This window comes from Heloderma suspectum, chromosome 2, assembly GCF_057233095.1.
Source record: "Heloderma suspectum isolate Gila_16-S chromosome 2, 16-S_ref, whole genome shotgun sequence".
Lineage (NCBI taxonomy): Eukaryota > Metazoa > Chordata > Lepidosauria > Squamata > Helodermatidae > Heloderma > Heloderma suspectum.
The window spans coordinates 63,192,081-63,449,054 of NC_139459.1; the positions used below are offsets into that span (position 1 = coordinate 63,192,081).

General features: G+C 43.3%; 2 protein-coding genes and 1 long non-coding RNA gene across 48 annotated transcripts; 2 read left to right on the forward strand and 1 right to left on the reverse strand.

Moving 5' to 3' along the window:
- Positions 1–105,337: 105,337 nt before the first annotated feature.
- On the forward strand, positions 105,338–191,395 carry CAST (calpastatin). 44 transcript variants are annotated; one of them, XR_014787660.1, is made up of 34 exons: positions 105,338–105,591; positions 120,579–120,638; positions 131,656–131,727; positions 147,435–147,494; positions 151,496–151,561; positions 152,690–152,740; positions 153,689–153,745; positions 153,836–153,955; positions 155,543–155,644; positions 155,723–155,785; positions 156,969–157,067; positions 160,674–160,754; positions 160,845–160,898; positions 164,688–164,786; positions 164,920–165,015; positions 166,416–166,517; positions 170,925–171,008; positions 172,015–172,062; positions 173,393–173,497; positions 173,944–174,045; positions 174,357–174,455; positions 175,056–175,157; positions 175,808–175,891; positions 177,055–177,102; positions 177,345–177,440; positions 179,307–179,429; positions 180,010–180,111; positions 181,225–181,317; positions 181,780–181,833; positions 183,891–183,983; positions 186,197–186,271; positions 187,593–187,647; positions 188,255–188,345; positions 189,997–191,395. XR_014787660.1 is itself a non-coding variant. In XM_084833706.1 (33 exons), the coding sequence occupies exons 1-32, from the start codon at positions 105,538–105,540 to the stop codon at positions 187,635–187,637; spliced, it is 2,589 nt and encodes an 862-aa protein (XP_084689832.1). In that variant the 5' UTR covers positions 105,338–105,537; the 3' UTR covers positions 187,638–187,647; positions 189,997–191,395. The 44 variants fall into 44 exon arrangements, 36 of the variants coding, with proteins under 36 accessions (XP_084689832.1, XP_084689835.1, XP_084689834.1 ...); XR_014787661.1 differs by having other exon boundaries at positions 179,307–179,417; XR_014787662.1 differs by having other exon boundaries at positions 175,056–175,151; positions 179,307–179,417.
- A 2,316-nt stretch (positions 191,396–193,711) lies between these two features.
- On the reverse strand, positions 193,712–230,305 carry ERAP1 (endoplasmic reticulum aminopeptidase 1). 3 transcript variants are annotated; one of them, XM_084833702.1, is made up of 19 exons: positions 230,233–230,305; positions 227,557–228,110; positions 223,130–223,268; positions 222,136–222,270; positions 220,229–220,349; positions 216,056–216,210; positions 215,397–215,510; positions 212,007–212,138; positions 210,875–211,006; positions 210,653–210,727; positions 209,828–209,985; positions 209,060–209,139; positions 205,039–205,222; positions 203,404–203,560; positions 201,314–201,498; positions 200,873–201,034; positions 199,057–199,197; positions 198,872–198,953; positions 193,712–195,637 (listed from the first exon to the last, which is right to left on the reverse strand). In XM_084833702.1, exons 2-19 carry the CDS (start codon positions 228,036–228,038, stop codon positions 195,488–195,490), a joined length of 2,784 nt encoding a protein of 927 aa, XP_084689828.1. In that variant the 5' UTR covers positions 228,039–228,110; positions 230,233–230,305; the 3' UTR covers positions 193,712–195,487. The 3 variants fall into 3 exon arrangements, with proteins under 3 accessions (XP_084689828.1, XP_084689829.1, XP_084689830.1); XM_084833703.1 differs by having other exon boundaries at positions 227,557–229,865; XM_084833704.1 differs by lacking the exon at positions 210,875–211,006.
- LOC146352306 (uncharacterized) lies at positions 230,188–232,499 on the forward strand. The gene is made up of 3 exons (XR_014787668.1): positions 230,188–230,518; positions 231,703–231,879; positions 232,304–232,499. It is a non-coding gene; the product is annotated as an uncharacterized LOC146352306 (long non-coding RNA).
- The last annotated feature ends 24,475 nt before the right edge of the window (positions 232,500–256,974 follow it).

Here is a 256,974-nt window from a genome sequence, read left to right on the forward strand (position 1 = left end):
GTTTGCTTTAAGTGACAGCCATGTTTCTTGTTCAGCTTCTTGTAACCTCCTGCTGTATTTTTACATTGTGTTTTATTGTTTCTGCTTTCCTTTTAAGGTGCCCTGAACAATTTTAAAGACAAATAAAATAGAGGTATGTATCTTCCAGCACGGCCAAGTAGATTTAATTTTAGGGCTAGTGGAGGTTGTTGTGACCTATCAGTGCTCAGACTTCATTCTAGCCTAGGAGAAGGATGACTTGGAAGCACAAGATATCACCTAATGCCAATTAGCACATTCTTCATGCTAATTAGTTAACATATTTTCACAGACTTTGGCATTTGCCATTGTGGTGGTTAAATTGTTACGATGTAGGCCATATTTATGAGTGTTAGAGGGATTCTAGCCACTATTAATGATTGTTAGTAGAGGTGTGCGGTTAATCCTCTCGTCTTGTTAAAGGCTGTGATCTTGTGTGTGCTTAATGAAAACAGATGGCAGCAATTCTGAAAAGTGCTTCTGCAGAAATGAGGGAGTGACATTTTACAGTGTGCTTATGAACAGGAGTAAATATTACAGAGAGAAAACAGCCAGTGTTTGGACAAGACAGGCATTTGTTTTCTGGGCCTATTGTGATGTGCTTGCAATGGGAAAAATTATCTGCAGACAAAGTCAAGAAGTCTGACTGTACATTTTAATTTCCAGTACAATCCTTTGCATGTCCCCACTGTAGAATGTAAAAGCCAGTATATTTGATGGGTAAGTGTGTTGAGAGCCAGTGTGGTGTAGTGGTGAGAGTGTTGGAGTGGGAGCTGGGAGATCCAGTTTCTATGGAAGCTCACTGGGTGGCTTTGGGCCAGTCACAGACTCTCAGCCCAACCTACCTCACAGGGTTGTTGTTGTGATGATAAAATGGAGAGGAGGAGGATAATGTAAGCTGCCTTGGGTTCCTTGCAAGAGGAAAAAAGGCGGGATATAAATGCAACAAATAAATAAATAGATAAGTGTGCATAGGATTTTTGCCTTAGGTATTTTTATCTATCTATATCCATCTCTCTCTCCTGCTCTCTCCCTCTCCTCCCCCCCTAAAAAAAATCTAGAACACTTAAAAATATTAAAACAATAACATACAGCAAACAATATTAAAAAAATAAAATGAAATAAATAACAATCAGCAAAGATCCAGTCATATTCACTGACCACACATAAATGCCCAAGCGGACAGACAGATCTTAGCTTGGCACTAACATGCCAGTAAAGCAGTGGAGGTTGGAGGCCAATCTGACTGGTGGGGTGAAGAGTGCGTTCGGAGAGGCAGAGCCAAGGGGTCACCAGAGCATGATTTTTTTTTTTTTAAGGGCGCAATCCTATGCATGTTTAGACTGAAAAAAGCCCTACAATTCCCAGCATTGCCCAGCCACCACCATCCCCAGTTTCCCCAGAGAAAACAATTTGTGACAGAGCTTCTTCTCCAAGATTTAAAGCAAAGTGAACTGGAGGGGGGAGATATACAGACATTTCATACATAGGGACATTGTGGCAGCAGGCAAATGTAAGAGTCACTGATTACAAGAGAGAGATAGTATGAGTTAGATAGCCACAGCATGCTAACCTCACAGAGCCAACAGAGAGGAGGCTTTTTTTTCTTTTTTTTTTAAGTGTGGCCCAGCAAGCATTAAAGTAGGCATTTAGCCAGAGATCCACAGACATTAATTTGTCCAACCCAGAAGGGAAAAAGTGCTTGAAGTACACACGAACTCCTCACAGAAGGCAAGCATTTATTAGGAAACACAAGATGGAGGACCGCACAGGGCAAAATGCATTATTTATCCATAGGAAACCCTTATAGAAACAACTCACCTGGAGGAAAAAAAACACACATGAACAAGGAGTGCATTGGTTAGGAAAACCTTCGGACACAGGACAAAATGTATTGTTTTCCCACACAAATGTCTTGCTTTTTCCACTTCCCTGGGCTGGAAGGGGATGGTTTAAACACGATGAGAACACAGACTCACATGCATGTTGCACACGCACAAATTTATCCAGAATCCCAACAAAGACAAAAGAAAGATTTGGGCCAAATTAATTAGTCTAAGCCAGTCAGCTAGAGAACCCAGAGGGAAAGGTTTCATAGCAGTGCAATCCTATGCATCTTTACTCTGATAAGTCCCTTTGTTCTCAATGAGAAAGTATGCACAGGATTACAGCCTAAAGGAATTTAATTGGAGACTGTACAGGTGGAACTGAATCTGGGGGAGGGGGGGAAGTTGTGGTTGGCTAAATTATGAACCCCAATAGACATGAATTTTAATAAAATCAAAACCATACTGGTATAAATACATATGAATCCAACAGTCTGTCTTTGTCTCTTTACAGGCTCCCCTCCACAAACCACATGTGAAAACAGCTGGGAATGGATTGGAGCAATGGAGCAGTACTCCGCCTCAGAGTCTGTCTAGCAGGACATGACTCTCTGGTATACAATGACTCTCCTATACACTGCCGGCCCAGACACTGATGGTATGCCCATAAGTGGCTCTGATTGGCTACTGACTGGTCCACCGGTCCACCAGCCTACCTACAAGGTCAGTGATTGGCTGGCTTGGCTCAGCTACCCAATGAGCAGCCAGCAAGTTTAATGAGGAGGAGCCCTGGTGACCTAGCCCTGCGTGACCTTTGGAAAGGACGTGGTCTACTCTGATTGGCTAACTCAGACTAAGAGCCTGAACTGAGCCCTTAGAAAAAGAAGTTTACCTCATGCGAGGAGAGCGGCCCCCTCCAAGAAGCCTTGCAGGGAAAGACATCATGTGCTGCAGCAGTTCAGAAAATGTACAGTTCAGAAAACGATGCTTCCGCGCTGGATCAGCAGCAGCCAGCTGCCACACTGGAAAAAGCTGGATTTGTAGTTTATTTGTGTTTGTGGGGGTGGAGGCAGTGGTGAACACCCAGCCCTCTGATTCGCACTGCCACTGCAGTAAAGTCTGGGATGGGTGGGTGCCCCCCATCTGGGTTCTCCGGGTGCCCTCCCAGCCCCTGCTCGCGTGCACCCAAACTCGTGCTCGAATTCCCCACCACTTACCAAGCTGCCCGCACTCACCTGGGCGGCTTCGTCAAGTTCCACCATCGCAATTAAAAAATAAATAAAATGGCAATCGTGAATACGCGCATATTTGCATGTATGCAAAATGGGGCCACAAATGGCCCATATACACAAGATTACAGGCAAGCAAAAACCTGTAATCTTGCCTGTATGGGCTATTCACGCCCCCATTTTGCATATACACAAATATGTGCTTTTTCGGGAACGCCTTTTTTCCTGAAAAATGGCAATCGTGCAGCTCGACGACGATGCCCGGGTAAGTGCAGGCAGCTTGGCAAGTGTGGGCAGGGGGTGACCAGGGGCAGGGGCTGGGTGAGTGCGGCTCAGGGGCATGGGTGGGAGGGTGTGGTCCGCCGGATTCCCAGATGGAATTGGGCGCCTGCACCATCCCTAGGTAAAGTTGGCTCCAGGTGTACCTCTTGGGGGAGGACATTCCAGAATCAGAGTGCCACCACAGAGAAGACCCCTTATTCACTAAACTGACCCTTTCAAATGCGTTTTAATTTAAAAATCTAAATGAATAAATATGGAATGATGGCCTTTTTCATTATATTCCATGTCCTCTAGGGATTTAAGGGTGTTCTTATCTTAGCATATTATAGAGCAGGGGTGCAGAACCTCAGGCTTGGGAGCCAAATCTGGTCATCTGGGGTTGCTCAGATGGCTGTGCCCCCTTCTCCTGGGCCCACACTTTCCCCCCAACCACAGATCCTTTGGAGGTTTCCCAGCTTTTTTGCCACTTCCCCCCGATTTTAAAAGCTTGAAATGCCTCTCCTAAGGCTTCGTTCCTGGCAGGAAATGCTTTAAGCTAAAATAGGCTGATATTTCTGGTATTATGGCCCTGCCCCCTTTGCCTTTGGTCCTGCCCACCACTGGAAAGGGGACCCTGAATGCTTCTCCAAAATGGAATTCAACCCTTGGTTCTGCATCCCTGTTACATAGGGAAGAAGATGGCCTCGCTCACACAGGATAAACATGCAGTTAAGGATGCAATCCTATGCATGTTTAGACAGGAAAAAGTCCTACAACTCCCAGCATTCACCAGCCAGCATGGCTGTCTGGGGAATGCTGGGAGCTGCAGGACATTTTTTCTGTCTAAACATGCATAGGATTGCACCCCAAAAGGATAAACTACTGCAAAACTTAGATATTTCATCTGTGAACATCAGCGATTCAGAGTACCTTCCACCTTTCAGCATTACAAGGATAAGCAGCAATCAGTCATTCAGAATGAAGATGGTACCTTTATGTTTTCTCCCATGAGGTGAATATGAACTCTGGGAAGGTAGCAGTGATGGTTTTTACTGGGAAAACAGCACAGAGGCAAAGGATTAGCCCCTCCTCCCTGATCATACTGGTCCCAATCCAATTACTCCCCTTTAAAAATGAACAAGGAGATCCTGATCACAAATTTTCTGTGTCATATCTAGCTGCATCCTTATTGGATATTATATTTTTATTTTCAACTCATTTGACATAGATTAATACATACACCTGCATGCGCGCACATGTGCGTGAGCACACACACACAGAGGAAATCTCTTCTTTCCTTTCCTTTTTTAATTTAACAGCTAAATTGAGACGTGTTGGTGGACATATGGCTGCTGTTATTTTTATGCACATTTACATCTTAACTCCGTACCCGAAGTAAAATGGATACGTATTTTGTTCTCTAGTGATGAAGAAAACCTTCTGGTGTGATGCCTGTATAAGTTGTTGTTGGGAGGGCCTGAACCACTTTTAGAGGAGGGGAAGAGCTTGCAGAACAGAAGCAAGCTCTTTTTCACTTCAACTTACAAAACAATGGTTGGATCCAAAGATGCACTACGAATGCAAGGAGTCCTTCCATTTGTGGAAGAGCCCCTTCAATTCATGGAAGGGGCTCAGATCCAGACCAGGCTTCCACAAACAGAATATAGGGGAGGGAAACTGTTTTCACCAATTCCCCCTTCTCCCTGCAACCATTCACTCCACCTTCATACTGTTTTGGAGGGTCTCCCGACCATTCTGAACAGATTTGGAGGGTCTCCTGTTTTTTCTATTCACAATAGCACAGTATCTTTTAATAATTCACAATATCCCAGTGGCGGATGAGATGTGGGGAAAACAATAGGGGCTTAATTCAGCACTTCCAGTAAATTTCCCTGAGCAGAGGAGTGTGGACAGGGGTGGGGAACAAGCCTCTCTCATTTGCTGAGCAGTACCTATGGGGCTGATGAAGTTCAGTTCTACTCCACCCATCCAACCCTAAATTGGATGGGCGCAGCAGAATTCAACCCTGAATCCAACCCTGAAGTATGTTTTAAATACATACATACATACATAAAGTTTAGAAGGGTACACCAAAGGATTTATGCCCTTCAAGCTAAATATCAAATCTACCCGGACAAATTTATCACCTATTTTATATAACCTACTGATTTAGGGCACATTCCTATGCATGTTTAGACAGAAAAAAAGTCCTACAACTCCCAGCATTCCCCAGCCAGCATAGCATAGCTGGCTGGGGAATGCTGGGAGTTGTAGGACTTCTTTTCTGTCTAAACATGTGTAGTATTGCACCCTTACTGTTTCTGTAGCCACAGCAGAATCTTGTACCTAGCCTGTTCTAAGATGATTGTGCCTGGTGGGTAAGATGTGCCCACCTAGCCTTCTCCAATGGTGCCCCCCAGAAGTTCTGGACTACAACTCCTAGTATTCCTGACTTCTGGGCAGTGCTGACTGTGGCTATTGGGAGCTGTAGTGGAAAACAAGTAGAGGGCACCAAGTTGGGAAAGGCTGGGATCTATCTTCTCATAACATTTATGCACACTGTTCCATTCCATGTCATGATACTGCTGTGCCATCCATGCTCTAGCCTGCTACTAGTCATGATAACTTTATGCAGCCTTCCAGTTTTAGAGGCAGTATGCTGCTCAGTACCATTTTCTGGATAACAACACGGGAGGGGACCATTGCCTTCATGTCCTGCTTGTGCTCTTCCTAGCCACAACTTCAGGACATTCTCCCAAAAGACATATGTCTGGCACTGACATTGCAACATTTTGAGCACCAGGTTAAATCTTATTTTATTTGCCAGGGCAGGAAAAAAGGCCTACAACTCTCAGCATGCCCCAAGACTTCTTTCTGTCTAAACATGCATAGGATTGTGCCTCCTAAATAAATCTTACTCAAGAGGCAGAGATGGTCACGTTGCCTTGGCCTGCTCTGGGGTTTCTATAGTTTAATCTGCCTCTTGTTGCTTTTAATTGTTATTGATGTACTGCCTTTATATTGCCATGGTTAATTTTATTCATGCCTTTGTACACTACTCTGGAATACTTCTGGATGAAGTAAAATAGATTAAAATAAAAATAATTCTAGTCAGTCACTGTGGGAAACAGGACTAAAGAGATGTTTGATCTGATCCAGCTTCTTCAGTTCTGTAATGAACCCATCTATCAGAGATCCTCTGCTCTTCCCGCTAGGAAGAGTGACCCAACAAACCACCCTATCACATGGGCTACTCATACCAAGATCAGGAGTAAGAGATATGCTTGGAGGAGGCTGTTTGATGTTTTTGTAAAGAAAAGAGCAGCACACAATTCAAGGTAGCCTTTGCCATAACCTAGGCCATGGGCAGTGACTTCAAGGTGGCAGATGTTCCATAATCTCTAGCCCTGTGCAGGCATTCCTCTTCCATATACAATCTACCTGTGATGAGGGAGAGTGGCAAATAAATGTGCTAGCTCTGCCTTCCATGAGAGAACGAGCTCCATTCATTGAAGGGCTCTGCTGATGGAAGGTCCCTCTGCCTGATTTTCAGGGTTCCATGTTTTAAGCCAAACCATGACAGTTACAGTGGAATAAAACAGATATAAGATTGTAGTATAAAGATATGGCGATGGACTAATATTGATTATTAGGCAAACTTAGAATCATAGGGTTGGATCTAGGATCCACCTCCTGTAGATGGAAGGTATCTGCTCATGGAAGGTATCTCTGCTTGACTTTGGGGGATATCCCCTGCCTTCTTGCATCACAGCCTGCCTCATTCAGCAGGGTTCCCTGATCCTCTGGGTAGCTGGAGGGGCTGTCGTAGGAAGGAAGGAGTGGGGAAGTACACTTCTGCCAGTGCAGTTGATCCAGTTTAAATCTGGATCCATCTGTGCATAAATCAGAACCCTGATTTTTCTCAGTAAGGCATGCCCAGTCTTGTCACCATGATGTCTTTCTCCTTCCAGGTTTCTCTTTAGCAGCTATGCCACATTAATTGCTCTTGCAATGTAACACATTATAATACTACTACTTTAGGTCTTCCTTTTATTTGTTTGTATGATCAGGCTGAAAATCCTGTAGGTTTTTAAAATTAACCTTTTGATCTACAATATAGGCTAAGCTTATTGAGCTACAATTTACTTAAGAATTACAATGATATTAGTCATGAAAAGAATCCCTTCATCATATGCTAGTACTAAGTGTCTAAAACAAGTCTTCAATGCATTTTGGCTCATGAAGAACATCCTCCAGTCTCTTTTCCTTCTGTTGTCTTCATGACTGAATGTAAAAACAATAACCCTCTCCCCAGCAGCATCAGGCGAAGACAAGCAAAGTGCTTTCCTGTTCCATAAATATTATTCCTGCACTGCTGATTCTGAGTGATAGATTTGTTTATCCTGTGGGATACCCAGTGGTATTATAGCTAAACCCATTCTGCCGCAGAGTAGCTGGTGTGGAAAACAGTATTGCTAAATGTGCAGCTTGAATTTAACAAATGTAGGGCATGATCTTGCCAAAGTTAAATACTTCTTAAGCCCCATGAATTTCAGTGACAGGATGTTAAGCAGGTGCTTGAGCTGTCTGCTGATGACAATATTTAACTTGGGCAGGATTGTGCCCCTTATCTCCTAAATCCATTCTTCCTGTAGCAAGCCAGACTTCAATTTTCCCCAATAGGCAAGACAGGAAGATGGGTAAAGAGCAGGAGGCAAAGTGGTTACATCCTCTCTTGCATCTTTGGATCTATTAACGATGCAAACTTGATAACCAGCTGACATCTTGCAAATATTCTCTGGGCCACTGCCCACAATGGTGCGATGAGTGACTACCAGGGAAAGATACCCCTCCATCTGTGGAATGCCCTTCCAAGGGAGATCTACCTGGCATCTTCGCTTTAGATGACAGGTTAAGACCTTCCTCTTCCAGCAGGCATTTAATTTCTAATGTGGTGCTCTGATTATTATCCTGGCTCCTTAATATTTTAAAAACATTTTTAATGTTTTGAGAGCTTGATATTTTTATTGTTTTATTTATTGTTTTGCTTATTATTTTAGTGTTATTTTGGTTGTGGTTTTTTAATGATTGTAAACCATCCTGAGGGCATCTGCCAGTTGAGTGGTGCATACATTAAACAAACAAACAAAGGCTGCAATTCTATGCATACTTAGGCAGGAAAAAAGGCATACAACCCTCAGCATGCCCCAAGACTTTTTTTTCTGTCTAAACATGCATAGGATTGTGCCTCCTAAATAAATCTTACTCAAGAGGCAGAGTGTCCTGTAGGCAAAGGAAAATATTAGTAAATTCCATTAATTTTCTTGGCGATTTTATTGTACTCCCAAGGTCCCAGATTCAGAGGTAGTCTGGACCCTGAAAAAACTGAAAGCATGGAGTCTTCCATTTTCCATTTGGTCCCTCATTTATGGCACTCCTAATGTGCAATGGAACAATCCATCAATAGCCTTACCTAAACCCAGAGGAGATGCCATTCTTATAACTTCAGATTGGTCCTGCCATCAAGCAGGTGGCTTTGATAATTCTTTCTGGTCTGAGCAACCACGCTTTTGCCATGCTGCTCCTTGTTCCCAGAGCTAGCATTTCACCTCTCACAAACTGTCTCTCTGCCCACACCTGTTCTTTGAGCACTTTTTCTTTGGCTAGTTATTGCCCCAGCCCTCTTCGACTACCATCATGTCTGAAGAGCAACCCATTCAAATGTAGCCCCAGGACATTCATTCACTGGCCATAAATATTCATTATGCCATGAACTCTGATCCTGTTCAAATTCTCTTCCAGATTAGAATTTGCTGTCTGTCTCAAGCATAGACTTACCTACCCTGTATTTGTATATGGTAAAGCCCTAGCACAAATCATAGTGGTGTTAGAATTATATTGATTGGGTCTGTTTTCTACACAGGGTGTGTGTGTTTAACATGATGTAGCATTTGTCTTTAATATGCTACATCCAATGAAGAAATACAGTAGATGAAAAACATAATTGGTGACTGAATAGCTGCCTGTAGTGGTTCATTTAGTTTAATTATTGAAATACCTAAAAGGGCCATCCTGGCTAAATTTAATTTGGTTGTACAGTGAAGAACTCTTTTTATACTCCAGTCCCTTTAATCAGTATGATTTCCGTTTTTCCTTCTAGTGCTCACATTCCCAAGTCATTGAAAGCTAATATAAGAAAGCTCCTATGTGTAAGCAATCACACAGAATATAGGAAACACCTGTCTTTACTTCAATTACTGCCTGCAGACTAATTGTGTGTGTTTATTTTGAGACATTACATTTGCTTGTGTAATAGTGCATGGCACATTTTCATCTTTATAGCAGACAAGCAGTAAAGATGGCTAACAGTATCTGAATAAATGAAACACAAACATGCCCCCGCAGCCATCCATGCAAGGGAATAGAGGTATAATTACACCACACATTACCTCCTCTGTCCACTGTGAGCTAGCAGAAAGCAGCTGGTGAACAGTCCTAATCTTTCCGTTCTTAGCAACCTGTCTACCGCTGTTTACGTAAAACCCTCCGGTCAATTCAACCAAAAGGCAGAGAAAGTGCACAGTGACTATCTGAAAAACAAAGGGAATAAGGATGCAGGTGTAAAAAGCAACACATTCGAAAGTATATGTTATGCAGGATGTTATTTTTCTTGCCCTTTAAATACTTGTTCAGTCTAGTTGGCAGGCTTATTAAAGACAGCTGTTTATAGTAGACAAAACCTTTCAGTCTACTCCAATAGCCAACTCAAGACACAGACGAAAGGATTCTTTTCAAGGCTTTAATCCTTTTACAACTTAATGACTCTTTCAGATGCTAATCACCAGCAACTAAGCAATGAACAGCAGAGTAGCCTATGCCCCGGGTAGACAGTTGGTCCCCGTCTGAAGGAGAATCACTTGAAGACCCTGAACTTATGGGCTAGGGAGAGATCCTCCCTCTTTCCCTTGGGTCCACAGGACGCGGCCGTTGCTTGCATACCAAACGGGTGCTACGCCTCCTTTCCGCGCCCTCCATCGCTTGTCGCTCCCTGCGTCTGCGTCGAGCATCTAGCAAGCCCCCCTCCTGCACTCTCTTATTGCCAGGGTCACTATCTATCTCAGGAATGCCGGCAGGAGGAATCGCTGCCAGCTGCTGTGCCTGTGAGGGATGAGCTGGCTCCTCTCCCATGGATTGCTGATCCTCCTCAGAATCAGAACTGCTCTGGGGTTCTATCGGCTCAGTTTCCACCCTGACACATTTTGAACATTACTTTTGGCTCTATTTTTATTCATAACCAAACAAATGCTAAGAGTAATGAATCTGTATGAAGGGAATCCATTGACCCTTGGGTTGATTAGCTCCACCTCTACCTTTACTTAACCCTTAAAGGGGCCTGGTCTGTTTTAGCAGCCTCAGGCTGCAGTGTCATGAGTGGTTGTGGCATGCTACTGTCTTCATGGCCCAAGTCCTCAGAGTCTGAGGACAGTAATAGAGCCTCTTTTGGATGCAGGGAAGCTGCCCCCTCAGGCACCTCCGGAGAACTGGGTCCTGTGGAGAGAGAATTCTTGCAATGCCTTTCCATGGCAGAGTCTTCTTCTACTGACTTCGGAATCTCTTCTGAGGCAGAAGGGTAAGAATCCCTAAAAGGATGGTGGTTTGGGGTGCTGGTCCATGACATCTGGAGGCACAACCACAGATACATTGGGCAGGAAGGAGAACAATCATTGCTGTATAGCCAGACTGGAGAAGCAAAGCAAGGCAGAGGATTGGTTCCATGCTAAAAACAGCTTGTTCAAACTAAGCCAGGCCTGAGGCTTCAGAGGGTCATGTGAAATCCCATTACCAGCTGACAAGTACTGACTCAGGAAGCTTCAGTGCCACGATCAGGCCAGCTGTGATGGTGGCATCCAAGCATAGTGCCCAGCAGCTCCCTCTTCTGAGAAGCTGCCATAGAGGCAGAGACAGTAGGGGCTGGGCCCACCCAAGACATTTGCTGCCTGAGGTGAAGAACAAGATGGCACCCTCCCCTTTCATGTTCAAAAGCTGACTGGGCTGGCAGTTGAATTTTTCTTCAACACTGGAGATAGGGCAGCATCCTCAGATCCTAAAAAACAAATGCCGAGTAACAAATGAGTATGAATGGGGTCTATTTTCATCCTCCTCCCCATTTATTACTAAAGGGGGGTGGGGAATGTTACCTTTTCCCTCATTTTTTTTAGGCTGCAGTTCTCTAACATTTACACACATTGAATTTAGTGGGACCTACTTCTGAGTAGAACATGCATAGGGCTGTGTTGTCATTTGTAAACTTCCAGAGCCGATAGCTCTCTGCTTCTCATAGGTCTAGAACTGCCATTTGAATATTTAACCTGAAAACGGATTAAAAAAATGCACAGTAAGTGTATTTTAAAATGCAAAGAAATGTTTGTGAACCAGTGTTTCCAACCAGCAGTAGCCACCATCCCATATAAAATCAATGAATCAAACAATAATAATAAATAAAATAATAATAAAAAGATGTCTGTCTGTCATTGCCACATGCCAGGACCATGAAACCTGGACACCTGTAACTTGGCATGCATACTAAGGTGACCCTCAGGGTGTGCACCTCAGGGTTATTTGGTTTTTAAAATACATTAATTTATTTTAATTGATTATAAATGTCTTTGTGAACCTGCAGTATCATCTTTAGTCACTAGGTGGCAAACTTCTCTAACCAGCACATTGCTTTGCAGTTTATGGTAGGGATATCAGAGGAATCTGGTTGGGAGGTGGAGCTCAATGGGTTTTCATTGGCTCAACCCCCTCAGACTTCTGTTTTCTGCCAGCTGGTCCAACATGGTGTGCAATGAGTCGGGCCAGCTGGCGGAATTTCCATAAATAATTATTTTGCACAGTTTTGGGGGCCAATTGCAGCTGTGAATTGCACAAATTTGCATAATTTGCAGAAATTACAGCCAGAATTTGTGCAAACCATGAAAATTTATGTAATTTACCACAAAATTTGCACAAAATCATGTAAATCTGTGCAATTTGCAGCCGTAACTCACCCAAATCTCTAATGTGCAAATTACAGCCGAGACCAAAAAAAATGTGTTGAAAGCCCCTAGAACTCAGGGAAATTGCATAGCTTGGCTCGGAAAAGGAAGCCAAGTCAAGGGTACCACGGAAGTCCAACAAGGCCAAAAAGGGCCAGATTTCCTGGTGACAGACATCCCTAGTTTCCGGTTTGAAGTCAGAAGAAAGTAGTTTGAGAGACAGAATTATACGGCTGCCCTGTCCCCTTCCTGTGGAGCAGCCCCCCTCAAGGGAATGGAGTGTGGTTTATAGGGCTGAGCTATGGAACAGGCCATGTCTATAGGTGCCAATGGCCATGGCTTCAGTGTCTAACTCTGCCAGCTGGGTAAGTTTGCTTGAAAGCTTTATTGTGTCAGACTAAGGCCTATTTGAATACATGTGAAGCCAGGTCCATTCACTAGTAGTAAATATGCAGGAGTGCTGTATTATTGGTAATGTAGTTCCTGTATCTAAAATCATCAAAATTAATAATTCTCTTCTTTAGCTACTGACAAGCTCGTTAATTGCCTCTCTCATCTTTGAAAAGAGCTATTATGGCTAGTGTGTTTTTCCAGACTGTTTTCACCCACTAATTCTTTTGTCTTTTGTTCTGAATGTTTGCTGTCTGTGGCATATTTAAACAGAGCTCCATTTGCTGATCTGTTTAGTTCAATTAAAGGATGAGTCCTGCATCAAGTTCCAGGGAACAATCCTGTTTAAGTGTTTACTGTTCAAATAACCTAATATGCATCCTCAAGAGGGTTCACATTATATAATTCATTAGGCTTTATTTAGAAAATTTCTAGTTCAGGATACTCTTCTTTTTTAGAAACCAAGAAAAGCCCCCTTGCTTTCTATTGCCTTTATCATGTTAAGTTTAAGTGTGAAGTTATCTTCTTAAGTAGAAAAAGAAATGTAAAAGGCAAGATGATTTGATTTTCAATTGGTTAATTTTCTCTCTCTTGCCTTCTCCTGTCTTTGTTTTTTAAAGTAGCTCTTTCTTTTTGTAAAGTTAACACCTCCCTAATTAGCCTGTCTCTAATTTTATTCATAACAGTAATCCGCCATTTTATATTAATTCTCACCCACTAAGAGCCAATTTGTGTTCAGAAAAAGCACCATCTTAATTGGATTGTCACTTCAGCAGCCAGCTGGTCAATCACGTTTCTCAATGCTCTCACTTCTTGAAAATTCCCTGCACGTGGAAAGCTTACTTGACACCCTGTGGAGGCTGGTGGCTCCAAAGTCAGTGGGGCGGTGAATCCACTCTGGATTCCAGTCAGAACTCTAAAGGGGCTATCCAAGGTGCTGACTGGTTCTGACTGGAACCCGGATCAGATTCACCGCCTCACTGACATCGGAGCCACCAGCCTCCACTGCATGGCATCTAGCCTGTCCTTTCAGTTGAGATGCTAGCTTTCCACCACAGGAGCCTTTTGACAGGGCAGGGATGGCCCAAGACATTTTGCTGCCTGAGGTGCTCCCTCCAGTTCCATGTACAAAAGCTGACTTTGCTAGGATGTGAATCTTTCCTTGACACTAGCTATGAGACAGCTTCCTCCACTGCACCTGAAGGCAGCAGGTCATCTTAGGGGGGACAGGGCAGGCTGTGTGGCACACAGCTCTCTCTTCCAGCACCTTGGTGCTGTCTCCTCTGCCTAATGGTAGGGCCGGCTGTGCCTAGGGGGTGTTATATAGCTGCTCCATACATGGATGGCATCAGTTCAGGGAGATGGCATTGGGGCACTTCCAGGAGGAGGTGTGCCAGGGGAAAGGCCGTACCTCAGTTGGAGAGCACATACTTTTCATGTGGAATGTTCCAGGTTCAGTCCTGGCATCTCTTGTTAAAAGAATTGCAGGGAGCGGGTGATACGGAAGACCACTCTTTGTTTGAAGGCCTGGAGAGCTTCAGACAGAGTTAGTAGACAATACAGTGTAGACAATACTGCCTGGGTAGATAAATAGTTTGGCGTGGTATACAGGAGCTCCCAAAGTTTCCAGTTCATGCCCTGCCCCTGCCCCCCGCATGATTCCTCCTTCTCACTCTCCCAAGCACCCATGCCAACCAAACGTTCTGTTATGCCCTGTGGTAAAGCAGGGGTAGGCAGCCTGGTGCCCTTCAGATATTCTATACTACAACTCCAATCAGCCCCAGACAGCTAGGGATGATGGGAGTTGTAGTCCAAAACATCTGGAGATCACCAGGTTGCCTAGCCCAGGGGTAAAGGGACTTAAACAGGCATCGAAATCATGTAGACTCTATATGTTGCCATGACGAAGGCTATTAATTTGAAGTTCTCCTGCTTCTTTGTCTGTCTGTCTTTCTTTCTTTGGGTTTTTCCTGTAGCAAATGTATTTGGTTAAAAACATACAACAGGAACTAATGACCCTTCAGAAAAATAAACTTATACCCCCCTGACGCCTGTCAGCATGGCATGCTATCTGTTGATGATGGGATTTGTAGTTCAGTGCCTCCTGAAAGCATCAGATTGGGGAAAGCTGCTTACGGGTGCAATCCTATACATGCTTAAACTGGCTGGCTGGGGCAAAAAGTCTATGACTTTTTTCTGTCTAAACATGCATAGTCTCTTTTGTTGCACAAATTGCTTCCATGTGCATCCATATAAAAGGGATATCTCAAAAAATGACCCCATTATGTCTAACACTTCTCACCTCCGAATTTACTACAGCATGCTGTGTATTCTGAAAGCTGCCAATTCTTTCCTAGGAGTGTGTGAAAAGAATCACCTCCTTTCCTCAATAGCAACCCTAATCCCCAAGAGTGGTAGCAGGCGACGGAGTGCTGATATCGAAGTACAGCTTTTCCATGGATTAAGCTGATGATTAATTCATAAAACCTTATGGATGAAAGTTATTTTAGACACAGCCAGAGCACTCACTAGCTGGAAATTCCTAAATGCACACACACATGCACAAAGCAGATTGGAGTGACTAAATGCTGGCTGGGGAATGCTGGGAGTTGTAAGACTTTTCTCCATCTAAACCTGCATAGGATTGTGTGTTTAACCACCTATCACATTCCTCAGCTTTTGTTTGTCAGCTGGCACAAGAATGAATCAGTGGGCAGGCAGGGCAAATGTTGCTGGCTCTTCAGCCGTCTTTTTTTTCCTCACGAAATTTTATTTTATTTTGAAATACAGTTAACAAAATAAAGGCAAGAAAAAGAACATAATAATAAATCAAAATCACTAAAGAAACAAAATAATTAACTAATTATATATCTAATGAAAATAAAAATACGAATTCTACAACATATAAAAGGAGCGTGCGTAAGTGTATGCCATTTTGTGTTTGTGCGTATTAATCAGAAAAAATACAGGCAATTGCATTTTGTTAGAACTTTATCAAAGTTTGAAGTGCCTCAACATAGGAAATGAATGGAAACCATGGTGCCATAATATCATTCTTCAAGTTAAGATTCCTTGCTCGCTGCATTTTCTGAGTAAGTTTATACATACCCGTAGTCTCCCAAATTTTATTAATCCACTGCTCTCTCTTTTTTAGCTGTTTTTTTTTTTTTTTTAAACGGTTGTAAGCTTCTCAGGGCAGGGGCTTACCTTTGTGCTGGTTCCTCTAAAGTGCCATGCACACTGATGGTCTTGGAATAGTCATGATATCGATAATAATTCCAAAACCCTGCTTTCTTTAAAAAATGAGTCACCAATCAGAGGCGTTAGATTTGCCACACTGGTCCAGTTAGATAGCATTGCGTGATTGATTTTTAATTGTCCAAAGTGGCCCTAATTTTTTTTAAGAAATGAAAAAGTTATAAGCTACGAGAACCCTTTCTGTGTTCATGCTTCATGAAAAAAAGACATGGGGAGAGCAGTCCTATGTGGATAGACGGCTGCCTCTGAGCTCAGAGGTGACTGCCTACCCACTGCAGGGTGGGAGGAGCACTGAGGAGAGCGTCTCCTCTGCACTCCAGCTGCCCTACATTCGCGGCTAGACAGCTGATTTTGGCTGCCTAGCCACGGGACCTCGGAGCGCAGGGTGGGGAGGCCGGATGACACATAGGAAGTCTTGTACCGGCACTTCTGACCTCCCCACCCTGCCCCGCCCCCAGGAATGCCCTGTTTTCCCCGCTCAGCACTGCTCTTCTGAGCGCAGAGAGTGGGGCCACTCCACGCTGCCTATGAGGCAGTGGGGGAGGGGGTGGAGGACGGTCCTCCAGGAACCGACCAATCCTATGGCTGTCTAGCTGCTATTTAGCAGCCATAAGATTGCACCCTTAAAGAAAAACCTGGACTTTCAGACAAGCAAGGTTTATTATTTGCTGCATAAAATGCAGCCAACTCACCATGTGACCTAGAACCATTGTGTTATATTTAATGTTTTCTCACACACACACACTCACACACACACACACAGAATTTAAATGAACAGAAATACTGTACCTGGCAGGAACTAGGAGACATTTCTTTCTGAATAAAAGAAATACTATTTTGAAAGGAGCATGAGGAAAAAGGAAATTGGAAATGGTTTTGCCTTTGCAAGGCCATTTCATCATTATTAATTTCTATAGCACTCTTCAACACATGGAAAGCTCTCCAATTCTCACTTCTTGTCATCACAACTGTGAGAGGTAGATGCAAGGCAATACATGTGACGTTCCCAGGGCCATTGACTGAACTTGATGCTTTCAACTGAGTTCCCACTCCACACCTAATACCAGAACCACTGCATCGCATAAAGAAATGCCTCTTCCCTTGTGCACCTACCTGTGCCCTAAGACCCTCAGCAGAGGCCCTTCTCTGCATGCCTCCTCAAGTCTGAAATCCAGAGGGTGATCGTAACAGAGAGGGCCTTTTTGGTGGTAGTGGTGGGTGTATGTGGAATGCTCTCCCAAGAGAGGCTCACCTGGTACATTTAATGTCTTTTTGGCGCCAGGTTGTGACTGATTTATTCTCTTAGGACTTTAAAGCATTGTGTTAACACCTTTTATTATTAGTCTTTGTTAATTATGGTTTTTCTCTTCAGTGAGTTGGTTTTAGCTCTTGTGCACAACAATCCTACCGATGGGGCAGGGAGATCAGAAATCAGAAGCACCATCTTATTCAAAACCCTGCTGAGCTTGTGCTGGCAGGGCAAAATGGAGGGAGGAGAAGCATTTGCTTCCTTCCTGTTCTGCCCCCCCCAACCTTGTTTAAACTGTTTTTCTCCTATTGATCCGAATGGGAACGAAATGAACTACACCGACTACAAGGCTAGTGTAGTTCTTCCTCTGTTCTGGGAATGTGTCAGGAACGTGAGAAGGCTGAGAACCTTGCAGATCCCAGCACACCCTTCTTGTCAGGGCTGGCCCTACCATTAGGCAGGGTGAGGCAGTCACCTGAGGCGGCAGATGCTAGGAGGCAGCAGCAAGGTGTTCAAGGAGAGAACTGGGTGCCATGCAGCCTACTCTGCAGCCCCTATGTTAGCCTGCTGCGTTCTAGTTCAGTGGAGAATGTTGTCTCATCATCAGTGTTGAAGATAGATTCATCTGCCAGTTTAATCAGATATTGTACCTGGAATGGAAGGGAGCACCATCTTGTCATTTGCCTCGGGCAGCAAAAGGTCTTGGGCCAGCCTTGCTCTCCACTATCAGTTTTCCTGGCAGCATTTGAAATTTTAAAGAGAAAAAGAGTCAGTGAGGCGATTAGAAGGTTGGATTAAGACTGGAGAATGCTGGATTCAAATCCCCCTCAGGCACAAGGCTTACTGCTGCACCCTGAGGCAGTTACTTTCATCCCAATCTAACCTACTTCCAAGGGTTGTTGTGAATATAAATAGAAGAATCAATCATATATGCCAACCTGAGCACCTTCAAGGAAGGGCAAGACTTTTTTTTTTTTAAGACATATGATTATTACTGTAGAATCAAAACAACAGCTTAAAGGTTAGCTTAGTGTGTGTATGAGCCTTTATACATGAGGCATTTATGATGCGCTTGTGGTTCTTGGCTCATTATAGTTTTCAGGTGCTTTACACTTTCGGCAACTGCCAGGGCCTCTCCCATTCTTTGCAACCATTTTAGCGGGGTGGGGGTTAATTGGGAAAGTCTGGTATATCCAAGAACAGTGGAATGAAACCCTAGTGTAGTTGTGCAATTCCACTATACCACAGTGCCACTTAGACATTATGTAATGGAACATATAGAAAAGCAGAGAAGGAAAAACCCTGAGAAAAAAACATGTGTAGAGGATTGGATCTTTATCCCATAAAGAATCCAGAAGCAGAAGCCTCGATAAGCTGGCTGGTTAAAAGCCTCATGTAGAAAAGCCCTTTATCTTTCCCTCTTTATGAATATTTTCTTGTTATGATACAAGAAGACAGCCTTGAAACATCAGTGTACATTCTCCATTCTCCTGTGACCTTACCAATAACCCCTTGTACTTTTTCTGTTGTTCTCTTACCAGACAACCTGGAGAACATTAAGGATCTCTGGTTGTCGAACCCAAATGTCTGGTTTTATTTATTTTCCCTCTGTATTTTGAAAAGTCATGGGCTGTACCCATAAGAGCCTAGGCAGAGCCCTGCTGGATCAGACCAAATGCCTTACTAGTTCAGCATTCTGTTTCCACTGTGGCCAACCAAACACCCATGGGAAGCCCACAATTAAGATATGAGTGCACGAGCACATCCCACTCATGCTTCCCAGCAACTGGCATTAGAAGCATACTGTGAGAGTGGGGGTGATACAGAACCATAATGACTAGTAGCCATAGCCTTATCTTCCATGAATTTGTCATATTCCCTTGAGTAGTATGAGTGCAAGGATGCTCATGCAAAGGGAATTCCATACTCCGTCCTCCCCAACTGTGTAGTCCCCTGTGTACTCCCAAGTCTCTTCTGGGAAATGGGGAGACTCTCACAAAAGTTCTGGGATTTGGCATGGGGAGGTGGAGGTGGGAGGGGGAATTGCCCAAAATTGGGTGAAGTCAGTTTGTATTGGTGATCCCCATCTCGTACAAGCTGCCTCTGCCCATGGTTGGGCAATTCCTCCCTCTCTCTGCAGCCCTCTGGGCTACATCCCAGGCCTTTCTTGATGGTCCCTGACTCTCAGGTAGGTATGGACAGAATCACCTCTGTCTGGCTTTGCTGGATGCTCACCAAGCCACTGCCTGCCACTGCTTGCCACATGAGCCACTGGAGTATCTGATGAGTGCCCAGCAGCCGCTGCAGGGCCACCCATCCTCTTAGCAAGCCACCATTTTACATAAAAATGGTAGCTTGGAGGTTTCTGGACATGTAATGCTATGTAAATGGCAGCCATAGAGGGGCCATTTATGCAACATTACAGGCGTAAATGTAATTCATGGCAAGTGGGCCCGGTGAGTGGTGGTGGCTCGGCAAACGGGGTCCAGGAGGCTGAGTGGTGGGGGGAGTCCATTTGACTCCACCCCCTTCTCAGACTCCTGCAACATCCCTACTCTCAGGAGAGGCTTTGCGGCAGGCTGAGGGGGCTGCAGTGGGGATGAGGGGGCAGGAAACTGCTCCTTGCATGAGTATCTTTGCATGAACGCTGTACTGGACACAACAGCCCCATGTATTCTGAGTGATCTCTCTCTTCTGCTCACAGATTCTGATCATCAATAAAACACACAACCTTTTGCATTCAGAGCACAAGCATGGAAATGAAAAACTTCAGACTGAAAGGCTGGGCTCTGGGTTTGCACCATTCAGGTGGGCATATTCTTTTCTTGCTTTGTCTGGTATATGGTGGGCAACTTTGGTGGGTTTGAGGGCCAATCCTACACAGAAATCAGTGGGGGTGCCCCCCATCTCCAAAACTGCTGCTGCACTACCAAATTTGCTCCCAAAATGTGGTACTGCGGGAGCAGCAGTGGCAGAACAGCTGTAAGTTTGTAAAAAGAAGGCACACTCCTGGGGGACTCCTGGGAGGGTGATTCTGCTGCCCAACAGGACATGCACCTTGTTGCAAAGAAAAATTCTGGCTTTTTTGTTGATTCTGCTGCTGTTTCAGCCAATTCAACAGCTGCCCCCTCCCCCCCAAAAATGGGCAGGGGGGCTGCATGTGGCCCACATCCCACATGTTGCCTATCCCTGGTCTAGTACCACCCACTAATCACTGGCATATTCCATTTTATTTTAATGGCTGTGTTTTACTCAGTTCATTCATGCCTGATGTACAGCCAGTGACTCCTCACCACAGCTTACAACTACGAAGCGACGGCATGGCTTAGGACATGATGTCATTTCACCTACTCCGTGCTTCTCATTTGGTGGGCTTAATCCAGTTTCTGCCGCCTACATCCTCCCTTTATGAGTGCGATTCAATAGCTGTGTTCCCCACAGCAATATGTTTTCACTCCGCAGTCCCACGGCTGGGCCAGATGTCTCATTACATAAACTGAAGAAATCTCTAAAGACAGAAAGATTTGCATGAAATACACACAGAAGTGCACCATTTACAGACAGCTCTAATTGCTAAGTAAAAGTATGCAAAAGGGATTGTCATTTTTATGGACACTTAGTATGCAGAAAGTATTGTCTGAAGACATCCAGTTCATCACATTTACCAAAGAGTTCTCTTGTAGTCTGACTTGAGGAGTTGTTCACGCCAACCAGCATGGAAAGGTGTCTTTAGAATCCTTCTGGAATACTGATGTGACACCAATGCCAAGAACAGCATATTTAACAGCAGGACTTGAGCTCAGAGACTGTGGTGTCTGTAATGAATGGAGGGACATGTTTTATATACTCCACATGGAGTCTCAGGGGTGGGGGCAGGGTAGATTTGCCAGTGACAGCCTTGCACAGCTGAGCTGCTGTGAGAAGTGGAAATACTGAAGAACCTAAGAAGAGCTGTGCTGGATCGGACAAAAGTCCTATCTAGTCCAGCATCCTGTTCCCACAATGGCCAAACAGATGCCCCCATTGGAAAGCCCATGGTCAGGACATGAGTGCAACAGCACCGTTCTGCTCATGTTCCCCAGCTACTGCCTTACATCCTGGAGGTAGGGATGTTGGAGAAAACCGCAACGGAATCAAATGAATTCGGATTTCTATGAATCTGACCCATGGATTCTGCAGCAGACCGGCTTTTCCCAAGTGGCCTGGATTTCGCTGATTTGTGGACTAGGTTATTTTACTTTCTGTTGTTGTTGTTGTTCAGTCGTTCAGTCATGTCCGACTCTTCGTGACCCCATGGACCATAGCACGCCAGGCCTTCCTGTCCTGCGCTCTCTCCCGGAGCGTGCTCAAATTCATATTCATTGCATCCGTGATGCTATCTAGCCATCTCATCCTCTGCCGTCCCCTTCTCCTTTTGCCTTCAGTCTTTCCCAGCATCAGGGTCTTTTCCAGAGAGTTTTCTCTTCGCATTAGGTGGCCAAAATATTAATGCAAATTCAGTCATAGAAAAAAAAAGTGCATTTCCCCCATAGGCTAAAGCATGAAAATGCACATTGGGGGGCAGATTTCTGCATTTTGGGGAGGATTTGCACATTTTCACAAGTGTGAATTTGTGCAATTTCAGGAAATTGGAAAAAATCTGATTCTGCCAATGAGCGGACAACAGAATGAAAGGCAAGCCACAAAATCCAGACAAAACATATTTCATAAAACCTGTACATCCCTACCTGGAGGTAATATATAGCCATCATGCCTAGCTTTTTGATGTCTTATCCTCCATGAACACCCCTTTTAAAGCAATCTAAGTTGGTGTCCATCACTACATCTGGTGTTACCAAACACCATAGTTTAGCTATGTGCTATGTGAAATATACTTCTTTGTCTTTGTTTTGAATCTACTGCCATTCAGCTTCATTGAATCAGGATTCTTACAGCTGTTTCTATATGCCAAAAAGATTTTAAAGGGCTCAAAAATGTCCTACTGGCTGCTAGCTTAATGATGCGCCCTCTCTTGAACTCCCCAACAACAGCTACCATGATATAATGCAAGTATCATCTTCATTTATGTACCAATTCTTTACAGCTGCCTCTGGTCCCACGCCAGGCACTAGCTGTGACATTCACCCACTCCATGTGCCAAAACACCTCCTGGATGGTGTGAGTCAGCTTCTGCTGCCGCCACCAAAGACCAGCCTCTCACACAGCAGTTCTGCCACTTTGCACCTGAGAACACCCCAGAGTGAGGCTCCAGACCTCTGCCCCAAAGTCCTGCCCTGATGGCCCTGCTACCCTGAAGGTAAGCAGGGTGGTGTGGAAAGGACACAAGTGAACTCAGACTGGAGAAGGCAGAGAAATAAGACAAACCTGGAGTGGGCAACCCTAAACAACTAGAAAAAAGCCTGAAGAAAATTGTGAATAGCTTTTTAGCTGAAATACTTAGAACTTTTCTACACAAGGCTGTTAATTGGCTGTTAATCTGCTGTTAAACTTTCAGTTTCATTGCAGAATTGGGATCCAAGCAATACAATGAAGTTTCCTTTCTTGGTTTTCCACCACATAACCTCTAGGTGGCACTGTGGTATTGCAGAATTGTGCTAATACACAAGTTTTAAAAAGCATGTTCTTTCGCTTTTACAATTAAATACTGCACTTTCCCTGCTTTAAAAACAGTCACCAAAAGTGCTCGTTAGACAGAAGCTGAATCTACACATAGCAGTTATACCTCTATCATACTGCTGTCATAAGTATTGGTGCCCTTTGGTGTCATGTGTACTAATAGTTATGATGACGGTATGATAATGGTATAACTGCTATGTGTAGATTCAGCCACAGAAGCAAAACTGGAGGGTCATGACGTCTTCTAAAGAACCTGTAAACAACCATGAGTAGGCAATGTCAAGTGCAATCAACACAATCAATTTAACATAATTCTCACTGAAGTCTTATTTCTGTACAAGTACACAAGGCCTTGTTTATAGAATAAGAAAACAGTAATGCATAGAACTTAGTTATTTTCAAAAGAGGTTTGGTGCCTGCCCTCCTTCGGGGTGTGAGGATAAAAGAAAAGATTTCTGGGCTGTTGAATGACTCAGTGGGGGGAAAAGAACTAAGTATACTTTAATGAGAGTTACCTGCTGAAGATTTATATAAGTTAGTCTAGCTATTTCTCCCAGTCACCATCATATTATCTCCTTCTAGAGCAATATAATTAGCAGCACCATGAAAGGACTGACCTTTCTTAAGATCTTATTTTTCATTTTGCTAAAAATATCAGTGTGAACTTTGGTGTCCAAAGCACTGTCAAGCACTGCAGAAATTAGAGAGCTGTGTTCAGAAAGAAATGGAAGATTGATTGGCAAACTGTTATTACTGCAGTCCACTGGAAAAAGAGAAAGAGGCACCTTCATATAACCATTCTACAGGAAGAAATGGAATCAACATATTTATTTATCTATTGCTCTGATCATTATTATTATTATTTTGGTCAATTTTGCTAGGTCCTTAAAGGCTTTATCTACCTCATCTCAGTGTCTGCCTGCACAGCTGCAAAACTCAAGCTGAAAGCAGGTAACCACTAATGTAAGACAATCTACCAGGGTGGGGCCAGCTCCAGGGCGGAGGCAGGCTTTGGCTAGGGGCTGTCTGGTGGGCCCCCCTCATAGAATGGTGGTCTGCATCCCCATCATGTTGGAAGGCTCTGAGGGAGCTTACTAGAGTCACAATGGCAGCTCCCAACAGCAGCCATGTTTGTCCTCCACAATGCCCTGGAAGCTGAGTTGACATCTGGGCTGCTGTGTGTGGAGAAATATAGCTGCCATGACAGAAGCATGGCTGACATGCTTTTCTGGCAGTGGCTATTTCCCCCAATGCCCTCGGAATGTGTTGGTCGCCAAGTTCCCTTCCCCTCCCCGTCTAATGCCCAGAAATCAACTCATCTTCTGGAGCATTGTTGAAAAGAAAAATGGCAGCTGCCCAGAGTCAGTAAGATTTTTTTTTTTTAAAGGTCCTAGGCCAGTTTCCATGGTATGTTCTGCCAGGGTGCTGGGTGCCAGACAGCTGCCTGAGGATGCCATGTTGTGCCACAAGACCTGTACCAGGGGCTTAATAAGTTGTCTCTGATCCAACTGTGCATGCTTGCAACAGCCGAAATAGTTCAGTATAGCTTTATCAGGTAATCAAACAACAGTCATGCCATTCAGCAGTTTGGCGGTGTGTGTGTGTGTGAGTGTATGTGGACTAAAGCCAGCATCCTCCCGTTCTTGACCAGCTAGCTGCTACCACTGATTTTCAGGGCTACACACACTCAGTCCCAGCCACTGGATTGGGGAGAAAGTGCATAAAACCCAACAGCATTTATTTGCATATGCAGCTCCTCCTGCAGCTAGGGATATGTGCTCGGAGGAAGACAATAGACCAGGACAATTTTGGGAGGGAAGTCAAGTTCTGAGGTCACAATACATGGCTGGTGGGCTGCATTTGGTTTGGCATGTCACATGTGGTGAAGACCTGCCTTACAATAAATGTTTGGATATTTAATCATCTTTCTGGGCTGCTTAATACATTGGGTTGGATCCAGCTTTACTCATACTTGGAGTAAACCCATTGAAATCAATGGGGCTTGTTAGTCATGACTGACCTAGGTCCCAGTGATTTCAATGGATCTACTCAAAGTGTGACTAAATCTGAATTCAACTCATTGACTTTACTTAGCAAAGATTTAAATAGCCTTTTCAGAGAAAGTTTATATCCCCCCCCCCCAACATATGAAGAGTGGTGCAAGTGTATTTTACACTGTAGATACAAGAATCGGTCAGCTTCACAACTTCGAATCTTCAAAGATCATGCCTGCATTAGGAAAAAAAACATCGTGGAGAAGCCCCAATTCTGCGAGGATAAAGCCTTAATTTTTTTTATTTTTTTTTTTAAACAGGGGCAGGAGATAGGAGGGGTAAAACTTAATCTCATTTGAAGGGATAGAATAACCCCCTGCTCAGTGCAGGAAGCCTGATTCCCAGGCGGTTGCCCATCCAACTACTGACCGGGGCCAACCACACTTAGCTTCTGAGATCAGACAAGCGCACACACATCCAGCCCTTTGCTTGTTGCTGAGGAAATGGGGGCTGCTGAGGAAGCTATGCGATCAGTAGGTGGAAGAAGATATGGGGCCGTCGAGAGCTGTGATTGGACAGGAGGGAAATACAAACACCACCGTATATGGACAGGCGGGAGAGGGGACTACGACCGGTTATGGTAGCGAAGGTGGAAAATCAGAGCACATTAAGGGGAAATACTGGGATGTTAGGGCATTGAAAGCAGGAGCACAGAAGTGGGAAATTCCGGTTCCAATTCGAGGCGGGTACTGCGTAGTGTGAAAGGTGGGCGGTGAAACCTCATTGGAAGCGAAAAAAGGCGGTAAGTGGAGATCCAGCCTTGGTGTAATCTGCAGCAGTCCACAATCTCCACACTGAAAATGGGTCTAAAATGCAAACATCATGGCCACAACATCTGATCCTAATTTTTGTATTCCCCCCCCTCACCAATGGAGAAGACTCTTATGAGTCCCCTGGACTGCAAGGAGGTCAAATCAGTCCATCCTAAAGGAAACCAACCCTGAGTGCTCATTGGAAGGACAGATACTGAAGCTGAAGCTCAAATATTTTGGCCACCTAATGCGAAGAGAAAACTCCCTGGAAAAGACCCTGATGCTGGGAAAGACTGAAGGCAAAAGGAGAAGGGGACAGCAGAGGATGAGATGGCTAGATAGCATCACGGATGCAATGAATATGAACTTGAGCACGCTCCGGGAGAGAGCGCAGGACAGGAAGGCCTGGCGTGCTATGGTCCATGGGGTCACGAAGAGTCAGACACGACTGAACGACTGAACAACAACAACCCCCACCAATCCCCTGCATTTTGTATCATCTAGCTTGATGAACAGTTCTGGAAAACTTGAAAGCTTGCACAGTATTCTGTGACATTTTGGTTGGTCCTAGTAAGGCTATTGCCCAACTGTGGACTCTGTCTGTTGTTAACCTTGGTAAATTGTCAGTGACACCCATGATTAACCTAGATACCTACCCCTGTACAGTGCTGTTAACTCAGTAACAACACCATCTTCTACATGTCTACTTAGAAGTATGTCCCATAGAGTTCAATGGGGCTTATTTCGAGGTAAGTAGATATAGGAGTGCCGCTTAAGTGTGACACATTTATTTGAAACACCTTTCCATCATATGTTTTCTAGGTGGCTTTCCATCCAAGATAAAACCAGATTTTGTAAATCCACATAAATTAAACTATTCAAGAAGGCTTGCCCCCAACAAATACCAAAAAAAAAAAAAAATTAAAAATCAAGTTATCACCAAATGCTTGAGAGAATAAGGAAGTTTTAACTGGGCACGTAAAAAACAGGACAGTAAATAAAAAACAGAGTGCTTTTGAGGAAGGTATTCTATAAACAGGTCACAACCACAGAGAGGATGTAATCCCCAGTAGTCAACTCCATGAGCTCTGGAAGTAGGAACACCTGGACACACAAGAGATTCCCCCCCCCCTTTTCTGCTAACCATCACAAACACACCCACATCCCAGTACTGGCTGGAAAGGTCCAGGACAACAGATTGGGGTTGGACGAGGAAGTGGGCAAGGAGCGCATGGCTCTTGATCATCACAGGTCTTGCCAAGGGAATGTGCTTTCTCCAGGCTAGAAACCAATCAGGAGTATATTTCCTTCTCTCCGGATAGCTGGCCGGGGGCAGGGGGATGCACGGGGAAGAGCCAAATTCCACATTGCTACAGCTGCAGGGGATGCCACATAAGGACAGGAGGATATAGCATATATGCCACAGGGAGAACCATTGTCCGACAGCACAGTGGGCTGGGGGGGGGGGAAGCCACATGCTGTCAACCTCACCCTGCCTGCTTCATACTTGTGACATGCATGAATGGCTATTGAGCATGCATTTGGAATGCTGACAATGCACTTCTGATGTCTCCACCACACTGGGACGCATGTGGCACCTGAGAAGGCTGCCAAGGGTGGAGATGGCACATCCCACCATCCCCACAGGCACAGAACAGGATGGTCCTGAGGTTCCACTGGTCACTGAGGAAAGGCTATATTAGTAGCATGTTCTACCACCATATCCGAGGTGTTCTGCTGGTGTATTTTTCATGGTGGCAGAGTATCTTGCATTTTGCTGGCATAACATGGCTTCTACTTTGGATGTTATATGAGAAACTGACACCCCTAAAAATAACCCCTAGAAGACAAAAAGATACATAATTACTTAGTATTTTTAATTATTATTACATTTATATCCACTTTTTCCTCTTGCTAGGAATCCAAGATGGCTTACATGGTCCTCCTCCTCTCCATTTTAGACTCACAACAACCCTGTGAGGTAGGTTAGGCAGAGAGTCAGTGACTGGCCCAAAGTCACCCAGTGAGCTTCATGGCCAAGGAGGAACTAGAACCCAGGTCACTCAAGTCCCAGTCCAAGACTCTAACCACTACACCACATTTGCTCACATATTCATTATTATCGTCATCACATTTGAGGGTAGTGGTACGGATGATATCTGTTTTGGAGACTTTAAAAATATTGATGAGGGAAATACCTGGGGGTCCAAGGTTAGAAGGTTCGTAAAAAGCACCCCCCTCACACACACATACTTGATCTTTAGTCTCCCACAGTAAGCAAAACAGACTCTGCAGCCTTGTAACGACAGTCTGTTTGGTACCACTCTTTGACGTCTCCTTCCTTATGTGCAAAGGGAGAAGGAACATACAGGCTTCTTCAAAAGGTTGGCATTGCTAAATGCCACTGTGGATCAAAGTTTAACCAACATTCATAATCCTGGCCAAAAGGAACTATGAAAATATGTGTCCGGCTTTTCCGTTGGAAAGAAACCCCCGCTTGAAGCAATCTATGTAAATAAAAGGAAATTAAGCTTCTCTGAAGAAGGATATGTGTCTCTCAGGTGAAATGCCACCTGCCATCCCTCAAATCATTTTAACAGCACAAGATAGAAGGCAAACAACGCTTTTTATAGAGGTGATTCATGAACACAGTTTGATGCCCTGTTGCAATATTACGAGTTTTGAAATTTTCATGTCAGGCTGCTTCATCCTTAATGATTGCCAAGCTAAGTGGAATTTTAACATATATATACACAGTCTCCCCATTCAGGACAAGACTTATTTGAACATGGTGCTTTGTATTACAAACAAATATTTGCCAATAGTAGCTTTTTTGTACAGCTGGCACCATGTCAGTGATGGTCAATAGTACCTCTTGCTCCTGTAGCCTCAATTAAGCTAGTGTAGTATACAACAGTGTAGTGTGTACTTTGCTCCCTGCACAGCAAGGCCTATGCTCCTTCATTCTTCCCCCTTTACCTATTATGCTGTGGCCGTATCTGGGGATTCAGACTGACATCAGATGATCCTACAGCTAGAGCTGGGGCAAAGCATCTGGCCCAGCTTTTTTTCACATTTGGCAGGGAGGAGATGGGGGTGGGAAATCTTGAGGATCATGAACATTCAGGTTTGTGGGGGTACTTACTTTTGATGAAGTGGCCTGGGGGGTTTTCTTTTTTAGTTCTAAAGTTTAAAACAAAACCCAGCAGCTGAGCACACTGAAAATGAGGGTTAGAAAATCCACGGGTCTGCTAGCCCACGGACCTATGGGTCTACCCATGGACTGATGAGTATTATAGCCTTCGCATACCCAGCATCTCCTGGCAGAGTTGGAAAAACTCTTGCCTGAAACCCTCGAGAGCCACTGCCCAATACTGGGCTAGATGGACCAATGTACTGACTCAGTATAACGCAGCCTGCTGTGTTTCTATGGGAACAGCCATCTCCCCTCACCCCCAGGACTGCCGCTGGGAGCAATGCTACTGTGATGCCTCACCTTGTGGAAATGAGAGATGTAGTGCTGGTATTACCAGCTTGCTGCCACCACTTTAGGTATTTTCCTTCAATTATGTTGTACCATCAAGAATACCAAGGCACCTATGTTGCTGCTGCATAAACTGCCCACTCCAGTTCACGTGGGTACGAACCTCTGCTAAGCCACACTGGATTTATTATTATTTTTATTTAGCAACTGTAACAGCAATTCACGTTCTTTCAAAGCCAAGTAAAATAATAAACCATAACATACAAAGGCATCTATAATTCCCTCCCCCCTCAATCCCCAGCTTCCAGTTGTCATAACTGCCCTCAGAACCCCACTGACCAATCCCAAACCTGTCATAACTGCCTTCGGAACACCACTGACCAATCCCAACTCAGCACAGAAGCACAATCACCCTGAAGTTCTACCATCTGTACAGCTAATCCCAGCAATGAATAAAACCTGCTGGACTTTGATAAAAACAACAATTCCCCCTTTCACCACAGCTACATCATCATGTAGTGTCATTCCCACGGAGTGTTCTGGCCGCATTTGCGAAGTGCTCACCTGCCAAGCACAGCCAAGCCATCACTTGGAGCAGCGGCCTAGCTTTGTTTTGAAGTGAAAAGAAAAACCACCTTGTTGAAAGTTAAGTACCCGTCCCCTAAGAAGTGTGGCAATATTTGCCCGCTCCTCAAAGTCACCAACCTTCTGCTCTTCCACAACTTCATGGAGGATGATTCATCCATTAGAGGAGAGCAGGTAATGCTGCTCAGCCCTACCTTCAGCAAGAAAGGAAACAGGCCAACATATGAAAAGAAAAAGGACAATGCCTGGCCCTCTATCTGCACAAGAACATTAGACTAGAAGCATGCAGAAAAAAAGCAAAAAAAAGGACAGGAAGGCCTGGCGTGCTATGGTCCATGGGGTCACGAAGAGTCGGACACGACTGAACGACTGAACAAATGCGGAAAAATAGACTGCTCTGCATTTTCAGCCTCTCAGCACTAGACTTTCAACACTTAAGGCAAAAGAGATCCACAACGTGGCAATGCACCTGGAACTAGGAAGGCTATAAGGACCAAAGAAAAAAAAAGGAACACTGGTGGATCAGACCAACAATAGTCCATCAAGTTCTTCTGATGGTAGCCAATGGGGGTGCACCTAGGAAAGAAGACCCTGGAGAGGATTCTCAGGGCATCACCAGCCCCTTTTGGAAGGAGAAGCATGCTGGGAGGGCCAGGCTCTAACAGGGGGAGGGCACTGGAGGGGCTGCATTTGGGCTGCTCAACCCCCAGCAAGTATCCCTACTGTGTCCTCATATTATACCATCCCTCTCACATTCTGTTTCTCAGGTGCAAGCCCTGTTCAAGGAACACCTCTTTGCAGGCATTCAAAGTAGGGCTTGGGGCACATGATCAGAAGGAACATAGCTGAGCACATGTCATGCTTTGTATGCAAAAGATCCCAGGTTCAGTCCCAAGAGTCTTTCCCAGGTAGGCTGAGAAGGACATGTGTTTGAAGCACCAATCAGTGTAGACCAGGGGCAGGCAACCTGGTGTCCTCCAGAAGGTTTGGACCAGAACTCCCATAATCCCCAATCATAGGCATGCTGGCTGCAGCTGATAGGAGTTGTAGTCCAAAGCATCTGGAGGGCGTCTGTTTAGATGATGCTGAGCTAGATGTTCAGTACAAAGCAGTTTGTACAATTTGCTAGCTGAGCCTGAGGAGCAGGCTACGTAGCCTTTAGACAAGTGTAAGGCAGCTGCTACCTCTCTGGCAATGTTAGAACTGGCAATGTGCCCTGTGTCTGAAACATGGACTTTCAAACCTGTTCAAAACAAACAGACACATAGCTATGTTCTCTTATGTCCTACTTCACAGGTCTCACTGACTCTGCCCAAAGTGGGTGTTTATGCCATTTAAGATCAAGGACCATAACTAATGCCACCTACTACTCTCAACTCTGTGCTGTCTTACTTCAGCGTTTTTCTGGGAGCTAGTGTATTGCAGTGCACAGGCTGTGCCTGCTGTTACAGTATTGTGCTTTTTGATTCACTTGGTTATGACCAAAACACACCCAGTCTATTAAGATAACAGTAAGAGATCAGACTGTACTGAACTGTTAGTCCTCATCACGCTGATCATGCTGTGAAATCTTGATGTTAGTCGTTACTCAAGGCCACCAGTTGTTGCATGTGCATTTGAAAATGTCCATGGAATTCTGTGCTGAAAACTGTATATTTTCCAAAGCCTGTGTATGGATGGTGACTTTCTCATGTAGTATGCATGTGTAAAAATATTTGGACTAGCTATGGTCTCTTGGGGTGGGACTACATGATCAGCAGCAAGTACAGGCTAGAAATTCTGGCTCTTTGTCCCATTCTGCTTCCTGGTTTCATCCGATGCTAGTGCATGGATTTCACACTGATTTCCTTTCAGCTCTTCTGACAATATCCAGACAAAGAGTGCCAGTTTCAGTGTAATGGGAATAGCTCACCAAGTTAGTTGACTCATTCTCCCAATTGTTCCATGCTAGTGATGAAGAATAATTGAAGCACCTGACTGGAACACAATTTCCTTTCTTTACGTAAGTCCCCAATGGGAAAAGCTGCTGTTATTTTACTGAATTGTGGAAAATTGAAATATTTGCTTTTGTGTTCCACAGATTTTTCATCATTACACAGTATTATGACTACAGTCATAACTGAAAAGAGACTGATTTGAAATGTAACCTCCTGTTTATAGTGAGTGAGGCATTGGCTCATTTGAAGACAGAATTAAAAACACACTGCTCCTCCTGTATCAGTCAAGAGAATGTATTGGGGTAAAAACAAAAAATAGATTGCTTAGCACATTATACTTTTACTTGAAGCCAGATGCATCTTTCAGGGAAAACAGCAATGACAACAAACCCTTTCCTAACACTTTGAAGGAAGACAGGTTGCAGAAAGAGAAGAGGAAAGAGAAAGGGGTGCTGAAAAAGTGCATCACATAACCCAAATCTAAGGAGGGAGTGGGAAAGGGGGGTGGTTTGTGAAGAGAGGGGAAAAGCTAACTGAGGCACCATCTACACCAGGCTTTTATTCCAGGGCGGGGGCGAGTTGAGGTCCCTCATCACAGATGACACAGTCATGACTTTGCAGCCATCCGTGGTTTTCGCCCGGAAAATGTGGAGTTCCAAGGAGTCGTTCTACTGTGATTTTGGGGGTTTGCTGTGGGTTCCCCTGCAGTTGCGGGCTGTCTGTTCCTTCCCTGAACTGACTTCGCATCTTACAGTGGGCGTGTTGTAGGCATGTGTAGTGCCTGTGTCACTCTGTGATGCCCCTTTGCTCCCCCATCCTTTCGCAGCTGTGCAGTTACAGAGGCACAGAGGGGTGTTTTCATCTATTTAATCACACTTTCACTCAGTTTTGCAGCTTCATATCTTCACAACGGTTGCTTTTGGACTCGGTACCCAAGGGCCGGGGAGGGTCTTGGGGGAGGAACAACATTGCTCTGGGCACCATTTTGGAGTGATGGCTAGGCACATAGCGCTCACGCTTGTGAGTGCGAACCATCGCGAGGGTCTCAGGCTGGGGAACTGATAAACTGATGGTGTTGAAATGATCCATCACAAAATGGGAGCACAAAACACCCATTTTTTACCTAAAAAAGGGATGGAAAGACACAGCAGAGCCTCTAAAATACAAAACACCCACTGAAGTGTTGCACCCCCACACTCATGGGACTGCACAGCTCCGCATTTCAGTATAATGGCAAAAAAAGACCTCCGCAGCCTGGGGGTCATTTTAGACTCCCAGCTATCCATAGAGGCTCAGGTGTCAGCCATGAGCTGGACAGCGTTGTACCAACTCCATCTGATATGGCGGCTGTGCCCCTACCTTCCTGACCATCTGCTCCCATCAGTAGTACATGTCCCGGTCTCCACTCGTCTAGGCTACTGTAATGCACTCTTTGTGGGGTTACCCTTGAAGATGGTTCGGAAGGTGCAGCTGGTTCAAAACATGGCGGCTCATCTGATTAAAGGCTGCCGTCGGCGTGATCACATCACTCCGGTGCTGAAGGAGTTGCATTGGTTACCAGTTGTTTTCCAGGCCAAATTCAAGGTGTTGGTTTTGACCTTTAAAACCCTATATGGTTCCAGCCCAGCCTATCTCAAGGAGTGCCTCCAGTAACACCAGACAGGCTGCTTAACAAGATCAGCCTTGGATGGCCTTCTCTCTGTCCCATCAGCCAGGACAGCTAGGCTTGTGAGGACGAGGGAGAGAGCCTTCTCTGTGGTGGCCCCCACTCTGTGGAACTTCCTTCCTAGGGAACTCTGCCATGCCCCCTCTTTAATGAGCTTCCGCCATGCACTGAAAACTTGGTTATTCAGGCAGACATTTGGGATGGGTTAGGGTATTTTTAAATAATGTTTCAATGTATAATTTTACTGTTTTAAATTGTACCATTGTACATTGCCCAGAGTGGCCAGGTGACCGGCCAGATGGGCGATTAAGAAATTTAATAAATAAATAAACAAACAAATAAATAAATAAATACATTTTTTAAAAGGGCACGGTGAGTCTCTTAGGGAAGCACGCAGTATATCGCGAGTGTATTGCAGGGCATGGCGATTCGAAGCCGCATTGCTGCGCAGTTGCAACGGGGTGGGGGGCCAAAGCGGTGCCATGTAGATGGGGCCTGAGATAAAGAGCCCATTTGGACATAATGCTAAACCATAATTTACTGAAACATGCACTAACGCTAACAGCAGTGAGCCTTGGGCTCATGCGTGCCTCCTTGTTTGCTTGCAATTAAAGGTTCCTGCTTTTGATTTAAAATTAACCAGAGGTCCTGTTCTGTCTGAACTCAGGAAACTCTGGTTATTTCAAAGAAGCCAGGATCAAATTGTGGGTTTTTATCCTAGCTTGTTCACTAGAGTTTAAGTTAACCAGAGCTCCATGAGTTTTGATGTAACAAAGAACCCTAGTTAGTTTGAAATTAGAAGCAGATGTTTCCGATCTGCTTCTCTGGTGAACGTTAGAGGAGGAACGGCGATGGGAGCATGTGAGTCTGGGACTTACTGCTGCTTATGTACATAATGCTAAACTATGGTTTTGTATTTCATCTGAAACAGCCCAAAGACTATTCATAAACCAATGGTTATTTTTAAAGGTTGTTTTTTCATGTCAGCACCTGACATTGATGACCCTGTTGAGCCCTCAATTTCCCAGGCATGGAAATCAACGAAACAGATAAATGTTATACAGTTCTTAATCATACTTGTTTCTCTACAGAGAAAGCGTCTGTTTGGGGGGAAATAAATATTTCTGGCCTCTAATTCAGGCATCTATGCTTTGTGTCACATTTCCAGAGAAAATTATATGTTCTTTTATTTAGGACTCCAACATTTTGCAGTAGCATGTAGGAAATGTACCAAAGATGTCAACATGTGAAGCCAAAATAGCAGCTTAAATATCAGTACAACTGAACAATGGTAATCTGTATTGACCAGGTCTTATTTTTCTTTATTGGATGCTGTGATGATTGTTACCATGTTTATTTGTTACGTACATTTATATCTTGCTCTTCAACTGCAAAGTGGTTCCCAGAGTGGCTATCATAGTGGAAGAATTAAAAGCAACCAACTAATATCACCAAAAACAATAAAAATAGCAGAACAGTGCAAAAAGGATATTAAAACCAGATAAAATCAGATACTGATGGTCTGGGAATCATCATTCATAATGGTGAGATAATAAGATATAATTTTTATACACCAGGAGCCAGGGAGCCATTTGAAGTCAGATTTCTCTAGAGCAGAATTTGTTTGGTGCCTATGAGCTATGTTGCATGAATACATGTGTTCCGACATGTTTAATTTCTGTGGCCTTCGGTAACACATCTTGGGATGCTACTGAGCTTTGTCAAACCTTAGCTAGGAATGTGAATGTCATAAACAATGGTGCAGAGGTGACATGCAGGCACTCATCATGACAGTGCCCATAGCCCCCCCCCCCCCAAGGAGAGTCCAACAATGCAAGCAGTTGTGTTGATCCATATCAATAAACTAGTTCTAGCAGTTTTAATTCCACCAGGAGCAGGGTTTCTTTTCTGATAAAGCTAATGGCTCTTAACTGCACATTCAAGACCAAGCTACCACAAAATACTTTGCATTACAACAGGGAACAATATATTGTTGCTGGAAAATTCTTTCACCCTACTACAAGCTCAGAAGAACCAGGGAGTCTGGGTGGACAGGGGAGTGTGGCAGATATCATCAGCACCCCTGGTAATAAAATAGTGCCAAGCACTGCATCCCTGTGAAACCTGGTTCCAGTACAGCACTGTTAATACTACATTTGCTAGTACTATCAGCACTAGGAAGGAAGAGAAGTGTGGACAGAGTGAGAAAGAAGAGGGGGTGGGAAGAGGCCCTAACTTCCCACTGCAGCTGTTGCAGAGGAGAGGAGGAGGAGGGAGACACACAGGAGGAGCTGGACCCAGAGCAATAGTGCTGCACCAAGTGAGGCCAGGAATTATGAGAAAGTTCAGAACTCTTGATAAAAAGAAGTTGTTTTTCAGAGCACTCTCTATTTTGGCTTATAATTAGTGGTTCCAATCTGAATCGAGCATGAGGAGGTCAACTTATGTAGTATAGAAGCATGGAAGGGCCAAGTCTGAAGTTTCCTCCGCCGTGGTTGCTACCCTCATAAATTTGCTACCTGTTGTAACTTGACTAAACCCATAGTTCCCTATCCCATAACTTAAGGATTTTTAAGGCATTCTTTTTCTAAAAGACTCTATAGAAGAGCATTTCACAGGTATTTGTTTTCTGGATCTCTGCTTCTGTGCTCAGAGTACATGTACAGCAGATCAGTGCTGTACATGTGATATATCTGGCTGGTTGTAGACATTTGTCATCGCTGCCCATTCTGTGCTATGGGACATTTTGGTAGGAGGTCAGGCACTGCCACCATGATGGCTATGAAGTCTCACCACTCAGATGGACAAAGGGCAGGGTGTAATCCTGGAGTCAACACAGTGCGTCCAGGCACTACAACCCTTATGAACCCATGCTGAGGCACGGTTGAAGTTCTGTTTTGCCTCTGTTCTGTTGTGGCAAGGGCTTAGCGTTGCTGGGCACTGGTGAGGCCCAGGTTGCAAGGTTCCACTATGGATCAGGCTTTTGGACAAGTCAAGTTTCCCAAGATGGCAGGAGTAGGGCAGCACCACAAAGAGCTCCCGGTGTGGCTGAAATCCAGACCAACTCAACTTGTATATCGATTCAACAACTGGCAGACTCAGGGCTTCTTCACACGGAGCTTCTATCCTGCTATTGAGATTGGTTACTCATGGAAGTTTGCGGGTCCTTTAGGTGATGCTGTCAACCTCCAGGGTGTCTCCTGCACTAAATGACCTTTATTCCATTTTTTTAAAGATCAGAGATAATGAGCTATCAAATTACAGCGCTTGAGTTCCACTTGAGTTCCCTCATAAGAAAGGAAAATCTGCAATAAGAGGAGCTAGACTACAGCGCCATCTACCAGCTGTATAATGAAATATATGGACGCCTCAGATAAGGGGGGAAAGGGCAGGAGGAAGCGCATGTGAAGGGAGTCTGTCGTGATCCTGCATTTAAAATGGAAGCAGAAAGCCCCATTTTAAACGTGGGATTTTAGGCTGGTGTAGAGATGATCTCAGACTGAACCTTAAATAGGGCTTGCACTTCCTAGACGCTGCTAGCTCTTCCCACACACTGCATGAGGCCTTCTCCCTTAAAGGGCCTTGCTTGCTTTTGAAGCCTTTGATTGTGACTGCATGGAGGCAACTATGGTGTGGTGGTGACTTGAGAACTGGAGCCCTTGGCGTCTGAGGATGACACTGTGACCTCCTCCAGAAGCAGGGGAACTGCTCCCAGGGGTTATTCTGAGGCTGAGGGACCTGAGCAGAGAGGGCCATTGATGAATGCTTCCATGGCCACATCTTCTTCTGGGTCTGGGAGGCCTATATCAGAGGCTTCTCCTCCAGTGGTGGGGAAACCAGAACCCTGGTCATGACAGGCACACACCAGGCTCCCACAGCCTCCTGACTTATGCAAGTGAATGGAGCTTTTTGGAGCATTTGTACTGGAGGGGGTGTGTGGGAAGCTGGACTGCCAAAAACAGCTGGGAGGAGGAAGTCCACCCTCTGCCAGGGACCCCTTTGAATCACACAGTTACTGTGATTGCTGCCGGTATGCCTAAAATCATGGATGTCCCCATTTCTGCCAAGCATTGTAGTAGTTGTAGAATTGTTCTGTAATGTTTAAATAGAAGCCCAGTGAAGCAACCACCATTTCTGAGGAATGCTGAGAAAAGGAAAGAAATGCAAGGCCTTATCATCCCACACACACACACAAACCCAATTTGAAAGAACACGTCCATCCCCTTAAATTAAACTCGTAATCAGGCCAATGTTCTGTTTCTCTACTGACACACTAATGCTTTGGGTTCTTGAGATGAATGCACTATATTTGGCACTGGATAATATGGGATAATATCCCATAATGTGAGAAATTATTCCATGCACCAAATCATATTTTTGTGGGTTCTTCACTCATGCAGTATTTGAAGGTCAAATACTGTTAGAACAGCATGACCCAGATGCTGTTTTTAGTGCCACAGAGATAAAAAATTATGGCCTAAGGACTTGGGAAATGGCAAAAAGCGGAGTGATTGAATTCAATTACACAAAATGATTGACACCTGGAGATACTCCAGTTGTGTCAGAGTGGTCTCTGTGTTTGGCAGTGACTGCATCCATGTGGCATAAGAGATGTGAAGCTGACATCATGAACCAAAGAGATAAAATATAGGCATGATGCAATCATATCTGAGGGAGCAAACAAGAGGCTTACTATGTATGTAGAGATAAATACAGAACCCACGGGGGGGTTGTTATTTGATTTGTATTGTGCCTTTCTATCAAAAATGGCACTCGAGGCAGCTTACAGTCGCTAATAAAATTCGATAAGAACAATAAGAAAATACATTAACACAACAACAACAGAGTAAAAACAGCATCCAGCTCAACAAACCTGCTTACACACCAAAGCACTATTTGAATAAAGTGGTATTTTCCTGTCAGTTGAAGAACAGCAGGGAGGGAGTGAACATAGGTTCCCAGAGCAGAAAATTCCACAGCCAGGGAGCAGTCACCAAGAAGGCCTTCTTTTGCATTGCCACTAAAGATGCTTCTGAACGTGGTGGTCTCAAAAGAAGGGCCACACCTGAAGATATTTATTTATTTATTTATTTATTTATTCATTCATTTCATTTCTATACCGCCCAATAGCCAAAGCTCTCTTAAGAACCGGGTAGGCTCATATGGGATAGGATAGTCTTTCAGGTAGCCTGGTGCTTAGTTACTTAGGAGTTTATATCTACTTTTATAAGATACAATGAAACCTAAGGCACCTTACAAATTATGGGCTTAGAAATGGGCTTAGAAATTTGTAAATTTGTAATTTACAAATTAAATTACAATTAATTTGTAAGGTGCCTTAGGTTTCATTGTATCTTATAAAAGTAGATATAAAGTTAGTTTTATATAAAGTCTGTTATATTTGTAAGGTGCCTTAGGTTTCATTGTATCTTATAAAAGTAGATATAAAGTTAGTTTTATATAAAGTCTGTTAGTTTTGAAGGAGTGACTTTCAGAATGCAGGAATTATAGCAAACTATATCTTAAAAAAAAATAAATCAAAATTTTGGCTCTTAGCTCCAGACAGATTTAGGTTGCTCTGCAGTGGTAAAAAAAATAAATAAGTGACCAGATTTTAGGATATGGTATGAAGTGGCATTAGAGAAACTAACTTTTCAGTTGAGGGCCTGGTAACAGCTAGACAAAGGCAAGAACGTTTTGGTAATATTCTCAACATGTGAGACCTGCAACAAAATGTAATTGGTGCGGAATGCTCATGTTCAGGGTTGCAGCCAGTCAAAACCTCTTTAAGGATACTCCATTCCAGAGCTGGCATCAAGGGTACGCATGTTTGGGCACCAGCCGAGAGCCCATCCCACATCCCAGCAGGCACCCACTGACAAGAGGCCCCTGGACTTGCTCCTCCTCTTCATCATTGCAACACCCTTGCTCAGCTGATCCAGTCAACTATGGTGGTGAGAAAGAAGTGCAGTAGATGCTACAGGCTATTTGCTCACTGGCTCTGTGCCTGTCAGGCAAGCTGGTGACAATGGTGGTGAGAAGATAGATTCACTGAGGGAAGGGCCCCACTGAGGGTAAGCCTTGTTCAGGAGTCCTCAAAAACCTGGTACCGGCACTGCTCTGTTCTCTTCCGTGCCTCTACCCCAAGTTTCAGTGAAGGAAATCAGAAAACTTAATCAGATTTTTTTCAATAATACAGGCCCAGGATGCCCTGCTCTGTACTGAGTCCTGGCTCTTTGTAAGCAAATACAGGGAGCAATGCAATCGAATGGTCAATCTGGCAAGCAAATGGCCAAGCACACAGATTTCAGTCCAAGGATGTTTAGGCTAAAGCAAGAGTGGTCAAAATTCAGGCAGAAGTCAGAACACAGGCAGGCAATCAGACAGCAAGGATCAGACACAGCAGGAGTGGTCAAGGCAGCATGGAGGGGGCAGGAAGCATGGGCTTCGAGGTTGGTTCCCAGAAACCCACATATCTGTGGCGATCTAGCTGCTAACTAGTGGCCATAGGATTGCTCCCTAAATCAGTCAGATACTTGGTTCAGAAGCAGGGTCAAAAAACAGTCCAGGGTCAATAGTGCAGAGCATCCATCGCAAAGCAAGGCACAAAAGACAAGACAGCAGATAATAGCTAAAGCTACTAGAGCCCCACCCAGTGCACAGCTGCTTCCTGTTAGAGGCTTGTCAGATGTCCTCCTCATGAAGAGGGCCTGACTCATGAGTAATCCTCTTTAGTAAGTGAGCACTCCTTTGCCTGGCCACCATCCCATCATGGATCTTAAGGCACCAGGATTCTTTGGGGCTAGGTGGTGGCACAGCATCTTCCTCTGTCTCAGAAGCTGAACTCTCTGTCTCTCTAGGAAGCAGATTCAAAGGCGTCACCCCTGAGGGTCCCAGACCATCTTGGGTAGTGCCAGGGTCTCCAGAGGGGCCAGCTAGCTTTCATGGTTCTGGCTCCTCCTCTGAAGATGACTCCAGTGGCAACATGACACCTGGGACCATGACACAGGAAAGGTTATGATGCCCCCAGCTGTTCACAAGCAAAACGTTGACTGGTGGGCCCTAGAAATTGCTAATCTTTTAATTTTTTATAAACAACACAGGGGAGTTTCCATCTGTGTCCAAATCTTAGTGTGTATAAGTGCTGGCTGACTGTTGCAGGGCAGGGGAATGGTGAATTAGGGAGGGGAGTCAGAAAGAGAGCATGGCTGTCTGGTAGGAATCCTGGACAGGAGCACTCTGAACTGCAACATTTTGTTGTAGGTCTCACTTGTATGTTGTGTTTACATATCTGACCTCACAGACAGAGTGAGACTCAGACATTGAAGTCAGTTGCAAACATTGCCAGCATATTCTTATTTTCCTGTGTAAATTTAGTTCACACGTCAAGTCTATCCCCCATCACAAGTCCCATGATTCCAATGTCCAGCAAGCAAAACTTTACAAAGAGAATTATGTATGTGTAAAACAACAATAACAACAAAAACTTGGGCTTTATTTATTTATTTCTATACTGCCCAATACTTGAAGCTCTCTGGGAGGCTCGCAACAATTCACAAGATAAAATACAGCATAAATATTTAAACATACAAAATTTTAAAAAGAATTTAAACATCTAAAAACAATTTCAGTAAAATATTAGACCTGTTCAGACAGCTGGAATAAATGCCCCATCATATCCCATTAAATTCCTGGGAGTAGTCTTAACCTGGTGCTGAAAAGATGATAGTGTTGGTGCCAGGTGAGCCTCGGTGGGGAGATGATTCCATAATCAGAGGGCCACCACTGAAAAGGCCCTCTCCCTTTTTACCACCTTCCAAGCCTCCCTTGGAGGTGGCACTCTGAGGAAGGCCCTCAGTGTTGATCGTAGTGTCTGAGTAGATTCATTATCCACTGGCTGGCAGAAGTATCACATTCAGGACTTTCAGGAGGGGGAAATAATATAGTGCGATATAAATACTCTAAGGGCACAATCCTATGCAAAACTGGCTGGGGAATGCTGGGAGCTGTAGGCCTTTTCTCTGTCTAAACATGCATAGGATTGCGCCATAAATGAATGAATGAATGTAGCCAGGACTGGCTGGCAGAGTATGTGACCTTTGGCCCAAACGGGCTGATATTACAAAAGTCTTCCTTGACCAAGAGAAATGGTAAAAGGAATATACAGAGCAGCATGTATAATATTATCTTTGCCTTCTTCCATTTTCCTTTCCCCCTGCTTCAGTCTGCAACCTGAATGCAACATACTGTGAAGGAGTGAGTGGAATATGCCATATTCATGTCTTTATGAGCTTTGCTTTAATGGCTGGGCATAAAATAATGAGCAAGCCACCCACTGTAAATTTAATGAGACAATTTATTTCATAGATCATACCCAATAAGATCATACCCAATTTACTTCATAGATCATACCCAATAATCATACACAGAAATAATTTCGTTTTTGCCGAGGTGTTATAAGAAATGACTCAGTGGAAAGTGATTAGGGCTGGTTAAGGAAAGATGTGATCATTTAAAAAAATGTTCCTGGCAAATAGTTATGATTTTTAAAAATAGATATTTTATTAAGATGTCAACATGTCACTTTTAATGATGTCATCAAGCAAATGTAGGAAGAAGAAGCCAAAGATCCTCACTGAGCCTTTCTACATGAGGCATTTATTGTGCGCTCTTGATTCCTCACTCATGGAAATTGGAGGGTGCCTTACACAACGTCTTCATCCGCCGGGGCCTCTCCTGTTGTTTGCAACCAACCAGGAGCCGGGGCCTTCAGGAGAAGCCACCACCACCACCACCGGGGAAGAGGCGTGCTTGCTGCCGCTGGGTCTGCTGCTGCCGCCGCTGGGCCTGCTGCCGCCGCCGCTGCCACCACCACCAGGCCTTCCCTGTGGACTTCTGCCTGGCAGACCGCCAGTCCCTGCAGGACCAGGCCCCCAGGTACCGAGCCAGCTGTGCTGCTCCACCTGCCCCTCCCTGGAGGGGCTACATAAACTGGCTGGCTGAGGTGGCCTGGGAGAGCCAGGGCCTGCAGGAGAAGCCGCCACCACCACCACTGGGGAAGAGGCGTGCCTGCTGCTGCTGCCGCCGCCGCTGGGCCTGCTGCTGCCGCCGCCGCTGGGCCTGCTGCTGCCGCCGCTGCCACCACCACCAGGCCTTCCCTGTGGACTTCTGCCTGGCAGACCGCCAGTCCCTGCAGGACCAGGCCCCCAGGTACCGAGCCAGCTGTGCTGCTCCACCTGCCCCTCCCTGGAGGGGCTACATAAACTGGCTGGCTGAGGTGGCCTAGGAGAGCCAGGGCCTGCAGGAGAAGCTACCACCACCACCACTGGGGAAGAGGCGTGCTTGCCGCGGCTGGGCCTGCTGCTGCCGCCGCTGGGCCTGCTGCTGCCGCCGCTGCCACCACCACCAGGCCTTCCCTGTGGACTTCTGCCTGGCAGACCGCCAGTCCCTGCAGGACCAGGCCCCCAGGTACCGAGCCAGCTGTGCTGCTCCACCTGCCCCTCCCTGGAGGGGCTACATAAGCTGGCTGGCTGAGGTGGCCTGGGAGAGCCAGGGCCTGCAGGAGAAGCCACCACCACCGGGGAAGAGGCATGCTTGCTGCTGCTGGGCCTGCTGCTGCCGCCGCCGCCACCAGGCCTTCCCTGTGGACTCCTGCCTGGCCTTTTTAAGGGGATTTTAATTGTTTTGTTTGTTTGTTTGTTTTATTTTGTGGGGGGGGGATTTTGTTGTGTTTTTAGGGGTGGGTAGCCTGCCTGATAGGCGGGAGCGAGGGGGCATGTGTCCACCTGATGGAGGCAGTGGGGGGAGTGTTGGGGGCCAGAACATACCGAGGCTGGACGGCAGGCACTGGCAGAGCGCTAGGGGCAGGCCATGCCAGGTAAGGGGAACAAGGGAGAGATGTGTAATATCTGTCCCCTGCTCCGGGCCTGTCCAGAGCCAAAGGATGGCTGGGGGAGGCGTGACCCCATCTTCTGGCCTTCGTTTGCTGCTCTGCAATGCCAGGTCTGTTACCCAGAAAACCTCCCTCATCCATGACATGATCCTGGATGAGGGTGCAGACCTGGCATGTATTACGGAGACCTGGCTGGCCGAGGCTGCTGCTCCAACCCTTGCAGCCATGTGTCCAGCTGGATTTTCGTATGCACAGCAGCCGAGGGCTGGGGATCGGGGAGGGGGAGTGGCTGTTATCTACCGAGAGTCCTTGGTCTTCACCAGACCCCCTCTCCGGGAGACCAAGGTTGCTGAGTGCATGTACTGGAGGTTGGGCCCGAAGGGCAGTCTGGGGATTCTGCTCATGTACCGTCCACCCCGCTGCACGACTGACTCCCTGGCTGAGGTGCTTGAGGTGGTCTCTGATGTGCGTGTACAGTCCCCTAACTTACTGGTGTTGGGGGACTTCAACGTACATTCGGGGGCCATCCTCACAGGAGCACCTCGGGACTTCATGGAGACCATGGCCTCCTGGGAGCTGCACCATATTCTAACTGGGCCCACCCATGTAGCCGGTCATGCACTAGACCTTGTGTTTGTTTCTGGAGAAGCGGGGAGTGATCTGGAAGTTGGGGGTATATCCACCACCCCCTTGTCATGGTCAGATCACTATCTGGTGATGTTGGACTTATAGGTTCCACAACCCCTCCACAGGGGTGGAGGACCCATTAAAATGGTCCGCCCCAGGCGTCTTATGGATCCAAATGGATTCCTGAACGCGCTTGGGGATTGTCTGGGGCATGCCAACGGCCACTCGGTCGAGACCCTGGTGGGTGGCTGGAATGCCGCAATCACTGGGGCATTAGATGGGGTGGCTCCGAAACGCCCTCTCCCCCTGAACAGGGCTCGGACTGCACCATGGTTCAATCCGCGGTTACGAGCTCTGAAACAGGAGGTGAGACGGCTAGAGCGCCGGTGGTGGAAGTCTCGCTCCAAAGACAATCAGACACGGGCTAGAGCTGTATCTTCAGCCTATCACGTGGCGGTGAAAGCAGCAAAAAAGGAATATTATGCTGCCTCCATCGCATCTGCAGAGTGCTGCCCCAGGAGGCTGTTCCAAGTGGTCCGGAGCCTGGTCGGTCCTGTGGCTCCGGAACCACTGGAGCATTCTAAGGCCTCCTGTGAGGCTTTGGCAAGGCACTTTGCAGATAAAATTGATCAGATTAGGTGTGTTACTCTGCACACTGTGGATACAGTTAGTGAGCAAGAGGCGGCCTGTGGCAAACCGGTTTTGTGGGATCGGTTCCAGCTTCTTCCGCCTGATGAAGTGGACAAGGTGCTTTCATCTGTAAGGCCGACCACCTGCTTACTTGATCCTTGCCCATCTTGGCTCATTATGAGCTGCAGAGAGAGACTGGGTGAGGGGATCAAGGCGGTGGTGAACGCCTCCCTTGAGGAGGGAGTGATGCCATCAGCCCTCAAGGAGGCAGTGATAAGACCGCTCTTAAAGAAGCCCTCCTTGGATCCTCAAGTTCTGAACAACTTTCGCCCAGTCTCAAATCTGCCATTTTTGGGCAAGGTGATTGAGCGGGTGGTGGCGGTGCAGTTGAAGGCACACTTGGAAGAAACTGATTATCTAGACCCATTTCAGTCGGGCTTCAGGCCTGGGCATGGGACAGAAATGGCCTTGGTCGCCTTGGTGGATGATATGAGGAGGGCTCTGGATAGGGGTGAATGCTCCTTCCTTGTTCTCCTCGACCTCTCAGCGGCTTTTGATACCGTTGACCACGGTATCCTCCTGGACCGCCTGGAGGGGTTGGGCATTGGAGACACTGTATTGCGGTGGTTCCGGTCCTTCCTCTCCGGCAGGTACCAGAGGGTAGCACTGGGAGAGGAGGTTTCGGACCCGTGGCCACTTACTTGTGGGGTGCCACAGGGTTCCATCCTCTCCCCGATGCTATTTAACATCTATGTGAAGCCACTGGGGGCTATCATCAGGAGGTTTGGGGTGCAGTGTCATCAATATGCAGATGACACGCAGCTCTACCTCTCATTCAAATCTTCACCAAGGTTGGCCGTAGAATCCCTGTCCAAATGTCTGGAGACGGTGAGTGGCTGGATGGGGAGGAATAAGCTGAAGCTGAACCCTGACAAGACCGAGGTACTTTTGGTGGGAGACAAGAGGAGGCTGGGGGATGTTGACCTGGTGCTGAATGGGGTACGGCTACCCTTGAAAGACCAGGTCCGCAGCCTGGGGGTCATTTTGGACTCCCAGCTGTCCATGGAGGCTCAGGTGTCAGCTGTGAGCCGGACAGCGCTGTATCAACTCCATCTGATACGGCGGCTGCACCCCTTCCTTCCCGACCATCTGCTCCCATCGGTAGTACATGCCCTGGTCTCCTCTCGTTTAGACTACTGTAATGCGCTCTTCGTGGGGTTACCCTTGAAGACGGTTTGGAAGCTGCAGCTGGTACAGAACGCGGCGGCTCGCCTGATTAAAGGCAGCCGCCGGCAAGATCATATCACTCCAGTGCTGAAGGAGTTGCACTGGTTACCGGTTGTTTTCCGGGCCAAATTCAAGGTGTTGGTTTTGACCTTTAAAACCCTATATGGTTCTGGCCCAGCCTATCTTAAGGAGCGCCTCCAGCAACACCAGACAGGCCGCTTAACAAGATCAGCCTCAGATGGCCTTCTCTCTGTCCCATCAGCCAGGACAGCTAGACTGGTGGGGACGAGGGAGAGGGCCTTCTCTGTGGTGGCCCCCACTCTGTGGAACTCCCTCACTAGGGAACTCCGTCATGCCCCCTCTTTAATGAGCTTCCGTCGTGCATTAAAAACGTGGTTGTTCAGGCAGGCATTTGGGGTGGGTTAGGGTATTTTAAAAAAAAAAAATTATGGTAAAATTTTATTGTTTTAAATTGTTTTATGGTGGGTTGTACATCGCCCAGAGTGGCTGGGTGACCAGTCAGATGGGCGATTAATAAATTTAATAAATAAATAAATAAATAAATTGTGATGTTGTTGTTGTTTTCCTAATGAGGAAAGTCTGGTATATCTGTAAATTGTAGCATGACACCCTGGCATATTTGCACAATTCTGGTATACCACAGTGCCACCTAGTGCTTGTGTAATGGAACATATAGAAAGGCAGAGAAAGAAACCCACTGGAAAAAAAGATGTGTAAAGGAGCCAATCTTAATCCCACAGAGAATCCAGAAACAGAAGCCTTGGTAAAGTGGCAGGTTAAAAGCCCCATTTTGAAATGGCCTTTGTGTGCGCAGGTGCTCCATAGAAGTCCAGTTTCTAATTGTAACTGTTCATGCTGCACCACAGGCATCCTGACGTTAGGAGCATAAGTGGCTGTGGTGAGAGTAGGAGGCCTGAGAAGGATTTGTGGTCATGCTGAAATATGGCAGTGCACAAAAGCCTTGTACCCAGTCTTTCAGACTCACAAGTTTTCCAGTCTGGAGTGCCATATGTGCTCTGATACACAATGAAGGTCCTACAAGAGAATGTCCTCATTTATTTCAGTAGAGGGAAAGAGTTACAGGTGCAGTTCTTTAAGGGCATGGTTCAGCCTGTTCCATCATTCCCTGATAGTGAATGTAGGTGTTTGAGTGCTTATCAGTATTGAGGCAAAATAGGGCTGACCAAAAATAATTTAGTGGTTCCTACATACTTGGGTGACTCCTTAGGTATGCAGAAGTATACGGGTTTATGAATTAAAAGAAAGGAGGCATTTAAAAAATGGTTTGGTGAGGGCCTGTCAGCTTCTAGGGCTTAAATTGATCCTATAGAGATATGAAATTCAGAGTAAGTCACTCTGTTATCTAGAGATGGAACGTACAGGATCACAACTAAATGCCAAAGGGTGAAAAAAGATTTCCTGTCTTTGCTGCTACTTTTTATTGGGAGGGTGATGGGTGATACACTGCTGCCCTATCAGCAGTGCCTATAAGTCTATGGGCAGCTCTTATTTCTTCCCTTGAGATAAAAAAAGGGGGACCTAAAAGAACCAGAAGGGCCAACTGTGTGTGTTTATCCATGAGGTCTGTGGTTGGGAGCAGTTGAAACATGGAATACTAGGGTTTAGGGGTTTTATTTTTAAAGAAAATGGAGGACAAGGAGAGAGGGAATTTACCTGCTCAGTGCCATAACAGCTTATAGTAGATCTGCTGGAGGGGGCAGATTAGGGTTGGAAAGATGCGTGGCATATGGCTAAACACTTCCCTCCCTGCACTAGGCAGGGGTGTTTCAGGAGGAAGGAAAAGAAAAAGGACACCTTTTCCATTTCCCGCTCTCCAGAATGCCCTTCCCCTGGCTATATAGCAATAAAATGCTCAGATTGAGCTGGCAGCCATTCCCAAACTTCACATAATATAGCACAGCGGGAGAAGGTCTTGGAGGGGTGGGGAGAAAGAAAAACAGGTGTCTTTTTCCCTTTTCCCTTCCTGAACACCCTAACCCCAACAAGGCCTGAACAGCATGACAAGGCTCCTGTTCCAGGCTAAATGAAACCCCGAAGAGGAGCATTTCTTGTAGGGGGTAGGCGTACATTGCAACTTTTTGTTGCAGGTCCACAATTTTTTAAATGGACTGGGACTGTGTTTCCACTACAACAGAAGGATGAAGCAAACGAAGGAATACTGGATTTTTCATGGAATTGGAAGGGCTCTGCACAGGGCTCCACAAAGGACTGCACCGCACCATTATACAGTATGTCACTGACAGAAACATACTTCTGGGTGGGGCAGAGGGATTGGAAGTGAACGTCATCAGACTGGCAGGGGCTGCTCAATCAATAAGAGAGGGTCCCCCCTACAGGCCCTCCCCTTAATGGCGATCTTGGGAACAAGCCTCATTGACCACAACGGGAGTTACTTCTGAGTAAACTTCCCAGACCTACGCCCGAGTCTGCCCATTCCCCCTCCCTCTAAATCCTAGGCTACCGCATTAGCAGGCACCCCTGAATAAATGTGCTATCACGCGATAGCGCAAATGTGTGATGGTGCATTTTGGGGAACAAGCCTCATTGACTAAAACAGGAGTCAGCAGGTTCCCCTGAACTAATGTGCTATCATGGGATAGCACTATCACATGATAGAGCAAATGCCCAATAGTGCTATTTCGTGATAGAGTGTTACAGTGATAGAGAGATACAGAGGGTGAGCATATTGATGAAAGATCCGTGCAATGCTGTTATAATGAGATAGTGCCTTAGCGTGTAATACAAAAGCTGAACTATGAATCTTGTGACATTGTTTCCCGGGACCAAAGGACACAAAGGAATATTAGCTGTGGATCTTCCCCACGTGTAGTTCTGGGGAAGCGACCTGAGATAAACCTGATTTTCAGGCTGTAGTGGGAGAGCTTGCCCACGATAGCAGGCTTATACACACTAGTGATCTAGCGCTTATTTTCAATGTTTTATTTTAAAAGTTGGTCCTTTGGCGCTGAAACGTCCGGAAAACGGCAAGGGGAAGGGTTGGGTCAGTGAGGTCATAGGCGGGTGAGCAACACACACCCATGGGCAGGACTGTGATACCGACGTAAATGCAGGTGAGGAATACACCCTAACAGGACCGTAACCGAGCTGAAGAAAAGAGGAAAAGTCAGACTATAAGCAGTCTCAGAAGAACCATTTTTTCCGCGATAAACTCTGAGACACCTGCTGAATGGCCACGACGTCATGTAAACCTTACGACCTCCACATGCAGCCAGGTTGGAGTAAATTGCTAGTGGAAACACACCCTGGGAAGTGCTTATGCACAGGAAACTTCATGCATGCATTGGAGGCTCCATAGAAAATTGATAGATCCATGTTTTAACCTCTCAACTGACCTGAAGTTCATGCTAATCAATGCAGAGATCACAATGCATGTGCTAAGTTATGAAAGGAAGATTAGGAGTAAAGAACATTTTGACACACTTTACTCTCATACCCCATAGTACCATGCACAGACATAATTTCTGTCTATATAGCGCTCAGGTGATATGGGGATGTATGCAGCCCTGTTTTCATACAAGTTTAAAGACAATGGCTTTCAAATTTTGCTAAGATAATCCATTGTTTTCACATTCAGTAAAATCCCCATCTTCCTGAAATGGAATATGCATTTCCATGTAGTCTATTACTACAGAAGATCAATCAAGAAGATAACTGTCATAAATTTTATATGCATTTTACATAATACATAAAACTGACTGTTGTATATGTACAGGGAATGACTGTAAGACTCAGCAGGCCTCAAAAATAGCTGGCCTTTATTTAACACACACAGAACTGCAGAACTGAGCAGAAGCTCCACCCACTGCTGCTACTCCCAACTCTACAGGAGTTGCCAAGGTTCAAAACAACTAACCCACAGTACCCCCGCCTGCCCCCCAGAATAAATAACATCGACTTTCTCTCCTGGCAGATTGTATGAAGGCTGCAGTCTTAAGCATAAGTACCAGGCAGGAGGTAACTACTATTTCCAGATGGACATGTTTAGAATTGTGCTGCAGCTCTTGGGTATTGTTACGGATTCCAGGAAACATCTTGAGCGGCTGTGTTGGTGTCTATACATTGGCAATCCAAGGCTGCAATCCTACAGTCCCTCGGAGGGTGTCCCAGGGGCCATAGGTTGATGCAGATGCCCCCTCTGCCTGGTGAGAGACAGGCCTGTGGGTGGAGAGGGAGATATGCCTTCACAAGCCTCTTCCATGAGAGTGCAGAAACTGCCACCGTCCTTGCCGCTCCACCATCAGTGCTCTGACAACAGTAATAGCAAAAAGGATCCAGTGGATCCAAGGCCTTATTTCCTCACCATGTCCCGGAAAGGTCAGGGGGAGTATGCCTGGAGCTCCAGTCCCCTGGACTACAGTTCCCATCACTACCCTGGCTGGGGATGATGGGAGCTGTGTTCCAACATATCTGGGGGGCTCCGTGTTGGGAAAGCTGTAGTAAATCACTGTGTGTGCTCCAGTTTCCCAAAACACATGGAGCATTTCTACACTTGACTTTTATTGCACGCTCGTGAATGTCTACTCACGGAAGTTTGTGGGTCCTTTACATGATGTCTTCAACCTCCAGAGAATCTCCCATGCTTTTTGAGCTTAATCCTGCTTTAAAAAGATCAGGGATAAGACGAAATAGAATTTAACCGGAAATATCGGCAGCCAATAGATGGTGCTGTTCCACTGAACACTATAGAGCATTGCCGAGAAGTTTTCAATTCCCAGTCATGTGCTCGCTGTCTAATGAGCCCATCTTGATCCAGTGAAGAAAACGGAAGCAAAAGCCAAGGTAAGGCTGCGGGATTTTCCGTTAATGTAGAGATGCCCATGGTCTTCCACATGTCACCCTTCCATGTTTTCCCACCACTTCTGTCCTTTTCCTTACTGCAGAAAACCTGTTAAGAAAAACCCCCAGACAGAATTGCTGAACCATGCCTTCTGATTAGTAGTGCTAGGAGTGGAAGCACCCTAAGATACAGAGTTTGGGCATGTAGCTCTGTGGGATCTCAGGCTGTGTTGCCCCTGGCCGTGGGCGTTGATAGTGATAACTTAGGTTAGAAGTGCCAAGATAGTGATAAATCAGACTCAAAGGTTTGCTTAGAAGGAGACTTTATTGAGTAACTTACAGCACACAGGCATACCCAATGGTTGGATCAGACAGCTTCTCTGAACTCCGAGCCACTGGGTACAATGGGCCTTATACTCTACAGGTTAGCAATGAGGCAGCACAACACTAGCAGGCACCCCTAGCATTCATTCCCAGAAGTGTTTGTTTCTCAGGCGCAGCCACCTGTAAACAGACTTTGCTTCCCAGGCACATCAGAGATAAAGACTCTCCCCATTAGCAAGGAATGCACCAAGAAGGCTGTTATCGGCCTTTTGACTTATCTGCACGTGCTCAGAGGCTTACTAGCATGGGAATTGCACCAGTAATGAACTTAAGCAAGCATTATGGATCTCTAGGCCTCTCTAATACTATAAATGACTTGGCTACGCTCCCGGGGCCAATACACAGGCGTTTCCAGATAGAGGGCTCCGGGCACTACCAATCAGCAGTTCTGTCCTTTTTTCATTAACAAGCTATCTGCAGTAAGGAAAAAGACAGAAGCAGTGGTGGGAAAACAAGGATTACGAGTGGAAGATGATGACGTCTGGACCCCTTGTGAAGTTCTGTGAATGAGGGAGGGCAATAGCACGCTAAAAGCCTTGTCTGGAAGCACCATGACTTTGAGCCTTTCTACATGAGGCATTTGTTGTGAGCTCATGATTCCTTACTCACTGTAGTTTGCAGGTTCTTTACACGATGTCATCCTCCAGGGCTTCTCTCATGCTTTGCAACTATTAGGTGGGGGTGTTCTAATGAGGAAAGTCTGGTATATCCTGAATGGCACCATGAAACCCTCCATGTATTTGCACAATTCTGTTATACCACAGCGCCACCTAGTAGTTGGGTAATGGAACATGTAGAAAGGTGGAGAAAGAAAACCCCTGGAAAAAAATACAGGTAAAGGAGCCTATCTTAATCCCACACTGAATCTGGAAACAGAAGCCTAGGTAAAGTGGTAAATTAAAAGCCTCATCTAGAAAAGCCCTTTGTGGTTTTCAGTAGAATTACTATGGGCACAATCCTATGCCTGTTTAGACAGAAAAAAGTCCTACAACTCCCACAATGCTGGGAGCTGTAGGACTTTTTTCTGTCTAAACAGGCATAGGATTGCACCCTAAATGATTTCCCAGTGTATTTCTTGAGGAACAAGTCGCTGAAAGAAAGGGGGTATGCCTTATTTTTTTTCTAAGAACCTAGTCAACCAGCCTTCCCCAACCTGGTGCCCTCCAGATGTGAAGGACTACAACTCCCATTGATGTGCTGGCTAGGGACGATGGAAGCTGTGGTCTAACACATCTGGAAGGCATCAGATTGGGGACAGTTGCAGTAAACCCACTATATGTGCTCCAGTTTCCCAAAACACATGGGCATAACGGACAGTTCCGGTGGTGGTAGTGATACCCTGGTCTGATCTCCTCACTGATGACCCATAAAGACAAGTGTGACACCGGAGCCAAGTCATCAGTTGCCACCTGTGACCTCTTGTTTCTGCATGTGGTTAAGCTATGAAAGATTGCCTTCACAGACTTCTTTTTTAAGTCACCAGTTGAGGACGTGATCTAAGATTTATGACAGTGATTATCTACTCACTTGCTGACGTAAATTTGCCTCCAGGAAAAAAACCCAAGTTGTGTCTCAATATGCTCCTAATGATCCATGAGTCAGAGCAACTGATGATCTCGCCCTTTCCATAAGAGCCTTATAGCAACAGCAAATGGGAAATGATGGCAACTTCCATTCCAAGAGCTTTAGAAAACAGGAACAGGAATATCTCATGACTGGAGGCTCTTTCTTTGGAAGGCTTTGAATGCTTTTCAGTAAACATGACTCCTCCCAGGGACAAATAAAAAGTTTATTTTTCCACTTGATAACACAGAATAGTGATGATCATTCCAGTCATTAACATTTACTTTAGAACAGGATTTTTTTTTTAAGCATCTATGAACAAATGATACAAAGTTCCAGGAAGCTTAAGAAAAGCTCCTTGTTTCATCAGATATATGCATTGCATCAGTTAGATTCTACAAGGGGGTGAAGTGAGTCAGGACAAATGGTATTTTGGGAACAACTCAACTAATTTGGTAAAATGAATAACTGAATTCATTATTTTTATGTATGTATGTATGTATGTATGTATCACATTTCTATACTGCCCAATAGCTGAAGCACTTCTTAACAGACAGATATTCACATCCTATATTAGCATTAGATTGCTTGAATTAAAATAATAATATTTAGCATCTGTATTGTGCTTTAGAATCTTTAGAGTGCTTCTTCTCAGTAGTCTTTCCAACAACCCTGAAAGATAAGTCAACAGTATTATCCCCATTTTGGTGAAAGTGGTTTGCCTGAGGCCATCTAGTGTTGAGATATGAAATGGGGCTTTGTTCATTGCTCAGTCTTGCCGTCGCTATGCTATGCTTTCTCTTATAGTGCCAATTCAGATGTTAAAAATATTCTCCACTCCATGCATGTCACCTGTCACTAGGAACGCATTTACATGGACAAAAGTAACATGACACGGCAGGTTCCAGGGAGACAACTTCAGTTTCCCAGCAGCAATTCAGATGATTATGGCCACACATCTTAAAAATACTGACATTTGGATTGCTTCCTGGTAGCTGCAGATGAAAGTATCAGTGGCCCGGATAATACACAACTGTTCTCCATAGGAATGTGCCTCAAGGATAGGTGGACCATACTGGGAGTTTTTCATGTCTATACTGATCCATAGACAGTAGACACAGAATAATTTTTTTGTCCCAAGCTGTGTTGAAGCAGATTTCTCTTATAGGGAACTGTAGATCCCATGCAAAAAAACATGTCCCCTGTATGTGTACTTCTGTCCTGTATGACAGATAAATGACATATTCCAATCAACCCTTAAACTCTGAGACCAAAATTTTAGTACATTGCATTTTATAATCAGTCCTAAAGCTGGCCCTGTGATATGGTGGGTCACTGCACCACCTAATGGCCATTAAAATCCTAGCAGTAATATTTCTCCCACCCATTTTTAAAAAATGTGCAATTAAAATGTTACAGAATCACAGCTAGGGAAGGACATAAATCATCATACCCTTGCTGCTACCTGCATTTAAAAAACCTTTTAGCTGACAGACTATAATCCTTACTTCTTGTAAATGTGGAGTCAGGTAGGTGTGTACTAGAAACTGACTTTTTTAAAGGCATAACAATATTGGTGGTTTGATTTTTGATGCCGAATGCCTTTTTCAGAGCAGATTGATGATTTCATTGAGTTGCCCATCGTGATCCCAAGATCCCGATTTTACCTGGGGAGGTGGTGGGCTCTCCCACACTGGAGGCATTCAAGACGAGGCTGGACAGCCATCTGTCAGGGATGCTCTGACTTGGATTCCTGCACTGAGCAGGGGGTTGGACTCGATGGCCTTGTAGGCCCCTTCCAACCCTACTGTTCTATGATTCTGTGATCCCTTTCCTGGCCAGTCACAATTTGCTCAGTCTCTGTCAGCTTAAACGTGAAGTTAGGATATGGGAGTCAGCATAACCTGATGGACACCCTGAGGCTGCCATCCCAGAAGACATTCCAGCTCGGGAGCCTGCAGATAGAGGGGACCTGATGACCCCTAACTGGTCCAATTCTGTACCAGCACCCCCAGATCCAGACCCTCCACCCTTGTCCCCAGGGCCTGAGAAAGAGAAGCAGTTAGAAGTGAGACAAAAAGGTGCAGTGCATCCTTGGCAGCATAAGGCCTTCCAACTCTGAGCCCTACTCAAGCAGCGGAAGTAAGAATCTGCGCATAATCCAGATAAGAGCCCTGCTGTTATTCCAGAAAGGGGTCAGGCAGCATGGCTTCCTACAGAACTGCTCACTTGCTGCCTGGCTGTTGTTGGTGCAACACGTTCTGCCCAGCTCCTTGTGCTGTAGTCTCACTCCTTGGCTGGACAGAAGCTAGCTTCAGTCCACCATGCCTTGGACTTGTTCTTGCTCTGATGGACAGCTTCACAGCTGTGCTGTTATGTTGGAGAATTTACCACTCCACTCAGGGTTGGTGGGAACAGGACAGCAGCTGTCCCGCACTTACGGACTTCCCTTTCCCTGGTGCTTGCAAAACTCAAGAGGGCTTACTATAATTATTTGGGTATCACTGTGGGTGTGCACTATCGAGTATCTACCACATTGGTAGCTGACAGCCTAGTCCACCTACACCCTTATCTGTACTATCAACTTTCTCCTCCCCAGTGCTGAGGTGTGGCACCTGGGAGGCCAAATAGGGTGAGTAATTACAGGCACTGTCTTCCTGAGAGGTTTACCTTAGTGCTGCTGTTCTCTAGTATACCTGTGGCAACTACATAAGGAAGAATTCCACTGACAGATGGGAGATTTGACATTAACTGCTCTTCCCACCCTATCTCATGGCCCTAGGTACAGCAGTAGATCCTGCGAACAGGGCAGCTTGCCCTTTGTTCTACCCCTGTGAACCCAAAAGCTACTTGAATGTAAGTTCCATTGAAGTCGTTGGTGCAATAAAGTGCACATTTATTGTAATTTAATATATTGATGTACATATGTTAATGCTAGCATCATAAATCATGTCTCTTGGTTCTCTTGGACAAATTTATTCCCAAGACTGTATGGGATCCCATGAAGTTCCCTCTTATCCCCCATGCACTTTCACATGGAAGACATCAGCGGCCTTGGTGTGAGATGTCAGGCTGATGAAACCCAGCTTTATTTCTCTTTGTCATCTGAGTCATGTGAGATTATGGAGGTGCTGAACCACTGACTGGACTTGATATTGGCCTAGGTGGGGGCCAAAAAACTGAAGCAGAATCCTAACAAGATGGAGGCACTGTGAGCAGGTGATTCTTGGATCCAAGAAGTCATGTATTACCTGTTCTGGATGGAGTTGCACTCTCCCTGAAGGAGCAGGTGTACAGTTTGTGGATGCTCCTTAATTCAACATTGTCACTAATGGCCCAAGTAGACTTGGTGGGTCAGGGCACCTTTAACTAACTGTTAAAGCCAGCCAGGACCCACACACTAAACTAATTCAAAGGTACCAATATGACTCCAGTTCACTTGTGTGAAAGAATGAAGGTTTATTGATGAAAAATGGATACAGATAGAATAAAAGCAAAGAAAGCTTACACACACCTTTCACTCTCAGTTCAGTCACCCCAGGTCCCAAAGAGGTGACAGGTGCTGTCCCACAGGGCTGGTTATTTGAGCAGGTGCTGTGCCTTCCCTTCTCAGACGAGAACAGATAACACACCAATCTGTTCAGGATTTTATAGAGCTGATCTCATCACCTAGTTCAGACTGTCAACACACACACACACACACACACACACACACACACACACTCCCCCCGCCCTTTACCAAGGCCTTTCTCTCTTGGCAGAAAAGAAAGTTTCTCACAGCATAGGAAGAGCATCCTTATTAGCTAGAAGGTACAAACCATACAGCTACTGTGCAAAGCAACTGCAGTGCATTATTTAGCTTCTGTTAGTAGCAAAAAGCATGGCCTTCACTGTATGTGAATACAGCTATGAGAATCAACTCTAAAATTGCCAACTGCTCTACCAAATTAGTATACTTATGCCATTAAACACTGCTTATGACTCTGTGCAAGTTCACACCTCACGCCGCAGAATTCTTCCTAAACCAAATCCACTACATCAGTTGGTTCATCAACTGCAGCCTTTCCTGGCCGTGGTGATCCATGCTCTGATAATCTGCAGGATTACTGTGGTGTGTTATATGCAGGGCTGCACTTGAAAGCTGGTTAGAAGCTTCAACTAGAAGAGAAATCAACCACTAGAACTCTGGCTAGTTTATCTAGATGGAGCAAAGGTACACACATTCTGAAGAAACTACACTGGCTACCTATTCACAACCAAGCCCAGTTCAAGGAGTTTGTGCTTTCCTTTAAAACTCTAAATGGCTTGGGCCCAGGGATTTGAAGGACTGCCTCCTCCCATACCAACCTACCCATGCATTAAAATAATCAGAGAGGGCCTTCTCTGTACTGGCACCCTGACTCTGGAATGCCCTCCCAAGGGACCATTCCTGGTGCCAATACTATTTCTTCCAGTGTCAAGTTAAAACCTTTCTGTGTGCCCACCCATTTTAAATGCATTGTATTTTCAGCTCATTCAACAAGTTTTATTCCCCTCAGTTTTATTGTATTGTTGTTTAAAGTGAAATGTTGTTTTAGCATTTTACTGAAGATCTGAAGTTTCTATGTATAATGCCCTGGGATCCACTCTTGAATGAAGAATGGTTGATACTAAATAAATAAATAAATAAATAAAATGAAATGAAATATTTGTTTCCTTTTCCCTAATTTAATGTTGGAATTGCATCATCCATATTACTGAGCTACCCGACTTTTGTGCTGTGACATTCACAATTTTCTGTACAGCCTTCTGTAAGCATCCTTTATTATTAGAAGTACTTCCCAGGCATGTCAGAATCGTAACCCCCTGCAGCCTGACATAAGGGTACTCTGAATCAATTTATGACATCTGTGTAAACAGTTGCCCCACAAACAACAGGAAGCAGCTGCACAATCAGGTGTGGGCAGGTGGTTGAGTCCACTCTGCAAAGAAAGAGAAAAAAGACATTGGAAAGTACATTAGGTCCCTGCAGCTCGGAGAGGAAGAGCACGATGTTGCATAAGGAAAACGTGATTTCCGCTCCTGGATTTGTTGTGTTACTGCAGAGTAAGGGCAATAAGGGGTATATGCGTTGATTGTGTAATGCCCCGCTTATTAGTGTGTATATAAAATGAAATGATTAGGAGGGGGAGGAGAAACATTTGGCATCTGCAGGAAGACCAAAAACGTCGCCAGAAAAACACAGACAGTAGTGCAGCCTTCCTCAACCTGGTGCCCTCCAGGTGTGTTGGACAACAACTCCCATCACCCATAGCCAGCATGGCCCATGGCAAAATGCCATTTCAGTAAACTAACATTCAAGTAGGGTAATGTTTGGGGAACTTCTACCCATCACTACACAGATTCTGGGAAGCAGTCTAATGCAATAACTTATTTCCCCAAGGGCTTTTCTACATGAGCATTTATTGTATGCTCGTGATTCCTTATGCACAGCTGTTTATAGGCACTTTTGATGACATTGTGATCCTCCAGTTTTGCTTCTGTTTTGTCAGAGCACTTTCCCATTTTTTTGTTGTTTTTTTTAGAATGGGGAAAAATGGGGGGTAATTTTAGAATGGGGAAAATGGCGGTGTTTCTCTGTGCGTATTTGAGCTATTTTGCTATTGCACACTGCCACCTAGAGATTATGTAGCAGAAAAGCAGGAAAGGAAAAGCTCTTTGTGTAGATCTCAGATCTCAATTCTGTGATGAAACCAAAAGCAGATACAGCAGTTAACAGCCTCATGTAGAAAAGCTCCTTGTCTAAGAACAGTAAACATGGCCAATAACAGTGATCAACGGGACAATGGCTGCCTAATCATACAATCCTGTGATCAGAGTAGGCCATAGGATCCAGTGAACAACTCCATCTATGTCCACCCATGTAGGGGAAAAAGAAATGCATGTGAATGAATGTTCACAGGATTCATATTTCTAGAACTGAAGCTGAGATTTATTGGCATTTTGCCTGCTTATATCCTTGTCTAACTGGCCTTTGTAATTTCACAGTCAGTAATGCTGTGGATGTATTAATACTGTAAATTGCAACTGTGGATCCATCTGATTTATTTTCAGACAGTTGGCAAGGCGCATAATGAAGTAAAGGCAAACACAGCTGCCTCTTTTCCAACAAACAAGTTATTTCCACATCATCAGGCTCCAATTGAAGGGTGTTGCATTAATTTTAAATTAAGTGTTGTCTGTGATTTACGTAACCTCATTAAGTTAATCACATTACCTTTGGGTCAGATTGGCCAACGTAATTAACATCTCCCAGAAATTCTCCATGGTGAGGTACCCAATTTTCAGCTTCTTCAGATGATCTGCCTACAAAGGTCTTCACAATAAGTTATTCCATGGCAGGGGTCTCTAACCTCTTGGGGCATATTTGGCATTTTGAGAAAAAGTCATTTGTTAATGTGCTCATTCACAAAATGGTTGCTGTGGTAGGTATGGCCAGTCACAAATTACCCATTTCACAAAAAGGCAAACCGTGAGACTAAAAGGCAAGTAACTTACCAAAGAACATGGGTACAAGCCAATGTTCTGCACCCCAGGACACAAAACCACTTGAAGCCAGAGTTTTCTGCCCCAACAGACCATCCATGTCCTGCTTTGACTGCAGCAGACTCTGAGTGCAAGACTAACACAGAAGCAAAGCAACAAAGCCAGCAAACATTCAAGCATACAGGTTTCTATCCAATGGGATTCAGGCTTAAGGCAGGAGTGGTCCAAATAACAGACAAAGGCCAAAACACAGTCAAATACATTACGTGGTCCAGAGGCAGAGTGAATAGGGAATCCAAAAGTCAGTAACATGGAGTATCAATCAGAGGGCAAAGTCCAGGAGGCAAGGTACATGACACAGGAGCTGGAAGAACAGTGTTGTTCCAGCACTGACAAGCTCGCTGTTCAGAGCCCTGCTCCTGAGGAGTCGCTTTTTCCTGAGGAGTACCGCTCTGCAAGCTAGCACTCCTCCTCACAGGGGCCCTACTGGTCTGTTGCTTGAGGCAACAATGCTCCTGGGAGCTAAGAGGTCATTCAGCCTCTGCCTCAGAGGCAAAGTCCCTTTCTCCTGACAAGGATGGACCTGTAACCAACATCCCTGAGGGCCCAGGCTCCTGTTGGTCTGGGAGGAGTACCTGATTTGGGGTGCCCTGAGTCTCTGGGGGCTCCAGCTTCTCCTCTGAGGAGGACTCCTCCAGTGGGGCCATGGCGACCTATTTCACTGAAAGGCAAGCAAATTAATTCCTCCAAATAAGTTCTAAATTTAATTTATTCCACCAAATGTATTTCTCCTAATTAATAGGAAGTTTGCCTACAAATCGCACACCACAATTAATGCACACAAAAACCACACACACGCTAGCTCGGTTCGCACAATCACAGCGGGGAAAATAAGCCATGGTGGCTTATTTCCCCTGCCACATGTGCCAGTTGTTCTCTGGGGGGATTTACATCATTACCTTTGCCAGCCCAGCAAGGGTGGCTTGTTGCCGTAGTTAACAAGCCACCCAGAACCCATGGGCTCCGCTACCATGACTTACTTCCTCCACCATGATTGTGCAAATCGGATCAGTCTGTCTTTCAAGATCACCCACCCCAAACCTTCCCCTCCCTCTGAACCACCTCTAAACTCTGTTTCTCTCTTACACATATGCACCCACCCACCATCCATTCACAGACACACAACCACACACTCCATTTGTTCATCATACAAGTGCACACTAATCCCCCCTTCCCCTTTAACCCACCTGCCCCCAGTCCCACTTCCCAGCCCTATCAAGGTCACTCCAGAGCCTTCCATGCTCCCCCCGCCCAGTCACGTTGCAGCTCTCCCCGAAAGCCCCCTGGTTGCCCTGCTTTAGCCAAATAGGTTTTTCACTTGACAATTTAAGAAAGTGGCATTATCATCTAGCTAGGACTGTGAAATGCCCACAGCTCTCAATTCTTCTTAGTGAGCAACACTTGACATGTGTGAAAAGAATTCCTGTCTCATTACAGTTTCTTCTCTCCAGTTTTCCAGTAAGAGAATCTCTTGCAAAATAATATGGGCATTTGATTAAGGTGGGGTGTTTCTGCATGGATTGGAGTCTAAATCTATGCTAACATTCTTGCATTGCTTGGGCAGTGCTAGTTATTAAAACCTTTATCTGATTGAAAGAGACATGATGGGATTCATATTTTAATATCAGATGCTGATTGTTAATCTTTGTTTCCCTCACTGAGGTTTGGCTTGTTCCTGATTGGTTCTGGCTTAGTTCTTACTTGTGACTGAAGCCGGTGTTTTATGCTGAAATGTTTTACTTTTTAAAACTATATAACTAGATACACTATTGTTGGTCATTTATTTTGTTTTTGAGCACTGTGTTATGTGCATCACATTGCCTACACACCGGTTTATTTTAATATCAGTTACTCAGGTTACAGAGGTAGAAATTAAAGGAAAATTAGAGGTAATCTACAATTAGTTGTGGGTTAATCAACCTAATGTTAACCTGACAATTAACCCATAGCATCCGGGTTCGTACATCACAGAGCAACCTCCAATTGGGCCGATCTGAGGTTGCATGTTCGAACTAATGCCAGGGATGTGCCACAGCAAATTGTGGGTTAATTACAGACCCAGAGTCAGAAGGAGCCACAAAACTAATACGGAGAGAATGCAAAGTGAAATAAACAGAGTGCAGAAGGAAACCTAGAAAACTCAGAATCCCGAGGGGATGAAGAAGATGAATGGATCCTAGGAACAGGAGGAGAGGCTTTTGAGAGCCTGTTAGGTAGGAGAAGAAGTACCTCCAACAAGGTAATCCCAGTATACTACACCTACTGTACCTATCAAATAGACCACAATTATTCCACAACTCCAGCTTGTGGGGAGGTGGACTATCAGTTACAGCATAAATGAAGCATCCAAGTGCAGGTGGAAGTGACCATGAGAATGAATGGATAGGAAAGGACTTATATAACAAACCCATTCCTAGACAGTCCTGATCCTGCAACTACTTACCTGTGCCTTTCATCACTCTGTAGAAATTCCATTCTTTAAAGGACTCAGACTTACTTTGATGATCCTTTGCTGTAATGAGGGTCAATAAAGTGGATAATCACAGTATTTACTGGATTTGAGCTGGTTTGCACATAACAACAACCCATGGGCTGTTGGGGAGGAATGGGAGATAGTAGGCACTCCCCTGCCCCCAAGATTTAAGAGCCTCACGTAAGATTCCAGATTTACAAACATTTACTAATACTTGTCACAAAGCAGGCTAAGTAATAGGCTTGAATTAGGTGATGAAAGAAAATTCAAAGTAGGTTGTGGCTTTAGGCAGCAAACTTGGAAGCTTGCAAACTGTTACTTCAGAAGTATTGTTCCAATGAAAGCTGTTCTGTAGCTTTCATCCTCTGAGATGAACTTGACAACAACTGCTTGTTTTAAAAACAGTATGGGCACAGTATGGGATCATATGGGGAGGGTGGGTGGCGGAACCACGCTGTGGAGAGTGGTAAGGGAACCATGACATGTGTGCCCCACACACAACCACAGAACCATGCAGGGCAGCTTGGTTCCCTTACCCATCCCTGCTCCTTGGTCCCATTGTCATCCTCCTGCCACTGCAGCCACGTATCCCAGTGGCCACCACGGCAGGAATGGGGGCATGCTGGCAGCTCCAGCCATCGCTACGTGACTGCCACCATACAGTTCGACCGCGCGGGCTAGTGTGTTGCCAGAACTCCTGGGCACTCTAGGCAGCCATCTCTATAGTTGCCCAGATTTATCAACGGAGGGGCCATATTTACCTATGGAGAGCCCAACATGGTAAGCCACCCTGGAACCCTGTACCCACTCTGCAGAGGGTGGATAATTTACCAATCGTGGGCAGGCAGAACATCCCCCTACGACATGCTAGCCCATCATGGGTCACTCCCAAACACGACCCACGATGGCTTAGCATGTTCTCTGAACCCAGCATATGAATTACCAAGCTGAAAGATATTTCTTTCTAAGGCTAATTTTCACAGGATAATTCAAATTCAATAGGCAAGTGTTGGAAGCTGTCAAATATGCAGCACATTTTAATAAATAGGTCACAGCCTTTCTTTTCAGTCAGATCCACAAAAGATACCATTATGAACTAAACTAAAATAAGAGAATGTCACAGAACGAAAGCCCAGCCATAGATCAGCGTTTCATTTTTCAGACATGACTCAGCTGGTAGCTATGACAACTTCCCACTAGCATCACCATTTTAGCTGCAGAGTAGGTCTCACTGAGGAAGTAAACTTATGTTTGGGCTACCACTTCAGACTGCAGGCAAGGGTCTTACAGGATGGAATGTTCCTTCATATAAAAAGATACCTTGAGATATTTCATTGTATTTATTAATTTGGAAAACCTATACCTTGCCTTTTTTTCACCAGTTGAATTCAAGATGACTTACAAAACAAAGCCTCATAATAACACAAAAATAATCAAATTATAAGCAACGTATCATATAAGAAAACCATAAAGGGAACAGTATTAAGGCAACAAGCTAGGAAAACATTCAGCCAAATGCCTTCTTGAACAGTCATGTTTTAACGAAATGCCTAAAAGAGTATAGTGTTGGAGTCTAATGGAAGAGCATTCCACAAGATGGGAGCTACCACCGAAAAGGCCCTGCTTCTAGTAATGGCTCATTGAACCTGATACAACCAGGGAATACAGAGCAAGACCTCAGATGTTGACCAGAGCATATGGGAAGGACTATATGGGAGACAGTGGTCCTTAAAGTACTCAGGTGACAACCCCTCTAGAGATTTAAAGGTTAAGGCCAGCACCTTCAAATGAGCCTGGAAACAAAGTCGTAACCAGAGCAAATCAAACGAAATGGATGCAATATGTTCTCAACATCTAGCACTTGTCAACAATGTCCCAGTAGTATTTTGCTCAAGCTGGTTTCCAAACATTTTTTAAGAGCAGCCCCATGTAGAATGTATAACAGTAGTCTAACACAAAAGCTAATAGAACTTTATGTTCAGTCAAGTTCCTCTTAGTTATAACCTTTCCTGTAATTAGCTGTGGACATAACACAGTCTCAGAACTTGTAGAACCATTGCATTCTAAACTAAAGTTTGAATAAGCTAGATATGCTGTGGTGACCTGTCTCTTAATTAGTTATTTATTAACTAGCAATCAACATTGTGCCTTTAACAGAATGGCTACTTCCTGCTAAGAGGAATGATGTTTTCCTGTCTTACTAAACATCTGAATATGTGTAATTTGTCTGACCTGAATGTGGAAACCACAATCATACTTGGGTCATAAAGTCTGCAAGCTCTAATAGATGTTTTGGATTCAGCTTGTCATTTTCAGCACTCAGTCATTCTCTGCTGTTGATCAGTCTCATTAGTGGGAAAAGCTTTCAGTTTACTTCAACTTTTTCCTTCAAAGCCTGCTTTATACCACCTCAGTGGACCCTGAAACAGGGTTGGCACATGAAACCCCTAGACTGAACTTCTACTGCTGAATTGTGAACCTGCCACCAATCCATATGTCTCAATTTCTATTAAAGGGAAGAAGGTTTCAGGATGGATCATGACAAGAATGTTATCACTGTGGATTATACAGTCTTCTGATGAGTATTATAACACAGTATTTTTATAATACAGTTCCTAGGACTGATTGCCAAGCATTATGTAGAAAAGACAGACACAATACAAGTTATTGGCTTTAATGTTTGTCCTAGTGATTATACAGTTTCTTTGCTTCACAGGCTCCCTGCTCCTCCTGATTTTTACTGTATTTCTTAAGAGAGTAATCCTTTGTCCTCTAGACAGCATCTGGGGGAGATACGATTTTTCGGTTTCCCAGCTACAAGCTCATAGACAAAGCTACGAGCTTGTAACTGGGAAACTGTGCTTCCCTCCCCCTCGTAGCCAGGGTGGAAAGAACTTCACCACCACTGCCTCCGTGCTCGGAACACGGAGCACGGAAGGGTGCAAATGAGGCATTCCTGATGGTGGGGATGGGAGGAGACCGTGGAAGCTGTTTTAGACAGCTTCCTATGTGGTTTCCAGCCCCATTCCCACCCCCATCCCAAAGCTGCATTTAGACGTGCAAAAATGAGCAGCAGGGTGGCTGCAGTACAGAGGGAATCCTCTCCTCTGTGCTGCTTCCACCCAGCATTGGATAGGCAGTTACCTCCGACTTCAGGGGAGGTCGGAGGTGCCTATCTATCTTTATAGGATTGTGCTCTATGTTTTTTTTTTTTAATGTTGTCTGGTGTGCTGCAAAGCAAAGTTCTTTCCTCCAGCGCAATCTTTATTTTCATTCAAAAGAGTGGTTTTGTGTTTTGGAAGTCAGACTTTTTATTCAGATTCTTGGGCAAGTTACTTTTCTTTTAATCTCACCAGTTTGCCTTCTGGAAAATGAGTATTCTATGACTGGCCATGCCCATCATGACAGGCATTTTATGAATGAGGGAGGTGCTCCCATGGCAGACATTTTGTGAGAGCACCCATGACTCTCAAAATTCCACAGCCCACATACTCAAAACAATTGGGGAGCCCCTCTCTTAACTATATCAAGTGAAGGCTTTTTGCTGAAATCTTACTGATTGAACAAAGCTGGAACGAAGCAGGATTAGTCTCTATGGACACAGCCATAAATACATTTGTGTGCAGAAATTGAACTATTGGGTTATATCCAATGTGAATCCTACTTAGAGTATACCCATTGAAATGGAACGTTAGACTAACATTGGCTACAACCCAAACAGTTTGAATCCTGACTGAATAGAGAAATGGTTCTGTGTGATCATAGCTGAATTCTGCCATGTCCAGGTTTAGCGATCCTACTGTCCAGATGTTTGGGAGAATTCCCTACTTCAGGTGGAGCTCACTGTTTAAAAGTTGATCAATGAATCAATGTGACAGTGAGCAAATGAGCAAATATATTGTAGATTTGAAGTGCCCAGGCGTCAGACTGGACATCTTGGAATTTTATCCCATTTTCTTTGACAGTGTCATTGTCAAGGTTGTGCTTATTATTATCACCACCACTGTACAGAAAGGGCATGGTGGCTCCTAGATAGGGATGTTGGAGAAATCTGCAATGGCACCAAATGAGTTCGGATTTCATGAATCTGACCCATGGATTCTGTGGCAGACTGGCTTTCCCCCTATTGGGCAGATTCCACAGACTTGCAGACCGTTTTTCTAACCTCTCCAAATTTTGCACAAATTTCATTGTAGAAAGATATATGCAAAATAAAAAACCTGGCAAAAAATGTACATTTCGCCCATAGGCTAAAATGTGGAAATCTGGCATAAAATGTGGCATTTGGGGGGAATTTTTTGCATTTTCACATGTGCGAAATTGTGCAGATTTGAATTTGTTCAAATGTGAATTTGCACAAATTCAGAAACAAAAAACATTCTGTTTCCAGCAATGGGCAGACAATGGAACAAAAAGGCACCTGACAATCCATGAAACACAGACGGAACGGATTTTACACAATCCATACATCCCTACTTGTAGATAAATGTAATGTCTCACAGAGTTCAGCGGACTGCTGTCAGATCAATAAGGCTGCCTGTGTATTTCTATCTAACTAGAATCTTGCTGAACTTGCTGCTGCCCTCATGAACACTTCTCTAAAGTAAGTCCTACATGGCTTGGTGGGATTCTAATGGGATTTTTTTCTGACCTCTTATCCAAAATGACATGGGATATAGATAGTGGCATTTTTCAAGAGTGTTAACCTGTCACAGCCCCGACTTGTGTGCCTGTCAAAGCTGGGCTGTAGGCGGCAGTCTGGAAAGAGTCAATTGCTGAGAGCCAGGAGTCAGAACTGAAGGGCAAGATCAGAAAGGCAACACACACTAGAACCCAGGTAGACTTTGTTGCTCAGGCAAGGCTCCGTTGAAACAGGAAACCCCTTATGCAACTTCCTGTCCAAAATGACCAATGGTCAGCCTGGGTGGGCGGAGTCAGTCTGGAAGAGCCGTTACTAAGACTGTCACATGCAGTTCAGTGAGCCACCACACGAGGGTGCTGTGCATAGTTCTACCAATTCCTGACAGCTCAGTTGCTCTTGTTTTTAAAAATAAAATAAAATGTGATCCCATACTGGTAAAAGAGTCTCTAGCAAAGACCGCGAAGGCACCCCAGATATTTGAAACTGAGATGTGCTCCAGCATATTCCATTTTAAAACAGAAATAGCCATTCTGGTTTGTTCTGTTACGATCTCATTTTGAAACAATAATTGTTTCAGTTTCCCGCGGATGTACTTAAACATCCTTGCAACAGTCGTGTTAGACAGGTCATTGTTGTTTCTATTTTACAGATCTCTCTCAACTTCAGTTCAGCTGTGATGTGAATGTTTCAGCTTAGAAGTTGCTCCTACACACACACACACACATACACACACACACTCCAGTCTTGCAATCAGCACATACCTTAGCCCAAGTCAGGCATTCAGGACCTGTGGGTACCAAAATGGTGATGGGGCTAGCCAGAATAACCCCCTACAGCCATGTGTTCAGCATCCGTCTGAAGGGGGCCAATGCAAAAACATAGGTACATCCCTCTACAGCAGGGTGGGGAACTACATTTGGATGGGAGGCTGGATGACCACCCGCCTCCATGGGCTGAATGATGTCAGTGGGCATGGGCATCCCCCGGATGTGATCGGGACCCCAACCAAAGCCAGGGGAGTCAGCGCCGCTCGCCCTTTACCTTCCCCGTGAATAGAAGGCCAAGGATGACTGAAATGCACTTGGGAAGGAGCTCCTGCAAGCACCTTCCAAGTGCGCAGCCCGGTTTTGCTTCCGTTTCTTGTTCCCTCCAGGGAACAAGAAGCGGGAGCAAAGTGCACTCAGCTGGCGCTTGCAGGAGCTCCTGCAAGTGCAGGCTGACTGCAGCACACATAGCGCACCACTCTATCTGCCCATTGGGAGGGCAGCAGTACGCCAGTTAAGGGGAATCCCCATGTCATCTCCAAACACAGATAGAAGATAACAAGGGAGTGCCTCAATCCATCCCTGCCCAAGCGCCCGTCCGGTAGCCTCCAGGCCAGGGTGTGGGGCTTGGGACGGTGCTTGGAGATGGGAGTGGGCGGTGTCTGCAGTGGGAGCCAAATGGTTGGGGAACCTCCACAGGGCGGTTTAGGCTCACAGGCCAGAGGTTCCCCATGCCTGCTTGATATGAACTGATTCGATTCATATTAGAATTTTCATGAAGTGCCTTATTATTTCAACAATTCCCCATGATCAATCAGTCGTACATGTTGATTCCTGTGTGTTCAATTTAAAAAAAAACCTGTTTCAGAAGAGATTATGTGTGTGTTTCATTGGGACACATATGTCAAGTGACTCTGCAACCATGGTTCAAAGTTCCCTTTGACGTGTCTGTGTCTGAATGTGTTTATCCACACATGCATGTTCAGAGGCGACATTCATTAACAATCCAAACTCAAAAAAAATAATACCATGCCTTACAACAGCAGTGGAGAACCTGTGACTCTGCAGATGTTGCTTGAATACAACTCCCATCATCCCTGACCATTGGCTAGGCTAGTTGGGCTAATGGGAGTTGGATATCTGGAGGGCTACCCCTGCCTTTCAGAAACCACAGAAGAAGTCATGTCTCTTGCCATGGAGCCAGCCCTCAACACAGGGGAAATGGTGTCCTGTCAAGGCCTCATCCCCACAGTCTGTTTCAATATCACAGCCAGCACCCTGTACTCATTAAGGAAAAGCATGGCTGGGTAGATAGCATTATTCCCACGTTGGCCCAAGCTTGCGAGAAACACCTCCAAAGATTGCAGGGGTGTGGGAACATTAATGTTGCATCACTGAGTCAAGCTCAGTGGACAAAATGGCTATAAAATGTGCAGGACTGACCACACACTTGGCTTTTGGCACACCACTGCAAACATAGAAAAAGAGCACAGCATAGCTTGTGAATTCCTGTGTACCCATTTTCCACCTTAAGAAGGGCAAAACCACACATGTTTACTCCGAAGTAACGTCCACTGAATTCATAAGAACTGTGGCCTTCACTATGAATTGTTGTAGGGTATGGAGAAAAGTCAAAGCTGGTCTGAAACTCAACATTAAAAAAACTAAGATCATGGCATCTGGCCCCATCACTTCCTGGCATATAGAAGGGGAAGAAATGGAAGCAGTGACAGATTTTATTTTCTTGGGCTCCAAGATCACCGCAGACGGTGACTGTAGCCATGAAATTAAAAGACGCTTGCTCCTTGGGAGGAAAGCTATGGCCAACCTAGACAGCATAGTAAGAAGCAGAGACATCACCTTGTCGACAAAGGTCCGTATAATCAAAGCTATGGTTTTCCCAGTAGCAACATATGGCTGTGAGAGCTGGACTATAAGGAAGGCTGAGCGCCGAAGAATCGATGCTTTCGAACTGTGGTGCTGGAGAAGACTCTTACGAGTCCCCTGGACTGCAATGAGGTCAAATCAGTCCATCCTAAAGGAAATCAACCCTGAGTGCTCATTGGAAGGACAGATACTGAAGCTGAAGCTCAAATATTTTGGCCACCTAATGCGAAGAGAAAACTCCCTGGAAAAGACCCTGATGCTGGGAAAGATTGAAGGCAAAAGGAGAATGAGATGAGACAGCAGAGGATGAGATGGCTAGATAGCATCACCAATGCAATGAATATGAACTTGAGCACACTCCGGGAGAGAGCGGAGGACAGGAAGGCCTGGCGTGCTATGGTCCATGGGGTCACGAAGAGTTGGACACGACTTAACGACTGAACAACAAATGGAGCAAATTCACACAAACTAAAGGAAATTGCGTTTTTCACCTTCTCTTGTGAAAGCACCAGCCACCAGATGGCACCAGAAACCATGATTTAGCTTTCGTGAGCAAGTTCTCTGCTATCTCTTAAGGGGCAGCTTTTGCCTTCTGTTATTCAACGTTATTTTTCACTTCCTTTTTTGTGCTGTTTGTTGATTAACAGTAGTATCAAAGCATTAGCTCAAGCTTGGATTTCCCCTGTATTGTTGCATTCAAGCTGATTTATAACAACACTGTCTGTAGTACACTATTCCAGCCTCTTTATATACAGCAGCCCCCCGCCCAAAACTTGGCACCTTCCAGATGTTGTCGGCTACAACTCCCATCATTCCCATCCAGCACTGCCTATAGCCATTCTGTGATGGGAGTTGTAGTCTACAAGCTTTTCTACATGTAGCTGCTAATTACTGTATCTACTTTCAGTTTTGTCGCATAATTGAGATCTGAGCTTGGCACAAACAGCTTTTCCTTTCCTTCTTTTCTGCTACATAAGCTCTAGGTGGTGCTGTGCTATGGCAGAATAGTGCAAATGCACAAGTAGGAAGCTACCTTTTCTTTTGCTTTCAGAAATAATACCCCATTTTCCCCGCTCTAAAACCCCTAGTGGAAGTGCTCTTAAAAAGCAGAAGTGAAACTAGAGGATCATGACATCATCTGAAGAACCCATAAACAACCATGAGTAAGGAATCATGAGAGCACAATAAATGCCTCATGTAGAAAAGCTCTAAGGCTACAATCCATCTAGTGGGCATCAGCTTGAGGAAGGCTCAATACAGCAACAGCAAGGCAGAGAACCCAAACGTGAGGGTCACCTTGAAATGAAAGAAGACAGGTGAATCATGAAGCAAGTGTCCTTCGTTCTTTCAGTACACAGAAGAAAATGAAAACAAACAGCTAGCAGGTAAGGAAATGACTCAAAGATTCAAGGGACGAAGGGAATCACATTTCAGAACAATGGAGTACATTCAAAATAGGAGGGGAACATCCTGATCCCAAACAGTTCTGCTGGAACATCTGCCTACAATGCCATCCTATAATGCACAGATGAGGGTGTGTGACATTTGCACAGTGATAAAATGCACCATTCTGAAGTAATTTTCTGGTTTTAAAAAAGGGTTGGGCTTTAAATGTGGCTTCCAAATGGGGAGAATTGGAGGAGAATGATCAGAGGGAGCAGGTTATTGTAAGGTTAGAGTCATAACTAAGCTAGGATGGGCTGCATCAAAATGTCATTGATACAGAGATGCAGATGAAAGATGTATAAATGAAAAGGAACCACAGAATTCAGTGGCTGAAGAGATCTGAACTTCATTTGATCAAAATGTTTTCAAACTGCTTCTGGAAACTGTGGTTCCTTGGAAGCTTCTTACCAGCAGTTAATATGATCAGTAATGGTAGCTTCTCTGAAAGACAGCTCCCCACCCCCTGCCACCAGTTGTGGTCTTCCGCTGTAACCCACAGCTGCAGGAAAGTGTGGGTCTCTTTAGGGTGGGCATTCATGGATATGGGGCAATAAGATGCCATAGGCCTGTCGAGTGCCTGGCTTGGTCAATACCCCATATGAATGGAGAGTGTAACCTATAATGTACTCTGGAATCCTCTGCAGTATGCAAGGGTTCCATGAGATACCTCAGCAGACAAATTATTGTGGAAAAGGCTTCTCTTAAGGAAGAAACTGAAAACTACTGGTATAACCCACCAGTCCCCCTCATTCCCCCTGGGAAATGATCTTCCATATACAGTGGAGACTGGTGTCTCCAATGTCACTAGGGTGGTGAATCTGCTCCGGGTTTCAGTCAGAACCAGTCAGAACTCTAAAGGAGCTATCCAAGGATTCACCACTCTAGTGACATTGGATCCACCAGCCTTCACTGTGCATATCAAACCAGCTAGGGCAGGTGGGCATTGGCAACCTGTGGCCCTCAGCCTCATTTCAAAAGCCCTCTGAAAGCAACCAGTTCAGAGCTCTGGCAAGAGTGATCTATCCCTCCCTCAGTCGCCCACTGGGTGGGGAGAAAGAGGGAGAGGAGGTGGAGACAAGGGGTGGCGGAAAGAGAGAAAAGGGGAGGACCCGCCCACTTTTGTCTCTGGCCGTGCGTGCTGCTGGATTTGTCCCCACCTACGGCCAGCATCCATCCCTAACCTAGAGGGTCATTTAGGTGGAAATTTTGTAGAAATAAGACAAATATGAAATGAAAAAATCTTCTCCTGCCCCCCTCCTCACCCCTCCCCAGCAATAGATGAGTTTGGTTTCATCTATATTATTATATACTGGATGTCTTCAGGAACAATTAGGGGCTTCTTCACACTGAGCTCCTATTTCGCTGTTGAGATTGGTTACTCACTGATGACATCGTCGACGTCCAGGGCGTTTCCTGCACTAAATGACCCTTATTCCATTTTTTAAAAGATTGGAGATAATGAGCTATCAAATTACAGCGCTTGAGTTCCACTTGAGTCCCCTCTGTGAAAAGAGGAAAGCCAGCAATAACAGGAGCTAGACCACAGCACCATCTAGCAGCTGTATAATGAAACATATGGAAGACTCCAATAAGGGGGTAAAGGAGGGGGAAAGGAATGGGGAAAGAAGCACATGTAAAAGGAGTCTGCCGCGATCCTGCATTAGAAACAGAAGCAGAAAGCCCCATTTTAAATCCCAGATTTCAGACTGGTGTAGAGATGCTCTAGAACAGACTACTAAGCAATTAACATGCTATACAGGAGAAAGCCAACTATCACAACATTACCTGTTTATCTCAACTGCTGGACATAAAAGCAATTAATCTATTCAGAGAAATCACAGCCTTGGAAAACAAAGGGTTTTCCCCCCCAATTTTTTAATTATGAGTTTTAACAAAACAAAATAACAAAACCATATGTATGTATGTATGTATGTGTGTATGTGTGTGTGTGTATATATATATATATATATATATATATATATATATATATAAATCACAACATATTTGCTATTTTTGGAAAACAAAAATATGGAGAATAACACTGAAGACCAAGGAGGATTCCCCCTGCCCTGAAAAAAGACATCAGTGTCAGGCCCTGATTAAATGAACTCACACACTACATCTTGGGAATGTTGCCAGTCCCAAAATAGCAAATAATCATCCCTCCGTCCCTGTAAGCTGGAAACTGGGGAACATGAGACTTGTTAGGATTCAGCCAAAAGGAATAAAGTTCATGTGATTTCTTTCTTTTTAAACCCAAACTAATCTGTTTAGGCTCTGAAATACATTATAGAATACAAGTGCATGTTCGTTCTCTCTCTCTCTCTCTCTCTCTCTCTCTCTCTCTCATATCTATCCTCTTCCCTCAACGATTCCTTAATCTTTCTTTCTTTCTTTCTTTCTTTCTTTCTTATTTATTTATTACAGTTCTGTACTGCCCAATAGCTGAAGCTCTCTTTGAATGGATAATTGAATACTTTGTTTATGGTCTTGAATGCACAACCATCCCAGGCTACAATTCATAAACCAATGAAGCTAGACTACTTTGATCTTGTCTCTAATAAGGTCCAAATTAATAAGAACCATTAACATTTAAGTTTTCCCCCCACCCCAGCCTCCTCCCAAAATAGCTGCCAGAAGGGTAGGGGACAGCAAAATTGGGACTGCAACATGTGTGTGTGTGTTAGTGTTTCCCTCTCCCACCATGGTCCCAACCAAAATCACTTTACCAAAGTATATTCAGTTGTGCAACTAGGGTTGGAGGGGTGGGGAGGCTACAGTCCAGCCCAATCCCGCCCCCCATGACCACTTTCTGGCAGGTGATAGGTGATGAGGACATCCGGGCAATAGAAGCAATCCCCATTTTATTCCTGTAGTCCTGATGGCACCATGATTTAAGTGAGTTTAGGCACCCCCACCCCACCCCCACATAAGACCATTAAGGGCATAATCCTATGCATGTTTAGTCAGAAAAAAATCTTACAATTCCCAGCAACTCCTAGCATGGCTGGCTGGGGGATATTGAGAGTTGTGGGACTTTTTTCTGCCTAAACATGCATAGGATTATGCCCTTCATCCAGGGTCTAAGATTACTTAGCTGCACCACTGAGTACATTCCTTTTAATGCACCATGGGACACTGCAGTGGGGAAGAGAGACACCTTGACCTTGGGACTGTCAGGTCCAGTTGACCTATACAGGGATAGCTGTTTTAAATTTACTTGCTCAGCCATGCTTGTGGTAGGCTGTTCATGTGCATGAGACTCCAGACATTTCACTGGACTGCTTTGTTTGGCAATAGATGGGCCACTATCACAAGGGCATTTATCTTGGAGGTCATAACAAAATATAATGGCAAGGGAAAAAATAGCCACTGGGCTTTTTAAAAAGTTGAAATAAATAAACACAACTGAAGAACCTAACATTCTGAGTTGAATGAAAAGCTTCCATGCTTCATTTCTTTAGGAAAGAGCAGGTCAGGTGGGTAAAAGAGAACCACTATTGGACTACATGTTGAAATTAAATTGCATTTTTATTTCTTAGAAAGAAAAAAAAGGGTTTTTTTTTTTCTAATTTCTCCTTAAGTTACAACAACCTGGGTTGATTCTTCTTACATGGGGGTGCTAAAACGTGCTGGATGCCCATATGAAATCGTGATCTCCATTTCTGATTTTTGTTTTTAAATATCCCCCATTTAATCAGCAGATGGCTTTTCTACAGGCAAGCCACACATATTTCACCAGGCTGTTTGCTGATGATGATTCAGAGGAGTGCTATGGAGTGACTCATTGCTTCTGAAATCACAGCCCGCTGAATGTCTAAGGGAGGGGGAGCAATTGACTTCTTAAATCTATACTGAAGTCAGATGCCACAACCCAGTGGAAGAACAACAACTCCTGATTTGACTGACTGAAGCACTAAGCACACCACTGAAGTACGAAAGTGATCAGACTCAGGATAATACTTTTGGTTGGAATCTCTGCATGGTTGTTTTTTCTTCCAGATGACATTTTCTTTTAGAACCCCCACACACACCCAACAGCAGCTAATGTTGCCTTTGAGGCTGAAGCGCTACAAAAAACATGATTGTTCAGGTATATTGTAGAAGAATACTACAGAAGCTAGATTTGTGCCTTAAAGAATGTCATTTTAAACACTGAACAAGAGCCAACAGGCTTTCCTTCCACTAAATTGCAAAAGTTAAGGCTGGTATGTCAAAAGTTCTGCCAGTTTGCCACATGCTGAATCATCGCTTGCTACAGACTGCTGGGACTGAATGGCTTTTGTGAAGAGAAGGGTGCCGCTGCTGGGCTACTTTGCCACTGCAGAAGACATGTACATTGCATGTGTAACTGTATATGTTAAAAAGATGTCACAACTTGGAATTTGTGCTAATATACCAATATGATTTGACTACATAACTAGCATATTCCAGAGGGTAGCCACGTTAGTCTATGAGCATGTCTTGTTGTTGTTCAGTCGTTAAGTCGTGTCCGACTCTTTGTGACCCCATGGACCATAGCACGCCAGGCCTTCCTGTCCTCCGCTCTCTCCCGGAGTGTGCTCAAGTTCATATTCATTGCATCGGTGATGCTATCTAGCCATCTCATCCCCTGCCATCCCCTTCTTCGTTTGCCTTCAATCTTTCCCAGCATCAGGGTCTTTTCCAGGGAGTTTTCTCTTTGCATTAGGTGGCCAAAATATTTGAGCTTCAGCTTCAGTATCTGTTCTTCCAGTGAGCAGTCAGGGTTGATTTCCTTTAGGATTGACTGATTTTACCTCCTTGCAGTCCAGGGGACTTGTAAGAGGCTTCTCCAGCACCACAGTTCGAAAGCATCAATTCTTCGGTGCTCAGCCTTCCTTACAGTCCAGCTCTCACAGCCAGACATTGCTACTGGGAAAACCATAGCTTTGATTATACGAACCTTTGTCAGCAAGGTGATGTCTCTGCTTCTTACTATGCTGTCTAGGTTTGCCATAGCTTTCCTCCCCAGGAGAAAGCATCTTTTAATTTCATGGTTACAAACACCGTCTGCAGTGATCTTGGAGCCGAATCAAGTAAAATCTGTCACTGCTTCCATTTCTTCCCCTTCTATATGCCAGGAAATGATGGGGCCAGATGCCATGATCTTAGTTTTTTTAATGTTGAGTTTCAGACCAGCTTTTGCACTCTCCACTTTCACCCTCAACAAGAGGCTCTTTAGATCCTCTTTGCTCTCTGCCATTAGGGTGGTATCATCTGCGTATCATGAGCATGTCTACACCAGCCTAAAATCCCGGATTTAAAATGGGGCTTTCTGCTTCTGTTTTAAAAGCAGGATCACAACAGACTCCCTTTACTCCTGTTTCCTTTCCCTCCTCCTTCTCCCCCTTCTCTGAGTCTTCCATATGTTTCATTGGTCTAGCTCCTCTTCTTGCAACTTTTCCTTTTTCACAGAGGAAACTCAAGCAGAACACAAGAGGGGTCATTTGATACCTCATTATCTCTGATCTATTTAAAAATGGAATAAAGGGCATTTGGTGCAGGAGACATCTTGGAGGTTAATGGCATCATCTAAAGGGCCTGCAAACCTCCATGAGTGAGCAATCTCAACAGCAGGATAAAAGCTCCGTGTGAAGAAGCCCTGTAGCAACAAAAACTACAAAGAGTCTTGTGGCACCCTAAAGAGTAACCAGTGTATTCTGGCATAAGTATTTGTGGCCTTCAGACCACTTAATCAGAGGCATAGAATATTATGAAGAGTTTCAGGTTTTCATACAGTACATATCATAAGGGTTGGAGGCAACAATTGTAAACAGTGAAGTCAGAAGGAAATTAAATGTAGAAAGTGACTATCACACTATTAACAGAAGCCATTTACAATTACAGCTATAAACTACAGTCTACAACTGTGCTGTAAATGCTGTTGATAATGTGATTGTGACTTTCTGGATGTAATTTCCTTCTGACCTTTACAATTCTCTCCCTCACCTACCCCCACCATATGTCCTGTATAAAAAACTGACACACTCCATAATACCCCATGCATCTGATGAAGTGGGCTATAGGCTGTGAAAGCTTATGCCAGAATAAATTTGTTAGTCTTTAACATGCTGCAAGACTCTTTCTTGTTATAACTAGCATAGGTATACTTGTAAGTATACCACAGACTTAAACTGAATTGATGGTCATTTGCACTCATTCTCAGCACCCTCACCAAGCTGCAATCTCTCGGATTCTTTGGAGGAAGGCTTACAATTGGACTGATATAGAAAACCAATATATGAGCAGTATCCAATACTGCCGCTGTGTATCTGCTTGTTCCACTGTGCCTAAGTGACCAATCAGTAGTGCAACAAGAAGTAGGGCTTCCAAAAGCAACCCCCCAAATTAATGGCAATGCTCATTTCCAGAACAGGACAGGTCATCAAAACTCCCTTCTGCAAGCTCCGCTTGACCTGCCCCATTCCGGAAAAGAACATTTCCACTAGTTTCTGATTGCGTCAGGGACTGCTAGCTTCCCATTATGCTAGTGCTATGTCCTTCTAGCACACAGGCAGCATTGGATACTGCCTATGTTTGCAGTGTAGTTATGCCTTCATGAAGGACAACAGAATAACAAGAAATCTTCAAACTACTTACATATGCTTAGTTGTTGTGACTGAAATTGCTCTTCAGGAAATGAACTTTGTACGAATTTCATGTGCTATTACTGTAATATTATTCACCAGGGTGCTTCAAGATTAGTTGCATATATATTGACTTTAATCATTTGTGTTTATTCTGAATGCTTAACAGCACAATTATAGCCACATTTACTCCGTGGCAAGACCTACTGGTTTCATTGGGACTTACTCCCAAGTAAGTGAGCCTAGGATTGCAATCTTAGTGGGTTAAGCAGAGTATTAAGAAATGCATAGCAGTAAAACACATACTGTATACTGCACGCATAAACACAGTCCTTTCCTAGTTGAACTGCAAACTTGTACTATGTCTCACTTATTCACTTTCATTAGTAGTTTCTATTTATTACCCATTACTGTTGCTTTGTGTACTCAAACCCTTCACCATATTTGTTATAATATCTGCTGCACTTACGTTTGGTTCTAGCTTAAGAAGTCAATTACCCTTTTTGGCATCTCCAGATTAAATAATCAACAAATAAAATTATTAAAGAAACCATTAATAGAGAACAGGGGCCCCCAGCTATTGCTTTTCTGAGACTCTCATACATCTAAGTAAGTGTAACTTGTGCAATGGCCACTGTACATGGTCCTCCATGTGGAGGCTGTTCTGCAAGGTGAACCATGCCTATGTAGCCATTAGCCAGGCCAGATCTCCAATGCTCACCATCTCATGGAGAATTTGAAGAAGTATAGTCAAATTCAGAATTTCTCAGAATTTCCATGGGGTGAATAGCTCTGCCATGTTGAGCAACCCTCAGTGCCAGCCAGACACATTTTTTTCCTGAAACAGTGAGCAAATGGCAGGGACAGTGTCAAGGGTAGGCATGGTTGAGTACCTGCCAAGGTCCCACTACCCAGCAGGGGCCCACTGCCAAGAGCTCACTGGAGTTGATCCTCCTCCTCTTGCTCTGGCCCAGATGGTGGTGGTGGTGAGAGGGAGGAGCAGTAGATGCCACTGCCCACATGCTCACTGGTTCTCTGCCTGTCAACCAAGCTTTTGGAAGCAATAAAGAGGGAGAGGATGAGTAATAACCGCTGGTGATAATGGTGGTGAGAAGGTAGACTCACAGAGGGAGGGGGCCCATCAACGGTCTTTTGCCCAAGGGCCCTCAAAAATCTGGAGCTGGCATTGGCAAATGGTCCCCGCTACCCCCACCCCCCACACTAGGGCCTACACTTTAAAAGCCTTGCTGCACCATTCAGACATGAATTCCTACATTCATCTATTCTCTTCGTCTATTGATGTCACCTGAAGTAGGGCACTTCAGCCTGCTGCATGGCAGCCAAGAAAAAGCCCTACGATCATCTCCAAGGTTAATTAAGAGTCAAACAGCCCAATATATTAAATATGTAGCATGCAGTTGATCCTGTTTCTTTCCTGCTCTAAAGCAGGGGTGTTGAACTTCTTTCAGCCCAAGGCCTGCATTCAATTTTAGAAAAGCTCTTGAAGGCTGCATTCCAGTCATGGGTGGGGCCAAAAATACTAGCATATTTTAGCTTAAAGCTCTTACTGCCAAAACTAAGTCTTAGGAGAGACATTTCAACCTCTTAGAATGGGAAAAAAATGTTGGGAGTATTGCAACCCCACATGTAAGTTACTGGAAGGGGGCAGTGTTGCAGTCAGTTAGTTCATGGGAATTTTGACCACAGCTAGCCACGATGTGGTTTCCTGTGATTTCTTCCTTTTGCTCTTCCCCTACTTTCCCTCCCACCTGACCTCCACCATTGCTGGGAGCACATGGGTTTACTCTCTCACTCCTGCCAGGAACACAGAAAGGACAGAAGTTCTGCTAACTGCCTTTCTAACAGGAGGCATCATTACTAAGTAATGTTATCAAAAAAACGCCATGCAAAAGCTGGAAACCACCAAATGACTGATAGTTGGGGGAAAGGGGGCAGGGCTTTCTGGAGAAACCCTGAGGACTGGATTCATCCCTCCAGTCTATGGTTCAACATCCCTGCTCTAAAGTAAGTGTGTGACCCCTGAACTGGATCGGGACCACCCTCTGTGCAGGTAGGGGAGGATTAAACCCCCCACCCATGGCACACAGATGCTAAAGAAAGAAAATGTTTCCATTCACACCAATTGAGGCTTTTTTTTTTTCCTACCCCCACCCCCGTGGGGGCGGGGCAGGGAGACAAATTTCAAAAAAAGAAGTGGCTGGAAGAAGAAGGTACCATAAGAGAATAACAAACTTGGATTGTATACTGTTCCTCATTAACAACTTTCAGACACTTAGTTGCTTCGAACAGCAATATAATTATTTTGCGGAAACTGTATCCTAGCTTGCAACTTTCTTTTCTAGTCCCCACTTCTTGTCTGTGAGAGCTTTCTTCTCTAAAAATGACACCTTTTCTAGAATGTATCTCTGTATAGGACATTATAGCCCACTCCACTTAAATATGTTCTACAACACACAAACACATAACTACTATATTGATTTAATAGTTTACATAACACCGCTTAGCATATGTAGGGTGCAATCCTATTTGGACTGGAAAAAAAGCCTACAGCTCCCAGCATGGTGGGAGTTGTAGACCTTTTTTCTGTCTAAACATGCATAGGATTGCTCCTGTAATCTTTCAAATACTTTGATGGATGCCTCTCTCTTGGAGGATGATGTCAGTTGTTTTGTGCTGCAGTTACAATTCTCAGTCCATCATTTTATCTCCATCACCTGGCCTGTTGGATTGTTGTTGATCCTACTTCAGGTGACTCTTTAGCCTCCTCTTTCTCATCAGCAAATGATTCCCTGTATGGCTCCAGTTCATTGTCAATATTTCCATGTGTTGCTCCAGCTCATTATCAGTTCTACCCTGTCATTCTATATGAAGACCATTACTTTCTGTAAAGTAACATCTTTTGCAGTCTCTCATTTGATTCCATCAAGTGACACTGATTTGGACGTGGCATGAGTAGCATGGAAGTTGACCAATGTTTCTGCCATACATGCTAGGGAAGTGTTGACTTATCCATTTGGATACTGAGGCCAGTAGTTTGTACTTCCCAGTGAAGGTATTGCTGGTGGTATAGTCCTCATGTCTCAGTCCTCATTGATAGTTCTGAATTTGGATTGTTGAAGGTATTTTTTTATTACAACAGGGTTAGCTTGGCCACAGTGGTACAGGCACTAGTAACATCAAGGCTGGATTACTACAATGTGCTCTATGCAGCGCTGCCCTTAAGGCTGCTCCAGAAGCTGAAGCTAGTGCAGAATGTAGCAGCTCGGATGTGGTCAGGAGCTACCACTTTTCAGCATGCACCTCCTTTGCTGGGGGAACTGCACTGGCTGCCTATTCACTACCAGGTTTAAACCAGGTTTAAGGTTTTGGTACTAGTGTATAAAGCCCTAAACAACTTGGACCAGGATACCTGAGAGAGCGCCTTCTCCTTTACCAATCTGCCTGGTCACTGAGGTCATCAGAGGCTGCTGGTGGTGCCACATAGACCTATGGCCTGACTGGAGTCTACCCGGAGAAGAGCCTTCAGTGTCATGACCCCTCTTCTATGGAACTCCCTGCCTCTGGAGGTCAGGCAGGCATCAACATTGTGGTGTTTTCGGTGTCTCCTGAAAACATCTTGATTTCAAGAAGCCCAGCTCACTAGAGCTGGGCTGATTAATATTTCTCTTGTTTCTTGCTGCATTCCCACTTTACATTTTGCTTGTTTAAGCATCATAGTAGTTCTGTGATGGAGAATGATTGGGGATAAGTCCTGAAACACTGTTGATTAGTCCTAGTAGGTTTCATTTCTCACTTACATGGCTTGGTGTTTTTGTGTTTGAACAGCTAAAATTTTCTCTGGTGAAATCCCATCTTTATCAAACACATATCCAGAGAATTCTAGAGAATCTTGGTTGAATTCACTTTTTCTTTCATTAACAGTATAACCCATTATATGCCTACTAAGTCCCAGTGAGTTCAGTGGGACTTACTCCCCGGTAAGTGGGTATAGGATTGCAGCCTAAGAATATTTTTCTCTGTCACAGAAATACTGCTTTTAATCTAAAGTCATGTTCTTCTTGATATCTGCAATTAAAACATTACTAAGAATTTTTCCCTCCCAGAATTCCTGACAATGCTTTACAAATTACATCTCTGGAACATCTCCGCTGCTAATACCCTGTCACTGAGCTCTTGAAATGTTGTTATGCCAACATGGGAGGGGAATGTAGTAAATAATCTGGAACTGGGATCTCTTTCCAGTTGATGATACCATACATCCAAGTCAAACGCAGAGAATACTCATGCACTACTGAGGTCTATTATCATGTCTCTTTCTTGTATGTTACTCTTAGATTATTGCTTGATTAGCCATTTGCACATCTTATTGGGGATTTGGGGGTTAGGTGCTACAACTCCAGGCAATACACCCATGGTGCTGGTCTTTCAATCCGCTCTGTAATGTCCAGTCTTTCCGATCTTTGTGCCTCCACTTCCACTTTTTTTCCTGATAAAAATAGTATGCAGTTATGGGATTGTATGACTGGGTCATTTTGTCATTCATGTGTATTTTAATGTTCACATTGTCGGTGGGTGGTTCATCTGACCATTGACGTGGTATTCAATGAATTCTAGAGAGGTTGCACTTAACCTAAATGAACAAATTGGCAATTTGGGGGCTGCTGATCCAGCTTTGTCACTTTTTGGCCCAACTGGCTTCCAGGGTACACAGCGCCTTCCACCAGCTTAGGCTTGTGAGCTAGCTATGGCCCTTCCTGGACAGAGATAACTTGAGCCCCGGTGATACATGCACTGGTAACCCCCAGACTTGATTACTGCAATGCATTATATGTGAGGCTATCTTTGAAGAGTTCTTGGAAACTTCAGTTAATTCATGGGTGGGCAACCTCCAGCATGTGGACCAAATCTGGTCCATGGACGTTGGCCAGGGAGGCTTGGGCTCTCTCTTCAGAGCCCTTCCACTCCCCAAGCCCTGCCCCCTGGCCTAGAGGTGACTGGGGACTTTGGAAGGATGTAGGGAGAGGGATAACGAGGGGATTCCCCTGCATGCCGCTTCCCCTCCCAATGGAAGGGCAAGTGGCATGCAGGGGAATCTCCTCGTTATAGCCAATTACAGATGAGAGATAAAAGGGGATTCCCCTGGGGGAGCAGCAGCGGTGCACTAGTCTGATATTTGCAGGAGCTCCTGCAAGCACCGGAAAAGTGCACTTTGCTCCAGTGTCTCTGCTGCTCACTCATTTGGTGTTGGCAAGAGCTACTGCAAGTGCTGGATGAGTGAAGCTTGGCTGATCACTCAGCCAGCCCCCGTGCATCCTCAAAATCTGCTCTGGGGGGCTGGGAAATCCTTTGGAGCAGATTTTTCAGTACTGCTCAGTACTGCAAGGGGGCAGGGGGAGAGACAGAGCGTGTCCTGTTGCACTAGTGGGCTTTCACTAGTACAATGTTGGATCTCATCCATAGTTTCTTAGATCAAAATAAATACCACCATTTCCCCTATAAACTAATTCAAAACCATGTCAAATCTACTTCACTTTATATTTCTCATCTCCTCAGTGGGATCCTGGCATCCCTCTAGTCTAGACCATATTCTCTTTTAAACTGGTCCATATTCTTTTCTGAAATTGGTGGAAAATGGAGGGTTCTAGCTCATGAAATTATAATTGATTTCAAACCAACTAGTTTTAAGTGAGCGAAAGAGAAAAAAAATCCCTCACAAGGTGGTCAGACACTCCCTTCTAGTTACAATGTTTGGAATTCATCTGGGCAACACCCAGCCTGTCAAATATAACTTCCTTTTAACGTTCAGACTTAACCCTTTCTAGGTGGTATCACTTTTACCTATCTCACCGTGATTCTTGCCAGTATCTACGCTTGTAACTGTACCAATGTATGTAGACTGCCTAGGTACTTCTTTAACAGGAACAAGAGCTGTATGTTTCAGAAAGCATCCATCAACCAGATGTGAAAAAAGCAGGGATGCATTCAATGACCGCTGCTAACAGTATTTACATATTTGCATGCATAGTAATAAAACAGAGCTGTGATAAGAAACAGAAAACAGTACTACAGCAAATAAAAATGCCTTCATTCATTCAAAGAGGTCTCATTTCTGAAAGATATGGGAATGGGGCCAAAATTGTCTGAACACTTAACCTGTGACATAATCAATTCCCAACAGCAGTTCTCAGACTTAACTGTTGAGTTTTGTGCTCAGAAGCATCATATGGTACAGCCTACCTGGGACTGTACCAATTCAGCCTGCATGTGGGTGATGACAAGATTGAATGCTTCACCTTTCCCTGAATTAGAATGTTCACTGGCATTTCAGGAAGAAATTCAGGCTACAGCCTTTCTTCCTGACCAGCTATTTTGTTGCAAGCACCAAATTTTGCGTATGAGGAACCATTCAATCATACCGCCCCCCCCCCCCCGTTCTGAAATGGTACAGACCAGGGAAACTAAGTCATATTTTCTCTTTCATCTGCACTACATTGAGAAGGGGAGATCCCCAATACAATTTTAGGGATTGTCTTTTTCATTCTCAGATGCCTTGTCTTTTTTTAATACCATATTTTATTTATTTCATATATTATATATAGCCGTGCGATTACAGGTCTGTGTGTGTCTGTTGTATAGTTTAAAATGGGACTTGTATGGTGATCCATGGGAGATGAGGGGGGAATTGTGGTGATTTTATTAACTGTTTTCCTCTTGCCTTTCTTTACTATGTGTTTATGCAATGAAGTTCAGATGTAACATAATTCCATTGTTATAGCTTGTGTGCTAATTTCAAATGGGCTTTCAAATTGTGTGCTAATTTCAAACAAAAATGGGGCTTCATTTTTTTTTGCATTTAGTGAACACAAACACAAAATTGGGGAAACTGTTTCAGCTAAGCCCTATATGCTAAGCTATCATTTGGCAGTCGAAAGCACGTAAGGAAAATAAATGGGTGTTCATGATAATTACTGATTCCAAGGTCTGGTTTGTACCACTGTCCTCTTATGTTTTGTTCCCTACACCCCAGGCCATGTGGTGGCCACTGATTTATGGTAATTGGAGCTTTGCGAGGAAAACAAATGGCAATCCTGTTTGCTCTACAGCTGGGATGGGGAAGTCAGGCCCAGGGGCCAAATTGAGCCCTCGTGGGGACCCAAACTGGCACTCCAGAGTTCCCCAGATGGCCCAAGCCCCTTTCCCCAACCACTGATTGGTGGTTTCCTGGTTCATGTGCATTAGTGAAAATCCCCCCTTCCCCCCAAAGTGAAAAACCATCTGAAAGTTTGGGGAGGCTGACTCGGAAAAAGCCAGTCCACTGTGGAATCTACAGGTGGGATTCACAGAAATCCAAACTCATTTGAATCCATTGTGGATTTCCTTGACATCTCTACCTCAAGTTCATAACAAGTTTTGTGATGGTTTTTAGGAGTAGGAGTATGGAGGTGCTAGATCATGGATGCATACCCTATAGATTGACAGTGATGAATGGGATTTCCTGCCGCTCAGCGTTTCAGAAACCACAACACAGTAAATGGCTTTTATGAAGGGAATACATCGGTCTAAATCCTACTCAGAGTTAGGCATGTTTGAGTCCATTAAAACCAATGAGCTCAAGCGTGCATAACTCTGTGTTGGATTTAGATCATTTCTATTACAAATCTGCTCACTGAAATGGGTTTGAGCACCCCCTTTAATACAGGAGTTTGGTGTATTCAAGTAACTGACTAAACTCAGTTTTACAGAATTACTTAGCTGCCACTTCTAAACAGCTATTTCTCTTGCAGGGTATGGGCTCATCTTGAAGAGATGGCAAGTTCTATTGCCCCAACTCTCTCTGTGTGCGGACTTTTCTGACTCACCCAGTACCCACTCTTCTTCAAGCCAATGATTTTAATGAAGCATTTAAGAACTTGGTACTCTACCTGAACTTTCCGAGTTTCACCAGTCTAGAACCTTTAACAAACACAGTATTTTTATTCATAAAACACAGAGGAGAAAGGGTCACCAATGGATACAGGCAATTAAGGAAGGAAAACAAAAGCAATACACTTCTAACTTTTCAATTCTTGCTCTACATTGAAGGTTTTGAAGAACTTGGCCTAAAATGGAATTACTAGACTAGAAAACAGCAAAACAATAACTAGATCAAAACAAATAGATTAATTCCAGACCTGCTCTTATAAGGAAAAAGGTTCTCAGTTTTCTAAACATTGGGAAATATAGTTTTCCTTTGGGCCCTCTGGCCAATCAAGGCCTTAGGAATTGACCTTCATGTCACTGACATAGTTAAGACCAGCCAATGGGAATGTTAGCATTGCAGCTTACACTCCAAGTGAGGTATTATTAATAAAGACACCTAGAGTAGGAAAGTGATAATTATCTGTTAATACAGAGCTGTTCTTTAACCATTGCCACTTCATGAGACATTTGTCAAGTTGTAGGGTATATACTATGTTTAAAAAGAGTACAGTCATAGGGCAACCCCTTGAGGTACAGTGGTTGTTTCCTGAGAAGTGACTAAGGGAGCAATCCTATGACCAAAATCGGCTGTCTAGCTGCAAATGCAGGGCAGCTGAAGCACGGAGGGGATGATCCCCTCCTCGCTTCTCCTGCCCTGCATTGGATAGGTGGTCGCCTCTGAGTTCAGAGGTAGCTGCCTATCCCCATGGGATTGCACCCTAATCCAGGGTAGTCTCACAGAAACCTTGGGGCCAGTTTTAATCATAGAATCATAGAATAGTAGGGTTGGAAGGGGCCTACAAGGCCATCGAGTCCAACCCCCTGCTCAATGCAGGAATCCAAGTCAGAGCATCCCTGACAAATGGCTGTCCAGCCTCGTCTTGAAGGCCTCCAGTGTGGGAGAGCCCAACACCTCCCCAGGTAATTGGTTCCATTGTCATATTGCTCTAACAGTCAGGAAGTTTTTCCTGATGTTCAGCCGGAATCTGGCTTCCTGTAACTTGAGCCCATTATTCCGTGTCCTGCACTCTGGGATGATCAAGAAGAGATCCTGGCCTTCTTCTCTGTGACAACCTTTCAAGTACTTGAAGAGTGCTATCATATCTCCCCTCAGTCTTCTCTTCTCAAGGCTAAACATGCCCAGTTCTTTCAGTCTCTCTTCATAGGGCTTTGTTTCCAGTCCCCTGATCATCTTTGTTGCCCTCCTCTGAGCCCTCTCCAGTTTGTCTGCATCCTTCTTAAAATGTGGTGCCCAGAACTGGACACAGTACTCCAGATGAGGCCTAACCAGTGCTGAGTAGAGGGGAACTAGTACTTCCCGAGATTTGGAAGCGATGCTTCTATGAATGCAGCCCAAAATAGCATTTGCCTTTTTTGCAGCCACATCACATTGTTGGCTCATATTCAGCTTGTGATCGACAACAATTCCAAGATCCTTCTCGTTTGTAGTGTGGTTGAGCCACATATCCCCCATCTTGTAACTGTGCATTTGGTTTCTTTTTCCTAGGTGCAGAACTTGGCATTTGTCCCTATTAAATGTCATTCTGTTGTTTTCTGCCCAGCGCTCCAGTCTATCCAGTTCACTTTGAATTTTGTTTCTGTCTTCCAAAGTATTAGCTATCCCTCCCAATTTTGTGTCATCTGCAAATTTGATCAGCATTCCCTGCACCTCCTCCTCCAAGTCATTAATAAAAATATTGAAGAGCACTGGGCCCAGGACTGAGCCCTGTGGTACCCCACTCGTTACCTCTCCCCAGTTTGAGAAGGTCCCATTGATAAGCACTCTTTGAGTCCGATTCTGTAGCCAACTGTGGATCCACCAGATCGTTGTTTCATCTAGCCCACTTTGAGCTAGTTTGCTCATCAGGAGATCATGGGGCACTTTGTCGAAAGCTTTGCTGAAGTCGAGGTATATGATGTCTACAGCATTCCCACAGTCTACAAGGGAGGTGACTTGATCAAAAAATGAGATCAGATTTGTATGGCAGGACTTGTTTTTGACAAATCCATGTTGGCTTCGAGTAATCATGGCATTGTTGTCAAGGTGCTTCCAGATGGATTGCTTTATGATCTGCTCCAGAATTTTCCCAGGGATTGATGTCAGACTACACTCGGCTTTTGCTTCCCTTAGAACCAAGAACTCAAGTACAACATGGTCGCTTTCCCCCAGAGTTCCTGTAACTGCTACTTTATCCACTAAGTCATCTCTGTTGGTTAGGATCAAGTCAAAGATTTAATTAATAGATTTAATTAATAGATAGCTATTTAATTAATAGATAGCTGGAATCTCAAAATGTAACCAAAAGGGGTTCTCCATCACTGTTGCATCTAGAAGAGGTGCCATGCACTTCCTCCTTATAACCTTCTTAGCTTTCCCAGTACCCCATGCCTGGAACTACCGGGGCTAGAACTGGGAACCCTTGTTTCTGTCCGCAGCTGCTCCATGAGGTGAGCCACCAGAGCAATGAACTGGAGCATCTTCCAGGGCAGTGAAGTATTCTTAGGCTCTCAATTAGTCCCACGTACACAGGCTGACCTTTGGGCCCTCCCACACAGGAAGGACTATAAAGGGCTTCCTGTTTGGGTTCGGATGCCTGAGCAACAACAGTCTTCCTGGCTCTGGTGTGTTTTTGTATGTTCTTTGGCTCCAACTCTTGGCTCGGTTCCTCAGTTCTGACTCCCTGGCACAGCTCCTGGTTCCCAACTCCCCTTCCACAGCTGCCTATGGTTCAGTGCTGACACTCATAATAGTGAATGATTGGAGGAACAATAGACCACACATGTCCAATAGCAGAGATGTTACACATTCTACTTCTTTTTCTATGGTACAACATCCTGGGGAGACAGGGAGAGTCTTTCTTCACTATGATCCACATCATTGGTTACCATACTGTTCTCATTGTGTTGATGTGTATGAGTCATAAAGTTAGAAAGGCCATTTTTGATCAGCAAAACCCAGAACAGTTTCGTCAAGTCACGGTGCTTCCAGATGAAGATTTCACCATGCAATCACCCTGCATCATTCACAGAATAGTTCATGCATTCCAGATGATGATTTCTTCCACTAGTAACCTTCCCATGTTTTCCAATCACTTTTTCTGCCTTTTTCTGTTAAGAAGGAAAAGACTAAGAGCTTCTCTACATGGGGCTGATATTGTGCCATCAGGATTGGTTGCTCATAGACGTTTGTGGGTCCTTTACATGATGTCATCAACCACCAGGGCCCCTCCTGCGGTTTATGGCCTTTATTCTGCTTTTTAAAAGATTGGACATAATGTGATAAGGGATGTTAATCTGATCTAGTGGCTGTGTGTAATGACAGCATTGTGCTATAATCACAGCACCATGTAGTGGCTGCAAAATGAAACATATAGAAACATATTAGAGGATTAGAGACATGACTGAAAGGTTGCCTGCACTCATAAAGCCCACTGACAGGTATCCCTTTCTTCTCATCCATGTGGGAACAAATGATACCGCCAAGCGGAGCTATGAAGAAATCACGTCAGACTTTGAAGCTTTGGGAAGGAAACTCAAGAACTTTGGGGCCCAGATAGTATTCTCATCCATCCTTCCAGTAGTTAGAAGAGGGATAGAAAGGGAACGAAAAATACTCCGGGTGAATGACTGGCTACAAAGGTGGTGCTGATGAGAGAGATTTGGATTCTGGGACCACGGCCTATACTTCCTGGAAGATGGGCTGTTGGCAAGGGACGGGTTGCACCTCACAAAGGATGGGAAGAATGTGTTTGGCCCCAGCATGAAGAACTTCATCAGGAGGGCTTTAAACTGAATCCTACTGGGAAGGGAGATGCAAAGTTGGGGGTAACAATGAACGTAGGCTCATGCACTGCAACGGAAAGAACAGCTCTAATAGCACCCAATAATAGTTTTCAGACATGTGTAGGAAGAAAGCCAGACTATGAAGCACATGGTCTTCGAGGTCTATATACTAATGCCCAGAGTATGGGAAACAAACAGAATGAACTTGAACTCTTAATACAAGAGGGAAATTATGACTTGATAGGTATAACCGAGACTTGGTGGGATGACTCTCATGATTGGAATACAGCAATTGAAGGATATAACTTGTTCAAAAAGAACAGGAGGAACAGAAAGGGAGGTGGGGTTGCACTGTATGTGAAAAATACATATCTCTGCACAGAAATACAGGAGGATGAGCTTGGTAGCCCCATCGAGAGCATCTGGATCAAAATAAATGGAGCAAAGAATAAAAGCAACCTGGTGGTCGGAGTCTACTACTGGCCACCCAATCAAGGAGAAGACAAGGATGTAACTTTTGAAAAGCAAATAGCCAATGTTTTAAGGAAGCATGATGAAGTAGTAATGGAGGGCTTCAATTTCCCCGATATTTGTTGGGAGACAAATTCTGCAAATCATGGCCCCTCCAGGAAATTCCTGACTTGTGTGGTGGATAACTTCCTCCTACAGAAAGTAGAGGAAGGAACTAGAGGATCGGCTATCCTTGACTTGATCCTAACCAACAGAGATGACTTCATGGATAAAGTAGCAGTTACAGGAACTCTGGGGGAAAGCGACCATGTCCTAAAATCCAGGGAAGCAAAAGCTGAGTGTAGTCAAATGCCTACCCTGGATTTTAGGAAAGCTGATTTTCATAAACTCAGAACAATGATCAGTAAGGTCCCATGGCAAGTGACTCTAATGAGAAAAGGAGTCCAAGATGGGTGGGAGCTTTTAAAAGAGGAAATTCTCAAAGCACATTTACAAACAATTCCAACAAGAAGAAGAGGTAGAAGACAACAGAAGAAGCCAATGTGGCTTCACAAAAAGCTTAGAGAAGACCTGAAAACAAAAAAGGACACATATAGGAAGTGGAAAGAAGGCCAAGTAACAAAGGAAGAGTACAGGCAGGTAGCACAGAATTGCAGGGATGGTGTCAGGAGGGCTAAAGCTGAGAACGAGCTGAGGTTAGTGGGGGATGCTAAAAACAAAAAGCCTTTCTTCAGCTATGTGCATAGTAAAAGGCAGAGGAAAGAAAAGGTTGTTCAGCTATTAAATAAGGATGGCAAAATGATAACAGATGACAAAGAAAAGGCAGAGGTGCTCAATTCCTACTTTGGCTCAGTCTTCTCCCAAAAGAGGGTCTATGACCCCCCTGGCAAAGGAGAAGTACAAACTGAAAGGGCAGGATTGCAGCTTGAGATCGATAGGCATATGGTCAAGGAACAGCTAATTACTTTGAATGAGTTCAGATCTCCTGGACCAGATGAACTGTATCCTAGAGTAATAAAGGAACTGGCAGAAGAACTCTCAGAACCGCTGTCTATTCTCTTTGAGAAATCATGGAGGATGGGTGAAGTGCCAGATGACTGGAGGGGGGCTAATGTTGTCCCTATCTTCAAAAAGGATAAAAAGGAGGAACCTGGGAACTACAGACCAGTCAGTCTGACATCAATCTCTGGGAAAATTCTGGAGCAGATCATAAAGCAATCCATCTGGAAGCACCTTGAAAACAATGCAGTAATTACTCGAAGCCAACATGGATTTGTCAAGAGGAAATCCTGCCAGATGAATCTGATCTCATTTTTTGATAAAGTAACCTCCCTTGTAGACAGTGGAAATGCTGTAGACATCATATACCTCGACTTCAGCAAAGCTTTCAATAAAGTGCCCCATGATATCCTGATGCTCAAAGTGGGCTAGATGAAACAATGATCCGGTGGATCCACAGTTGGCTACAAAATCAGACTCAAAAAGTGCTTATCAATGGGACCTTCTCAAACTGGGGAGAGGTAACAAGTGGGGTACCTCAGAGCTCAGTCCTGGGCCCAGTGCTCTTCAACATTTTTATTAATGACTTGGAGGAAGAAGTGCAAGGAATGCTGTTCAGATTTGCAGATGACACAGCATTGGGTGGGATAGCTAATACTTTGGAAGTGCTCTTATGATAGTGCTCTTCAAGTACTTGAAAGGTTGTCACAGAGAGGAAGGCCAGCATCTCTTCTCGATCATCCCAGAGTACAGGACACGGAATAATGGGCTCAAGTTACGGGAAGCCAGATTCCGGCTGAACATCAGGAAAAACTTCCTGACTGTTAGAGCAATATGACAATGGAACCAATGATGTAGGGAGGTGTTGGGCTCTCCCACACTGGAGGCGTTCAAGACGAGGCTGGACAGCCATCTGTCAGGGATGCTCTGACTTGGATTCCTGCATTGAGCAGGGGGTTGGACTTGATGGCCTTGTAGGCCCCTTCTGACCCTACTATTCTATGATTCTATGATTCTATATAGAATGTCTTGGAAAAGGAAGTCCTCGATTCAAAGCCTGTGTCCACCCATATAAAGGAGCCGATCTTAATCCCACAAGGAATCCAGAAGCAGGAAGCCCTGATAAGGATGTAGGATTTCAGCCTTGTGTGATGAACCCCTAAGTAGCTACACAATGTCTTTTGGTTGGTAGCAGTAGGAGCTGTCTGTCTAGAAGCACCCTCAGTGCTGAGTCTTGCAGTGCACCAAAACTCTCCCTAAAAGCAGATGTTGTCATGCCACGGTGATTGACTTTAATGGTATTATTCCAGTGTAAATGATCTGCAAATAATCTCTTTATAGCACAATCCTATGCATGTTTAGCCAAAAAAAAAAGTCCTACTACTCCCAGCGTGCTTGAACCAGCCATGGCTAAACTATTTCTGGCTAAACATGCATAGGATTGTACCCTTAGGATCTAATCCAGCCTTCCTCAACTTGATGCCCTCGATATGTTTTGGATTACAACTCCCAGCATTCGTGACCATTGGTCAAGCTGGCTGGGGCTGATGGGTATTGAAATCCAAAACAACAGGAAGGCACCAGGTGGGGAAAACTAATCTAATCTTATAGTCTTGAAAACAGACAGGAAAGGACTGAGAAATAACTAACAGCTCTGTCGTTAGAACAACTGAGCACTTCAGCCCCAAACAAACATCACACTTAAGTCTATGCTTAAATGTAAACATATAAGACACCTTATCTGACCTTTATTATGTGCCTAACTAGCTACAAGCTTAACTTCTTTTTGCATTTCATTGTCATTTGGCCCCATTTTCTCTCCCTAACCCTCATGTGTGCACACACATTTGATGAAATACACAAAAGCTGTATTTTATAGATGTCTACTTAAAAATAAGCCCCACTGCTTTTAATGGGGTTTACTCCTGGTGGGTAGCATAAAAGTGTTCATCATTATGGCAGGGGGGCAACCTCAGGCCAAATCTGGCCTGCCTGGGGTCCCAATCCGGCAACCCATGGATCCCCAGCGGACCACAACCCTCCCCCCAACCCCTGATTGTTTGGTGATTTCCTGATTTTTGCATATTTTTTCCCCATTCTATAAGGTTGACATTCTAAGGCTTAGTTACTGACAGGAAGAGCTTTAAGCTAAAATATGCTGGTGTCTGTTGTTTCTGGCCCCAAACCTTTTGCCCTGCCCACCTCTGGAATGTGGCCCCTGAGAGCTTCTCTGAAATGGAATCCAGCCCTCAGGCTGAAAGAGGTTCAACACTCCTGTTTAAGGTGCCACAGATTTCTTTCTTTATTCTTTTGCTGCAATAGACTAGCATGGCTACCCCACTGAAAAACATTAACACTCAATCATCTTTCAGTAGACTGGATCAAAAAATGTAGTGTTCCATGAGAATAAATCTTTATTGAAGGATCTGGGATTGAAGGCTTGGCAGCCTGTCATGAATGTTACGTGCGCGCGTGCGTGTGTGCACGCATGCAAGCATGAATTCTTCAAGAGAGAGCAAAGCCTGCTTCTGGCTGGCCCTCCTCTCCACCTTTTTGCAGCCTTACAGCAGGGAGTAGTACCCTCTGTTGAACTCTCAGGAATGTAGTACAGTCTGTTAAGCCTGTTGGCTGGTGAGACTCAAGTGTTGCTTAAAATTAAAGATACACACTCAGAGATAATTTGTATTTCAAGTGAGACACTCCCTTGCTTTTGTTGCCTTCTCTGTACACATAGCTAGTTAGAATAGTGGTGGAAGGAGCAATTCTGTAGCCCCTAGATGTCTGAGGATAGTTAAGATTCTCCGATAAGAGGCTGGAGACAGTGCTCCAACCTTAGAGGGGGGGGGGAATCAGAGCTCTGACCACTCTCCTCCTCCCCCTCACAGCCAGCATGGAAATAACCACACCGGCTGGTCTCTGAGGTCCAGAGCATTGGGAGCTCCATGCTGCAGGGAAACAGGGAGTGCAGGGATGGCTCACATTATGCACTGATTCATGAGTATTTTGCAGGGAAGTTAAATATATGGGGATGGCTCCCCACTCATATGCTGATTTTGCAAGAAAACAGGGTGCATGAGGATAATGCCCAGCAGGTTCCCTTCAGTCATTTTCTTCAGTGCCATGCTTCAGAGAGGGATTAGAAAGGAAATGGGTCCCATAACTGGACCACAAAGTTTAATCGATTAATCAAGCCAATCTATTAAACACCTTCAAAATGATTTTAAAAGACCCTTCAATTTCGTACTTCCACATTGGTGTCTCTCTCCCCTCTCCCATGCTAGGTAGAAAGGAGTTAGATGCAAGCATGGAGGCTCAGAGCTGTGTTGGGCACTAGAACCATCACTCATCCCCATCTCACCTCTCCTAGGATTAGACCACAACACCCCTAAAGGAGGACATCACCCTGGGCACTTCTGATGATGTTGAAACTTGCAATTCTGAACATAAGCTTGAGAGTAAGTCCTGTGAAATCAGCAAGACTTATTTCCAGCAGCCTGATCCAGAAAGCCTGTTATTTTTCTTTAGAACTATCAGTTTATACATGTGTTGATCTATGCAAATTTAACTTACCAATTTGATCCATTTTTGATACAACAAGTATAAACTTCCTTCCCAATGGGCACTTGCCTGAAGGGCTATAAGGTTCTATAAGGTTATCTCTTGCCAGAATGCTTACCTTTTCCCTATCTTAATGGTCCATTCCTCCCTTTACAGATTGCAGCAATAAACCATGCAAGTCTAGAATCTAATCTTATTAGGAATAGGAATTATGTTAGGGAAACTTTTGAGCACATTAAAGCAGCAGTCTTATACACAAGTGAGCGACTTGCTATCCTCAACTGCTCTCTATCTAGCCTAGAGAGCCCCAGACACTTTTTTGAGCTGCCCAGCTGATTAACCTCAACCCACCCCCAGCAGTGTGTGTGTGTGTATGTGTGTGTGTGTGTGTGTGTGTGTAGAGAGAGAGAGAGAGAGAGAGAGAATGGAGATGTGAGTGTGCTCCTTTTCCCAGGTCACTGTTTTATGACTGTCAACTGATCCTAATAAAATAGATGTTATGCTATATACTACTATTCTTTGATGTAGTATTGTACACACATACACACACACACACACATTATAAATCAGAACAGTTGCCTGCATTTTTGGACTCTCCTTAGGGGCATGGCTATCAACTCTATTTGGGGTATGAACTCCTGAACTTTATCATTACCAGCAGGGAGGTACCCTCCTTAAAAACCACTCTGCATGTGGCTCTCACCCAGGGTGTTGAGTAGTTGGAGTATAAAGGAGCTGAACAAAACCACCTGAGATGTGTGGTGTGTGGGTGTTGTTAAGATTGTCAGGAAGTCCAAGGACCTATGGGAAACAGGGTATTCCAGACCACTCTGGAGACCACTGCAGTAACAGGAACCATGCTTTTCTCCTGGTGAGGATCTTCATGACAACAGAATCAGAAGCATGCTGGAGTATTATCCAGATTTTCATGGAATCAGCCTTGATCCATCAGCGACACATGGAGCAAGAAAAGCCATGTGTACTGTACCTTTAAAATCTGGATTTCATGGGTCACACAACATTTGAAAGGACCATACTCCTGGGTTGGGTGGGGGGAGTAGAACTGAACATCATCAACTGGGCAGGGGATGAGAGAGTTTTGTTTCCTGCCCCTGTCCAGGCTCCCCCCTGCTACTACATTATTATGAATGGAGAGTAACTAATTCACAATTCTGATAGTGAGGAACAACCCAATTATATAGTACAGCATCTGAAGGCTCCCTATGACAGCATCCTACCACCCAAATTTTGCCTCATTCCAGTGATCTGCCGTGGAGTTATTGCTCCCAGCCCCTTTTTCCCAATGTGTGCAGCTTTCCCTGAAGAAGCCAAATTCCCCTATTATTCAGTGCAGCATATGAAGGCTCCACCTGAGAGCAGCCCACCCACCCAATTTCCACCCATTCCAGAAAACTGTCACAGAGTTATTCCCCGCCCTTTCCCCAATGTGCACACTTCTGCACAAAGAAGCCAAAATCCCCAATTATCCAGTGCAGCATCTGAAGGCTCCCTATGAGAGGACTCCCCCCTCCCAATTTTTCCCCATTCCAGCAAACTGTCCTGAAGTTATAGCTTCCAAGCCTCCTTTCTCCATTCCTGGGCACTGCTCCCTGCTCACAATGATAGGCTTCTCAGCAACATTCCTGAAACCTTGCTAGATCACTACAGTGATAAAACCCCTATTCACATTAGGGCTTACACCCTTAAGCACTTACTGCAAGCATCACAGAGATGTTAAGTTCTGAGACATCAGAGAAGTGACTTCACACAACATCAGAGAAGTGACTTCGCACAACATCACAGAAGCTAAACATCAAAGAAGTGCATTATCATGGAGGCTAATTACTCCCACTAGTGAAATGGAAGTTCAGGGCAATTCTGAAGGCTTGAAAGAGCACTCTAGGGCTCTGATGTGTTGGAAAGGTAGGCAAATTACTTTAGTTACCTATGTTATGGAGAGCATGGCCAGGTGAAAGACACACCCCTAGGAATGCCTGATGATACCAAATTTAAAGTGGAGGGATGGGCACACAACAGCTGAACTGCAGGGGAGCAGAATTAAAGAAAAACAATGAAGTAAATGTACTTTGCAAAAATGAGGCTTTCCCACCGGTGAACTCTGGGGTGGCTGTAGACTGGCCACAATGTCATGTGTCCCTAATGACTATGCAACAGCAGCATTGGAGGAAATCTCCCATGTAGCCCCTGGTTCATTCTGAGCTTTTCTACATGAGGCTGTTAATTGGTTTCATCGCAGAATTGAGATCTGAGCATTACATGAGGAGCATCTCCTTTCTTGCTTTTCTGCTACATAACCTCTAGGTGGCACTGTGGTATATAGTGGAATATCACAAATACACCAGTGAAAAAAATAGTTTCTTTCACTTTCATAATTAAATACTGCATTTTGCCTACTCTAAAAAAATCACCTAAAGTGCTTGTTAGGCACAGAAGTGAAACTGCAGAGTCACATTGTTGTCTAAAGAACCCATTAGCAACAGTGAGTAGGGAATGACGAGCACACAATAAATGTTTCATGTAGGAAAGCTGTCTGAGAACTTCAGGGTTTGTGATTACAATGTGAGGCCATGGGTGTGATATTTTAATTGCTTTGAAGTATGATGATACAAGAACAGAAAATGACAAGAACTCATAATCAGAGCTCACCAGTTGATCAAAAGTAAAAATTGCCCTATCTGTCCATGTCTGGCACAAAAAACATTTTCTTACCAATTTTTAAATCTGGATTGTCCCATAAAGTCAATTTAGCATGAGAAAAAGATCAAAACGTAATTGAAGTGACATATGCCACACATCTCTTAACTGTAACAACTCAGGGAAGAACCCTTTGCATTCCTGTATGTCTCGAACCAAATGCCAACCATTTAGAGAGGAACCAGACAAGAAGATTCCAAAACTGACCAAGGTGGGTGATCTGATGCAGACAGGAATGACCAAAATTCAATACAAGTCAGCAGATAAACTCAATGATATAAAGCAAAATCTGGAAAACCAAACCTACCTTCTTTAATTGGAAATTGCATCCTTTTCAGAGATAATCTTGGCAGAGAGGAATTCCCCCTAACATTTACAAACAAAGCAGTGATTTTCTGAAACTGCCTGGTATAGATAAGGGAAACCCACCCATAACATAAACAATTCGAGGCAGCAGTTTTCTGGCCACAAATGGAAGAACCAAGCATGGCAGATAAAGCCAATCTTTCATATTTGCATCATCTTATCCCTGCTGCTCAATCAGGAAAGTCTATAATCAAATGACTCCAAGAGAATTCTGGAATTAAAAATGAGATCCCAATACCTAATACCACCCAGTATAGCCTTCTGACTCAAGAGTAATATAAATGTCTTGTCTCTGAGGTTTGCCATGCCATTAGAAATAGATCATTGGCACCCTTTTATTGATTAGAAAAGAATCCAAATAAAGAAGTGTCAATATTACATTTAAGGTGATGACTTTCATTTAGCAGGGTACCATAAAACAGTTAGGCAAGATGGGCCACCAAATAAACGACTAAGGGTGCAATCCTAACTAGATAAGCAACCGCCTCCAACTTTGGAGGTGACCGCCTATCCAAAGCAAGGCAGGAGAAGCACAGGGGGATCATTCCCTCTGCGCCTCTCCTGCCTTGCTATTTGTCCAGGGCTCCTTGGCAGGCTCTTTCAGTCTAATCCAGTAGCCAAGTCCAGACACAGACAAAGGGATTCTTTTCAAAGCTTTATTCCTTTTTTACAACTTAACAACTCTACCATTAGCGACTAGCTATGAGCAGCAGAGTACCTATGCCCTAAGTTGGAACAGTTGGTCCCCGTTTGAAAGAGAATCACTGGCAGACCCTGAACTTATGGGCTAGGGAGAGTCCCTCCCCTTTTCCCCTGGATCCTCTGGGCGCAACCGTTGGTTGCGCGCCAACCGGACACTACACCTCCTTTCTGCGCCCTCCATTTGGCGCCGCTCCCTGCGTCGGCGTCGTGCGTCCAGCAAGCCCTCTTCCCACGCTCTCTCACTCCCAGAACCGCTATCTATGTCAGGAATGCCAGTGGGAGGAATCTCTGCCAGCTGTTGGCCCTGGGAATGATGAGCATGCTCCTCTCCCAGGAGCGGCTGCTCCACCTCAGAATCAGAACTACTCTGGGAGTCTATGGGCTCAGTGTCCACCCTGACACTATTTTTCGCTAGACAGCTGTTTTCAGCTCTCTAGTGGCGGGGGGGACCAGGAGAGGGAGCTGCCGTACGACACACTGGATGTGTTGTGCATGCAGCTCCGTACTCCTCACCCCAGAACACCCCCATCCCCGCCCCTTTTCAGTCGCTCCGCACTCCTCTTCTGAGTGTGGAGGATGAGGCTTCTCCATGCTTCCTCTGATGCAGCGCAGACAAGGGGGGCAGTCGGTTTTCTGGGAACCGACCTCGGAGTGCGGGTAATGAGCATATCCTATGGCCCTCTAGATAGTGTCTAGTGGCCATAGTTTTGCTCCCTAAGAGGCCTCATTCCAGACTGTAAATATGTAAGAAAAACAAGCTCACAAGGCAAGATGATGTCAAAGAAATATGGTTGTGTCAAAATCATACCTGTAACATGTCAAAGAAAACTAAAATGTTTAGATAAGTACATTGTTATGCACATTAATTTCAATAAGAAGCTACAAAATTTGATGTTATTTAGACATATGAAGATTTAAAGTAGAAAAGTTATCTTTGGAATTCTTAGAGAGAAAAAATATAAATTGTAGTAAAAATAGTTTAGACATATTTTATAGCATCCAAAAGGTACATAAAAGAGACTCAGAACATGCAACAGTGGAAGCTATCCTTTAGGATCAGCTTTCCTTAACATCTTGCCTATAGAATCAACCTGGTAAACTTGGTACTGATTATCATTAAGAACTAGCAAATGTACGTGACTCTACTTAGAAGCCTTGTTTAAGAATGATGTTAGATATTTCATGTGTTTGAATTTATGCATGCATAAGATCTTGTATTTAGCACAGCTATACTAATACTTTATAGTAAAAAGACAAATCTTGTCTAAGAAACTGTTTCTTAAGAAATAAAACTCTGTATCACCCATATCAGGAGTAAAGTATTAAGCTTACTCTTAGATGGTATCTAGTTTTTGAAGAAATCTGACTGTATACACAGTAAACAAATTTTCAGTAGTTGCCAATGTACTAACAATATAGTTTAAGAGAATCTCTGAGCATATGCCACACAAGCAGCAGTTAGGTTCTCTTTGGAACCTGGCCTCCAGCAGACTCTGCTGAAAGAGCTAACTTTTTGTTTCCCCCATTAACAATTCCCCAGATGTCACTGATTCACCAGTTTTAATTCGATAGTTATTTTAACCATGATGTAGAGAAAACTCTTCTATTATCAAGATCAACAAGTTATGGAATGTGCGTGCACAAGAAGTCTGTGCACTTTTTGCCTACTATCTTTTCAGAAGTACCTTTTGCTGTTGTTCCTCCAGGCGTTTCTAAAGCAGCTGGGAGGTTTTTTCTGTTGCTTTTATGAGTTTTTTTTTTAAATACTGTTATAACTTGATATATTTTGCATTTCCATGTATCTGCAAAAGATCTTGTGAATATTCATTTACTCATTATTTCATTTAGTTCCTAAGAACGTTAAGTAGAGCCATTCTAGATCAGACTTGAAGGCCCATCTCAGGGGTGCCAAACTTCAAGCCCAGGGGCCAAATTCAGCTCTCAGAGGTTTCCCAGATGGCCATGCCCCATTCCCCTGCCCTCACCACCTTCCCCCAACCACCAATTGTTTGGTAGCTTCTGGCTTTTGTGCAGTCGTCTCCACACACATACACACACACGCACGCACACTTACATTCTAAAATGTTGAAATGCTGCTTGTTTGCAATCCCCACAGAGAACATTGGTTATTGGGTGATTAAACATAAAATAAATAAATAGGGCCAAACTACATTATGCTTGCATGTAGCTGAGGCTGGTCTTATTTTCTAATCTTGTGCAGTAGTGTAGTGGCAAATTCAGAAGTGCAGGGTCCCTTCATGACAGTCACAGACACGCCCCCTTCTAAGACTATACAACCTTGTAAGATATACAGCCTTCAACTGAGATCCAAAAACAGTGTAGCTGAGAGTAAGACAGGGGTATTTCAACTGGATGTCTGAGAAAAATGAAGGGGTGTTAAAATCTTTTTCACCCACTCACCCAACTCACTCAAACACGAACATTTTAGGTTTTCAAAATATGATACTCTATGGAAACTTCACCCTCTCAACTCAGCCCTCAGGGACAGACCCCGTCTCATTTAAACAGCCCCCTTGCACATTCCCTTAGCACCCCAACATTACCCATTAGCCTTCCCTAAGCTCCTTCATTATATCTCCCCTCCCCCTCCAACAGAAATGTCTACACACCCAAGCAACAATATATTGTTCCATGTTGGAATCCAAAGTGTGGATTGAAACACACACACACAGAGAGAGAGAGAGAGAAGTGTAGTGGTAAATTTGGAAATGCAGGAGCTCATTGTGAGAGTCTCCAAGGGCAGTCCAAACATTTCAGGCAGCTGTGTTGATCCATATCAACAAACCAGTTCTAGGAGTTTTCATCTCTAGCAGGAGCATGTCTTTGGTAAAGCGAATAGGTCTTAATTGCCCATTCCAGGCCAAGTCATCTCAAATACTTTGCATTCCAACATGGAACAATATATTGTTGCTTGGAGAATTCATTCCCCCTGCAGCTACGGTGAGGATCACAGCTAAGCTCAGAGGGAACAGGGAATTCTGAGGGGGGTGGCAGATGACATCAGAGTCCCTGCTAATGAAGACGTGCCGGGGCTGTGTCCCTGCAAGCCCTGCCTCCACTACACCACTATCTTGTGTAAGCACATGCAGCCTCAGTTCAGAGTGGGACCACAGTGCTCCCTGAGCACCAATCCCACCCCCAATGGGGGGATTAAAAAGGGGGGATGCTTCCATTGACTTCCAATGGAGACTTTTTTTCTTTTTTTACCCCCCCATGGGTGTACATTTGGGGGGAAATGGTAGGGAGAAAGGTTTAACCCTCCCCTCCTCAAGCATCATGGTCCCAATCTAAATTGGGGCTGTGAATGTATACAAGCATAAAAAGACCAGCCGCATCTGCACACTACATGATTAGCATAAGGTGTAGTTTGGCTCTCACTTACTGGCAGTAAGAGCTTTAAGCTAAAATATGCTGATATTCCCCCCCCCCGCCTTGCCTTCAGCCCCGCCCACAACTGGAATGTGGCCCCAAGAGCTTCTCCAAAATGGAATTCGGCTGTTGGGCTGGTAGACGTTCAACACCCCTGACCTATCTAGTCCAGCATTCTGTTCACACATTGGCCAAACAGCTGTCAATGGGAAGCCGGGCCCACAAGCAGGACATGAGCATAACAGCACTCTCCCACCCATGTTCCCCAGCAACTGGTGTACACAGGCATACTGCCTTTGATACTGGAAGTAGCATATAGCCATCAAGACTGGTAGCTATTTATAGCCTTCTCCTCCAGGAATTTGTCTAACCCCCTTTTGAAGTCATCTAAATCAGTGGCCTTCACCACATTTCCCCAGCACTGCCACCACGTATGGGTTAACACGTTAATGTATTAAAGGGATATTTTGTACATGAGGGAATGCTAATATTTACTCTGGGGTTTTCAAAAGACTGCTTAGTGACAATTCCAGAGGACTCAAGAGTCACTGTAGCTCCTACATGTCTCTTAATGACTTCTTTTGTTGTTCAGTCGTTCAGTCGTGTCCGACTCTTCGTGACCCCATGGACCATAGCACACCAGGCCTTCCTGTCCTGCGCTCTCTCCCGGAGTGTGCTCAAGTTCATATTCATTGCATCGGTGATGCTATCTAGCCATCTCATCCTCTGCCGTCCCCTTCTCCTTTTGCCTTCAATTTTTCCCAGCATCAGGGTCTTTTCCAGTGACTTTTCTCTTCACATTAGGTGGCCAAAATATTTGAGCTTCAGCTTCAGTATCTGTCCTTCCAGTGAGCAGTCAGGGTTGATTTCCTTTAGGATTGACTGATTTGACCTCCTTGCAGTTCAGGGGACTCGTAAGAGGCTTCTCCAGCACCACAGTTCGAAAGCATCAATTCTTCGGCGCTCAGCCTTCCTTATAGTCCAGCTCTCACAGCCATACGTTGCTACTGGGAAAACCATAGCTTTGATTAGACGGACCTTTGTCGGCAAGGTGATGTCTCTGCTTCTTGCTATGTTGTCTAGGTTTGCCATAGCTTTCCTCCCCAGGAGCAAGCATCTTTTAATTTCATGGCTACAGTCACCATCTGTGGTGATCTTGGAGCCCAAGAAAATAAAATCTGTCACTGCTTCCATTTCTTCCCCTTCTATAGGCCAGGAAGTGATGGGGCCAGATGCCATGATTTCAGTTGTTTTAATGTTGAGTTTCAAACCAGCGTTTGCACTCTCCACTTTCACCCTCAACAAGAGGCTCTTTAGATCCTCTTCACTTTCTGCCATTAGGGTGGTATCATCTGCGTATCTGAGGTTGTTGATCATTCTCCCGGCAATCTTAATTCCAACCTGTGATTCATCCAACCCGGTGTTTCTCATGATGTACTCTGCATATAAATTAAATAAGCAGGGCGACAATATACAGCCTTGTCATACTCCTTTCCCAATTTTGAACCAATCGGTTGTTCCATGTCCGGTTCTCACTGTTGCTTCTTGACCCTCGTACAGGTTTCTCAGGAGACAGGTAAGGTGGTCTGGTACTCCCATCTCTTTCAGAATTTGCCACAGTTTGTTGTGATCCACACAATCAAAGGCTTTAGCATAGTCAATGAAGCAGAAATAGATGTTTTTCTGGAATTCTCTTGCTTTCTCCAGGATCCAGCGAATGTTGGCGATTTGATCTCTAGTTCCGCTGACTCTTCGAAACCCAGCTTGTACTTCCGGTAGTTCTCGGTTCACATACTGCTGAAGCCTAGCTTGCAGGATTTTGAGCATAATCTTGCTGGCATGTGAAATGAGCGCAATTGTACAGTAGTTTGAACACTCTTTGGCATTGCCCTTCTTTGGAATTGGAATGTAAACTGACCTTTTCCAGTCTTGTGGCCACTGTTGAGTGTTCCAGATTTGTTGGCATATTGAGTGCAGCACTTTAACAGCATCATCTTTTAGGATTTTAAATAGCTCAGCTGGAAGACTGTCATCTCCGCTAGCTTTGTTGTTACTAATGCTTCGTAAGGCCCACTTGACTTCACTCTCTAGGATGTCCGGCTCAAGTTCAGTGACCGCACTGTCATGGCTATCAGGGACATAAGATCTTTCCTGTATAGTTCTTCTGTGTATTCTTTCCACCTCTTCTTCATCTCATCTGCTTCTGTTAGGTCCCTGCCTTCTTTGTCCTTTATCATGCCCGTCTTTGCACAAAATGTTCCCTTGAGATCTCTGATTTTCTTGAAAAGATCTCTAGTCTTTCCCATTCTGTTGTTTTCCTCGATTTCTTTGCATTGTTCATTTAAGAAGGCCTTCTTGTCTCTCCTTGCTATTCTCTGGAACTCTGCATTCAGTTGGATATATCTTCCCCTTTCTCCCTTGCTTTTCGCTTCCCTTCTTTCCTCAGCTACTTCTGAATCCTCATCAGACAGCCACTTTGCTTTCTTGCATTTCTTTTTCTTTGGGATGGATTGAGTTGCTGCCTCCTGAACAATGTTACGGACCTCCATCCATAGTTCCTCAGGCACTCTGTCTATCAGGTCTAGTCCCTTAAATCTATTCCTCACCTCCACTGTATATTCATAAAGGATATGATTTAGGTCATACCTGAATGGTTTAGTGGTTTTCCCTACGTTCTTCAATTTAAGCTGAAATTTTGCAATAAGAAGCTCATGATCTGAGCCACAGTCAGCTCCAGGTCTTGTTTTTACTGACTGTATGGAGCTTCTCCATCTTTGGCTGCGAAGTACATAATCAATCTGATTTTGATATTGACCATCCGGCGATGTCCTATCCACTAGGGGTGTACAAACCCCACTTACCTGGGGGGTAATTCGGTCCTCCCCCCAGAATCCTCCCCAGCCGGCTCCACTCTACCATGAGTCCACGGAGCTGCTGGCCAGGGCCAGCCACTGCCAGACTTCTGGCCATGGCCGGTCTGCATCCACAAATGGCGTCCAGCGTAGCGGACACCATTTGCGTCCCTGCACTTTACCATGATAGGCTACATAAATCTTTACATAGCCTATCACGTTAAAGAGCAGGGACGCAAATGGTAGAGTGGATGCCATTTGCGTCCGCAGTCCGGTGATACGGCCATGACGGCTGTATCGCTGGGTCTTTGGAGCCAGCGGCAGGGAGGATCTGCTGGCGAGGACTTTGCACTGGAAAACAAGGTAGGAGATCCGATCCTCCACGGACTTTGAGGGGCTGGATTCTATTAAATTGGGGTCCATGGAGGATTTCTCCAACATCCCTACTATCCACTTAACAATCCTGTGCATGTCTACTCAGAAGTAAGCCCCATTAAGTGCAATAGGACTTCCTGCCAGTGTGTATAGGGTTGCTATAAGGTTGCAGCCTTGGAGCTGTACAGCTACTGGAGACCAGTTACCTTAAAGGTTACTTGTTCGCATATCGACTTTCCTGTGCACCTAGGTCATCTACTGAGGTCCTTCTCTGAGTGGCACCCTTGTCAGAATGAGCAAGATGGTCATGAGGAAAAGGCCGTTTTCAGCTGTGGCACCCTGACTATCAAATATTTACCCCAAGGAGACTTTCCTGGCATTGACATTGTTTTGTTTTTGATTGCAGGCTAAACCCTTCTTATTCACCTAGGCTTTTAATTTGCTGAAGGGTTCTTTTTAACTTGCTGAATTGTATCACTTAGCTAATTTAATTATTTGTATTTTCATGTGTGGCATTTTTTTTTTTAAGTATAACACTGGAATTGATTTTGATGAAAGTAAAGTAACAGTTTTAAATAAACACATATTTTGTTGAAATCACACTTTATGGTGCATTCCTACTCATGTCTGTTCAGAAGTAAACCCCACCAAGCTCACTCCCAGGTAAGTAGGATTGCAGCCTTATTCATTTATAGCCTGCCTCTCTTCTGTCATGGAACTCTGGGTGACATACATGGGATCCCAGGCTGGGGTCTCTCATCCAGACACTGGCCAGACTCAAACCTGCTTAACTTCGTTGTTTGTCTTTAGATAGGGCACTCGATTTTAAGAAAGGTGCTTTGGGGTTATTGCCCCGCTCAGGTTAATTATCAGGAAACCTTGTTTTTTTTCTGCTATGGGAGAAGAGGCCCAATCCCAAACTGGAAGCCGGGCATGGGGTGCGGGGGAAATGGGAGGCTGCACTTTCTAGCCCAGTCCTCTGTCCGGAAGATAAAACTTGGCTCAGGTCAAACAAGACAAAATTAAACCTCGCCCAGCAGGCTCTGTTAGTATTCTTAAGACAATAACTAAAGTCTACCAGGCATGCCTTGGCAAACAGAAAAACCGGCCACCAAGCACAGTTCGTCGAGCCCAGCTCCCCTCCCTCGTCAACAAATACCGAACCCGAGGAGTTTGGGCTGTTAGTTACTAAACCGGCGGCGGCGGCGGCGGCTGCAGGAAGAGGAGGGACTAGCGGTGCTGCAGCAGCCTGGCTTTGGCACGGGGGGCTGTCGGAAAAGCTGTTTCATAGCTGCCCGGACCCTCCCTGCCCGCCCGCGTCGTCTCTCCCCTCTGCACTGGAGTTACTGCGACGTCCCGTAAACACGCCGCAGAGGTGAAAGCGCGACTCGCAGCAAAAGCGCTTCCTCAGCTGTCATGTCGCAGCCGACGAAAGGCAAGAAGCAGCACCCTGCCAAGGCGGGCAAAGCGGTAAGCAGCGGCACGGAGGAGGGAAGTAAAGTAAAGGGGCCGAAGCCCCTGAGGCAGGACCGGCTGGCTGTCAGGAGAACGGCCTTCCGCCACTGTCCCAGCAGGGAAGAAGGTTCGGAGGAGCGGGGCGCGCTGAGGCGAATGCGTCAAGGCGCAGGAATTTGCCAGCGCCCTGTGCGGCGGGGAGCCAGAAGGCGGCAGCGAGGTGTGGGACGAGATCCAGGCGCTGGGTGGGGCGAGGCAGCGGTACAAGGGAGAAAACTGCGTGTTGTGTAGGGTTGAGACACAACGCAGGACTACGCAGTAGGCTCAGTCCCGCCACGAGCACCGGGGGTGGGGGCACGCTAGGGGCGAGGAATCTTCCCTACTTCTGCCGAACCACCAGAAGGACTTGGAAGGCAGAGGGCGACAGCTCCGCTCCTGGCAGGGCACACCGGGGAGAGCGAGAGAACAGTTGCTCAGAGAGAGAGGGCTGATATTCACTCCCAAGGAATACAGACGTTGGATTCTCTCTCTGTGTGTGTCTCTCTCTCTGTGTGTGTGTGTACTCAGGTCTGGACAAGTTCAGAAAAGTTCCCACCCGCTAGGGATTGTGGGGAGGGATACTGTCAGCGGAACTCAGCGATCCTCCTCCCCGTGTCCTGGCGGGTGGAGATTAAAGGCCAGGGCGCCTCCTCCCTAGGGGCATGGGTGTGTGAGGAGGAGGATCAGTGAGTAGCTTCTAAACAAATCCCAGAGGGGCAGCCCTCTCTAGTCTCTGTCACAGCAGATACTTTGTGCCACTTCAAAAACTGAGCTGCAGTCCCATGAAAGTTGATGCCACATTAAGTACTTGTCTTTGCAGAGGTACAAGACTCCTCCCTCCCCCTTGTAGTTTCTAAACTGCAGGGGCTCAAATTTGCCTAGAAGCCCTGCCTTCTGTCTTGGAAGCCCTGCCCACTAATCCCGGATGCCTTTGGGCTGTCTACGGCTCGTCTGCAGTGGTGTAGTGGAGGCAGGGCTTGCAGGGACGCAGCCCCAGCACTTTTTCATTAGCAGGGACTCTGATATCATCTGCCTCCCCCCTCAGAATTCCCTGCTCCCTCTGAGCTTAGCTGTGATCCTCACTGTAGCTGCGGGGGGGAATGAATTCTCCAAACAACAATATATTGTTCTGTGTTGGAATGCAAAGTATTTGGGATGACTTGGTCTGGAATGGGCAATTAAGACCTATTCGCTTTACCAAAGATGTGCTCCTGGTGGAGATGAAAACTCCTAGAACTGGTTTGTTGATATGGATCAACACAGCTGCCTGAAATGTTTGGACTGTCCTTGGAGACTGTCACAATGAGCTCCTGCATTTCCAAATTTACTACTATACCACTGTGTGTGTGTGTGTGTGTAGTTCAATCCAGCTGGGTGAGTGGATGTTTCTGTGGGGGGGGGGGAGATATAATGAAGGAGCTTAGGGAAGGCTAATGCGTAATGTTGGGGTACTAAGGGAGTGTGCAAGGGGGCTGTTTAAATGAGAAGGGATCTGTCCATGAGGGCTGAGTGGAGAGGTTGAAACTTCCATAGAGTATCATATTTTGAAAACCTAAAATGTTTGTGAGTGAGTGGGTGAAAAATATTTTAACACCCCTGCATTTTTCTCAGACATCCAACTGAAATACCACTGTCTTACTCTCAGCTGCATTGTTTTTGGATCCCAGTTAAAGGCTGTATATCTTATGAGGTTGTATAATCTTAGAAGGGGGTGTGGCTGTGAGGGGACATAGCTGTGACTGTCACAAAGGGACCCTACACTTCTAAATTTGCCACTACACTACTGCTTCTGTGTTGATGGAAGGCACTCTGAATATGCTCAGAGGCATTCATTATCATTACCGTCCCGTATTCCAGGAATAAACCCCCCAGGCCCTGAAAAAATGTTCCACGTTCATTCTGTGGCTCAGATCAAGACCTGGCTGGGGTAGATGTAGCTCCCTACAGTGTCTTTCTTTTAAGTGGGGAGAGATCGGACAGGCCGGAGGTGAGGGTGGAGTCGAAATATAGTCCAAAGTATTTTCTCCCAGAAATGAGGGAAAGGGGTGTGACTTGGACTCTCACCCTTCTCTTTCAAAACAATCTGAAGGGGTGTGTGTTTTACAGTTTCCAGTTTCTTCCCCTGCAGAGGAACAGATGGCAGGTGATGCAGCCTATCCCGCTCATAGTTTAGTCTGAGGGATAGCTTTTGAGAGAGGAGCCCATACCCCTTTTCTAATGCCATAGCACAGTCCTGCCACACCTCCCCCTCTTCTTCCCTCCCCCTCTTCTAAAAGCCAGTTCCTAACTGTCTGTCTTGCTTTGCCAACATTCTTGGGATGAAGAGACTGAAGTGACGCTCACTACGGAGCTCTACAGACAGGAGCAGGTTTCATTCTTAACAGCTGATGCTATCAGCTATAGGATAGCCCTGGCCAGAGAGTTTACGGGGGCTGGTGTGATGTTGGGAGCCTGTCTGTCTCTGCCCCCTACAAGGAACCATTAGCGTTTTGGGCTGTGTTGAGCCGTGTGGTAGGCGCCAACATAGGTTGGCGCAGGAGAGCAGCCACAGGGGCCCTGGCGTTGCAGGGATCTGGGGCAAATTGCTCAAGATGCCCCTTCCCCTCCCCAGCAGCCCTGTGTTCTCCCACTCTAATCATGTACGCTTTAGTTTTTCCCATATTAATAGTTGCAATTTACCCTATGAGGACAAAATAAAATAAAGTACTTAGAAACAATGTTACGGTGTTACGACCAACCTGCTGCCCCCTGACAGTGGATGATTTAGCCCGTCCTGACAGCCCTCCCGCGCTCCGCGGAAGAAGGGTTGTAAAATAGAAAAGCCCTCCCTCCATATATACTTAACAGCTCACGATGACAGGAATTTTGTTCATTCCTGGTCGTGCGCGGCGTGCCCTTCCGTAGCTATGAACTCATCCGGATCCCTGGCCATTGGGATAGGGCTTCTTAGCCATAGAAAACTGGAAGACAAGGGACCGTTCTTTCCAGAAATTAGGGCAGAGATCCTATGCATGTTTAGACAGGAAAACAGGGAGGAAAGTCCTACGATTCCCAGCCAGCCACGCTGGCTGGGGGATGCTTAAAGTTGCAGGACTTTTTTTTTCTGTCTAAACATGCGCCTTAAATCGTCTGGAGAAAGACACTCACGCTCCTTCCTTCCTTCCTTCCTTCCTTCCCCCTGGACCTAGGCCACGGGAATGTAAACCCACTTCAAAGGCTCCAGACAGCCTTGCTAGCTAGCGCCCAGAGAGACCCGCTCCAGGGATGCGATTCTTGCCTTATGTCTCCTGAAAGGGACAGGCCCGCCCTTGTTTGGTGGCCGCGGCAGGCGCAAACGTGGTAGTTCAACGCCCGCCCGCGATGCTTCTCTGTCTACTGCCTGTTTTGGGGCGGGCCTGGCGAAGCGACACGGCAGCTACGGTCGCGCCCCGCTCCTTTCCCCCCGGACCTGCCCCGCCCTGCTGGAGGGACGCATCTAGCCTCGCGTAGGCTGAGCGCGGTTAGTAATAGCGAAGCTGAAGTTGGAAGGGGAGGAAGAGGGAGCAAGTACCCAGTATGGCTTTTGCAAGTTGGTGGTATGCTACGGTAAATATATATGGAGTTGATTATGGTTGCCGTTTTTGTCTTCGTGCTGCCTCCTATGTAGGTTTTGGAAGGGAAGTGTCAATCAGTTCTGTAGATAAGGCTCTTGAAAAAGCTTACCTGCAGAGCGCGCCTCTGCACAGGTTACGTCGGGGATGCCTTTTCCCATGGAACAGGGAACTTCGCCCCGCTCTGGTATGTGAGTGGTTGCTGACCTGTTCTTGCAGGCTGTCTGTGCAGCCCGCAACCTTTAAATGGGGGAAGGGTTTGGGTGATAAGAAAAGGAAAGTGGAAGTGGTTCTGAAGAAACAGAATAGGGCTGTCTTCTGTGGCATAAATCCGATTCATGTTGATTAGAAAAAGATACTTCTGGTATATAATTTTGTCCTGCATATAGTAAACTAGGAACGGCTTGAAAGAAATGAAGTTGTCATGCTTAAAACCTGTGAAGATGTGTTGGTAGTTGTGTCCATTGATGATTTTGGAGTGGGTGGGAAATGGCATATAAATACTTCTGAAAATTCTTGAAGTTTTATGGCATGGACTTAGTCATGATAAAATTCTCATATCCCTCCTTTTTATGGAGACTGGATATACACTCCACATCTATTTGAAATTTAATAGCAAGCCTACTAACGTTTATGCTTGTATTCTTACTAACTTGTATAGCTTTTCAAAAAGTCCTTTATATTTCCTTTTTCTTTCCCCCTCCTGATAGTGACGTGTGTAATTGGAAAGAGAATGTGTTAAAAACGTTAGGCTGTTATTCTGTTCTGAATAAAAGCTTAACATAAAGTGAACTTTCTATATAAAATAAAAAAAGTTCTTACCTTTAAGAACTTCATTCCTATGTATAATCCTAGCTTGTTGGAGCATTCTGAAAATAAATCACAACTCTTACGTTTGGCAGTTCCCATCACACGATATCATTCTGAGTAATCCTGCAACTACATTAAAAAAATCCATTCATGTAATTTGCTGATTTTGCAAACTCTAGTAAATGGTCGTAAAATTGCAGGTGGTGGTGAATCGTTCAGCCTGGAAGATCTGTGTGCAGAAGCACATATCTATCCCTGTAAGGTGATGCTCATGCAGACTACACTACATGGCTATTGGTGTCTTGATATAGATGTAGTATGACCACTAGATGTGCACAACCAGGTATGTGCAACAACTACAGTTGGATTTGTGCCATAGGTAGGAGCCAAGCATACTAGATCGCCAACTCCAATAGATGTGTGTGTTGCTTATTATTTATTTTACTGAAGTTTTTTATGTTGCTCTTTAGCCAAAAAGGCTCTCAGAGAGGCTTACATATAATTAATGAAAGAAGAGTAGAGTAGTAAACAAAACATGTGTCCATTTCTTCTGGTAGATTGGGATAATAATTTCAAGATAGGGTAATGCAATAGAGTTAACCTTTTTCTCAGCAAAGAGGTATTCACAGCACAATCTTATGCATATCTACTAAGAAGTAAATCCTATTAAATTCAGTGGGACTTATTCCTACCTAATTGTGTATAGGATTGCAGCCATAGTAACTTTGTTTTAAGGTGCACACAAGGAAAATACTTGAATACTATTTTCCCTGGGATGTTTTCTGTAGGGCGTTGGCTAGGATATGCATAATCTTTATTCCACGAATACTTGTTTTCTGTTTCACTTACTGTCTTATCTCAAAATTGGAATCAATCAGCTTGTATAGATGAAAGGTCCTTAGTACTTTTAAGTAGGGGTGGAAATTCAAATAGAAGCATAATGAAGCAGATATGAACTGAATTAAACAAATTGTGCTTATGGGCAAACTGATGATAAAAACCACCCAGAGAGTCTCTGCACATTAGAGGAACTGAACCTAAAGGCTCTTATTAGCTTTAAACTCTCCAGGCAGGGATCTGAAGTGAATAATTATTATTTGCCTTTGTTCTGGAAGATTTTACAGAAACCAAAACTTTTGGCTTTCCTTATGCAGTTAAAATGGGCTAGTTCTCATGACACACTGTGCTCACTGTCAGTTGTTTAACCCACATTGATGTGTCACATGCTGTGCATGTGTGGCTTCCATTATGAATATGCAACCCCCAGTGGGGTTGTGGCGTGTCATCTGAGTCCGGTCACCGTGGCTTATTTGAGGATTAAACAACCCTCACATAACCCTACTACAAACTGAGGGTTATGAGAGGGTTGTTTAACCCTCGAATAACTCATGGTATCTGAGTTTGGACAACACGCCACAAGACCATTGGGAATTGCATATTCATAATGGCGGCCACATGTGTCCGGCCTGTGCTGTGGCTTATCATAGTTAAACAACCCATGGTGATCCCAGTGTGTCATGTGAACTAGGTCATAGCCTTTAAATGAAATGGTAAGAGCATACATTAAGTTATAGACATCAACTACACATCAACCTTCATGAAATCAGTGGAGTCAAGTGCAACATTACAGACAAATCTCTAGGAAGTGGCTTAATATGGTGTATTGCTACTGCATCATTAGGGATGTACAGGTTTTCTTAAATCTGTTCCGTCCATGTTTCATAGATTGTCAGGCGTCTTTCATTCTGTTGTCCACTTGTTGATGGAACTGGATTTTTTAAAGCGATGTACGAGAATGTAATTCCATTTGTACAAGTGGGCATTAGCACAAATGCACATCAGCACAAGTGCAAATTTGCACAAATCCCCTCAAAAAGTAAAAAAAAGTGGTCCGTGGAATTGGAAAAAGCTGGAATCCACAGGCTGGATTCATAGAAATCTGAACTCATTTGAATCTGTTGTATATTTCTCTGACAGTCCTATGCACCATAGACCCCTAATCCAGTCTTTCCCAACCTGGTGCCCTCCAGATGTTTTGGACCTCAACTCCCATCAGCCCTAGTCAGCATGGTCAATGGTCAGGAATCTTGGGAATTCAAGGTTGGGGAGGGTTGTCCTAATTGAGCTATTTACCTTCATTTGTGCCACAGTTTTTAGGAATGACACATTTTGCTGGTATGTAAAAGAAAAGGTTTCTCTGGTCCTGATTGGGGGGCAATCCTGGAAGCCAATCAGTCATTGTGCCAGACTTCCCCAGCTGAATGGACACTGACCAGTCTGGCTGGGATGGCACAGCAGCTAACCATATGTGCTAGTATTCTAGTATATTGTTGTAATCAAATCAACAGCATAATATTAAAATGCTGTTAAAAGGGTTAAAAGTAGAGCAGTCTTATTCTTAGGGGTCCATTGCAGATGATAATTAAAAATTAACCAGAATCAAAATACAAACTAAAATACTCAGGGCAGGGAAAGATTAAGAACAGAAAAGGTGGCAAATTTTAAAAAATTACATGGGGAGTCAGGAATAATTCATCTGTAGTCTGGCATGATGCCTGCCAGAATAAAAGTATCTTGAGGTGATGGTGGGCTTTGAACAGGGATGGATGAGATGGATTGGCTCCCTATTTTTTCTAGGCACAATTCAAAGTGCTGGTCAGGACCTTTAAACTATACACAGTTTGGAACCAGGTACCTGAATGGTCTTCTTCTCCAATATGAGCCTACCCACACATTAAGATAATCAGCAGAGGCCCTTGAGCATCTCTACACCAGCCGAAAATCCCACATTTAAAATGTGGCTTTCTGCTTCTGTTTTAAATGCAGGGTCATGATGGACTCTCTTTACACGCGCTTCCTGTCCCCCCCCTTTCCCCCCTTATCTGAGTCTTCGATATGTTTCATTACACAGCCACTAGATGGCGCTGTGGTCTAGCTCCTCTTATTGTAGCTTTTCCTTTTTCATGAGGCAACTCAAGCAGAACTCAAGTGCGGTAATTTGAAAGCTCGTTATCTCTGATTGTTTAGAAAATGCAGTAAGGGTCATTTTGTGTGGGAGATGCCCTGGAGGTTAACGATGTATGTAAAGGGCTCACAAACTTCTGTGAGTAAACAATCTCAATAGCAGGATAAGAGCTCCATGTGAAGAAGCCCTTTGTGTTTCCCACAAGCGAGAGGGCCTCTTAGGTAGGGTTGGCGGAGAATTTCTCCCCGAAACTTTGGGGGGCCGAGCGCCAACGTGTTCGGCCCCCCGAACAAGTTTCGGGGAGAAATTCTCCGCACCCCCCCCCGCACCCCGCACCCCCCCCCCAGGACGGGACTTACCTTTGCCGAATGTCCCTCCCGGCGGCGGGTCCTGGCGGCGGTTCGTCGGGTCTTCGTCAGGGGCGGGGGTGGCAGCCGATCTTTCGACCGGCTGCCGCCGCCGCCATTCCAATAAAACTAAAAAAAACACCACGCCCCCGTGATAGGCTACGTGACGATTAACGTAGCCTATCACGGCTAGATTTGCAAAGTCAGCCGTGATAGGCTACGTAAATCGTCACGTAGCCTATCACGGGTGACTTAAAAAAAAAAAAAAGCGCGTACGGATAATGGCGGCCCCCATAGGGAGCCGCCATTCCCGTTCCTTATTTGGTCGCTGTAGTCTACGTAAAGATTTATGTAGACTACAGCGACCAAATAAGGAACGAGAATGGCGGCTCCCTATGGGGGCCGCCATTTGCGTACACGCTTTTTTTTTTTTTAAGTCACCCGTGATAGGCTACGTGACAATTTCCGTAGCCTATCATGGCTGACTTTGCAGATCTAGCCGTGATAGGCTACGTTAATCGTCACGTAGCCTATCACGGGGGCGTTTTTTTTTTTTTAACTTTTAATTTCGCGGCCGGGCGAGGCGAGGCGCCTCCTCCCCGGCCTGAATTTCGGCCGGGCGAAGCGGGAAGCCTCCCCCCCGGCCTGAATTTCGGCCGGGCAAGGCGGGAAGCCTCCCCCCCCGGCCTGAACTTCAGGGGGAGAGCAGCGAAGCGCCTCCCCCCCACTGCGAAAAGCTGCGAGACCAGGTACGTGGGTTTCGTGCACCCCTACTCTTAGGTTGCTGCTCCCAGGCTTTAGTACTCCTGTCTCACTCTTTCCCTGATGACTTTCCACTACAGTGTGAAGACCTTCGCCTTTGACCTTTATTGATGTCAATGAAGTCTGCTTTGTTGCTTATACATGCTGTTCGTAATTGTTTTATCTGCTTCTTTGAGATTTGTTCTACAGTTTTTATTGCACTGTATTTTAATAGCATTTTATTGTGTTTGTACTTTGCTACTAGCCACCTTAAACTTTTAGGAAAAGAAGGATGTAAATATTTTAAAACAAACAATACATTCCATGACAGGGAGTTCCACAATCTGGGCACCACAATGGAGATGGCCCTTTACTATGGGACCATAGGAAAATATCCCCAAATGTCCTATTATCTTTTTATGGGTCCAGCCCAAGCCATCATACTGGGCTGCTGTAAAATGACATTTTTCCTTCTGTGCATTTACCAGGATTAACTGCCTAACATTTCTTTTAGCACTTGCAAAGCTCAAATTTCCTTTAACTGAACTAGATTAGAACACAGGTAGCAAAGATGGATAAGTGTAATACACAATGATCCTATTCAGTATGAATGATTGTCAAGGAAGCATAGGATCTCCCATTGCAACAGTGCTTATAAACACCAAGTCCACATTTTAGAAATTATGTGCCTGACTCTCTAATCAGCTAGACTGGTGCCTAATGTTCTAATTAAAAAGGGGAAATGAATTACAGTGTATGTGTGTTTTTAAGGTGATTTTGATAGTATTTTAGGTGTAGTGCTTCAAAAGGTATTTGTAGTGGTCTTTAATCTAACATTTTCCAAGCATTATGAAATCATGTCATAAACCTGCTTGATTTTCTGCATCCATACAAAAACTAGAAATCTAATTAGCCATACCCAGGACCAAAACTTTCAAGTGCTGCTTCTTCTGCACCCACTGCACATTTTTATTACTTTTTTATCCTTCCTTCCAAGAAGCTCAAGATTGTGTACATCTCCCCATCCCCATTTTATCTGCACTATATCAGTCCAGCAGATTAGGCAACTGACCCTAGGTCATCCAGTGAGCTTCACAGACAAGTAAGGATCTGAAGCTGGGTCTCCCCAGTCTTAGTCTAACACTCTAACCACTACACTTGTTGTTCAGTCATTCAGTCGTGTCCATCTTTTTGTGACCCCATGGACCATAGCACGCCAGGCACTACACTGGTTCTTATATGAGATGCATATGCTTTGGTAATAATATGTAATGATAATGGTCATAATGTTATCTTCCTGTTGCAGTGTTCCATGGTTCTTTAGGAAAGCCTTTATTTAAAAGACTCTTTTGTAGGTCTGGTTCACATATGCACCTTATTTGTTGTTACCTGATGACTCGCAACGATTTTTTAAAAACTTTTTCCATTGAGAAATAAAGCATTTTAGTTGACACTGGGTGAAAGAAAAGGGCTATCTGTGGTGATGAATATGCAGTGGCTTATCACAAATACAAGTCATCATTTGATACTAGATTTAAGGAGTTCTGAATGTGCGAGTGTAAACTAGCCCTAAGTCTGTGATTCTACCTCCTGTGCTCCAAGAACAGCAGCTCTAAAGAGTCATACAGTGCCACAGATGCAGACAAGGAGCTCATGCTAATATCACTAAGATTCCTGCACAAACAGCAGGACACAGGTATAAGAATGTGCTGCATTCAATGACAGAGTTTTTGTGGGCACTTTTCCCCCCAACTGTACATCCATGAAGCAAGTGTTAAGTTTTCCTTGGGTGGGGAAAAATGCAAGTACAGCAGCAGAATGCTAAGAGTCCACCATCTCTCTGGCTACTGATATTATTATTGTGTTTGAAGGAGGACCTTATCCAATGTTGAATTAGAACCACATTTTTCTTAAGGTATCTAAAATAAATAGATAGCTATCAATAGCAATATGAAAAAGTAACTTCTCAACTTGTAAATCCACAATGATTAAAAGAACGCTTAAGAGAAAGAATGGAATTAAGTAGCTGGGCGAGGCACATACAACCTTCCTGGGAAAAGTGTTTTTAGTTTTAATCATCAGCATTTGCAATAATATTCACAGGAGCATAGTACAATGCCATAGAAGCATTTTCTTTACTAGCCACACCTGTGAGCTACTGCTCCTTGATCTGTAAGGCATGCCTCATGAATTAGAAGACATAGACCTCCATAAAAGACAAAAGGGCTTATGTGCAACAGGCTGAACTGATGAAAACAGATGTACACCAATAGCTAAGGCAATTACATTGTGCTAACCCACACTAAAGCTACAATTTCAAGAAAACATCGGATTTCAATATGTTCAGAACGTATTACATTTTCTTCTGCAGCATCCCCCCAACATGGTGCCCTCCATATGTGTTGGACTATAACTTCCATTAACCCAATGGCCATGTTGGCTAAGGATGATGGGAGTTGTGGTCCAACATATCTGGAGAGTGCCATGTTGGGGAAGGCTGTTTAAAGGATGGATCTCACTGACTTGGAACTATGGACAGAAGTTCGCAACATTGTTCAGGAGGTGGCAACAAAAAAATGTCCCAAAGAAAAAGAAAACCAAGAAGGCAAGATGGCTGTCTGCTGAGACACTGGAAGTAGCCCAAGAAAGAAGGAAAGCAAAAGGCAACAGTGATAGGGAGAGATTTTTGTTGTTGTTGTTCAGTCGTTCAGTCGTGTCCGACTCTTCGCGACCCCATGGACCATAGCACGCCAGGCCTTCCTGTCCTGCGCTCTCTCCCGGAGTGTGCTAAAGTCCATATTAGGGAGAGATATGCCCAATTAAATGCAAAATTCCAGAGGTTAGCCAGAAGAGATAAGGAATTATTTTTAAACAAACAATGCATGGAAGCGGAAGAAGATAATAGAATAGGAAGGACAAGAGACTTCTTCCAGAAAATTAGAAACATAGGAGGTAAATTCCAGGCAAAAATGGGTATGATCAAAAACAAAGATGGCAAGGACCTAACAGAAGCAGAAGAGATCAAGAAAAGGTTGAAAGAATATACAGAAGATCTGTATAGGAAGGATAATAATATCGGGGATAGATTTGATGGTGTGGTCAGTGAGTTAGAGCCAGACATCCTGAAGAGTGAGGTTGAATGGGCCTTAAGAAGCATTGCTAATAACAAGGCAGCAGGAGATTATGGTATCCCAGCTGAACTGTTTAAAATCTTGCAAGAGGATGCTGTCAAGATGATGCATGCCATATGCCAGCAAATTTGGAAAACAGGAATGGCCATCAGATTGGAAAAAATCAACTTATATCCCCATACCAAAAAAGGGAAACACTAAAGAATGTTCGAACTATCGAACAGTGGCACTTATTTCACATGCCAGTAAGGTAATGCTCAAGATCTTGCAAGGTAGACTCCAGCAATTCATGGAACGAGAATTGCCAGATGTACAAGCTGGGTTTCGAAAAGGCAGAGGAACTAGAGACCAAATTGCCAATATCCGCTGGATAATGGAGAAAGCCAGGGAGTTTCAGAAAAACTTCTATTTCTGTTTTGTTGACTATTCTAAAGCCTTTGACTGTGTGGATCATAACAAATTGTGGCAAGTTCTTGGTGGTATGGGGATACCAAGTCATCTTGTCTGCCTCCTGAGGAATCTGTATAACGACCAAGTAGCAACGGTAAGAACAGACAACAGAACAACGGACTGATTTAAGATTGGGAAAGGAGTACAGCAGGGTTGTATACTCTCACCCTACCTATTCAACCTGTATGCAGAACACATCATATGCCATGCTGGGCTTGATGAAGCCAAGGCTGGAGTTAAAATCGCTGGAAGAAACATTAACAATCTCAGATACGCAGATGATACCACTTTGATGGCTGAAAGTGAGGAGGAGCTGAGGAACCTTATGACGAAGGTGAAAGAAGAACGTGCAAAAGCTGGGTTGCAGTTAAACCTAAAAAAACCCAAGATTATGGCAACCACCTTGATTGATCAAATAGAGGGAGAAAACGTGGAGGTAATGACAGACTTTGTATTTCTAGGTGCAAAGATTACGGCAGGTGCCGACTGCAGCCAGGAAATCAGAAGATATTTACTTCTTGGAAGGAGAGCAATGACAAATCTTGATAAAATAGTTAAAAGCAGAGACATCACACTGACAACAAAGGTCCACATAGTTAAAGCAATGGTATTCCCCGTAGTAACCTATGGCTGCGAGAGCTGGACTATAAGGAAGGCTGAGCGAAGGAAGATAGATGCTTTTGAACTGTGGTGCTGGAGGAAAATTCTGAGAGTGCCTTGGACTACAAGAAGATCAAACCAGTCCATACTCCAGGAAATAAAGCCAGACTGCTCACCTGAGGGAATGATATTAAAGGCAAAACTGAAGTACTTTGGCCACATAATGAGAAGACAGGACACCCTGGAGAAGATGTTGATGCTAGGGAAAGTGGAAGGCAAAAGGAAGAGGGGCCGACCAAGGGCAAGATGGATGGATGATATTCTGGAGGTGACAGACTCGACCTTGGGGGAGCTGGGGGTGACGATGGCCGACAGGAAGCTCTGGTGTGGGCTGGTCCATGAAATCACGAAGAGTCGGAAGCGACTGAGTAAATAAACAACAACTTACTGACTTCTTTTATCTTTGGAGCAGACCCATGAAGAGTCCTCCAGTAGTGGAATGTTCCAAGGCAAAGGAATATCTGTCTTTCTACTGCCCCTTCCCTTCTCAGCGCACCATGATTGAAGACTTCAGACTTAATTAACCATAGTTTCCTGTTACGTTCAAATTATGGTTATCAGGCTCAAAACAAACCAGGATCTGAAACCATCTTCAAACCATGGTTTCAGAACCTGTTGTTCCAAACTGGGTAATGAGAGTTTCCTGGTTCAGATATAATGGGAAACTATGGTTAATTTGTCCAAGAAATCTTCAATTGCAGCACACTTAAGGAGGGAAGGGGCAGCACAAACATGTAGTATGTAGGCACAAGCTTGTGCACATTTGAGCCAGAACTGTGTTGTTTTGCAGATTACATGTAAGCTGTTCCAAGAGCCTTTTTGGCTGAGGAACAGGATAAAAATCCTTTAAATAAACAAATATTAAAAGCAAATCCATGTGGTGGTGATAATTAACCTAAGAGCCTGCACAACCCAAAGCTGGTTAAATTAGTATTTAGTTTATATGGATATCCTTGTCCTATCTATATAAAACTGAGTATTAGAAATTTGCAACCTCTTTGGGGTGATTATCCTCCATGTGATCTTCATTATGGGGATTGGGAGAAAGTTGGCTCCACCTCTGCCATCAGCACATTGGGAGGGGAGGTCTGAAGAGGGGAGCCTGCTCTACATGTGTAGGCTCCTGCTCCCTATGATTTAGAACTCTGATGGCACACTTAGAGCCAGCTCTCCTCTTCAGATCCCCCCCCACCAATATGTGGACGGTGGGGGAGCAGGGCTGATGGGGACAAGATGGGTAGAACCAGTGTCCAAAAAGCACTTCTGTCACATTCTAAAATAACCAATAGAACCCAGAGCAGCACTATGTACATAGGGTAGACTCAGTTGTTAATTATTTCTATTGAGTTCTCTGGAACAAACTAAATGGGTTGCAAAATGCAAAAAATGTTGAGTAGGGATAAAACTGCCTTTCCTTGGATGGAGTAGTCTACTGGGGGTTTCTCACAAGCAGCTGGTTGGCCACTGTGTGAACAGAATGCTGGACTAGATGGGCCCTTGGTTTGATCCAGCATGGCTCTTCTTAAGTGAACAGCTGTTTTTTCCCCATAGGAGCAAATGTAGCTCTGGGGGAGATTGGTGATCGCCATGGTGGGAGTAAGACATGTTCTCTTCCCCTGGAGGTGTGGGTGGCCTCCACTGACAGGGAGAGCATGGTGGAAGCAATCCTTGTACGCTTTGCATTCAAGGATCCTTGCAATGTATAAGCCCTCTCTCTGTCTCACTCAGCATAATGGACATTTTGCTAGATTAATATAATGATCATAAGAGAGCCAGCTTGGTGTAGTGGTGAGAGTGTTGGACTGGGAGCCAGGAGATCTGGGTTCTAGTCCCCACTCAGCCATAGAAGCTTACTGGGTGACTTTGGGACAGTCACAGACTCTCAGCCCAACCTACCTCACAGGGTTGTTGTTGTGAGGATAAAATTGAGAGGAGGAGGATAATGTAAGCTGCCTTGGGTTCCTTGCAAGAGGAAAAAAGGCGGGATATAAATGAAATAAATAAATAATTCTGGAAGCTGCTTTAGATGCTCTCGATTATTTGTGAGTACCCAGCAGGACTTCTTAAACATCAGACCCCCGTAGTGGATCACAGAGTGTTTTTGAAAATGGATTTGTTCAGCATAGGGTGGAGATTTCTGTTCAAGAAATACACGCTCAGAGCTCCAGTGGGGTGTATAGAACCAGCTGAAGAGTTCTCTGGTCATTACAATATTTTGGGTAGGTCATTTGTTTGTTTCTGTTAACCATTTGGTTTTTATTTCTTACAGCATGGTGATAAACATGCAAGTGGAGCAGCAGGAGATAAAAAAGGAGCAGAAGCAGCAGAGGTAACTATAAAGCATTATGTTACAATTATAACCAAACAGATTACACTATTTGTTTTTTAATTTTATTTTTTTTTTAATTTTTTACCCCACTTCTCCTAGAAAGTTCAAGATGGCTAGCAAACACAAATATATGCATGCATTCTCCCTTTTTGCAATGACTTCCAATTGCTTTTTTTAAAATATATCAAAAAATTACTGTTGAAGACTCTCATTGGATTCACTGTTCACTAATGAGTTATAAATAATAATATGGCTTTATTTGCCATTATTTAGGGAAGCAAATGAGTGATCAGGCATCATAGTGTAGGTCAGGGGTGAGGAATCTGCAGGCCTCCAGATGTTGTAGGGCTCTAACTTCCATCAGCCCTAGCTAGCATGGCCAGTGTTCAGGGATGATGGGAGTTATAGTCCCAACAATACCTGGAGGGCCACAAGTTCCTCACTCTTGTGCTGTATGACTAAAACAATGACAGTAAAGGCTTCTCCGGGCTTTATCATCTATAGATACTTTCTCATTGGAGTCTCCTCCACTCTCATTATTAGAACACATTGGACACAATAGAGAACAAATACAATATATCTACATGATTCATATATAATGTGGAGCTGGGTAATATTTTGTCATATTAAAAGGGCATGCAAGTAAGTACTAGTAAGTACTAGTACTTACTATGTACTTACTTACATAGTAAGTTACTTACTTACATTAAGGGTATGCAAGTAAGTACTAGTAAGTAAGTACTTACATGCAAGTAAGGGGAGTTGAACAACTCACTTGAGGCATATTGTCCCAGGAACTTTCCTCCCACACTGGCTCTTTCCCTGGGTCGGAGCAGGCTTGGAGAGAAAAGACGTTCAAGTGACTGGGGGTGGGGGGTGGGGAGCTCACTTCATCCTTTAATTTCAAAATCATTACCCATATCATGTCTAGCTTGGGCCTTAAAATCTGTAAGTTAGTTGCTTCATAGGATTAGATACTAAGGCTGCAATCTAATGCACATTTATCTTGGAAACCACCATGAAACACAGTGGGATTTCCTTCTGAGTAAGGATGCACAATTAAGGCTGCAATCATGAAAACACTTAATAGTGAGTACTGTCTCATTATGTTCAATGGGACTAACTTCTGAGTAGACATGCATAGGATGTGGTATGCTATGCAAGCAAAATGGTACAGGGGTCAACAGTTTTGCTTGCCATGGCAAGTGCTCAAATGGCTGTTGGGGTGTGTGATGAGCCCAAGGCGTCTTCCCAGCCCCAGAGCTAAAGAATGGTGGAATGGTGCCTGACTAGTCCCCACTCTCAATACTCAGAAGATGCCTGCAGTTTCTTTTGGCTCTACACTTGAAGGGTGTTTGGAGCAACTGGTTGGCACAGAACCAAAGCAAGCCTCTGTTTCTCCACTCCAGCGCACATTCATGTTAGGTTAGGTTTGTGCTTCCCTTCTTTTCTCGTTGCACAGAATCCCACAAATATGGAGCTGGAAGCAGGGGGACTGGCTCTGACCTTTCGCTGAATATCGGAAGCATAGCTTGAAGCCAAGGACAAGACCCCACTCTTATGGGAGGGGCATGGTCTTCAGAGCCACAAGTTTTTTGGGTTGGTCACCAAGGCTATGTGTATGTATCAAAATTTTATGTAAGATGGCTCTTTTAAAGTATTTACTCATTTATTTAGCACTTTGTAGGGTATCATAAATAAATAGATGTCCCTGCCCGAAGGAGTTTATAATCTCAATGTCAACAGTGTGGGAAGGCAACAGAGGGTGGGGAAGGAATGGAGAGGCAAGGAAGTAGAGGGCTACAACAGAGCAAACAGCTTTGTTTAATGATATCTGCCTAGCACACTGAAACTGAGTACTCTGAGTTCAAAAGAGCAGGAATCTGACATTTCATCCACACCAGCCATCATGTCACCTAAATCTTGGTCATGTCTTTTGAGACTTCCTGAGTGAATGGCAATCTGCTTGTAAAATGACCTCTTCTGCCTTTTTATTAGACAGATGACTAAATATCATATTGCCTGAAGAACAAGGGCTGCTGTAATACATCCTCTCTGACTCTGTCAACTCACTTCTTTCATTGCCTAAGCCTTTTTCAGTCTACCTGCATAAAGCAAAGTGTTGTGCTGAATTCCTAGTCCCTGAAGATGCAGAGACTGGAAATGCATGAATAATTGTTTAAAGACAATGCTGTATTATTGCATCACCTATCAACTAAACTCTAACTCTCTCTCTCTCTCTCTCTCTTAAAAGAGACTTCTAAGATCAGTGAAACTCTGTTTATTTCCGAAACTACCTGGAAGCATTTTCTTTTCCATGGTGCTGGAAATGTATGTTTGTCAGAAAGCTATATCATATTATTAGGGGGTGACCATATCGATACTGGCTCTAATCCAGATAGGAGAGAGTACAGTAGGAAGCTGCAGCAATATCTCTGTATTCTTGGAGACCTCCCATTACCCACTTAAGGTGACATCAGTGTTCTCAACTCTGATCACTTGTTATAGTTGGTCAGGGATGGGGACTTTTGCCACTGAGTTTGTTTTTGCTTCCTGCTTTTCCACTCCCCTCATTCTGCACTGTCAGAGTGGGCAGTCCCCTGGTAGGGATGGTACTTGCATAGTACCTATGGTGCGTGTAGCAGTATATACATGCATCATAAGTACTCGAAGTGTCTGTTTTTTCTGTCTCAAGTTTTGAAGGATTCGTGTTATATTCTTTCACTTTTCATTTCCAGAAAGAATTGTGCAACCATACAAACAGCTATTCATGTCCTTATATATACTTTTCATTTGAATAATGTAGGCGTGCTATTTTTCCATCTTCTGAACCCACCTTCCCTGCTTCATGCCAACCTTTCCTCCTTGATTTGGAAAGAGAACATTTTGTGGTAATGCTGGGAGTCAAGGGAAAACAATTCTAGTTAGGTCATTTCTTTTCCCAACCTTGAGTCCTAGGCCATCATTAACATTATTACTTGAAAGGCTTGTGCCCAGTTTCTTCAGGTATATATTTTCTCTATGGAATTTGCTAACTCAATTTATTTGCCTACTTTTTTAATTAATTACCATCCTAATGTAAGGATGAGTGTGCACATAATGCTAAGTCAAGATTTGTTATAACCATGGCTTGTCGAACAAGCCAGAGACTGACCCAGTTTGCATGATCAAAGCAGCCTACTGTGTCTTATTTAAGCCACGGTGTGCTGCACCATGTGCCAGGGAGGTCTTGAATATTCAAGCCCCAGCTGTGGCATGTCATGTTTTCTGAACATGAGGATCATAATTTATGTGAGGTTTAAACAACCCTCACATAACCCTTAGTCTGTTGTTGAAAGTTGTGTAACCCTTGCATAACCCATGATCTCTGGATTCGGATGACACAACAGATGTGCCTGGGTCCTGAATATTCAAAATGGCCACTTGCATGTGCCAAAACCCACCGTTTAACCCTCGCATAACCCCTGCTGGCTGAGTTCGCAGGGCACAACAACCCATGGTCGGGACTTGAATGTTCAGCATGGTGCCTGTGGGCATCGTGGTTCAAATAAGCCACAACAAGTTGCAGCATCTTATGTGAACAGCTGCACTGACAAACCATGGTTAAAGTAAGGCAGGATTTGTAAACCAACTTCATATCATACTTTTAAACTGAGGTGGGGCTTTCTTTTTTGCTAAAGAATATATAGTCTCTTGCCTGGTATGGGTTCGGACTTTCAAACCAACCACAGCTAAGTGAAACAAATCCTGACTTAGTGTTATGTCTGAACCAAGCATAATGCAATGTTTTGTGATATTGGGATATATTTGCTGTAGCAAGAATTGGTCTGTGATGAACATAATAAAACTTTAACTAGATGAAAAGAGTAGTAATGAAAGAATACTGGGGGGTGGGAATGCTACTAAGAACTAGGTTCACAGTTTTATTGGAGGAGTTACCCTGACCTGTAATAATGCTGAAAGGTATAAATGAGGCATGGCTTTGCCAATGATACAGTTATATAAAAATATTTTGGGGGCATGAGAAGGAAGGAGGAAGGGATTTTTTTAAGTGTAGAACTCAATGCAGAAACTGGCTTTGGCTGTCAGCGTTAGTATTGCTTTGAGCAGTAGAGTAAGATGATCACTTATGGATGCAAACCAGGTGTATACAGTAGTCATACAAGATTAAAGGTAATGAACATGAAGAAGATTCAGATGAGTGAGCCAGACTTCAGAGACAAACAGCTGGTTTCACAAATGTTTGACGGGCAGAAGAAGGCTCTTAATTTCTTTAATTATTATAGAAAGTTTTATACTGTCCTTCAATAGAACTTCACAGGGCGGTTTACATAAGATATGTCTTCTAGGACAGTTCATCAGCTACATCATTAATTATAATAATCCTTAAATTTGATCATTAAAGTTAATATAATAGTAGGAATATTTATATCACTTCTGTGATACAATTGTATTGTACAAAGTGGCAATTCTTCAGATATTTTTTAGATGTTTGTCTGATAAGTATTTTTTTATAGGAATTTCAATGCAGCAATTAAACTATTTTAAATTCATTTATTAATAATCTTTCATGTAGTGCTTGGGCTGCAATCCTAGATTTGCTTACCTGGGAATAAGTCCCATTGAACTCAGTGGATTTACTTTTGAGTAGACATGAATAGATTATACTGTTACTGCCCAGTCCAGCCAATGATAACCATCTCACTAAGCCTCATTGATGTCAGTGAGAGACAAAACCAGTGGGACTATAAAGTACTTAACTTTAGCTGGATTATGCTCTTAATGTTCTATGATGTTTAACTGATTTATTTGGCCTCCTCACACCATGAGGAAGCCATTCTCATTCGCATTTTACAGATGGAGGTACTGAGCTTGAAATATAATGATCAGTCACTTACCTTACAAATGTTAAAGAGATGTGGGTGCTGTTACCCAGTGAATTCAGGCTGATGGGTGCGATGTGAACCCATATCTTTGAAGTACACATCCAACTCACCATACATTGCATGAAAACAGTGTTCATATTTGCTAGCAAGGGAGTATTGGTACCATAGTGTTGCTGATTGCCAATGTTCTACATTATTATGCTTTTCAAGATCTATATGAAGCTATTGGGAGATGTCATCAGGGGATTTAGAGTGAGGTATAAGTATAAGAGAATGGAGGAAATACAAAGGTGTGTTGAAAGGGGGAACATATTTACTTGAATTATACAAATATCCAAGGCATAGTAACTCAAAACTTAGTAATCTTCAGCTGACATGCAAAACCATGGCCTGGTTTGAATGATCATTGCAGCCCACCATGGCTTATTTAAGCCATGATGAGCTGTGGTGCCCACAGGCACCATGTTGCCTATTCAGGCTCCAGCCACAGTTTGTCCTGTCATCCAAGCCCTGGCACCATGGCATGTTGGAGGGGAAACAATCCTCCAATATAGGGTTATTTAAGGATTGTTTCCCTCTCCAACAAGCCATGCCCCCCAGATTTGGACTGATGGTTGAATATTCAAAATGGCCCCTGGTATGTGCCACAACCCACCATGGCTTAAATAAGCCATGCTGAGCTGGGGTGGTCATGTACAGATCATCCCAGGCAATTTGTAGAAGTACGCTGGATGTGCTGATCTTGTCTGATCTCGGAACCTAAGCAGGGTCAGCCCTGGTTAGTACTTGGATGGGAGACCACCTGGGAATCAGGCTTCCTGCATTGAGCAGGGGGTTGGACTCAGTGGTCTTGTAGGCCCCTTCCGGCCCTATGATTCTATGATTCAAGGGAGAGACTAAAGGACTGGGAAAACTTACTCCCTCTATTTCTGGAGTTTCCAGAGAGTGGCTAGCCATATAGGAGGGGGATCAACTGTTCGGGAAATCCAGCTCTCCATGACATCCCTGAGATTCATCACATGTACAGAGGGGAATTAACACTTGTCAGTGCCCCAGTGTGTTGGGCCAAGTGGTGAATAGGAGCAACTTTCTCTGAGTTTCCCTTGAATTAACCAAGTGAAAGATGGCCCTTTTTTATAATTGGGAAGGAGGTTGCTTGAGAAGTGACTGCTTGCTTTTGATGCTATGGAAGAAGTCTTTAAGCATAAGAATTCTTTAAGAGACAGGAAGGTGGGAGTTTTGGCTTCCACCCATATAGAGCATTCATTTCTGCCGTGATTGCCATGTGTAACCTGACACAGGTATTTGTTTTATTTTTATTTTATTTATTTATTAAATTTATTAATCGCCCATCTGGCTGGTCAACCAGCCACTCAGGGCAATGTACAGCATATAATGAAACAGTTTAAAACAATAAAATTCTACAATAAAAACATTTTCTAAAATACCCTTACCCACCCCAAATGCCTGCCTGAACAACCATGTTTTTAATGCATGGCAGAAGCTCATTAAAGAGGGGCATGGCGGAATTCCCTAGGGAGGAGTTCCACAGAGTGGGGGCCACCACAGAAAAGGCCCTGTCCCTCGTCCCCACCAGTCTATCTGTCCTGGCTGATGGGACAGAAAGAATGCCATCTGAGGCTGATGTTGTTAAGCGGCCTGCCTGGTGTTGCTGGAGGCGCTCCTTAAGATAGGCTGGGCCGGAACCATATAGGGTTTTAAAGGTCAAAACCAACACCTTGAATTTGGCCCGGAAAACAACTGGTAACCAGTGCAACTCCTTCAGCACTGGAGTGATGTGATCTCGCCGGCGGCTGCCTTTAATCAGGTGAGCCACCGCGTTCTGTACCAGCTGCAGCTTCCAAACCATCTTCAAGGGTAACCCCACCTAGAGCGCATTACAGTAGTCTAAATGAGAGGAGACCAGGGCATGTACTACCGATGGGAGCAGATGGTCAGGAAGGAAGGGGCGCAGCCGCCGTATCAGATAGAGTTGATACAGCGCTGTCCAGCTCACAGCTGACACCTGAGCCTCCATGGACAGCTGGGAGTCCAAAATGACCCCCAGGCTGCGGACCTGGTCTTTCAAGGGTAGCCATATCCCATTCAACACCAGGTCAACTTCCCCCAGCCTCCTCTTGTCTCCCACCCAAAGTACCTTGGTCTTGTCAGGGTTCAGCTTCAGCTTATTCCTCCCCATCCAGCAACTCACCGTCTCCAGATATTTGGACAGGGATTCTACGGCCAACCTTGGTGAAGATTTGAACGAGAGGTAGAGCTGCGTGTCATCCGCATATTGATGACACCGCACCCCAAACCTCCTGATGATAGCCCCCAGAAGCTTCACATAGATGTTAAATAGCATCGGGGAGAGGATGGAACCCTGTGGCACCCCACAAGTGAGTGGCCATGGGTCCGAAACCTCCTTTCCCAGTGCTACCCTCTGGTACCTGCCGGAGAGGAAGGACCGGAACCACCACAATACGGTGTCTCCAATGCCGAACCCCTCTAGGCAGTCCAGGAGGATACCATGGTCAACGGTATCAAAAGCTGCTGAGAGGTCGAGGAGAACAAGGAAGGAGCATTCACTCCTATCCAGAGCCCTCCTCATATCATCCACCAAGGCGACCAAGGCCATTTCTGTCCCATGCCCAAGCCTGAAGCCCGACTGAAATGGGTCTAGATAATCGGTTTCTTCCAGGTGTGCCTTCAACTGCATCGCCACCACCTGCTCAATCACCTTGCCCAAAAATGGCAGATTTGAGACTGGGCGAAAGTTGTTCAGAACTTGAGGATCCAAGGAGGGCTTCTTTAAGAGCGGTCTTATCACTGCCTCCTTGAGGGCTGATGGCATTACTCCCTCCTCAAGGGAGGCATTCACCACTGCCTTGATCCCCTCACCCAGTCTCTCTCTGCAGCCCATAATGAGCCAAGATGGGCAAGGATCAAGTAAGCAGGTGTCGGCCTTACAGATGAAAGCACCTTGTCCACTTCATCAGAAGGAAGGAGCTGGAACCGATCCCACAAAACCAGTTTGCCACAGGCCACCTCTTGTTCACTAACTGTATCCCCAGCGTGCGGAGTAACACTCCTAATCTGATCAATTTTATCTGCAAAGTGCCTTCCCAAGGCCTCACAGGAGGCCTTAGAATGCTCCAGGGCCACAGGACCGACCACTTGGAACAGCCTCCTGGGACAGCACTCTGCAGACGCAATAAAGGCAGCATAATACTCCTTTTTTGCTGCCTTCACCGCCACGTGATAGGCCCAACACAGGCATTTGTTGGGTGTTGTGTTGGATGAGCAGCATAACTTTTCTTGCCTATGTACCAACACTTGTTTTTTGGGTTTGGGGGATGGGGGTTGCTTTTTCTTCCCATGCTGAAATGCACATCTACACCAGTTAAGATGGGGCTGAACAGCAGTGTCACTGTCTCTCTCACAGTAAGGCTATACTTTCACCTATCTGTGTACACACAGCAGTGAGAGAGATCAAACATATACTGTATTGCTGCTAGGGCACATGCCAGCTGTCTAATGCAGAAAGACTCTGCTGTCTAGTTAGCTATTTGCTCATTTCTCTGGGGGCAATGATCAACTCATTCTGGCTGTGACCTGCTGAACCCACTGCTAATACCACTCTCTATTACATGGGTGTGGAACTAGCGAAATGTTTTTGTTGGATAGCATTTTTTGTTTGTTTTTTTGTAACTTAAAACAATGAAAATGCAGCTATGGTTTGCATCAAGAATAGCTAAATGGCAGAAACATGCAAGTTTTTCAAAAAAAAGCAATGCTGTTATAGCAATACTGTTTCAGTATCCCAACACTTATATCAGCAGTGTCACAAAAGGGGTTGATACCATTGAAGAGTGGGAATGTCTGGGGCATTTTGCACATTTCAAACCTAGAAACTAGGGCTAGGGGACTTGAAAAACTGGCTCATAAAAAAGATGTAGCTGTTGTATTATTACATAAATAACAATTATTTTGCTTGATTTCATCTTGAATTGTGTGGGATTTGTTTTGTATCTGGAAACTCTTTAGACAAGGGGAAAGCTACATCAGCGTGCCCAGATATGTAGGATATAGTGGTAGTTAGAAAAGAGGAAAGTCTGCTTAATGGAATTTTGTAGGGCAATTGGAAAAGCAAGTAGCCATATATTTTAGGTGTGTCTATGAGAGAGATGGAGGTCAAGGGGTGTATCCATGTGACTTGTCCCAAGGTGTAATATGGTGGGCTGGCTGTAGCCACACTGATATCCATATGGTTCAATTTCATCCCACAATGTAGATGGAAATTTTGTTGAAAGCTGGCTCAAAAAGAGTGATGACCAGGCCCAGCACAATCTGTACCATGATGTTGTTTCTGTCCCTCACCATGGGCCATTCCAGGGTAGGGCTATACAAAATGGATAGCCCTTTGAATTTGATGTAGTGCTTCCTAATATCAGTGCAGCACAATTTGTACTACTGTTTGGGCTGGATTACTTTAGAGAGGCTTCCGCAAGGCCTCCCAGATGTTCCCTTCCCTATTCAAATGGCTTATGCTACTTGGCATGGGTGGAGTAAGAATTCTCATTGTGAATGCAGACTGTCTATTGATACATAAAACAAAAAAATCAGTTTACTAGACTTATAATTTACCTTGCAAATTATTGCAGCCATGCAAGAACAGGAGTTTTCTTAAATATGAAAATTGCAGTGGTGCAAAGTGCTTTTTCACTTTCCTCAGTTTACAGGATTAATCACTTTTTGAATTGCCTGGGCCCACAAACAATAGTGTGGGCTCTGACAGAGTGCCATCTCATGGCAATGTGATAAAATGCCTGTACTGTATTATTTTTCATGTACATGTTGGCTTAACATTCATGTGATGGGCTTAATTTGACTCGGAGGATAAGCCTGCAATCCTATACACACCGATTTGGAAGTAAGTCCCATTGAACTTAGTGGAGCTTACCTCTGAGCAGACATGTGTAGGATTTCACTAAAAATGTGTTTGAGTGAGGTAACTGAGTACTATTCAGTTCAAAACATTCCCAAATGAAGTAGATTTCTTATGCCCATTTCAGTTAAGTTTCAGGCTAGGTTTGGGTGGAAAATTCCTTGTAGTTCTGGTAGATAAGTTGTATCTAGAAAAGGAGAAAGAGAGTGTCATGCATTTGATTCTTCTGGCACGTCCAGTAGTCTTCAGTACATCATTGATCACATTTTGTTGAGCTAGCTGTATCAATTGGGTATGCCACACTGTATGACAATGGTTTTGCTCCTACCTAAGAAGCATTCTCAGAAGGTGGCACTGAGTGACTCTTGCCCTGCCCCATGAGAGTTAACACTTCTGGTACTGCAATTTTCCATTTTATCACAAATATTTAACACCTTATGTGAAACTGCTAGGAGAGATCTTCTGATAGTTTGGAATGCCACACATCCTCAATATATCTTGTCCTTTGCCATTCCTATAATAACTCAGTTATTGCCCCTCTTTATATCTTTCAGTTTGGCTCAATTGAGATTATCCTCAATACTATGGTTTAAGACCATGATTTGGAGTGTGTGTGCTCCCTCCTTTCCCTCCTATTCCCTCCCCTATTGTAAAGAGCGTCCTTTTCTATTTTCTTTGTAACATTTGCCATTATGTCTGAATCTACAAACCATGGCTAGAGCATGCCCTCCAAACGTGAACTGGAAGCCTGCTTCAGACCACAGTTTCTGATTCTCGTACATTGGGAAAGCCCTTGCCATAGTTTGCTGATTCAGACATCAAGGTAAATTGTGGTTAGTGCTAAAGAAGAAATTGAGAGGGAAACTGTAGACAAGAGGGGAGGACAGAGGATGTGTGTCCTCAGCTCATTCATAATCTTGAACTGAGCCTGTGTTTCACCTATGTGAGCGTACCGTATCGTGAACACACATCTTTGCATCCCAGGACAAATCATTATCCAGGATGTTCATAGTCATGCTTCCAAATATGATCTAGCTTAGTAGAAATCATTATGTTAGCAGTGAAGGGGGGGGGGGAACGCTCCAGAAATGGAATCCAACTTTTATCTTTTTGAAGCATTTTTCCCTTTGTCATTCAAATTTTAGTGTATATTCATTACTTCCATTTTTTTTTAATTCCACAGAAGAAATCTACAAGTACCGGCATCACTGAATCTCCCAAAACAAAGACAAGTGGAGCATCTTCCATCAGTAAGGTGAGTGTTTATAGATCTGTCCATCTTCCTGGAATCATGACCAACAAATGCATTGCTAATACCCTAAACTTAAACACTGGGAAGGGCAATCCTGTAGCCACTAGACACTGTCTAGATGGCCATAGGATTTTTCAGTTTCTGGAAACTGAGGTCAGCTCCGTCCCCCTTGCAGCCAGCGGGGTTCTTTCTGCCTCGCCGCTATCTCCACATTCAGAAACAGAGCATGGAGAGAGGGTAAAGGGGGTGGTTCCGGGCGAGGGGAGGAAACTGCTGAAGCTGCTTTAGACTGCTTCCTATTTGGTCTCCGGGCCTGTTCCTTCCCTGTCCCCAAAGCCATGGCTAGATGAACAAAAACATTCATCTAGCCACAAATGCAGGGGTGGCGGGGCACAGAGGAGAAGATCCCCTCTATGCTCAATGCCCCCTGCATTGGGTACTCGGTAGCTTCCGATGTCGGCTACTGACTATCTCAATAGGATTGCACCCTAAGCTGGTGTCCTCTGCATACAGTGCAGCTTATTGTCTCAGCAAAGACATCGTAACCTGATGTTTTGGGATGTGCGCTGTTGCAGCATTTGGTATGTCCTGTTCTAGATGTACCAGAACTTGCAAACCCTTGGGGGCATTTGGAGATGCTGGCATCTTTTTACCCCCCAAATCTCTCCCCAGCATAAAAAATAGAAACTGAAACTGAAAGTCCTGAGCTGAAAAAGCAGTCTGTCAGGTGCTTTTCACAGAGGATGTGCGTGAGAGAAAATAAAAGTCATGTGGAATTCCTTGGTCATTTCAGAATTTTAAATATGTGTCTTTTAAGTTATTCTTGTTTGGCTGAATTTGTAAATGTGAGATAGTATTGTTCAAAGAAACTGCTGTAATGAGTGGTGCAGCAGCCCATTGAAATATCAATGTTATCTGTGACATAACTAAGATAGATAGGGGTGTGTGTGTGCCAGTGTAAAATATCCAAATGAAAAATGTTTATTTCATGTGGCATTAAGTTTTGAATTTGTTTTAAGAAATATTTTAAAATACACATTTTCTCTGTTTTCAGAGGGAGCAATCCTATGGCCGCTAGTCAGCAGCTAGACAGCCATAGGATATGTGGTTTTCTGGGAACTGGCCTTCCCCCCTTTTCGTGCTGCCTTGCAGGCCGCGCAGAACAGCCCTGCGATCCGCACTCGGAAGAGGAATGTGGAGCAGGCAAAATGGGGCATTCTGGGGCTGGGAAGGCAGAAATGCTGGTATGACACATCCTATGTGTCATCCAGCAGCCTTCTCCCCGGTTCTGCCTTCCCACAGCTACACAGCCGAAATCGGCTGTCTAGCTGCAAATGCAGGGCAGGAGAAGTGCGGAGGGAACTACCCCTCCATGCTTCTCCTGCCCTGCATTGAATAGGCGGTTGCCTCTGAGTTCGGAGGCAGCTGCCTATCCCCATAGGATTGTGCCCTAAATCTAATGCACCATTATTAGATACAAATCAATCTCCATTAAAATAAGTGATGATGCTCAGGCTTCTAACTTGGAGTTGGGAAGTAAAAACATGTGTAACATTTGTGATGAGCCATGGGTGGGTTGTGCTTCTGCTTTCTTCTTTGTAACATGGCATTATCCGTAATGAATATGCTTAAAGGAAGCCAGGAAACACAGTAAAGTAAAAACATTGTATTTGTTTATTGTAGTTGGTTCTGAAGAAGAGCAAGTTGTTTTGATGTCTAATTTGCTCTTATTTTTACAACTTTACCAAAGAAATAAGAACTAGGATTTACCATACTGAATAGAATATAAGCAAAGCAAGCACACTGATTTACTACTTTTCATAAAATTTAAGCCAAGGTTTTTGACTTATTAAAGTGGTATGATGGTTTCTTGCTTTTTCATAGAACATAGATCTCTCCAAACTGGGTAAATGGGCATCTAAATGGCAAATAATGTGGTTCAATGTAAGCAAGTGTAAAGTGGTGCACTTTGGGGCAAAATATCCCAGCCAAGTATAACCTGATGGGATCTGAGCTAGTGCTGACTGACCAAGGGCTTCTTCACACAGAGATTTTATCATGCTATTGAGATTGGTTACTCACGGATGTTTGCTGGTCCTTTAGATGATGTTGTCAACTTCCAGGGTGTCTCCCGCACTAAATGACCTTTATTCCATTTTTTAAAAGATCAGCGATAATGAACTAGCAAATTACAGTGCTTGAGTTCTGCTTAAGTCCCGCATGAAAAAAGGAAAACTTACAATATAAGGAGCTAAACCACAGCACCATCTAGCGGCTGTATAATGAAACATATGGAAGACTTAGATAAGGGGGGAAAGGGGGAGACAGGAAGCATGTGTAAAGAGAGTCTGTCATGATCCTGCCTTTAAAATGGAAGCAGAAAGCCCCGTTTTAAATTCGGGATTTTAGACTGGTGTAGAGACACTCTAAAAAAGGGCTCTTGGGTTTGTGGGAGATGGTTCGATGAAAATGTCAACCCAGCGTGTGGCTGCTGTAAAAAAAGACGTACTCCATGTTAGGCATAATTAGGAAAGAAACTGAGAATAAAACTGCCAATATCATACTGCCCTCATACAAATCTATGGTGCGACCACACTTAGAATATTGTGTATAGTTCTGGTCACTGCACTTAAAAAAGATATTGTAGAGCTGGGCCGTGTTTCCACAACAACGGAAGGAGGAGCTAATGGAGGAGTACCTGATTTTTTTAAAAGGAATTGGCTTTGCTGTGAGCACAGTTCCATGAGCAGGTTCTCTGCACCAGAAAAAATAGCTTCACAGAACATACTTCCTGGTGGGGGTGGGAGTTGGAGTGAACATCATCTGACTGGCAGGGGCTGCTCAACCAATAAGAGAGGCTCCCCCCCCCCAGCTTTCTGCTTTTCCCTGAAAGTCCAGATGCACCTGCATTTCAGAAACAAGCCTCATTGAGCACAATGGGAGTTACTTCTGAGTAGACACACACATGCTTGTGCTGGGAAAGGGGTGGGGGGAGAACACAAAGAAGGAAACCAGCCCCCATTGTAACCCACAGGATCTCTATAAGGAAGCTGTGAAGTACTTCCTAAGGCAATTAATCAGAGCCTTGAGATCCCACTTGGTCACTTAATCGCACTTAAGGAATTGGGCTTTAAAGTGTGCCATTTCAATTGAGAGGGAATGTCTGTAAGTTCTGATGTGGACATTCAAAGGCAAGCCTCATTAATGCACGGGATCTTTATAAGGAAACTGTGAAGCAGTATGGCCTAAGGCAGTGGATCGGAGGCTCGAGATCACGCTTAATCGCATTTAAGGAAATGGGCTTTGATATGTGCCATGTCAGTTGAGGGCTTCTCTGTTATTTCTGTGGTCATTGAGAGGGCAAGCCTCATTCAGCACAATGGGAGGAAACACCCCTTGCCTGAGGTCATGGTGAAAGGCTCATGCCTAGGCAGGACTAGCATACCCGAGCTAAATGTGAGGGTTGGGGCATACAACAACTATACCGGGAAGAACCTGACATAAGGAAAAGAATCAGATTTTAAGCAGTCTCAGGAAATCTGGTTTTTCCCTGATAAGCTCCGGGGTGGCTGCTGGATGGCCGCGACGCCATGTATCCCTAATGACCTCAACACGCAACTGGTTTGGAGTAAATCACTGAGGGAAGGTTACAACAGCTGGAACTGTTTAGCTTGAAATATGGGGAGTAAGGGGAGACATAATAGAGGTGTATAAAATTATGCATGGTGTGCAGTATATGGATAGGGAGACATTTTTTATCCCTCTCTCATAATACTAGAACCCAGGGTCATCCCATGCAGCTGATTGCTGGGAAGTTCAGGACAGATAAAAGGAAGGACTTCTTCACACAAAACATAATTAAACTATGGGATTCGCTACCACAAGATGTAGTGATGGCTACCAATTTTAATGGCTTTAAAAGGGGGTTAGTCAAATTCCTAAAGGAGAAGGCTATCAATGGCTACTAGTCCTGATGGCTATATGCTACTTCCAGTATCAGAGGCAGTATGCCCATGTACACCAGTTGCTGGGGAACATGGGCAGGCGGGTGCTGTTATGCTTAAGATACTGCTTGTGGGTTTCTCGTGAGGAGCTGGTTGGCCACTGTGTGAACAGAATGCTGGACTAGATACACCCTTGGTCTGTTCCAGCTTGGCTCTGTTTATGTTCTTGTGTGTGAGAATACGCTGCACTGAGATAATTTTTGCAGTCTTGAATCCTAATATAAAACATACATAGATGTGCAGCTATCTTTTATGAGTCACTCCCTGTACAGGACAGGATAGTTGCCCCTTCTTTTTTCTCCCATACAAGAATGCCATGGACACATTAGTCTAGCTATTAACATACAGATCATATATTAGGAACTGAGGACAAGAGTAAACACTATAATTCTACTCATTAAAATAACCACTTAACAAAACTCGTTCTGGGCTTAATATGTGGTTTGTTGTGATATTAGGTTAAACCACAGAAATGGTTTTGTTGCCCAAGGACTATATACAGTTCACCCAAAGACTAGTGGCATTTTGGCTATAAACTACATTGGAATGGATAGTACCTATATTGGGGAAACATGTTTTAAATTTTGTGCTCAGGCAGTCAACTTCTATCCAGTTTAGCTGCAACAGCATGAGCAGAGGTTATGATGCTGTAGTTGAGCAAGCCTACTAAAACTGGGAAGTGGTGCAGAGTTTTGCATTATGATACATGGGTTAAGCTATTACAGTTGGCGGGATTAGTATTAAATTCCAAACCTAAGATTTCTTTAGTGTTGCTACTTAGAGATACTTTATGATTTGTGTACAAAGACCTGATGCTGATCACACGCCTCACTTTACTGTTCCACCCCTAACATAACTTTACAAATACTCAAGACAGCTTTGCTACCTATCTGCCTAATTCCATATTCTATTTAAATTTAGCATGCTTCTTAGCCTGTTTGACTGAACAGGAACGCACCTTCCTATATTATTTCTTTTAGGGTGCAATCCTATGTTTTTTTAGACAGAAAAAAGTCCTACAACTCCTAGCATTCCCCAACCAGCGTAGGACTTTCTTCTGTCTAAACATGCATAGGATTGCATCCTTAATTTTGTATGGAGTCTTCAGAAATTTAGCTCAGGTTTTAATGTAGCTTGTTCAGTGTTTAGCTGTTTTACATCTATTGCTGTACAGAAGAAGGCAACATGCAGGAAAGGGGAGTTAACATACAAACTTGCCATCTTTGATCCACCCTTTAAAATAATATCTACCTCTACCTTGACTGACAGCAGCTCTCTAGCACTGTGGACAGAGTTCTTTGCCAGCCCTTCTAGCTAATATTGTTTTATCCGGAGATTTCTGGGATTGACTCTTGGACCTTTTGCATTCTGTCACTGAGCTGTAGACCCTCCCTATTTGTATATTACACAAATTCCGATGGCTGTTTGCACATCATGTTAAACCATAGTTTAGCATGTCAAGAATGAGCCTAGGTGAGCCTTGGACATGCAGGCTCCCCCCTCTACTTCACTTCTCTGGTGCAGCTGTGAGGAAAAGATGGGAAACTTTAACTTCCAGTTAGCATTAACCACAGTTTAGTGTGTGGTACATACCCTAAACTATGGCTATTTTAAAGAATTATGTATTATTACTTTTATATCCTACCTTTTTTTCTTCTTGCAAGGAACCCAAGTCAGCTTACACAGTCCTCCCTTTTTCTATTTTATCCTCATGACAACCCTGTGAAGTAGGTTAGGCTGAGAGTCAGTGACTGGCCCAAAGTCACCCATGAGCTTCATGGCCAAGTGGGAACTAGAACCCAGATATCCTGAGTCCCAGTCCAACACTCTGAACACTACACCACACTGGCTCTCTGTGTTACCTATGGTTTGTTTAAACAAGTCAGCTTCATCACGCATGACTTGTTTTAAACACAGCTGGGCCCACTTTAGGCTTATTGAGGCAGCCTCCTCAGGTAACTGACTTTGGGTGTCAGGAAAAGGCAGCGAACTGTTAGTTGTGGTGGTTGCATTTTTCCCTTCCTCAGTAGGGAAGGGGCAGATGTGTTAAATATTGAAGATGATATGTTTGTGTGTTTAATATTTTTCCTTGATGTTACACTACTATAATAAATCTTGGTCTAATTGAATCCAACACATTCTGTTCAGCAATAAAGTATTGTTGGCAAAAGGGAATGCTACACAGAATTGCTCTATAGACAGTAAAATGTCTTATTGTTAGTGTATTCAATTTAAGTACAATATTTTTTTAAAATGTAGTGATCTTTCCTTGTGCATTCTGGATTGAGATAAATTAAATATCCAAGAAATTCAAAATATGCAAAAAATATTTTTCTTTAAATATCCAGGATACCTGTTTTAAAAGGCATTAGGCATATTGATGGTGATGGTGGTTTTATACAATAGTATTAGTGTGTTCAATGTTTCTTTAGATTTAAGGCAAGAAAGGGTAATATTATGAGGAGTTTGTAAAATTTTTGTGCTGAATAAGTAGGAGATGTCAAGAACTGATTTAATTGTTTATGTGATGCTGCTTTCTACAACCTGTGCTCTCTAGATATTTTTGACTTCAACTCCTATCAGACACAGCCAGCATGGCCAGTGATCAGGAATTCTGGGAGTTATAATCCGAAATATCTGGAGGGCACTAAGTTGGGGAAGCTTGGTGTAATATATTCATAAGTGCTAGGTGAGGTGTGGCGTTGGTCTACCTGCTCTATTCCTCCCACTTGTGAAAAAGCGAATGAGTTGCAAATCATTTATTAGTATCCCCACTTGAAGCTCTCTAATTGCCTTGCATAACTTAGCTAAGTTCCGAAAATATAGTGGCCTCAATAAATCCTGGTGATTCAGCAATACTGGTATCTAGGATCAATTTTGTCCGTTGCTTTCTTGTACTATAAGCCACTGAGGTGAAATATGCACATCTGACTTGGGCAGAACTTCCTGATCTGTTTTGGCTACGCTAGCTGTTGCCTGGCTTTCCCCGCTTTTCTTGCGAGGATCTGTATTTAAATAAATATTCATAGGGAGGTGGAGCCACGAAGCCTGCAGGCAGAGGGTGTTCGGAGGATGCGCTGTTAGGGTTTGGTCGTGTTGTCCTCAAACGTTTGGCCTGGGCCGTGTTAAACTGAAACTATGGACAGAACGGATATAAACTGAAATGAAAACAAGCTTGTGATAAGTATCCACGTGGTCTGCTTATCTAGAACTTGGGAAGGAATATACCAGGTCCGTGGAGTGAGTACTGTTTTTTTCCTGGATGCTTTCGTTACTGTCAGAATGTTGAGCTAATTACGTAGTTCCTGCTTTCTTCTTTGAGCCTGTACTTCTCTATCCTGCAGAAACATGAGCTCTGAATTAGTTTGTAATGTGCTTAATAAGTGGGCTGAAGCATTCCTGGAGTTACAGGGTTCATAGTAAATCATTATTCATATATAATAAATAAAATAATGTATCTGTCTTGTGTCTGTCATTTCTAGCCATAACAGGAGTAGCCTTTTCCACAAGGGGCTACTGATTATTCTGTGTACGTTTCTCAGAAAAAGTTTTATTAAAGCAGTGGCTCGTAACATCTTAGCAAAATCTTTAAAGGAGAGTAAGATCTCTGTAGCTTTAAGTGTAGTGATGGTCAAACTGTTTATTAAGTTAAGCTGACTATCAGAAGCCCACGCTTCCAGCTTACAAACTTGGTGTGTCATTGCTGACTGTCTCTTCACTGTATATTTGAAAATTGTGTGTTCAGGGTGTGGTGATCTGTAAAGCAGGATATCTTTCTTTGTTGAGGCATGCCTAGGTAACTATTGTTCCTTCCAATACACAGGTGGTGCTTTTTATGCATTTGTTACAGTGAAGTTGAATGTTAAAGCTGTTACAAACAATAGCAGGGACATGTTTTTTCTAAATTATAAATAATGGTATCTTTTTCCTCACTGTTTTAATAAACATTTTCAATAATGAGGTTTAGAGTTAATTGATTTTTAGGCTTCAGCCCTAAAAACAGTTACCTGGAAGTATCTATCATTGAACTCAATGTAATTTAGTTCTAAGTAGACATGCATAGGACTGTGCTGTCAAACACAAATACAGTACCTCTGATGGCATTCAAATGGCTTCTTTGCCATAATTTCCCCGCTTGGGTGGGTTGAATGTCATAATTGCAGGATGTTGAGTGCAGGATGATCTCTGAGTGGATGGACTTTATTGAATGTATCCTTTGTTGTAGTGGAAAATCTTCATAACCCATATTTATACTGAGCAGGTTAAAGAAGCAGTTTACATAATTTGTTTCTAAGGTCAAATAAGTGTGTGTGTTTTAATGCACTGCAAGCCATTATATAAAATTGTGTCAATTTTGTAGAGATTAAAATGAGTAAACTTGAGGGAGAAACTTCATCAGAGGCAGTCATACCTTTCTTCAGACTGAAGGATGACTTATATTCTTGTCTCTAGCAATAGTATGTTTAATAATTAGAGGATATCGGCTTGTATTACTTCATTTAATGTATTTCTTAGCCATCTTTTGAGACTGCAGTAACTTTGTGTCACAATGGATGCAGCCTGAAACATTTTCTGAAGATGCCAGAGCTGTATCCTGTATCACAAATTTAAAAACCTAAAGTGCTGGATTGTACCAAAGGCCTATCTAGTCCTACATTATATTTTGATGGAAGCTAATGAGATGCCCTTGGAGGCTCACCAGCAGGGCATGAGCACAATAGCCCTCTCCATCTAGTTTCTTTGGTTTTTGCAATTTTTAATCACAAAACAAAATAAAAACCTTTAAAGCTTAAGTACTTCATAAATGTAGGAATAAATTCCACTGAACTCAGTGAAAATTATTTCCGAGTAAACTTGAATCGGATTGTGCTATAAGTTAGTAATATGTAAGGCCCAATGGAGTGTTTTAAGTCACAACTAAATTCTTTCATTGATTTCTGTAGGACAAAATCTCAACAGTCAGCAGTTTGATTAGGGCCCATATTCTGAAATTCTTGGCTTGGATCAGAAGTTCTTGTGACTGAAGCTGTGTTCACAGGATACTCCCACAGGAGGAAGAGAGGGGAGGCAATTCTCACTGATTCCTCCTTCCCTCTGCTGCCCCCTGAAAAGCTGCTCTGGAGGCTTGGGGGACCCTCCAGAACAGCGTGGGAAGTGGTACAGAGGGCTGCCAGGGGAAACTCAGTGAAAATCACGGCTTCCCTTCCTTGTGGGAGCCTCTGCTGGATCTCAGTCCCTTCCATGCACGGAACACTCTGAATCCATCCCCCTGTGTTCTTAACAGTGATGTGGGGCGGAAATGTTTGCATTTCATAATTTCATAAGCAGTGCTGGCTCCAGGTTTTTGAGGGCCCTTGAGCAAGACTCAGTGGGCCCCCTCCTTCAGTGAGTCTACCTGCTCACCACCATTGTCACTAGCTGTTATTGCTCCTCCTGTTCCTATCATTGGTGCTACTTGCTTGCTTGACAGGCAAAAAGCCTGAGAGCAAGCAGCCAATGGCAACTACTGCTCCTCCTTCTCACCACCACCATTGTCAGGGCCAGAGGAAGAGTTAGGTAAACAAGCAGGTTGCACTGGTGAAGAGGAGGAGCAGACCCATGGGGCTGTTGTTAGTGGGCCCCTGCTGGGGTGCGGGCCCTTGGCAAATGCCCAACTATGCCTACCCGTGACGCCTGCCCTCTTCATTAATAACAACATGTGGATGCCAATTGCAAATACAATATTAGGCAAGCTTCACAGTTTCAAAGTTGTAATTATTTTTTTCCCCAGATGATTACTCCTAGCAAATATGAGAGAGAATACACAAATGTCATTGAAATACAGATATCTCTCAGTGTGAAATAGAACAGATAGTCACAGTGAAATTGAAGGTGCCCCAACAACCTCAGTGGAAGAGAGTTGAATGCAGTTGAAATTGATGAGTGGTTGTCAGCATATCATACACAGTTCTTTGGGTTGCTAAAATTAATTATTGTATCAGCAGTTTTCAGTACTTTTTTGTCCGTCCCCCTTCAATTTAAACATTGTGAGGAAAGTACATGCTATTATTGTCTTTAAATGTTTACAGATATTCTAGTAAAGATGTCTTCATAAGTGTCTCAGAGAACCAGTGTGGTGTAATGGTTACAGTGTTGGACTAGGACTTGGGAGACCTGGGTTCTAGTCCCCACTTGGCCGTGAAGCTCACTGGGTAACTTCGGGCCAATCACTGACTCTCAGCCTAACCTACCTGGCAGGGTTATTGTGAGGATAAAATAGAGAGGGGGAGGACAATGTAAGCTGACTGGGGACCAGAAGTTCTAACTCTTGGGAGTCCTTCTGCAGGCTACAGTAATAACACTGAAAGGCTTTCTTCCTCTCGCTTTTACTGCACATTAGTGAGTTAAGTGGACATGGTATTTATTAACAGGGATTAAGAAAAATAAGCTCACACAAGCTGGATTTTTCTTTTAAAAAGAATAAAAGTTTAAGAAGCCAAAGAGGGCAGCAATAGGAATCCCCCCCTCTGCATTCTAGCTGTGTGTAGCAAAGTGCTTGAGTTAGACTGTGATCGCGATGAGGAGCAAAGTCATAAGCCTCTGCTCCCCATGCACAGCATTTCTGATAAGGATTGCCTTTGCTAAATGCCTGTAACTAGCTAAAGGAGAAGTGAAGATGTAGGAACATACTATATATTTTACAGATTGTCTGCTTTCTGATGTTACCATGAGAAACTTGCTTACTCCATGCCAAGTTTTCACTCCTGCTGCGTATTTGAAATCTGAATTCTCTCTCTTTTTTCAATGCAGCCAGTTACAGAGAGGTCACTAGGCAGCATATTGTTCCTGTATTTTAACTGGGTGTGCCTCCCTCCTAAACATGCTACAATCTCTCCAAGTTCTGTTTGGCTATGAATCATTCAGCTATTGTTGGTTACCAGGCAACACTTTCATATTTGCTTCTAGGCCCAAACATGTTGAAGTAGTGGACAAAACTTTGCTTGTTAATGGACTGACATGGTGGCAAAAAGAGATATTTTTAACAACCAAATTTAAAGCTTCTTGATAAATATTAGTAGAGCTGATTTCAAGCATCCTGTATAGTATCTTGCTGTACAGGCAATTAAAAAGAAGCCACTGCAATCTTGGGTATTTACATTGTCCCTTTTCACAATCCTTGGTTATTGCTTTGACAGTTTGACAGAGCAGGAGTATATATGCCAGGCTCTGCAACCAATTTATTTATTTATTTATTTATTTCTATACCACCCAATAGCCGAGGCTCTTTGGGTAGTTCACAATAATTCATAAAAATAAATACAAAAACTACAATGTTATAATACAACATTATAATAAGATGTCCAATTTTTTAAGATACAAAATATAAAACAAATAAATAGCTAAAAAAAATTCAATTCACAATTTCAATTGCGGATGTGTTCAAGACAGCCGATAAGTGCCCCATCATATGCTATTAAATGGCTGGGCAGAGAGGCCAGTCTTAACCTGGCACTGAAAAGATGACAGCGTTGGCACCAGGCAGGCCTCAGTGGAGAGCTCATTCCACAGTCAGGGGGCCATCACTGAGATGGCCCTCTTCCTTGTTCCCACGTTCCAAGCCTCCCACAGAGGAGGCACTCAGGAGAAGGCCCTTGATGTTGATTGTTGTGTCTGGGTAGGTTCATGTTGGGAGAGGCATTCCATCAGGTATTGTAGTCCTGAGTCGTGTAAGGCTCTATAGGTTAAAATCAGCACCTTGAATTGGGCTCAGAAGCATACAGGCAGCCAATGCAAGTGGGCCAGAATTGTTCTTATGTGCTCAGATCTTCTGGTCCCAGTTATTAATCTGGCTGCTGCATTTTGCACAAGCTGCAGCTTCTGAATAGTCTTCAAGGGCAGCCCCATATAGAATGCATTGCAGTAATCTGTAACTACTGCAGTAAACCAGAGAGCTTCGACTATTGGGCAGGAAGAAATGAAATAAATAAGTCTAACCTGGAGATTACCAGAGCATAGGTGACTGAAACCAGGTTATCCCTGTTTAAAACAATAGCAACTGAAAATGTATAGTATCTGGTTTGCATGCAATGGTGGTAAATTGTGGGTTAATTAACCCACAATTTGCAGTGTCGCATGCCATGCATATGTCACTCCCACTTTGAATGTGCAACCTCTGATCGACCCAATTGTAGGTTGCTGTGTGACATGTGAACCCAGACACTACGGGTTGTTCGTGGGTAAAGCAACCCAAAGTTACCCTACAACATCCACTTGGGCTAGTAGCTTGCTTCCCTGTGTCCTGGAATCTGAACTGCCTGAACCCTGCCTGGTCTCTGCTGAGGCTTGACAGAGATACACTTTGTGTGGGACAGGTATGAAACTTTCCTATAAGAGTGGTATGTTCTCATAAGGGTGGTGGTGTGCTCTTCTAGATATAAATCTATTAATATGCATGTTTACTACATGACAATAATTAATGTGACTAAGGAGGGGTGGAACAGATACTTTCCAGTCCTGTATTAAGAAGGAAGATAACTTTATACAAGTAATTTGATTGTGCTTAGCTGACTTGCTGTAGAATGAAAGTATGTTCTTACTGTCTAGCATTTACTTGCTGGAGGCAGATGGAAGATGCGGTCAAATTTAGATGTTTAGTGAAGGCCTTGTGACTTGATACTCGGAAATTAGTGAAATTGAGTCAGTCACTGCTGAAACTCCTGAACAAATACCCTTGAGTATGTAGAATGTGTGTGCCAGGTTTTATGCAATGAAGGCACAAAGGTTTATTTTTCTAATTAGGTAACGTAGACATTTTAAATAAAGTATTCAGTGTAATCCCCCCACAGTTGTAAAGCTCCCTTAGTTTGGACTCATCAAGTTTTGGGTTTTGGCTGCTATCAAAAGATTTGTAATGCTCTCTTCAGGCTGGTTTTGGAAGGCTTGGGTTGTTTTACAACAATTTTAATAGCATAATGACTTCTGAATTCTAACCACAAATAAAGCTTCAGTTTGGGTACATCATTAACCGACATACTGAAGGCAGGCAGGTGGGAATCCTGATGACATAATTTTTAAACTGGTTTGTAAGCCTGTAATTGCTTACATTTATTCTTTCATTTATCCTAAGTCAAAAAAAGAGATATTTGGCTATATTATTATTATTATTATTATTCATTTTTATACCACCCTCTGGGCAGTTCACAACAATTCATCAAAATAAATACAAAAACTGCAACATTATAAACATTATAATAAAACATGGTCTTTTTTTAAGATACAAATTTAAAACAATTAAATACCTAAAAATAATTTCAATTCACAATTTCAATAGCAGACCTGTTCAAGACAGCCGACATAAGTGCCCCATCATATACTGTTAAATGGCTGGGTATAGAGGACAATCTTAACCTGGCACTCAGAAGGAGGCCCCAGGTGTTGGTTGTTGTGTCTGGGTAGGTTCATGTTGGGAGAGGCTTTCCTTAGGTATTGTGGTCGCGAGTCGTGTAAGGCTTTATAGGTTAAAACCAGCACTTTGAATCGGACTTGGAAGGATATAGGCAGCCAGAACGGGTCTTACGTGCTCAGACTTTCTGGTCCCAGTTATTAATCTGGCTGCTGTATTTTGCAGAAGCTGCAACTTCTGAACAGTTTCCAAGGGCAGCCCCATATAGAGTGCATTGCAGTAATCTAACCTGGATATTACCAGAGCATAGATGACTGAAACCAGGTTATCCCTGTCCAGATAGGGGAGTAGCTGGGCCACCAGCTGAAGCTGGTAGAAGGCACTCTGAGCCACTGAGGCCACCTGAGCCTCAAGTGGTAGAGATGGCTCCAGGAGAACCCTCAAGCTACAAACTTGCTCCTTCGAGAAGAGTGCAGTCTCATCCAGAACAGGTTGAACACCCACCATCCAGTCAAAAGAACTACCCACTAACAGTATCTCAGTCTTTTCTTCAGTTTATTAGCCCTCATCCAGTCCATTATCGCAGCCAGTCTAACCAAATCTTTCATATATTTCATTTTATTGGATATTTATAATCCACTTTTCTTTCTGAAAGAAACCCAAAGCAGCTAATAGAAAAAAATAACGATACATCAATGTCAAGTGATTCTGGGTGATAAGTATCCTGTCATCAGTTCGTTTATACCATATTTCCCTCTGAACTTCTGAGCATACTACATCTTTGTTTAATCTCTTTATGATTCTTTGGTTTGTTAGTTGCCTGTGTATTGAAATAAAACTCTCCTTCCTCTGTGTGTCGAGTGAAACTTTTACATTGAGAGCCTTTCTACATGAGGCTGTTATTGTGTGCTCATGATTCCATAGGAGTTTGTGGATCCTTTACATGGAAATCCTCCAGAGCCTCTCCCATGCTTTGTAACCATTCTTGTGGTCTTTTTCCTAACAAGGAAAGTGTGGTATTTTTCTGAATGACAATATAGAATCCTATTTGCCCAATTCCGCGGTACCACAGTGCCACCTAGTAGTTGTGTAATGGAACATATAGAAAGGCAGAGAAAGACACACACACACACCCTGGAAAAAACACATGTAACAGAGCAAATCTTAATCCCTCAAAGAATCTGGAAGCAGAAGCCTTGATAAAGGTGCAGGTTAAAAGCCTCATATAGAAACTGAGTTCCCTGCTTACCGGGGAGCCGTCATTGTGAGTGTGCACAGGTCCTGTGGCAGGAAAGGAAGGGAGCCGGCAAGAGCCCGTACCGCAGCAGCAGTGCCTCCCTGCGGCCTGATAGCACTGAGCCAATTGAAAGGCTGATTGGCTCTGCTGGTGTGTGGCTGCGAGGAGACGAGCTAAATGGGAACAGTGGCAGGCAGTTTCCTCTCTGGTCCGCCTGGGCTCATAAAAGACCGGGGCCTCATGTGTTGGCTAGCGCCATTGCTGTTGCCAGCTTCCCCACCCACCCACACCTGGTAATAGTAGATCTTGCAGTGGACAGAAGTCAGTCGCCAGTTAATGGGCCTGGGAAGGAATTTTACCTGCCTTCTAATTGGCAAGGAAGTGGTGGGGGGAGCAGGGTTTTCTCCTTCCTCATTGCAAGAGTAGTCCATGTCTAAATGTTGAGCTATTTGCATGCTCACTTGGTAGAATTGTACTGGTTATGTCACAACTTTGTGGGGCATGATAGGCATTGGGCTGGATCAGTTTGGGAGGGAAAGCGGGATTGGGCTCCCTGCTTTCTTGTGGTGGGATCCCCTTAAGGGTCCTGGGTGGGTGTGGCACCAAGACCAGGACAGCATGGTGGCTGCAAGCATACCACATTCAGGGTGGAGGAAAGGGTTCACGGTATTAGTCTGCGCTGTGGTGGGCCTCTGACCCTTTCACCCATCACCAACGCTCCTGGCAGGCAGGCCAGGAAGGAAAATTGGACAGCAGTTAGGTTGCTCAGTGGCAGACTGCCTCCGCCAATCCCATTCAAAATCAATGAAGTTGTGGCCAATTTAATGATGCATTTAAGTTGGTGTCTGTGGTTTGTTCCTTTCATTTGCTGCATGGACACAATTAGACGTTGCGCCACACAAAAGCCCTGGGAGAGAAATCTGCATTCCTATCTGTCACTGAACAAAGCCATCAAGCTCAGTAGGGCCCAATGAGCTTTACGATACAGTTGTGTATCTCACTTGCTCTATTGGTGTGAATTTTTGAAAATTTACTATTATTACTTATGGTAGATAATTAATTTATGCATTTTTGCACTTTAATGCAGACCCAGTCTTCTTCCACTGTTGCCCCAAAGACACCTACTATGAAGCCTTCTGAAACAAAGGTATATCTTCTCAATTGGGTGGAAACTCCCTCCGCCTGATTTTTGGGGATCCCCCCTCACACACCATAGCTCGCTCCATTCATCAGGGTCTCCTGGCTATCTGCATAGCATTTTCACAAGGGTGGAGGGGCTGCCCTAGGAAGGAGGGAGCATGGAAGTCCAGTTCTGCCAGCTAAGTTGATCCAGCTTAAATTTGGAACCAACCCTTGGTCTGGAAGATGGTATGTTTCACCAAACTCCACTTATCAAGTTTCTGGCAGTCATTCTTAAGAACTATTGTGTATGAGAAAGCATTTCTAGCAGGTTAACTACATATGAACAAAACTATTTTATTGTCCTATTATTTTGCGTGTATGATTGCTGCCCCATAATTATAGGCCCAAATACTGTTTTGGGTTTTTATATTGTGATTCTACAAGTGCACAGTCAGAGCAATAGGATATATATATATGCTACTGGAATTATTCCATATGTTTTAAGATCACAGCTACTGATGAAGGTGGAAGCTGAAGTTGTTTAGCACTAAATATATTTTAAAACTACTCTGTTGTTAGTCTGTCTTTCTCATATATAGGAATTCCATATTGTAGTTTGCAACACATAATCTAAGTGAATAAATTTTGCAATAAAGGGGAGTATTTAGAAACATGGCTGTGTTTTTCACAGTGCCTTCCTGAATATAATATTCTACTTGATAATTTGTAGCAGCTTTAAAAATCTCCAATTACTTCAGTAGATTTTTTAAAAGATCTGTGAAATATTGTAGTTCACCAGTTATATTCATATCTTAGGTGGATGGGCCCAGTGCAAAGCACATAGCCGAGACATGTCAAATTGTATATGGTCTATATTGTTTAGTTCCTATTAACTTGCTTACTAGACAGTCATGAATAATTTTCTTGTAAGGCAGGATTTTCATGACTTGTAAATGTATTTGTCATTCTGTGCTTCCTGAATCTAATTATAAGCCAGAGTCTGAGTTATTCCTACGCTCTTTACTTGTGCCAGTCTTCATGTGGTTGGCACTTCATGTGGTTGGCACTCAATTAAATCTCAGCGGGCTGGACCCTCAGAAATGTTCTGTCATTTTCTTGTAAGCAGAGTAGAAGAGTAATCTTGCTCTTTAGTAAATATGTACATATACATGAGTTGTTCATATCAATTCTCTCTAGAGGTTGCTTAATGTAGGAAGAAATGGAGCAAATGAGGAATGTAGGGGGTTGCTCTATAAGAGAGTTGAAGGCTAGGTTAGTTTGCCTGGATCTTCCTGCTGGGGAGTTACTTTATTAAGGAGAGCAGTACTCTGAACTCAGAGGCTCATATTTGTTAGGGAAGACATGATTGAAAATCCTCCTTCATTGCTATAGATTGCAGGAAGTGAGCATTTAATTCTATTGCTTCCCTGTTAGCATCTGTTTGCTCCAATAATTGCTTTGCTGCCTAGCCCAGAAGTGGATCTCTTCACATTAGGGTGGAAACAGGTATTTGCAGGTGTGCATAAGTGGTATGACGAAAATGAACAAACCCAGAGGGGTTAACATGCTAGGTATTTGCAGCATGATTCACCTGCATTTCTAGCCTGTCCCATCCATAGGGATGTAAGTACATTTATGCACAAGGCAGGATCCAAGCAAAAATGCAACTAGTTGTGTGCCAAAGTGGGCTTTGAACTTGGGTTTTTCAAACAGCAGCCTTCTGTGTCATAAAATCATTTTTTATAGTATGACATAGTGGTCTTTCAAAGGAAAAAGGCAATCCCACTGGGCATGTTCAGGCCATTAGGTATGCTCAAAAGAGCTCTTTTTGTGTCCCAGCCACAACATTTATATGTTTGGATTTATATCTCTTATTCCTATGGTTCAAGGAAGTTAACAAACATAATTGCAAGGGGATTTAATATTAAAGCAAGTACATTTCTATCCTCAAAGGGCAAGCACAGCTAACCTGTTCCCAAATCTTTGCTTCCTATCCTGCCCTCCTTCTACCCTCCCATTCCTACCTCCATGTTTTGTGTCATTCTGCTCAATTCTTAATTTTAAACATGCCTTGATTCACAGCTATATTAAGACTTACCTCTTGCTCCGCACTGCTTATACAATAAAGGCTGGAAAAACAACAGGCTATTTATACGTCTCTGACAGCCTCCACAGGAACTACAGCAGAGGTAGCAAATAGATCTCTTCCCTTCCCCTCAAATTTGATGCCACACTTTGGCAGCCTCTGGCAGTTGAGAGAAGATACTTTTGGCTAGTTCAGAAGACTGATAGTTTCTTCTGTTCCTGTAGCCACATGGCACAAGACATTTAAGAGGGGACTTGTGCTGCCTGTCTAAGAAGTAAAGGCCATTACTGCACTCAACTTTAGAGAGGGACAATTAATAGAAAAGATAATGTAGATGGGAAGGGACCAAGAGGCTACAAGTCTAGCTTTTCATAGCTCAACTCATATAATCTATAATATTGTGCAAAAGAAGGAGGAGCATATGCCCCTTTTCCTAATGGTGCAATCCTAAATATGTTTACTCAGAAGTAAGTCCCGCTCTATAGTAAGTGTGCATAGCATTGCATACAAAATAACTCAAGCTAATGAAGCAAGTTATATCCAAGGTGCGGGAAAAAGCTACTTCCTCTACCTCCTCACACATCCCCAATTAAAACCACCAGCCAATCTGACTTTAGGATAAACGTTTAGTACAGCTGCTACACAAACTCTACTATCCCATGATAAGCTTCCTTTTTTAGACCAAAAGGTTCACTCTTTTGAGCTACATAAACAGTCCAAAGCTGTGCAACATTGGAGATATGATTCATCAGTTTGTCCCATCTCCTTTCTTTGATTCATGATGATGCGATAGATTTATGTCAGAGGAGTGCAGTAACATATGTTTGCTCAGATGTGTACAATGAAAGCATGACACATGGAATAGTGGATTGAGTTTGCAGCTTTATTTGAGAGCTGCAGAAGTGAAAAGCAGGGTAGGATTTTATCCATTAGGGCTGTGGCTTATTAGAAGCCCAGTAAAATGGTATGTGGCTACAAAACAGTTGCCCGACTTCACTGAGATCGTTGAAATCTCCAGCCGAAAAACCTAAGAATAGCCATGCTGGACTGGACAAAAGTCCAACCTAGGCCAGCATTCTGCTCCCACAGTAGCCAACCAGATGCCTGTGGGAAGCCCACAAGCAGGACATGAGGGCAATAACACCCTCCTACTTGTGTTCCCCAATACCTGGTATTGATCGGCACACTGCCTCTGATACTGGAGGTAATACATAGCCTTTTTTTCAAGATGTTTGTAAAGGAGTAAAGTTGTGAAACATTAAAAGTCATTAGCTCTATTGTTTCCCCGCTTTGATGTTGGTTGCTTGCCAGTCTACTGTGCAAAATAGTAAGATAGATGGGATGTTCTAATTAGGACCTAAGTCCAGTGTTACGTTTTAACAACACTTGGCTGGGCTTCCTATGTCAACATTTCAGAAATGCTGTTGCCAGTCATGCATTGTTTTTGTTGTTTTGGATTCTGGGTCCCTGTAAAGTTCTGTAAGGAATGTCTAGAAAATGGAAAGGGGGAGAGGTCTGGGAGATGAGAGCAGGGGAAGGCCCTATATGTCATTCCATACCTTTCAAGGTATCCCTAGGCCACAGTGTGCACATAAAAAAATGAAGCTCTTGCCTGTTATGAGGAATACATGCATGCATATGGTATTCAAACATACACCTGCTAATTCCTGTAATATGCAAAGTATGCCCTGAAGATGCCCTGCATTGGCAGGGAGGAGCCCGTTTTGGTATGATAGTTCATTGTTGAAAAAGTAGAGTTATTTTAATTTCAACATTTAGTAAAATAGAACAGTTCTTTAGGAAGCCTTAAAAAAGGAAAACCTGTGTGTTAATACTGTGTGCTTTAAAATCCACCCCACCCCCAGTTTTTAAACTCGCGTTTCCTTAGCATCCCTTAAGCAATTTCTTTAAACATCCTGAGTTTGTACTCCCAATACTAGGCTTCTTCAAGCCAGCAACAGACCAGTGGATTGCAATCCCACAAAAGGAAAAGGAACAAGAAGCAGGTGATATAGACATTGGTTTTCGTGTGTCTATGTTTGATAATAACAGGAGTCACACCAGCAGCATGTGCTCATTCATTAATCCTGAACTAACAAACTTCAGTTTACGTCTGTCTTCAGCTGGGTATAATCACACTGCAGTAATTTGCATAGCACATCATGGAAATAAACTCCCAAATGCAATTTTATTTGTATCCTCATTTTTGCATTGTTTCTTAACATTCACATTACTAGATACACATACCATAACTAATACCTACATTTTGGTAGAACGCCACTATTAGACAACTATATGGAAACTGATGTAGCAGATTTATTTGGGCTTCTTAGGTTTTCCTGCTCTTGCTTAGTGTTTGATGGAGGTTTTTAGATCTTTAGATACTTGTAAAATGTGTGTGCTTGTGTGCTGATGCATCAGAAAAATATTTTTGTTCAATGTTTATAGTGATTAAGTAATCTACAGCAACGTATGTAGAGCCTGAGTGAAGTGAGCATTTTAACATTGTGCTGCTTATATCATATGAGTGCTAAACAAAGTCCTCAGTAATTAAGATTATGTAAAGCTGGTTCCGAGCTCCAACCTGCCATAAACCTGCCATAAATCCCAGCATCTGATTGGGAATGTCCTTTTAACCCACAATTTAAATTGCTCCCCCATTCAGCACCACCCCAACATTTGTATTTCATCACTCCTTATCTGATGCTCTTGTCCATTTCTGTGCTTTGCTTTCCTTTATTCTGCTCTCTTCACAGTTGGTAAGCAGTCTTGTCTGTGTGCCATGCAAGAGTTAAGAGTTCATGAGTCAATTGAAAGAAGGTCTACAAAAAGTCATGGGAATTGTAGTTTTTTGACTCCTTGGTTGCAATCTTAGCACCAGCACAAAAGACTACAACCCCTATCAGCAATAGCTCACAGGAACTCATTCCACTTCAGCCAATTAAAATAGTTTCATTTTTCATCTGATGGGAAGTTGTTGGAATTATTATGACGGGATGGGACCATTCCATACAATTCTGGCTGCGCTGCTACTGTTTACTGTTTGTAAGCACTTTTCCACTATAAGAACATCTTCGTACTTGAGAAGTTACTTTAATAATTATTTTTATCCTTTAACATTGCTCATCTTGCAGGCAGCACAAAAATCAAAGACAGAGAGTGACAAAGCAGTGCAGTTAACCAAGGTAAAGTAACACAGTTTTTGTATTCTGCATGAAAGTTAAATGTGCCTACTAGGAAATTTTTTTTGCAGCCTTTTAATTTTAAATTCAGTATGTTCCTGTTTATTTAGCTGATTCAGTATATTTAGTTTACTGATAAAAAAGAATATGTTGTGGGCTTCATAGTCTCTGTAAGATTTAATTGTAATGCTAAACAATGTATTTCAAAATGGAATTTAAATCTTTCAGATTACTTCAAAGGAATGTCATCATGTTTATCTGTCCATACTATAATATACAATAACTTTTAGAAAGAAAACTCTATCTTTGCAAGCAACTGCAGTTAGACTTTGTAGATTTGACTGTTCCCCCATAATAAATGCATCATGTAGAAAAGCCCAATGATTCAACTTGGGCAAGATAACAGGTGGAAGAGGGCTTTCTAAAGTCTTAAAGTGGCCAGCTGGCTGACCAGCAGGCATCAGATGATGCAAAGCATTTGTGTTCCCCACCAAGGAATACCTAGCTGTCCCCCACCGCTGGGCAGGAAATGAGATGCACAGAATCATTTGCAATGATAAGAGAGGTCAAACATGCCTCATTTCAATGCTATGATGTTGTCATCCTTTGGAAAGAGTGGAAGGCTGAAAAGATAGAGGAGAGGTGGGGTGCAATAAGTGAAATCTCAATTGATGGCTTAGCCGTCGGGGCTGTGCCCATCTCAATTGGCCTTGCACTTAACATTTCAACAGAGGCAATTGTCTAGTTGTGCACCCCTATTTTATTGTAGCTGGTTTGGCAGGAAATCCTAGCCATGTGATACACACAACTTTTTAGTTTGGACAGTATTGAATCTTATATTGTTCAGTGAAAGAGACAAAGTTGATTATTCATCATGCAGATTAATTTGTTCTACCTTAAAAATCAGAGAAGTTTGATTAATTATTTATATTGCTGTCTGTATACACACAGCCGGACGATTCTCAAACTAAGCATCCCTCTGAAGAGAAACAAAAAGACCCTGGAGGGGTAATATTTTTTATATATTATAGTTACAGAATTCTGTTCAACACAAATATATGTAAAGGTATTCTTAATTTATGTATTTAATTTGTGCAGGCAAAAAGCCCAAGCAAACCTTCTGTGGAAACGGAACCTAAACAACAAAGTACTGGAAAAGCAGTCCCTGGTCATACTGAGAAGTCAACAACACAGCTGACATCAGTAGACGAACCAAAGGTAAGGTAACATGGGAAATCCCTCTGAAGAAAGCTCTTGCATTGCACTGCCAAATTTTGGTGTAGAGAGCTGATCCCAAAGGTTGAGAGAGACAAATAGAGTGAAATGCAACGTTAATTGGACCAGAGCAAAACCTTAATACCATCTTATCAACCTAAATTGACCCAAGGTTTGTGCTTTGTGTTTTTCTGCATTTTTCAGCAGGCAGGAATATGCTCCAGGTGTACCAATTATAAATTACATTGTAACACAGAATGTGATTGTGTTTTGTGCTGCAAAATACTGTAACTTACAGAACATTAATATAATTCCTTGTAAGAGTGTTCAGAAACTGTGACTAGCACAAAATGCAGTGGCCAGATTGCTTTCTGGTGCATGTTTTGTAGGCCAAATTATGCTGATCTTGTATGAAGTGCCCTGGCTGCCAGTTAGTTTCCAGGCATGATTCGAGGTGCTGGTGCTTATCTATAAAAATCTAAACTGCTTGGGGCCAGGGTATCTGAAAGTGCGCCCCATCTCATATGAACTTGCCCATAATTTAAGATCTTCTTTGGATGCCCTTTTCCGTGTCCCACGGCCAAGAAATATTAAGTTGGTGGAAACATGGGATAGGGCCTTCTCTGTGGCAGCCTCTCCCAAAGGAAGTTAGACTGGCCCCTTCTTTGTTCAGTTTTAGGCAGGCTATTAAAACATTTTAGGCAGGCTTTGTAGTATTTTAAATCTCTTAGTCCTGCACTCTGATTCATTCCTGCTCTCAGTTTCTGCTGCAGGTGCTGTTTTAAAGTTTTTAAATTGTTCTAACATTTTAAAATTGTTACACTTCTCAACTAAGTCACCTGGGGATTTGGGCTGAAAGGTGACTCATTATTTTATGTTGTTATCTGTTTGGCGCATGGAAAATTCTTTACTCCTAGCCATTTTAGAGACCTAGTTCTAGATTTTTATGGCTGTTGTATTGATTCCTGTGATGTTTGTTGTTTTGTTTTGTATTGTATTCTTTTAAATATTTGTATTGTATTTTATATTTTAACTGTTTGTGTGGCATTGTAATCTTTTAGCTGTTTGTAATCCCCTCAGAGAACGCTGCTTATTGGGCAGATTAAAAATAAAATAAAGTATTGGTGTGATCTAGATTGGGCAAAATGAGGTGGTTTCTCTTTGGTCATATTGAATACATCACAACATCTGCCAAAGCTGACTTAACAGTACAAACCAGCTACTTTTTAGCTGATGCCATAATGTCAGAGTGGTGTTGAGGATAACCACAAAAAGGATGATATAGAAATATACATAGCATTTAATTCCACAACATAGGGATTGCACTGCAGTCTTTTTCTGTATACAGTTGTTAAGTGTCACTGTACTTCAGAAACAATATTAACCAGAAATGGAAATTATGTCAAAACTATGGTATTCTTGCAATATTAAATCATTATTAGGATTATGTGCATGCTGTAACCATTTGATTTTAAGTTCTATTTGGAAGTACAGGTTACTTTTGATTAGGGTTTATGTGCTTATCGCTTGGGCTGTCTTAAATACTACAAGAAAAATTTCATATGGGCCTCTATTTTTTCTCTACCTCAGGCTAAAACTGACAAAAAACCATTGGCTGCCAAGGCAGCTGTTGCAGCTGCTGGCATAGCTGGAGCAGTTACAGCTGCTGGCTTGACTACTGCATCTGCAGAGGTAAGTTTAGTGTTGTTGTTAATCAGGGGAACATATAGAGTCATCTGCTACCTCTCAGAAATGCATTTTTATTTTCAGACCAAAGAAAAGAAATTGGCAACCCCAGCTCCAGCTGCTGCAGATACTAAACCAGCTGAAAAGGTAAGCAAATATTTATTTGCTCTCTGGTTAGATCATGAACAATACAAAATTGTCCACTACTAAAGCAATCATTTTTCTAAATCTCAGTAATCATCTAGCATGGATAACCTTGCTGTTCTTTTTTAAAAATATGCATAACCAGTCAGTTTTGATCCACATCATATGGTTTTTGTGTATGAATCATCTGACAAAGAATACTTGAAAAAGTTGTAATTAAGATTACTTTGTACCTTTTTCTAACCTTTCTTTCCTTTGGACGGGGATGTTCAAAGAGTTGTATATCTTTTTGCTTTGTGCTTTAAGTTTGATTAGCACCAGTCCTGGATCAGTTTTTCTCAATGATGGTCACTGATTAGATTGGGTGACTAGGCTGAGTGCTGCTTACAACCTTACAGGTTGAAAATGGTACACAGTCAGCTCCTGTGCTGCTTTGGCTTGACCAGCTGTGTTCCCCAGACAGAATGGAGCTGGTCTACTGAGGGCTTGCATTTGACACAGTCCAAAATGGTGCACACAGCAAGTATCCCAGAAGCTCTGGGGTAACCTCTGATTTCCTGAAGTGAGGGCTACCTATCACGATCTTGAATGCAGGGTGGGGGAGAATAATGCTGGGAGCGGTAGGTCTTTTTCCTGTCTAAACCTACATGGGATTACATCGTTAATGTCTTAATTTTGTAGTATGGTTTTATTGTTGATTTTAATGTTTTTATGGTGATATTGTTTTTGTTTTGATTTATTGCACACCGCCTTGATGACCTCTGTGGAAAAATGTTATAGAATATTTAAAAGAATAAAATAAAACCAGGATCTAATGCAATATCTTTGATGCTACAGGACTCTAAATATTTGAAATTTCTTGTTTTAGCATCCATGTAGGTGCTTACAGGACTGTGCAGTTTCATCGCTTTTACATGTCTTTCTTTCACTCATGGGAGCTTCCTTGTTGAGCCTGTTTTATGTTGGTTTATGTTTGTAAAGTGCCTGAAGCCCACCTATAATTTCAGGCACCTACATGGATGTTAAAACGAGAACTCTCAAATATTTAGAGTTTGATTCATGAGGGCTGTGCAAAAAATAAATTATGACTAAGTGCATATTGTTTCAGAAAACTGTCAGGAATAACTTACTACATTAAAAAAAATCTGTGTCATACCTTATAAAAAGTGAAAATCTGTTTTTCTAGTCTGATATAGATGCTGCCTTAGATGATTTAATAGATACACTTGGAGGTCCTGAAGAAAATGAACCGCCTGCTCCTGCATATACTGGACCAGAAGTTTCGGTATGGGATCTCCTATATAAGAGCTGAGGAGCCTTATTTATTAGGCCTACAGTTGTGAGCTCCTTTGTCCGAGATAGTGACTGTTTTGGTATATGAATGAATTTGAACCGAATTTGTATCCAGTGGTGTTCTTCTGCCAGTGGAACAGAGACCACTGGTGGATCAAATACCCTCTCCTCCTGCAGTCCCCCATGTGCTCCCCAAATCTGCTCTGAAGGAGGTGGGGAAGGCAAACCCCCATTTTACAAGCGGAGGTTCACTCACATAACGTTAGCCCAAAATAATGAGTGAAGTAGAATGGTAATTGAGCTATCTTCTTGTAAATGTACATGCGCACATTTTTTGGCGACTAAATTTTTCAGCTATATTTATTTTTGGACACATAGCACTTCAGTCTTGTGGCTTCTTCACATATTAATTCATTGTAAACATCCGTTTGGATGTTTCTCATGTATTTTCTTATGCATTTTTCATGTTTTTAATCGACATAGAAGTCTCTGATGCAGTTGTCCTGTGATGCACTCTTTCTACTTCAGTTATTCGTTTTTCCCCTCTCCCCTCCTTTTGTTTGCTTTTGTTTGTCAACTTCTTGAATCTGTCACTTGCACGTGTGTGTATGTAATCATTGTATAACCATCAGTGCATTCCTATACATGTCTGCTCAGAAGTATGATCCATTGAATCTCATGGAGTGTATTCCCAAGTAAATATATATAGGATTGAAACTTAAGGTAGGTAAAGTAGCTGAATTGAATTTTTAATAGGTGTATTTTTCCCTATATTGTATGAGGAGCTCTGTCACCCTTCCCAAACTTGAGGGGTCACGTGCAGGTAATAAACAAATTGAATGGAAAATACCAGTTTTTCACATGATTGCATGTGCATGCTCTCTCTCCCGCTTGTGTGTGTGCGCGCGCACACACACACACACAAGTAACATGGGATCATGCCATAGAGAAGTGGCTTTCATGCTGCTGGATGTGTGTAGAAAAGTGATTGGGGAGATCTGCAACACACAGATTCTCAAGTGGTGGTTATTGCCTTTTCAGAAACTCAGACCTGGTTCACATGTAATGACAATCCATTGGTTAAACAACACATGGGTTGTGCGTGAGTGGGAGAGAGCAAGTGCACTGCCTAAAGCGTACCTTCAACTTCTGCTTGTACTTCACAACCCACGATCGATGCATTTGTAGGTTGTGGAGTGTGACATCTGAACTGGACTCCTGGGTTGTTTAGGGGCTAAACAATCCATCAGTCTGGGTTTGGACATCACACTCCACAACCTACAAATGAGACGATTGTGGGTTGTGGAGTAAAAGTGGAAATGGCTGGCACGCTGCAGGCAGCACGCTCTTGCTTGCTCACCCCTGACAGCCCTTGGTTTATTTAACGGATTCGCTGTCATTACTTGTGAACTGGACTTGCAATTCACATGACACACCAGCCCACCATGGGTTATTTAACTCGCAGTGATGCTGTGGCACATGCAGGGTGCATGCGGCTGCCATTTTGAACATCCAACCCCTACTTGGGGGTTGTCGTGTGAACGCGACCACTATGAGTTATGTGAGGGTTAAACAACCCTCACAGAACCCTAGAACAGACTATAATCCATGCTCTCCCAATTCATGCAACATGACAACCCTCACGTGCAGGTTGGATATGCAAAGTGGTGCCCAAAGGTACTGTGGCTTGTCAGAAGTTGAATAACCCATGATGACCAGCACTGTGTCATGCGAACCAGGTCAATGTGCTGAGGTGTTCCTGATCCATTTTCCTGACCCATTACAATATACTTTGTAAATATACTTTGAGATGCTCAGAAATATGCTGCATCTGCCTTCACTTTTTCAAATTCTGCTCTCTCCTTTAGTGAATATTCCTTTGATGTACATTTTCACTTTCTGACCTTATCCTAGGAAGGTAGGCTGGCCTGGAACTGAGTGCAGATACATCTTTAATAAGCAAACAGGCTTGTACATACCACTGGCAGTGCTGCAAAAAGGTGGCATCCTTTTCTAAATTTAGATGGTAGAAAACAGAGTTCAAGTGACAGTCTAGGCTTCAAGCCCAATTTATGAAAAGAATAAAAGATAACAGAATTCCCAACAACTTGGAGAGAGAGGTAGTGGGGTCTGATTCAATGATTTGGAATGGTGATCACAAACAAGTTTACATGAGCCTCAGGCTTGTGCATTTCCTCCCTATTTCTCCTCTATAACTGACAGAAGGGAAGAGAGCTTCTGTTCTCATTTTAGAACAAACTTCAGTTCCCTGCTATTCACAAACATCAAACTGTGAGTTACTGTAACCACATTTACGGACAAACTAGATATGTCTTTATTTTCCTTTTCACTTTTAATGTCAGGCCAAATAACATCAGCTGGGGTGGGGGGTGTAATTATCTCAATTGCAGCAGGAGGGGGAATGTAATTCTTACATCCCATCCTGTGGTCCTAAGGAAGATCCATTCTCTGAAGCCGCTACTTGCTTTGGGAGGATAACCTCCATTGACACCAATGGAGGATTTCCTCCCAATGCAAATAGCAGCTTCGGAGGAAGGATTTTCTTCAGAACCACAGCAAGTTGATTCTCTCCTCTAAGCCTGCTGTGGTCTTGATAATTATCAGCCCCCTTAGTTGATGCTATTTGCATTTTTTAAAAAAACCTGAATGTAAATCCAAATATGCTTTTAATGCCCTGTATAGTTTGGTTAGTTAAAACAAACCACTGTAGCTAGAACAAAACCACGGCTCCCCTGGTTGATACAGAACAGAGAACTGTGGTTTGTTCTAAAGTGCAAGCTTCCTGTTTTCTTCTTCTTACATGCCAAACAGAAGAAGGAGGGGAAATGTGTGAGCTTGAGGCTCATGTTGGGTAGTTTATGATCATCTAAACTGTGGTTCAGTTGACCAAAGTGTGGGACTAACTGTGCTGCATAATGTTTAAACTCAGATTATGTTTGGCTCTTGAATTTTTAATATTTTTCTACAAGGAAGGTACAACATATGATGCTGGCTCAGGAGTCACAGGCTGTATCATACTGATCCTGATACAGATTGCTGTTTTCCCATAGCTGCTAGCAGTGAGGAAAGAGTGATCTATGTCAGGATCTCTGGAGGAGGAAGTGGAGACATGCTCCCCCGCCCCGCCTCCCCGCAATCCTGACATAGATCACTTTTTCCTTGTTGGTAGCAGTGGCGGAAAAAGAGTAATCTGTATGATGATCTCTGAGGGAGGGAATAGAGGAGGGAATTCAGCAGCAATTGCAGCAGGGGATCAGGGCCCCCATGCGGGGCCCATAGTTAAGACCTTGGGGGGACTTTATGTGGCCTCCAGGCCGCTGGTTGTGCACTGCTGTTTTCAACAACGAGTAAGCTTATGTGATAAACATATATTTAAGTGCACAATCCTATGCATCATTAGATAGAAAAAGGTCCTACAATTCCCAACATTCTCCAGCCAGCTATGGCTGTGCCTGTATATGATGGTGAATTTCTTCTTTTTTTCTTAGTAAATTGGAATTTTATATGAATGAGATGTGTATATTCATAAATTAGTCATTAATTTCAAGAATCAAAGATAACTTTTTACTTGATGCAGGACCCAATGTCCTCCTTATATATAGAAGAGTTGGGCAAACGAGAGACCACAATTCCTCCAGAATATAGAAAACTATTGGAGGTAAGTAATTGGTCCAAAACTCTACTTCAGATGTTTTCTTTGCTGTGAACTGGTAGCAGTAATAATCACAAAACTAATTTTCTTTTTCAGAGTAAAGGAGAAGGCAAAGTAGTTCCCCCACCAGTGGCAGTGGGAGGATCTCAGGTATGATTAGTTTATTTAGCACGAACTGTGAAAATGGGCATTATTACTGGTTTAAGGACTCTTTTTACATGTGTCTGTGCTTTATATCTTAAATTGCAATCAACAGGATGGATCCAGACTAGGGCTTTTCTTCACACTGAGCTTTTATCTTGCGATTGAGATTGCTCCTTCATGGAAGTTTGAGGGCTCTTTAGATGATGCTGTGATCCTCCAGGGCGTCTCCTGCACTAAATGCCCTTTGTTCCATTTTTAAATAGATCACAAATAATGAGCTATCAAATTACCCCATTGTGTTCCGCTTGAGTTTCCACTGTAAAAAGAGGAAAAGCTGCAAGAAGAGGAGGGAGACCAATGAAAGTTAATGGAAGACTCAGATATGGGGAGAAGGAGGGGGAAATGGGAGGGGGGAAAGGAAGCAGGTGAAAAAGGGAGTCACTGTGATCCTGCATTTAAAACAGAAACAGAAAGCCCTGTTTTAAATGTAGGATTTTAGAGATGCTGGTGTAGAGATGCCCTAGATTAGTCATGGTTTAGTCCCTTTGAAATCAACAGGACAAGTTTAGTCATGATTAAGTGGGACTAATTTAGTCTGAATTAAATTAAATTAAATCCAACCCACTGTTGAACTTAAGTAGTCTTGGTGTTATAAATAAGATTCAGTTGTCTTAATTACAACTGTGCCAGCTTAATTGGCTTCTGGTATGCAACTGTGGAGGTGAGGAATAGATTTAAGGGATTAGACCTGATAGACAGAGTGCCTGAGGAACTATGGACGGAGGTCCGTAACATTGTTCAGGAGGCAGCAACGAAATCCATCCCAAAGAAAAAGAAATGCAAGAAAGCAAAGTGGCTGTCTGATGAGGCTTTACAAGTAGCTGAGGAAAGAAGGGAAGCAAAAAGCAAGGGAGAAAGGGGAAGATATATCCAACTGAATGCAGAGTTCCAGAGAATAGCAAGGAGAGACAAGAAGGCCTTCTTAAATGAACAATGCAAAGAAATCGAAGAAAACAGCAGAATGGGAAAGACTAGAGATCTCTTCAAGAAAATCGGAGATCTCAAGGGAATGTTTTGTGCAAAGACGGGCATGATAACAGACAAAGAAGGCAGGGACCTAACAGAAGCAGATGAGATGAAGAAGAGGGGGAAAGAATACACAGAAGAACTATACAGGAAAGATCTGAATGTCCCTGATAGCCATGATAGTGTGGTCACTGAACTTGAGCCGAACATCTTCGAGAGTGAAGTCAAGTGGGCCTTAGGAAGCATTACTAACAACAAAGCTAGCGGAGATGACAGTCTTCCAGCTGAGCTATTTAAAATCCTAAAAGATGATGCTGTTAAAGTGCTGTACTCAATATGCCAACAAATTTGGAACACTCAACAGTGGCCACAAGACTGGAAAAGGTCAGTTTACATTCCAATTCCAAAGAAGGGCAATGCCAAAGAGTGTTCAAACTACCGTACAATTGCTCTGATTTCACATGCCAGCAAGGTTATGCTCAAAATCCTACAAGCTAGGCTTCAGCAGTATGTGAACCGAGAACTACTGGAAGTACAAGATGGGTTTCGAAGTGGCAGAGGAACTCGAGATCAAATCGCCAACATTCGCTGGATCCTGGAGAAAGCAAGAGAATTCCAGAAAAACGTCTATTTCTGCTTCCTTGACTACGCTAAAGCCTTTGATTGTGTGGATCACAACAAACTGTGGCAAATTCTGAAAGAGATGGGAGTACCAGACCACCTTACCTGTCTCCTGAGAAACCTGTACGAGGGTCAAGAAGCAACAGTAAGAACCAAACATGGAACAACCGATTGGTTCAAAATTGGGAAAGGAGTATGACAAGGCTGCATATTGTCGCCTGCATATTGTCGCCCTGCTTATTTAACTTATATGCAGAGTACATCATGAGAAATGCTGGGTTGGATGAATCACAGGTCAGAATTAAGATTGCCGGGAGAATTATCAACAACCTCAGACACGCAGATGATCCCACCCTAATGGAAGAAAGCGAAGAGGATCTAAAGAGCCTCTTGTTGAGGGTGAAAGAGGAGAGTGCAAAAGCTAGTTTGAAACTCAACATTAAAAAAACGAAGATCATGGCATCTGGCCCCATCACTTTCTGGCATATGGAAGGGGAAGAAATGGAAGCAGTGACAGATTTTTTTTTCTTGGGCTCCAAGATCACCGCAGACGGTGACTGTAGACATGAAATTAAAAGACGCTTGCTCCTTGGGAGGAAAGCTATGGTAAACCTAGACAGCATAGTAAGAAGCAGAGACATCACCTTGCTGACAAAGGTCCGTATAATCAAAGCTATGGTTTTCCCTGTAGTAACGTATGGCTGTGAGAGCTGGACTATAAGGAAGGCTGAGCGCCGAAGAATTGATGCTTTCGAACTGTGGTGCTAGAGAAGACTCTTACGAGTCCCCTGGACTGCAAGGAGGTCAAATCAGTCCATCCTAAAGGAAATCAGCCCTGACTGCTCATTAGAAGGACAGATACTGAAGCTGAAGCTCAAATATTTTGGCCACCTAACGCGAAGAGAAAAGTCACTGGAAAAGACCCTGATGCTGGGAAAGACTGAAGGCAAAAGGAGAAGGGGACGGCAGAGGATGAGGTGGCTAGATAGCATCACTTATGCAATGAATATGGACTTGAGCACGCTGTGGGAGAGAGCGCAGGACAGGAAGGCCTGGCGTGCTATGGTCCATGGGGTCACGAAGAGTCGGACACGACTGAACAACAACATGCAACTGTAGAGTATGCATGGATAAAGCTGAAAGATCTTGGTTTCATTCAGTTTCCATTGAGTCAGTGGGTAGACTCTAGAAACGGATACATATATTGTACACAGAAGATATGCACACTTCTGTATGTTGTGGAGGCCTGTGAACCATGGACTGGATATCCAGATCCAGACCATATTTTGCAGTTTGTCCATTCCTGATATAGAAGCCATAGGTCAAAATTGCAAGCAACCGACTGAAGATGCAATCCAGAATTGTAATTCTGCAGTTGCTTTCAATAGGATGTGGATTGCACACTGGTCTTAAAAGGTTATCATGACTAGAGTCTAGTGTTAGCCTCACAAAATGAAGGAAAGATGGATCACATGAGTTAATAACTTTATTTGGAACAACCAGTGTTTAGCATGCTGTTGGTCAGCATAGTGTCTGGAGAACTTGATAATATCTGGTGTCTCTGGCCATTTTTCTTTCCCCAAAGTTGTGGTGGATTTTGGTGACAAACACTGTAATTGTGTGAGGAAAGACTCTTTTGAACAGCTAAATCAAAATAGTTTCTATTAGAACCCAGAGGAGTACTGTAGTATGTTTTCCAGCAAAGATGTATTGAAATCTAATATTTTATTTCAACAAGCAGTCTCCTGATCAACTAATTTTGAGCAAAGAGGTAGGTGCCAGCCCGTGGCTTGAGACAGCACCTGTTCTAACAGCTCAAGGACATATGGATATCTATGTGAGAAAAATGCCTCTCACACCAGTGCTGCAGTGGTGAGTTCTTCCACCCTTTTCCCCCTTCTACTGCTGCTCCACAGTGGGTGGCAGAGGAAGACTGGAAAAATAAGCCACTGCAGTCCACTACCATTCCCCACATTATCTACTACTGCCACAGAGTTGTTACAGCAGCAGTTGATGTCTTCAGATCAGGAGCTGACAACCTTAAGTGCAGCTCTGCATGAATAAATGTGCAATTAATAAATGCCCACAAACTGTAAGCTGCTGTTGGCCAACTAGTATAAGTGTAACCCAATTTGTGTTTTCATTTAGCCAACAATGACAGATGATGACCTTGCAGATGCTCTGTCAACTGATTTTGCTTGTAGTGCTGTACCATCTGCTGGAGAGAAGAATGTCATGCCAAAAGAGGTACTCATTTTTCTTTCTTTTAAAGGAATGCCTATTAGGCTTAACATAGAAATCTGGAAGGATATTTTTAACAATTTGTCTCACAATGTATGCCAATGTCCTAATGTGTTTAAATTCTTTTATGTTATAAAAGAAGCCTGCAGAAGAAGGTGATCTTTTACAAGCCCAGTCTACAACTTTGGTCAGCAGCTCAGCTCCTCCTAAAGAGAAGAAACCAAAACTGGAAGAGGTATAAATGTTTCCCTTCTATGCTAAGTAGTCTGATTTTTCAAAATAAGCAAGTAAAACCTTTCATGACCTGGTATCCTGAAAGAGCATTACAGGGTTGTATATAAAGAAATGTTGGGCAAGCAAAGACCCTCTGGGCTTCACGTAGACCCAGTTTGCACAGCGATAACAACCCACAGTTAACAAACTATGGGTTGATGAAAATGGAGCGGGAGCAGGCAACTGGTTCACACAGTCCCACTCCCTCTGCGATAAGCAACACCGTCCCTGGGTTGTTTCTCATGACATCTGAACCCGGAACTCTGGGTTATTGTGGGATGAACAACACAGAGTTTGAACATAGCTTCACTTCATTTGTGGTCACAATACACTTTTTAAAGAGACGTGATTGTTGAGATTCAAAGTGTTAATTACATGGGTTGTTTAAATCAGGATATGATTCATTTCTTCTCGGTATCTGACAAAACGTTCACTGTGTGCAGTTTGTGTGTTGGCATGGCCGCTGTTTTTCCTTTCTCCTTATACTGGGTTTTATTGTGATATAACCTTTCCTGTTGCCTGCTAAGGATGTCATGTCTAAGAATGTCAGAGCATAGCAATACATTTATAATACCATATTCATCTGATACATACAGATGTGGAATAATATTTGGTAAAATATTAGGTGGCTGGAAATAATACCTGTCGTTTATTTATCTGGAATCAGACTGTAATGGTGCACCTTATAGGTGACCCCTCCCTTCCCCCAGTCATGTTCTGCTAAAATAAATGGGAATTCATTTCAGCCGGGCTTCTAGTATTGTGTTGTGTGTAAATCAGTTGACTAACCTGAGCCCACAGCTGTTGGACCACAAATACTTTGAACCAAGTTTCAAAACGTAGGGTGGATTTAGTATTATTAAAATTCACAAGCCTCTGTCATAGTGGCTCAATTGAAATTCTTTCTTAACTACAAACAGCTGGACCTCACAGACCGGCTTGACATGTGTTTGCTGTGCCTTTCCCCCAGCCATGAGCTATCTCTGTGCAAACCTCATGATGCTATTTTGTGTGTGTGTGTGTGTTTGGGCTGTTTGTTTTTGTTCTGTTTTTATTCTTTTGTAAAGTGCTTTGGAATTTGTTTTGAATGAGAAGCAGCATATAAATGTTGCTGATAATAAATAAAATAAATGCTGCCCAATAGCAAAAGAATATAATTTACCTTCCTACACAGTAATTTTTTTTTTAGCTACGCTGCCTAGATTACAGTATGTGAAAATGGTTCTTATTTAATAAAGTCAAATTCATCGGTGTCATGAATTATCATTAGCCTCAGTCCTAATGATCATAGTATGCATGGATATATGATGAGACATCTGCTACTTTTAAAATGCATAATCATATGCTAATTTTACAATACAGGTGGCAATTAGTGACAGCGCCCTAGATGCTCTTGTGGATACACTTGGCATGCCAGAACCAGAACCTGAAGTAGACCTAAGCTCCATCGTAGAAGTTGAAGAGGTAATATTTACACTGCAAAAAAATCTGAAACCATCAGCAAAATACTCTTCTTTTACCTGTTGCTAGCAGAACCTTCTAAGAGCGCTGTGAAACCTGAGGTCGTAGCAGGTAGTGGTGTACCTGTTCTGAAATGCAGCGTGGCTTCCACAGAGTGGGAATGTGTGAAAGAATGACTGAGAAGATTCTTGCTAAGAAGCAGTTTTACCTTATGACTTTTTGTAAAACACTTTATCGCTGCAATTTTGTGCACACTTAATTATGAGTAAGCCCCATTGAACACAGCAGGACTTCCATCTCAATAAATCTGAATAGGTGAATAAAATGCTTTATCAATGATAAATACATGATTACTAGCACTAGACGTGCCCCTTCATGGATCACTGCCTTGTTGTGGCGAAGGGGCTTGCGTAACTCAGTGAAGCCATAAGCTATGCCGTGCAGGGCCACCCAAGACGGACAGGTCATGGCAGAGAGTTCTGACAAAATGTGGTCCACTGGAGAAGGAAATGGCAACCCACTCCAGTATTCTTGCCAAGAAAACCCCATGGAACGTATCACAAGGCTAAAAGATATGACGCCGGAAGATGAGTCCCTCAGGTCGGAAGGTGTCCAATATACTACTGGGGAAGAGCAGAGGGTATTTCCAAGTAGCGCCAGAAAGAGGGAAGTGGCTGGGCCAAAGCTGAAAGGACACTCAGCTGTGGATGTGTCTGGGGGTGAAAAGAAAATCTGATGCTGTAAAGAACAGTATTGTTTAGGAACCTGGAATGTAAGATCAATGAATCAAGGTAAGCTGGAGGTGGTCAAACATGAGATGGCAAGACTGAACATCGACATCTTGGGAATCAGCGAACTAAAATGGACAGGCATGGGTGAATTTAATTCAGGTGACCATCATATCTACTACTGTGGGCAAGAATCCCTCAGAAGAAATGGAGTAGTACTCATAGTCAACAAAAGGGTGGGAAAGGCAGTACTGGGGTACAATCTTAAAAACGATAGAATGATCTCAGTACGAATCCAAGGCAAACCATTCAACATCACAGTAATTCAAGTCTATGCCCCAACCACTGATGCCGAAGAAGCTGAGGTTGATCGGTTTTATGAAGACCTACAACACCTTCTAGAACTAACACCAAAAAAAGATGTCCTCTTCATCATAGGGGATTGGAATGCTAAAGTAGGAAGTCAAGAAATCCCTGGGATAACAGGCAGGCATGGCCTTGGTGTACAAAATGAAGCAGGAAAAAGGCTAATAAGAGTTTTGCCAAGAGAACACGCTGATCATAGCAAACGCTCTTTTCCAACAGCACAACAGACGACTCTACACATGGATATCACCAGATGGTCAATATCGAAATCAGATTGATTATGTCCTTTGCAGCCAAAGATGGAGAAGCTCTATACAGTCAGTCAAAACAAGACCTGGAGCTGACTGTGGCTCAGATCATGAGCTGCTTCTTGCAAAATTTCAGCTTAAATTGAAGAACGTAGGGAAAACCACTAAACCATTCAGGTATGACCTAAATCATATCCCTTATGAATATACAGTGGAGGTGAGGAATAGATTTAAGGGATTAAACCTGATAGAGTGCCTAGGGAACTATGGACGGAGGTCCGTAACATTGTTCAGGAGGCAGCAACGAAATCCATCCCAAAGAAAAAGAAATGCAAGAAAAGCCAAGTGGCTGTCTGATGAGGCTTTACAAGTAGCTGAGGAAAGACGGGAAGCGAAAAGCAAGGGAGAAAGGGGAAGATATATCCAACTGAATGCAGAGTTCCAGAGAATAGCAAGGAGAGACAAGAAGGCCTTCTTAAATGAACAATGCAAAGAAATTGAGGAAAACAACAGAATGGGAAAGACTAGAGATCTCTTCAAGAAAATCAGAGATATCAAGGGAACATTTTGTGCAAAGACGGGCATGATAACGGACAAAGAAGGCAGGGACCTAACACAAGCAGATGAGATGAAGAAGAGGGGGAAAGAATACACAGAAGAACTATACAGGAAAGATCTGAATGTCCCTGATAGCTATGATAGTGTGGTCACTGAACTTGAGCCGGACATCCTCGAGAGTGAAGTCAAGTGGGCCTTAGGAAGCATTAGTAACAACAAAGCTAGCGGAGATGACAGTCTTCCAGCTGAGCTATTTAAAATCCTAAAAGATGATGCTGTTAAAGTGCTGCACTCAATATGCCAACAAATTTGGAACACTCAACAGTGGCCGCAAGACTGGAAAAGGTCAGTTTACATTCCAATTCCAAAGAAGGGCAACACCAAAGAGTGTTCAAACTACCGCACAATTGCGCTCATTTCACATGCCAGCAAGGTTATGCTCAAAATCCTGCAAGCTAGGCTTCAGTAGTATGCGAACCAAGAACTACCGGAAGTACAAGCTGGGTTTCGAAGAGGCAGAGGAACTAGAGATCAAATCTCCAGCATTCGCTGGATCATGGAGAAAGCAAGAGAATTCCAGAAAAACGTCTATTTCTGCTTCATTGACTATGCTAAAGCCTTTGATTGTGTGGATCACAACAAACTGTGGCAAATTCTGAAAGAGATGGGAGTACCAGACCACCTTACCTGTCTCCTGAGAAACCTGTACGAGGGTCAAGAAGCAACAGTAAGAACCAAACATGGAACAACTGATTGGTTCAAAATTGGGAAAGGAGTATGACAAGGCTGCATATTGTCGCCCTGCTTATTTAACTTATATGCGGAGTACATCATGAGAAACGCTGGGTTGGATGAATCACAGGTTGGAATTAAGATTGCCGGGAGAATTATCAACAAACTCAGATACGCAGACGATACCACCCTAATGGCAGAAAGCGAAGAGGATCTAAAGAGCCTCTTGTTGAGGGTGAAAGTGGAGAGTGCAAAAGCTGGTTTGAAACTCAACATTAAAAAAACTAAGATCATGGCATCTGGCCCCATCACTTCCTGGCATTTAGAAGGGGAAGAAATGGAAGCTTTGACAGATTTTTTTTTCTTGGGCTCCAAGATCACCGCAGACGGTGACTGTAGCCATGAAATTAAAAGACGCTTGCTCCTTGGGAGGAAAGCTATGGCAAACCTAGACAGCATAGTAAGAAGCAGAGACATCACCTTGCCGACAGAGGTCCGTATAATCAAAGCTATGGTTTTCCCTGTAGTAATGTATGGCTGTGAGAGCTGGACTATAAGGAAGGCTGAGCGCCGAAGAATTGATGCTTTCGAACTGTGGTGCTGGAGAAGACTCTTACAAGTCCCCTGGACTGCAAGGAGGTCAAATCAGTCCATCCTAAAGGAAATCAACCCTGACTGCTCATTAGAAGGACAGATACTGAAGCTGAAGCTCAAATATTTTGGCCACCTAATGCAAAGAGAAAACTCTCTGGAAAAGACCCTGATGCTGGGAAAGACCGAAGGCAAAAGGAGAAGGGGACAGCAGAGGATGAGATGGCTAGATAGCATCACCGATGCAATGAATATGAACTTGAGCACGCTCCGGGAGAGAGCGGAGGACAGGAAGGCCTGGTGTGCTATGGTCCATGGGGTCACGAAGAGTTGGACACGACTGAACAACTGAACAACAACAACAAGCACTAGACGTCTTGATACCGTGTAGGTTTACACGATTCATTGGTACTACGAGCACAATCCCACTGAAGTTTCATCACTTTTAGGTTTATTTCTTACATTTATAACTGCCAAATGACCAGAGTTGACTTCAATGTAAGCATTGAGCCCATGCTAAAAAATGTTGCCATTAAAAAGCAATGGGACTGAAAACCTCCAAAGTTTGGCTGGATTGTGCCCTTAGGATGTATAGCAAAAACAAGATAAAATATTCAAAATGGAGCTATAAAGGAATAGTTTTATTTACAGAAACTGCCTGAGGCATTTCAACTTTATTAGCTTTCTTTTAAAGCTTATCCTTTTATACGTCCCGCAACAGAAAGAAGGTGTTCTTATTTTTCAAGTACTTTCTGTCTTTCAAGCTAGAAACACATTGGGCCATTTCTGAGAATACAAATATTCCTTTATAGCATCTTTTAGGTTTTATTTTCTCTTGTTGCTGTCAGCTCTTTCAGCTTTTTTGCTTCTGTAATATGCATGTCCTTTTATTTAGTTTATAAAAAATCCAATTTAGAAGGGTCATAAATTCAGAAATGACTACTTTTGGGGAGAGAGAGAGAGAGAGAGAGAAATAGGAAGAAAAATCAGGAAGGTATGAAATACAAGGGGAAAAACGGGGAGGAAATATCTAGGTGTATAGAAATGTTTGTGCTCAATATGTTTCGAATATCTTCTTCAGTGGCTCTCTTGGGCAGAGTGAACTTGAGTCTTTGGCTTCCATCTCTGTTACAAAACAACCAGCAAGGCCATTTTTGTGTTGATACGTTCTGATTCTCTTTATTCAGCCAAAGGCCAAAGAAAGAAAAGAGAAGAAAACTGGTGAACGTGATGATACAATTCCTCCGGACTACAGATTAAAACCAGCCTTGGTAATTTTCTAACCCCCCCGTTTTTGTTGCCTGTGCTATACATTTGTCTTTTTTTCCCAGGGGGGGATTTGGTTTTAGAAAACTAAATTGAATTGGATGCATCTCACATCTTACTAACATTACTGTAATGCCAGGTGTCCCTAAATTTTGTCATACTGAGCCCACAGAAAGAAAGAGAATTAATATCGGGATGCTTTGACAAGGGCAGCTCTTTCAGCTCTCAGTGCTCACTCTCTTTCTAAGGAGACCCCCATCTTGCTTTCATTACTGACAGAACCATGTGACACTGCAGTTCCCTATTAGCTTTTTTGAAAATGTTTGTTGGGAAGAAATAATACAATGCCTGATGTGTATTTTTCTAATGTGAGATGGTCTGAGGTCCAAACTGCATGTTACACAGAGATGCATGTGCACCATTGACCTGCATTGTGCTAATGATGTGTCATTGTAAAAGATGGGTGATGTGACCTCATGACACTAGCATTTCACTGCCCCTGCTTGTGGCAGCAACAAAGCGGCAGGACAGGAAAAGGGGTGTGTTCATGTCAACAGATCATTTGAGCCTCTGAAATGTGTCTGGCAAGACTCCAAACCCTTCTATGATATATTGAGATGTATCTCAGAGAAGAAGCAGCTGACCATTTCCACATTAGAAAAAATGCATAATTGTGACCATTTCTTGGCTACTACCTATGTGTATTTTCAAAATGGAGGCAGGGAAATGTAAAACCGTTAATTATTTTGGTAATAGTTTCTTCTTTTCCTTTAGCGTGGGTCTTCTTTTGCCAGTTAAATATGCATTCTTAGCTATCCTAACATAGTGGCATTACAAAAAGAAATATATTCAGTAGAGAAACTATAGGGAAAATCCTTCCATTGTGAAGAATACTAGGATTTGGGGGTGGGGGGTGGGGAGTACATCTATATATTCTCTATTTAGAGTATCTTTAAAACTGGTGTAATGTGAACTGCAGGATTAAAAGTCATTGTATACTTTAAACTTTAGGATAAAGATGGGAAGCCCTTGTTGCCGAAACCTGAAGAAAAACCTAAGGTAATTAAGTACATTCATTTGATTTACTTTACATTAGCTGTATTGCAGATAAAATGATCAAGTTGAATTGTACAGATTATTTTCTGTAATTGAGTAACACTTGAGATTCTTCAGGGGAAAGCATAGTAAACTACAAAAGTACGTTTTTCACTAAGATGGATTTCTTAGTGGCCCTTTCAGTTTCAGTTTCTACAGCAAACTGAATATTTGAGTTCAGAGGTACACATCCTGATATTATAACTGGAGTAGCCTTTTGCCATTGCAGCATTGCAAACATGTATTACTCAGTTACTGAACAGTTAGCCAATTATCTTTAACTCAGAGTTTCAAAGCTTTGCCTTATGGCATAATTACATTAGCATACTCCTGGTTTGCCTTATAAATAGAATAGTTCTAAGAGGGCTGAATCAAATCAAGAGGCTGATTTTTGCAAACATTATATAGTTTTTATTTATTTCAAGTATTTTTTATCCTACTCCTCAGCCAAAAAAGGCTCCCAGAGTGGCTTATAATCAATCAGCAAAAAAGGCAGTCCCTTGCCACAGGCTTCAATCTTAAACAACATGACGTACACACAAAAGAGGTGGGGGGAATAGGAACAAATGAGCTAGACTGTCAGCAGTGTTGGTGGAATGGTCCTCTTCCCTTACATCTCTGAGGGGGAGGGGGCAGTCCAACTGGAGCAGGCCCTGATGTTACCTTTGCCTGCCCCTCACTCCTCCTTTCCACCAGAGCACTTAGCCCTGTGGTGTGTGTGTGTGTGTATATGTGTGTGGGGGGGGGCAACTGGAGCAGGCCCTGATGTTACCTTTGCCTGCCCCTCACTCCTCCTTTCCACCAGAGCACTTAGCCCTGTGGTGTGTGTGTGTGTGTGTGTATGTGTGTGTGGGGGGGCAACTGGAGCAAGCCCTGATGTTTCCTATGCCTGCTGCTGTCCATGTATAGGATATATACATAGCAGTGTAACAGGTGGCCTGTGCTGCTAGCTTGCACTGTGACAGTCAGCCTGTTCAGGTGGTAGATTGAATCTGCAGAGAGGAGGAGGCCAGGAGTCAGGCTCCCTGTCCACAAATAGGTGGTCCGTGCAATGCTGGTTATGTAGATCCACATCCATTGCAGAGAAGTGCATGCATGATCCTGAGCATCGTTAAGCAGAGATCCAGCTGTGCGGCAACCATTTTCTTTCTTTGAAGTTTCTGGTAGCAATTCTAAGTGGTCATTGTTAAATGGCACTCTTGTGGCAGTCTTTAAAAATATGTAATTAATGCTGCATCAGTGCTACTTAACTTCTTAGTTTTTTAACCATTTTACTTCTGTTGTTGTTTTACAGCCTGTTAGCGAGTCTGACCTAGCTGATGAATTTTCGAAAGATTTTGTCTGTCCTCCTCCTCCCACAGAAACATCAAAACCATCTAAATCTGCTGATGAGTCTAAGGTGAGTTTCTTTTGTCTAGGAGGCTTATCTTAAAATCCTAAATATTTTGTTGTATTACACATTAACAGTTAAAGATGAAAGAAGACAACTAAAGATTCAAGCACAGCATTTTCATTCTTTCGTTCTTTGCCTTATATCTCTTGAGTACATTACTGAAGACAAGGTGTAGATGTACTATCTGTGAGCGCAAGAGCATGCCAGGCCTGTGGGTGGGGATGGTGGGGTGAGCCCATAAAAGGGTTGGGTGTCTTGCAACTGTTCCCAGAGCCTGTACTCCAGCAGACCAAAGGGTCTGTGAGGTTGGTAGGTTAGCCAGAGGTACATTAGGCCACCATGGAGCCAACCTGCCCACTGGGAGCAGAGCTTTGGTCTCTCCTGGTTTTGGTGGAGTTCAACCAATAACACTTCTTAATTGTCAAAATTCATTAGCTGTCTTCTTCTTCCAGAAGCCTGCAGCTCCTGAGCCTGCAAAGGCTCCTAAAGAAAAAGTGGCTGCCTCTCCCGCAGTTCCTCCAGTGCCATCTTTAGCTCCATCGGGAGGGTCTACGGTGAGTAACTTCTTAAGGATCAAACTCTGAGCCCACATTTCAGGGGCACCAGCCACACTGGACATGAAAGTATGCCTCAAAGTGGAAAATGGGAAATTGACCTGAATCTAATCTTGCTAGTTAGAAGTGGTATGCTGCCTTGGGTATAATCAAGATGATATATTCAAGAGTTTGCTAAATTAAGTATGTGATTATCTTGAAGTTGGTAGAATCTGGTCATATCTGTGTCTATATCAGGCTCATAAAGCCACATGAAGTATGTTCTATGATGATAAATCTTGTTATCTGTGTCGGTTATTTTCTTAATTTAGAAGCCTTCAGCAGCTGAGCCAAAAAAAAATTCTACAGAAGAAGTCACCGCTGCTGCTGTTCATTCTGTGCAGTCTTCAGCTCCCTTGGCAACTTCTCCAGTGAGTAACCAGTTATGAACATTCACATCAAAGGTCCATTGTCACAAGGGTTGAATTCTAAACTCTCTGTTTAGAACTGTCTGTTTGGGAATTCTGACAGTCTGAAACTTTTCCTCCTTTAGCATTTCGAATAATGAGATTGTAGGTTTTATCTGCTTCTGCTCATTAACTATTGGGTATGTTTAATGCTCATGAGTATGGTGTACTGCAGCCTTTCCTGACCTGCCACTATGCTGGCTGGAGTGTCGGGAGATGTAGTCCAACCCACCTGGAGAGCACCAATTTTGGGAAGACTGGGAATGTTGGGAGTTTCTCTTGACTAAGCCCCATTGAACTTAATGAAGCTTGTGCGAAAGTAGACCCTGTTATTTTAAGTGGTCTAGGCTGGGGAAGGTTCTATGTGGATTTTGTCTACAGTCTGTACGGAGAACTGATTGATAAATTCAGGTAGCACTAATTAGGCTTTCCTGCTTCCTAATCTGACAGTTATTTATATTAATATTTGGTAATTAGATTTCAATAATTAGATTTATCAGCTAGAACCATTGTTTGCAAACATTGCTTTTTAATAACAACTGATCTAAATAATGTTATTTATAGAGCTCCCATGTACCTGATGACGCACTGGAAGCCTTATCTGGAAGTCTAGGAAAAGTAGAGCCTGATCCACAAGAGAAAAAACCTGCTGTGGATAAGGTGAAGGTAAAAAAATTATCTGGCCTTAGTTAAGATCTGTCTTTCTGTCTATAACTGATGGGACTCCCTTTCTCTCTGTAAGGAACAACTACAACACATAGAAAACTAACTTCTGGTACACACACAGTCTAGATATTTTAACTTATATCTCCAACATATGGGACATGGAAGTCTGCCATAACAGTGGGCAGAGCTCAGCACACAGCAGGTCAAGGTATTAATGGGATAGAAAGATGGGCTGTGGGATTCCAGCACTGCCACACATGAGGATGCCTCATGTAAGGCGAGAAGAAATGTTGCTGCGACATCCAGGAACGTGTCTAAAAATGGGAGATTTGTAGAGCATTTCCTGTGATGCACTTTAACAGTGCTTCTGTTGAGGGAGGAGAGGGATTTGTAGTTCCAGCCAGGAACATATCTCTGCTTGCACAGTGCAAGTTGTATTTATTAGTATTTTATAAAGATAGTAGAATAATTACAGTTCCAGTATGCTGCATTTTAGTTAACTGAAACAAACTTCAGTAACAAAAGAAAGTGGCTTATAAACTTTTGTATGCTTGGATACTATGTGATACATGTGATATTTTGAAACTGCATCACTAAATAAAGCGTCCAGTTATGATTAAGAGGGTTCCTGTTTCTTCCCCATTCCCAAGGAAAAAGCAAAACAGGAGGATCGTGAGAAACTAGGAGAAGATGAAGAAACCATCCCTCCTGATTATAGATTGATTGAAGCAAAGGTAATTCGTTTTCTTGCATGGTGGGGGGCGAGTTGGTTAAAAGGGTAAGTTTTTATTTTTTTAGTAACTTCCTTGAAAATTGTGGCAGTTCGTTTGATATGATTATAAGTCAACTTTTCAGTGTATGTATTTGCATTGGTGGAGTATGAGTTCATTGGCTAGAGCAGGGGTAGGGAACTTGTGCTCTCCAGGTGTTTTGGCCTACACCTCCCATCATTCCTTATCATTGGCTATGCTGGCTATGGCTGATGGGAGTTGTAGGCCAGAACATCTGAAGGGGCATACGTTGCCCACACATTGTATAGAGAGTGGCACTCCAAGATACATACGGATCCAAGGCCATGAAGAGCTTTAAGAGTTAAAGCCAGTAACTTGAGCTTGGATAGAAAGCATCCTGGCAGCCAGTGCAGATGATGCAACACAGACTGAATATATTCCGGCTCTGGAATGAGCTCCCTAGTGAGGTTCGCCTGGCGCCTACATTGTATTCCTTTCGGCGCCAGGTGAAGACCTTTTTATTTTCCCAGGCATTTTAGCATTTTAGCTTTCTAAATTTTTATCTTTGCTGTTTTAAATCTGTATTTTAAACTCTTGCACTGCTGCTAGGTTTTATTGTGGTTGTATTGTTATATTGTGGTTTTAATGTTCTATATATTTTAAATTGTTTTATTGTGTGTTGTTTGGTTTTAATTTTTGTGAACCGCCCAGAGAGCTTCGGCTATTGGGCGGTATAGAAATGAAATAAATGAATGAATGAATAAATAAATAAATAAATATTCACACCTCCCAACGTTTATAAGGAGATGGGCAGCTGCATTTTTCAGTAGCTGAAGCTTCCGGGTCACCATTCAAGGATAGCACCACATGCAGCACATCACATCACAACAGTCAAGCTTGGAGGTTATAAAAGCATGGTTCAGCATAGCATGATCTCCTCTGTCCAAGAAGGGGAGAGCCTATTTAAAGCATGCAATTGGTAAAAGGCATTCCTGGGAACTGTAGGCATCTGGTTACCAAAAAACAATGCTGAGTCCAGAACTATTTTACAAGCTCTGTACCTGCTAGTGTTGACTTTCTGAATTGACCACAAAATAATTGTGTTTGAAATTTAATGAGTTGCCATAGTACAGTAATGATTAACTAGTGGCATATGTTCTCTGCAGGATAAAGATGGGAAACCGCTTTTACCAAAACCTCAAGAAAAACCTCAGGTGGGTGAAAAAAAACCTTCAGAGGTTTTAAGTAGATAGTTCTACTGGTTCTGTTGTTCAAATACATTTTTTGAAGTGTTTACTAAGCATTTAACTTATTCCAGCTGGAGACTGGCCTAACTAGATTGGCATATTCCTTCCATAATTCTAACACTAACAGGAGGTAACCCTAATATTGCCTTGGTTACCAGGTAATTTTAAGGAGAATATTTATTGTTCATTATTTTTTTCTTTCTTTCTAGGCCCTGAGTGAAAGCGAACTTCTTGATGCTTTGTCAGAAGGGTTTTCTTGCTCTTCAGCACCAACATCAAAGGTTGCCCCAGCAGCTGCATCTCAAGTAAGTTTGTATATGAAGCATGGCTCTAAATAGACATAGGGTTTCTCCACACCTAGCTTTTATCCTGCTGTTGAGATTGGTTACTCACGGAAGCTTGTGTGTTCTTTAGATGATGTCATCAACCAGGGTGTCTCCCGCACTGAATGACCTTTATTCCATTCTTTAAAAGATTGGAGATAATGAGCTATGAAATTACAGCACTTGAGTTCCACTTGCGTTCCCCATGAGGAGAAGAGGAAAACCCACAATAAGAGGAGCTAGACCACAGCACCATCTAACAGGCAGTTACTCATACTAGTTGTATACAGTGATATGACTTACTGATTCACCATCATTTTAACTATGATTGTCAAAATCATAAGTGGTGGAGATTTTAATGAAAAGGCCACACCAGATATTGTAGTAAGCATTATTAACTGGACAGAAGATTTACAGAGCAATCCTGTGGTCCCAGGGACCATAGGATGTGTCAGTTTTCCCCTCCTAAGGCCTTAAACAAGCCTATGACCTTGGGAGGGGGAATCCCACATCATCCCATTCCCCCTTCTCTGGCTCCTCACAACTGTTACAGACAGCAAGAGCGACCTTGGAAGGGTTGAGAAGGAGGTAGGTGGTGGTGGGAAAGGGAGAGGCTGGGATCCACAGGATTCTACAGCCTTCCATTGCCATGACTGCTCATCTTGCTAAGTCAGGTAGATGGGGTCAGCGCCCCTTCTAGCTGATTTTTATTTTTATTTTAAGGAGGAACAGGAGGCGAAATCCTCTCCACCATTTATCCTTCTCTGCCTGGCTCTTGCCAGTGTGGTGCAGGATAGAAGGCTCTGAACCTGAATTATTGAATTACTAATGTAGTCACTGTGAACATCCTTTGGTAATGAGAATATGATCCTGAAGAGAATTAAAATGAAAGCAGGGGAATTAAAAGAAGATGCCTTTTATAATCATAACACATGTTGGGTTCTACTTCCTGACGGTCCACTCTGGTGGTAGCAGTGATTGTGATGTGTGTCCCTGACCATCTTGAAAAGAGATGGGTGAAGGGAGGTACATGTCTTGTATACTCCAGGTGAACTCTCCTAAAGTGACTTGGAGAGTGATGTGGCAGGTGTGCAATTTTGCCAACTGCCATCTTGTCCAGCTGCTGTGAAGAAGTTAAAAAACAGACTAGACTTAAAAACATAAGAAGAGCCATGCTGGATCAGACCAAAGGCCGATCTAGTACAGCATCCTCTGGGATGCCTCTGGGAAGTCCACAAGCAGCAAGTCCACCATAACCCCAAGGTCCCTTTCCTTGTCCGTTACTGCCAGCACAGACTACCCGGGCTTCTGAGCTGCCATTTTCCTCTCATCACTCTCCTTTATCTCCCCTCTTGGCCAGCGTAACATAATTTCTAGCAGAAGTTGCTCAGGAAGGACTCTTTTCAGGCGAGTCAGAATGTCTAACCCAAAGGAGAAAGGAAGATCTTAAGACGGGCAGGCAGAAATAGTGTTCCCCTTTTTATCAGCAGGCTGGGAAAGGTTGGATTCCAGCAATGGGCACGGCTCTTCAAATCCAAAATTAGGAGGTTGGTGAAGCCTAAAGGAAAAGCAGCACATTCAACACTTGCAGGTTATGCTGACAGTGTGCCGCAGGTGTGGTGGTGACTAGTTTTAGGAGATTGATTTGAAGTAATTGCATGGTGCGGAAGGCCCATGGCAATAAGTTGACTGAAGCCAAATTGATGTGAAGGCCACTTGGAACAAGCGGCCTGGTTCCTGGATCAGCCATCTTCTCCTTCACTGCCGTACTTCTTCTTATGCTTCACTACGATACTGCTTCTGGCCTTAGTTTAGCATGTGTCTGTAAACCCATTATTTTTATTGTAGAAATCTACAGGTGCTAGCAAGCCTGCTGTTGCCCCCACTGAAGAAATTGTCTCTTCTGCATCAGCTTCTGCAGTACACGCGTCTGCTCCACCCCCACCAGCAGGCACTCCAGTACGCAAAATGGTATTTCCTAATCAGTTCTGTTGCATTGACTAAAACCTGTGACTACAGTATGTTTTTCCTTTAAAACACTTCTTAGTCCACTTATTGTTTTAACTATTGCCGATTTTGACCTTTGGAGTTCAGGATTTCTTTGGAAGAAACTGCAGAGTGTTAAAGATATATGCATATATGTAATTATCTTTGTCACAACATTCGTCTTGTTTTAGATGGAGCATTATTTTTCAATTAAGACAGAGCAGCTAGCCTAGTAGGGTGTTCTCAGATAACTTCTTAACTGCTTTTACGAATACTGAAACATAGTTTAGGGCTAATCAAGTTTGATTTTTATCTCTCTGTAAAGCTATTCTTTAAGGTATGCTAGAAACTAAATTCACTTGCTTGCAGTAGAGTAGAGGTGCAAAAATAAGAGTTATTTCTGATCTCCCCCAGCTTTCCCTTTCCCTTTCTCTTGCCTAGTTACACATATTTTGTAACTTCCAAAGCTTTGTGATTGCATTGAAATTAACTTGCATAATACTGACATTTATACCTGAGAGTTTGTGTGGGGTATATTTTGTTTTTGTTTTTTCAAATCTATTAGGGTAGGAAAGAACTTGATGCTGCCGCAGATCTTCTTGCAGACTCACTAGGACAAAGAGAACCTGATCCAGATGAAAACAAACCACTTGTGGATAAAATAAAGGTGAGAAAAGAGACTCCCCCCACCCCCCACCCAGTATCCCATGGTGGTCGGCACAGCGTTCATCTCCCACATCTTCACAGGAAGCTGAAAAGGCTAAGCTAAGGGATTTCGTTGGAGCAGTCAGTGGAGGGGCTTTTCTGGGCCACCGCTTCCCCACTGCTGTTCCTTGTCACAGAATGTCACCTCTGGTGTGTTGCCAGCATACCAGACTCCCTATCTTGCCTTTTGCAACATTGACGAAAGAATAAAGGGTCTTCTTCTGTCTGCATATTGTATAATGTCATTGAAAACAGGACATCTTTGCAACATACTTTTGAAAATGCAGTCCCTTTTCATGAAAATAGTTTAGTTGCTTCAGCAGAACTTGTTTTTCTTACAGTGTTTAAAAGCTATTGAAAAATATAAGTAATTTTTTAATTGCCTGAGGACATATGCAGATCAAGGAAACTTCTATTTTTGTATTGTTTTTCACAAAGCTACTGAGTACAGCCTGTTCACAAGCAATTGTGAAAAATGCAAATTTGTGGTTAAAATATGAACCCCTTCTTGTACAGTGGCTTTCAGGAATATCGTTAGGCCTTATCCTGTGTTGAAACCTGTCTCTGGCTGCAAAATACCTTCTCCTGTTTCCTAACTGATAAGAGAGCGAGTCCGAGTACATAGTTGTGACAGTCAGCTGACAATGTCTCTGTGCATTTGGAATATGCTTGGATAGCAGGAGAGCTACAATGTTGTAAGAAGAATCATGGTTCTTACAGTGTAAACTCAAGTGTTATATAGATGTGTAGTTTTAGCTTTTAAGAAAGCTATTGAGCTATGCCATGGCTGAAAGCAGACGTGGAAGTTCTATTCAAAGTATTTAAAACTTTAAATACTTTGTATTCTATTCAAAGTATTGAAAAACTTTATACTGCTTTAAAAATATTTGGTAAAATATTGTGTAAATTTGTGCATTTTCCTTTGTATTTTTTTATACAAATCTGTGCAATCATTTTTTGTATTTCCTCTGGTTTGGGGCAGCTAGACATCATCATCCATAAATACGGTATTTTGTGAACTAGGCCCTCCAGAAATTTTTAAAAACACAGTCTCGTTTTATTGTTGCTTTTATAGGAAAAGGCTAAATCTGAGCATAGAGACAAACTTGGAGAGAGAGATGAGACAATCCCTCCTGAGTACAGGCATATTCTGGACTCTGATGAGAAAGTAAGTTGATGCTTTTGGAACTCAAACTTACTTATATTAATAGATTTTCTATAAATGTTGAGGGTCACACATTCCCATAACAGAAGTGAACAACCAAGAATTTAAATAATAGGATCCCCACAATGTTTTCAAATTATGCGTTATAGCAACCAGAGCAGGTGTCTCTGAAGATGAAAGTATCCAGCTCCATTGACAGTTTTTCTTAATGTGTGAATTGCTGTCCATTTTTAAACAGCAGATAAGCTTCTCCACAAACATGGTAACATGTTAATTTCAGTATGCAGAATGCCTGATAAGTTACAATAGTTATAGATGTACTTAGAGGTGGCAGTTGGCAAGCAGAATTTAGAAAGAGCTCCACAGTCGAACAGCCCATCTTGGTTTTTTTATAGGTAAATATGAGTTAGGCTTGTAAGGAAGGCCAGTGATGGATTTACTAAATGATGCATATCTTTGTTAAAGGGCAAGCCAATAAAGCCAACAGGCAAGGATGGTGAGAAACCCAAAGAACAAAAGGTAAGAAGGCAGTGCTCTAAACTGAATATTGTGCTTGCCTGTAGGCACATCTTCTTAGCTGTTTGGAAGGTGGGTGGGTTCATACTCATAGTCAACCTCTACAATGTATTTATTTAAAGAATTTCTTTGCTTCATTCTTCAGTGGAAAAGGCTCCCAGAGTGGCTTATATAAGATCAGTAACAAATAAGACAGCCCCTGCCTGCAGGCTTACACAACACAGGTAAAAGACAGGGGAAGTGCTACCCTGCTGATCTTCCTGGATCTCTCAGTGGCTTTTCACACCATTCATCATGGTGTCTTACTGGATCAGCTCTGCGGGATGGGGGTTGGGGGCTCTGTGTTACAGTGGTTCCACTCCTACCTGCAGGGCCAATTCCAGGGAGTGGTATTGGGCAATTCCTGTTCTACCCCATGGCTATTAAGCTGTGGGGTGCCACAGGGTTCATTTCTATCCCCCATGCTGTTCAACAACTATATGAAGCCGTTGGGTGAGGTCATTAGGAGTTTGAGGGTGGGGTGTCATCAGTACACTGATGATGCTCAGCTCTGTTTTTCCTTGTTGGAGTCAGCTGAGGCAGTGAAGGTGCTGGATCATTGCCTGAAGGCTGTAATGGGTTAGATGAGGGTCAGTAAACTGAAACTGAATCCTGACAAGACGGAAGTTCTGTGGATTGGTGGTTCCCGCGTCTGGGAATTGCGCAAATGACCTGTCCTGGATGGGGTTGCACTCCTCCTGAAGGAGCAAGTGCATAGCTTGGGAGTACTCCTAGATCTGTCCCTGTCACTGGAGCCTCAGGTGGACTCCTTGGCACAGAGTACTTGAAGGCAGTTTCGGCTGATCCTCCAGCTACGGCCTTTCGTGGACAGGGATAACCTAGCCACAGTAGTTCACATGCTGGTACATTCCCAATTAGACACTGCAATGCACTTTACATGGGGCTGCCCTTGAAGATGACTCAGAAGTTGCAGCTAGTGCAAAATGCAGCAGCTAGACTACTGACCGAAAGATCTTGTAAAAACCATATAACACCAGTCAAAGGAATTGCACTGGCTACTGATACGCTTCCAGTCAGAATTCAAGGTGCTAGTGATGACATTTAAAGCCCTAAGTAGCTTGGGACCTCAATATTTGAGGGAGTGCCTCCCCCTCTATATGCCTGACCAAGGACTGAGTTCTGTTGGAGGAGCCCTCCTCTGCATCCCACCAATGCAAGACGTACACTACGGTGGGACGTGGGAGAGGGATTTTTCTGTGGTGGCACCCCGGTTGTGGAATGCCTCCCCTTGGAGGTCCAATTCGCGCAGACGTTGGTTTCATTTCAGCACCAAGTTAAAACATGGCTTTTTACCAAAGCCTTTGAGGGGTAAATGCATTCCCTAAAGTTGCACGCTGTTTTAACTGTTTTATTGTTTTAGATTTTAAATTGGTATTACCTTGCTTAATGGTTTAATATGTTTTTAGCTGTTTAAATTATTCATTGTTTTATACTGTCTAAATTGATTTTATCTGTACGCTGCCCTGAGATCCTAATGATTTAAGGTGGGATATACAGTAAATGTTTTAAATAAATAAACACAAAAGGGTGTCAGGGGAGGATTATGAGGGAAGAGGAAAACAAGGAAACTCAGTCACCAGTTCTTAAAATTACAACATTCTTACAATGGCTGGCTTGAATAAAAACCAAATAGACCTGTTTTTTTGGCAGCGTTGAAGGAGTGGCCGTCCTTCCCATCTCTCCCTCTGCTGCAGGCTGGTGGAGTTTCACCCCCTGCTACTTCCCTACTTCTCTGCATCAGTTAGTTCCACATGTGGTGGCAGATGAGGGACTTAACATGGGCCTCACAAAGTAGAGATGCATGATGAGCATTCAGGAAAAGGTGCCTTTGTATTCCGTGTCTTATTTTCTTCCCACTCCACAAGAGTGATGAAGTTGCTATCTGGATGTGTTCTCTTATTCAGTGGCACTTTGACAATTATTTCATTTTCATTAAGAGCATTTATTTTGCATATCCTTTAAAACCTGGGATCCCCCTACCCCCATGTTCTTTATTGCAGAAGCCAGCTGATGACTCGACAGCTATTGATGCCCTTTCAGGGGACTTTGATAATTGTGGGAAACCTCCTGTCTCACAAAAACCTTCAACAAAGGTGGGGCCCTTTCTTTTCCTAAGAACAGGAACAGTTTGTTCTTTAATTGAAATGTATGTTTTTGAGGTGCTCCTGTCATTCACCTAGAAAGCCAAGGTTGCAAAAAGGCCTTGCGCATGTATTACTAAAACTGCAACTGGATGAAAACATGCAGCTGCCACTTGTAACTAAAGTACTCGATGAAGCGCTGAGAGTAAGGAGACTGGGAATGCAAAATATGCCCCAAATCTGGGTTGTGTTAAGAGCGACATCACACATTATTATCTTCCTATATGAAGCATGTATGGGAATGTGTGAATTGCAGCATGTTTATTTCATGATGGGTACGCGGATTAAGTGGTTGAAGGATTTTTCACCACCAGATTACTGCTTTCTGTGTCTGCCTCTTGCTGTTAACACTTGGACATTTTAAATAGAAAAATGGCTTATAAATACAATTTGCTTTGTCAGTTGTATGTCACTCATCTGAGCGAGTGAAACATCCCCATTTCCACTGGCTGCTTCTGCCTGTTCCAGGCTCTGCATTTTCTTTTCTGACTTGATCTTTACTGCACAATTTTGCTTGCCTCCTATTTTTATTTCAGAGGTTTGGGCATCTCATTCAATAAGCTGTAGGAAGGTGGACTTTACTGCATCACATATCAGCTCTCTACAGACAAACTCTTGACTCTTTCATCACAGCTTCTTCCATTGGTAGCTTTGACCTAGTTCTTAAGTGACTGTACTAAAGTAGTGGTTCTACAAGTTAAAGAATGCATCTGAAGTTGATTCCACGTTGCGTTATAAGGCTAAGAATATAAATCAAACACAGTTGCTCTAGAAAACGGAACTTTTATTTCGAAACCCTTTGCATAAAACAGAACATGCATCAGATAATGGAGTTTAGACCTGACCTTCCTTTAAATGTTAGATTTTCTTAGACAGAAAATAACAGAAGAATAAGCATTAAATGCCGCTTTACCCATCCTTGCAGTTATTGCTTCTATTTATTTATTAGCTATAAATCTAAGTTTTATTAGGTTTCATTAATCACTTGAATGTGAATCCTGTTCAGTTCCCCCAGTGAAGCTTCTGCCTCTTTCACAAAAATAATGGTTGGCTGTTTTTCTCATTTCCCTGATCTTAACTGTTCTTGGCACACATCTTATACATGCATTCCTAACAGTCAACTCTGTTACATTTAAAGACCTTTTCTCACAATAAAGTTGTCTCAAGCATGGACTTATTTCTAGAACTGGCTCTCCGATTATTCAAAGGCCAATATTTTTGTAGCAGAACCCATGTTTGTCTTTCCAATATGCTACAGTATAGGCACAACTTGCCCTGGGGTGTTTTTCTGTGTTCTATTGAAGTGACTGGAGCTTATCCAAGAACAGAGGAGCTCATCCTGTGAACAGAAAATATCTGTGAACTTGCATATCTAAAAGAGCTGGCAGAAAAGCCATGGACCTGGTTTGCACGTAACAATGGCAAATCATGGGTTAATTAACCCATGACTTGCAGAGCCATGTGCAAACCACTTACGGTTTGCAGCAACAACCTACGAATGCCCCATTTGTACATTATTAGTGTGACATCTGAACCTGGACACTTTGGGCTATTTAACCTGTGAAGAACCCAGAGTTAACCCATGGTTTATTCTTAGGTTAACTTTGGGTTGTTTAACCCATGAATAACCCAAGGTGTCCGGGTTCAGATGTCACGCTAACAACCTATGAATGGGGTGTTTGTAAGTTGTTGCTGCAGCAACCTGGAAGTGGCTTGTGCGCATCCTCACGAATTGTGGGTGCTACCAAATGCCACCATTACATGCAAACAGTAATAAAGCAGCTTGTGTTGGGGATTTTTAGTGTGAAACCATAAAGGGGAAGGGTTAAGAAGTCCCTTTCTCCCCAGACTGGTCTTCGCCTTCAAACTGCAGCCTCAGTAGCTGCATTGTATAAAAGATAATGTCTTTTAAAACTAATCGCAGAACTATATGGAGTGTAAATTTCCACCCATAGAGAGCAGCTCATTAAGAGATTTTTCTTCTGCCTCTATGTGCAGTTCTATCAAATTATTTAGTTCAGCATTCCAGACCCACTGAATCTTTCACTTTTTGTGTGGATCTTGCGTAAATGCTTTTTTCTGGAAACAAATGTTTCCCAAACTCTTTCAGGTGTGTTTCAGCCTGAACATTTATGAACAAAGGTATTTCTATTTCTTGGGTGTAGGATGAAAAAGCAAAAGATGCTGCCGTATCTAAATCAGGGAGAAAGGATGAAAAGAAATCCAAATCCTCTAAAAAGGTAAGGAATTATTTTTTATTAGAAACATGTATTTTACACAGCCATGACATATTTTACGAGTCCCAGGAAGTTCTGGAACATCCTGTGTGCAATTCCTCAGCATCTTACTTCATCAGGATCCTTGATTTTGTCTTTTTTTTCAATCTCCACTGTTATTACTAGACGAGGTGCATGATTAAGTTGCTGTTGTGCACACTTGGATGGAGTGATTTGAGAACAGGGAAGCAAAGAGCGAAGAGGTGGGAACATGAGTAGGGGCAATACTGGGTTTTCTTCCTCACAAAGTTTTGTGTAGGTGCGAAAACAAAATGAATGTTGGAGTTGAGATTTGTATGATTTACCCCTAGACGTTTTGTGGCATTTTTGCACATTGGCCAGTTAGAGAGCAATCCTATGCCCCCTACACAGTGTCTGGGGGACACAGGATATTTCAGTTTCCTGTCTCTGAGCTCAGAGACAGGAAACCGCGCTCCCTGTCCCCTCCCTCACCCTTGCCCCCGCGCAGCCAGCACGGAAAGAACCATGCTGGCTGCTGCTACAACCTTGCAAATGTGAGCTCATAGGGGGTGCCCTGTTTCATCTTTAAATGTTAAATCAGTTAAATGGCTATCAGTGATTATATCTGTGGTCAAGTGGTGAGAAATCATCAGATAATTTATAGAATAGGTAAAATAAGAAATACCCAGCTTCAAGAACAGTTACACATGCATATTTTATTTGGATGATGTTAAATGATATATGGATTTTTGTTCTGTGAACGGTCTCTGAAACAGAGCAACTTTTGACTTTTCAGTCACTGAGTGTGACCATGAATTTTTGAATCGTTTAAGTGCCATATTATATGTTACATCCAACATATGATCAAAGCAGTGGTACAGAGGGGTATTCAATCCTTTCTACCAACACTGTTTTCCCAAACTAAATTGCTCCCCTCCTGATGCTGCTGTTAGAATACAGCTGCCTGTAAAATACAAGCACTTTTCCCCCCACTCCCTGCCAGGATGGCTAGCAACATGAGGGGAAGTGTTAACCACACAGGTTTGGTGCCAGTGCCACTGCTTTGATCAAATGTTGGATCCATCCACAGATGCATGAAATAAAAACGAAATGCTGGGAGAGCTACTAGCAGATCTCCCATGTAACACATAATTTGGCACTGTCAAAAGCTTTTCTCTCCACTCCTATATTCTTGATAATCAGATGTATTTCAAGCTTTGTTTTACAGATTGGATTTTCTCATTTTCGATATTTATTCAGTGTTTGTTGCATGACTGACAATTCCAACTAGTAATGTTGTTGCTGTTTTCTTTCTTTCTTTAAGGCAAAGGAGCAGAGTGCAAAATCTGAGAAACAGAAAAAAAGTTAAATCTTGACAGGTAAGGATTTTTAAGCTGTTTGTCATGCACATATGTATCCATGAATGATTCAGAAAGAATTGACGTCTTAGAAAACCCAGGCTTTTAGATACTCGCTTTTTAGGGAAGGTATTTTAATTTTTCAGAATCTTTAGGGAAGATTAATTTGTATTATCCCAATTGGTGGGATTTTTTGAAATAGTAGTATGTGAATTCTCAGTCTGGTGCCCTGGAACTATCCTTTTTTTGTAAGGCCATTCCAAAAATGTAAGATAGACATAATTAAGATACTTTTTCTATGTGTACCTCGCTTTGAACATGCATGTTCTCCTAAGGTTTTGCCAAAAACAAAACTAAATTCGAAAATATTGTATAGAAGAAAATGTAGCAAGACACCGTATTGCGGTGGTTCCGGTCCTTCCTCTCTGGCAGGTACCAGAGCGTAGCACTGGGAGAGGAGGTTTCGGACCCGTGGCCACTTACTTGTGGGGTGCCACAGGGTTCCATCCTCTCCCCGATGCTACATCTATGTGAAGCCACTGGGGGCTATCATCAGGAGGTTTGGGGTGCAGTGTCATCAATATGCGGATGACACGCAGCTCTACCTCTCATTTAAATCTTCACCAAGGTTGGCCGTAGAATCCCTGTCCAAATGTCTGGAGACGATGAGTGGCTGGATGGGGAGGAATAGGCTGAAGCTGAACCCTGACAAGACCGAGGTACTTTTGGTGGGAGACAAGAGGAGGCTGGGGGATGTTGACCTGGTGTTGAATGGGGTACGGCTACCCTTGAAAGACCAGGTCCACAGCCTGGGGGTCATTTTGGACTCCCAGCTGTCCATGGAGGCTCAGGTGTCAGCTGTGAGCCGGACAGCGCTGTATCACCTCCATCTGATACGGCGGCTGCGCCCCTTGCTTCCCGACCATCTGCTCCGATCGGTAGTACATGCCCTGGTCTCCTCTCGTTTAGACTACTGTAATGCGCTCTATGTGGGGTTACCCTTGAAGACGGTTCGGAAACTGCAGCTGATACAGAACGCGGCAGCTCGCCTGATTAAAGGCAGCCGCCGGCGAGATCACATCACTCCATTGCTGAAGGAGTTGCACTGGTTACCAGTTGTTTTCCGGGCCAAATTCAAGGTGTTGGTTTTGACCTTTAAAACCCTATATGGCTCCGGCCCAGCCTATCTTAAGGAGCGCCTCCAACAGCACCAGACAGGCCGCTTAACAAGATCAGCCTCGGATGACCTTCTCTCTGTCCCATCAGCCAGGACAGCTAGACTGGTGGGGACGAGGGAGAGGGCCTTTTCTGTGGTGGCCCCCACTCTGTGGAACTCCCTCCCTAGGGAACTCCGTCATACCCCCTCTTTAATGAGCTTCCGTCGTGCATTAAAAATGTTGTTGTTCAGGCAGGCATTTGGGGTGGGTTAGGGTATTTTAGAAAATGTTTTTATTGTAGAATTTTATTGTTTTAAACTGTTTTTATTGTATGTTGTACATCGCCCAGAGTGGCTGGGTGACCAGCCAGATGGGCGATTAATAAATTTAATAATAAATAAATAAATAAAATAAGACAGGGGCAATCATACACCAGCATGCATGAGGTTTTAGGCTAACGTAGAATACAACCAACAAATACAGTCAGCCTTTGCTTCTTGAGGGAACTGCGTTGGATTAATTCTATGCAGGAAGCAGCTTTGCACATGCAGTATCAAGTAATGTAAATACTGTGGGTCAGTTCACATGTTAGCTTGTTTGTGAGGCTCCTGATGTATCCCCTCTCTATTTGAACTGGCTGGCTTCCACAACAGGGGAGAGGCACCATTCTCCTAGAGCAAACCTGTGGGGAATCCTGTGGCCCTCCAGATGTTGGATTCCAATTCCTATAATCCCTGACTATTGGCCATGCTGGCTGGGGTTGATAGTAACAAATCTGGAGAGCCACAAATTCCTTCCCCCTGCTCTAGAAACTAAACAGGCAACTGTTGCCTGCAACAGTTTGTAACGCTTCTCTCTCTTTCCTGTGCCTGTGTTTAGGGATCCACTGCTTCTGCACATTTCATCTGCAGCTTCTCCTCCTCCTCTTGTTTCTGACAGTAACTTGCTTGCTCTGACAGCTCATGTTTTTCTCTTGAGGAAAGCAACAACCACTAGAGCATGCAAATCATGTTCAATCTGGACAGACTAGGGTCTTAGCCTCACAGACTGGCTAGCATGCGTATTGATCCCATCTGTACTCTACTAGGGTATTTCCAGTTTTTTATTTGGAACTATTTTTAATCTCAGCTGATGAATTCTGTTTTATGGGACAAAACTTCTTTCGTCTATCTAAGAATGTGTTGTCTTTTTTTTTTTTGTATTTCTTCTTCAGACTTTTCATCACTAGTGCAAAGACTCTTCGTTTTGCTGGTGGATAGCTGCACTTGAACAAAAGCTATTTTGCAGAAGCAAAATAGTCTGGGTGGTTTTTGTATTGTGGTATTTGGATATTTTGGCATGCCATGCATATCTTCTGCTATTTTCTGAGAATGAACTAACTTTTTCTAGTCATTTATTTTACTGTCGTTTGTTTTGTAATTTTCTTCAGTTCTGAGAGAAAAGGAATGCCTTATATTTGTAAGAAACAGATTTCCTATGAATTAAATAGTAATTAAAAAAGTCTGCAAAGTTTTGCACATAATCTACACATAGTGCCTGTAAATCTCAGCAGAGTTCACTAAATTGTACTATATATATATTTAGTATAATGAATGCTTTAAACATTCTGGAATGGAATGAGTTTTGGATATCATCTGTCTCTTTAGACTGGTTGCCTGTGGGTATTCTTTCTGGGAGAATAGTTGGTGAAAAGGGAGTATTCAGTTGCTAAGATTTAAAAGACTGAGCGGAATAGAAGCTATTGTTGCTCATCCTTGGCTTCTAACAATATAGTATTGAATATGAACAGTGCCATTAGTATTTTTATTTTAAATCTTGAGTCCTTGCTGTCACCACCTTTTGTGTACTTATGCTGCCCCTGCCAGTGGCTTCCAAGAAGGACATAATATTGCATCAGAACTACTAGAGAAGGCTGTAGTACTTTGGAAGGGATGTAGTTTTGCAGTATCTGCTTCACTCTCCTTGACGTACAGAACTGCGCAAAGAAGTCCAATGACAGTATATATATTCCCACAAGTTAAGCTGGTATGGCCCCCACCCTGGAATTCAAATGACACAGAGCAGCTTATTCTTGATGTATACATACATAGTACAACTGAATAAGAAGATGCTTTGTGAGCTAATTTGGATGCAATGCTTCCTCAGATTTCCATTTCTTCTTCTTCTTGGTATTCTTTGTAGCAAGAGAGAGTCTATGACTCCAGTACCAGATTCTGATATGCTTTGCAATCTGAGGAGCAAATCTTTCTGTTGACTTGTGGAGTAAGGTACTACTCCTAGTTTGGTAAAACGGTCAAGTCTGCTCCTAGGTAGCTAATTGTCTACCACTTCCATTATCAGATATATAGGCCACAGTCCACCAGGAATATAATCTGTGCAAGCCCTTTTGAACTGCATGGGGGTTACGCAAGAATACAGTCGTTTTCTGCCATAGCTCTTATTTATTTCAAAAGGAATTAAGTGCAGGAGATGTTCCCAGTGGATTGCGTCTTTCAGCCTGAGGAAAATCAGAATTCTGATTGTCCTTGACAATCTGTAATGTTAATACTGTACTGTATTGGACAGTCTGTACTGAGATTCTGTGTCACACTAATAAAGTTTAGAATGTATTATCCCATATTTGTACTTACATTCTATGTTTTTAATAACACATTATTACTGTTGCCATAATTCAGGGATAGGGAACTTCAGTCCAAATGGAAGGTCCCCACCCAGCCCCTGCCCTTACTTCCAATCAGAGATTAAAGATAAGGGGTTTCCTCTCCTCCTAACCATGCTGCAAGGTTTTAAAAAAAGCCTTCATTGGTGACAAATGGAAGCCTTTAAAAGCCCAACTACAATGGCAAGGGGCATATCCAGGGAGGCACTGCTGAGCAGGGAAGAGCTAACCTAGTGTTCAAGTGCACAAGAGTGCAGATTTGGCTGTCACCTTGTCAATTTCCTTGTATGTTACAGCTGTCAAAGGGAGCACTGGAGTAGGTAACATACATGAAAACTGACAATTGTGCACCAAAACAGAAAAAATGTGAAAAAGGAGCCACAAAAAAGAGGGGGTAGAGCCAAATAACTCCCATTTGTGAATTTCTTGAAGACTTGGGGAAGTGTTGAAAGAGGGGAGGACACTGACAAGTGTCAGTTCAAGGCATAATAGAGGATAACATTCCCAAGGAATTGCGTGTGTGCATGTGTCCCCCCCTTTGGTGCTCCTTTTCAGAGCAATTACTTTGTTGGCATTTCTTTTTCAGTGCTTCTGAACTGAGCAAATGGTTTCCTACTTTCTCTTAGTATTATCTTTTCCCAAGTCCTTTGCAAATGTGCACAGATTAGCCTCTATGCAGTCTAGCCTTGTCAATTTCCTTGTTGCCTAAGCTACTCCTGAGCTGCCATTGACAGGTGTAACATACAAGAAAATTGACAAGGCAAAATGACACATATCAGACAGCTGAATCTGCACTGTTGCACACTTGCGAAAGACTGGGAAAAAATAGGACCCCATTTGCATGCTTCCAAGTCACCAATTTTTTTTTTTTAGGTAGTGGAAGAAGTGCTCCAAAAAGGGGTAGCGATCAGAGTGCTGAGGGGGCTGGGATGAGGTGACAAGACTGGTTGCGACACAAAGAACACTGGGACATGTGCAGAGAGTGGGCTGTAGGACTGAGGGGGAAAGAAGCCAAGCTGCTGCTCACCCGATTGTCTGTCAGGAGTAACATGGGTTAGGAAGTGAACAACCAACCTATGGTGGCTTATCCTCCAGAGTAGCTTAGGGCACAATTGTATGGCCGCTAGACAGTGGCTAGATGGCCATAGGATTGGTCAGTTCCCGGGAACTGACCTTGGAGCCTGCGTTCCGAGGTCGGTTCCTGGAAAGCCATCTCCCCACCCCCTCCCAGGCAGTGCGGATTGTCCCTGTGCTCCACGCTCAGAAGAGCAGCACGGAACGGGGCAAAAGTGGGCGTTCCTGGTGGCAGGGAGTTTGTAAATGATGGTGCAACACTTCCTATGTGTCATCCAGCCTGCCCACCCTGCACTCCGATGTCCTGAGGCTAGACAGCTGAAATCGGCCACCTAGCTGCGAAGGCAGGGCGGCTGGAGCACGGAGATGATGATCCCCTCTGCACTCCTCCCACCATGCATTGGACAGGCGGTCACCTCAGAGTTCAGAGGCAGCCATCTATCCGCATAGGATTGCTCCCACGTGTTACATGCGAACCTACCCATTTAGTCAAATCCAACTAATCTCCTTTGTCTAAGGGTTATACACATGACCAATCCAGCAGCCAACACTGCTGCATATACAATTGTTGGATCAGGAGCTTTACATATACTTGATCACTACAAACTATTTACAAACATTTGAATTTAAATAATTCACGTGAAAAGTTACCTAAATATTTTCTGGTATTTAAAATGTGGAATTTAACTTCTAATACTCATCCCTGATTACATCAACTCTGCAATAAAAAGCAACCAGACTGGTACTTCCTTCAAAAAAATGACTGACTTTCAGTGTCTTAGAAATAAACTGTATATCCCAATTGCTTAAAATATCGAATAATGTGAAAATTCTGATATTGGACTCTTAAAATTAGGTTTCTCTTTGGGTATGATGGAAAAAGGAACAATTAGAGAGAGATAATCTGGACAGAAATTCATATTTGAATTTTTTAACCTGGGTTGGAGCGCAATCTCTGATACATTCTGCTGAGAAAGTCTTGGGAAATTAACCACCTGACAGTTTTGGTTCCCCATCTGTAAAAATGGGGACCATAGTAACCTTTTGTACAGGACTGTTGATAAGTCCAAAGGCAGATCTATGAGAGCAATAAAATTCTCTTCCCCACAACATGAAATAAGACAAAGATCAGTATGTGTAAGTGTCCAGGTGTGTCTAGCTTCCCTACCATAGGACTGGATGACAGAGACATAGATTGAGGGACTTAGCTTTATTCAAAGGTAACACAGATCACACTTCAGAAGTCATGGCACTTAATCTTAGAAGTTACAAATGAGTTAACTCAAGAGCTAATGGCCCATGGCTTAAATTAAGGAGCAGTCCAGAGGCAAGAGACTTAACTCTTAAGAACATCATTAGGGGTTCAAAGCATTTAGAGAACCAGGTTCATGATACAAGATTCAAAAGCAGGGTATGGTTCACAATTTATGGCTAGAGCTCCAGGCAAAAATTGAGTTGTTTCCCAAAATGGGATCTCCATCCTCAAGAACCATGAGCTGGGTCAGGTTCAGGAATAGTTGCAGCTAGGCAGAGTGCCTGCTCTTGGGGTAGCCCCTTTGACAGGATTGCTACATGGCAGGGGTCCTAGCTGAACTAAGTGCGGGAGTTCAAGAATAAACTAGGCCTAAGAGGTCTAGCCAACGCAAAGTCCAAAAATGCAGGGTTTCCACACACAGAAGCCTCTAGCTGACTCGGGTTCAAGAATACAGGAATAAGTTACAACAAGGCAGAATCATAACTTGTTGCCAGTTTGGAGTTTTCATATTACAAGATTCTGTGGAAGCACGAACAAACCAGGCAGAGAATGTTTGGCAAAAGAAGACACTGAGGATGAGGAAGGAGAATTCTAGGCAATGGAAGATTTTGGCACCAGCAAGGCATTCTTATATGTGCATCAGCTTATCACAATGGGTGTGGCAGCTAAGCTCATTAACAATTATTCTGTACCAACAACTGCATCTGACCCATAGACAATCAATATGTCAAACCAGGGCTTCTCTGCTTTGTCCTCTTGGGCTGATGCTGAGAGCTGAGATACACTCCTAAACAACTCTACTCCCCTCGTGCTCAGTTCCCGTGACAGATTTCTTAGGTAATAACGCAGAAATCAGCTCAAGGCCAAAAATGCAGCTGTTTGATTTTACTTCTTTCATCCACAATTAGCTGAGAAGTTTAACAGTGATACACTCTTATGTCAGCCACCTTCCCATGGCTGTATTGAATTCTACATTATAAGATGAAGCAGACTTTGGTTCAGAGGTGACAAGGCCCATGGCAAAATCCTGACACTAAATAGGCAAAATCTGTGGGTTTGAGGAGAGCTCAAATAAGAATATTAGCAAAGCCAGCAATAGCGTTTGTGCTACGCAGGCATCCAGCTCCGAATTATCCAGGTTTGGACAGAACGCTGAACTGCAGTTAGTCAAAATGAAAGCAAAAGTTTCCAAATGCTTTGTGGCTTTGAGCCCAAGGTGTGTTCTATGGTCATTCCCTTAACTATAAGCTATAACCCATCATTATATTCAATAAAGGCCTATATCTCATTTTAAGTTTTGCATTGCTCTATGTCGCTTTTGAAGTCATTACCAGGTAAATCCTCATTCACTCTACCTCCAGGTTCCTGCAAACTTATTTTAAAATAGTTGCCTGCTGATAAGCTCACTCGAGGTATGTCTATAGAAGCCATGGATATTAAAAATGATTTCTCTCTTGGCTGATGTTGCAGTTACAGTGGTGAAAAATTTGGCACATGTTGTAAATATATAACTTAACATGTACACAAGGTCTTAATGCCATTTTCCTGCCTTTGAAAATGTAGGTCATACATCCAACTTTAGTCACTAGAATAAGCCTAAATATTTGCACTAATGAGCAATCTTGTTTTCACAATTCTATATCAACTTAGTTTGTGGGCAGCATTTTTCATGTCAGTTACAGTTCTAAATCCTGAAACAGTATGTCACAGACAATTTTACACTTCGCTGTTGCTCTGTAACCACTTCTTGATTTTTTCTAGGTTCGTATCCATCCACTGGATATTTTCTTCAATTGTTTCTATTGCTTGTTGGACAGCACGGAGCTGTGAACTTTTTTTGTCGAGAGAGTTGAAGTAGTCTTTTACCTGTTGAATTAAAAAACACACACCACAATTCATTATTGCACTGCTACCATTATTTCTAATAGGATTCGAAAAAGAATAGGTTTTAGGAGACTGCATCCTAATCTCTTTGCTGCCGCTGCACTGGATGAGCTTCCTGGGTTTTGTCATAAGAGATTCTTGGCTTTGGAAGCACAAAGAAATGTGTCTGTGGTTCAAATGTATAAAGAAATAGTATAAGAAGGAGAACATAAGTTATCTAGTGTTTATATGGGGCATCCTAATGATGCACTCATTTATTTCATCGGGTTCTAAGAAACTTCAAGATATCCTCCCCATTTTATCTCCAGGTGTTGCTCACGACCACTGGCTGCTTTGTGCTATTCCTCTTGCTACTGGTGGTTGTTAAATTCTTTGTCGATAACATTCACAACCTCTTAGGATTCTAGCTCTGATCCAGCAAGGGAAATCCATGCTACTTACTGTCAGAGGTTTTAAGATCATAACGCTTTAGTGCTTGATTTGGTTTCCACTACTACTATTATTTTATACAAGCGGAATCAATTATACTATTATTACAACTGAACTGAGTGTAAACCTTCAGTACCTATATTCTGATCTGAGCTAGGGCTGTGCACGGACCCCCTGCTTTTCTTCGGATGCTGCTTCAGACCTTCCAAAGCAGCCCCACTTCGCTTTGGACCGCTTTGGACCCCATCCGCTTCACTTCGGATATCCAAATCATTCTGATATGACGTTTTCTCATTGACTTGCATTGGAAAATAGAAACGGCCATACCTTTTTCAGTTTTCATGATAAATACATGAAATTTGTGGATCCGTCAGCCCCCATGGAGGGGATCCCACCTGCCAAATTGCAGACAGTTTGGCCTAGCAGTTCTTGTGCTATGCACTGGTAAAATACGCTGTTCTCAGAAACTCAAACCAAAGGTCATAATGGGATAACCATAGAAGTTAAGTGTTGAAGGAGGAGGTCACTATCCCTAATCTCTGCTGTAGGTTCCTTTGAACTACAATACCCCTCTCCCCTTTAACGTCACAGTGGATGACCTCATGCTTGCTTTGGCTGAATTTGGAGTATACATTACCTGGGAAAACAGGCTGGAGTAGTTTTTGTGCTAATATGATTTTTTTTAGCAAGCACAAAATGAATATTTTATATTTTAATTAAAAAAATTAACCACACCACACCTGCCAAATTTCAAAGAGTTTTTAATTTGAAAAAATGATGCAAGTGGACCAAAGGAATTGAGAGTGTAGCGAAGTGCACATCATTATCCAGTTTATATTTATATATGCAGTTGGTGATCTGGTTGGGCACTGGACACATCCACCTTGTGGACCCATACTTCCCCCACTCCATCTCCTCCATGGTAGCCTGCCTGAGCCTCTTGGGGATGGGGGACAGACAGCTTGAAGGGATTCCGGCACTACTAGCCTTCTGCTTGCTCCTGCTGCCTGCCTGCTGGGATGTGGGGGGCCTCTTCCCCAAGCAAGACCGATTGGTTCTGCTTCCTTAAGTGGTGAAGTGTCCTGGCTTTTTCCCCCTACTCAGAGACACTTTGCAGTGGTGGCAGCTGGCAGTGCTGGGATCCACTCCCACCTCAAAGTGGTCCCACACAACGCTGCCCTGACGTTCCTGTAAAGACAGTGACTGCCTGCCTTGAGTCTCGGGGGTCACCACACGAGCAGGGGAAACAACGGAAGAGGGGTCGGGTGCTGGAGCCTCTGCCTGCTGCTTGTCCTCCCCATACCCTGGAGGATCTCCTCCTCTTGATCTTCCACCAAGCTGAGGACATCGGACACCTCTGACGTAACATCCATCAGCGGGCTCCCCTCTTCAACTAAGAAGACAGTGGTCCTTTGGCAACAGTGCTACTGCTGCTGCCTGCACCAGCCTCCTCAAACAATGACCTCCAGGCACTGCAACTTGCCTCCGCACTCTGCTGTGCTGCTACACCAGGACACGCTATCCGGACTGGGGGAGAGCAAGCTTGCCTACCAGTGTTGCTAGTCCCAGCGGCACCTCGCCCACCTCTGCCCCTACCAACAACACCCCAAAGATGCTTCATATTGGGCTTGCTTGCTTTGCCACACAGTGTAGTATTATATTATTTAAACAATAGCTGTTAATGTGTGGGTAGTGCTTTGCCACACACTGTTTGCTTATCTACACAGCACAAGCGCGCACATGCGCGTGCGCGCGCGCACACGCACACACACACACACAAAAGCAAACACAGAACTACCTACAACCAAAGGGAGGGGGGACTAACTATAATACTAAGAGAAGAGAAAAGGGGTGTTATTTTTATTTTTTTAAGGAAAAGAGATAAAAAATGGGAAGGGTACAAATACAGGAACTGAGAAGGGGGCGTGGAGGGGAGCCAAGAACAAGGACAAGAAAGTACTATATTTTTTAAATGTATATATCTAGACAGAATGAAAGTAAGGGCAAACTAAGGGTTCAGAGAGAATTGAAAAGGTGGTGGGGAAGCTAAAGAACGAGGCAAAGCAACAAAAGTGATTTGTTTTTAAATGAACAAACAATGAAAGGTAAAACCCATTACAGAAGGGTGGGGTGGGGGCAGACTAAGAAGCAGGGAGGAAACTCAAACTAGGTACTAAATGTTTAGTTTTTAAAATGAAAAATCTACAAAAGAAAATAGCTGAGCTAATAAACACAAAGCTGCACCCTCCCCACCCCCCAGATCTCTAACAAAACCAACTACCACCTAACCACCGAGTGCTCTCTCGCAATGAACAAATGCAGGCTGATCACTCCAGTATCCGCCCCCCACCCCCCCGCCGCTGCTCTCCACCACTGTCACAGATTGGAGACTGCTGGGTTCTGTTCAGCCCTAATTTGGCAACTAAAGTCACCATTGGTCAAAGCTCCCTCTCCCCTTCCTCCCTCCCTCCCGAATCTTTCTCAAATTGATACATTTGGAGCCAGCCTGTCTGGGCTGCTGAGAAGGCATCAGAAGAGCTATGAATCGCCAAGGTGGACCAAAGCGCTTTGACGAAGAGTCGTCTCGCTTTGGGGCGCCTCGGTGCTGTTCTGATGCACTTCGGATCACACTGAGAAACCTCTGAAGCTGCCTGCTTCACCTCGTTAGTTGGACCAAAGCGGCGCACAGCCCTAGTTTGAACCTCTATAACTGGCTTGACTTGATTTTAAATAAAATCATGGATTCATGCTGAACTATGTAACATAGATTGTGAAAAACATGCTTACCTCAGCAAGCTGTGCCTTTGTGGAATACTTATTTGTTACTCCAGTAACCATGCGTGCAATAGAATGCGAACCTAGTTCAAACCTGCAAAAATAGTAATGACAATATATGAACTAAATAGTTTTGTGGTTTAAAGAAAAAGAAACATGAATATAGGTACTGGGAGAATGTTAAAACTGTCACCTACTTTTGCACAAGTTTCTGCCAGTTCTTCTTCAAAAACTTCCAGGCTAACTGATAACCAGCAGGGTTCCTTCCAACACTCAAAACAATAGCAGGAAGTTCCTGAGTCTTTATTATGTCACCTTGCAACCCTTGATCCATTAACCTAAAAAACAAATATGAATATAACCTTATTAGTAGGAAGGATAAAAATGGATAAATGATAGTGTTAAATCCAATGTCATGCTAGTGCAATAGGACTTTCTCCTTCTCTGCCCTGCAGCCCCCTGCGCCATCTGAGAAAAATGCTCTGGAGGGTTTCCCAGCTGTCTGGAACAGATTTTGAAGATGCCTGTGTACACATGTGTATGTGTTTGTGTGTGCACGCATGTAGGGAAATACTCCCCTTCCAATCCTGCTGATGGAACCAGTTCTGTTAGTGGAAGGACACTGCTGAAACCAATGCATACAATGCAATCCTGTGTAAATTACTTAGAAATGTCCCACTGTTCAATGGGGCTTTTCTCCCAAGTAGGTGCGCACAGAATTGCAACTTCAAAGTAGTACAGCTTTCTTTGCCACTGCTGCATTCAGAGGCATGGAGGGAGTTGTTAGTGCTCAGTTTAAAATGCTTTTTGTAAGGAGTTGGTATCATCATAAATTTGTGCTAACAAGTTTGAAAAAGAAGAAGACAATGCGCCCCCCCCCCCCAATACCTCCCCAAAGAATCACTAATATTGGAATAGTCACATCAACTCCAGGAAAAAAATGTCAAATAAGCTCATACCAACTATCAATGACCATGATTATGGGGACGCCAGCTGCCTTTCCAAAAATCCCTAGATACCAAAATAAGCCTCTTCCATACCAGAGCTTGTATCCACAGGCACAATACTAGAACTCGGGGTCATGCAATGAAATTAACTGCCTGTAAGTTCTCGACAGACAAAACCAAGTATTTTTCTTCACATAAAGTACGCAGAGAATTCATGATTGCAAGATGTAGTGATGACTACTAGCTTAGGTGGCTTAAAAAAATATAATTAGACAAGCTCATAGAGGATACTGCTTAGCAATAGCTACCAGCTATGACAGCTAAACAGAACTTCCATATTCAGAGGTAGAGCTTGATTACCACATGCTGGAGAAAAGAAATGCCTATCTCTAGCATGTCCTGCTTGTGCACTTTCCAAGGACAATTTGTTGGGCACTACTGAAGACTAGATAGAAGTCTGGTTTCATCCTTCTAACCCTACTGCAGGGAGTCAGCTCTTCACTTTCACTAAGCATCCTCTCATACTCAAAATCAGCATGGAAAGAAGTGGGGATGTTGGAAGGGTATATACCTTACTGTGCCTCAAGCAGAGACACTTCTAATATATGCTTGGAGCATGAGATTCTCTCTCCTTGAAAACCGTGGCACAGACAAGCAGATGAGTATAGGAACAAGAACAGCCAAATGACACCACAATGTATAAATTAAGAAAAGCTAGTCTGGAGCTGAATATCAGAAGCCATTGCTCAGCTGTATCTCCCACTCTCCACCTAAAAGTCTGATCTTCCCTGCCTTGCCCCATCTCAGCTTGCGTTGCCTCTCCCTCCCCAACACCATGGGAATAGGCATAATGAGAAACAGCATTTATCCAGTGCACATGAATAAAATGCACAATTGGTGTGTCAACACACTGTGAAACAATCTTCCATCACAACTGTTACAACACAGTAAATATATGACTATGATTAAATGTTTTTTTAAAGTATGGGTGGCCATCACCTTACGTTCTAAATATCTATTTTACTTTGAATGTTAAAGCCACCCATGCTATTTGAAGAACACTCACCACTGAAGCTTTTCCTTATTTTGGCTCAGGCTGAGAGCACCTTCAATCACATTCTTTTCAATGCTGAATTCAGGTAGCTGATATTTGCTGAAAAGGAAGTCCCAGCCTTCATCTGTCTGTGTTCCAACAATATATACTGCAAACTTCACATCATTAGGCAAACTGTAAAAAAATGCATCTAGAGTTACATTGTTTTTTTTAAGCTATGGAAACTGCTGTTGTTGTTTTTTATTATTACGGAAACTGCAAACTCCTCCTCCCATTGAGCAAGACTTCCACAGTCCAGAACCACTGAGAAGGGGAATTCACAGGTAAGCTTAAATTTCCCTTTTATCTGCTGCTACATGGGGACTGGGGGCACAGCATCTAAGGGACTATGCTTTATGCTTTGACCTGTCAAGATTCAAGGTGCTATACTCCTTATAAACATGAAACACGTACTGTACAGTTCCACTGGAGTTCTTCCATTTCATAAAGTACTCTTTTGCTTTGTCCACACATGGTTGGTACTTGCGTACACATGCAAATGCAAGAAGGGAGCTCCGAAGCAATCGCTCAGATGCTGTGCCTTCATCATTCCAAGACTGTTTGTCAATCATGTTTTTAAACAGATTCAGTATGTATCCCTAGAGCGATTTCACAAACAAAACAAAATCAGGTAAGCACACTAAATGCTGACTAAAATCACCATCTAATGTTATATCAAATCGGCCAAAAATCATACTGTCTTCGGCATTCTACAAAATAAATCTGCAAAATAAATGAACTTAAAACAGTTTAAGTCTGTTCATCTGAAAATAGGAAATTACATATTTAATGTGTTAGAACAATATTTAGAATAAAATGACAGCTATTGATGCATACGGTTAAATAGACATTATGTGCACACAGAGGATGCTCTTTTCATTTCAATAGAGGAATCTGATCATACGTTGTGCACACACTCCATTACAATAAATTTAAAAAATTGTGAGTGAGGAACAATCCATGTGCTTTTCTGGCTGGGAAGAGTTGATGTATCAAGTCATGTCTTGTTTACAGACTTAACTTCTGGGCAGGCTGGCACAGGTCCACCCCTCAGATAGTCTACTTTGGGGTATGTGCATATAGTTCCAGCTCCTCTGCTTGTCTTTTATAATTTTGCAGGGGAGAGGAAGTAAATAGTTACGGTAGAATAAAGCTGTATGGACAAACATTTTCAATGTTCCATAACATCCCCATGTCCTATGAGAGCAGGGTTGCCCTATGTGTAGACTACGATGATGTAATTTATAGGATTCTGATATATAGGTATGGAGCTACATTGAAGCCATAGGTCTGTGCAAGTGTGTAGGTTTGCCTTGGTAGCCAGAATTTGAGATGGTTAAATATATCTACTTAAAACACCTGTTGCTCCATTGTGGTGTTTCAGTTTAATTATTAAAACAACGTCCTTAAGCCATAGGAGTACAGGTTTTCACAAGCTCTTTACGTGCTGTGATAGAACAAAGGTTTATTGTATGTGTGAACTTGCTGTTGGAAATTTAACAGCTGACCCTGGGTCTAGGAAGAGCTCTGGGAAGAGTAAGATGGACATGTACAAAATGTTATGGATATCAAGGAATGTATAAAAGCCCGTTAGGAGATGACAACTGGGAGAGCTTGCCTCTGGTATGGGGCACAACATACTGCCCTAGAGGGACATCATGATCTGCCATCCTCTCATGAACTTCACCTACCTATGTCCTATCCCTACCTCATTCTGTCATTATATTACATTATGTTAGCTTTGTCCTTCCTTTATGTAACTGGGATAAGAACACACTCAAGGAAAAAACTGGCTGTTCATATTATCTTGATGCATCAAATGTAGTATTATTGGCTTGGATTCTAACTTCCTGAGAGCAGAACTCTGCCCACAGAATATTTCCACGGGTAGAGATGGGAAGGCAACTGTTATAGTTTCCCCTTGCCCCCTTCCGAAAATCTCCTCTGGAAGCTCGGGGATCTTCTGGAGCAGCATGGGAGGTAGCACGAGGAATGCAAGGGGAAATGAGAGTTAGCAAAAATTGGCTCCCTCCCCCTTCCACCACTGGGAGCCTCTGTTGGATTGCAGTCCGTTCCATGAACAGGAGAATTTCTATTCACAGAAGGGTAACTCAGGATCCAAACCTATGTGCTATGTGCAATAAATCCCCCATATTTGATTGCCACACTCCTGGTCAATGTCATTATTACCCCGAGATCATGCTTAGGTTAGCAATACAAATTTTATCCCCACCAGGACACTTTTATTGTGATCCTAACCACTTCCACTAGAATTCACCTATGAAGTGGCTCCTATGTTGTTGCATTTATCTATCATTATATAATGCTGCCTCTACTTACTGCCCCATCCTGAAGTTATCAAGACAAAAGAGTAATGTTTTCATTCTAGAGTAAAACATAGTTACATTTATGAGTTTACATTTATGCCAATAATCTACATATGTGAGGAGACAGCCTACAAGTACCACTAGTTCTTACTCACTCTTGGCTCTTCCCCATTTTACCTTTAACTGATGTTCTGTGTCACTCATGTCCCGCTTCTCCAGCAGTTTGTACAATGGAATTAGTTCATCCAATCCTTGACGCACAGGACTAATTTCAGATTCATGTTTTAGGTATAATGTTAAATCAAGAGCTTTGGTAATAGACAGCTTTCCAGCACTGCGGGAAATAAAGTGTCTATGTTAGTATATAGAAATGTTTTTTAAGTAGTCAAAGCATTCCTGTGTACAGATTTTTCTAGTTAATAATGCATATTAGCAAAATACATTTCCATGTTTTAATAGTTAACCTTATAAATAAAATATACCTGAAATTTCGTTAACCTTATAAATCAAATATACCTGAAATTTTGCACCCAACAGTGGTTAATGTTTGTGCTGATATATTTTTCCTACGAAGGCAAACTAACATGATTTGTTGATCTTACAGCTGTCTGTATGTTGTGCGTAAATACTGGGTATAGAAAAACTTAGCACTATGATAATATACTAAAATTGCTGTCAACTGATATATTTGAATTACTGACATGAGAAAGATTTCAGCCCTTGACCAGCAGTATGACCACCATCAGTCTAACCAGAGCAGCCCTGTGCCTCTCTGCCTTGTTTTTGGCCTTCAGCACACATCCTGCTCTGTTCTTCATTTGTAGTTCCAGATTCATTCCCACTTTTTTTACCATATTTTGTGGTCTGCCAACTTCTTAAATTAAACCAACTTTGCAACCCTGGCTACAGTTTTCACCTATGGGAATCAAAATAGTACTAGACTGCATGATTTATGCCCTAACTGTATTTCTCAAGATCTAAAGGCCAGACCTCTTCTTGACCAACGTTCAAACTGCTACTCTGCCTCCAGCTACATCTGTGTAGTCTGTAGTCCTTAACCACTGCCTGCTGCAAGAACAGGAAATAAACTTGTTTTGCAAGAGAGGCATCTGCTCTTTTGCTGTAAGAAACATATTGTTCATTACCACGTGCTATCTCAGAGATGTATATCAGCTCACACAATGTTCGTTGATATTTATATTGTTTAAAAATATACATTTTTGTAATATACTCCCCAGTGTGGATCAAGGCAAAGTATCACAGCAACAGGTGCAGCTATTGATATCACTTCAAAGAAATATGTTTAGCGTGCAAACTAGGATATGAGATCAACTTACAAACCTTTTGCAATGACTGTGCCAAATATCATGAGGACAACGTCTAGGAGAAAAGTCCTCTGTCTAACAGAACTATACAATACAAATGAACTCAAGCGTTATGTTGGTAAAAAGTATACTAATATCTGCAAAGAGCTGGTGTTAGTAGGAGTACAAGTATCAAAGCACAAGAGCTAATGTGCAGCTGGCATTTATTCTTACTAGGAACAGGAAGCAGTATTTAATTCTGAGATACACCGAGATCCAAAGCCCTGAACCCTTCTATCTTTATTAGTATTATTACCACTACTCTACCTCTATTTACCCAGAGGTAACCTGAGTAATGTCAGTGGAGTAGCTCTGGATTTCTATTTTTGCAAATGATACCAGGATTCACCTTTCAGATTGTTACATTATGAAGTGATGTTTTGTCTTGCTGTTGTTTTGCCAGTTGATTTACTGAAGACTCACATAGCATATACTCATGATACCTTACCTCACCAGCTGGAATGCACTGTTGATGAGGCTTGCTCTATCGTTGCTACTAATTGCTTTATGGTTTTCTTTTAAAAGGTGAGTAAGAGCATCCCATCCATCATCTCCATAGTGTACAATATAATAACCATTCATTCCTACATTAAATTTTATCCACTCTACTTCTTCTGGTAGGGTGATGCCATCTATAAGCAAAATATAGTACAATTCTATATTTTTCTGTACAGCAGCACTTGACTGAGTTTATTTACATTCATTAACCACAGATAATGATAACTGATCTACTATAGTTCTTTTCCGTGGTCTCTGTGACTCACACGTAAGGGTTACGCACCTGCATAGAATAGTCATTTGGAACATTCTAGAGTGAGCTCATCCCACCCACTCTGCGCATGCTCCAGGGTGTGGCTCCCACCTCCTGATCAGTTTCTTTTTCTCTGCTGCAGCAATAACAGCGTTTAGAACATTCTCCATGTTGCATGGTTCTTCCTTCTTAAAAAACTACAGATGTCCCCTACCACCAACCCACCAGAGGGCAACATCCCTATCAATCGAAAAGCCATCTTTGACTTGTGCCGGGGGGGAGGAGCTCCGATTTTCACAATGGGAGAAAGACACTACAGAGGCAGTGGGGACAGCAGGCTCAGGGACAGCAGGTGGCAGCAGAACGGGAGCTCCTTCGCCACCCCTTCAGCTCACTTTCTTGCCTCTGCTCTTTACAAGCGAGTTGACCTAGCAGGCTATTCTCCCAACCCCTTCTGGCTGTATTCTATGAATGAGTCAAGACTCTAATGGGAAAGCAGCCCTACGGGGGACAGGGTGGGGTGAGGAAGGGGCTCCGATTTTCTAAATGGGAAAAAGATGCTACAGAGGCAGCGGGGAGGGCAGGCGGCAGCAGAACAGTAGCTCCTTATGGCACCCCTTCACCACCCCTTTGGCTCGCTTTCTTGCCTCTGCTCCTTACATCTGAGTAGACCTAGTGGGCTATTCTCCCAACCCCTCCCAACCAGGCACAGACACCCCCTAGGCACGCCCAGCATGCAGGATTTAATTCAGGTGAATAGGGCACATTGCAGCTGAAGCGTGCAGGAGCTGCATTTAAGGTAAAATATGTGCTAAAACAACTTTCAGAAAATGCATATTTTACAGTGGGAAGTGGCGGGGTGGCTGCGGGGTGGCCATGACATGTGTCCACATTAGGCCATGTGTCCTAATTGACACTGATGTGCTTTCCCTCCACAGTAAATCATACCTGTAGACTGGCTCCAGGTCATCGCTCCATGAGTCTTCATGAAATACATGGCTGTAGTTGTGGTGCACGAGGTTGCAGGGAATTGTCTTTCCATACCTAGATGACTGGCTCTTCATTGTCCCCCTCGTCCCACCACCTTTAGGCCAATGTCAACACTGCCCTGAACCTGTTCTGGTCACTAGACCTCACGGTCAACAAGGAGAAATCTTCTTGCATCCCCTCCCAGACTCAACAAGTCATAGGGGCTTTCCTCAGTTCCACACAGGCCTGAGCCTACCTGTCCACCGAAAAGGCAGACACATGAAAACACTTGGCGCATTCTGTCAGGTCTCACCCTTGGTCACAGATGGACATTTGGCAACGTGTCTTTGGCTTAATGGCTGCAACCACAGCTGTAACATTTCTGGCTCACCTCCACATGGGGACATTCAAGTCCTGATTCCTTTGGGTCTTCAACCAAGAGATGGACCACCCAACATGTCATCTGGATATCCATCATCAAATCTGACAGTTCCTAGGCTGGTGGACTATCCACTTGAACCTCATGGTGGGATTCAGCTTCAAGCCAGCCTGCTCATCACTAACAGTCACCACAGATGCCTCGCTCTCCAGTTGGGAGGCCCACTACAGATCATTCAGACTGGTCCCATCAGAAGCAAACTATGTACATCAGCCATCTTGAGCTCCAAAAGCCTTCAAAGCGTTCAAATTGACCTTTACCAGCTGCACAGTCCACATAGCTACAGACAACACTACCATTGTCTTTTGCATCAACAAGCAAGGAGGTGTGAGGTCCTTGTCCCACCTCCTTCACACCTTGAACTTTTGGGACTGGTGCATAGCCCATGGTATCTTTTCATTGCCATTCATCTTGCCAGTACCATGAACATTGTTGCCGACTTGCTCAGCCAGTCTTGAACTACCTCCCACAAATGAGAGCAGTTACATTGACCCTGTTCCAAAACTGGGGCACCCCTATGGTGGACTGCTTAACTACAACAGCAAACACAAAGTGCCAACTGTTTTGCAGTAGGGTGGGCTACAGCCAGATGCCTCCTGATAACTCCGTGGTGGCCACACCAACTGTGGTTTGCCACACTGCTTCTTCTCTCATGTAGCACATTCCTTGTTCTCCCATGGTCCCCAGACCTTATCACCAGGAACAGGTCAGACACCCTGATTTTGAGAGTCTTCACCTCACAGCGTGGTGGATAGAGGGCTGCACCTATTTTCCAAGGAGGTCCTGGAAGTCATGATGGCCTCACTCAAGCCTTCTACCCAAAGGTCTTATGACAAGAACCGGAAAGCAATTTCAGCATTTGTTGACACTGCAGAGCAAGAGTGACCTTTCCCTGGTGCTTGACTTACTGCTCTCAAAACCAGAGGGCTAGCACTATCTTCAGTCCATGTATACTTGACTATGATCTCTGCTAACCAGGCCAAGGTCGAGGGCTTCTCCCTCTGTTTACACCCGGATTTCAAGTGCCTCCCCAAGGGCCTAACCGACATCTACCCACCCACCACGGCACCTGTTCGAGCATGGAGCCTGTCGGTTGTTCTTACTCACTAATGGCTAAGCCCTTTGAGCCGATGACTGCAACTGACCTTCGCCTACTCACTATGAAGGTGGCCCTTCTTATGGCTATCACCTTGGCACACAGAGTGGGTGAGCTCTGTGTCCTCAGGCATGACCAGCTGTAATTGGTCTTTCACAGTGATAAAGTGGTCCTGGACTGGACTTTCCTTTCTCCTGAAGGTGGTTTCCCAACTGCATTTGTCTCAAGACATTGTTTTACCAATATTTCTCCCTCACCTTACCTCCCCATTGGAGGTTAAGCTGCACTTGCCTGATGTTCGGAAGGCCCTCTCCTTCTACTTACAACACACAGCTTTGTTCAAGTCCTTCCCTCATTTATTTGTATATTACTCTGGGCCAAGAAAAGGGCATCCTGTGTGTCCTCACAGTGTTTTGCTAAATGAGTTGCAGCGACAATATGCTTAGCATATCAACTTGCTCAGCTCCCAGCTCCCCACCACATCCGTAGCCACTTGGCTAGAGCCATGGCATCATCTGCTGTTTTCCTTCAGGTTGTTCTACTTCCATAGCTGTACAACCTCATCTCAGCCATCCACCTTTGTCAAACACTACCACTTTGATGCCAGAGCACATACAAATGCAGCCTCTAACCAAACTGTCCTTTCTACAGTTTTGGTGTGATACTTCCAGTGAGTCTTGCTTTTCAGTCATTCACATGTGTGAGTCACAGAGACCACGAAGGAGGTTGCTTACTTGTAACTGTAGTTCTTCAAGTGGCCATCTGTGAACTAAAGCAACCCATCCTCCGCCCGGCTTTTAAATCTTGCTATTTATTTGTGCCTCCACTGCGGCAGGCCAAGAACTGAGTGGGAGACAGGAGTTACACCCTAGAGCGTGATTAGAGGGGGGTGGGTAGGGTTCCCACCTAAAGCTCTGCTCAGTTCTAGAATGTTCAGAGTGACTGTTCTGTGCAGATGCATAACCCATATGTGTGAATTTACAGATGACCACTCCAAGAACCACAGTTACAAGTAAGCAACCTGTCCTTATTATTGCCTTAATGACCTATCTTCAACACCTACCACACAATTGCTTTGTGGATAAGAGTTTGTATTTGTTTTTCAGTGATTGAAGAAAATTGTCTCCCAACGTCTTAAAATCTTCCTTAATACGATTGTTTGATGTCTGAAAACATTATTTCAAGTCCTACTATTTGAATTAGGTCAAACATACCTGTTTTGGTTGTTAGCAATAACCTTTGAACAACATCCGATTTACTGGTAATATATGTTAAAGGGACGTGCCATAGATACCTAAAGTAATGTCAAAATAATAATTTAGAAACACAATGCATTTTTACTTTACTTACACATCTCATAGGTGAACCCTGAGCTGCATAACTAGGTGAGATAAGCAGGGATAGAAAACACTCTTTTTGAGAGTACTGTGGAAGTAATGTTACCTTCATGCAGCTGGAAATAAGCGTACATTTCTAAATGTATTTATATGGTTGGTTGAAGCTTCCTGCCACATCAGCTCCCTACTGTGTGTACATATCTTTTACATCAGTGTAACCATCTTCAAAAAACAATGCAATTGTCTCCTTCACATTATAATTTTAGCATCAGTGCTATTTGTGCTGCCAAAGAAATGTAACAAGTGAGATGTAACTCCCTATCTGAAGAAATTAAGTGTGTGTTTGTTTATCAACACAATAATCTGGTCTCCATTTTAGGAATGGTGATTTAGAAGTGGAGACATTTTGCCTCACGTTGCTGATTAAAAAAAAACACCACGGAAGGCTAATATAAATTCAGCTGATTTCTGTGTACTATTCAAAGCAATAATATAAGTTTAAAAAAAAATTAAACTGGTTAACGAATTATGGTGCAATCCACATTATTTATTCTATTTATTTTATGAAGAGTTAGTAAAAAGAAAAGAAAAGGATTCTTTCTAGAATGTAATCAAAGACGAGCCTCACTTGCTCTTTGCCATTACCCTGTTGGTGAAGAAAAGCCAGAGCCTTTCATATAGTGTTCTTGCTGTAGATGGACATTCTTCCCTTTTATTGTAACAGTTACTAGTGGGTATCCTTTCTGCAGTGTCCAAGTGTCCATCACTGTCTTCACATCATGGAGCTCACTTTTGGTCCAGTGCTATAAAACAGGGACAAAAATATGCAAGGAGATGTTGGAAGCAGCGGTGACTGAGAACGAACAATTACAAATTTGTCATATATGTATGACTTTCCATAATCAAGACTAAAACAGCCTCAGCTGTGGTATGCCTTTCCACATCACACAGCAGAAAACATTTAAGGGAAACTATATATGGCTTCCTGTAAGAGTAAAACGATGGCATAAATCCATTCCAGATTCTGTTTCTTTCTTTCCAGCTAACCATAACAAGAGGAAAGCTAGAAAAAATTGTATTTTATTTCCTCTGAAGTATACAACAATTCTAAATTATGGCCCTATTCAAATGTAATAGCAGTCCATGAACTGAAACCATGTCTGAGAGAAGTAGCTGCAGAACATGTTGATCCTTCACAACACTGCAGAACATCCCGGAGTACATGTCTTAGCTCATGAATTGCTGATGCTTCCTTAACCACCCTTGGTCTGATAGACTTCCATCAATATGACTTTAAAGCAGTGACAGATTCTGCTGCCATTCTAGGACTCAAGAGGTTATGAGGTATGGGTTCTCAAATAGCAAAAGTTAAGTGTTATGCCACCTTACTAGTGAAAGAGATTTCTCAGTCTTTGATGAGATAATATGTATAGACATCTGAATACAAATATTAATAAAACACAAGCTCACAGAACTTGAGATTGTCTCCTTGCTTCTGGCACAAACTCCATTATTTTGAACAACAGCAGCACCTGTAGGACAAACCTAAACAAAAAACAAAGCCTAGTTACCCAACAGTTGAAACCATGAGCAACAAATGCTGCTCAAAACAGTAATTCTAGTGAGTAAGATTTTAAAGTTAAGGCATCGCTCACTAAGCATTTTGCTAAAATATATATAAGAAATACTTGCATCTGACAAGCTGTTCCACAGATCTTTATTTTGTGTATTCTGATAGCTAAATTGCGACAAATATTTTACAAGTCCAGCTTTAAACACTTCTGGGTGGAGATAATCCTGTAGCATATTTAAAATACAAGCTCCCTGAAAAGAGAGGAATGAAACAATACAGTCTACATTTGCTTTTTCAGTGTCTGATTGATCACAAGTTTGTATCAAAAAGATATCCATGTGATCCAATTAGGTTATTCCTAAACAATGCTTGTGCAATTCTTGGCTGTGATTTTTATTTAAGAGTATTATAATTTGTATGGACAAAGAAAACACTAGACAAAATATTCCTTATAGATGAAATATTTTTGCAAATACATAGAATAATATAAACATTATATTGAATTGTCCATAGTGGCGATAAGGTGAAATATTTGGATCACTACGACCCAAAGAACAGAAAACATGGAGCCACTGAGAGCTTGAGTTCATGAAAATCATATCAGAACCAAAGAAAACATATATAAACAATATATTACAGCAAAATTGAAACAAAAAATTAATTTGCAAACTTGCACACCCAGAATTTTACATTTTGTAGAATTCAGATTTTGGAAATGGTACAAAACTGAAGTTTCAACAGCAAAAATTTGGAATCTAATTTTCTTGCCCAAACATTTTATAACACAACATATGGAATTTGTTTAAATATATATACTAATAGCAAACTAAATTATCTGAGTGCTGCTCCCTACTTAGCCAAAATGGTACAATCCACACACAACAGGGAAGTATCAGCACGTTTGGAAGCACCCCAAGGTTTGCAGACATATAACAAACCTTTAGAAAAAAAAGGTGAGCAACCACCTTCAAATAACCCTACAACAGTGAGGGTTGTTTAACCCTCAAACAACCTGTCACCTGGGTTCAGATGACATGATTAACTATGGCAACTCCCTGCAGGGGACTGAATATTAAAAATGGCCACCCACACATGCTGCAACCCACCATGGCATAAATAAGCCACGGTGGGCTGCGGTGATCATGCAAACCCGGTCAGTGTATTCTAACAAAGTTAAATGCTAACAGCAAATCCTCTCTTTCAGATTTGAAAGATAATATCCAGATAGATTAAACTGAATCAGTTTCTTACCTTATCATAGGAAACATCATCAAACATTTCTAGAATCTGAGCTGGATCTTCAACAGGAGTAGATATAGGATGTGAAGAATTTAAAGCATCGACCTCCATGGCTTCAAAACACTTGTTTAAAAAATGATCTTCCTAATAAAAGAAAAACAAACCTGAAATATTCCTTTAATAGGTTTGAAGCTCACATTTAAATGACACGCTTAGGCTGCAATCCTATATACACTTACCTGGAAGTAAGTACCACTGAACTCAATAGGACTTGCATCTGAATAGACATGCATAGGATTGTCTTGTAAAGCAGATATTAATATATTTCTAGTTATTTCTTAGTAGAGACATATTCATACTCTTTATTTAACGTATTCATATTCTGTGTTTCCATCATTTAGGTCTTCAAGGTGCTTGATAAACATGCTTGAGCAAAACTGTCTTTTTAGTGTCAGTGGACACAGGCTTCCACATGTTGACATTCCACCATAGAACACACTGCATAAGCAGTGACGTGAGAGGGAAATGAAATGCAAAAGCTACAGACTGTGCTAATTGCATTAAAGTTTAAATTATGCAAAATAATTACAGTGACCTTTCAAAAAGCAGTATTGTTGATAACAAACATTCTGGCACTGGCAAGCTAATTAAAACTTGTAGTGGTAAAAAACCATTATCTTGATTTAGGCTACAAGTGATAGAACTGAACTTCTTAATAAGATAACATTTCAGTTATCTGATGAAGTGGTCCCTAGTCCATGAGAGCTTGTAACATAATAAATCCGTTAATCTTTAAGGTGCCACAGGACTCAGTTTTTCAGGAAAACTGATGGCAACTGAGCCTATAGAATGGGAGGAAAAAAGGGTCTAAACTTTAATACAAATATCAAGCAGACGGTGTGAGTCTATCAGTTAAGTCTATGATTAAAAGCAGCTTGAGAAATGGAATGTTTGGGACTTCCGGTTGGGACCGATGTCGCTCTGGTAGCTTCCCAGGGGTCTTGGTGGGAGCTTTCTCAAACAGCTTTTTAAAAGGTTGAAAAACCTTTTAATCTCCCCCCTGGAATGGAAAGGGGGGGCAAGGCAACAGCTCTGGACAACATCTTGGAGAAAGGTAACTCCCACGCGATAGTGGGGGGGCTGGATTCTAGGATTATCTCCCCAGAGCTTTACCAACGCAAAAAGCTGTACTGAGACTCCTATTTTATAGGAGAAAACAGGGCTGACATGTTCCATAAATAATACATGCTTTAAGAAATAACAACCTCTGAGGGATGATTTAAGAAACGTTAACAATATTTGAGAATATCTGAGGACCTGTAAGATTTGTTTGAGAGAAACATGTCTGCGTTGAGGAGAAGAAAGGAGCTGGCATCTACTCCCCCCGCATCCTCTGTGTCAAAAGTGTCGAAGACAGAAGATATAGGGGAATTATTTACGCTGATAAAGACTTTATCTTTGCAATTTATGGAGCAAGTCAAAAGGCTGAATTTAATCCAAAATTCCATCACCACCCTGCAAGGAGCTGTAGATTTAATTAATGCGTCACAGCAAAAAATGGAGATGAAACTTAATGAGCTTGAAAACCGAGTGGCAGGAAATGAAACTATGTCACAAATCTGTGTTACAAATATCTCTGACAGAATCTCTCAACTGGAGGCCTTCATGGAAAGATCCAATGTATGGATTATTGGGATTAAAAATCTGCCTAATGATGTAAAATTGCTTATTTTTGTGGATAAACTTTTGCATGAGATACTCCCTATTTCATCTGATTATTTACTTGATATTGAGCAGGCATTTTGTGTGCCAAATGCTAAAGGGACTGATTACACCATCACAGTTCAATTTGCAAAAGTCTCCACAAAGAATTATATCCTGCGCTTGGCAAGGGAGGCTGGAAGCCTTTCCTGGAAACAAGATAAAGTTATGTTATTCCCAGACTACATCAAAGAGGTGGCAAATAAGAGAAGGCAATTTATCAATGCAAAGAATATGGCAAAACAAATGAACTTACAATATTACTTAAAATATCCTGCTACACTTTGTATCATGTCTGAAGATCAGATGAAGACATTTCTAAACCATGAAATGGTGGAGGCCTGGCTTAAAGTAAAAATGTGTGACAATTCTGTTACAACCCCATGAACTGGAATCTTTAAACAAGCTTTGTTAACTGTTTGTGTTTAGTCTATATGACTCAGGCTAATTCAGAAGATAAATGATTATATTTATATTAGTTTATTCTTTTACCTTTTATTTTTTCTTGCTTTTTTATATTTTTAATTTTAAAATAGATAATATGTCTATTATAAAATTTATTACTGATGGTTGAAGGTTTATATTAAGTTTTATTATTATATAATAAAATATATTTATATATATATATTTCATTATTATTATTATTATTATTACTACTACTACTACTAATATAGGCATTTAGGAATGGATTGTAGACCTGTTTCCTTGATATAAGATTGATGATATCATATAGAAATGTAAGGTTGCTTATTAAACTGTAAGATTGTTAAGCTTATGGATTTAGTTTTTAAAACAGAATGGCATTGGAGGCTGGGGGGGTGTTGGAGTTTAAACTTAATTTTTTAAGGGGGAGGGAGAGGGGGGGAAGGTGAGGGAATTTTTTTTCTTTTTTTTCTTCACTTCCTTTCCTCCCCCCTTTTCCCCCTTTTCTATTTTTTTTCTCTCTTTTTTCTTCTCTCTTTGTTATTGTGGTGTCCTTATCAGAATATTGTACTGTTGGGAAACTGAAGTATTGATTAGGTTGTTGGTAATTTTGGTATTGTTTATTTCATTTATAAAAATAAAATAAATAAAAATATATTCAAAAAAAGAGAGAAATGGAATGTCTGGATGTCCACTGAAAACAACACCACCACCACCACCCAAGAAAAATGGAGGGTAAGAGACTGTTGGAACTGACCTACTCAAGCCCTTGACATCTTGTAGCAAGTATCCTGGAGGAGGGATGAATCAGAATTTGGGGGAAGTGGATACATTTCCCATATCCAGAACTATGAAGACTCCCATCACTATATAGCTATAAAATACCCAACTTTGAACTTGGCAGGCCTCTAGTGTTATTTGACATAGTAGGGGAAGGCCTTGCGGGTGGCAGGTGGAGAGGAAGTGTCCTTTATCCCTTCTCCACTCTTGAAACTCACTACCCCACCCCACCCCAAAGTCAGAAGAGCACTACAGTGCTCCTGATCCAGGCTATCTGGAGTGATGAACAAGAACGTTCCTCCTAGGAATGGGGATATGATGTTTTGCTGCAGGTCTCACCTGTTGCTAGTAATAACAACTCTATGATCTTCAGCTAGTAATCATAATGTATTTTAAGAATTGGCTTAATATTGAAAAATAGGGAAAATTAATACTCACAACTTTTAGTTCTGGGTGGGTATTTCTTACTGAAATAGATTCCATAAACTTTGCAAATCCTTCATTGAGCCAAAGATCATTCCACCATTCCATGGTGACCAGGTTTCCAAACCACTGTGAAAAATAACATTTCATAGCGAGCACTGAGTCAAATTTTCATGAATTTATATTTTATTTTTATTTATTTATTTCATTTCTATACCGCCCAATAGCTGAAGCTGTCTGGGCGGTTATTTTACTGTTGAAATCTGTATTATGGACAGATGAAATTGCAAGAATGCTCTGCTGTCTTCTTTCTTGAGCATGAACAATCAACATGAACATTCTTGCATTCCTTCCTTGCTCTACAGAATTCCTCCACTCATCTCAAAGAAAAGCATTAAGTCTTATAATTACCAACTAACACAGGGTCTCCAACTGCACCCACAGAGGCATACTATGGTGTATGCCCGGCGATCCTCTCCTCTCTGTGCTGGATTTCCCAAGCCCCTCTGCTGCTCCGGTGCCTGCTTCTCACTGATTGGCCTTCCTTGTTTACATCCACCCCTTCCCTTCTAAGTGGACAGACTCCAGCTGCAGACAGTTGCCATGATACATCCCTTTGATTTTACAGGTTAAGATCCTTAATTTCATGTTATAAAACATCAACTATAACTTACCTGGTGAGCAAGCTCATGGGCTATAATCATAGTAATTCCAAGTCTGCTTGATGCTGAGGACTTTTCAGGATCATATAACAAAGCAGATTCCCTATATGTAGTCAATCCCCAATTTTCCATTGCACCAGATTGAAAATCAGGAATAGCTGCAAGGTCTACAAATAAATTATTCTGAATAAGTTATTGTTCCTACCTGTTCACTCCATTTGTTAATTCACAAGCACACCTTGAAAATAAACTCATATCTATGTATACAACCACATTTCTATTGAAGCACAAATAAGTGAGTTTACTGATATGGCAAAATTTTCAAAAGGGCAAACTGGTGGCACTAGTTAACTTCTGAGCTCTTTGGCAAAATGTTCATCATTTTTAAGAATAACTATTACTGCCCTATTCTGGCTTTAATTGTATTGTTGTTGTTCAGTCGTTAAGTCATGTCCGACTCTTCGTGACGCCATGGACCATAGCACGCCAGGCCTTCCTGTCCTCCGCTCTCTCCCCGAGTGTGCTCAAGTTCATATTCATTGCATCAGTGATGCTATCTAGCCATCTCATCCTCTGCCGTCCCCTTCTCCTTTTGCCTTCAGTCTTTCCCAGCAGGGTCTTTTCCAGGGAGTTTTCTCTTTGCATTAGGTGGCCAAAATATTTGAGCTTCAGCTTCAGTATCTGTCCTTCCAGTGAGCATTCAGGGTTGATTTCCTTTAGGATGGACTGATTTGACCTCCTCGCAGTCCAGGGGACTTGTAAGAGTCTTCTCCACCACCACAGTTCGAAAGCATCAATTCTTCGGCGCTCAGCCTTCCTTACAGTCCAGCTCTCACAGCCATACATTACTACTGGGAAAACCATAGCTTTGATTATATAGACCTCTGTTGGCAAGGTGATGTCTCTGCTTCTTACTGTGCTGTTTAGGTTTGCCATAGCTTTCCTCCCAAGGAGCAAGCGTCTTTTAATTTTATGGCTACGGTCACCATCCGTGGTGATCTTGGAGCCCAAGAAAATAAAATCTGTCACTGCTTCCATTTCTTCCCCTTCTATAGGCCAGGAAGTGATGGGGCCAGATGCCATGATCTTCGTTTTTTTAATACTGAGTTTCAAACCAGCTTTTGCACTCTCCTCTTTCACCCTCAACAAGAGGCTCTTTAGTTCCTCTTTGCTTTCTGCCATTAGGGTGGTATCATCTGCATATCTGAGGTTGTTGATAATTCTCCCGGCAATCTTAATTCCAACCTGTGATTCATCCAACCCGGCGTTCCTCATGATGTACTCTGCATATAAGTTAAATAAGCAGGGCGACAATATGCAGCCTTGTCGTACTCCTTTCCCAATTTTGAACCAATTGGTTGTTCCATGTCCGGTTCTCACTGTTGCTTCTTGACCCTCGTACAGGTTTCTCAGGAGATAGGTAAGGTGGTCTGGTACTCCCATCTCTTTCAGAATTTGCCACAGTTTGTTGTGATCCACACAATCAAAAGCTTTAGCGTAGTCAATGAAGCAGAAATAGACATTTTTCTGGAATTCTCTTGCTTTCTCCATGATCCAGCGAATGCTGGAGATTTGATCTCTAGTTCCTCTGCCTCTTCGAAACCCTGCTTGTACTTCCGGTAGTTCTCGGTTCACATACTGCTGAAGCCTAGCTTGTAGGATTTTGAGCATAACCTTGCTGGCATATGAAATGACCACAATTGTACGGTAGTTTGAGCACTCTTTGGCATTGCCCTTCTTTGGAATTGGAATGTAAACTGACCTTTTCCAGTCTTGTGGCCACTGTTGAGTGTTCCAAATTTGTTGGCATATTGAGTACAGCACTTTAACAGCATCACCTTTTAGGATTTTAAATAGCTCAGCTGGAATACTGTCATCTTCGCTAGCTTTGTTGCTAGTAATGCTTCCTAAGGCCCACTTGACTTCACTCTCGAGGATGTCCGGCTCAGGTTCAGTGACTGCACTATCATGGCTATCAGGGACATACAGATCTTTCCTGTATAGTTCTTCTGTGTATTCTTTCCACCTCTTCTTCATCTCATCTGCTTCTGTTAGGTCCCTGCCTTCTTTGTCCGTTATCATGCCCGTCTTTGCACAAAACGTTCCCTTGAGATCTCCAATTTTCTTGAAGAGATCTCTAGTCTTTCCCATTCTATTGTTTTCCTCGATTTCTTTGCATTGTTCATTTAAGAAGGCCTTCTTGTCTCTCCTTGCTATTCTCTGGAACTCTGCATTCAGTTGGATATATCTTTCCCTTTCTCCCTTGCTTTTCGCTTCCCTTTTTCCTCAGCTACTTGTAAAGGCTCATCAGACAGCCACTTGGCTTTCTTGCATTTCTTTTTCTTTGGGATGGATTTAGTTGCTGCCTCCTGAACAACGTTACAGACCTCTATCCATAGTTCCTCAGGCACTCTGTCTATCAGGTCTAATCCCTGAAATCTATTCCTCACCTCCACTGTATATTCATAAGGGATATGATTTAGGTCATACCTGAATGGTTTAGTGGTTTCCCCTTCGTTCTTCAATTTAAGCTGAAATTTTGCAAGAAGCAGCTCATGATCTGAGCCACAGTCAGCTCCAGGTCTTGTTTTGACTGACTGCATAGAGCTTCTCCATCTTTGACTACAAAGTACATAATCAATCTGATTTCAATATTGACTATCTGGTGATGTCCATGTGTAGAGTCGTCTGTTGTGCTGTTGGAAAAGAGTGTTTGCTATGATCAGCGTGTTCTCTTGGCAAAACTCTATTAGCCTTTGTCCTGCTTCATTTTGTACACCAAGGCCATGCTTGCCTGTTATCCCGGTGATTTCTTGACTTCCTACTTTAGCATTCCAATCCCCTATGATGAAAAGGACATCTTTTTTTGGTGTTAGTTTTAGAAGGTGTTGTAGGTCTTCATAGAACCGATCAACCTCAGCTTCTTCGGCATCAGTGGTTGGGGCATAGACTTGAATTACTGTGATGTTGAATGGTTTGCCTTGGATTTGTACTGAGATCATTCTGTCGATTTTGAGATTATACCCCAGTACTGCCTTTCCCACCCCTTTATTGACTATGAGTGCTACTCCATTTCTTCTAAGGGATTCTTGCCCACAGTAGTAGATATAATGGTCACCTGAATTAAATTCGCCCATGCTTGTCCATTTTAGTTCGCTGATTCCCAAGATGTCGATGTTCAATCTTGCTATCTCATGTTTGACCACCTCCAGCTTACCTTGATTCATTGATCTTACATTCCAGGTTCCTAAAACAATATTGTTCTTTACAGCATCGGATTTTCTTTTCACCACCAGACACATCCACAGCTGAGTGTCCTTTCGGCTTTGGCCCAGCCGCTTCCCTCTTTCTGGCGCTACTTGGAAATACCCTCTGCTCTTCCCCAGTAGTATATTGGACACCTTCCCACCTGAGGGGCTCATCTTCCGGCGTCATATCTTTTAGCCTTGTGATACGTTCCATGGGGTTTTCTTGGCAAGAATACTGGAGTGGGTTGCCATTTCCTCCTCCAGTGGACCACATTTTGTCAGAACTCTCCACCATGACCTGTCCATCTTGGGTGGCCCTGCACGGCACAGCTTATGGCTTCACTGAGTTACACAAGCCCCTTCGCCGCAACAATGATGTGATCCATGAAGGCATTTAATTGTATACAGTTACACAAACAGTTGCACAGGCTTGTGGATAAATATGTACATCCAAAAGCACATCCAACTGAAAGTAACATAGTGCAGATAGATGATATATACATTTGGGCACGCATTTGAATGTGCATGCAATTTCTGCCTGTGGTTCCTGTTCCAGCAAGTGCTACATCCATAGACGTTTGTTTCCATGAACTAATCTCCATATCTAGATTCACCTCATCTGGGCAACTATCATGCTTTTTTTTTAACTTAAGCTTGGAGAGGCCCTCTGCATCAACTCAAATTTGTAAAACTCAAATCCATTGTTCTGAAGTGATGCTTCAAATCACAAAAATACATGCAGGAACAGAAGAGAATTCTGGGCAATAGTAGGAAGCTATTTTGTACATATACAAATGTATTAAAAATAGCACCCTTTTTTGCCTTTGAACGTAACTTCTGTGGGTTTTAACATCAAAATCTTGAACCTGGTTCATAGAACTAAATTATTTGGTTAATGTACTTTTTAATATTTAAGTTAACACAGAATAATAAATACCTTGTTTAGGCAAAGGATATGGAATGCTAAAATATTCCTCATAGAAGTCTAATAGTTTTACTGCTGCATCCAAGGCATAATCTGCTTGGTTGATCTTGTCTGGTACAGCATATATTGAAACCTAAAAATCACAAGTATGGATGAATTCTATATGCCACCATAAGAAGGGTTAAGATTTGTTCAGTTTCTCTGAAATGACAGCAAAGCTTGAGAGCTACGTATATGACATTTGATTTAGTTTTTTCTGTGTTCTGTGTATGGGAAAATCAATGTATCGGCATATGTTTCTTAGGGCAAAGTCCTGATCTATTCAAATTAGTGGAAGTCAGTTGCTAATCATTGTAGGTAGATCATAACTTAACAAAACACCAACCCAAAAAACTCATTTTATTAATAGAAAAGAGGTGAAAGTATTTATATTCTATTTGTGGTTTTATTTGTATCTGTATTTTTTAACCTTGTAAACTATCCTGGAATCAGTTTTGATGAAAGGCATGTAATAGTGTTTTCAATAAATAAATTTTACTCAGCTCAACTTAATACAGCAAACATTTACTGACCTGTAAAAATAAGATATGTTCCAGATACATGGATTTTTGAAATAAATGAAATAAGTTTTAGTCATGAGACAGACTATTTTTAATTCTCTGTCAGTTTGTGGAAGTATGAGTGTGATGATAGAGTGCTGGAATTGGACAGGGACTGGATTCAACATGTGCTCAGCCATGGCATTCACTGGATGGTCATGGGGATTGCTATATCTCAGTAGAAGCCTATCTCACAAGGTTGTGAAAAAAAGATAAAGTGAAAATGGGACATGGAAGATAAAAGTGAAACCGGGAAGGATGACTGATGTGGGACCTGCTGAAGCAGGAGCCAGAGGATGAGAAATTGACTTTATTTGTAATTTAAAGGCACATCATCCATCATCTCATTATCTGGATTCTCAGTCTTTTCCGTCATTAGGTTGGATGCATATTTAATCATACTTAGAGTAGACCCACTTAAATCAATTAGTCTCCTCTAAACATGACTAATTCTGTATTCAATCCAGTGGCCTGGTTCACACATAATAATCAACCACGTGTTATTTAACCCATCACTGGTTGGGAGCAAGCAAGAAAACTGCCTGCCTCTCACTCACTGCTTCTGCTTTGTTTCTTGTTTACAAAACAACGAACCATGGATTAAAACACTGGGTTACTTATTTCTTGCTCAACAACCCAGGGTACAGGGTTCAGATGTTATGGAGCACAACCCAGGAATGAGGCATTCCTGGGTGGTTTTGTAAACAGAAAACGAAACGGAAGTGATGAGTGGGCAGAAGCGAGCGGCTCATTCCTCGCTCCTGTGCAGCTCCAACAACCCAAGGATTCTCATTACACGTGAACCAGGTCATTGTACGTACTCCGTCAGTACATAATCTAGACCAGCCTTTCCCAACCAGGCACCCTCCAAATGTGTTGGGCTACAAATCCCATTATCCCATTAGTCATGTGTGCTAGGTGGGGGTAATGGGAGTTGTCATTCAACACATCAGTAGGGTGCCAGGTTGGGGAACATTGCTCTAGATAGAACAGATTTTCAGCTTTTATCCCAACAGCTCAGAAAACGAAGCATTACTGATACACTATTTTACAAACAAATGCAAACAATTTTGCAAAAAAGACAACAGTCCATATAACTGTTGTTTAATAGTTTGAGAACTACCAGTGCAAGTCTTACCTTTTCCGTACTGTAACATGGGAATAAGGCTTTGGCAACTACTGAAAAATTAATTTAAATTCTAAAATAATTTTAAAAACTCCTTTTCTAGTCTTCAATTTGGACTTAAAGAATTGAAACTGTTACAATTTTTAATTTTTAATATCAATATGCAAACACTTCATTTGATATTAAAAGTTTACCTTAATTCCACGGCTGGTCATCTTGGTAACTGATTTGAAATCAGAAACAATGAAGGCCACTAGATAAGTACTCATCTTTACACTGATCTCAAAGTGATCTTCAATGAGGTCTTCCTTGATGTTTACTGATTTCACCTAAATTTAAAAAAAACACCTCCATTACAATTTACCTATAGCTTAGAAGTACATTTATTACTGCTACACAACACTTTACCCCTTTCAGAGCTGTAGTAAGGGTCAAGTGCTATGTCCTTCTTTTAATTTGCAAACTGATGTTTAAGCAATAACGGACTAACAATACAATCTTATATATGTTTACTCAGAAGAAAGCCACCTTAACCAGGTTTGGATGATCAGTGGGAGAAACAACACAGCATCAGTTGTTTCCCTCGCCCCCATGTGCACTGGTTGAGCAACTGGGATTACCCTCATTACCCACACCACGTCGCGGGTTGCCATGTCATCTGAACCCAATGTGCAGTGCAGGTGTAGTTCATTTTCACCCATCCTACAACCCACGCTTTACAGTATGGGTTGTAGGGTGGGTGAAAATGAACTATGCCCATGTTGCGCACCAGGTTTGGAATACACAGCAACTGGTGATGCAGCACAGGTATCTAGAGTAAACCTGGTCGTGCAACCAGGGGAAACAACCAATGTTGCATTGTTTCCCCTGCTGATTGTCTGAAGTCGCCCACTGAGTTCAATGGGACTTACTGCCAGGAAAGTGTGTATAGAATTGCAGCCTAAAATTGCTGGCAATTGCTTTCTACTTGTAATACAACTAACCCAGATTTCACGATCTTTCTTGCATTTTCAGTTTGTCATTACGCTTTGCTTTCCTTTCTTATGTGACCACCGAAGTTATGCACAGGATGAACACAAACCCTTATGAGAGGTAGTTTATCATTGATTTTTTTTAATACCAGTAATTTTCTCTTTTATTCTCTCTTCCTGAACTAGGCAATACAAAATATACAAAGTATACACATACTAAAGGCATATTAGATAGTGCAAGATTTTTGAGTTCTCTTCTGATCTTAACAGAAAATTTAGCTTTGAATGCAGGTTCATCAAAGCAAGGGAAGGCCATTCGTGCAGTTGTTGGTTCAAACTGTGTTGATGCTAGCACCCTGGAATTAAGAAAAGAAATACATTACATTTACATTGGTCATAACCTAATAAAAGGCAACAGAAATCGCCTTTTTTTTTCATCAAGAAAAAATATAAAAACCAACGACATTAACAGTGCAATCTTGTTTTCTTAGGAGTAAGTCTCTTTATACTTGATGGAGCTCATTCCCAGGTAAGTGTGCATAGGTTTGCAGCCTTAGTTTTGAGTGTTGTCACAAGCTGCCTTTTCTAGAATGTACATCTTGAAAAACTGCTCCCAGAGCACCTATTTAATATTGGATTTGTTTTTATACTTTTTTCATTAAATCCCTTGGTTCCTGGTTCCTATGCTTTAGAGGAGAAAAGATTTATATAAAAAAATACCTGGGGAAAGGAAATGCTTGGAAACAGTATTGCCTGATACTACATATACTCCTTTACACACTAGTATCTATGTCAGGGAGGGCAACATGCAGCTGAGCTGTCTGGCCCGCCCTTGGTCCCCACTGCTGTGCATATGGATATGGATATATCCATATCAAACATGGATATTGTTTTCCAATAGAATCGTGTTCCCCGCAGCCCACAAAAGAGCTATCTGGTAGGCTCTGGGGAGGCACACACTCCCCACACATCTTGTTTCCAAGCAGACATTTTTGGTGGCACAGCTGCTGCAACACAAATGGCTGTGATGGACCATATGTGGCCTCCATATTGTTCACCCCTGATCTAGACACTAAGAAGGATTTGCTGGAACCTTCTCAAAACCCTGCTGTGACATGTCTGCTGTGTGCTTTGAAGGGAAAGTGGTTCATATTCATTCTGTCCTAGACACCATCACTGAGGGCTCCTTCACACTGAGCTTTTATCCTTCAATTTTATTGAGATTGCTCCTTCACGGAAGTTTGCAGGCTCTTTACATGACGCCATGATCATTCAAGGCGCCTCCTGCACTAAATGCCCTTTGTTCCGTTTTTTAAAAGATCGCAGATAATGAGCTATCAAATTACCCCATTGTGTTCCATTTCAGTTTCCTCCGTGAAAAGAGTAAAGCGGCAAGAAGAGGAGCGAGATCAATGAAAGATAATGGAAGACTCAGATATGGGGAGGAGAGTGAAGGAGGTCGGGGAAAAGGAAGCACGTGAAAAAGGGAGTCGTCGTGATCCTGCATTAAAATGGAAGCAGAAAGCTCTGTTTTAAATGCAGGATTTTAGGGGATCTCTACATCTCAAGTTTATTGCGCATTCATGGTTGCTCACTCACTGAGTTGTGCGGGTCCATGACATGACATCGTCGTTGTTCAGTCATTATTCCACTACTTCCTCCCACCTATCCCATATTTTTCTAAAATGGAAAAAATTGGGTATTTTTCCAGATATGCGCAAACGGAGCACCATGTCCTCCCCGTGTATTTCTCCCCTAGCATGAATGAAGCGCTAAGTGTGGTTGTTGGGGGCGTGGTCATGATGTCAAAGGTGGTGATGAAGGTCTGATGGGTGTTCAGCCTTCCCGCTCGTGCCATTTTGGTTCCTCGCCATTTTCAGCCTGCCTGTTCAAAGCAGAGTGGCAGAGCGGCTGCGGGGGGTGGGGCAGCAGACCGGAGGAACGGCAGAGCAGCAGGGACTGGACAAAAGCAAGAAAGAAGGAGGCAAGGCCCGGGGAGATCGGTGCGGGGGCTGTCAGCATCAGTCCCATCCACCAGTAATGTGCAAGGGGAGGGAAAAGTGCACAAACCCAGGAGCAAGTATCACTGAACCTGGAGCGTGTGTAATGCCTCTTCACAGAAACATAACACTATGAGAATGACCATCTACAGAGAAGGAAGCGTGTGTAAAGTGAATCAGTTGTGATCTGGCATTTAAAACGGAAACAGAAAGCCCCGTTTTAAATGCAGGATTTTAGGCTGGTGTAGAAATCCCCTTAGGCTGGTGTAGAGATGCCCTGACACAGTTCCAGAGGAGGTGTCCAGAACACTGTTTTATAGGTTTTGTGGTATCAGTTTCAGTTATTGCAGCCAGAGGATATGGACAAGGTGTTTAGAGAGGTTCACCCAACTACCTGTATCCTCAACCCTTGCCCATCTTGGCTTCTTATATCAAACCAAAGGGGTTTGACTGGGTGGGTCCAGGAGATTATAAATGCCTCACTGAGCAAGAAAGTGGTCTCAACCACCTTGAAGGAGACAGTTGTGAGGCCACTACTTAAGAAATCCTCATTGGACCCAGAAGAATGTAACAACTATCACCCAGCCACAATATCCCCTTTTTGGGAAAGGTGCTCAACAGGGTGATGCTGGCACAACTTCAGGCAGTGTTGGGTGAAACAGATTATCTAGACCCATTTTAATCTGGGTTTGAGTTAGGATTTGGCACTGAAATAGCCTTGATGGATAAGGTCTATCAGGAGAGAGACGGGGGGAGTGTGACCCTGTTGATTCTCCATAATCTCTCAGCAACCTTTGATATCACTGATCATGGTATCTTGCTGGATTGGTTCTTTGAGATAGCACTGAGAGATACACTGGTTCTGCTGCTAGCTGCAGGGTCAGTTTCAGACAGTAGTATTGTGTGGATTTCTGTTTAAACCTATGATATTTCACCTGCAGGGTTCCATAAGGTTCCATCTTATCTACCATGCTTTTTAACACTTATATGAAGCTACCGGGTGAGGTCATCCATGATTTTCGAGTGAGGTTCCATCAATATGCAGTTGTCACCTGATGCTATTTGTCCTTGACATTTGAAGCTGTGGAGATCCTGAACTATTCTCTGGACTCAGGAATGAGATGGATGAGAGCCAATAAACTGTGCTGAATCCTGTCAAGATGGAGGCACTGTGGGTCTGAGAAGTTAGTATATTATCTGTTCTGGATGGAGTCATACTCCCCCTGAAGGACCAGATACACAGCTTGGGGATTTTCTTTGATCCAGTGTTATCACAAGAGGCCCAATTGGCCTCAGTGGGTTGGAGCACCTTTTACCATCTTTGGTTTGTCAGCTGTGGTCTTTCCTGGATAGGGATAGCCTGGCTATAGTGAGCCATGCTTTGGTATCTCTAGATTGGATTATTGTAACCTTATGTGGGATTGCCCTTGGAAGCTTCAATTAGTACAAAATTCCGCTGCTAGAATTCTGACTGGTTTACCTAGATAGACCCATGTTACATCAGTTCTGAAGGAATTACACCGGCTGCCAATTCACTATAGACCCCAGTTCAAGGTGCCCAAGTATCAGAAGGAGCACCTCCACCCAGAACAACCTGCCTGTGCATTAAGATCATGCATTAAAATAGTCACAGGAGGCCCTTCTCAGTGTTCCATCTTTAGGATAACTGCATTATCCTAAATGTACAAAACAGAGGGCCTTCTCTGTGGTGGTGGCCCAACTTTAGAATGCCCTCCCAAGGGAGTCATCCTGGCTCACTGTATTATTTTTTGCACTAGGCTGAAACTTCTTTTTAGTTGCCCAAGCATTTTAAATGATTTTATTTTCAGCTGGTTGAATGGTTATTCCTCTCAATTTTATTGCATTATATTTTAAGTTGTTTTCAATTGTATATGACATTTTTATGTATACTGCTCTGAGATTCATTTTTGGGATGAAGTTGCAGTTTATAAATTCTATAAATAAATAAATAAATAAATGGCGCCCAACAATAATTTACACCATTAAAGCTGCATCTTTTCTCAAGAACAGAAAAGCCACCCAAAACCCATCCTCCAGTCTGATTCGAACCGGATGTTTATTCCATTACACACTCCATTAACCAGATTCAGCTGAATGGGAGGGAACCTAGCACATTTGTAACATAAGGCATGAAATCTTCTTTATTCAGAAAAAGTGAATGGCAGAATCCCTCTTAGTCCTTTGCTATATTTAAAAAAAAAAAAGTCTAAAAGCTCAGAACACCTTGGGCAAAATCCAATGGTGACAGCCTGCAAGCAGCCAGCCCCACCAATTCCACTCTGCGAGCATCATTCACAGCTTGCGCAATGGAGATTTAACACTTCCCAGGGCAACCCAAAATGAGCTAAAACGCTTGTTTCAGGAACAGGGCAGATCAGTGGAGCTCACCTAAGGCAGAGCTTTTGGGACTTGCTGCTTGCACAACAGAATCAGTGGGGCTGGCCACTCACAAAACAGAACCAGCGGTGGGCCCTGCTTATGGATGGGCAGCATTGGATACTGCCCACAGATATAAGAGGATCCAAAAGATGTATACAAATTTAAATGAAAATAATGTCCAAACACAACAACAAAGAAGCATCATATCCTAATCAGTCAAACATTACTCTGAAAGAGAACTTACCTTACTTCTCCTTCTGGAGTTCTGTATGTGCTTTTATAGAAACCATGAAAACTGTTTGACAAATTAGCAGAGTACTCAATACTAATAATGTAGTTGTGGCCAATTTGCAGTGGTTCAGCAGTCACCAGTGCAATCTGCTCAAATGGCGGATATTCTAAAACCATCACATCTTTATCAGTATCACTGCTTTTCATTGCTCCTTGGATAGTAGCGTTGGTGATCTGGAGATATTTGCTGTGCAGGATGATTGAACTGGTTTGTTGGGTTACTGTAATCTCTATTTTGGTCAATCCAGTAAAAGTTAGAGTGGTGAGATTTGGATGAATAAGAAGATCATAATGAACTGGAACAACATGCTTGGGAAGCCTAATTTTATTCCAAGGAAAGGGATTGCTTCCATCTCCAGCAAGTGAATAGGCTGTCTCAGAGCCCAATACAGTAGCAAGGTTTAAAATGCCTAGCAGTAAGAACATTTCCATCATCTTCAGTGTAAATGTTTGATCTGGAAACAGTAGTTTGAATGCCAGGTTTTTATGGTATCCACAGTGGCAGATCTAATAATGAAATATTTGTAAATTAAATCAGTATAAACACAACTTTCCCCCCTCTTTTTAGCCTCATTGACTACCACCTGTGATATGATGCGGCCCTATTCCATCAGACAGATAAACTCAAGAATATGGAATTCCATGCACTTTTGGACTTACAAAGTGGAGAGCACTTATACTGTAGCAACACAGGTCTAACCAGTAAAGGCACTTAACAAAGCCAATAAACTAGTTAAAGCCAATAAACTCTCATGATGTTATGCCAGTGTAAATGACAAGAGGTCATTTTATAAAAATGTGAGCACAGGTCTTAAATTAAAGGTGGCGGGGGGGGGGGAGTATATTGCCATAATGAAAGCAAAGCTTGAAAATATGTCACTACACCATGCCCCAAAGATTCAGAAACTGGAAGACAAAAGAATTGCATCTCACATTTTGGGATCATAATTAACACTGTAATTGTTATGAACTTGAGTCAGTCTTTCAACACATAAACTTGACCCATACATACACTGTGCCACAAACAATATAATCAATATGAATGGAAATGAGGAAGTGGGCTACTGCGAAGGGATTTAGTGACAGGGAGAGCACTAGGACTAACTAGTCCCGTCCTTGAGAGAAATGGAAATGCAACTAGATGGCTTCTCTGGTCTATTGAAGCATGGATGGGGGCACCCTGACCTGATGGGATTCCCCCAGCTATGCCACTTCAGAGGGTTGGATCAAAGTTCTGCCTTCTACAAGAGGAAGGGCTCTGCTCACAAGAGGTCCCTCTGCCTGATTTGGAGGAATCTCCCCCCCCCCCGCCTGCCCACCCACAACTCACCTCACTGCATACAGGGGCACCTGACTCTCTGTGTAGCATTTGCAGGGTGCTGGAGGGGCTGCAGTGGGAAGGAGGGAGTTGGGAAGTCTACTTCCATCAGCACAGTTGATCCAACGGAAATCTGGATCCAACCCATTATGTCAGTGTGTTATATAGTCCTCATGCAATTATACCTATTGGGATGCATGTGGTGATCCAGCATTGTTTTTTTAAGCATCTCCACATCAAACGTACACATACTTTCATGACCATAGCTCATGAAAGGTTGCTGGCCAGTTCACAGGTGGTCCGAGCATGTAAGTAATAACCATAGTGGCCCAATCTTGAATCTGTGTACCCTACTCCCATCATGTATATAACTTTTAATGGGAACTGAAGTGCATACAGGTAGGTCCCGTTGTGCAGTCCATCCACCACAAAAAGAAGTGAATATAAGTTGGTAAATTTCATAAATTATGTTTTTGTTATTACATTAAGAAACACTTTAATTTGGTTGTCAGTTTCATTAAGCAAGCCAAGGTTTTAGCATTAGTGGAGAGGAAAGAAAAGTTCTCTGCCCATTTTCTCCGCACGCTGCGTGATTTGATTTCTCTGCCTGTGGCTTTGAAGAGCTTCTGTCAGTCAAGAGGAGAGACACTACTGGGCTAGCTGGGCCGAGGCTCTGGCTGCTTCTTGGTGGCGATGGATGGAAGGTGGGCGACTGTGGGCTCAGAAGGGAGTAAAAGGGGAGTCCAGTTCCAAGTGCACGTGTGGAAAGCGCACGAGGCCCTCCTCGGCAGCTGGCGCGCCTTATACCGGACGCCCCCGGGCACCCGACAGCTCCGTTGTTCGCGGGTTTCTTGTGACGCGCGAAGCAATCGGTACAATATCATTCCCAGAGGTGGGGAGGGGATAATAATCCCAGGCCGCCCCTCAGAGGTGAACAGCTGCTCCTGAGGCACAGTGAAGGGAAAGGCGGGTGCTGCTGGCGAAGAGGGTCGGCGCCACGCAACCCCCCAGCCACCCCGGCCCCCGCGTAACCAGTCAGGGCCCACCGCCCTGTGGGGAACGGCAGAGGGTCGCCGCCGACACAATCGTGCAGGAGCCTCAGGGCGCATGCGTAATAAAGCGTCGCGAAAGACACCGCTAGTCGCAAATGGGAATCATGAGAGGGCGGGAAGAAGGCCGCGTTAGCGAAGGCCTTGGCTTTGCCGCCGCCGCCCCTGCACGGCCGCCGTACCCCCTTCCCCCCTCGCTCCGCCACGCGGCCTCCGTGCCTCAGCCGCGGAACAGCGCTCGAGGGCGGGCGGCCCCTTTTACCTGTCCGAAGTGGACGACAGGACTGGCGCCGCCGCAGCTCGTGCCTCGCTTCCTCTCCTCTCCCTCCTAGCCTGGGGAGTGAAAGCGAAAGAGAAGGTGCCTTGAGGAGAGTTTCCCCCCACCCCCGGCGGCGGCGGCGGCGGCGGCGGCAGCCTTTGTCCTTTCTGCTTTTCTGGCTGATCTTTTGCCCAGGGCTCTGCTAAGCAAACGAGAGACCTTGGAATAAAGCCTGCGTGACGGCAATGAACCTTCTTCACCCGCAACTCCGAGTGCGCCTATTTGTTAGGTGCAATGTCTACCAATTCATTGGTGCAAACACCTGTTTGATCCGCTCGGGTGTACCTAGTTTCGAAGCATATCCTCCAAATGTTCTTTTGGGGCTGGCAGAAGATCAATTTCCTTCTCGTACAAGTTCTAACGACTTTGCTAGTTTGGGAATGTGCGGATCGCTTGTAGGTGGCTTTTGCATTCACGCTGCAAGAGATCCATACATGCGACTTATGGGGGGGGGGGTGAAGTGGCTAGATTGCCCCTTATTTAAACAGTCCATCCATGATTAGTTTTGTTGTTTTTAGTGATGGCTCTTTATAGGGTTGTTTGTTATTGCTTGTATTATTTTTTTGTTGTAGCTTTATTATTATATTGTCACGTGCTGCAGGCTATTTCTGAATGGTAAGAAGTTTCAGGAATTTCATAGTTCCATATGAAACTATGGGTTATCCATAGTTCACTTTCCTATGGCGTTTCTGTGATATAAGGTTTATTTACACATATATACAGACTGAGCATAAGATGAGGATGCACAGCATTAGCAGTCCAACAGATTTCTGTTCTCCATCAGACTTCTAGGGAAACCTATAGTGCCATAAGATTTCTGATAGACAGCAGCCTCCTTTTCTGGTTCTTTTTTCTACCTCCTTTTCTGACCCAGTTCCAGCAGTGAAATCTCTGCATCTACCACACTAACTTCCTGGTACATGCAGAGACTTCACTCAACCCCTCTCCTAGTGAGGAATAAAGATGAGTCATCTTCGCCAATCACCTGATCCTATCCAGTCTTGGGCCATCCTACCTCCCACTGAAATAGGAGGATTTCGGGGTGGAGGGATGGATCGCCTCCCCGACCACCACCAGCGGACCCTGGCAGCAGCCTGTTAAGTGGGATTCGTACATCCCTACTTCCGACTAGGAGAGGCTGCGAGTGAAGTTTGAAGTCCACAGGAACATGGTTTCTGTGGACGTTTTGTGGCTTATTGCATCCCTGTCATGGAGTTATGTGTGACTAGTGAGTCTGGTTGATTTCGCTCATTCGGAAGTGTCCATTCCAGGCCATTCTGTTCTTTTCTGGATGTGTTCTGGGCATTATGGGGTTAATAATAATACAATATTACAAGAGTGTAAGTCGTAAAATATTGTTCTTAAGTGTTTGTAACACATGCCACTATTTTTGGCATCCTTTTTTTAATATAGAGGGGCCGTTCCGTTCCATTCCATTCTGGCTTTTTCACCGTCCCAGAGGCATTCCCTCAGAGCAAGACAGTGATGGCTTTACTTACAGAAATCTTAAGAGTCAAACATTACAGAGTTGGAATGGATCCTGAATTTCTTTGCAATCAGAGGCAGTGAGCTGTACAAGACTCCTGAAAGGTCAGTGAGCCCAATCCCAAACCCATAACAGTATTTATCTTTTATGGTTATCTGGTACATTGCTCTATTTGGAAGAAGAGTAAGATATAAATAAGTAAATAAGATATTATTCAGATCCACAGTATTGTAGAGGCTCGGCTATAGTGTCATTATCAATTGCTTTGGAAGTGGATCTGGAAGATTATCCATCATTCCGGATTGTGTGGAGAGCCCCCACATCATGCATACAGCATGACAACAGTGACAACAGAGGGGGGAGGATTAGTGCACTCCCCGTCCTTGTGTGTTTAAACAACACACTTTTTAGAATGTCTGAATAGAGCTTTTGTCACACACCTTTATAGTTGGACTATCCTCTAAATGACCCCAGGGTTAGACTTAATGTAGGTAGGGACTGTAGCAAGTTTGTTTCTTTTTCTCCCAGGTATATATTGATCCGCAATGAATATGAACTTGAGCACTCTCCGGGAGAAAGTGGAGGACAGGAAGGCCTGGTGTGCTATGGTCCACAGGGTCACGAAGAGTCGGACATAACTTAACGACTGAACAACAAAATATATTGATCCATGTTTTCCATCTGTAACCCTATAATAAATAATCCCCATTTTAAATATTCACTGAATCGTGTGGTGTGATTTTAGAGATTCTTTCCTTCCAGACCTTCCCCATGGTCAGAGCTGGCCCTTTCATGAGGCAGGATGAACCCCCACCTCAGGCAGCATATTTTGTGCGTCCACTGCCAGCATAGAGCAGGGAGGTGCTCTGGAGAGCCCTGCTGGCCAATCTCCTACTGCTGGAAATGCTGCATCAGAAAAGCAGCCATTCCTGCTCTCTGGAGCAGCAGCTACGGCCATCACCACCCTATGACTCACTCTGCATAAGCAGCTGCTTTGCAGAGCTGCGCTGACCACTTTCCTACTCCAGCAAAGGCCGCAGCATGAGAGCACCTGCCGTGGCTCTCCACAGATGCCTACTGCAGCACAGGTAGTCTCCGGGGCCACCTTCCCTCCAATGCTTCATTCTGAAAAAGGACACTGCAGAGCCAGGTATTGAGGTAAAGGCAGGAGGATGAGGCTTGTGGGCCCCATAGCAGCAGCATGCATTCAGGTCGCACTCCCAACACACACACGCATTCCTGGCAGCGCACAGTGCATGGTGATTCATGCTCCACCCGTGGCAGCAGCATGTGATGGCTCATGTGTCCGTCCCCCCCGCCCAGCAGTGGCGCAAGATGGCTCACACTCTCCCCCCTTCATCAGGACAAGTGGCTCACGCTCCCCCACTCCCAGCAGTGGCAGCGTGACCTCCTGCCTCAGGCAGCAGGAGGACTTGTGCCAGCCCTAGCAATGGTGACTTATCCTCGAACCTGCTTACTTTGTTTGGATTTATAAAGACCAAGGGTGCTCCAGGCCCAGCCAAGGAAATACAGCAAATGGAGTGGTGGCAGTGAGACTCCATGAGCAGTATAACTTCCAGTATAGTTAGGAGGGCTGTGCAGGGACTCTCCGATCCAACTCAGAAGCCACTTGTGGCTTCGGAGGCAGGCCCAATTCAGCTCGGGCTGATTCAGGGGGGCCCCAACCTGACTCTGCCCCAAACCCGAAGCGGGATTTGGATGCCAAACCCTGCTTCAGGCCCCCCTCTGATGCCCCGGGGCACCCCCCCAGCTCCTTACCTTTCCTCCTCCTCCGTCGCCACCTTTGACTCCTCTGGTGCCACCTTCTCCTCTGACACTGCTGCCACCTCTGCTGCTGCCTTCTCACCACCACTGCCTTCGCTGCCTTCTTCACTTTCGCCGCCGCCTTCTTGCCGCCGCCTTCTCTGCCTTCGCCGCTGCTGCCGTCATCGCCGCCACCAGCTCCTGAGGCCTGGACGCGCACCGACTTATTGCAGGGAGTCGCCATTTTTAAAATGGCAACATCCTGGAAGTTCCTGGAAGTTGCCATTTTAAAAATGGCGACTCTCTGCAATAAGTCGGCGTGCATCCAGGCCTCAGGACCTGATGGCGGAGGAGGAGGCGGAGATAGTGGCAGTGATGACGGCAGTGGAGGCGGAGATGGTGGCAACGATGGCAGAGGACGAGGAGAAAGCAGCGGTGGCAATGACAGCGGTGGAGGTGGGCGGCTCAGGTAAGGACCTGAAGGCACCAGCATGGCTGGGCAAGGGGTGTCGAAGCACACTTGAGCGCTTCGAAGAGCCCCCGACCCGCTCTGGGTCGCTTCATGCCCCTTCCGCTTCGCCTCAGAAGGGGCTCAACGTGACCCGAAGCAGCCCACTTCAACTCGGGCCTCGGGTCAAAGCGGTGCACAGCCCTAATAGTTAGTTACTAATGCTGGGGAGCCTCCTAAGTCACAGGGAGATGGTTCACATCAAAATTAGACAGTAAGAAGATAGAAAACTGCTATGGATATTCCTTCTTTCAACCTGCAGTTAATGCTAGCGTTGAAGTGGAGGGGAGATGGAGAGAGAAGCGATGCATTGTACCCACCCCTCCCTTTTCAGCAGCTTTACACTGGCATAAGGAGCTAGGAACTGGAAGGGGATGTTTCTACAGCACAGATGTAATGCCTTCTTAGTGTGCTTCTAGACCAGGAGTGGGCAACTTGTGGCCCTCCAGATGTTGGGCTGCAACTCCCATCATCCCTCACTGTTGGGAGTTGCAGTCCAACCACATCTGGACAGCCACAAATTGCCCACATCTGTTCTAGATGGATGGTTCCTAGCGCTATGGATCAAAAGGCATTGTGCAGCTATTTTGTCATTTCCTCTAACAAAATTTTTGTGGTAAGAAAAAAAGATGGATGTGGGAAAACCTGGGATTGGTTACACATGGAAGACATTTGAAGACAGAAGAAACATTGGAAGGATTTTCGATACATCGGAAGAAAGATAAGCGGCCTCTGAGGAAGTAAATTTCTGAAATGTATTGGGCAAAATAAAAAATTTCAGGCACCTGAGAACTTCTTTTCTCTTTTGTTACACATGGAAGACAACATTGTCTGAATCCCCCATACAATTCTATGGATGAGGCAGAGTGATTGCATAATAAAAGCCTTGTCTGTAAGCACTCTTAAACCCCAGTTCCATGTACTCCTGTAAAGCCTCTTCAGAAGTCGAGAAGTCAACACAGTGCCAGCTTGTTCCACCAACTGCTCTTCCTTTCGTTTGAAATTCCTGTGCCAGAATTCCACAAGGTACTTCAGCACAGGGGTTTGAATCTGGATAACATCCATGCAACTTAATTTCTGTCTGAGATAATAATGAGCTGCTTATTGAAAAAGACATGCAGATTAGTTTTTCTATTATGTAGGTAGGATATTCACATGGTAACTTGGAGCTTGGTGCCACAAGAGGTAGCTGTTTTCCTATCCTTTTGATTCAGCCAAGTGCTAAAGTTAAAAAATTCCAAAGGAAATGTATAATAAATTAGAAAGAAGTACAAGTCAGGTATTTATGCTCTCTCTCTCTCTCTCTCTCTCTCTCTCCCATATTTTGTTTAATTTTAACCGGAATATATCCAAGTATTTAATATATCTTATGGATATAGCCATATAGTTTTTAAATTAAGTAAATATCTGGTGCCATTGCTTTTCCAAAATTTTACATTCTGGACTCCAAGTTATAGAAGTTAAATTATAAAGAACTAAAGGGAAATAAGTGCTGCAGTTCTTTGGAAAGTATTTAGTAGTTCATAAATAACTGTCATGGCTATGTGTAGTCCAAGATATTATTGTTCAACACACACACATTTTAGAAAGAAACTAGTTGATATTTTATATTCTGGAGGTGACAGACTCGACCTTGGGGGAGCTGGAGGTGGCAACAGCCGACAGGAAGCTCTGGCGTGGGCTGGTCCATGAAGTCACGAAGAGTCGGAGGCGACTGAGAGAATAAACAACAACAAGTTGATATTTTGGTACTCGCCAACAAATCTACATTCACCACTAATCCAGAAAATAACAGTGTAACCTAATTAATTGCCTATTTTTTATTGTGTCAGACAAAATCAAAACAAGTTCCATCTTTTATTATTCATTTATTTATTTTTTAAATCTATATACCACCGAACTGGAAAATGCCCTTAGGGATGGTTTACAATCATAAAAAAAACCTTCAAAATAACAATAAAGTAAAAAACAAACAGTGAAATATCAAGATAATACAATATTAAACATTAAAAATATTTTTAAAAAATTGAAGAGCCAGCAGTAAAATTAATAACCAGAGCAACAAATTAAAGATTAAATGCCTGCTGGAAAAGGAAAGTCTTAACCAGGCATCAGAATGAATATACTGGAAAAAAACAAAACCCAAATGTCTAGCTTTCTTTTTACAATTGCTGTACAATTTATTTTCTGCAGAAGGTCTGCAGTTCAGTGGTAGATCCCACACTTTGTGTGTAAAAGGTTCCAAGATGAATCCCCTGCATCTCTAGGTAGGGCTTGGAAAGATCCTCACCAAACTCTGGAAAGCTGCTTCCAGCCTGTGTAGATCACTGGGTTTTAACTCATTTTTAGTTGAAGGACCCCTGTCACATTCTGTGATGATTCCAACCCTCTCCCCTTTCCCTCTTACAAAGTAAAAAAAAGAAAAAATGGTACTAAGTGGGGATGACTGGCCAGTGCAAGATGGGGAAATGAATTCCCTAAGGTAGGAGGTTGTCAAATTTTGTGAGGGATGCTCCTGGAACTCAAGTGTTTCACAGAAAGCCTGGCTGAAAAATACAATAGTGTAGATAATACTGAACTAGATGTGCTATTATTTTGAATGAGGATAAGAACTTTTCTGCACAAGGCTGTTAATTCACTTTATCTACTTTTGGTTTCATCACAGAATTGAGATCCGGGCACTACGCAGAGCATTTCGTTTCATGCTTTTCTGCTAAATAACCTCTAGGTGGCAAGGTGGTATAGCAGAATAATGGAAATTCACAAGTGAAAGAAGTGTTTTCTTTTGCTTTTACAATTAAATATTGCATTACTTGCACACTATAGGCTGATGCCTGGAAACAAATTAACCAAACATCATGCTACAAAAATCAGATTGTATAGCAGCAGGGTAATTTTTGCTTTTCTACTGTTACAAACCAACATGGCTATCTTTTAGGAGTTATAATTTATGATGGCAATAGACGAGTGGAAAACAAATATGCATCTAATTTGTAGGTTGATTGAAATAAACATGCTCTAAAATGTCATAACAATGATAAAGTCCTGTTGACTTCAATTGGAGTTTTAATGAACAAGTAATTTATGGTGCAAAATGTGTACCATAAGCAACTGCAACCAGCCTTCTGGATCAAGAGCAGCACAAGTTAAAGGGAAGGATGGAGATGAGGAACACACATCCAGTGCTAAGCACTGTAGTGTGCAAGTAATCCTGTACATTGCCAAACAGATAAGTGCCACTAACAGTGAAAAGTACCAATCAATGAAGGTGTCAGGAATGAATCTGAGCATGTGGAGATAGTTAGCAGCTCAGACTCAGAATGGGAACAGCCAGAACTGGGGGAGGCTCCCTCCCTAATGATCTCAGATTTGGCAAAACCTTCTTCTCAAGACCTTGGTACACAGATGGCTCCACCTAAAGTCCCCCCCGCCCATGAGAACCAAGGTCTTGGAGGAGGAGGAGAGTGAGGGGCGTGACTTGAGGGATGCGAGGGTCCATCGCAGAGGGAAGCAGGAAAAGAAAAGTCAGAGGTGGAGCTCAGATGCTCCTCCATAGCCATCCATAGCCATCCAGGTTGGCTATGCGTAGGAGGAAGCAACTGTAAGGGACCCCCACACACACACACTGGTTTGGCCAGGAAGTTCTTGTTCAAACTTCCAGCAACTTCTCTAACTTCCACTTCGGCTCCTCTATTGTTATTTGTAATTGTGTGGAGTAGCTGTTTCTTTTGTAGCCTGAGAGTCTCCTAGAATTTGCATTTGTAAGGAACCTGGTCCTTAACTAATAAAGTATTTATTTATTTAGTTAGTTAGTTAGTTAGTTAGTTATTGCATTTATACCTCGCCTTTTTTCCTCTTGCAAGGAACCCAAGGCAGCTTACATTATCCTCCTCCTCTCCATTTTATCCTCAAAACAACAACCCTGTGAGGTGGGTTGGGCTGAGAGTCTGTGACTGGCCCAAAGTCACCCAGTGAGCTTCCATGTCTGAGTGGGGACTAGAACCCGGATCTCCCAGCTCCTAGTCCAGCACTCTTGCCTGAAGCCTGGTATCTTGGAGTGTGTTGATTGTGAAGGGAGAGGACGAAGGAACGTGACAGCAGGAGACCTTTGTATGCAGCAGTGGTCACAAGGCCTACCGTTGTGCAAACTGGATGAGGATTTTTAGATCAGGGCAAATGTGCATTTTGGTGTTAGAGAAGGATAAAAACATTAAGGCTTTCCTCACATTTCAAGAGAAAACTCATTCTATCCATTTGTGCACAAGGTACATTTTCTTGGAATGTTGTCCTCTTCTATGTGTGGCTGTTTTTCATTTAAAATGTGTACAGTGAAGTACAGAGATGAAAGCTCCTTTTCCACAGAACTATTTCCTGAAGTGAGAAGGTCAGAACATTCATGAATTTCAAAAGGGATCACTTGAGCACTAAGGCATCATTAAACATTATTATTCTGAAATAGTTTTATGCTGTGGTCCTGTCAATTACCTGACATTAATCTTTTCCAGGGGAGAAGGCAAAATCTGTTCAGAGTTCACAAGAACTGTCCATCTGGGAGTTGTCTGTCTGTCTGCCACTGTTTGAAAGTAATTATAATTGTTCCCAAAGAATGAGGAGAATCAAGGTACCCTTTACTTAAACAATACAGCCATTTGGTCTTCATTACTGATTTAAATGCTTTCACCGCTGTCTGTCTAGTTACAGGTTATTTGGAAGGATCAAAAAAGACTTCCGTGGCAATGAGACATCATTACATTGTAAAGCTGGAAAATGTGTTTTAACTTTATTGCATCAGAGTCATTGAGCAAATATATTGTACCTGTGTCTATGGTCCTGTTGTTGTTTTGGTACAATCAGCCCAAACTTCTCCTGTGGAAGTTGTATTGAAACAAATGGAGTTTGTACTCAATCTTGTGCAATTCTTAATAATTTCAACTGGACTTTCCCCCCTTCTCTCTCTTTTTTTAAAAGGAGAAGATCCTTGGCAATTTTGACCATTAGTACTATGCAGTCCTATCATAAGCTGATTAAATGGCTGTCCTGCCCATTAATTGGAAGGTTAATTTGTCTCATGCATTGATGCTTCAGGGAGCAGCCAGGAAGACTTGAGATGGGTAAAAGCCCCTCAAGGGAAGAGGGTGAGAGCAAAATAAGACTTCTTTCAGAACAGAAGAATACATGACTGGTATAGACCAGCCTTCCCCAAGCTGGTAACCTCCAAATGTTTTGGACTATACTCCAGCATTCCTGACCATTGGTGATGCTGGATGGGCTGAGGGGAGTTGCAGTTCAAAACATCTGGAGGGCACCAGGTTGGGGAAGGCTGGTATAGGTAGATCATACTATGGCAGAGCGGAGGTAACTCTCGCTCTTAGCAGGAAAAAAAGTGGGGTAAGATGCAGGCTGGCTGCTGAATCACAGTTTTGTGTGGTTTACTTTTTCTCTAGAAGCAGTAGCTCACAAGGGGAGGAGTCTAATCCCTACAAAAGGCTTCAGACCTATAAAACAGGGGTGCAGACCTCAGGCCCAGGGACCAAATCTAGCCCTCTTGGGGGCCAAATGTGGCCCCCTGGGGTTCCCCAAATGGCCGTGCCCCCTCTCCCTTGCCCCATTCTCTTTCCCCCAACTGCCGATCATTTGGTGGTTTTCCAGCTTGTGTGTAGCTTTCTCCCTGTTCCAAAAGGTAGAAATGCCTCTCCTACAGTTTAGTTACTGGCATTTTAGCTTTAAGCTAAAATGTGTTGGCATTTTTGGCCTCATCCCTTTTGCCTTTGGCTTTGCTTCTTTTGGCTTTGGTCCCACCAACTACTGGAATGCGCCCCCTGAGAGCTTCTTTGAAATGGAATTCTGCCCTTGGGCTGAAAGGGCTCAAACCCCCTGCTATAGAAGAAGTGAGTCAGATAACGTAAGGAAGGAAAAGAGGCAATCAGGAGCTCTCGGGTAGGAAAATAGAGTTGTGGTTCTTGCTTGGCTGCTGTTGTAAAGTATATTTTGCAAATATACATATAATTTGCATTGAGTATACATAATAAGTCACATTCTGACTTTGTAATTTATGGCTGATGGTGAAGTTCAGCATAACTGCAGGCCACCCTCCACCACAGTGGGCTGGTTTGCATTACCCAAGGGCTTATTTAAATTGTGGTATGTGCCAGGCGCATGCAGGGCACAATTTCCATAATCACCACCTAGGCACAACTTGTTGTGTTGCCTGAACCCAGGCACCATGGCTTGTTGGACTGGGAAACAACCCTCCAAGAACCCATTGGAGGGTTATCCTCCCCCGCCCCCCGCAAGCTATGCCGCCCAGGTTTGGATGACACTGCAAGCTGTGGTAATTATGGAAATCACACCCGGCACATGCTGCAATTTAAATAAGCCACTGCGGTTTATTTTGATGTTGTGAACCAGGTTAGTGTCTTCATGGGAATGAAGGGAAGGCACCAAATGCAGGAATGAAAGGGGTTGAAACTTCATAGATGCTCAGAAAACAATGTATTACCTAATTATTAAAACATTTCCTCAGAAGTAACTCTAAAACAAATTAATAAATAAAAATAATATCTTAAGAACAAACATGAATATTAAATACAAAATAATACAACCTGAACATTAGGACATTTTGTTTCTGAATTGTGTGATGTTGCTGCCTATTTGAATCTATTCTTTCCATGGGTCACATATTAGAAATTCATCTTGGCTGCACATTTCAGTTACTGTGAAGCAACTGTGCTGTTTGGAAGTCTTCTAGAGCATCTCCCTTTAAAAATGTCTTACAAGAATGATTGTGACTGCTTTTAAATCAGACACTATCAAGAAGCCCAAATGAGCCTTTTCTAACAGGCAAGTCAATGGAGTGCTATGAATAGCATGAACTAGCTCTGGGAGATCTTGGTTCAAAATGTCTTTTCATCCATTGACTCGCCAGATGACCTTGGACAATGTGCCGTCTCTCATCCTTAGTTCTGTATCAGTAATGATAGTTACTTATTCATAGAATGTCAGTCCATGAACATTTGTGAAGTACAATAAATTGAAGGAATGCAGTTTCAAGTCTTCAGTATTTCATCTTCTCAAATAAGTGTAGTCTGTATTGTTGAAGGACCTTTCACCAGCTAAAGCTGGTACACTAGTGGTCACCTTTCCTAGGCAGAGACAGCCTGGCCATTGTTATTTATGATCGGGTAATTCTATGTGGAAACGTCAGTTAATAAAAAATATGGCAGTCAGATTACCAACTGGGAAAGGGTGTATGGAGCACATCTTCGCATTCTTAAAATCACTGTATTGATCTATTTTCAGGTACAATTCAAGGTGCTGATTGTAACATTTAAAGCTCTAAATAATTAGGGACCGGAGCACCTCAAGGACCACTTTTTCCCACATCAACCTGCCTGGTTATGAAGATCTGCCTGAGAAGCCTGTTGGAATAAGCAACAGATATTCATTAACACTGACTGTATGGAGGGGAAATAATTGGTTGAAAAGCCACTAAAAGAGAAATTCTATGGCCCCTGGAGAGTGGAACCATAGGATTCTTAGGAGTCCACCCTCTGAGGCTGTAGACAAGACCTCAGAAGAGGGATTCCAGAACCCAAATCCCTCCCTCTGCCTTCACACAACCTCCATAGAAAGAACTGTGGCCCCTGCATTACATGATTGTAAAAGCAGCCTTGGAGAGGTCTGAAAGGGGACATTGCAGTGGGAAGAGGGGGGAGGAGAGGCCAGATTACAAAGAATCCTATGGCCTCTCCAACCCACTCCCCAGCCCTGCCAGCATGCCTCTGCTAGATGTGCTGAGAAGCCAGTCCAGGGGCGTCATTTAGGAAGGCTCACCTGGGCACAGGCCCCAGATCTTTTGAGCTGTCCTAATTGCCTTTTTTTTTTTTTTTAACATTTTCCCATTGACTTGCATTGGAAAACATAAATGGCCATAACATTTTTGTTTTGTAAGATAAATAAATGATATTTGGAAGCTTGGTAGCCCCCATAGAGCTGATTGAATATGCCAAATATCAGATGGTTAGGTCCAGTGGTTTTTGTGCTTGTCACAGGTAAAATGTGCTTTTTCCAAGAAAATCTGTCAAAGTAAAGAGCTATAATTTTTTTGTACTTCCACATAAATTAATGGAATTTGGGGACCTCACAGGCCCTATCGAGTTGACTGAATCTACCAAATTTCAGACAGTTAGGTCCAGTGGCTTTTGCGCTAGCCATGCATAAAGTTTCCTTTTTTCAAAGTCTAAAACAAAAAGTAAAAACTGTCAAGTCACCCAGGGGATTAGAGATCCTAATCAGAAGGTGTTTAAGGTGAACATTAGTCACTATCCCTAATCTCTGGTGTAGCTGTTTTTTGAGGTGCAAAAAACCTCTCTCTCCCTACTTTCCTTTTCTGCTCTTACATGCCCACTGTTGGGAGCTTGCCTGCAAAAAAATTTTGAAGAGGGAGAAGGAAGGGAAGAAGAAGCTCCATGTGAAATACTCATATTTCACACAGCATCTGATATTACTACCCCAAACTGGAACCTTTGGCTTCTGCACAAGTTTAGTAGCTCCAGTACAGCAAAGGATCCAATCAGCCTCCACAAACTTCTTTTTCCCCCTCCACTTTAATTTCTCCTAAATAGCTGTAGGACTCAAATAATCCCAAAGGGAGGGTTAGGACTATGTGGCGTCATGATTGAGAAACTGCTGGGGCTCTTAAATAGGTTCTACAGTTTTAAAAAAGCTAGAAAAAACCCTCAGCCACCTCACCTCATAAAGTTTATTTAAGTATTGCAATCCTTGCAAACCTTGCACAGCCTCCTAAATTCCTCTGAAGTACTACCTCTCTGAAAGGAGCCACTTGGCTTAGGGAATTCTCTCTACCCCCCACCCCCATGCACATTTCCAATCACCATTCTTCTTCTTTTTCCCCCCTCCTCTATCCTGTTCTTTCCTTCTTTCTCTTCTTTATTCCACTCAGAGCATATCTTGGGGAATTCTTAAAGAGAATTCTCTTCAGCAGGCAAGAGAAGTTCTGAACTGTATTTGACTTCATACAAACAGACAAGAGGGTTGCTTTTTCTCCTCCTCACTCAAGTCTTTGAGAAGAGTGGGTTCACATGGTTGCAGAGAAACAAATCTGGGGCTGTTTTGTCTGTCATTTGCCATTATCCAGCAATAGGAAAACCTGTAGCTCAGTGGTAGAACACATGCTTGGCATGCAGAAGGTTCCAGGTTCAATCCCCAGCATCTCCAGGTAGGGCTACGAAAGAATCCTGTCCGAAACCCTGGAGAGCCGCTGCTGCCAGCGTCAACAAATCTGGGCTAGGTGGACCCAGGGTCTGACTCAGTATAAGGCAGCTTCCTATGAACAGAAAGCTTTAATTAAAAAAAATAGGAGTTTGGGGGGGGGGTTTAAGTGGAGGGGAGATAAATACTGCTAATTTATGCAATCCTATGTACGCCTACTGAGAAGTCCCATTATGTTTAATGAGGCTTACCCTCAGGAAAGTGTGCATAGGATTCCAAGCCAAGTTACTTTTGCAGGGAGATTTGCGCCCTGATGTTCTGCATGTTTACTCAGAAATAAGTCCTCAGTTGTGATCATGGTACTGCAAGCTTATACAGTGCCTACCCAATTCCGTCTAATGAACTGACTACTCTTTCAGCTCAGTCCTATGCATGTTTTTGTCATTTGTGGGTTTGGGGGGGGGGGGGGTTGCATGAACTCTAGCTTCAGTGGTGAGGGAGAGGCACTTAGTGCATGCCAACTGCCAGTCGGTGTCAACAGTACTGGGCTAAGTGGACCAATGGCCAGACTCGGCATAAGGTAGCTCCCTACGTTCCTACTTAAAAAAAAAGAAAAGAAACTGTAGCAGAACTCATTGAAAAGCACTTGCATGTAACGTTTAGTTAGACTGTAAGGGAAAACAAGGCCAATTTAACATATTTAGGCTGCTATCCTATGTAAGTTTAGACAGAAAAAAAAAGTCCTACAACTCCCAGCATCTCTCCACCCAGCCATGTTAGGAATTGTAGCGGGTTTTTTTGTCGAAACATGCAGAGCATTATACCCTAGGACTGTAGTCTGGAAATCCTGACTTCAATGGAATTTAAGGTGCCTCTCTGCAGGCTTGAAGACTAGATTATTTGTGGTGGTTTTATTATTATATTTTTACCCCACTGTTCAGTTTTTAATCCACCCAAGCAGCTTAAAAAAGTAAATACATTCTGCAAAGACATGTATAGGACTATGCTGTGAATGTGAAAAGTTTGATCTTAAGGCCTGTTTTAATCCAGCCCAGTGGAAATCTAGCTTCTTTCTTAACTTGTGCTTGCTTTTCATTTCTACATAAGAAAGATAAGAGCTGCATTACTTTGTGAATACCATTGGAGGCTGGTGGCTCCGATATCAGTGGGGTGGTGAATCCGCTCCAGGTTTCAGTCAGAACTTCAAAGGAGCTAACTAGGGTGCTTCCGCAGCTTGGATAGCTCCTTTAGAGTTCTGACTGGTTCTGACTGAAACCCGGAGCAGATCCACCGCCCCACTGACATCGGAGCCACCAGCCTCCACTGGTGAATACATTCAGAAATGTATCTGACCATTTGTTTATATTCTTTGCCCCCATGAGAATGCAATACTGAATGCATCTATGCACAAAAGTATATTTAAATCTTGATACTTCAACACAAATGCAGGTTAGTATTAAAATAATGGCAGTCTATTATTAAATCTGGTCTGGTTACAGCTGGAAGATTCTACAGTATTTCAACGGTTGAATCTTCAGAGATTCAAAAATGTCACTGTGAAAGTCTTATTAAACTTAAGGACTGATATGGCAGTTCCAGCCTTTTGAACATTCATAAGTCCAATAAAAGTTACTGGTTCACTTGTTCTGTATGTGTTGTACCGTGGGACCAATATGGCTATCAAAATCAGGACTGGAGTTCTTATGGATGATATTCTGGAGGTGATGGACTTGACCTTGGGGGAGCTGGGGGTGGCGACGGCTGACAGGAAGCTCTAGCGTGGGCTGGTCCATGAAGTCACGAAGAGTCGGAAGCGACTGAACAAAGAAACAACAACAACCAGCCTACCTAGTTATTATCTTGTGAGCTCCACATTTAATGTTTTACTTGTATTGGGTTAACAGAAAACAAACGTTTAGGGCATAATCCTATGCATGTTTAGACAGAAAAAAGTCCTACAGATTCCAGCATTCTCCAGTCAGCTTGGCTGGCTCAGGAATGCTAGGAGTTGTAGGCCTTTTTTCTGTCTAAACATGCATAGGATTGTGCCTTTAGAAAATTAAAATTTTATTTTAATCAAAATATTACACACACACACACCGCCCCTGCCAGCCATTAAATAGGCTCCAGCAGGCTCCAGAATTCCTCAGAGTTTTTGTCATATGTTTGTTTGGTTTGCCTCTTAAGCCCACGCTTGACACTAAGGGTGCACACCTATGCGTGTTTAGGCAAAAAAATCTGACTGGGGAATGCTGGGGAAAAAAAAAAGCCATGCTGACTGGGGAATGCTGGGAGTTGTACGGCTTCTTTTTCTATCTAAAAATGCATAAGACTGCAGCCAAAATTATGGCCATTGAGGAGCCTCAATTAGACGTAATGTGCTGGGTTACATTTCTGAATTGGCGGTCTGTTCACTTTGATGAAGAGTAGCCAAGCAAGTCATTTAATGGTGAGGGAAGACCATTATATCATCTACAGGGGACTACTTTCTTCTTGGTTTAGAATTCCACCCCTGATCAAAATTATTTCCAACTGCAACATCTTCCGTGCTGCTTACTTACTACAAAAGTAAGTGTGGTTATCTCTTCTCAACACAAACTCCAGAAAGTGAGAAACTAATTTACGTAAGGGAGTAATTACAGTACACAAGAGGAAATGGAAACAAAGTAGTTGCGGTGGAAATTGTATAGGAGAACAAACACTCCCTCTACAGAAGGGGTGCAGAATCTCTTTCAGCACAACAGCCGAATTTCATTTCAGAGAAGCTCTCGGGAGCTGCATTCCAGTGGTGAGCAGGCTAAAGGCAAAAGGGGCAGGGGCAAAAAAAAACCCCAAACCCCAAACACTACCATATTGTAGATCAAAGCTCTTACTGCCAGCAACTAAGCCATAGGAGAGGCATTTCAGCCTTTAAGAATGGAGGGAGAAAACTGCACAAAACATGAGAAACCACCAATGATCAGTGGTTGGGGGAAAGCAGTGTGGCCATGTGGGGAACCCTGGAGGGCCAGATTAGGGCACCAGGTGGGCTGGATTAGCCCTGGGCCTGAGGTTCTGAACGCCTGCTCTATAGGAAACTGAGCACCAACAGAAATGGAGCCAAAAGAGGGCCACTGAAAAACAAGAGGGAGGTTTCAGCATACTTTGGAGAACCACAACATTTTCAGAAGAGATCAGACAGACAGACAGATGATACACACACACACAAACACCCTAAGGTAGCAACCCTCCACCCCCAAAATCACAATGAAGATTGAGCATGCTCAATAAGCATGGAAAGTTGAGTGTTAGTTGAAAATGGAACATGTATGTGCGTGTGTGTATGAAATTATCTGTTCGGAAGGAATGCCTGTACGGAATCCTGCATAAGAGCACACCTGCTAAGAGGTGAGAATACATGACAAAATTGTGTTGCAGATCCCATGTGTGAGATATAATTTCTACACACAACACACACACATAACTGCAGCATCACTCATCAGTCTGTCTGGCTGATTTACATGGTACATAGGAGGAAAGGAGGGCTGTGAACGAGAGCAAAATGTAGTGTTTATCAGCATCCTTAGTGTCATATGCTTTGCTAACATTGAGACTTACTTCTGGATAGACATATATTACTCACCTGAGTAAACAGGCATTACCTGGTGGTAAGCCACTGTGAACTCAGTAGGGTTTACTTCTGAGTAGACATATACAGGATTGCTCCATCAGCCAGCTGAAAGAGTACGCTTTGTACTTGGACATAGCATAGTTCTGACCCAAAGATTCCTGTGTGCAGCAGCAGGCTGCGCATAAGGAGCAGCAGCACACGCACAGCTGCCCAACAGATGGCCAGCACTGTCAGCTCTGGGAGTGCCACTTATTTGTGAGAAAGTGGAGGGAAGCAGTGGAGCCTGCTTTCAGTCCCCCTTACACTTCCAGACATATGGTCAATGTTGTCCAAGCTGCCAGCACTGACTGCTCTTTCAGCATTGCAAGTGTAATCCTCATCTAACAACTTCCTTTCTTTCTTTCTTTCTTTCTTTCTTTCTTTCTTTCTTATCTTTCTTTAGCTTTCCATGGTCAACTCTGTCCAAGGTAACATACAGGGAAGATAGTACTCTAAAAATACAAATCAAATCAAATAAACCCACTTTAAAAAATAAACAGCATTTAAATATATAAATGAAGATCACATAACAACACCACAACTTTAAGACCAGCAAGTCATGATAAATTAACTAGGAGCATGTGCACATACGGAATGGGGTATATGGGTTTCATATTTCATAAGAACATTTAAAAATAAACTCCTGCACTCACGGCCACTTTCCACATAAAGGGGAAGTGGCAATAGAGGATTGTGAGTGACACCTGCATCCTCTTTTCATGCTTTATGGGTATCGTGCAATGCTTGTGCTCACAATGGAAATACATTTGCCTACCCATGGGATAGATTTATGAACGCAAAGTGGCCTTTAGGTCTCCAGCCACAGAACTACTTTTGCTGTAGCATTTTTTAAACTGACATTTCCTATCATTTCTCTGCAAAGCCCATCACTGCTGTGGTTACTTATCAACCTATAAAATAATTTCTCTTGAAATTGAAGTTAAAGATAAGGTATCTATGTTGCATTGCCCTTGAGGTGGTGAAACGTCTGTCTCTGACTAAGTGATGTCTCAGAATGTTCTGTTGCAATATGCAATTTAGCTTCTGAGGGGTTCATCACACGGAGCTTTTATCCTGCTATTGAGATGGCTGTCTCACAGAAGTTTGTGGGTTCTTTAGATGATGCCATTACCCTCCAGAGTGTCTCCCGCAATTTCCACCAGCCTACCCCATGTTTTACCCAGACACAATAAATGTGGTATTTTTTCCAGCCCATGGAATAGGAGAGGCATGACCTCCCCGTGAAATTCTCCAATAGCGGGAGATACCACTCTGTATGCCTGCTGTGGGCGTTTGTTTTCAGTTGCTGGGGTGTGCGCAGTCAGGATGATGAAGGCATTGAGGATGGGAGCGGGGCATGCAGGAGCAGATTTGACAGGCGTGAGGGCAAGAATTGCCTGCCAATTGCAACTCCTGCCTCCGTTCAAGTGTTACTGAGGAAGGACTTTCCTCGATTCCCAGGTGCCTGCCATGTAAATGCTAGAGCACATTTCTCAGTTGGAGGGAGAAGAGGGTAAAATGCCTCCCTGCAATGAAGGGAGACATATCTGATCCCCCACCCCACCAAGCTCAGAAGCAACGTCCTCTGTTGATTCAGAGCACCCCATTAAGTTCAATGGGGCTTACTCCCAGGTAAGTGTGCCGAAGGTTGCAGACTTACAGGGCGATCTTATGTCTACTCAGAAGTAAGTCAGAGGTTTCCTGGGGGCTGCAAGAAAAGAGTACAGCAGAAATTAAGCTACGGAAACAAGACCCCTACCCCCTGCTCCTTTGCACACATGCCAAGGAGGGAGGAAAGTACTCCCTCAGTTCAAACCAGTGTCTGCCATGTAAAGGGGCCCTTCCTAATCCAGCCAAGAAACCGAAAGCAGGAAGCTTCATAAAGGATGTGGATTTTTGCAGGGGTTTTGCTTAATGTGGAAACACCCTGAGAGGGATGGGAAAATTGTGAATTTGACTGGGATGAAAACCAAACACATGGAATGGCTAAAGACTGGGATCTGGGGAAAGATCTCTGAAGGTAGGGATGCTAATAGGGAGCCCAGAGCCAAGGAGACTGATGGACACAGACTAGAATGCAATGGACTAAAGCAAAGAACCTGAAGAAAGGGTAACCAGAGAATGAGACTCGAGGAACACAACAGCAGAAGAAGGGAAGCAAGGAAAGAAATGACTAATTAGAGAAGAGGCTCTGAAAAAATTCACAGGATGAGGAGAAGTTGTATGTTAAGGGAGGAGTACTATGGAAGCTGGTCAAGAGACAGGATGGCTAAAGGAAATGGGGCAAAGCAGGCAGTGGCTGCCCAAGCAGGAATTTGGAAACATGGAATTCAGCAAAGTAGGAGCCAAGGAGAAAGTACGACTAAGAGCTTCTCTACATAAGCAATTTATTGCACACTCGTGATTGGTCACTCATAGAAGTTAGCAAGTCCTTTACAGGACATAATCAACCTCCATGTGCCCTCCATGTAAAGGAGTCCATCGTAATCCCGCAAAGAAACTGAAAGCAGAAAGCCCCGGTAAGGATGTGGGTTTTTTGCTTAACATAGAGAAGCTCAAAGTTACACATAAGGTGGGAGGAGCTGTGCACTGCTGGCAGGAAGGAAGTAGGCAACCAAGGAACAGCTGGAAACTATATGCTAGAAAGCCTCTGTCCCTAAGATCAGCCTCTGTGCCAGAGGACTGGAGAAAGGCCAATGTAACAGCAATTTTTTAAGGGATCCAGGGGGGATCTGTGAAATTACAGGCCAATTAGCTTAACATCTCTTCTGGGTAAATTGGTGGAAAGCATTATTAAAGATAACATTAGTAAGAATATAGAGATGTTTCATGTCAGTTAGTGTCAAAGTACACAATATGTTAACTATGTTGCATTCAGCTGACCTTGCATTCTCTTTTACTCACAAGTAGGCATGCAGGACCTTGATCTGGATCAAGACCACCATGCATGGGTTGATGCCTCTTCCCCAGTCACTTCTTTTCTGAAACCCACCCCTGCCCCCATGCACGCAAGTGCAGGAGCTGAAAAAAACACCCCTCCATTGGCAAAACCTCTTCAGCCCGGAAATCAGATGACTATAAGAAATGAGTCATGCACATGTATCTCACTGTGCTAGAATTTTGAGCTTCAGTATCAGCCATTCTTCAGGCTGAACAACTTGTCACTGGGATCATTCCCTGGACTGGTTGCTGAACTACTACTCCTTTAACTTATGCCAAAATAAATGCGTTAAGACTTTAGGATGCCACAAGACCCTTTGTTGTTGTTTTCCTTTACAGAGTGGCTGTAAGGGTTATATGGTAGTACATGGGAAGTGCTCTGAACACTTGAAACCACTTTATAAATGTTTGTTATTGCTGTTGTAATTATTAATACGGAGCTCATGTGCATGGCATATACATGGTTTCTTCCACTCAGTTGCAAGATTGGTAACACATTTGCACATCCATTCCCACTGTGTAATCAGAGGTGTCTGTCTCAGTGTAATGAATAAAGAAACCCATACATGTTCACTGGAACACCCATAGAGATCTGCATCAGACTAAATGCTTCTCCACACTGGGCAACTTTACCAGGGCTTCTGCTTCCAGATTCTTTGCAGGATTAAAATCATCTCCTTCAAACACACTTTCGGGGGGGGGGGGCGGGGGGGGGAAGGTGCCTTTATCTGCAAGTTCTATATGTTTCATTATACAGCCACTAGGTGGTGCTGCTGTTATAGTGCAACTCCCTCTTTACATGAGCAAATTGTGTTTTTTTTTATTACCTCATTATCTCCGTTTCAAATAAAGTGAAGGGAATGGTAGGAAGGTCCAGGAGAGGCACTGGGGGTTGATGACATCATATAAAGTACCTGCAAATTTCCATGAGTAACCAATCTCAATAGCAGGATAAATGCCCCATGTGGAGAAGACCTAAAGTGTTTATCATGATTTTTGAACTCTGTTGAGTGAAATTGCCCTTCAGATTGTGTATATTTATTGTTTATTCTGTTAAAACTAGAACCACCAGTTGATTAAGAAGAAGAAAAACTGCACACGTAGCCCAAATTTTTAGCTTTTCTGTAGAGGATAATAATTATTTTAGTTAGAACTGCTACAACAGTGAGAGTGGTAACCATTTGGTTTAATTTCTGTAATGGACTTAAATTCAAGTACATTTTGTCCTTTAGAGCTCGAGTGTTGAATGTGAACCCTATACAAACACATCACACTTGATAAGACTAGTGTTTTGCAAATCAAATAACTACATCAGATTCTGTGAAACAAGGTGACCATTTTATTCTGGTACAGTCTAAGGCAGTACACAAGAACCCTGATGAGTTCAAGTTCAAATGCTATTAAAAGTCCACAGACCTTCAAATTCAGAAGAAATATTTTATTCCATACCATGGAAAAAAAGGGAACAGAAAAATACAGAAAGGTCAACTAACAAAACAATGATGATTCCCACTATCAATTTTTTAAAAGTTTAAAACTAGAATAAAAACAACCAGTACCCATTAATAATTCTGTACAATTTACTTATGAATGTTAATAACTTGGAATAAAACTTTGCTACTAATTCAGTTACACAATCATATATCCATGATCACGAAGGCTGCATACCACTCTAAAGCCTTTCCTAGGAAAGGAGCAATTAAAGGAGAAATAACAGAACAATCCTAACTCATGGTCATCCGAGAAGGGTTAGATGGGAAAGAGGTCCCGCTCCACTGTCAGAGGCCCCCTTATGCTTGCAGAAAGCTCCATGGGTGTAAATCTCCTATGTTCCCACCAGTGGCAGGAAGTGGAAGACCCCCAAATAGGGCATTCTGGAGACAAAGCAGAGTGGGCTTTGGGTATGCTGGATCCAAAGACCTTCCATTCCCGTGAGAGGGGCATAAATAATTCCTCCCATTGCTTAGTTTTAATCAAACCCAATCAATCTTTATTTGCATAAAAGCAAAGGACATTGCAAAACAGGAGAGAAACAAAAATCCAAAATAAAAAGTCAAATAAGATCATCTCCACCATTAATAAATATAATTATACACAGTTCCATCTGATTTTAAAAGCAGCCATTGCAAATAACAAAACTTGATACATAACATGTTTGTTCTGATCAGCCAAAAACAAATGTTCTCAAAATCTGACATTTCAGAGAGAGAAAGAAAACTGATTAAAAATCTCTCTCTAGGTAACCCATACAAAGGGCAATACAGCAAATAACGGCAAATATCGTCCACATATAGTGTGATAAAAAAAACCCACACTTTTGTTCGTGCACCTGCTCATCTTCCAGTCTCTTATATTATTTATTTACTTACTTACTTACAACATTTATATACCACTCCTCATCTAAACAGATTCCAGAGTTGTGAACAATAAAAGATAAAAAGAATAAAAGCCTATATTAAAAATTTTGTTTTTAAAAACAGTACCAGTAAAACCCGTGGCTAGTCAGTCAAGGAAGGCTTCTTGAAATAAAGATGCTTTCAGGAGGTGCCAAAAACAACACAATGGTGGCACCTGCCCAACCTCCAGAGGCAGGGAGTTCCATGCAAAGGGGGTCATCACACTGAAGGCTTTTCTCCAGGTGGATTCCAATCAGACCGTAGGTCTATGCAGAACCACCAGGAGCGTGCTATCTGATTACCTCAGTGACTGGGCAAGTTGATAAGGGAGAAGGTGCTCTCTCAGGTATCCTGGTCCCAAGTTGTTTAGGGCTTTATACACTAATACCAAAACCTTAAACCTGGCCTGGTGCTGAATAGGCAGCCAGTGCAGTTCCCTTAGCCAAGGAGCTGCATGCTGAAAAGGGGCAATTCCTGACAACAGCCAAATTGCTGCATACAGTCAGGGCCAGAAATATTGGAACAAGGATAACTGTTTTGGCAGTTGGCCTTTGTACACCACCACATTGAAGTTGAAAGGAAACACACCCAGATGGGAACAAAGTCAGGATTTTCAGCTGTAATTCAAGGAGTCTGACAAAAGTGGGGCACTAACCATTCGGGAAGTACAGCCAGCGGCATACACACACCCCCATTGTGGGTGGCTCATAAGTAATGGAACGAATGGCTGACAAGCAGCTGCATGGCCAGGTGTGGCCTGTTTCCTGGGTACCCCATGACCAAGCAAGCAGATAAAAGGCCTGGAGGTGGTTCTGAGTGTTACATTTGCATTTGGTAGCTGTTCACTGGAACTCCCAACATGAGGTCCATGTAGCAGTGTCCATGCTAGTGAAGGAGGCCATCATTAGGCTGAGGAAACAAAATAAATCCATCAGAGTGTCAGGAGTGCCCTAGCTGCCTCTTGCAGTCCCCTCCAATAGCCAACTCAGGACACAGACGACGAGGATTCTTTCCAAGGCTTTATTCCGTTATTACTTTATGACTCTTTCAGATACTAATCACTAGCGACTCAGCAAGGAACTGCACTGGGGAAAGATAGCAGAGTAGCCTAAGCTCCAGGTAAGGCAGTTGGTCCCCGTTTGAAGTAGAACTACAGGAAGACTCTGGACTTAGGGGCTATGGAGAGATCCTCCCTCTTTCCCTTGGGTCCTCGGGACGCGACCGTTGAGCGCCAAACGAGCGGAGCGCCTCCTTTTGGCGCCCTCCATCTGTCGCCGCTCCCCGCGTCTGCGCCGAGCATCCAACAAGCCCCCCTCCAGCACTCTCTCACTGCCAGGGTCACTATGTATCCCAGGAATGCTGGCAGGAGGAATCTCTGCCAGCTGCTGTGCTTGTGAGAGATGAGCGAGCTCCTCTCCCATGGATTGCTGTTCTTCCTCAGAATCAGAACTGCTCTGAGGCTCTATGGGCTCAGTTTCCACCCTGACACAGAGAGATAGAAAAAGCAGTGGGAGTGGCCAACACAACAGTTTGGAACATCCTGAAAAAGAAGGAATTAACTGGCAAGCTCAGCAACAGCAAAAGACAACTAAAGACCATGGAAGACAACTAAAGTGGATGACCGCAGAATTCTGCTCAGGGTGAAGAGGAACCCTTTCACAACATCTAGCCAGGTGAAGAACGCTCTTGAGGAGGTAGGCATGTCAACATCTACAGTCAAGAGACAGCGTTATGAATGTAAATACAGAGGCTTCACAACAAGGTGAAAACCACTGGTAACGATCAAGAACAGACAGGCCAGATTAGCCTTTGCCAGCAAACACCTAAAAAGCCCGCCCAGTTCTGGAATAAGATTCTTTGGACTAATGAAACCAAGATTAACTTGTACCAGAATGATGGGAAGAGAGAAGTATGGAGAAGGAAAGGAACAGCTCATGATCCAAAGCATACCACATCATCTGTCAAACATGGCGGAGGCAGTGTTATGGCATGGGCATGTATGGCTGCCAAAGGAACCGGGTCACTGGTGTTGATTGATGACCTGACTGCTGATAAAAGCAGCAGGATGAATTCTGAAGTGTATAGGGCTGTACTGTCTGCTCAGATTCAGCTGAATGCTGCCAGACTGATAGGATGCCACTACATATTGTGGATGGATAATGACCCAAAACATACAGCAAAAGCTACCCAAGAGTTTGTCAAAGCAAAGAAGTGGGATGTTCTTCAATGGCCAAGTCAGTCACCTATCTCCACCCAATAGAGCATGCTTTTCACTTACTGAAGACAAGACTGAAGGCAGAAAGACCCACAAACAAGCAGCAGCTGAAGGCAGCTGCAGTAAAGGCCTGGCAAAGCATCTCGAGGGAGGAAACAGCATTGGGTCATGTCCATGGGTTCCAGATTTCAGGCAGTCATTGCAAAGGATTTTCATCCAGGTATTGAAAGCAATCCTTAAGTTTGAAATGGTGTTGGTTTGTTCCATTACTTCAGAGCCACCAATGATGGGTGTGTGTGTATGCCACTGGCTGTACTTCCTCAATGGTTAGTGCCCCACTTTTGCCCCACAGTCCTGACTTTGCTCCCATCTGGGTGTGTGTCTCCTTTCAACTTCAATGTGGTGGTGTACAGAGGCCAACTGCCAAAACAGTTATCCTTGTTCCAATATTTCTGGCCCTGACTGTATATGCCAGAAACTGCTAGCAGTGCCCTTCTTCATTTTACCTAGGACAAACAGGCCAGTCTCTGCACCTAGACCTGGTTCACATGATCACTGCAGCCCACCATGGCTTATTAGGCACCAGGTTTGCAATTCAAACTCCTGTCACAGCGGCTTGTCATTGCATGCCAACCTGGTGAGAGTGGGTTGTTGGGGTGCTTAACAAGCCACCCAGAACCCCCGGACTGTTTTAGGGTTGTGGGTGGTTTGTCAAACACCCCAACAACCCACCCTCGCTGGGTTTGCACTTAATGGGAAGCTACGGCACACCCCACCATGCCCCAAATTTTCAAAATGGCAGCCACTGCCCACACAACAAGAAGCCCCGTGGGGAAATCCCCCTATGGTTGTTCTCCTTATGTGTAAACCGGGACCTAAATTTCAACATGAAACTGCTGAACTACAATTCATCAATAGATTCAACTCCATCTCCAGTGCCTTGAATAGGGACAAAGTTTTCCCTCACACTATGAATGTTAATCAGCTCACCAATGCAAGGTTATTTATGTTATCACCTAGCAACTCTTTTGTGAATGGCCACTATTAATGTGATTGTACGCTGCATTTCAGTTTCCTCTGACCTTGCTGTTTACAATTCCCCCAGTACCACCACATGTATATAAATCTGCGAGCTGAGGATAACACTTCATGCATCTGATATGGTGTAGCAGTTACAGTGTTAGACTAGGACTTGGGAGACCCAGATTCAAGGTCCACTTAGCCATGAAGCTCACTGGGTGACTTTGGGCCAGTCACTGACTCTCATCCTAACCTACCTCACAGGGTTGTTGTAGGGATAAAATGGAGAGGAGGAGGATCACATTTGCTGCCTTGGACTCCTTGGAGGAAAAAAAACAGGAAATAAATGTAGCAAACAAAGTGGACTGTGTCCATGAAAATGTATGCCATAACACATGTGTTAGTCTTTAAGGTGCCACAAGACTGTGTTGTTTTTGCTGCAACAGACCAACACAGCTATCCCTCGGGGGGGGGGGGAATAACTCCATATTTTATCATCCAAGGTACACTATGTCAGACTGTGCTCATTTGTTAACTGTCAAGAGTTATCTCAATAAACCACCGTCTGTTCTTACACAGATCTTATGAGCCAAATTGTCCATTGAATGGTGCCATGTAGTGTTTGTCATTATGACCATAACCCATCATGACTGTTTAGTACCATACACAGAGCGAAAGGGAGAAATGAGCTCAGCGGAAGGCACGTCAAGCAAACACTCACTGCGACCGCCTTCCACCTGGAAACCTATGTCCTCACTGTGGGAGGCTGTGTAGATCCAGAATCGGCCTTTACAGCCACCTGCAGACCCACTGCTAGAGACTAATGTGTTGATTGACCTGTCTTCTATGAATCTGTCTAATCCTTTTAAAGAGTTATCTACAGACAATCTCACTCAGCCACGAGTGATCACCATGATGATGAGTACCATACAGTTCAGAATAATGTTTTTCGAGGTTACTTGTCAGTTTCTGTAGAATTGCACTGCCACTTGCAGCACACATAATCTTTGCTTCTCTTATGTTTTCCTTTCTCTGTAACAGCATGCAGTCACTTTGGTGTTCTTTCTAGTAAAATGTTGGCATGATGAATACCCATCCAGATCATATGGGGAGCCACTCACACAAACTTATCAAGGGGCAAAGCTTATTACAAACAGCCATCCTCATGGGTTGTTCCGTTATGTGGGCCATTAAGACATTAAAGAGGATTGAAATGCCAACTTCAACCATAAGCAATGTGGAAAGAGAGGGAAAAGTACATTCTCACTCCATTCTTTAATCATTTTAGGATGAAATGTTTAGATGCATGTTTAGAGAGAAATAAGCATCCTATGCATGTTTAGAGAGAAATAAGTCTTACAACTCCCAGTATCATCTCCCAGCCACCCATGCTCTCTGGGGGATGCTGGGAGTTGTAGGATTTATACATGCATAGGATTGCCCCTTTAATTATGAGTACAATAGGACAATTGGCCT

Coding starts and splice junctions, on each gene's coding strand:
- CAST (XM_084833706.1), top strand. CDS start 105,538: ATGTCGCAGCCGACGAAAGGCAAGAAGCAGCACCCTGCCAAGGCGGGC. Junction 181,318..181,779: donor TTCTGGACTCTGATGAGAAA/GTAAGTTGATGC, acceptor TCTTTGTTAAAG/GGCAAGCCAATAAAGCCAAC. Junction 183,984..186,196: donor CACAAAAACCTTCAACAAAG/GTGGGGCCCTTT, acceptor TCTTGGGTGTAG/GATGAAAAAGCAAAAGATGC.
- ERAP1 (XM_084833702.1), bottom strand. CDS start 228,038: ATGATGGAAATGTTCTTACTGCTAGGCATTTTAAACCTTGCTACTGTA. Junction 222,271..223,129: donor CACTATCTAATATGCCTTTA/GTATGTGTATAC, acceptor TTTTAAATTTAG/GTGAAATCAGTAAACATCAA. Junction 209,140..209,827: donor GGCTTTTCTTCACCAACAGG/GTAATGGCAAAG, acceptor ACATTACTTTAG/GTATCTATGGCACGTCCCTT.